Source organism: Magnolia sinica, chromosome 17 (assembly GCF_029962835.1).
Source record: "Magnolia sinica isolate HGM2019 chromosome 17, MsV1, whole genome shotgun sequence".
Taxonomy (NCBI): Eukaryota; Viridiplantae; Streptophyta; class Magnoliopsida; order Magnoliales; family Magnoliaceae; genus Magnolia; species Magnolia sinica.
In genome coordinates this window covers 63,137,448-63,425,805 of record NC_080589.1, presented here as the reverse complement: position 1 = coordinate 63,425,805, position 288,358 = coordinate 63,137,448, and the positions used below count along the sequence as shown (strand labels likewise).

General features: G+C 40.0%; 5 protein-coding genes and 1 non-coding gene across 13 annotated transcripts; 1 reads left to right on the top strand and 5 right to left on the bottom strand.

Moving 5' to 3' along the window:
• Positions 1-59,387: 59,387 nt before the first annotated feature.
• LOC131232158 (U11 spliceosomal RNA) lies at positions 59,388-59,515 on the bottom strand. The gene has a single exon (XR_009164770.1). It is a non-coding gene; the product is annotated as a U11 spliceosomal RNA (small nuclear RNA).
• Positions 59,516-62,264: 2,749 nt separating this feature from the next.
• On the bottom strand, positions 62,265-90,707 carry LOC131231890 (uncharacterized). Of its 3 annotated transcripts, XM_058228240.1 has the most exons (8): positions 90,505-90,692; positions 88,625-88,933; positions 79,841-80,037; positions 78,252-78,602; positions 77,254-77,454; positions 77,024-77,094; positions 74,914-75,053; positions 62,265-63,139 (listed from the first exon to the last, which is right to left on the bottom strand). In XM_058228240.1, exons 1-8 carry the CDS (start codon positions 90,542-90,544, stop codon positions 62,814-62,816), a joined length of 1,635 nt encoding a protein of 544 aa, XP_058084223.1. In that variant the 5' UTR covers positions 90,545-90,692; the 3' UTR covers positions 62,265-62,813. The 3 variants fall into 3 exon arrangements, with proteins under 3 accessions (XP_058084223.1, XP_058084224.1, XP_058084225.1); XM_058228241.1 differs by lacking the exon at positions 78,252-78,602 and having other exon boundaries at positions 90,505-90,696; XM_058228242.1 differs by lacking the exons at positions 62,265-63,139; positions 74,914-75,053 and adding an exon at positions 75,986-76,905 and having other exon boundaries at positions 90,505-90,707.
• A 13,039-nt stretch (positions 90,708-103,746) lies between these two features.
• Positions 103,747-202,798, bottom strand: LOC131231889 (actin-related protein 9). Of its 2 annotated transcripts, none has more exons than XM_058228239.1 (20): positions 202,742-202,798; positions 202,570-202,642; positions 183,288-183,415; positions 183,128-183,157; positions 182,950-183,012; positions 169,260-169,359; positions 165,764-165,972; positions 165,486-165,606; positions 164,807-164,871; positions 161,243-161,332; positions 157,599-157,649; positions 145,002-145,133; positions 136,844-136,933; positions 121,828-121,898; positions 121,147-121,346; positions 121,020-121,063; positions 120,878-120,927; positions 113,038-113,083; positions 112,233-112,283; positions 103,747-104,517 (listed from the first exon to the last, which is right to left on the bottom strand). In XM_058228239.1, exons 1-20 carry the CDS (start codon positions 202,742-202,744, stop codon positions 104,374-104,376), a joined length of 1,761 nt encoding a protein of 586 aa, XP_058084222.1. In that variant the 5' UTR covers positions 202,745-202,798; the 3' UTR covers positions 103,747-104,373. The 2 variants fall into 2 exon arrangements, with proteins under 2 accessions (XP_058084222.1, XP_058084221.1); XM_058228238.1 differs by having other exon boundaries at positions 183,128-183,187; positions 202,742-202,797.
• Positions 194,333-196,014, top strand: LOC131231891 (uncharacterized). Its single transcript, XM_058228243.1, has 3 exons — positions 194,333-195,568; positions 195,664-195,794; positions 195,874-196,014. Exons 1-3 carry the CDS (start codon positions 194,617-194,619, stop codon positions 195,997-195,999), a joined length of 1,209 nt encoding a protein of 402 aa, XP_058084226.1. The 5' UTR covers positions 194,333-194,616; the 3' UTR covers positions 196,000-196,014.
• A 17,278-nt stretch (positions 202,799-220,076) lies between the features above and the next one.
• Positions 220,077-221,982, bottom strand: LOC131230912 (rubisco accumulation factor 1.1, chloroplastic-like). Its single transcript, XM_058226935.1, has one exon. The coding sequence runs from the start codon at positions 221,930-221,932 to the stop codon at positions 220,595-220,597; it is 1,338 nt and encodes a 445-aa protein (XP_058082918.1). The 5' UTR covers positions 221,933-221,982; the 3' UTR covers positions 220,077-220,594.
• A 26,387-nt stretch (positions 221,983-248,369) lies between these two features.
• LOC131231577 (5'-3' exoribonuclease 2-like) lies at positions 248,370-253,620 on the bottom strand. Of its 5 annotated transcripts, none has more exons than XM_058227826.1 (8): positions 253,493-253,620; positions 253,272-253,391; positions 253,109-253,171; positions 252,791-252,859; positions 252,593-252,694; positions 250,633-250,716; positions 249,595-249,646; positions 248,370-248,638 (listed from the first exon to the last, which is right to left on the bottom strand). In XM_058227826.1, exons 1-7 carry the CDS (start codon positions 253,562-253,564, stop codon positions 249,623-249,625), a joined length of 534 nt encoding a protein of 177 aa, XP_058083809.1. In that variant the 5' UTR covers positions 253,565-253,620; the 3' UTR covers positions 248,370-248,638; positions 249,595-249,622. The 5 variants fall into 5 exon arrangements, with proteins under 5 accessions (XP_058083809.1, XP_058083808.1, XP_058083807.1 ...); XM_058227825.1 differs by having other exon boundaries at positions 248,370-248,630; XM_058227824.1 differs by lacking the exon at positions 249,595-249,646.
• Between the last annotated feature and the right edge of the window lie 34,738 nt (positions 253,621-288,358).

Sequence of the window (288,358 nt, the reverse complement as noted above, 5' to 3'; positions counted from 1 at the left end):
CTAACCTAGGCAAGGATAACCTCTTTTCTAGAAACTCATGATGTGTTGCTCTAACCCAAGTCCTCTTTTCTATCAAAAATCTGAATTTTTCTCTTTTCAAGAGAGAAAACTCATCATTCTCCTCCTCTTTCTAGAAATCTCATCATTTCTTTGCTATACCTCTCCCATTCCTCCTCTTTCTCTCTCTCATTCTCTCATTCTCCTCTCCTCCTAGCAAAAACTTCTAGCCCCTTCTACCCTCTTTTTTGGCCCTTTCTTCCCTCATTTCCTTTCTATCTAGCCATTAGCCACCCATTTACAAGCTTTAATCATCTTCCTCTTGAAGCCTAGTACCTAGATCTTAGAGTTTGAAGGCATATTTCTAGGTGGGTGCTCTCCTTAGCTTCTTCTCTCTTTCTTCTCTTTTGTTTCTTTTCTTTGCATGCATGGAAGCATGTAGGACCCACCAATCCATAATGGAAGTCTTACATGGTTCCTAGGATGAGGCCATGGGCCTAGATCCTCTATATTTCTATCCATGGTGGGCCATTCTCCATGGACCCACCATGATGCTTTCTCCTTCTCATTTCTTGCACCCCATGGGCCATCTAGGCCTTGCATGCATGTGAGAAAAAAGGATCCTTATCCTCCAGCAAGTTCCTTTGATGTATTATAGCATGCATATATCATAACATAGTGGACGGTGTGGATTTGGGTGTAGGAGGTTCATTAGTGGCGGGACCTTCCACCAATGGCCGATTGCTTATTCCTTCTCCTTTTCTCTCTATTTTTCTCCAGTGTATTCCGATAATGTGTGGCCCACCAAAGAGTGGTCAGCAACATCTTAGACCCTTAGCTAGATGGGAAGTCCAAGCCCACTTTGGCTAGTGTTCACTCCCCAAGTGCAGGGTTGTGATGTAGTAATAAACTCGGTGAGACCGAGGTCGAATCCCAAGGGACTGATACCTGTACATAATTTGAAACTAACTAAAGCTAAAACTAGAATGAGATGAAATCTAAATCGAGTGTAATTTGATGAATAATTGTGAAATAAATTAATTAAAAACTAATAAAAATAAAGGTGAGAGCTAGGGTGCCAAGGATCCACTTGTAGCAATTGGGAAGCTACCTTGCATAATTCAAGGACACAGCTGGAATCAGAGTCCTATCTTATCCAGTTGGTAAGAAGAGATTTGTCAGATCTCTAAACTTCTTTTGGATCTAATTATCAACAGATAAGATTGGTGAAGATTTGGAAGTGATCCCGTCACCTAACCATGCCCAGGAGACGATGGCAAACAATAGCGATTTACCAATCTCACGGCCAATTATAAGAGAATTGTGAAAGTTAGGAAAGGTTCCGTCACCCTACCATGCCCATGGGACGATGGTGAATAACGGGTCTTACTAATTTCACAATCTCAATAATAGAAAACATACTTAAAGCTATCGCAGATCCATTGTAATTTAAGTCACAACAAACCATTAAAAACTAAAAGTATACCTTCATAATCAAACTAAAATCCAAGAGAATCCATAAAACATGAATTAAAGCAAAACAACCATCCTAATCACGCTACAAGCTTCACCTCTTAGCCCTAGCTAAGAGGTTCAGCCAACCATAGATATGATCAACTAAAGTCTCTTAAAATATCAAAGGAAAGAAAGAAATTAAAGAGGAAAAGGAAAAGGAAAACTCCACGTTGATGGCCGTCCACCCTCTCTCTCTCTCTCTCTCTCTCTCTCTCTCTCTCTCTTCCCACATCCAAGCTCGTAAGGTGCCTCCACAGCTGCCCTAGATCATCTCCCCCCCTTTCTCATGTTTACAACCTCCTTTTATAGCTGCTGGAAGGCTGGAGTCGGTGGCAGAGTCGCAGCAGGAAACGGAGTGCAACTTTTCGCAGCCAAGTTTCAGTGTCTCAAAACTCACCACTTTCCTTGCTCAATTTTCAAAGAAACACCGTCCCTTAGGATGTTTTTGAGTGCTCTACATGATGGAAGGTTCAGATTTACCATATGATGAAAGATGGTGGGCCACAACCGCTTGGAAATCCAGATTTTTGCGGATGTGCGAAAGCTTTCGCACCTCTTCGCTGTCGTGATCGGTGGGCCCCACAGAGGTATTTTCGGGGAAATCCACCCCGTCCATTGGATTCAGGACGAAATTTCAGTCAAGAATGGGTGGTTTTGAACGTCCATTGACGCGGCCCAGAGAAGAAATCACGCCAAAAATCGTTTTGAACGTCGCAGGACCGCCTGTTTGTGGCCTCTGTATCGCGCACATGTGCACGCATGGGTGTAAAATTTCAGCAAGGTTTTGTAGTATTCGAGGCCATCTACACGATGAACGGATCAGATTGGTCGGACAGGCCATGGGTGGGGCCCACAAACTTCTGCAAAATGGACTCTCGCCGGATGCGAAATAGGAACGCGGAAGCTTCCGCTGTGACGTTGGTGGGGCCCACTTTAGTGTTATTTTGACAAATCCAAGCCGCTCATTGAACTCCCCTCGAAAAACCAGTCAGGAAAGAGTATTTTTTGCTATACTTTGATGCGGCCCACGTAATCTTTAAAGCCACCGTCCGTTTTGTGTTTGAATGGTTATAATCCCATCCTCTTTGTTTCATCAAATATTGTCACCTAGGCCTTGGAAATATAATGGACGGTTTGGATTGTCCATTGGGACAATGTATGGGCCCCACAACAGCAACCGAGCATCCATTTCTCGGACGCTGTTTTACGAAAAACAGAAATTTCAATTTTCACGTGAAGAGTCGGTCAACACCGACTTTAACCAAGTCAGTTGGTCTGGTGCACAACAAATACGTGTGCACTGTGTACACACACATGCACATACAGGGCCCCCTGTGATGTTTCTCAGAAATCCAATTCATCCATTCATTTTGTTGCCCCATTTAAGGCGTTGAATCCAAAGTTGAGGCAGTTCCAGATATCAGGTGGGCCCCAAAATGAGATTTTTATGGGCTGATCATTCCATTGGGCCACTTCCACAATGATCCAATGGTTGAAATATTACATGTACGATTAATTTATGGTCCTCAGGCCATGTATAAATTTTCGAGCCGAATGGATGGTGGGAACCCCGTGATCTTGCATTCTGAATGATTTTCGGGCCACTTGAGCTTTAGTTTCCCGATTGTCTCAGATCTCTGGCGTATAATTCCATCGATCTTGGTCCTCTGGAGTCCGTCCCTTGCCTTTGGTGTCATCAGAGCATTAAATTCATGGTTTAAGCACCCTTTTTCAGTCTATGCTCGTAAATACACTCTGCATCACAAACACTATTAAACCGGGCCATTGAATAGTATCATGCTTGTAAATCCAGGCAATAATTGGGTCTGATATGCAATATTTGACCCTCAACACAACTCCCAACTAGCATTTTGCTAGTCCCAAGCAAAGTATGCAGAAAATAAGTTGACAATTACGAGACAATTCTTGTGAAACCGAGTGATATTTTGAATAAGGGGCATAAACCCTTTGATTAATTCATATGGGTTGAAATATGGACAGCATATGTTGCTATCCAGATTTCAGGCCCAATTTGAGCATGACTTTTGAGCTAATGTCTGGATCTGTTTGCATGCCCTTTTCTCTCAAATTTCTTTAGAGGTTTTCTGAGTTGTGGACCCCACCTTGATGTAGGATGGGCCCCACATCATTTAACCCTTGATTGAGGCCTATGGGATGGGCCAAAGTAGGCTGGATGTCCAGAAATTTCTGGACAGTCTAGCAATGTTGCATGTTGAAGAGGAGCCTATTGTACCTTGAATTTGGAGGAAGTGAGCCACTCCAGTGGACCCCACTTGTTGTCCATACATGGGAGTACCAAACCCACCTATTTTTCCAGTGAATTGAGAGACCTATGCCCACCCCATGAGGTGCCAATCATGGGGACAGTAACATTGTGTAGTAGCAGATTTTTTTTGGAAAACATTGCTATCCAAAATTTGTATAAATTAAATAAAATACTTCTACCATTTCAAAAATTCTAAAATTTTACAGCGAGATGACCCATCTATATTAGGATACACCTACAAAATTTCAGAGCCAATGGATACCTGTACTCACCATGGCAATAGTTGAACCGGCCCACTATATTGTGGTGTCCAGATCAGGCAGAATCTCAGGACAGATTGTCTTCTTAAAATGAATTAAAATATTTCTAGTTGTCCAAAAAATCTTAAAATTTTTCAAAGAGGTGGCCAACTCATAGTAGGACCCACCTACAAGTTTTTGGGGCCAATAGACTCCTGTGCACATGGTGGCAAGGGCTGGACCGGTCCACCACGTTGGGACATCCAGGTCAGTCCAATTTTCTGAACAGACTGACTTCTATAAATTAAGTAAAATACTTATAGTTATCCAAAAATCACAAAATTTTGTGGAGGTGTGGCTCACCCATGGAAGTGTCATCCTGCAAAATTTCAGACCCAATGGACATTTGAATTGACCGTGGTGCGGCCGGGAGTGGCCCACCAGGCAAGGACGCTTAGGCTGGGGCGTCCAGCCTGCTTCGTGGGCCCACCTTGATGTGTTGTATATCCCACCATTTATCTATGTGGGGTCCTTAGGTGATTGATCATCTTTCCTTTTTTTGGGTATTCAACTGGGGCCCATTAGGTAGATTTTTAGGCCAGATACCACGGGCCCATAGAGCTGCCTACACATAGAACATACCTGCCTTAGGCTACTGCTGGGCCTGCATTCCAATGGCCTGGCCCACTTGATATATGTGTCGCATATCCTCTCTCATCTAGTGGGACCCACAGTGATGTATGTGGGCCATCATGGATTAAATACACTAAGAAATACTTTTATTGTTGGACTCTAACCAACCCAGAAATTTGAGTGGGCTGAAATTTGGCAATGAGCCCAATAATTGTTGCCTGTAAATGTTTGTTTTGGAGCAATATGGCCCACTAGATTTGATGAGGATTTAAGTCAATTATCTTACTATTTTTATTTATTTTGGGCTTAATTAGTGCATGATTAAAGGCCTATTCCAATTGGAGTCTTATTGGGCTAGTCTTCTAGTTAATTGATGGGCCTTATAACCTTGGTTGGGCTGGAACTTTTGATAGGCCCGTTGGGTTCTTGAGTCCTATATTTATCATGCCATTGTGACGGGTCTTATGGGCCAAATACTCAAGTAGTTGGGCCCTTGCTTGCCCCCTATAATTAATCTATACTTGGGCCGAGATGTGAGGCCCAACTTACTTGTGTTAAATATAAGGATTTCCCATATGTTGGGATAATGGGCTGCCCATTAAGCCCACCACAATGAGTGAACCCATGACTTTTATGGTTGGGCCCTGACCTTGCTTAAGGGCCCACTAGGTTGCCTATGTATTGGGCTTAATGTATGGCCCACTAGGCCATGAATTGATTATGCCATGGACCTTTCTTTACATACGTAGCAGACTACCTTTTGGGACCCAGTTAAGGTTAGATGTCCTCCTTGGTGGCCCTAAGGTAGGCCCATAAGGCCCTTATAGGTGGTTGAAGGCCCACCTTGGACCTTGTTAGGACCGTTTCCTCCTTGAGGCTTTATGACTCTCTTAGCTTGTGGGTCATCACATAGTATTGGGCCTAAGGACTTCACTTCTCCTTAGAGTACTGTCTATGGATCTAGACTTTGTTCCTCCTTGAAAAAGAGGAATATATTCTACAAGTAGCACACTTACGTCATTGTGACCTATATGCATCATCTGTGTGTATTGATTGCATTATGTCGTGGTCATAGAGGGATGGAGTTTCTCCCCTTGTGCACATGGAGTGCTTGTAATTAGTGCAAGATTTGTATTTGTGACTCATACATTGACATCGCATTTCGTGACGATATCGCCCTTACTTTATCAGGGCCTCGCCTCCACAGGGATATTAGTAGATGGATGGATGTATGGACACCGAAAATGTTACTTGAGTATACCAGGTGGATAGGATGTCCATGGGTGAAATTTTCAAAACTTCCATGGGACCAAGGATCTACTCCAACGTCGTGACCGAGTGAAAATTATGAGCGCACGAGGGCCTTATACCGAATAGGCCGCGACTCCCACTGTTGTGTAGTCGGTTGGATAGGGGTGTGGCCTTACCTGCCTAGTGTGAGGAGGCATTGCTAGGCTGAGTCTGACCAGCTCGTAAATGAGTCTGCTACCGTCAGGCCTTGTTGGTGATTAGCTGTCCACAGGCGGGTAGTGAGGTCTCTTACGCTCATTTGACTGTGCTGGGTCTGTAGAGCGGTAGTCATTCAGTAGTGTAATGGACCCCGATGATTTTCTTATGATTAGAAATGTACTTGATATATGGATTAGCTATGAGCACTGGCATTATTTTGCATCGCACTCGCATCAGCTAATAAGCCCCTTCATACATTGCCTTAGTATGGCACCCAGTACTCATTACATCATATTCATGATAAGCCTTAGTAAGGCTAGTGACATTGTCATTAAGCATATTTCTCTTCCTATACCTCTTTCTATTCGTCTGTGCACCATTGTTACACACTTTCACCACCCTCTAAGCTTCTATAAGCTTATGCACGATTGATGTGTGCAAGTGATCCTAGGCGGGTGTCGAAGAGACAAAGCTTGGAATAGAGTTGAGCTTGAGGACTCCAGTGTTGCTGACTTTTCCTCTCTTCTTCCATTATCTTATGTATGTCCTTTTGGACCTTTTGGATATTTGTAAAAGTTCAAATTTTTAGTAAATTTTATCATGTGTGCCTTATTTTTCTCAAATATACTTGCAGTGATCTTGGGTATGCTTATATTGAAAATGATTATATTGTTATAGAAATCCTCTTTGTAGGATCTCAGGATCGGAACCTGCCTTAGTAGCCGAGAATGGGGTACTACGGAGGCTGTTGTAGCCAGAACCAGCCATCGGGTTCCTTGTGAGTCTGGATACCGAGTCTGGGGCATGACAAATCCTGAGTTTGGTGTTAAGAAATATTTTGAAAAAAATAATTTTGTACTATGGAAAGTTAAGATGATCGGTCTCCTAGTTCAACAAGGATTGGTCGATGCACTCATTGAGAAGCGTCTGGAATCTATGATAGATTAAGAATGGAACAAGGTGGATAAGAAAGCAAGAACCTCTATCCAATTGTGCTTAACAGATGACGTGCTTTACAATGTCATGAGAAAGAAAACTGCAGCAAGTACATAGGCAAAATTAGAAGACATCTACGCTAAGAAATCTCTCGAGAATCTCCTGTACTTGAAACTTCAGTTATTCAATCTGAAGATAGCAGAGGGGGTTGATGTTGAGGCCTACATTAGTAACTTTAACAAGATTATTTACAAATTGTTGGATGTTAATGAAACGATGAAAGATGATGATCAGGCATGTATCTTATTTAATTCTATCCCGGCTTCATATGAGTCATTTAAGGACTGTTGTGCACCAGTATATCGACCATTAGTGTCGATACCGTTATTATAGGCCGGAATGAAGGCAAATTGGGTGTGACTAATAATGGAAGGCATAATAACTTTCATTTTATTAACCATGATAGAATATATGATTTTGTAGATCTCAGTGGTCAAAGAAATAAGCTTGAAATCATTAGGAGTTTCAATATTGTCAAATTTAGGAATCAACGCCACAAGAGTGTTGTTGACTTTCTTTAGTATTTTTCTCAAGTGAAAGAAACTAAAGATTGCAACACTGACATCTTTCCCAACAATAAGTCAACAGATCTTATAAAAATGGACATTAAAACCATTAGGACATGTGGCTTTATTGGGATTAGCATATTTAAGCATTGCTTCAATTTCTTGGATGGTTATAGGTCTAGTAAGTAGGTCATCTTTTTCATTAAAGAGCTTAGGGATATTGTCTAAGAGGTGTAAGTCAATAGGGGGATAATCTATTTTGGTAGAGTTAAGGACATTTTTAAAATGGTATATAATTATTTCCTTAATCTCATTCTTATTGTCCGTGATGGTGACATAATTACCTTTGATTTTCTAAATCTTGGTAGAGGCTTGCTTCGATGTTAAAAACGTACATCCCTGACCCTACACACTAGGGCTGAAAGTCGGGCGGGTTGGGTCGGGGTCATGCTCAACCCTCGCCCAACCTAAGGTTCCTATACCTCAACCCTAACCCAACCCAACCTCGGGTTAGAAATTCTCAACCCAAGCCCAACCCAAGCGGGCTTGGTCGGGTTGATTGGGTTGGTCAGGTGGATACATGCTAATATTTTCATTATTACATTAGTCTATTATATTTCAATACACAACTTCTTTTTTGTACCTATGATTTTATTAATTATATATGTAATTATTTATCATAAAGAACTTCATTTTTTCTAAATAAACAAGCTAAAATATAAGACAACTACTTTAAAAGTCGTGTTGTGTAGCATGCAATCTATTTGGGAGAGAGAAATCTGACATATCTTGGTAGCTTGAGTCATTGCAAATGGTGTGGACTAATGAGATCTGATGACACAGGAATTTCATGTGCCTTCAACACAAACAATCCACACTCAATTATAATTGATAAGTAATTTATATATATCCATTGGGTACGGGTTGGGTCGAGCAACCTAAGACCTCAACCCAGGCCCAACCCAAGTTTTATTGAGTTGGTATTTATATAGCCCAAGCTCGAGACCAAACCCTATACATCTTGCCCGAGCCCAACCCAATGTCGGGTCAGTCGCGGGTTGGTCGGGTTGAACCTGCCCAACTTTCAGCCCTACTACGTACATTATCAAGTGGGAGCAGGTGGAGCTTAGGGAAGACACTACCTATGTCCTGCGACCTACACATCTTGGATAAAAGGAAGTAAGTTCTATGCAACAAGGTCATTCTGCTAGTAAAGGTGTTATGGACACGCCACACCGAAGAAGATGCCACGCGGGAGATAGAGGTTGAAATTTGTATGCATTACTCGTATATACTCGAAGAGTACATACATATACAAATTCTGAGGATAAAATTTTATTTTAAGGGGGGTAGATTGTAATGACCGAGACAAATCGACACTGAATCCTAGGGCGCCCACTAGTGGAGCTGCCCTAGGACCGTACCAGACAAACTAGAAAGGGCAAACGTATGGAACCTAGGAACTAGGGGTAGTTAGGGCCGAATGACCACTTTTACAAATCATTAACGGACAATGTCGCAAACATTGCTAACCTAAGGACAACTAGGACAAAAAAGGAGATTCGGGGGTTTACTATCCCAAGATTCACCCCAATGAACCAAAATAGAGCTAGACCACACATTGTAGGTTTGTTAGGCCCAAAATTATAGAAAATTGTTTGTCTCATCGGGCTCGACGCCCATCGTGGATGGCGAACCAAGAAAGCACCCAAGACTGCTCAACTTGAGCTAAAGGCCAAGTGCTTAGGACATGTAAATCTACTAGGCAGAAGCCTAAAATTTAAGTGAAGTGGGCCTTCTACTCTTTCGCGAAGTTGCTGCTTTTTGACCGTTGGATTTCAACTAAACTCGAGGTACGAGTTAAAGATACTTCCCCACACATATCTGTATAGCCGCGGTCCCAATTGATCATTGATGACAGTCAATCGTAAGTGGAGCCCCCACGACTAATCGAAGTGTCCGATTGCTGCCTGGTTGTGACCAAACGTGGATCCCATAGCAAGGTACTAGCCCCATGGTGTGGACAAGTTAGTGGGCCCCTTAAAATCTATATAAGTTGAGAATAACCTCCCCTAGGGTAATTTTATTGGGAAAAGGGTCACTAGGACTATTTGTGCACATTCTTGCATTATAAATAACCCCCATTTTTCACACTCTCACTCATATACAAAATTTCCATTTACAACTAGAGAGAGAGAGAGAGAGAGAGAGAGAGAGAGAGAGAGAGGAGAAGAGAGGGAGGAAGTGTGTGAGAGGGGTTGATTGGAGGTGACGCACCCCATCCCTACTAGCTGGTAACATAGCTGCGACCGCACCTCATCCCTAGAATTACCCCGACGATAATTAAAGGTAATTAGTGAGTCCCATTTGGGAGATTTGAGTCTTGAAAGTTAGTTGCATGAATCCTTACAAGCTAACTCTACTAGTGTAGGGCATCAGTAAACCGTCCTGTGAAGCCCTAACCCTAGGAGCGAGTCCTGATTAGACGAACTAACCCAAGGTGCTGAACATTACTCCTAGGTTGTCGTTTATTGAATCCTGTGCCATAATTAATGATTTGTATTGTGAATGAATGAACGCATGCTACCCCGTGCATATTCATATGACTCGATTTACATTCCATAAATTACTATCATTGTATAATAAAGCCTGCATGTTTGAAAGGATTTTGGAATAAGTAGGATTATCTAATTTATTGCTCATGCTTCCTCCTGCTCACTAGTGTATGCGCTTCACCTGTTTTACCTTTCATAAATTGCTACCCTTGTCATGATATAGCCTGCATGTTCGATAAAACACTTAATCAAGTAAAATTTTCTGATTTATTATTTGTACTCCTTATAGTCGGGGTGGTTAATTTACTAGTATTATTGATTGACTGGGACTACTTGGGTAGTTGGGCTGGCTGACAAACTACGAAAACACGACGGCAGCTCTGATTGGGTTGGCCGCCCTAGACTAGTCCAACTGAACCAGGCTGAACATGGACAACCGATAGTAGTTAGATTACACGGGATGCTTGCACCCAATGTCGGTTATGCCAAGGTTTGCCTAAGTCAACTGAACTAGCCTAATAGCCGACCAACTATTTGTGTCCACTATGTATGATCACGCCTGCTTGAATCTGGAGCACCCCATACCCTTGAGAGGTCTACTAATAACTATTAATGATACAATCATCGAGTCTCAGGAGCTGGACATGGTAGTATGAAACACTATGTCCATGCTGTCAACCTACGCTAGGGTGACAAGCCTCCCCGTAGTAACAGTGATCGATCTTCTTCACAATCTTACTTATCGTATGCGTTCAGGTGGTAGTGATGAACCTAGGCAGATCAAGGATCGTGGGCAATATTTTGCTGGATGAACAGACTTAATTAATTACTCGGCTAACATGAACATTCATTGCATCGCATTAGTTTAGGTTGTAACGACTTGGGCATTGTGGTTGCATGATGAGAGAATGTTGGCATTTACGAATGTGGTGTCGAAGTCACTTATGAAGGAATGTTAGAGTGTGAGGGCATGCATCATCTCATGGCCGCATGCATGTGCATTAATAAGAGTTTTTAGGAACTGAGTGTTTAAGTTGCTTTATCATTACATGTGCTAGTGGAGTTGATAACATGCGTAACGTAAAGTTAATGGAACCACTGAGTTGATCACTCACTCCCACTCTAGGACAATGTTTTAAAGCACCAACCATATACTACTATAGATACATGTACCATGAAGTTTGATGCATTGGAGGCTGCATACATGGACCCGGAGGAGGAGTTCTCGGACTTTCAGTTGTTAGATGGGTTGATGTAGGACGCCTTCGGGACGCCGATGAGATTTTAACGTCAATGTTAAGTGTCAAATATTGCATATTTTCTCCTATTTATATCTTGGTTTTATGAACATGGTAATGCTTAACGGATATATTTTATACATGTTTGTATTGCAAGGTGAGTCTGAGAGCTTGGATTGAAAAGAATATTAAAAGTATAGATTTGATGCTCATGAATCACTAAGGCAATGGATGGATCTTAGGAGACCAAGATTAAAAATCTCAAGACTTAAGATTCAAGGAAATCAAGTGGAGAAGGAAAAAAGTCGGAAGTGTAAAGTGCAAAAAATCAAAGAATCTGAACTTCACTGTCAATGACATCGAACACAATTCGATGACATTGAAGTAAGTATTCGATAACATCGACGACAGATCGATGACATCGAGAATTATCTAAAAATCGAATTTGGTTACTAGACAAATTGAATGCATTTCTCGATGACATCAACGATCTGTTTGATTGCTTGAAGACCTGCTCGATGACATCGAAGGCAGTTCGATGACACTGACATTTTTGGAGATTTTTGGAACAACTCGCTATAACAATCTGGATACTTTTTCGATCACTCGAACACCCTTTAATGACATCGACTGACTGTTCGATGAGATTGAAAGTATGTTCGATGACATGAAGAGTTACACATTGTGAAAGGTGTTATGCAGTATGAAAAGGTGTGACTTCCAGATTCGATTCACATCGATGACATCAAAGGCGTTACACAGAGTGCATAAATTTGAGACGGTTTCCAAAGACGGTCGGGCAAATACTATAAATATGGGTTCTTTAAGGAGTTCTAAACATGAATTAGGTTTTCAGGAGCAAAGAAAAAGGGTGGAGCATCCTCCCAAGAGTTTTGCTTCTTTCCTTATTTATTTTTAATATTTTATTTAAGGGTTTTAGTTTTAATCATGTCTATAGTTAACTAAGCCTCTTAGTTAGGGCTAAGAGGTGAAGCTTGTAGCGTGTTGGGATGATTATCTTGCTTTGATTCTTGTTTATATTGAACTTCATTAATTTCTGGGTTGAATTTAAGAAATATTTTCATTTTTCTATGATTTATTATAACTCAAATTACAATAGATGTTGTGATAGCTTTGAATATCTTCTTTTCTATTTTGAGATTAGTAAAATTTATGAACTTCATTAATTCCCTTCCAATCTTCACAATACTCCTTCATGTGTGAACTAATTCAATGAAAAGTTCAAATTGTACTTTAATTGCTTCATCTTTTAACTGGATATGATAGGACTTCGATTCTAGCTGTGTTTATTGAATCAAGTGAGGCAGCATCCTGATAGCTACAAGTGGATCCTTGGTGCTCTAATTTCCTTTTGATTATTGATAATTCATTCACAATTACTCTCTTTTATTCCATATTTGAGTTTAGATCTTGTTATAGTTCTACTGACTTTCAGAATACGTACATAGTCCCTGTGGATTTGACCTCAGTCTCACCGAGTTATTACTAAATCGCGATCCTGCACTTGGGGTTGTGAATAGTCGACACATTTTTTTTAATTTTTAAAACTGTATATTTTGCCCAAATGTGGACCCGTACTCTGGATAGACATGCCATACATATTTAGTTGATTTACTTACTTTAAATTGCACTCATTTCAGGGTACAATGCACTGTCTATCTTAATTCTATGAATCCTTAAATGACAGGTAAAACATATAAAAGGATCCCGCTTCTGCAAGGCATAAGTGACACCCGAGATATCGGGAGTTAAGTATTTACTCGACCCTCGAAATTCGGGACATTACATGTGCAATAGTCGAATGTTGATTTCTTGTTAGAAGCTAAACTAACCCAATCAGCATTTGTGTATGATTCAACCTTGAGATGATCGTTTAATTGATAAATGAATCCTTACATAGGAACATTTTTCATATACCTATGAATGCAAATAAATACTTCCCTGTATGAGATTCTAGGCTTTTGTTTAAACTTGCCCACCACCCCAATTGTACAGATTGGCTACTCCCCCTTCCACTGGCCAATGGTTGGTGGTTGGTGCTCTGTGGGCCCCACCATGGTGTATGTGTTTCATCCATGCCATCCATCTTTTTTTATAGATCATTTTATGTTATGAGACTAAAAATGAGGAATATACCAATTTCAAGTGGACCACGTTATAGGAAATAGTGTTGAATGAACATCGACCATTAAAACCTTTTTAGGAGCTATAAAAGTTTTGGATCAAGCTGATCTTTGATTTTTTCCTTTCATCTGGGTCTATATTACCTAATCAACAAATTGGATGTCAAATAAACAGTACAGTGGGCCTTAGGAGGATTTTAATGGTGGATATCCAATCACTATTGTTTTCCTGTGGTGTGTGCACCTGAGATTTATATTCCTATCATTTTTTGTATCAATCCCTAAAATGATATGTAAAAATGTCTGAATGGAATGGATGAATCACATACATCATGGTGGGGGCCACATGGCACCGACCACTAGCCACGGGGCTGGTGGCTGGGGGAGTAGCCAATCCGTTCCGAAAAATCAGGCCGCGTGGCTATCATGTATATTAATTTTCTTACTAATCTTCTATACTTTTCTAGATCATTAAAGTATTCTCCTAGGTCATTTAATAGCTTGTTACAAGGTTCATTAGAGTGTCATATGATTTACATCCCAATAATCCAATTTCTTTAAGTCCAAAGTATATTTTCTTTGAGGTAAGTTAATTCATACTCTAGAGAAAATTATCTCGACTTTAAGAAAGTATTACAAAATTTTCAAATCTTTGATATGGAATTGTTTTTTGATATATTCCTTGACTTTAGAGATATCTTCATTGTCAGCACCCGTAACAGTTATGTCAACTACATATATAACCAACACAACCATTTCTTTTGATCTATGTCACACAAATACTGAATGATCAACCTGGCACTTGTGAAATCTAAAGGCTATCAAGACTCGACTAAACTTGTCAAACCGTGTCCTGAGAGATTGTTTTAGTCCATAAATCATCTTTTGAAGTTTGTATACATTCTCATTCTTTCCCTGAGCAACAAACCTAAGAAGTTTCTCAATGTAGACTTCTTCTGATAAGTCGTCATTAAGAAATGCATTCTTCACATCTTACTGATATAAGTGCCCAGACCGATTTACTGCCATGGAGATCAATACTTGCACAAAGTTTAGTTTCACTACAAGAGAGAAGGCTTCTTCATAGTTAAGCCCTACGGTATGAGAATATCCTTTGCAACCAGCTGTGCTTTTAATTGTTCTATTGAATTATCTGGCTTGTATTTAATAGTAGAAACCCATTGACACCCAACTATACACTTTCTTGGAGGTAAGGAGACTAAAGTCCATGTGCTGGTTCGGTGCATGGCCAAACTTTCTTCCCACATTGCTTTCCACCACCCCGGATGTGCTAGTGAATGATGGAGAGAGGTGGGAATTAACCACTTCATTTGATAGGTTGACTATATAAGCTTTAACAAAACGACTTAAACGATGATAAGATCTAAAGTGAGAAATTGGGTGCAGACTGCAAGAATGATTTCCTTTTTCATAATGCAATAGGCAAATCAATATCAGTTTGATAACTCAGAACTTCATTTGAAGGAGTAAGTGGAACACACGAGTTTTGTTGCCTTTTTCTATAATATCATCTATTGGAGGTGTGAAGGATGGTATGATGAGTGGCCGTTGAATGTTAGAGGATGGTAATGGATTTGGGCCATGATCAAATGTGACAATAACATTAATGTAAAAACAATTACTAGCAGGATCAATGCACCTCTACCCTTTTTGTGTCATTGAGTATCCAAAAAAAGATACTTTATATTCCGTTTATCCAACTTATTAATTTGTTGGCAAATTTGGTGAACAAAGGCAATGCATCCAAATGTTCAAGCAGGTAGAGGAAATGGTGATTTATTAGGAAATAATATTGAAAATGATGTACGACCATGGAGCATTGTCTATAGTTGTTTGTTTATAAGGTGACATGTTGTTAAAACGACATAACTCTATAATCATTTTATCTTTCATGTGTTAAGAGGAATCTAGGGACTTCAATGAAGTAACAATTCTTATTTTCGACTACTCCATTTTGTTGGGGGTTACAGGAACATGATGTTTGATATGTAATGCCGATCGTAGTTAAGTATTCAGTGAAGGTGTTGGAAAGATATTCTAATGCATTGTTTTTTCACAGTAATTTAATCTTGATCTCAAATTGGGTTTGAACCTTACTATGTAGAGTTGAGATCCTCTGTTATTAGGTAAACAGAGAATTCCTGTTACCCTAATGGTTTGGCGTCTGAAGCTGTTTTTTATTATTTTTATTTTTTTAGTGAGTGGTGACGTGGACCAATGAGAATTAGGGTATCAGGAATTCTCTATTGACCTGATAACAGAGGATCCGGACTCTACTATGTAATATTTTAAAAGCATTAAAAACTTCAAAAAAGTCAATAAAATTGACAAAATATTTGAAATCATTTAGAGTTAGGACATAAATGAGTCCCCACACATCAGAGTGGACTAAAGCAAAGGTTGCATGGCTCTTGTTAACTAGTCTAGGCATGTATGAAGATATATGATATTTGGATAATGGGCAGGTTTCACAATTTACGATTAATTGTAAAGATGATAAAGATGGAATAAGCTTCTTAAGGGATTCAAGAGAGGGGTGACCTAACCAAGTATGCCATTAAGTATATATATTAGTATCTTTGACATGGAAGGATGCTCCACAATCCTCAAAATTCATATAATAGAGAACACGCAACTCATTACCTGCTCCAATTGTTTGTTTTGTCCTAAAGTACTAAAACACAATGAGATGGGTAAAAAGTCATTCAATAATGGAGATGTTTTGTTAGCTAAATTATAAAAAATAGGCTTAAAAGGAAAATTTGGCATATAAAGTGTAGAGGGTAAAAACATATTATTTGTAAGAGAAACAAACCTGAGAATTTTCAACATAAAACCATCATACAGGGAAATAGGGTGAAGAGGGGTTAGAGTATTGACTATGATAAACTTTGATAGATAACCTATCATATGGTTTGTAACCCTTGAATCGATAACCCATGGTGATGAACAAGATTATGCTGCTAACATTCGCTCTGTTGACCAGAAGAGTGAAGGAAGACAAATTTTTTTCGAAAGGGGCATGATAAATTCTCGTATATTTAAGATTGGTATGATAAATCAATACTAACATGTAATGGCCCATAAAAATACCAACAATAATAATCAACAAAAACTAAAATATTCCTTGCAACAAATTTGAGAGACTCAAAAATCAAATGTGCTTGCAATCAAATGTGCATCAGGGATAATATCCAACCAGTCAGCTATTAGCAAATGACTCAAATCAAGGCCTGATAACTAAATGGCCTCCTTAGAGTCTTTTAACAACAATCACAACAACTAGCAATGAAGGGCGTGGTGTAACGCCCCGTACTTTCCAGTACTTGAGCGTTACCATTAAAACCTAATTAGTGAATGGAAGTAGCCTGAACCATCCCTCAAGTCGTTCAATGACACCTGGAAAGTTTAGAGACTATTCAGGACGTCCACTAACAACTTTAACTCTTGAACCACCAACTCAGGATTTACAACATTACACGGATTAACCCAACCATTGAATTACAGCCTCAACCCTACTATTGTAGAATTCAATTACTCAAGGCACACCAGGAGGTTTCCAGTCATCAGCAAAGCCATCCATCAAGGGCTCCAGGAGTTGGAGTAAACCCTACATCAGTCAGAAGGGTAAGATTAGCTAAACACTTCAAGTTAAAACCATTTATAGATCACTTAATCAAGTCATGTTGGGACAACGCACCTACTATCAACTCACTAGGATTAATTAGTGGCCAAACAAGCACTTGAAACCTCTCAAATCCCCATTCAACCGTCAAAACAAAATCTCGGACCCATCTGACCATCGGATCGCAATATATGGGCCGGATACAACCCCGAAAGGTGTGTAACAGCCCACCTGGACCTCACCATCTGACTAAAGTGGGCCAGGACGTCCAAATGGGTCCCCCAGAGAATTTGGACGGTAGGGATGTGGGACAACTATTGCGATGGGCCCCACACGTGGTGCGTGATCACCCTGTATCGCTGTGCACGACGTGCACTAGACCAAACAAAATGGTCAAATGGCCATTGACCGAGTTTTTCCTGCAAATGGCGGAACTCTCCTGCTGTTTTTTAAAAATGTGAAACTGTGAGATTTCAAGCCCCAAAGGGGGCCACTCGAGGTGTTTTCCAGACGATTTGAACCGTTCATTTCGCTCGTAGGGGCCCACTGACCAAAACCATATGGGGTTTTGGACCCATGCAAAGAAACGATTTCAGCCTCCCAAGAACCATCTAAGGGAAGTCTCTTCATGACCAGATATTGCTAGGCAAGCCTTAAGGAAGAAAAAATGGGATTTCTATTTTTTGCTATAGGAGGCTGACACCATTATGGTCGTCCAATGGGGCCATGTGGAGCCATCCTAGCCCTCCTAGCCGAGTGGTACGAGATGAGAAGCTCAAGTCTCTCATCTCATGAGAAAGAGATGAGAAAACAGAGTTTTCTCATGAGATAAAGCAAGACCCACATTTGTGATCCGAAAAGTGGACCCCACACTGATTATGGGCCCCATATGGTCTGCTCAAACGGATCGAATTGTCCCGAAACCCCCTAAGCAACAATCCACCATTAATGGATGGGTCATCTTCCTCGATGACTCATCCAAGCTTGATCACAAGATGGGCCCCACTAGGCCAGAAAAATGCACACTTAGATAGCCCAGAACACTAGCTGTGCATCCCCACGCACGAATGGGCCCCATGTAAGCTCTCTCTTCAATCCCAACCGTTGGGTGTGGAGGGCCTTTGCCAACCGTCGGCCTCCCCTACTTGCCTATTGTCACGCCCCAAACTCGGAAACCGGGCTCACAAAATTCCCGATCGCCGAATCTGGCGCCGACAGCCTCCGTAGAACCCCATTCTCGGCTCCCAGCGCCCATTCACCAGGTTCCGATCCTGGGATGCTACAAGGAGGATTTTCAACATCAGTTTGATTCGTAATAAGCATAACCAAAGACATAACCCACAAACAACAACCAGAAACTCCATCACATTTCCACTATAATCAAAAACTTTACAAGTACAATGAGCAGAAGGGAAATACAATGAAGATAGACCAAAACTCCAAAGGAAGATCAGCCACGCGTCCGAGCCTCAGCGCTGCTGCGATCCAACGTCACCAACGGCCGTGCATAAGCTTATAGAAAGCTTAGAGGGTGGTGAAAGTGTATGCTCAAGGTGATAATGTAGTCATGTATCAGAGTAATGCGGAACATGCTGATGAGTGCTAAGAATCCCATTAGCCATACCAAGGCCATGCGGTGCAAGGAATGATGTCGGCCATACCAAGGCCATGCAATGCAAAATGCAAGTCAAGCATACAAATCCTCATCTAAGTCCACATGTCAATACGGCTCAAATCTGGAATATCACCGGGGTCTAGTACACTCCAAGCCAGATTGCCGCCCCATCGCGCGCAATAAGGTGAGTGAAAAAGACCTCACTATCCGCCCGCTAATATTGGGCTCGGCTCGTCAATAGCGGACCCACTCCTCGAGCTGACTCACCCTAGCATTGCCCCCTACTCTCGGGGGTAAGGCCGCACCCCCTTCCAACCACCACGACACAGTGGAAGGTAATCGGCACTCACCGCTCATGCACCCACTCGGCTTAGACGTTGGGCAACCTCCTCGTACCATAAGGGTTTAGGGACTTTCACCAGGGATATCTATCGCACCCCATGTAGAAAGATTTCGGTATCAATCCCGCCAACCACGATCGTCCGGTGGAGGCTACGGCCCGATGTCGCTGGGCGTACAAACCCACACAATGCGAATGCATGAATCACACTATTCAAAACAAATCTGCGCATATCGTGCGCTCATGTAGGGCAACACCCCCCATCCGGGAGCCCATAAACAGAAGGCATATGTTATGATTGGTCATTTCTCATATCAAGCATACGTATGATGCATATGATCATGAATCATGGAATTAAATATGTTATATGGGGTGGATGATGTTCATAATGAAGATGGGCCTAGACGGCCTACACACACACATATGGGAAGATGGGCCGACGGCCTATACACTACACATATGGGAAGATGGGCCTAACGGCCTATACACTACACATATGGGCCTAACAGACCCTAAGGAAAGTCATAATGCGGACATTTAACCACACTACACTTACAATGTGGACGAAACCAACATTGCTCCCAAGGCACGGCCACCAAATCATTTCATAAGCTATTTTGGGATCACACATTGCAATGGACCTTAGGTACATCCATTGGGCCCTTAAATACATCAAATTAGCTAAGTCATATGGGCCTTATATTCATTAAGTGAGCCACACCAATGGGCCTTATGTACATTGCAATGGGCTATAACCCGGGGGCTTCAGAACCTATCAAATAGGCCTAAGCTTATGGGCCTTACACGTGTCAAATGGGCCTCGACAGTTGGGCTCCATATGTACAACAAATGGGTCTACTCACCGGGGCCTTATATGTATCAAATGGGCCTCAGCAATTGGGCCCCATGTGCACATCAAATGGGCCTCAACTCATTGGCCCCATTACATCAAATGGGCCTCGACCCATGGGCCCCTAATACATTAAATGGGCCTCGACCCATGGGCCTTTTATATACATCAAAGTGGGCCTCAACCATGGGTCACAAGTACTGAGGTGGGCCTCAATCACGGGCCTCAACATTAGTAAAAAAAAATATATACATATAATGTAGTATATAATATGTATATAGTATATAATATATATACATAATACATGTATATAATATTATATGAAATATAATATTATATATATATATATATATATATATATATATATATATATATATATATATATATATAAATATATATATAATATATTATATATATATATATATATATATATATATCGATGGGCCCACACACTCATCACAGTGGGCCCACACACATCACAGTGGCTGTGGCTCCACGTCCACCGTCCAGGCGGAAGGTGGGAGTGAAACACATACATCAATGTGGGCTCCATGTGGGGCCCACCATAGTGTTTATATCCCATCCGGACCGTTGATAAGGTCCAGCAGACCTAGATGAAGGGTGAAAATAATTTTCACCCTGATCCAAAACTTCTGTGGGCCCCAAAAGGATTTCAAAGGTAGGGGTTAAATCCCGCTGTTTCATACGGTGTGGGCCACCTGAGCCTTGGATCGAGCTGATTTTTGGGGTGGGCCCACGTCAGGTAGGGGCCCACCATATGAACGGTTTAGATAGCCTATAAACATCAAGGTGGGGCCCACCTGGCCTCTTTTGACGGCCCATCCGCCCGCGGGGCCCCTTTTGGGCGACAAAGGCGGTGTGTTTTTTTTTTTTTTTTTTTGATTTACGCTTTTTCCATGGATTTTGGCAGTGGGGTCCACCTCTTGCAGATCTGCTCTGTCCAAAGACTCCCAGACAAGAAAAACAAGCCCAATATTGGGCTGTTTCGTATAGAAGGGTTAGGAAAGGTTTCAATGGTGAAACCCCTTTTGCCACGGTATGGCCCGCCTGAAGGTCTGATGGATCCCATCTTCTAGGTCTAAAAGAGCTTGGGAAGGGAATGGATGGTGTGGATTTAATACATGCATCAAGGTGGGGCCTACATGAATAGGCCACCCCAAAACTTTGGAAAAAGTTGATATTTGTGTTTTTCCCATTTACACGTCCAGCGTCCAGGGACGACGCTGGACTGTCTGGACATTTGAGGTGGGCCTGATCAGGTGGGCCACCACTGATGAGTGGTGTGGGTAGTACACATATAAGGTGGGCCCTACTCAAATAAAATACTTACTACATGGTGGGGTCCATTCAAGCGGGCCATACAACCTTATCATCACACAACAAGATAAAAATAAAATAAAATAAAAATAAAACAAAAAGGGAGAGATATAGAGAGTGAGACCGTGTGATGGAGAGGGACCCCGGCACTATGGGCCCTCCCTTGCACTAAATCATACATTAAGTGAGTCCCATTACAAGTGGGTCCATGGAATTGAAATCCAACGGTGGAGATCCCTTCTCCACTAAATTAAATGGTCTAGATGACCCTAAACATGGAAGGAAATAAACATCATGATGGGGTCCATGGAGAATGGCCCCATCATGGAATGATCATGATGATCCAAGTGGGCCATCGGCCACATCTTAGGGTCCAAAGTGAGATCCAAACCATTAATCGGTTGGCCTCACTTGGTCCATCTTAAAAATATGAAAATCTACCCTATTAAGACACCCACCACTTGATCTTCTTGCTCCCTAGGCTTCCTTGGTTCCTTGAGCTCCTCTTTGATGGTGGAAGATGAGAAATGGATGGTTGAGATGAGAGATGAAGGGGTGGGAAAGGTGGACCTCACAAATGAAGTTTTCTCACCATGGGGACTCATGGTGCTCTCTCTTGGATTTGGATTTTTCTTTTGAAAAAAGAATAAGAGAGATAGTTGTAAAGGGAGGGAGAGAGAGAGAAAGAGATGGGTGATGGAGTGATGGGGGATGGTTTGGGTTGAAATTGTGAAAAGGTGTATGGTTGTTGTTGAAATTTGGAAAAGAGGAGTGGTGAGGTGGAAAGAATGGTGGACTTTTGTAAAAGGTGGAGATGGGTTGATGTACTTGAGGTATGGGATGCTTTAATGGTTGATTGATGGGACTAATAGTAGAGATTCCCTCGAGATCCGCAACGCGCGGTGTTTCTTCGGAATAAACGCTGATCGACATCTTCTTGCCTGGTTATCGGTTCGGTGCACGACGTCGGTGCGCGGGGCCTGGCTTAGGATCGTGCGCAAACACCGAATACGGTGCGAAGGTTGTCGGAATTTGACCGGAAGGATCGCGGAAGCTAACGGAACAGTACGGATTAGGACACGGGTCTTACACCTATAAGTAGGGATCAACCTCCTTCAGGGTTCACACCAGAAAGAGAGAGGAAGGAAAAGAGAGAGAAAGAAAGAGTGAAAGAAAGGGAGAGAGAGTGGAGGCGTGAGCAACCTCCCAGATTCGGCCAGGTAATGGCCCAGTCCTTACCTTTTTCTTCTAATTTTCTTTTTTAGATATCAGTCATGTTGGAGGCCGTACGTGGTGCGTGATCACCTTGTATCGCTGTGCACGACGTGCACTAGACCAAACAAAATGGTCAAATGGCCATTGACCGAGTTTTTCCTGCAAATGGCGGAACTCTCCCGCAGTTTTTTTAAAATGTGAAACTGTGAGATTTCAAGCCCCAAAGTGGGCCACTCGGGGTGTTTTCCAGATGATTCGAACCGTTCATTTCGCTCGTAGGGGCCCACTGACCAAAACCGTATAGGGTTTTGGACCCATGCAAAGAAACGATTTCAGCCTCCCAAGAACCACCTAAGGGAAGTCTCTTCATGACCAGATATTGCTAGGCAAGCCTTAAGGAAGAAAAAGTGGGATTTCTATTTTTGGCTATAGGAGGCTGGCACCATTATGGCCGTCCAATGGGGCCTGTGGAGCCATCCTAGCCCTCCCATCCGAGTGGTACGAGATGAGAAGCTCAACTCTCTCATCTCATGAGAAAGAAAGGAGAAAACAGAGTTTTCTCATGAGATAAAGCAAGACCCACATTTGTGATCCGAAAAGTGGACCCCAAACCAATTATGGGCCCCATATGGTCCTCTCAAACGGATCGGATTGCCCCGAAACCCCCTAAGCAACAATCCACCATTAATGGATGGGTCATCTTCCTCGACGACTCATGCAAGCTTGATCACAAGATGGGCCCCATTAGGCCAGAAAAATGCACACTTAGATAGCCCAGAACACTAGCTGTGCATCCCCACGCACGAATGGGCCCCATGTAAGCTCTCTCTTCAATCCCAACCGTTGGGTGTGGAGGGCCTTTGCCAACCGTCGGCCTCCCCTACTTGCCTATTGTCACGCCCCAAACTCGGAAACCGGGCTCACAAAATTCCCGATCGCCGAATCTGGCGCCGACAGCCTCCGTAGAACCCCATTCTCGGCTCCCAGCGCCCATTCACCAGGTTCCGATCCTGGGATGCTACAAGGAGGATTTTCAACATCAGTTTGATTCGTAATAAGCATAACCAAAGACATAACCCACAAACAACAACCAGAAACTCCATCACATTTCCACTATAATCAAAAACTTTACAAGTACAATGAGCAGAAGGGAAATACAATGAAGATAGACCAAAACTCCAAAAGAAGATCAGCCACGCGTCCGAGCCTCAGCGCTGCTGCGATCCAACGTCACCTGCACGCAACGGTCGTGCATAAGCTTATAGAAAGCTTAGAGGGTGGTGAAAGTGTATGCTCAAGGTGATAATGTAGTCATGTATCAGAGTAATGCGGAACATGCTGATGAGTGCTAAGAATCCCATTAGCCATACCAAGGCCATGCGGTGCAAGGAATGATGTCGGCCATACCAAGGCCATGCAATGCAAAATGCAAGTCAAGCATACAAATCCTCATCTAAGTCCACATGTCAATACGGCTCAAATCTGGAATATCACCGGGGTCTAGTACACTCCAAGCCAGATTGCCGCCCCATCGCGCGCAATAAGGTGAGTGAAAAAGACCTCACTATCCGCCTGCTAATATTGGGCTCGGCTCGTCAATAGCGGACCCACTCCTCGAGCTGGTCAGACTCAGCCTAGCATTGCCCCCTACTCTCGGGCGGGTAAGGCCGCACCCCCTTCCAACCGACCACGACACAGTGGAAAGCGCAACCGTCTGGTAATCGGCACCCAGCGCTCATGCACCCACTCGGTCTAGACGTTGGAGCAACCTCCTGGTACCATAAGGGTTTAGGGACTTTCACCCAGGGATATCTATCGCACCCCATGTAGAACATTTCCGGTATCCAATCCCGCCAACCACGATACGTGTGTGGACACAACCCCGATGTCGCTAGGGCGTAAAGAATATACCACACAATGCGAATGCATGAATCACACTATTCTGTCATCATGAATCCTGCGCATATCGTGCGCTCATGTAGGGCAACACCCCCTGGACGGGAGCCCCTAAACAATCTGAAGGCATATTGCTATGATCGGTCATTTCTCATATCAAGCATACGTATGATGCATATGATCATGAATCATGGAATTAAATATGTTATATGGGGTGGATGATGTTCATAATGAAGATGGGCCTAGACGGCCTACACACTACACATATGGGAAGATGGGCCTGACGGCCTATACACTACACATATGGGAAGATGGGCCTAGACGGCCTATACACTACACATATGGGCCTAACAGTGGACCCAAGGGAAAGTCATAATGCGGACATTTAACCACACTACACTTACAATGTGGACGTCAAACCAACATTGCTCCCAAGGCACGACTGCCACAAATATCAGTTCATAAGCTATTTTGGGATCACACATTGCAATGGACCTTAGGTACATCCATTGGGCCCTTAAATACATCAAATTAGCTAAGTCATATGGGCCTTATATTCATTAAGTGAGCCACACCAATGGGCCTTATGTACATTGCAATGGGCTATAATCCGGGGGCTTCAGAACCTATCAAATAGGCCTAAGCTTATGGGCCTTACACGTGTCAAATGGGCCTCGACAGTTGGGCTCCATATGTACAACAAATGGGTCTACTCACCGGGGCCTTATATGTATCAAATGGGCCTCAGCAATTGGGCCCCATGTGCACATCAAATGGGCCTCAACTCATTGGCCCCATTACATCAAATGGGCCTCGACCCATGGGCCCCTAATACATTGAATGGGCCTCGACCCATGGGCCTTTTATATACATCAAAGTGGGCCTCAACCATGGGTCACAAGTACTGAGGTGGGCCTCAATCACGGGCCTCAACATTAGTAAAAAAATATATATACATATAATGTAGTATATAATATGTATATAGTATATAATATATATACATAATACATGTATATAATATTATATGAAATATAATATTATATATATATATATATATATATCTATATATATATATATATATATATCTATATATATATATACATATATATTCTATATATATATACACACACACGCACACATCACAGTGGGCCCACACACTCATCACAGTGGGCCCACACACATCACAGTGGCTGTGGCTCCACGTCCACCGTCCAGGCGGAAGGTGGGAGTGAAACACATACATCAATGTGGGCTCCATGTGGGGCCCACCATAGTGTTTATATCCCATCCAACCGTTGATAGGTCAAGGAGACCTAGATGAAGGGTGAAAATAATTTTCACCCTGATATAAAACTTCGTGGGCCCCAAAAGGATTTCAAAGGTAGGGGTTAAATCCATTGTTTCATACGGTGTGGGCCACCGAGCCTTGGATCGAGCTGATTTTTGGGGTGGGCCCACGTCGGTAGGGGCCCACCATATGAACAGTTAGATAGCCTATAAACATCAAGGTGGGGCCCACTACTCTAAGGGACACCCCATATCAGGGAAGAAAGGGTTGGCCCACGGCAGCGTTTTTGTTTTATTTTTATTTTTTTTTTTTTTACGCTTTTTCCATGGATTTTGCAGGTGGGGTCCACCTCTTGCAGATCTGCTCAGTCCAATGGCTCGGCTCTAGACCAGCAAAACAAGCCCAATATTGGGCTGTTTCAGGCGTATAGAAGGGTTAGGAAAGGTTTCAATGGTGCAAACCCCCTTTTGCCACGGTATGGCCCGCCTGAAGGTCTGAATCCCATCTTTCCGGTCAACGGCTAAAAAGAGCTTGGGAAGGGAATGGATGGTGTGGATTTAATACATGCATCAAGGTGGGGCCTACATGAATAGGCCACCCCAAAACTTTGGAAAAAGTTGATATTTGTGTTTTTCCCATTTACACGTCCAGCGTCCAGGGACGACGCTGGACTGTCTGGACATTTGAGGTGGGCCTGATCAGGTGGGCCACCACTGATGAGTGGTGTGGGTAGTACACATATAAGGTGGGCCCTACTCAAATAAAATACTTACTACATGGTGGGGTCCATTCAAGCGGGCCATACAACCTTATCATCACACAACAAGATAAAAATAAAATAAAATAAAAATAAAACAAAAAGGGAGAGATATAGAGAGTGAGACCGTGTGATGGAGGGACCCCGGCACTATGGGCCCTCCCTTGCACTAAATCATACATTAAGTGAGTCCCATTACAAGTGGGTCCATGGAATTGAAATCCAACGGTGGAGATCCCTTCTCCACTAAATTAAATGGTCTAGATGACCCTAAACATGGAAGGAAATAAACATCATGATGGGGTCCATGGAGAATGGCCCCATCATGGAATGATCATGATGATCCAAGTGGGCCATCGGCCACATCTTAGGGTCCAAAGTGAGATCCAAACCATTAATCGGTTGGCCTCACTTGGTCCATCTTAAAAATATGAAAATCTACCCTATTAAGACACCCACCACTTGATCTTCTTGCTCCCTAGGCTTCCTTGGTTCCTTGAGCTCCTCTTTGATGGTGGAAGATGAGAAATGGATGGTTGAGATGAGAGATGAAGGGGTGGGAAAGGTGGACCTCACAAATGAAGTTTTCTCACCATGGGGGATTCATGGTGCTCTCTCTTGGATTTGGATTTTTCTTTTGAAAAAAAGAATAAGAGAGATAGTTGTAAAGGGAGGGAGAGAGAGAGAAAGAGATGGGTGATGGAGTGATGGGGGATGGTTTGGGTTGAAATTGTGAAAAGGTGTATGGTTGTTGTTGAAATTTGGAAAAGAGGAGTGGTGAGGTGGAAAGAATGGTGGACTTTTGTAAAAGGTGGAGATGGGTTGATGTACTTGAGGTATGGGATGCTTTAATGGTTGATTGATGGGACTAATAGTAGAGATTCCCTCGAGATCCGCAACGCGCGGTGTTTCTTCGGAATAAACGCTGATCGACATCTTCTTGCCTGGTTATCGGTTCGGTGCGCAAGTCACGGCGTTGGAACCGCGGCGACGACGCGGTCGCTATGATATAACTTTCGGACCAAGCCGACGTCGGTGCGCGGGACCTAGCTTAGGATCGTGCCAAATACCGAATACGGTGCGAAGGTTGCCGGAATTTGACCGGAAGGATCGCGGAAGCTAACGGAACAGTACGGATTAGGACACGGGTCTTACACCTATAAATAGGGATCAACCTCCTTCAGGGTTCACACCAGAAAGAGAGAGGAAAGAAAAGAGAGAGAAAGAAAGAGTGAAAGAAAGGGAGAGAGAGTGGAGGCGTGAGCAACCTCCTAGATTCGGCCAGGTAATGGCCCAGTCCTTACCTTTTTCTTCTATTTTTCTTTTTTAGATATCAGTCATGTTGGAGGCCGTATTTTGGGCCGAAAATTTGGCCGTAGGGGAGCTTGGGCAAAGCAAAAAAAGGGACTCTATTGGGCTTTGTTATGGACTGAGGACCGGCCTTCATCAGGCCTAGATTTGGGCTGCAGGCAGTCCCTTATTTAGGCCCTCCAACGGACTAAATCGGGCTTTGAATATGGTTTCCAGTTGCTGCCAACAACAACCTGAAAACAGCCTCTGTAAGGCCATGGAATCGGGCTGAAACTCGGCCAGCAATCAGGTTGTATGTCTGCCTGAAACCCAACACTCACTAGGCCAAGGAGAGGTTGTAAGTGGGCCTAAGAAGGGGCTGGAAACAGGTCGAAAAATCAGGCCAAATCCAGACCATTTTTGGGCCACGATTAGAGCCGGGACCTAGCCACATCCGACCATGCTAACAGGCTGAAAAATTGGGCTTGAGTTCATGCTGAAAATGGCCTAGAATCCAGGCCTGATAATGGTTGGAAATCTGATTAAAAATGGTTGGAAAATCAGCATGAAAATAGTTGAATGTTCTGCTTGAAGATAGGTGAGATTTGCAGCTGAAAACGGTTGAAACTTCTACCCAAAACCGGTTGATTTTCCAACTTTAGGAACAACAGAGAATCCGGCTTGGAAGTAGCTAAAATTGCAGCTGTAAAGCAGTTGAAAACAGATGAAACTTTCACTCAAAAACAGTTGAATCTTCAGCTTGGAAACAGCTGAAAGTTTCACTTAAAAACAACTGAATCTTCAGCTTGGAAGCAGCCAAGATTAACAACTTGAGAACAGCTGAATGTACAGCTAAAGGCAGCCAAAATCTGGGCCAAGGTCGGGCTGAATCCGAGCAACAATTAGGCCCTTGATAGACCGTGAAAATGACGTGAAAGCAGAGCTAGAGTTTGGGCCATGCAGCCTTGCAGATGGGCTCAGAAAGAACCTAACCTGGGCCTGGATGGCAACTGAAACTGGCTGGTAGACCGACCATGGGTCCGAGGTCCAGGCTCCTCGGGCCACACCACATTCAGTGGGCCGCACCATAGAAAATAGGGTGGGCCGCACCTAATTTCCCAAATCAATGGACCGCACCACAGACAGCAGGGTGGGCCTCACGCTGACAACGTGGGCCTCATCACACGGCTTAGTGGGCCTCACTAGTGTACAATCAGTGGGCTGTGCCCGTAATGCATCTCGGTGGGCCTGATCACCTTAAATCAAGCCCAACATATACTTAGTCTTGGGCCATTAGGGCCTAACAACATTGGGCCAAACTAGGCCCTAGTCAAGCCCAGTTCAGACCTTGACCATGAATGGATTCCGGCCCGATCCGAGCCACTTTTTTTGGGGCAAAACTTGATGGGCCTGGACCCTCTAATGCAGGCCCAAACGGCCTTATTCATAGGACCCCTCAAACCCACACAGCTTCAATGCACTAACCTTGGAAATATTTAACTATAACCTTATGAGACTGTTCGCGCGATTTGGGCTACCCGGTGTACGTAAGGACGTGAATCAAGAGCAATCATACGACCCTTAAAAGGTGATGATTTTCTTCCCCTTGAGCTTTCCATCTCTAAACTAAACTTAGGATAGTCTTTCATAACAGTTGCAAATGATATCCTAGGAGTGGATGATCATTCGAATTGCTTGCTCAAATACATGCCTTATAACTTTACTTATCCATTGGTTAATTATTGAATAGGTATCTTGGAAGTGATTAAATCTCTAACCTTCTTGATCATAGGTCATGGGTCCGATCCTTTGATAAATTTACACTATCACATGTTTTAGAATTTCATTAAATCACATGATTTGTCTTATCTAAAAATATGTCTTAAATTCATTGCAGCATTTTTGCTAGAACTATATGTTTAAGAGTGAATCATGTTTATATCCTTATATCTCATATGATTATATTGGTTGCAAGTCACATAATGACTGAAATCTCTCTATGAAAACTCATATTTAAAGAGAGTCCGAGCATAGGGTGTAATGGAATATATGTTATGAAAATAGACCCTCAACATGGAGGCTATGATTAGTGGCGATTGAATTATGGGGCTCATCATTTATGGAGTGATTTAACTTACCTGACTATGGAGTGAACCACACCATGTTTATACTCACCGCTATTTACTCGCATTAATACCGTCCTACTTTAGTCGCTGCATTTAATGATTTCTATATTTCATTCCTAGTCAGCATATGGTAGTAATTCCCTAACATTGAGAATTAATTGGCCACGTGTTGATGGGTTCTATACATACCCTAAGGCGATAGCCTTATGAGCCGGGGATGGTGGTATGGGACCTATGCCCAAGCTGTCGGCTTACGTTGGTATCAAGCCCCCGTAGTGACCTTGAGCTTACTTAAAATGGCTGATTGTAACTAGACTAATAATGGTTGGTTAATCATGCATACATAGGATTTGGCCATATTGGAGAGTTTGGCACTACGCATGTACTATGTACTTTCGCTAGTAACCGGCCATATTAGAGAGTTTGACACTACACACGTACTATATACTTTCGCTGATGACCGGTCTTTTGCATGGGTGACAAGCCCAATATTCGCACAGATGAGCATCCCCAGGGTGATAATTGCACGCATCCATGTATATTACAAGACTGTATTTACTATATTTTGCTTGCTTGTATCTTTTATGTTATTCCTTGTCTAGGGCGGCGATGTGTAATATTGATGGGAGATGACACTGAATTTGCCACTCATTCATCGATGTTCAACTGTACAGAGGAAGCAGGTGCAGGTGATGATGGACGTGCGGTGGACCCAGAGTCAGCCACAGTCGGAGAGGAATTTTATGACGAAGAGTCGCATCAGGAAGCGACTGTATATTATGATCTGAATTAGTAGGATAGTTTGTTCTTTTAAAACAATTGCATTTTGAAATTTTGTATATGGGCCCCAGCTGAGTGGCTCAGGATATTTACTTTGAGATGGGTTGAATCTATACTACGGTTGCTTGTACTAATCGCATTTTGATTTGATTACCTATTGATCACCAGTTAACACCGGGTTTTCATAAATGAGTTGAATATTTAGGTCTCGAAAACCGGGGCGTTAACGTGGCTCACAACAAATGAAAATTTGGCCTTATTTATGCTGATCAGGGCGTCAACAATGGCACATACTATATCTTGTCCACAACTTTTATTTATGTATAAGTTGATTAACAAATTATTAAATGTGTCCAACAAATAAATAAAGTAGTTTATCCATTTGGTAAAACAACTGATCATCAACACATCATAGCAACAACAAGAGTGAACAGCATGCAATATCTGGTCCCACGGAATTAACACATCATATCAATATATAAAAAGTTCTGGATGAAAGGCTGTGAAGATTAGGAAAACCAATAGATGCAAATGTATCAACATATATAGACAGGACATAGATTATGAAAACCCATAGATGCAAATGTATCAGCATATATAGGCAGGACATGGCCTGGTAAACACCTACCTTCTTTATCTTGTTTACCTCTTTGATCTCTTTCACTAGCCCCAAAATTCTTTGATTGCAAGAACTTTATCTCGTGTTGCGTATTCAGGGAGAAATCAAACCCAAATTATTTTTTTCAACACTTCTTTCACTCTCCCTACATTTATACCAAGTATAATAACATAAGCCTTCATTCCCAATTTCATTGATGATGCATAAAATCCCATAAGACTTAATTTTTCAAATATGTCTTATGTTTGACACAACGATCAACTTATTTAACACAATAAGATATTTCATATTTAAAAGATATATAACAGAATTTCTTAAATCATTTTTTGTATCCGCATTGATATTAATGGTGGAATTATGGATAGTTGTGCACAAAAATATAAGCAATCCTCTGCTAGTTTTCTCCAATATCTCAATAATTTCTAAATATTACACATCTTCCTCTTCTTTTTTCTTTTTTCTTTTCTTATAAATAAGGGAAAAATATAATTAATTTCTTATCCATAAAAATATTTACTCAATTTCAACCATATATTAATTAGTGAAAAGAGAAAACATGGTTATAGTGTTCTTCATGCAATTAATATGTCTTGGGTTTTCACTCAAAATGCATTTTTACCTAGATAAACAACATAATCAGATTCTCTGGTAGAAACGGTTTGATTTGTACCTCGGTCAATCAATACCTGTTTCTAGAGACGGTTTGGACCATGGGTCAATTGGCACCCGTTTCTAGAGACGGTTTGGGGCAAGCAAAGTGGGGCAGTAGGTCGGGGCAGTTTAAAAAATGTTACCCGTTTAAGTAAAAATAAGCTTGCTCGAGTTAAACCCTAGTGAACCTGACCGGTCTATATACCTAATCAAACCGGACGCGGATTTCATAAGAAAACCTTTGCAGGAAGTTCCTGCACTGAAACCTAGGTGGGGCCAGTGTGATGTTTGTGAGGAATCGACTCCTTTGGGATATGAGATCAAATGTGAGCAGATACAAGACTCAAGTGTGCTAAAGCAAAAGGTGGTTAGGAAAATTCCTACCATTGAAACCTCCTTAGCGTTGACAGTGATGTTTACATGCCATCCATACCATTCATGAAGTCATTTCTACTGGTATTAACTGAAAAGACAAATATTAAGTATGATTCAAAACTTCTTCTCACGTTTTCGGCCCATTTTAGCATTGGATTTGGTTCATTTTTTCCATTATGTCCTAAAATGAACACACAAAACGTATGGACAGGGCATATTTCTCACAAACATCACAGTGGACCCCACCTGGGTTCCCAGCTCAGGAACTTCATGCAAAAGGCTTTTGCAGGAAATCCACATCCGCCGGTGTAGATACGTCTCCTTGAGCTCCGAGTTGTACGAACGGTTCAAATGAGATCAAAGTTACATGGGCTCCACAATGATGTATTTACTATATCCACATTGTTCATCTATTTTTCAAGATCATTTCAAAGCATTAGACGAAAAATAATCATATCCAAAGCACAAATGGACCACACCAAAAATAGCAATGAAGATAATGATTTTTACCGTTAAAAAATTCGCAGGGGCCACCGTAACGTTTATTATCCATCCAATCTGTTAATAAGGTCACAAATACATGAATGAAGAGGAAAAGCAATTTTCATATTGATGCAAAACTTCTGTGACCCCAAAAGGGTTTCAATGGTAGAAGTTCAATCCCAACTGCTTTTTGCAGTGTGGTCTACTTAATCTTTATATCTATCTTATTTTCCGACTCAAGACTTAAGAAGAGCTCGCCAAATGGATGGACGGTTTGGATATAATACATACCTCATGATGGGACCTGCAGAACCTGCTGATGTCAATACACCAGCTATATAACTAGTGTTTAGTACACAGCCAATCCGCTTTCGTATCTTTTGTCGTGGACGCTATTTGGGGAAGCGGATTGGCCAGTGTACCACACAAGTTTGATATTGTTGGTGTGGGTGTGTCATGCGAAGACAGGCGCTCAAGGAGTTCTGATGGTACGAATGGTTCAAATAAGATTAAAGTTACATGGCCCGAAATGATGTATTTATTGTGTCCACATCTCTCTTCCATTTTTTGAGATCATTTTAAGAATGATATAAGAAATTATTCATATCCAAAGCTTAAGTAGACTGATTCATATCCAAAGCTTAAGTAGACCTGAAGTAGAGCGGGTCGCGGACAGTTATATGGCCAAGATGGATCAAAAAAGGCCCAGTCGACGACGACAGAAGTGATCCAGAGCATCGGATCTTAAATCGGGCGTATCTCGTAATCTGGAATGAGTTATTTGACGTAAAAATATATGATTTTGGGGTAGAACGAGCTACTTTAGCCAACCAACCCTGCTATGCCTGGTTATCCAAGCCGGATTTGCAAAATACCGCCAGATTGACAGTCGTTTTCCTATTTTAATTTCGTTTTTACTATAAATAGTAAGTTTTAGTTTGATTATAACTCTTCATCCGTTGGGCTTTAGGAGTTGTGTAGAGCTTTGAAAAATTAGGAGAACAGCTTGGTAAAACAAAATAGGAAATTAACTAATTTTGGCCGAAAACCTTGCACACTAGTAGACATCACGACCGTTTATAATAGTAAGTTTACTATTTATAGTAAGTCGCGAATTCTAGGAGTTTTAGTTGTAGTTTGATTCTGATTTCTTTCCCATTGCTTGGTACCCCTATTTAAAGGGTTGTGAACTCATTTTTATTCATTCATTAATCAATTTCGAATTTATTAGAATTTATTTCTATTTTCTGTTTTCTTTTCTCATGGATTCAAGAAGTCTCTATGATGAGTCTAGAGAAGTTCTATGGATTCAGGATAGTTATCCTCTTGAGGAAGACAGTGCTCGACCGCACATCCTTCCCTGCATCAAGACCAAACCATAAATAGCAGTGGGACAATTATTCTCACAGTTAAATCATTAGTAGGGCCCACCATAACGTTTATTTTCCATCCAATCTATTCATAGGGTCACAAAGACCCCTATGAAGAGGAAAAACAAGTATCATATTGATCCAAAACTTCTGTGACCCAAAAAGGGTTTCAATGGTAGAAGTTCAATCCCCCACCAGTTTTTACAGTGTGGTCCGCTTGATATTTGGATCTTTCTTATTTTTTGGTTTAAGCCTTAAAACTAGCTATCTAAATGGATGGATGGTTTGGATATAATATATACCTTATGATGGGACCCACAGATTTTGGTTATGTCAACACACCAGCCAGGACGGTGATGTGTGGCTAATCCACACCAGCCAATCCTCTTCCGCTGTTTGGCCACAGCCCACTGGCTGTGCCCCAAGGCATTGACTACTTGTCAGTCTCCTTAGGCTCCACCATGGTTTGTGTGTTTCATCTGTGCCATCCATCTATTTTTTTTCCATATAATTTTATATTAAAAATGAGGTAGATCCAAATCTCAAGTGGACTACATCACACGAAACAATGTTAATTGAACACCTACGGTTAAAAACTTGTTGGGAGCTGCAAAAGTTTTACTTCAAGCTTATATTTGTTTTTACCTTCATTTTGGTATATATGTATGACCTAATTAACAAGTTGAATTTCAAATAAAATTTACGGTAGACCTTAAGAACTTTTTAAGTGGACATTCAATCATTATTGTTTGCTTGTAGAGTGGTCCACTAAGATTTAGATCTGTCTCCTTTTTGGGTCAAGCCCTAAAATAATCTGAAAAAAATGGATGGATAGCGTGCGTCCCAAACCTGAGTACGTTCTTGTTCGATCGGTTCAACACGCATAACAGTGGGGCCACACAGCTCGACCTCATGGGAAGTTCCCATTAGCTCAACCGCATGGAACCATTTTTCCACACACACACACACATATATATTCTATTAAAGCGACAGCAAAAAACAAAAATGTTCAACGGTTCAATGGGCTAAGTAAAATAAAGTAATAGATATTGTTGTCTAACATGTGTGATTTTTGAGACGTAAGCCATCCATGATAGAGTTCAAATATGCACGGACCAGATTGATAAATTATCTTCTGCCGTTGATTTTAATGGACACTGATCAAACGGCTAAAATAAAGTAATAGATATTGTTGTCTAACATGTGTGATTTTTGAGACGTAAGCCATCCATGATAGAGTTCAAATATGCACGGACCAGATTGATAAATTATCTTCTGCCGTCGATTTTAATGGTCACTGATCAAACGGCTAAAGACTGTCCGTCCATGTACAGTCCAATACATTTTTCGTCCAAGGTATTACGATAGTTCTTGAAAAATTTCCAACTTGACGACCAGTATATGGCCTACAACCTTTTTAAGCCCACTCGCTTTTTACCTTCCAAGAATACTCCCCAGCTGTACGGCCCCATTTCCCAGGTCGAAAATGCCCCTGCTTTCCTTCCTGAGGCGGATCGCCTAGTGCTCGAAGACGAGCGCTTACGCTCCTCGAACTCCGAGTTGTACGAACGGTTCAAAAGATATCAACGTTGCATGGGCCCCACAGTTATGTATTTATTATATCCACAACGTTCATCCATATTTCGAAATCATTTCGGAGCATTATCAAAAAAAGAATCATACCCAAAGATCAACTGGACCACACCACAACGAGCAGCGGGAAAATTGATTTTCCCCGTTAAAAATTTTGTAGGCGTCCACATACATATATTTGGGCAACCACTATAAATCTAGCAACCGATGGAAATCGAAAAACAAATTATACTGGATCAAGTTCACGTACGTGACACCATGAAGTTATTCCATGTAAGTAGCATCCGTCCATAACCCAGTTGACACATCCACTTGCATATTTAAGTCTGACAACGGTAAAATGTTTATGTTTCAATGTTTAATAAGATCATGTTTCAAATATGGCATTTGAGATTATCCATGATACATACATAATGGACATAAATACGTCTACTCTAGAATTTAAGGTACTATAAATCAATATTACTATAGGCCCTTAATTCTAGTACTCGTTTGCTCCATCTTCCATTAGGCCCAAGTCATTCCAAACCCAGATTGATCCAAGTCATTTGACTGTGACTGGGTTGGGCTCGACTGACCTTTGTAGGGGACGTTCCAAATATTGCTAGACATTGTGTATGGATCATAGTTCAAAAAATATTTCATACGTCCAATTCAATTCACTGTCTACTATTTCCAAGCAAAATATCATTCCGTTAAATGTGGCCTAACTTTATCGTCCATTCCATGATTTTAGGGTCAAATTGCCGGATGAGAGAAACTAATTTCAGTAACATGATAATTCCAAAACGGTTCGATGGTTAAAGTTCACTTCACTGGCATATTCACTTGTACTTAATCGACCATTTCCACTGAACTTCCAATATGACATTTGACATGACAGGAACCTGTTTAACAAGGCCCTTTGTTCCAAATCAGCTGCTTGTGAAAAGGAATGAAGATAGGGGGTTTCCTTGTCCCAGGTCCCCAATCTCATGGAAAATCCATGAAGAAAACAAAACTATCAACGAGAATGAAGTTCACAAGAAGCATTGACTTGTCCAAATGCATATTAATGGTCATCAAGTATTCGATAGTTAGATATGAACCAATTCACCACTTCACGTCAATTATTCTACAAGACATCATTCAAGCAAACTAAAGCAATGGTATATTACTCTACATTATGCCATTTCTGATGACGAAGCATTTCATGAGTGATTCAAATCACGGCGATGTGATTAAATCTATCACGCATCGCTTCACTTTCAACGGCCATTTCACACACTGCGGTCAATTCACTTCACATGTACAGTCCATCATTTCATGTCAATTTACGGTCAGTTCTTGAAAATTCACTCGATTATGGCCTACAATCATTTAACCACTTTACTTCTGACCATTTCCAAGATCACTTCGTCCATTTCACTTCACTGCCGCATTTCGGCAAAATGCATTTCCACGTTCATTCCGGCGATCCTAGTGTCTCGACATTCACGGTCAATTCACTTCAACTTCACTGACCATTTCCACGACACGTTCAAAGATCATATTCATGGTCACTCCGACCGTTTGATTATCATTGCCACTTCACTGGCCAATTCTGGTCATTCCGGCATTTCAAAGATTCCAATCAATTGGACTCACCTTCACAGGCCGAATTCATTGATTTCCGGTTAATCCACCAACATTATGTTCGATCCAATTAACAGCCAAACTGATACAGAGGCATTTCCAAATTTCATATTCCAACTTCGACCATGGGATTTCATGTGATTCACCGGTCATTTACGGCGCCACTTGATCATCTGCTCAATTCACTTCACTTCAGCCATTTCCATGCATTCGCGGTCAATTATTACGTTTCGACTATCATTTCTCAATGACATTTCAGCTCAATTCCGGAAAATTCCTGTTGATTCACGGGTCAATCATCGCTGCACTATCACTCGGTCCAAACATTCACTTCACTTCATGCCATTTCCAATTTTCATTTGGTCATTTATTCATACTTTCACTTTACACCGTCATTTCTCATGCATTTCACGTCATTCTCGATGACTCCATGTTGATTCACAAATTGACCACTTCATGGTTAATTCACTTCACTTCATGGCCATTTCCAGGCATTTCACGGTCATTCACTTCACTTCACCGTCATTCATGATTTCAGGTCATTTCCTACAAATTGTAGTTTGATTCACGGTCAATTCGACGCACTTCACGGTCAATTCACTTCACTTCACAGCCATTTTCACGCACTTCGCGGTCAATTCACTTAACTTCACCGTCATTTCCATGCATTTCACGGTCATTCTCGGCGATTTCGTGTTGATTCACGGTCAATTTGACGCACTTTATGGTCAATTCACTTCACTTCACGGCCATTTCCACGCACTTCACGGTCAATTCACTTCACTTCACGCCCATTTCCATGCATTTTACGGTCATTCCCGGCAATTCTGTGTTGATTCATGGTCAATTTGACGCACTTCAGGGTCAATTCACTTCACGGCCATTTCCACGCACTTGCGGTCAATTCACTTCACTTCACCGTCATTTCCATGCATTTCACGGTCATTCCCCGCGATTCCGTATTGATTCACGGTCAATTTGATGCACTTCATGGTCAATTCACTTCACTTCACGGCCATTTCCATGCACTTTGCGGTCAATTCACTTCACCTCGCCATTTTCATGATTTCACGGTCATTCCCGTCTTTGTTGATTCACGGTCAATTGCACTTCACTTCACTTCGGCCATTTCCACGCACTTGCGGTCAATTCCCCTTCACTTACCGTCATTTCCATGCATTTCACGGTCATTCCGGCGATTCCGTGTTGATTCACGGTCAATTCGACTTCACTTCACACTTTCCGTGCGTCATTATTCACTTCACTTTCCATGCTTTCGTCCATTTCCATTGATCACGTAATTCGCTGGTCAATTCACTTCACTTCAGGCCATTTCCATGCATTTCACGCGCAATTCATTCCCGGTGATTCCGTGTTGATTCACGGTCAATTCGACGCACTTCACGGTCAATTCACTTCACTTCACGGCCATTTCCACGCACTTTGCGGTCAATTCACTTCACTTCACCGTCATTTCCATGCATTTCACGGTCATTCCCGGTGATTCCGTGTTGATTCACGGTCAATTCGACGCACTTCACGGTCAATTCACTTCACTTCACGGCCATTTCCATGCACTTCGCGGTCATTTCACTTCACTTCGCCGTCATTTCCATGCATTTCACGGTCATTCCCGGCGATTCCGTGTTGATTCACGGTCAATTCGACGCACTTCACGGTCAATTCACTTCACTTCACGGCCATTTCCACGCACTTTGCGGTCATTTCACTTCACTTCGCCGTCATTTCCATGCATTTCACGGTCATTCCCGGCGATTCCGTGTTGATTCACGGTCAATTCGACACACTTCACGGTCAATTCACTTCACTTCATGGCCATTTCCACGCACTTCGCAGTCATTTCACTTCACTTCGTCATCATTTCCATGCATTTCACGGTCATTCCCAGCGATTCCGAGTTGATTCACGGTCAATTCGACGCACTTTACGGTCAATTCACTTCACTTCATGGCCATTTCCACGCACTTCACAGTTAATTCACTTCACTTCGCCGTCATTTCCATGCATTTCACAGTCATTCCTGGTGATTCCGTGTTGATTCACGGTCAATTCGACGCACTTCACGGTCAATTCACTTCACTTCACGGCCATTTCCACGCACTTCGCGGTCAATTCACTTCACTTCACCGTCATTTCCATGCATTTCACGGTCATTCCCAGTGAGTCCGTGTTGATTCACGGTCAATTCGACACACTTCACGGTCAATTCACTTCACTTCACGGCCATTTCCACACACTTCGCGGTCAATTCACTTCACTTCATGCCCATTTCCATGAATTTCACGGTCATTCTCGGCAATTCCGTGTTGATTAATGGTCAATTCGACGCACTTCAGGGTCAATTCACTTCACTTCATGCCCATTTCCACGAACTTAGCGGTCAATTCACTTCACTTCATGCCCATTTCCATGCATTTCACGCTCATTCCCAGCGATTCCGTGTTGATTCACGATCAATTCGACGCACTTCACGGTCAATTCACTTCACTTCACGGCCATTTTCATGCATTTCGCGGTCATTTCACTTCACCTCGCCGTCATTTCCATGCATTTCACGCTCATTCCCAGCGATTCCGTGTTGATTGACGGTCAATTCGACGCACTTCACGGTCAATTGACTTCACTTCACGGCCATTTGCACGCACTTCGCGGTCAATTCACTTCACGCTCATTTCCATGAATTTCATGGTCATTCCCCGCAATTTTGTGTTGATTCACGGTCAATTCAACGCACTTCGCGGTCAATTCACTTCACTTCACGGCCATTTCCACGCACTTCGCGGTCAATTCACTTAACTTCACCGTCATTTCCATGCATTTCATGGTCATTCCCGGCGATTCCGTGGAATCTTAGCTAGCCTATTGGCTATTACTTTGGAAAAAATCTTATGGATGCAGTTGCATAAACTTATGGAACAAAAGTCTGCAAAGTGGGTGGCATTAGCTTTCGTGGGAGCAAGGAAAATCTTGGTTCATCTAAAAGCTCTAGGGATAAAGCCTCCCTCAAAGAATTTTGTCGCCGCCTCAAGCAGATTTGCATTGATAATGGACCAATAAGAAGAATAGAATCTACTTGAGAATCCATCCGGGCTAGGAGCGTTATCCAACAAGATTGCAAAAACCACTTCATTGATCTCATACATACTCGGAGGACTGTGCAAATCTTAGTTCATACTAGCTGTGACTAGGCTAGAAATGGTGTTCAAGATGCGGTCTTCCTGATGGAGCGGCTCTGATTCAAATAGCTTTCTGAAGAATTTAACTGCTTCCTCTCCCATCTCTTCAATCGATTGGGTAGATGCTCTTGAGGGAAGGGTGATTGATATGATAGAAGCTACCCTCCTCTTATCCACAACCGAGTTGTGGAAGAATTTAATGTTGCAATCTCCCTCTTTGAGCCAACGATATTTTGGATTTTTGCTATCAATAAACTTCTTCTTGGGTTATGGCTGCCTTGAGGTCAGCCAAGGCTAATTGCAATCTTGCGTTGCCTTGGGTTCTGCATCGCTTTTCTCTCGGCCACGTTCTGTCTTTCACTACTCAGTCATGCTTTGTCTCTGTGGATGACGTGTAATACCCTGATAAGTGCCAACTGATACTTCTACAACACACGCTCCACACATCTTAGCAGATTGCATGCATGTTATACACTTCCCATGTAACGATGCATGTCCTCTCCTGATTGACTCTTCCAGGAACGGCAAAAAATAAGTTACAACACCTGTTAGATTGCTAACAATGAAAATGTAGTAATGGTCCTGTTGAATCACAAAGACTACATCGTGGAAAAACTAAAATTATATTAATTTCTATGAGAATGACATGAATATATAAAGGAGATGGAAAATCTAAAGACATCTGGAGATGTCTTCACAAATACCTTATTTAAATAAATATAAAAACATACCTAATTTAATCTGATACTCTAATTTATTCTAATATACGTTAACAATTCCCAATGAACAGACTATTAATACGATCGAGACAATAAATCCAAAGCACTGCATTTCACAGTTAATTCGCTTCACTTCACTTCACGATCATTTCCATGCATTTCACGGTCAATTCTGGCAATTCCGTTTAGATTCACGGTCATTTCGATGCACTTCACGGTCAATTCCCTTCACTTCACGGTCATTTCCATGCATTTCACGGTCAATTCCAGCGATTCCGTTTAGATTCACGGTCATTTCGATGCACTTCACGGTCAATTCCCTTCACTTCACGGCCATTTCCATGCATTTCACGGTCATTTCGCTTCACTTCATAGTCATTTCAATGCATTTCACGGTCAATTCTGGCAATTCTGTTTAGATTCACGGTCATTTCGATGCACTTCACGGTCAATTCCCTTCACTTCACGGTCATTTCCATGCATTTCACGGTCAATTCGCTTCGCTTCACTTCACGGTCATTTCCATGCATTTCACGGTCAATTCCAGCAATTCCGTTTAGATTCACGGTCATTTCGATGCACTTCACGGTCAATTCCCTTCACTTCACGGCCATTTCCATGCATTTCACGGTCATTTCGCATCACTTCATAGTCATTTCAATGCATTTCATGATCAATTCTGGCAACTCCGTTTAGATTCACGGTCATTTCGATGCACTTCACGGTCAATTCCCTTCACTTTACGGTCATTTCCATGCATTTCATAGTCAATTCGCTTCACTTCACGGTTATTTCAATGCACTTCACGGTCAATTCCTTCCAATACAACACACTCAAACCAAATCACTCCCTCTAAAATTCTCGTGACCTTCACGCTCATTTTTATGCTGTTCATTCATTTCTTTAAATGATTTACGATCACGGACCAAAAAATTAAGTACATCCGAAGCTCAAGTGGGCCACATAATAGAAAACAGTGGAAATAAAACAGTCGGGGTTGACCGGGTCATACCCGGTCGACCCCATCTCGCTGTACATATACCCGGTCGACTGGGTTTTAACCCGGTCGACCCCATTTCCCTATAATTCACAAAAGTGCGGTCGAGTGGGTAACTATACAGGGAGTTGGGGTCGACCGGGTCTGACCCAGTCAACCCCGACTGTTTTCTATGGCAGGCATTCAATCTGCACTTTTTCTATCATGTGGCCCACTTGAGCTTCTTATTTTTATCATTTTTCATGTTAATTCACGGTCATTTCCATGCATTTCACGGTCAATTCCCTTCACTTAACGGTCATTTCCACGCATTTCACGGTCAATTCGCTTCACTTCACCGTCATTTCCATGCATTTCACGGTAATTCCGGGCGATTCCGTGTTGATTCATGGTCATTTCCACGCATTTCATGGTCAATTCTATTCATTTTACAGTCAATTCAATGCATTTCACGGTCAATTCCCTGCACTTCACCGTCATTTCCATGCATTTCACGGTCATTCCTGGCGATTCCGTGTTGATTCACGGTCATTTTCACGCATTTCACAGTCAATTCTATTCATTTCACGGCAATTCAATGCATTTCACGGTTAATTCCCTTCACTTCACGGTCAATTCCGCCGATTCCGCTTCTCTTCACGGTTTGTGGTTTCTCCTTACGACCCAAGTTCTTCGATCTGCAGATGATGGCCCACCTTGTAGCACTCTCTCGTCCATTAACATCTCCTGCACCCCCATCTGTATGTAAACCGGGATCCTTGCTAGGCAAATGGTGGCCCACCTCCTCCACTTGGAATCCTTCACCAGAGCATGATGGCGGCCCTTTATCTTTGATCGATGGTAGGCATTCAATATCCACTATTTTCTATTATGGTCACATTGAGCTTTGGATCTACTTCATTTTTGGGTACATGATCTTAAATCATTTAAACAAATGAATGAACAGTATGGATATATGAAATGCATTGAATTGATCGTGAGTTTGGGAGTTGCAGAGTTCTTCTCTGTCTTTTCCACACAAAATTGGTTTTCGGATCGTTTCAAGCCTGCCTTTAAACATTTTTTCAGATTGAATTTGCGCTGAAAAACATCCATACTTGAGAAGATTAGGACATTCAAACATACCCTACTGAACATTGAATTAAGTCAACTTTTTATGGTGTGAGAAATTCTACCAAGTTTACTAATGTCATAGTGACTCATCTGAATAAGAAAAACTGAGTTGCATTATGTCACAACTGAAAGGGGGGCAATGAAATGACCGTGAATCAATACGGAATTGCCGTGAATGACCATGAAATGCATGGAAATGACCGTGAAGTGAAGGGAATTGACCGTGAAATGCGTGGAAATGACCGTGAATCAACACGGAATCGCCGGGAATGACCGTGAAATGCATGGAAATGACCATGAAGTGAAGCGAATTGACCGTGAAATGCATGGAAATGACCGTGAAGTAAAGGGAATTGACCGTGAAATGCGTGAAATTTGTTGAGGGTCAAATATTGCATATCAGACCCCATTTATTGCTTGGATTTATGAACATGATATTGTTTAATAGCTCGATTTAATCGTGTTTATGTTGTAATGTGACTTTAGGAGCTTGGGCTAAAATAGGGTACTAAAAGCATGGATTTAACGCTCTGATGACACCAAAGGCAAAGGACAGACTCTAGGGGACCAAGATCGATGAATTTACATGCCAGATATCCGAGAAAATCGAGAAACTAAAGCTCAAGTGGCTAGAAAGTCAGCCAGAATGCAAGATCACAGGGTTTCCACCATCCTTTCAGCTTGAAACTTCATGCATGGCCTGAGGACCATAAATTAACCGTACACGTCGAATTTCAACCATTAAATCCTTGTGAAAGTGGCTCAACGGATAGATCAGCCCATAAAATCTAGATTTGGGGCCCGTAAGATATCAGGATATGCTTCAAATTCGGTTTCAACTGCTTAAATTGGGTGATAAAACGATTGAACGGGGCGGATTTCTTAAATACATCACCTTCGGACCCACACAGGCGATGTGTGTGCATAACATATACACTCCGGCCGCGCACCAGTTTTCCAAAGGTCGGTCAGCGGGCGCTGACCGACTATTTCTAGACAAAGTTCAAGATGCAACAGCGTCTTTGCATGGTTTCGCTGGTTGATCATTGTGGGCCCCACTCATCATCCGTTTAGATGATCTGAACCGTTAAATTGTCTCAGGAGACGGCCAAGACCAACACTTAGGTTTCCTTTTGCCACTATGCAAGCGTATGCACGTTCCCAGCCGTTAAACACAGGATGGACGACGGAGGAAAAGATCTTGTGGGCCACACCAATTTCACTCCAAAACCACCATTCCCGAATGAGTTTTCAAGGTGAACACAATAGTCGGACTAGATTTTCTTTTTGGCACCGATCCTGGGCCCCACCAACGTCACAGCAAGAAACATTCGCAGCTCTGTTTAGCAAACAGAGCCTGCAGACAAATCTTGTGGGCCTCTACCGTGCTTCATCGGTCTGATCTGGACCGTCCATCAGAAGCCCACGCTCCCTATCATCCTAGCCTAGATGACGAAATTTCAAGAAACAAAGAAGATCAGTTTTTAACCGTCTAAACGGAGGACGAATGGTGCAACAAAAATTTATGTGGGCCATACCAAAACAGAAGAAAAATGGTCATGTCCGACCATTTTTCCATGCTTATCTCAGTGAACGGAGTAGATTTTCTATCAGAACTCGTCTATGGGGGCCACCAAACATCAGCGTAAAAGTCATACGCACGCTGCTGCGTAAGAAGCTCACCGACTTCTCTCCCATTCGCACCGACCTTGCGCCGATCCCTCTGCCTATATAAAGGAGAGGAGAAGAGAAAGAAGGGGGATATTAGGGACGTGGAGCATCATCTGGGCCACCGTAAAGGCGAGGACGTGGGCTGGCATTCTTCTTCCTTCTTCTTCTTTGGTTTCCTCTACCTCTTGATGTTTTTTTCTCTGAGACTTAGTTAATCATGTTTATGTATGGCTAAACCTCTTAGCTAGGGCTAAGAGGTGAAACTTGTAGCGTGATGGGAGACTCTTTGCTTGTGCCTTTTGTTTAGATTGAACTAATGTTGATTTTGGTTTAATTAAGGGAATGTTTTTAATTCTTAATGGTCTGTTGTGACTAAAATTACAATGGGTCTGTGATAGCTTTGAGGATGTTCCTTTACTTTTTATGTTTATGATGTCAGGAAGCCCTGTTGTTCACCATCATCTCCTGGGCATGGTTGGATGACAATACCCTTCCTAACCTTCATAGCATGTTGATTGGTTGGTAATTAGTTTAATTTTGTTGTTTGCTTTGTCTCCTGGGCATGGTTTGGTGATGGAATTCATTCTAATTCATGTACTTTTTATCTCTTTAAAATTATATCAGAGGAAGTTCAGTTTAATTTCCATGATTCCTGAAGCGGACATAAGATCTCCCTGATCTTTACAAGTGGATCCTCTGAATCCTTAGTTTCTTATCTCTGATTTCTCTTAAGTTTTACATTAATCTCTCACCATTATTCATCAATTTATATTTGATTTAGATTTTATCTTAGGCTAGTTCTATTTCTACCTAGTTTCAAATTACGTACAGGTTTCAGTCCCTTGGGATTCGACCTCAGTCTTACCGAGTTTATTACTACATCACAACCCTGCACTTGGGGTGTGAACAGAAATGACCGTGAATCAACACGGAATTGCCTGGAATGACTGTGAAATGCATGAAAATGGGCGTGAAGTGAAGTGAATTGAACGTGAAGTGCGTGGAAATGGTCATGAAGTGAAGTGAATTGACCGCGAAGTGCGTCGAATTGACCGTGAATCAACACGGAATCACCGGGAATGACCGTAAAATGCATGGAAATGAAGGCGAAGTGAAGTGAAATGACTGCGAAGTGCGTGGAAATGGCCGTGAAGTGAAGTGAATTGACCGTGAAGTGTGTCGAATTGACCGTGAATAAACACGGAATCGCCGGGAATGACCGTGAAATGCATGGAAATGACGGCAAAGTGAAGTGAAATGACCGCGAAGTGCGTGGAAATGGCTGTGAAGTGAAGTGAATTGACCATGAAGTGCGTCGAATTGACCAACACGGAATCGCCGGGAATGACCGTGAAATTCATGGAAATGACGGCGAAGTGAAGTGAAATGATTGCGAAGTGCGTGGAAATGGCTGTGAAGTGAAGTGAATTGACCGTGAATCAACACAGAATCGTTGGGAATGACCGTGAAATGCATGGAAATGACGGCAAAGTGAAGTGAAATGACCGCGAAGTGCGTGGAAATGGCCATGAAGTGAAGTGAATTGACCGTGAAGTGCGTCAAATTGACCGTAATCAACACGGAATTGCCGGGAATGACTGTGAAATGCATGGAAATGATGGTGAAGTTAAGTGAATTGACCGCGAAGTGCGTGGAAATGGCTGTGAAGTGAAGTGAATTGACCGTGAAGTGCGTCGAATTGACCATGAATCAACACGGAATTGTCGGGAATGACCATGAAATGCATGGAAATGGGCGAGAAGTGAAGTGAATTGACCGCGAATTGCGTAGAAATGGCCATGAAGTGAAGTGAATTGACCGTGAAGTGCGTCGAATTGACCGTGAATCAACACGAAATCGCCGGGAATGACAGTGAAATGCATGGAATGACAGCAAAGTGAAGTGAAATTACTGCGAAGTGCGTGGAAATGGCCGTGATGTGAAGTGAATTGACCATGAAGTGCGTCTAATTGACCGTGAATCAACACAGAATCGCCGGGAATGACCGTGAAATGCATGGAAATGACGGCGAAGTGAAGTGAAATGACCGCGAAGTGCATGGAAATGGCTGTAAAGTGAAGTGAATTGACCGTGAAGTGCGTCAAATTGACCGTGAACCAACACGGAATCGTCGGGAATGACCGTGAAATGCATGGAAATGACGGTGAAGTGAAGTGAATTGACCGCGAAGTGTGTGGAAATGGCCGTGAAGTGAAGTGAATTGACCGTGAAGTGCGTCGAATTGACCGTGAATCAACATGGAATTGCCGGGAATGACCGTGAAATTCATGGAAATGGGCGTGAAGTGAAGTGAATTGACCGCGAAGTGCGTGGAAATGGCCGTGAAGTGAAGTGAATTGACCGTGAAGTGCGTCGAATTGACCGTGAATCAACACGGAATCGCTGGGAATGACCGTGAAATGCATGGAAATGACGGTGAAGTGAAGTGAATTGACCACGAAGTGCGTGGAAATGGCCATGAAGTGAAGTGAATTGACCGTGAAGTGCGTCAAATTGACCGTGAATCAACACGGAATCGCCGGGAATGACCGTGAAATGCATGGAAATGACGGTGAAGTTAAGTGAATTGACCGCGAAGTGCGTGGAAATGGCCGTGAAGTGAAGTGAATTGACCGTGAAGTGCGTTGAATTGACCGTGAATCAACACGGAATTGCCGGGAATGACCGTGAAATGCATGGAAATGGGTGTGAAGTGAAGTGAATTGACCGCGAAGTGCGTGGAAATGGCCGTGAAGTGAAGTGAATTGACCGTGAAGTGCATCGAATTGACCGTGAATGAACACAGAATCGCCGGGAATGACCGTGAAATGCATGGAAATGACGGTGAAGTGAAGTGAATTGACCGCGAAGTGCGTGGAAATGGCCGTGAAGTGAAGTGAATTGACCGTGAAGTGCGTCGAATTGACCGTGAATCAACACAGAATCGCCGAGAATGACCGTGAAATGCATGGAAATGACGACGAAGTGAAGTGAAATGACCGCGAAGTGCGTGAAAATGGCCATGAAGTGAAGTGAATTGACCGTGAAGTGCGTCGAATTGACAGTGAATCAACACGGAATCGCCGGGAATGACCTTGAAATGCATGGAAATGACGGCGAAGTTAAGTGAATTGACCGCGAAGTGCGTGGAAATGGCTGTGAAGTGAAGTGAATTGACCGTGAAGTGTGTCGAATTGACAGTGAATCAACACGGAATTGCCAGGAATGACCGTGAAATTCATAGAAATGGGCATGAAGTGAAGTGAATTGACCGCGAAGTGTGTGGAAATGGCTGTGAAGTGAAGTGAATTGACCATGAATCAACACGGAATCGCCGGGAATGACCATGAAATGCATGGAAATGACGATGAAGTGAAGTGAATTGACCGCGAAGTGTGTGGAAATGGCCGTGAAGTGAAGTGAATTGACCGTGAAGTGCGTTGAATTAACCGTGAATCAACATGGAATCGCCAGAAATGACCGTGAAATGCATGAAAATGACAGTGAAGTTAAGTCAATTGACTGCGAAGTGCATGGAAATGGCCGTGAAGTGAAGTGAATTGACTGTGAAGTGGATTTCTAACCATCGACCCGATGGAATCTTGGAAAATTACTATGTTGGTTGGCTAAATTAGCTACTCCTATCCCAAAATCATATATGGTAGGTTAAGTAAACCATTCTAGTTTTGGAGATATGCTTGTTAAATAAATAGACAAAGAAATGGATTAAGAGATAGAATAATATTTTTATATACTAATATATACATATTAACATAATTATGTATTTGAGAAAAATGTAAGAGAGAAAAAGTTCTCCTTATAAAAAATAAATAAATAAATAAATTTACACAGGTGGGACAGTGAGTTGGGGTCGACCGGGTTTGGACCGGTCGACCGGGTCAGGTTATGTTTTTCTTTTTCTATTTTTTTCCCTGTTGTAATCCCTATCGCTTTTTGTGGGTCTCATTATGATGTATGTGTTATATTCAAACCGCCCATCTATTTGACGAACTCGTGTTAAGGCTTGAGACGAAACATAAGATAGATACAGCTATCAAGTGATATATCTATCAAGTGGACTACACTGTAAAAGACTGTGGAGGATTAAACGTCTACCATTGAAACCCTTTTATGGGTCACGGAAGTTTTAGATCAATATGAAATTTGTTTTTCCTCTTCATCCAGGTCTTTGTCACCTTATGAATATATTGGTTGGAAAATATATGTTATGGTAGGCCCTACGAAATTTTTAACAGTGAAAATCAAGTTTCCCACTGCTAGTTGTGGTGTGGTCCAGTTGATCTTTATGCTCTGAAATGATCTCGAAATATGGATGAACGGTGTGGATATAATAAATACATCATTGTGGGCCACGCCGAGGAGCGTCAGCGCTAGTCTTCGCACGCCAGCCAATCGGCTTCGGGAATGAAGGAATGACGGGGGTATTTCGGTCCGTTGAAAAGTCGTCCGTACGCAGGGGTGTATTCTTGGAAGCTTAAAAAGAAGTGGGCTTCAAATGGCTGGTGGGCCATAAATGGGTCGTACAGTAGGAAATTTCTCATAGTTCTTTACTCGCATATTAAAACCGTTGGTTACTCGTCCACATCACGGATGACATTGCTGCAACGGATCTGTACCGTTCAAATTTCTGAATGAATCATGGATGGGCCATAGAGAGAAAAAGACACTGAGAGAGTAACGGAAACTATCTGATGTTGCTCAATGAATTCGCCGCACTCACTTTTTTTTATTTTAACCGTTCGTCTGATATCCACTAGTTGGATGGTTAAGATTGCCCAACCAGAGTAATTTTCAAGGTACGGACAATACCCAATGTGCCACACAATTTGGAGGGTTTGGATAGCCGCATATTTTTGCCACGTGTAATTAATCTAGCACAATAAGGTGGAACCGAAATATTGCTCTCTCCACCGTACACGTGGGAGTACTTCATCTATTTGCCCTGTTTGGCCAGTTGCATTGGATTAGGTGGGATGGAATTGCATCTGTGTGCCAATTCCAAGCTTGGAAGTAGATTAAGATGGAATCGCATCGGTCCTGTGCTAATTTCACTCAATGTTAGCAAGTTGTGTAGGTCCCACCATGATGTGTGGGCTATATCCACACCGTCCACCCATTTTTTGAGATCATTTTAGAGCATGGGCCAAAAAAATTCAGATAGATCTAATGCTCAAGTGGACCCACCATAGAAAGCAACGAGATTGAATACTTACCATTGAAAACTTCCTTGGGGCCACTTAACTTTTGGATCTGCCTCATTTTTAGGCTCATGATTAAAATGAGATTACAAAACAAATGAACGCTTTAGATATAACACATGTGTGTTATTCTCAATAATTTCAAATGATGGTGGATATATCCATTCAATGAACCACGGGTCCTTTTGCTCGGGTGGTAGACTCTCAGGAACTCCCCATGAGGGGTTCGAGTACCCATAGGTGGTGAAATTCCACCAGCGTGAGTGTGTGGGGGTGTGTGTGCCGTATGTGTAAACAAAATAATATATATATATATATATATATACCACTGTATTACAAAGAAAGCATGAAATTAAGCTTATTCTGTTAGGAACAATCCTGCCATGAGTAATAATTATGTTTTTTGAATTCCATCCCACCTAATCCTTTTCAATTCAACTGGCCAAACATGCCCATCTAAGTTTCCGCACTGTGGATATAAAAAAATGCTTCAAAGTACGTTGTAAAAAGAAGATCCTGACCGTCTAATGGCTGGCTTTTAGAGCGACGGCTTAAAACAAATGCTTTGAAGGTTGACGTTCGTTAGGAGAAAATGAAGAAAATTGATGTTCCAGGGCTATATTGATAGGTGTCAATTTTTCCATCATCTGCACCAGCTCGTGATCCCAAAAATCAGGCCAATCCACAGCTAAGTGGGCCATTACAAGGAACAAGATTTCATCCTCGCCCTGTCTGGACGTACTCGGTCTAAGCAGGGCCTCTCTGTGATGTATGGGTTTTACCTCCGCCGCCCGTACATTATGACCGACCATTTTAGGGAATGAGCCCAAATATGAAGCAGATAGAAGGCTCAGGTTAACCACGCCGCAGCAAGTAGGGGTGATAATGATTCCCACGGTTGAAACCTCCAGGGTCTACCGTGATTTCAATTATATCTCATTTACATTTTTTTAGTGTAACCCTTCACGTTTATCAGCCATTTGTAAACCGTAGGGTAATCCTTTATCTTTACCTGTCATTTGCATTCTTTATCCTAAATCACACGAGTAATGAAAGTAGTTGTTAACTTAATTTGTAATTTAAGTTTACGCTCACACGTAGGATTCAGTTTAAGTATCAAGTAAAGTTCTCAATTCAAACAAGTATTTTGTAGTTATTCTTCATGATCGACTGTAAGAATTTTATTTTCATTTTGTCTGTACTGAAGAGAAAAATTCTTTTCATATATAAGGTAGATGTGTGACTCATTTTTAGAGGATGAACCGCACCCTCTCACTATTGCCTTATCATCTTGAGCAACATTGTGCAAGTGGTTGAATATGTGACCGATCTTATTAGAACTCTGTCATATACGGTCAATTTCGATGTATCTGTCTATCTTGGCTCCTGTGGTCGTAGCTGTTCGGTTGAAATTGAGCCACATATTCAATTCTAGCACGCTCGCACTAATCGTGGGACTGAGATTGAAATAACAACAACATTTCTTGGCACGCCCAGTAGGACCAATAACATGAGCCAGTATAAAAGTAATGGGAAATTGAGATGGCTGACAGATCTTTTTGAAATAATGATGGATGGGTTATATGATATGCAAATGGTGAATTAACATATGGCAGAGCAATTACAAGCTCAAGCCGAGCAGTCATGAATTCAAGACAAGACCTTCAACTAAAGGATGGTTAGGAAGGCTGGAAATCTAAATATGATGTTTTCTAAAAGAACATCTACCGTGCCACAGCAAAATGTGACTTAGCCAATTGTTGATATTAGTTCTATCGAAAATCTGGCATCAATACTGCCAACACTGTAGTTACCTCTTCCACAACAAAATATTCATCCGGCTTCAATTCAAGAGATATGGAATGCTCCGCTGTCCACCGAGTTTAGATGATCAGAGTGGGAGGTTAGGAATTGTGTTCCTAAAGTTTAAAATCAGGGTATGCCGGGAGGACAACCCTTCTAACATTTTCCTATAAATCCATTGCTTCCTGAGAGATAAAATCGAGTAGTTCCTGATCCACCGTCAATAGTAGAACCGCAACAGATAGATTGTGACCAGATCATGCAAATGGTTCAAGAAATAGCAAGCCAAGCCATCGACCACAATCCTATCCTAGCTTATCATAAGACATATCTTGAATGGATTGATCGACATCACCCATTGGATCGGAACACCATTCCCTTTCCGATCCAAGAAGAATGCTCCGCAACCCCCCGAATTCAGGTGACCAGAGCAAGAGATAAGGAATGTTGTTCCTGAAGAAGGAAACCAAAATATACCTAGGGAGCGACCCTTTATTGAGAATCTATCGTATCATGGAAAACAAAACCAGGTAGGATCTAAATCACCTCCAATGGCCAAATCGCAGCATTTTAATTGTGACCAAATTATTCAAATGGTTCAGAAAGTAGTAGGCTAAGTTCTCAGCCGTATTACTACATTGGTCAGCCATAAGCCTGATTCGAAATGTATTGACGACAACCTTCATTGTCACGGCTGAGTTCGACCATAACAACCAAATTTGCCGTTCTTTGATCATGATGGCAGAGTTTGACCAAGACAGTTGACTTTTCCATTTCTTGATCAAGATGGTCGAGTTCAACCAAGATGATATTGAGTGTGAAATATTGCATATTCCCTCTTAATTATGCATTGGTTTTATGAACATGATAGTGCTTAATCGATTTATTTATACATGTTTTCTCTTGCAATGTGATTTTAAGAACTTAAGGTGAAAATGATGTTAAAAGTATGTATTTAATGCTCAAATATTACCAAAGTGAGGATTGGATCTTTGGAGATCAGGATTGAAAAATTCAAGAGTCCAAGATCTAAGAAAACCAAGTAAAGAAGAAATTCGAGATTGCAAAGTGCATAAATCTGGAACTGCTGAACTTGGCAGTTCAATGCCATCGAACACATCTTTGATGCCATTGAAGTAAGTGTTCAATGTTATCGAAATAAACTCGATCCCATCGAAAAAATCAAGTTTGGTTGCTGGACATATGGGTGAAATTTTCGATGTCATCGAGGACCCCTTCGATCTCATCAAAGAGCAACTAGATGCCATCAAAGCCAGTTCGATGACATTGGAAAAATCAGGATTTTTGGAATTAACTCGCTGGACGATTTTGGACATTTTTTAATGCCATCGAGAATATGTTCAATGACATCGAAGCCAATTCGATGCCATCAAAGGTTGGGCGATCTCAACGAAGGACGAGCACAGACAGTTGTAGATAGTTTCCAAATTCAAATCAAACTCGACGATAGAACTGCGATGCCATTGAAGTTCGATCAAAGCTCCCATCGAAGCTGCTTAAACTGCGTAAATTTGAGGCGGTTTCAAAGTCGGTCCGAACAAAGCTTATATAAAGGGATCCTCTAAGTTCTTCTAAGCACGAATTAGGGTAGGAAGAGTAGAGCAAGGAGTGGTGGTATTTCAATGAGTCCTTCCTTCTTCTCCAATCTTCTTCTTCTAATTAGTTTTTCATGTTTTTTTTTAAAGAATTTTAGTTCAATCATGCTTTTAATTGGCTTATCTCTTATCTAGAGCTACGAGGTGAAGCTTGTAGTTTGTTTTGATGAAATTCTTACTTTGATTCACGTTTTATGATCTTCATGTTGGATATTTTATAGTTTATGGTTTAATAAAGAGGTATTTTTTTGATTTACTTTGATCTATCATTAATTCCAGGCACGGTGGATGCTCAGAAACCCCCTGAATGCTTTCTTCTCGAATTTGTGATTGTTTGGTATATAAAATTCTTTGATCTACCATTGACTAAGAGCATGATAGATGCTTCGAACTCTATACAATTAATACAATAAGACTGTTATATGTGAAATTGTTACTGTCAGTGTTCAGATTTATGTTGGAATATTTATGATGGTTTAATTGCTAAATCTTCCGACTTGATATATTAGGACTTCGATTCCAGTTGAGTAATCCATGTTGAATCAAGTAAGGCCTCATTAAGATGACTATAAGTGGATCCTTAGCGCTCTAGTTTTCATTACATTCATAGTTTTACTTCGTTACAACATTCTTATTAAATTTTCATATTTAGTTTACAACTAGTTTTAATTCTTAAGTAGTTCAGAAAATCACAATACATTCAGTCCCTATGGGGTTCGACCTCAATTTCACCGAGTTATTACTACTTCGCAACCTTACACTTGGGGTCCAAGCTAACAGATGACTAATTTTTTAATTTTCCAATCAAGATGGCTGGATTCGACTAAAATGACAAACTTTACCATTTTTTTTACCAAGATTGTCAAATTCGACCAAGAAGGCCGAATTTAAGATGGCCGAGTTTGAACAAGTCAGCCGATTTTGCCATTTTTCGCTTAAGATGACCAAATTTGCTTCTTTTTTTTTTTCCGATCATGATGGCCGAGTTCAACCAAGACGGCCGAATTTGTCATTTCTCAATCACGATGGCTGAGTTCGACCAAAATGACAAAATTTGCCATTTCTCGATCAAGATGACTAAGTTCGACCAGGACAGCCGAATTTGCTGTTTTTCGATTATGATGGTCGAATTTAACCAAGACAGATAAATTTGCCATTTCTCAATCAAAATGGCTGAATTCGACCAAAATGGCCGAATTTACCATTTTTCGACTAAGATGGTCGAGTTTGACCAAGTCAGGCGACGTTGATGTTTCCAATCAAGATAGTCGAGTTCAATCAAAATGGCCAAAATTGATGTTTTTACACTGCCGAACAATCACATTTGTTGCAACAAATAATGAATTAATATCGCATTCACCTTTTACCAAAGGCAAAGCGATATGGAGGGAAATGTTGTACCTTATTTCTAACCATTCTTGAGAAACTCAATTGGAAACGACACGTATTATAGTAAAGGAAAAATATGGTATGTTAAAGATCTTTAAGGAAACTTGGAGTGTTTTTTTATGAAATCACAGCTGACAGGATGATAAGGCAGGGAGCAATTGAAAGAAATTTAAAAACAAACCAAGCGACTGAGAGTCATCCAGAAGGTTGACTGAGCGGCCAATTGGAATGCAGTCGAGTTAGTGAGGAAGCCTAGAGCAGTTACTAAGATAGATGACAGGTTTAAAAGGAAATCATGGGAAGGTCATGTAGTGCTCAAACGGTTATAGTAACCAACAGAACATGGGAAGCATCCACATGATCAGTTTAAGGTAATAAATAATAAGAGAATGTGGCAGAAGAAATCGTCTCATACCAACCAAACCAAACTAAATCTTCAATTATCTATCATTTACATTTCTTAGTGTAACCCTTTACTTTTATTTGTCATTTGTATATTGTAGTGTAATCCTTTACCTTTACCTACCATTTACAATTCCTTAGTGTAAACCATAGCAATAATCAAAGTAGTTGTTAACTTTAAGTGTAATGCAAGTCTACACTCATATACTGAATTCTGTTCGAGTATCAAGTGAAATTCTCCATCCATGGAGGCGTTCTACAATTGTTCTCTGCGACTGACCATAAGAATTTCATTTTCGTTTTGTCTATACTGAAGAGAAAAAGTCATTTCATATGTAAGACGAAGGTGTGACCCATTTTCGAATGACGTACCCCAACCTCTAACTATTGTCCAATCATCTTAAGCAATGTTGTGCAAGTGGCTAATTAGGTGGCCGATCTTATTAAAACTTGGTCATATACGGTCGATTTCCGACATAGTATGTACTTATCTTGACGTTTGGGGTCATAGCTATTCGATTTGAATTGAGCCACACATTCAATTCTGGCATGCCTGCACTAATCACATGATCGGGATTGAAATAACAACAACAAACATCATCTTGGTTTAAAACTTCAACAGGCCCAAAAAAGGTTTCATTATATGTTTGGCTCAAAATTTAATCATTGGTATATATATATATATGGTGCTATGCATGTCGAAGCGTACGGCATGAGTGATTTGAATCGAACGCCTATAACCCAAAGCATCGAAATAGTCAAAGAGGCCATGAGTGGTTGTATATGGCCAATAACTAAAACAATTCGTCTATTTGTTTAACCACTTATAAATAAAACTAGACTATTTGCAAAAGGGATAATTCGATCTTCTAATGAATTCTTTTTTCCTTTCAATGGAAAGAGTTTTTTTTACCATGATAACAAAGATGATCTGGTTCACGTAATATGAAAGTAGAATGAATTCAATTGCATTAATTGAAATGAAAAATAAAAGTAAAACTTACAACAATATTACTTGGTAATCTAGAGTCTATGCCGAAGATGGCAATGTCTTAGAACTAAATCTTCCTTAGTCTAATGATTCGAGGATAGAATAAGGGATTATGCTATTGAAAAGCAAAATTGATGCTTACAATTCAGCCTTGACATAAACGAAAGAGCATTATACTACTCCTAAACTAGGTGATCCAGTAATCGGCATAGACGGATGGGATTACACTACCATGCTAACGCCAATCCAGCGTAGTCGTGTAGACAAGTTGGATTACACTCCTAATCTATTATTAAAAAAATAATAATAAGAAGAAAGGCAGTGTTGCACTGTACATTTGATTTGTGTTAGGTTGGTGAAGGATTGGAGGTCTTTGATCTTTTTCCTATTTATAAAGTTTTGAGACAATAGGTGGGTAGAGATATTCTTAGTCAATCTTCATGTCTCTTTGATCTTTCTCATATCTATAGAGTTTTGAGACAGTAGTTGGAGAGAGATCTTCTTAGACAATCTTCACTTCTTCATAGGCACTCTTATCAAGTGACGCCACGTGTGCTGGTCGTTTGTCGTATACTAGCTATTGGTTGTGCATACGTTTTACTCCTATTATGTACATGAGTTTTTTTTTATTCTTTCGTGACAGTACATGTTAGTGATCATTATCCATTTTCCTGTAAGAATGTGTGCTGTGTGCGGTGAAACTCGGCCAATTTAGTAGTATTGTTATTCTACTCCTTAAGCCGTTTCAACCATATACAATTTTTATATGTAATATTATGGCCCATGTACAATTTTTATATGTAATATTATGGCACATCGATTAAATCCATCACTTGCTGCGAAAATGTTTCAGTTGATACTCATGCATTTTCAGCCACAAGACCATTATGGTGCCACATGGGTGAGATACGTGACATGACACGTGTCTTTTGGTTGTAGCTACCTAAACTTATTCATTTTATGCTACTCATATATATATATATATATATATATATATATATATATATATATATATATATTACATTTGACTATCAAAATGGCTGAAAAGATCTTTTATTTATCTTTTATTAAGATTTTGCTAACATGTGGCATCATTTGAAGGTTAGATTTGACATCGTAATATTAAGTAAACATTACAATCGTCCTCATTTGCACTTTTAATTGTGCGTGTGTCCATGTGTTCGGAAATCTTTTTGGCTTTACATCCTGAAAGCGGATTGCCTGTGCCACCCGCCACATGGATGTCCCTGTTGCACAGCGTGACCCAAACCCTATGAGGCCCAGCGTGATGTGTTTGTTTTATCAACCCCATCCTTTTCAGATCATTGGATGCCACGGTTAAAAACTTCTTATGAACGCTAAAATGTTTTTATTTGTCATCTAACTTGTTCATAAGGTCCCGATAACCTAAATAAAGGGAAAATACAAATATAAGCTTGATCCAAACCTTCTGTGACCCAGGAAGTTTTCAACGGTGGATGTTCAATCCTCACTGTATTCTATGATATGTTCCACTTGAACTTTAGATCTGCATATTTTTGGGCTCATGTCATAAAACTAGCTAGATAAAACACATACATCAAAGCGGATGGATGGCGCAGATAAAACACATACATCAGGGTGGACCCATAGAGCTTGGGCCATGACATGCGCCGGGCAGCCTATATTGATGTATGTCTTACATCCACGCCATCCCTCCATTTCAAGTTTAAAATGCAGCGGATCCAAAATCTCAGGTGGGCCTCATCAAAGTAACAGTAAAGATTAAATGCCCACAAATATCTCCTTGATCCCAACCTTTTGTCACTAACCTTTCGATAAGGTCACAAAGACCAGGATGAAGAGATTACACAAATATATCTAAACCTTTTATTAACCCCATGAAGTTTTTAATAGGAGTCCCCTGTTTCGTGTGGTGTGGTCCATCTGAGATCTGGATCTGCTGCATTTTTTGTCTCATGCCTTAAATTAAGCTGGCGAAACAGTGGACTGCGTGGATATAAGATACATATGTGAAGGTGGGCCCCACAGTCAGGGATCCTTTACAACACTTGCTTCCACCACCATGTAGAATATGTAAATCTACTCCATCCATCAGGACATGTTGAATATGTAAAATCGCCTCCATCCATCGGGTTATGTCCCTGTTTCTAGGCCCTGAGACAAGCAAATCGTCGAGAACCACAACTGGGCAATCCACTTCACCCAGCGAGCGGATTAGGTAAGACCAAGGATCCACCGAGGTGGGTGGGACCCTTGATTGTGGGACTCACAGTGATGTATTTCCCTAAATCCATACCATCCAACTATTTTGACAGCTCATTTTAGTGCATGACCACAAAAATGAAACTGAGTCAAATCTTAGGTGGACCATACCACAGGAAACAGTCAGTGATTGAATACCACAGGAAACAGTCAGTGATTGAATCCTCACCATTAAAAACTTCATAGATTTCACCGGAATGTTTATTTCCTATCTAACCTGATTACAAGATAAAAAACACGAGTGATCACACAAATATTCTCTCGATTGAATCCTCACTATTAAAAACTTCGTGGTGAATTCCACTGAAATGTCTATTTTCCATCCAACCGTTCATAATGTCAAAAATACCTAGATGAAGATACCCAAAAGCTTTTGTGGCCCACAAGAAGCCTAAACTATAGTTTGTCTGGGAATTCCACTGTTTGGTCTGTCTGGATTTGGATCTGCTTGGTTAAATACGTCACAAACTGGTGCTGTTAGAATCCATTTTCAGTCTGTTGGATGGTAGCAATCTGGTGTCGTAAGAATCCACTTTCAGTCTGTTGTATTGTGTTGTAGGCAATTTAAACTGGGTCGCTCGTAAGATCTTGTTGGTAAATTGGAGGGTCGGCCGAGCGAGCCAACCCTATACGGTTCCCACAAATTATGTCGGCCATATGTCTTGATAGCCATACAGCACTCACCATCCAAGGGCGAGCGTGGCATATTTAGCCAACCGACCCTTTTAATCTTTTTAAACGTTCCGACTCCCATCTTATACCATCCTTCTTTCTCTCACTTCACGGCTACTTTCCGATGTGGGATTTATTCTTGTACTACTGCTCAATTAGTGCAGGCTCATCCACAAATCATGAATAACGTGTATTTTTAAGGCAATCTTAACCGTCCAAAGCAGGTGCTTCACTTCCAATAGTGCAAAGCCCAAAAGTCCCGCTGATTGGACAATCTTCACCACATGAAATTTTCCCATTAAATTTTGGACCTTGGGACATTAGATTCATTTTTAACCGTCTATACCTCATCCACAATGGACTTTTAATCTAGCCTATCTAAAATTGAAGTACATTTAATCGCTAGTACAGAGGATTAGTCACCACCATCGAGATGGACACCTGTTTCACGTGGTGGGTAAAACACCCAAGCTTAGGCTGTATATATAGAATCCACTCCGTCCATCATGTAAGAAGCACTACGTTCCCCCTACACAAAAGATCAGCCTGATAGAAAACTGAGGTGGGCCATATTAATTGGAGAAATTATTTCAATGGGCTTGATGAAAGATACACACTCAAACCTATGCCTGGCACCCTAATATCATTGTTCACTCTGGTGTGGCCCACCTGCATACACTTATCATAAATGTACGAATCCAAACCATTGAAATCATGGATCCAACAATGGATGTGGGAAGTCTGAAAAGTCACAATGTATGGGAAGACACTAACCATTGCTTTTATAAATTTAATTTGGACAATTGAGTATTTTCATTTCAACCGAATCTATCTGAATTGCACCTAGGGTTGGGTTAGGGCTTGAAATCTAGTCCTTGTTCAGGACAGGCTACGCTAGAGCAAAATAACGAATAGCTCAGCCCACGCAGCCTGTTTCCCTAGTGTAGATTCAAGCACATAGGTACTACTAGGTATTAGTAACGTATACTAGTTTATATTCATACGAAGAACTTTGATACTCTGGTAGAGTGTGTCAGATGATATACGACACTTATAAAGTGTCCAAATTATACACCCTCACTTTAGATGATGAACAATATATTATATTTATTTAACTCCCATGTAATTGGTGGATAATACTCTGGTAGAGTGTGTCTGATGATACGCTACACTTATAAATTGTCCAAATTAGGGCATATGCTTGATTGGTTAATTCTTTTATTTGACACAAGTGTGCCAAAAAAAATTTACTTTCAAAGGGGACATTAATTCATAAGCACATACTTACCAATTTTATAAGTAACATACATTGATTCATGAGCACACATGGTTTGTTTTTCACATTTAACTAATCTAATAAATGCACCCCACCATGATTATCATACAAACCAAAAACTTGGAGGATCTAACCATAGTCCTTGTGACAATTAGCCAGCATTTTGGCTCGTGTGGTCACAATGCGGGGCTGCATATGTTAGATAGGTTGGATGTTATACAAATACCACATTCCTCACAATTCTCGACTTCACTACTTTTTAAAGAAAATAAAGTTATCTAGGTAATTTCAAGCATATCCAATAAAAAACTGTATTTAAATTGATAAATACTTTAAAACTATTAAATGAATAGCTATAAAATAATCTGTAGATTTTTAAATGATTTTCACTTTAAAATAGCCTAAAAAACATGGTAAAATCAGCAAATTTGCAAATCTTGCTATTTTATCATGCAATTATCAGTTTGTTAATTTTCAGCTAAAATATCACAAGATTTTTAAAACCTTGGTGATATTTGTTACAATGGGACAACCCACTGTTTCATTTCAATGGATTTCATCCAGAGGGGGAGAGAGAGAGAGAGAGATTTCATAACAATACTTGCTGGATATATTGTTGCTTACAGGGTAAATTTTTTCCATGTTGGGTGATCCAATTTGTTGATTCACAACAAGACAAAGGTTGCCTAAAAAACCATAAAAATCCTAAATTTACTCAACAGATACCACTTAAGGCTAAAAAATAAGGCCTAAGGAGGCGGTCCATATTCAAAAGAAAATAGTTTTGAGGATTGAAACATTACTATTTGCGATTTATTTTATTTTTTTAAAATTAAAGATCCCCCTTCCATCAAGAGGCCCATCATATAAACGGTTTTGATCAGTGAAACATAATTCCAAATCCAACAGCTTTAGTCCCAATGCATACTACACCGTTTGGGTAACTCAAGCTAGGTGCCCCTTTACAGGGTCACCCTGTCCATCAGGTACACTGCCTCCTGTTAACCATGCAACTCAAATATCATAGGCCACACCATAGGAAACAGTTGGGATGGAAGGCTCACCATTAATTTTGGGCAGGACCCACTTTGGATGGTTCATCCAATGTGCCTCATCTGGATGAAAAAATGGCCCAAAAATCAGTATTCCAGAATTCAGGCCAGCCATACCACATGAACTCAAGGTTTTAGGTATAATTTTATGAGGTGGCCCACCAGAGTGTTGAATCATCCTGATTTTTGGGATCAACGCCAAATAGGGGGTGGTGTACCTGATGGACCACGTGGATTTCATGCACAAAGTCATTTCCCCTACATTAGAGAAACTAACCCTGGTCGTCACCGGAGGAGGTATGCGAGCATTTTCCATAACAATTCACCAGGTGGTGTTATTGCAGCAAACATCTTAAAATTAATCTCCGCCGTTTTAACATGATTAAACTGAAATGTCTGAAATTCAGTTCACTTGTGTATCCAAATACGACCTCTAACAATGGTTTCAGTGAAACAATATACGCTGCAGATAGCATCTTTCTAGCTGCCAATACAACCATGTAAGAGATGGATTGATACGATCTGATAGAAACAGTTAACAGAATTCCAAATTACAGTAACACAGGGAAACCAAATTTGAATAGAATTCTAATTTACCATATAAGTTATTACCGCACAAATATTTTGAGGTTCGCTAATTCCACACACACGTGTGGGATTGCCCTGCCCATTCATCCATAGGCACACATGCCAATATGGAACATGCGTGTGAGATCTAAGCTTCCCATCAGGTGGGGTTCACTGTTCGGATCTTCTAGCCTAAAAATCAGGCCATTCACATCCAGATGGCTACTACATACAAATGGATTGCCAGAAAATTCATTTTAACTGTCAATTTACTAAGTACTTTGTGGCCCACCCAAGCAAAACAGCTTGATTTTTTAGGCAGGAGATCAAAGCGTTGTTTCCAACCATGTGTAAAACTCGGATCTTGCACAGTCCACATTGGGATGTGTTTGCATTGAGTATGGATGTAACCTCATATAACTCTTATACACTAAATTTACATTGAAGGACTAAGAAAGATCACCACCTACAAAAGCTGCTATCAGCGGATTTCGGGATACCTTTAAGCACGTCCCTGAGAGCATAGTAATGGTTATCGCATTTATGATCAGAAATCAAGTTGCTTGAGAGCACAATCCTTTGAAAATGTTCGCCTGGGTGCCTCTTCCACAGCGTGTAAGTGTAAGATTCTCTGCCTATGATGCTGACACCACCTGCATCTACCTTCCTCTGCAAATAGTACTGGGTTCCAGGAGTGAACAGCTCCTCTTTGGCAACGAGAGTAGTATCTGTAGGTGGCTTTGACAAAGCATCTCTCCCGGCAGCTAATTCCTTTCTAGAAAGACCTGTGTTCATGCACCATAACATTTAGAGTCTACATATAAGACTTGAAATGGCTAGGTGAAACAGGAATGAGACTGGAAAGGAAAGGGGAAAAAAAAAATGCAAGAGTCTGCATATAAGAGTTGAAATGGCATGGTGAAACAGGAATGAGACTGAAAAGGAAAAGGGGGGAAAAAATGCAAGTGTATCGAAATTTGATAGCTCCACATCATGGTTTTAATGCTCAGACGAGCCGAGTCAAGTCAGACTTGCTCAGACCCAAATCCAGCTTGACAACACGAGTCACCGGAAAAGTCACCTCCGCCTCTGGCGAGTTGGACCAATTCACCCTCACTTGGCTGAGTTGGTCCGAGTCTTAAATCCATGCTCCACATTCACCTTTACATACAGCATATGTTTAACCTGGCATATAATGGGACATCTAAGTTGAGAATAAGGCAAGCGGGCCATACTGTAAAATGGTGAACTGGGACACAAACGATGCACTCATGTAGGCCATACCTAGATCCTGGTTTGCTAAATTCAGCTGCACCGTGGAAAGTGATGGCATCATCAGATCATCATCAGACCAATCTATGTTCACCGACAATATCTTTCGAAAGCCTCGAATACAAGTTCTAGATATCACCAGGATATTATCACCCAAAGGCATGAAAAAATTGCCCAATACTCGCCCACATAAATCGCAGAAAAAAAAAATAATAGAAAAACTTCTTTTTAAAGATTCTTTCTTCCAGATCTGTAGGAGAGAGGAGATTCCAGCACCTCTCCACTAGGTTTTGTGGATTGAAGACTCGATTTCACGGAGAAATCATGCATCGAAGGCTCAGTGGACTAGAAATTGGAAGTATGAAAAACTTGAAAATCTTGGTTTTTTTTTTTTTTTTTTTTTTACTTTGATTTGCTCATGGATTCACAGAAAATCCATGTTTAAGCATGATTCTCATGCATTGACATGGATTTGGGCAAGAAATCAAGAGAGTAAGATAAATGAGAAATTTGGGAAAATTGGGGGAACATCCGATTTTCCCAAAATCCTTTCCAAAAACAAGTAATTGAGGCCCCATTTTTTTTAATATGATGATAAGGAGAGGCATATCTATCGACTGATAATCATATCTTGATTTTCAAAATAAATGTATAAATATTTTGAAATTTGAAAAAATGTTTAATGTAAAAAAGTTTTTTAAAAAAAAAAACCTTTTTTTCCTTATATTTCAAATTCCTTGCGATGTTTTATTAATTATGGTGATATGGTCCATGGCTATGATCAACGGGTTGCATTTGTGGGATGAAAAATCAATTTTTGTTTTCAAAATAATTAAAAATATATGTTTATTGGAAAAATCCATTTGATATATATTTTATGGATGCCAGATTGTATGTATAATGTATTATGTATGTGTTTATATGTATGGATAGATGGATCTTGAATGTATCATGTATGTATGCATTAGCGCATGCATGGATGATTGCATGGTTGGATGGATGGATGGATGGATGATTGGATGGATGGATGGTTGGGTGGACAAGATGGTTGGATGGCTGGATGGATGGGATGGACAGATGATTGGATGGATGAAGGATATCAAGGTTATGGCCACGACAACCCTAACATTTAGTCGTACTCGTCCAACTACAGATACACGCAACTAACAGATAGTTCTTCCAATTATGGGTACAAAGGAGGATATTTGAGATATATGTCATATGATTGGGCCCAATACTATTTGGGAGTCGGGGTTGAACTCAAAATGTATCCTCAGGACCCTACTCAAACACAGTCAATATTCATCCTGCAGTACCCATGTCTGGGCATACTCGTACAGACGTACAGTTTAGGGAGGATGACTATTAGAGGTGCGTGAGAGAGTACCCCCATTGGTATGTGACCTGGGCATAGTACTGTCAACACATTACGCAGTAGTATCAGTGTATCACAATAAACAACATACAGTTGGAGATGACGACTTTAAGCCACCTCGTGACTCCATATGGGTATGAGGAATGCCCAGATAGGTATGTTTTTGAGTTCTTTTACTTTTTAGATGTCTTAGTTATCGATTGGTACGTGCATTAGTATTATATAAACTTATTTTGGTTACTATTGTATTTATTCCTTATGACAACACATGCTTTTAGGCCTCCATTAAATGGAAACTTATGATGTATGCATCCTTTTTGTAATTTTTTAATTCCTAAATACGCAAATTGTTAGTTTAGAATCTCTTGAAGTTTCAATGGAAATTTGCACCATTTTCCCCATGTTTCCCTCAATCAGTGATACATTTCCAAGAATTGGCGATATTATTGATGATATCGCTACTTGTTTCCGTATCCTCGGCCAATGATACTTGTAATGATACCGATACTGCCAATGCTGCAGATAACAAACAATCAAGATGTGGATATTAGCGACCAGTGGGTGACTCTTCCGATGTGTTGTACAGCTTCAAGGTTGTAGCCTAGTATTTATCGGGCCTTAACAATCTGCATCGACTTTCTGCTCGAGATTGTTAAAATTTAGCAATTACTCATCATCTTGCAGTGGAAATTGAAGTGAGGCCTATCTGATACTACTCTATGAAAGTTTGTTATTTATCAGACTGTCGAACCCCTGACCAAGGTGTCCCAAAACGGTTACGTATCAGCCGTAACGGCTGATACGTAACGGTAACGGTGGGAACCATTACGCATTTCGGGGTCGTATCAGCCGGTACCAGATTTTGTATACGTATCAGCCGTTACGGGCCTGTTACAGGCGTAACGGCCATTACAGGCCCGTAACGGCTAGCCCGTAACGGTCATGTAACAGTAACTTTTTTATAAATTTTAAGCACTGTTTTTGCTGTTTTTTTGAAACATCTTGCTTCCAAACTGTTTCTCACTCCTTTTACTACTAATTCCGACCAACCTTGGCTACGTATTTGAGATAAAAACACATTATATCACGGATTTTGTTGAATCAAAGCTCGGTGGGCCATTTTTCAGAAATTCGTCAAAAATAGGTATTTATACTTTTTTTAATATGTTTTGTTGTTTTAGTAGAACATGTTAATGTGCATTTTATAGATCTGGGGTGCCATTTAATATTTTTTAAATATTTTTTTCTATTTACGCATGAATTTTGGCCCTTTATTTTTTAAATTCGAAAAATCAAATTTTAATGGTTGTTTTGTTGTTTTAATCATGTCATATGATGTGTTAATCATAGTAGAACATGTTAATGTGCATTTTAAAGATTTGGGGTGCCATTTAATATTTTTTAAATATTTTTTTCTATTTACGCATGAATTTTAGCCCTTTTTTTAAAATTCGAAAAATCAATTTTTAATAGTTGTTATGCTATTTTAATCATGCCATATGATATGTTAATCATAGTAGAACATGTTAATGTGCATTTCACAGATTTGGGGTGCCATTTAATATATATTTTATATTTTTTTCTATTTACGCATGAATTTTGGCATTTTTTTTTTAAATTCGAAAAATCAAATTTTAATGGTTGTTTTGCTGTTTTAATCATGACATATGATGTGTTAATCATATTAGAACATGTTAATGTGCATTTTACAGATTTGGGGTGCCATTTAATATTTTTTTCTATTTATGCATGAATTTTGGCCCTTTCTTTTTTAAATTCGAAATATCAATTTTTAATGGTTGTTTTGTTGTTTTAATCATGCCATATGATGTGTTAATCATACTAGAACATGTTAATGTGCATTTTACAAATTTGGGATGCCATTTAATATTTTTTACATATTTTTTTCTATTTACGCATGAATTTTGGCCCTTTTTTAAAAAAAATTCAAAAAATCAAATTTTAATGGTTGTTTTGTTGTTTTAATCATGCCATATGATGTGTTAATCATAGGAGAACATGTTGCATTTTACAGATTTGGGATGTCATTTAATATTTTTTTTATATTTTTTCTATTTACGCATGAATTTTGGCCCTTTTTTTTTAAATTCGAAAAATCAATTTTTAATGGTTGTTTTGCTGTTTTAATCATGCCATATGATGTGTTAATCATAGTAGAACATGTTAATGTGCATTTTACAGATTTGGGGTGCCATTTTATTTTATTTTTTTATATTTTTTTCTATTTACACATTAATTTTGGCCATTTTTTTAAATTTGAAAAATCATTTTTTAATGAATAGTTTGCTAATTTAATCATAGAATTTGATGTGTTAATTATACTAGAACATGTTAATGTGCATTTTACAGATTTGTGATGTTATTTTATAATTTTTTTTCTATTTTCGAATTAGTGACTTTATGTTTTTATTTGCTTATATTGGACAGGTTTTGCCTTGGAGCTTCTTAGGGTTTAGTTAGAACATAAAATCATCTTTATTAGCATAGGTCATACACTCATACTCATATCTAATTATCTAGTATCTACTTAAACCTAAAGAAATGTCTAGGTCTAGCCAACAACAGGTAAGTGAGGATATTGGATGGCAACATTGTGAGAGGGTTGGTGGTACTAGACACCAAATAAAGTGCAAGTATTGTGATAGACTAGTGACTGGTGGAATTACCCGTCTCAAACAACATTTGGCACATCGAAAGGGTCAAGTTGCGCCATGTAGTAGAGTACCGAAAGAGATAATGCTTTTAATGCAAGCTAGTCTGGATGAGTCGAAGGGTAAACGTGATGCTGTACAAAAGAAGAAAGATGATATTTTGGATGCAGCTCGACAGGATGTGTTTGGTCCTGAATATATGGGCGTTCATGATAAAGATATTATTGATTCTAACGAAGATTCAGATCAAGAAGTAACTATAATTAGAAGAGAGCTTACGTCTAGCTCGTGAAGAGGAAGAACGTCGCCGCATGTTTGGCACGCATAGGTCAGTGCGTGATACAAGGGGGGCAGTGGGAGTGGGAGTGCGACTGGAAGTGCAACTATTTCTGTAGGGGGGGTAGGTTTGGTGGGTTACGACGTGTTTGGAAGCCGACGACAGATATCTTCACGTGATGCCCCTATACATTTGGATGAAGAAGTAAATGAGCCTAAGAGACCCTCTATTTATCCAATCATGTTTAGGAAAGAATCAATTAAACAAAAGAAGATAAAACAAATGTGGAGTAGAACTTCTGTTGAGAAATTAGGTAAAGCAGTAGCAAAGTTATTTATACATGCCAACATACCCCCTAACGCAGTCAATTCTCCATATTGGCAGGTGGTAATTAATGCAGCAGCACAAGCAGGTGAAGGAATAAAAGCTCCCACGGCTAAGGAGATTAGGGGGAAATGGACAGATGCAAAGTATGTGGATGTGAAAGCATACGTGGCTACCTTTAAACCTGTATGGCAAGCCAGAGGATACATGATCATGTGTGATGGTTGGACTAGCCCAACCAGACGCAGCATGATCAACTTCATGGTGTACTGTCACTTAGGAACTATATATCATAAGTCAATTGATGCCTCAGAGGCAACAAAAAATTCTACTTATATTAATGGACTAATGGATAAAGTTGTGGACGAGATTGGAGAGGAGAATATAGTGCAGATTGTGACAGATAATGAAGCAACATATAAGCTTGCAGGACATGTTGATGGATAAGAGAAAATATATTTTTTGGTCGCCATGTGCTGCCCATTGTATTGATCTTATATTGGAAGATATTGGGAAAAAGAAGAATGTTAAGGAAATGGTCGAAAGGACAAGAGAAGTGACAACGTCTATTTACAACCATAATCAAGTAGTCGCAATAATGAGAAAGTTCACGAAAGGACGAGAGTTGTTGAGGCCTGCGGTGACTAGATTCGCAACAAACTTTATAGCATTAGAGAGTTTATTCCAGCATGGGAGAGAGTTAAGTGAGATGTTCGCTTCCAGAGAATGGCCCAACACAAAACATGGGAAGAAGACATCAGGGACACCGGTTGAAGTTGCGAACACCATAAGGGACAACAAATATTGGAAGAAGGTCAAGTCGATCCTAAAGGTGATAGAGCCACTAATGAGGGTACTCTGTCTTGTTGAAACCAACGATGGGCTTCCTATACGATGCCATGGATTAGGCAAAGTTGGCAATTCAACGTGATTGTAGAAGCTAGGAGTCTTATTGGAAGATAATCGACAGCAGATGGACAAAACAACTCCATCATGATCTTCATGTAGCAGGTTACTATCTAAATCCTAGGTATAGATATGCCCAATCATTTGTTGAGGATGATGAAGTTCATGTCGGGCTAAAAAATATGATAAAAATATTAGAGTCTGACTTAGATATGCAAATAAAGTCATTGAATGAATTAGACACATTTGGAAATCGTCTTGGTAGCTTTGGAGATGCTCTTGCACAGAATGTAGTATCTAGGTTGCAACCGGCCGAATGGTGGATTAATTTCGGAGAAAGTACGAAGGCTCTCCAAAAAATTACAGTAAAAATTTTTTGCCAGACAACATATTCATCTAGCTGCGAAAGGAATTGGAGTTGTTTTGCACTTATTCATTCAAAGAGTAGGAATAGATTGCAGACTAGAACATTAGATAACTTGTCTTCATGCACTACAATATAAAACTAAGAATGCAGCGACATCATAGGAGCATTACAGCTGTCGATGACGGAGACTACTGTCCAATAAACTTGAACAATATTTATGATGAGGATGACCCGCTTCTACCTTGGTTGGAAACAAGGGAAAAGCAAATTGAAGAGGATAGTGAAGAATTGGAAATTGATGACCCAAAAATACATAGAGCGCAACAAGAGAGTCGTGCAGATGTGTTGGACCCAGTAAGAGGGGCAGCGTTTATGCCAAGTACGGGTACGGCTCAAGATCAACAAAAGAGTACAGGCAGTGGTAGCGTGACCATGTCGAATGATGATGACGATGACCCCCCTGCCCCTGGTGCTGGCACTTCTGGTGTTGCTCAACACCCTATACAGCCGTCTAGAGATAGCGATGCCGATGAACATCGACGAGGTGGTACACGAGGTCGAACTTATCAGTGTACCGAGTCACGATACAGCCAGCAGGAGGAGGGTACATCTAGTAGTGCACCGGGTCCGGGAGGTGCAGAACATCAGCAGACTCATGGTCTTGGTTATTATGATAGATATTCTTATGGTCAATTGAATTATGATTATGATGGTTATACTGAGCCTGTTCCATCACATTCATGTTGGAGTAACCCTCCCGATTAATATCCATATGATTATAGATATCTAGATCCAAATCCAAGTTACTCATCACAACAGACGTACTCTCAATCTCAAGATTCTCAACAGCCTGAGTATGGGCACCAGTATGGCTATTCGACGGGCACTAATGGATATCCTTACTCGGGGTCAGAGTCGTTGCCTAGTCGAGATCAGTCATCCTCTGGTTTCGTTGATCTAGTATTTCCTTCTGGCACTGGATATTATGGATATGCAGCATCGATACCTATTGGACAGCCTCAGCCTGATGGTAACGATGATGATGATGTGGAGGTCGAGCAACCACAAAAAAGCAAATTTTCATTTTGGTGGTGACTTGTGATTGTGAGTATATATTTGTATTAAGGTAAGTATTTAGAGCAGACAGCTAACAGCAGTATTATTACAAGAAGCCATGCAGTCATGCACACACTTGACATTGCCGAACTTGTATTTAAAATAGCTCCCCTGACAACCAATCAAGTAATCCTTAATCAAGTTGCAGGGGAGTATATCAGACACTACTAATTATTATTTTTTTAATATTCTTGACTTGAGGATGACAGGTTATAGACAGGAATCACAGTCACGTGCACAGGTATGTTCGAGAAATTCCTCAAAAATAATTGCAAACACCTAATGTAAGATATTTTCATATTATATTCATTTTAATATATCTATCATTGATAGTAGATAGTTAGAAAATTAAATATATGAATTTTCTAGTCAAATTCAGGTTATCTGGTTCATAAATTCATCAGACAGTCCGACGCAACTTCTCACCAAAGAGTGGACCGTTACACCACCATAAACATGTTCTAATTTATAAATGAATGCATATTTGGAATGCTTAGAATATTTCGGATTTAATCCATATTTTTTCATATTTTTTTGGCAAAATTTTTTTTTGCGCCGTTACGGGCCGTTTTTACTTGTCAATTACACCTCAATAAAACTGAAGGAAAAAAAGAAACCCAAAATCTGTTTTCCAATAAATTCTCAGATCCAGGAAGAGGAAAGGAAAAACATCAAAAAATAACTTACCTTTTTTCCTTTCTTTTATCTTCTTCTTCTTCTCTTGCATATCTTCTTGTTCTTCTATCTTCTATCATTCTCGAGCAGATATTCCGTGATGAGAATTTCTTACTGGTTCGTTAAAGCTGAAGGTACTTCTTTTCCTTCTTTCTTCTTTACTATCTTTCCCTTGTACCCTACTTTATGGCAATCTTCTGCTTTTCCCTCTTTTTATTCGGTAGGGATTCCCTATTCCCATTTTTTTAAAGCTTCAGTACGTTCACCAATATAACAGCAGAGAACACTCCTATCAGTTGTAGAACGTTAAAGGAGATTAGAGTTATATGGGCCCGAAAATGATGTATTTATCATCCACACCGTTCATATTTTCAGAGATCATTTTAGAGACCACCCAAAAATGAATATATCTAGAGATCTGAACACGCCAAAGAATAGACAGGATATGTTTTCACGATAATATATTCGTAGGCGACTGATGTTATATTCTCTCCTCCAATCATCGAAGTGGACCCCACTTGAGTATATTTTTAATCCATATTTCCATCATTTAGACCACATCTTTTATGCAGCAGGATTCAAAAATGTAGTAATTCCAAATCTTGGTGGACAACATACGTTAAAGCTGGTTTGGAATGCCACCATTAAAATTTTCTAAATGCCACAAAAGTTTTATAATTAACATTTTTGGTCACATTGACGTGGATGAAGGGAAAACACCATGTCACGATCTAAAACTTTTATTTCACGTTGTTAGGACAACATGCAATAGATTGTACGTGAATTAATACATTAGATGTTTACCTCCTCATTTTTAATATCTCTAAAATTATTTGGCAAAATGAATGGACGTTGTGGATATAACACATTCATCACGGGTGGGGCCCAAAAAACTTTAACATGTGTGCTGCACTTTACATCTGAGTCCCTCCTAATTCAAGCCTTAAAAAATTGTACACGAGACATATATTAACTTACAATTTGACAATTAAATTATGAACTGCAATTCCTAACTCACAATGCCAAAATCAAATTACTTAAATAGTTTTAATTGTTAATTTGTGAGCTTTTATTTTTTAAAATAGGGCCTTTTGATTTTATTTTATTTTTATGATTCACTATCCAATAAATGTCCACCAATTTATAAGTGGGATAATGACAATAAATGACATGAATTTGAGGCTGATTTGGAGAATAGATTGGTCCTCCAAGTCAGCCCCAAATTGGTAACGCCATCTACCTGAATTTAATTTTATTTTTTTTAAAGAACTATTGGGAGAAATGATATCAAGTTGTTAAGTATATAAATTACATATTAAAAAAAATTAAATACATGAATTTTGTAGTCAAATTCAAGTTACCTGGTTAAAAAATTAATCAGACAGTCCGATACAACTTCTCACCAAAGAGTGGACCATTACACCACCATAAACATGTTCCAATTTATAAATGAATGCATATTTGGAATGCTTAGAATATTTCGGATTTAATCCATATTTTTTCATATTTTTTTGGCAAAAAAAAAAAAAAAAATTGCGCTGTTACGCCCCCGTATCGCCATTACGCCCCCGTATCCATATCGATTTTGGAGGTCACCGTTACGCCAACCGATACCGATACGGGACACCTTGCCCCTAACCAACTTATCACTTTTGGCATTAGAGGTGGTTCTTTCTTTGGGGTGAACTGATCTTAAACCTGCATCACGTCTATAGTGGCATTGAATCTAGTATCCAATCCAATGGTCAGATGATCTGGCATTGATCTACTATTTTATCGATGGTGAGGAGGGATAATTCCGTGATGAGTGAAATTCACTAACTGTTCCGGGTTCGGTTAGCAAGAATGGAAAGGCTGAAGGTAGTTCTTTCCTTCGTGATTCTATGGACCTTGGATAAGGTAATTTTGTGATGGGTGGACCCTACCTAGTGGGCCAACCAGTTGGACTTGATGCCTCTTTTGTGTAGGGACATTCTAGTTATATTAAGAGGCTTCAGTAGCAAATATAACAGCAGAGATACACTCTATCCTATTTGACTTTAGGTTAGAGTTATGGTTTGGTTTTAGAATCACAACTCACAAGGGCAAAGGTAACCTGTAAGCATTGGTGAGATTGGAAGAGGGAATAGGGTTGCTTTTAGATAGTATATATACGTAGCTGTATGATGTATACATTCCCTCCCTCCCTCCCTCCCTCTCCAAAAACGTGGATTCTTTCCCTACTTTTAGGGGTTATTTTTAACCCTATTTCAAATGTTGAAGAATCTCCTCCTTTTATTGCAAGCAGTGAATCTAGAATGTTTAATTTCATTTCTGGTTGCTGAAAAATATTAGGGCCTGTTTGGTAGACACATAAAAATGAGTCTCATTTTAGTTAAATTATAATAACATATCAGAGATCCCGATCTCTAAAACGTAATTCCATTTACTTAATCATAATTATGTATTGAGACCATGGCCTCTAATACATCATTATTATTAACTAAAATAAGATGAACCGATTTTAAAGCGTCTACCAAACAGACCCTTATTATTTTTATTCCAGAACAGTAAGTAGCCATTGGACTAATCTGCTGAAGATTAGGTATAAATTGTTGTTAAACAGAAATCTCACTGAAACTGTTAAAACACTCTGCGCTTGCTCGTATTATTGCCGTGGAAATTAAGTGTGCCCATCAATATTATTTTATCACCTTGGTAGATTGGGTTGTCCAACATTTAATGAACTGCATCAAGATACAGCTATCTAATCTGTTTGTCATTTTATGATTCTAACAAAAAATATTTTGAGTCATTCTATTTAGCATTATTAAACGAGGTATAGTTATAATCTTTCTTTTATGCTGAATCTAACTAAATTATTGATATTTACAATTTTTACAATGCAAACACATAGTATGACAAGAACAAAAGAAAATTGACAGAATGTTTCAAATAATTATAACTTGATAAAACAGGATTAAGTTTATCGAGTTAAAATATTGCCGACTAATATCCTAGAACATGCGATACCAGTATCAGTCAAGTGTCATTTCCAACATGATAGGTGAGCATAAACGAGTATATATGTATCATGGCTTCTGCCTAAAATGACAGAACACTAGGGAAACTCTGATTATGCTATATTTCTAATCCACCTTGTTTTTCTATTACTTTTTTTTATACGCATTTAACAAGGGAGAATGGATCCTTTACAACAGCTGTAGATTAAGCTTAACCTACAAAACTTATACGCATGTAAAATGTACTTATATATGACTAAAACTTATTCATTTGCATCTAAAATGTATTCATATAGAACTCATCCATCCGTATGTTTTGGGTGGTCATCCATTGTTTTCTAGTGTGTGGCCCACACGTTGATTGGATCAGCCTGATTTTTGGGGCATCCCATTTTCATGGTGGGGTAACCCTTCTGGATGGTTTGGATGCCACACGCACACATACCACTGTTGTCCCCACATACAGCAAGCTGCACAAAATTCTAATCTATGACAGTTGTAGTGGACAAGACGGCTTCTTAACAAGATTACCATATTATGAGCCTATGATGGAGATAGGAGAGTGGAGGTTACCAGAGGCATTTGTCTTGGTTCTGAAATTGGCATAATCAGCAAGTTTCCGTGCTACATCTTGTACCGAGGACACAACCTGTTTAGCATTTGTAACCAACTCCAGAAACCTCTTCCAATCTTCCCCTTCTAACACACTCATCCTGAGAAGACCAAGAGAGAGAGAGAGAGAGAGAGAGAGAGAGAGAGAGAGAGAGAGAGTATAGTTTAAGAAAAGTGTGGAACTAACTTCTTTCCAACTACTAAACCGAGGCAGGCACAAAACAATGTGCAGAGTTGCAGAAGTAAATTGCCAAATGCACAAAGAATCATCAATAGGCAGTTAATTGTATCCTATAGACACTGTGAAAAGAGAAAAATCAGTTCACCATATATGTGGACAAAAATCTTACCTGCTGTTACTAAGATGCATGGGGCTTCAACAAAAAACAGAAAAAAAAAAAAAGAAAAAAGCCTGCTTTAAGCTTGCAACCTGTTTTCACCAACACAGACTGCTACAAAATGCAGTTTTATTATTGTTGTTGTTGTTTGGGGAAGGGGAGGTCTCTAAGATGCAGATATCAAATGCTTCCAGGAGAACATCCACTCCACTATTTCTTTTTCATCGATTGAGTTCCAAAATCCACTTTTTCCCATAACAAACTAAAACAGCATCTTCTGAAATGTCTGTTCACCAGTACTTGAAAGTGGCGAATGAGTGGCATCAGAAATTTCAATTATTCAGACCATGTTTAGAAAAAATCAGTGTCTAGGTTGAGTTTTCACATGTTTGGCCAGCTAAACCTGGGCATACTCTCCTTTTGTGGAAAATGCATCACCCTACCAGCGTCCCTCCACCACAAAGATTCCCCCACACACATAGAAAAACATTTTTTTTTATTTGTCCACACATGGATTTGGAGAATCTAACAAGTCCTAGAGTTAGGATACCCACATATTTGTATATCCTTAGAGAATCTATATTATATGGAGAAACTAACAAGCTCTAGAGCTATGTACCCGAATAGGAGAATCAACAAAAATAAAGAAGAACGAAGAGAGGAAGAAGAGGGAAAGGGAAGAGTGGAACAACTATATTGGAATAGCCTCCACACATCCCATCTCTCTTGCTTTATTGGCGCTTTCACTCAATATGTGGAAATTACAAGAATGCCATCCTTAAGTAATGCAAGAAAAGACTGATCCTATGAGCCTAAACAGTACCCAAACATGTACAATAAAGCCCAATAGCCCAAAGAGACCAACTGTATGACCATGTAACACTCAGAATATGCCAAAACAGTTCACATCTGTTTGAAAAAACTAGCCGAAAGTGGGTATCTGCAATACCCATGAATTAACAATGTGGTTATTTGCAAACATATTTTTTGTATATGGGTATTTGCAAATACCATATTATTTAGGTAGTTGTTTGCAAAAACTCTAATTAAAATTGAATGCATGACCACTTGGGAGAACAAAGTCCTCTTCTAGATGCAGAAGATTGATTTTTTTTTTTTCCTTAAAAGACCGGATGAAGGTCTGTGGATATATCACCCGATAAAAGGAGCTGATGTATGTTGCAATCTGAGGAAGAAAATTATTTTTCTGAAGGGTAAGCTCGGTTGGACACAGATTGCAACACATATAACCTTCCAATTGGGTGAAGGGTTGTAAAGAAAAATGAATGAGAAGAAATTTGAATGAAAGCTGTTTGGCTGTTGGGCTTTCGGAGCTTCTTGAGGTTGATTGTCCTGATCAGACAAGAATTATGGGAGAATAAATTATTGACTTCAGACCAATATTTGATGTGAAACACTTCACATGAATTTACAATTAAGGCCTTCCAAGATCACAAGGTAGGATCCTTCATAGGCAGCTTTTTCCTGAAACTTCTTACCCTATCATCTGGTTGTAATTCTTATTAACCAAAGTTTTGAGTACGCCATATATTGTTTTTCATGAATCCATGTTGCTGACTTTGCACTTAATTTTCTGAAGAAGGGAAAATAACACCTGCATAAGAGTGACTTGAAACCACTTGTTTCTACAATACCTTCGGTTCTCATCGTAATTACCTAAAAGGAAATTATTGGTAAATGACAGACCATGAACAAGGTAGAGTTTTACTTACCAATCAGTTTGAAGGATCTCGTTCCTCAACCTAGCTAGTGAAGCAGCACTTAACCTTGGAATTATATCATCCTGCCAAACAATAAGAAAGGAAAAGAAAGATACACATGACGAATGGATCAAGAAGACTAATAAGTAATAGCACATGAAAAAACTATCCATAATTTACAAGCAAACTAATAAGAGTCTTAAAACTACTCATGAGAACTAGAGTACTCATAAACATCCAACCTGTAATACAACAGTGGAGACATAGCTGGCACAGTTTTCAGCAAGTTCTTTTGACACACAAGGTGGAGTTCCAAACCCAATGGCAGAAACAATATCGGGACTAAATCCGAGCTCCTTTTCTGACCTTTTCCGAAGCAAAATTGCGAGTAGTGCAGCTGCAGCACCACCAAGAGAATGCCCAACTAGCCTCAACCTAAATCCCTGTACACAAATTAGGCTCACTGAAACAACAAACAAGTAGTTCTTCAAATCGGAGGAAAATAAAGATCGAGATACAGCCATAAAAAAACCTTGGTAAGCCCACATATGCACCATTACAAGGGGACAGATGTGCCCACCTGCACATGAGTGGGACATTGAGAAGTGCATCAGGTGGGACCCACATGTGGATGGCAGGGTCAAAAATCAGGTTGGTCCACTCATCAAGGGGCACATGCTCTTGTGTATATTGGAATGTGAAATACCACACTATTTTTTAAACCATCCAGTGCTTTCATACATGGGTGGCACACCTGATGAGACCACCTTGATGTTTGGACCAGGTTGGTCCATTCATCAATGGGCCACACAATCATCAGACAAGACAGAAGCATATTAAAATGTTGAACATTGGCAATATTTTTTAAACCATCAATTGTTTTCATACATGGGTGACTCACCCTCGTATGAAAGTTGTGTCCATCGAAATGTCGAACATTGGCAATTGTTTCAAAACCATCCAAAATCAGATCGATCCACTCATCAGACAAGACACATGTACATTGAAATGTGAACCACAAGCGGTATCTAAAATCATCAACTGGTTTCATACATGGGTGGGTCACCTGATGAGTTGACCACCCTGATGTTCAGGCCAGGTCATCTACAATGTGTGGCAGCTGTGGCCCACCTGATACACAGCTAGGAGGTCCCCAAAAATGCCAGGTCAGCACATGCACCTGTGCTTAGAAGTGTGCCATAAAATCCAACATAAGCCCAAAGTGGGTTCTAAATCTCACCGGGTGTTTCTCCAAGCACTTCCTTATGGTTCCCATCTCATGACGAAGAAACCAGCGAGCAGCTTCACCTGTCCCGAAGTGGGTCGAGAAGCCTTCAAATGTTATCTCTTGATCACTTGATGAAACCATATCCGTAATAATGTCATAGACTGTATGAGTTCCACGGATTCCAAGAACCACTAATTTATTACGAATATCAGTCCCTATATAATATCCGGGCCTCAAAATGCTAGAATCCTTAACAAACTTCAAAACATTCCGCTCCCGCAGCATGCTGTTGCGTGCAAGACCCGCAGCATTTTCCTTATAACAACCTTTTGCCAATTCAGTGTGATATATGAGGTCTTGAACCTAATGAAGACTGTTGGATCAGAGGAGCTATCAAATCATATTATATATTATAGAGAAGATTGATATCTCCTAAGTAGCAAGCTAAATGTACCCTCATTAAGTTAGCATGTCAGATTACTGCAGTTCAAAACTCTTATGTTGATATTTCATAGACATGCACTGATGAGTTTCTGACATTAATCACCAGATGCTGTTCACGACTGTATAGTTTGATAACATACAACTGTTTATCAGAAATGAAGATTTGCATCTCAGAACTGAATGCTAAATAATTCATTCAGCTCAAACTGCATTAGTGTAGTTAGTAAGACCTCTATTTCCAATCAGTTATTAGAAAATGCAACTAATTCAATTTAGGTCTGACAAAAGGAGAAAGAAAGCAGGTCAATAAATTCAAGCCATAGTAAATCAGTGAATGTAGAAATCGGGTTTACTTCGGCATGTCTTTAAAGAGATGAGGTTAAAAATCATTTGTAATTACACGTGTATATGTATCTGCATGTGTGCAGCATGCACAAAAACATGTGTTTTCTTAAATTCAGTAGGGGTTGTTACAGCCTCATTTTCAACAATAATTCCAGAAGGAAATACCCCTAATACATTTTTAAAAAATGACAACAAATAGCAAGTTTTATATGATAGTCATTTCAAAACCGCATTAGCAAGTAAAAAATCATGATAAGAGAAGCTCCGGGGTTCCCTTTTTCTTCTTCTTCTTCTTCTTCTTTTTTGAGGAATTAAAAAGAGGTTTTTGCAAAGATAACATATAGAACTAGAGAGGAAATTGGAGGGTAAGGTCTTTAAACTCCCAACATCATAAGTCTTGTCCAATCTATTTGGGGTCAGCCTTCTCATGAATGTTTGGCAAAGGTATTACAACCAGCTGCCCACCCATAATGCCAGCACTCCTTTGGCCAGGCTTGGGACAGGTAGTGCATCTCTAACAGGAAGTGCTAGTAAGATTCCTGAAGTGTTTTTCGAAATTTAAAAAGGAAAAGATGCTAAAATGTCATTTGCATATATTAGGTCTTTTCTTAAGTTATTTTCAAAATATTGCATTGTTTGTTTCCTTAAAAGAACAAGAAAAAAATCACCTAACTTTGAAAAAGAGCACGATATTACTAACCATGTGGTATTCGCATAACTTTTGCACCAAGAGAAATTTATTTAGTCACTGACATCCAACAAATTATCTGAAAAGATGTTTCTTTCTAAATTGCCAAGGTTTAAGACATTACTATGTGATCAGAGGAGATCTGCACACCCTTGACATCCTCAATTTTATCTTCAGATGCTTGATGAAGATAGATGAGGTATAAAACCGCTGTAAGGTCACTTAAACTCCAGTCTTTAATATCAATTTTACTCCGCTGAAGGCTTGCAAGAATTTCTGCAAAAGATCGACTACTAGGAGGGATCTTTTGGTTATCATCCCCTGCAAAATGCAAGCAGTGAATCAGTCTGTGGCGAGACGAGCGGATGGCCACATATAAGGTTAAAACCACACCAATTGGATATAAAGCACCATCATGCGTTGTATGAGCATAGCATCACACTATCCTTGTATAGTTTCACGAAGTCACTTCCCAAAGTTCAGAGAATTTGTCTTAAAGAATATCAACTCTTCATTCAATTAAAAAGAATCTTTACAAGTATATATGCCATTTCCAAAGCAAAAGAAACCCTAATCTAATCCTACTAATCCTAACCATCTATTTAATAAAATACTAGAAAAACTAAAATAACCCTAAATTCTTGTCACAATCATATACGCCTTCCATAAATGTCTCATATCTCCCTCATTCATGCCAACGTCAGGTGATCTTGGGCTTCTTTGAAAGTCAGACCATTTTGTGTTAAGGCCAAAATCATTTGGTACCTGAAAACTGGCCCACAAAATAAGGGAGGAAACTACCAAAGGGAAACTTATTTGACAAGTCACTAACTCTTAACAGTAAGGACTTATGGACCAACAGTCCAACTAAATCACTTGTAGTGTCCACTAACTGATTGCCCACCCATGTACGGTCACAGATTGACAAAAGCATTATTAGGGGCCACAAAATTGTCAAGTAGATTGTTGGTCCCATATCTCTAATCAGACAAATCCCGATGTCCAGTCCTAGGCTTTCATGGGACTCACTCCTAGGTCGCATCATTCCCTCCTAATAGGGAAGAACTCACCCTTGAGTTCAAAGACACACGTCCAACGACACAACCCACCTTTACTAACATTTCATTCAGTGTTCCAAATGTCAGTGATACGATTGATAATATCGCCGATATAATCGAGATCGCCAGGTCAGCGATACCGAAACTACTGGAAGTTTAAAATTTTCCAAATATCGGCGATATTTGGTGATATTATCAATATTAATGATATTTTGAGAAGAATCCCTTATAAAAGTTCACTGGTATTGGCGATCCATCGATAATATCCGTGATGCCAGAGAAACATCCGTAAATAGGCGAAAAAATGACGGAAAATTGGGGGAAAAAAATGCAAAAACCAAAAAATCTTTTGGGACGTTATTTTATTTTTTTGGAATTTTGTTCATTTGATAATTTCAATCACTCTTGATTTTTATTAAATCAAATGTTAGATTAGGGAGAAATCTCAACTCAAAACAAAGATGGGACAAAACTCAAAGGTGACGAAAAATCCATTGAAATTTCATTTTTCCCTAGATCTCAACACAAATTGTGATGAAAATCCGTGTTTATGCATGATTCTCATACATTGAAATGGATTTGTGGAGAAAAAAATTAACATTTAAGTGAAAATTGGGGGAAATTGGTGAAATCCTAATTTTTCCATTTTTATATTAGAAAATATGTTTTTTTTTTTCAAGTTATATTGGAAAATATGAGTTTTTCACTATTAACTAATGTGGAAATTTTAGATTTTAATGAGCGTCGGCTGATCTATTGATTGACTAAAAATTTAATATATTTATATCATACTGAATTTTACTACAATACATAGTTAGGCCCCTACAAAATGAAAACTTATTATGTATAGTTGTTTTTGAAATACTTTGATTCCTAAATGTGTAAACATGTGTCTTTTAACATTTTGAAGTTTGACTGAAAAATTCCACCTTTTTTTCCCAACGTTTCCCCAATGTTTTCCTTAGATAGCGATATTTTTCCAAGAATTGATCATATTGGCTATACTAATACATGTTTTCATACCCCGATCATCGATACATGAAATGATACTGATACTATGAACGCTTATCCCATTAATAGCTTCAACATGAATTTTTTTTTAGATCCCTAATCTTTCTGCATTAATGCTCTTATAGCCTTCTCATGTATTGAGATCATCATGGTGCCTTGTGATTCTTCATTGATCTTTGCAGTATACGTCCCAATCTTAGAGGCGCTTTAGGTGTGTACGGGTGGTAATGGGCCAGGTAACCCACCCAACCCAAAGAGTCCAACCTAGCTTTGGCTTGGGCTTGGAGCCTTGGAACTACTAGCTTAGACGCCCATACATGTCCCGATCAAGGTGTTTTGTATCAGTAACGGTCGCCACCATTACCGATACGGGTCTCAGTCGTAACAGCCGATATGGGGTCGTAACTAGCTCAAAAAATAATGTTGCCCGAAAAATTCTAGAAAAATATCTAGGAAATCTAGAATAATGTAAGTATTCCAAATCTATATTCATTTTTTGTTTTGAACATGTTTATGGTAGCGTAACGGTTCACTCTTTGCTGAGACTATTGTCTTGGGTTGTCTAGTGAATTTATGAACATGGTTATGTGTCTCTAATATTTACACATCACAATCAAGTATTAGAAATAGAAATCAGGAAAAGAAAATGCATGTGTACCACTTTTTTCAATTGTTTGAAAAAATGGTCTTCAAAGCTTTTATTCACCCAAATTGCTTCTATCTACTTAATCCCAAAAACTATAGAATGAGTGGTTGAAATCTATTTTAGAATGTAGGGAAGTTTTTGGAATGAAAGAAGCGGGAAAATGAGGAAAAATGCATTTATATAGAAAAAAGAAGTGGTCGTTTTTCTACTGTTATGCGGGTAAAGGTAACGGTCGTTATGTCTCGTAACGGCTATTACAGCCCCTGTAACGACCAATACGGTCCCAAAAAACCAATTGCCTCGTTCCACCCACGTATCGTGCAACGGTCACAGCCGTATCATAACAGATGCGAAGCACCTTGGTCCTGATCAATTTTCAGGTCAAGCTATTTTAGCCCGACCTAGCCTAGCTCAACCAGACTTTGTATGTGCATGTGTTATATCGTACAAATATGTCATTCCCAATCCTCGGTTAGGCAACCTGTCCATCTTGAATGTAGATCGTTGGTTTCATTCCTCTAAAATGCCTACTTCTTTGTGCATGTGTTATATCGTACAAATATGTCATTCCCAATCCTCGGTTAGGCAACCCGTCCATCTTGAATGTAGATCGTTGGTTTCATTCCTCTAAAATGCCTACTTCTTTGTGCATGTGCGGCTCACTCAATCAACAAATAGATTAGGAACATTCTAGTGGGAAATGAGAATGTTATCAATTTTTTAGGCCAAGTCAGTCTGGACTGGGTCCCAACCAATATTTTTCAGGCTAAGGTTTGGGCCTGTTGTGCTAGGCCCACTCAATCAAAAAATAGATTAGGAACATTCAAGCAGGAAATAAGGATTTTATCGATTTTCAGACCTGGTCAATTTGCACCCGGGCCGAACCAATCATTTTGGGCACGGACACAAGCTTGGGTTTGGGCCTAACTTGGCCCAACCCATTGCCACCTCTATAGGTGTGTTGGTACCTGTTTTGATACACACCTTATTAAATCTTCCAATATGAAACTGACCACCAACTTTACTATCAATATGGCTACCGATCCTTCTACCCATTCTTTATCTGCGTATTAGAAGATTCCTTCATTGATCCTTGTTCTTTTGATCTGACTACCAATCCATTAATAAATCCATCCTATAGTTCTCTCCTCTACTAGCTATTGATCTATCAACAGTCCATCTATAGATCCATTCACAAATCAATCCACAAATTCATACATTGACACTTCTTTTGATTCATCTACCAATCTATCTTGTATTTCTTCCTTTGGAAGCTTTGTAGAACTTATGATCTCCTCAAGCATGGGGATGCACTACTGCAGTTTTAGAGGCACAAGGCACAGTTGAGGCAACCTAGCTCTATAAGGGTGAGTCATGAGCCTAGAGGTGTGCCAAAGAATAAGCCTTTAAAAAAAATATATTAAAAATTAAATTAAAAATAGGTAGTATGGCAGAACATTGAAAAAATTGAAAATAGTAAAAAAGAAAATATAAATTGTAAACAATGAAGTACACCATGTACATGGCGTGTGAGTTGCATTAGTTTATTTCATGCATTGCCAATCTATGATCAGGCACACTAGATTAACGTCACGCACACTAGATTAACGTTACACATTACGAAAATGGGCTACCACAAGTCCAGGTGATCAAGAAAACATTCTTCTCATTGAAGGTAGTACAATGATAATTAGGAACTCCCATCATCCATGGAAGAAAATCATAAGACGTCCCACCCATGACCCATCCCACTAAGGAATAGTTAGATATGGAGAAAGAACCACGGAGGGAGAATGGCAAATTGTTGGGCTTAGAAATAGGAGGTCATTTCTTTATGTTCCTGGCTGGTTCCAACCCAACATGGAGGATGGAGGATGTTGCCTCTCTATTTGAAGGTTTTGGAAGATATCTAAACAACAATACCGCGAAACAAAGAATTGGAGCTCTTAAGATATTCACATTTTGTGCAATTCTGGTATCTAGACGAGGCTCACAAGGCAATAGAAGGTATTGCAAGATAAAAAGGTTGAAGGATGGAAACTCATTGTAAACAGAGCAAATGTCGATCAGGCTCAACAAAGTGATAGCCAGAGAAATGCTCTTACTAGGTGGAATGGAGGAATGGATACCAAAATCTAAGAAATACCAAAAAGGAAGAAAATTTTGCGAAATCATATGTGGATACTTGTAAGAATGGGCTGAGGGAATTGGGAAGCATAGCAAGTCATGTTGAAACTTTGGCTTTCGGTCATCATGTTTCCTCACACACATGTTAAGAATCTTCAGATGGGTTCAAATAGTTGTCAATAACTCCCTTGCTTCCAAGAGAAAGGAATTTCTTAGAGCTTAATTGGTGGGCAGAATTGACTTCAGCAGGTTCTCTGAACAAGTTGAATTTTGGATAAGATTAAACTGGAAGATGACGACGATTCATGTTCAAACTAAAAGGCTTGGCTACTAAGGATCCTGAAAGACCCTAGGGTGAAGCCAAAAGAGCCCTTTACCAATATAATGTAGGGGCATTTTCACACTGAACTCAAGTGGGGTGGCTTGTGGGATTAATGCGGGGGCATTTTCAAACCGAGCTTGAGTGGGGTGGCCTGTGGGATGTAGGGGCACACTCAGGGCAGGCAGCCCACAAAACCCATGGATTTGGGGCCTGTGTGAAGCAGGTGGCTCGTGTGAGGCGGAACCCATAGATTTGGGGCCCACGAGAGGGCGGAACCCATGGATTTAGAGCTCGATGAGGGTTCGGCCAATGACCTAACACATGGATTTGGGGCCTAGGCTATGAGATAAAGGGATTAATTTGTCATGCTCTATCAGTTCAAGCTTTTAGAGCAAGTGATTAATTGTCCTGCATCAAATTGGTATCAAAGCGGAAAGTCTTGCGTTCGAAACTCCTCACCGGGGGTGATTAATGCGGGGGCATTTTCAAACCGAGCTAGAGTGGGTGGCCTGTGGGATGTAGAAGCACAATGGGGGTGGGCAGCCCGCAGAACCCATGGATTTAGGGGCCGTGTGAGGCTGGTGAATCATGTGAGGCGGAACCCAAGGATTTAGGGCCACAAGGGGGCAGAACCCATGGATTTGGGGCTCACGAGGAGGGTTCGATGGAGGACCTAACCAATGGATTTTGGGCCAAGGCTATGAGATAAAGGGATTAATTCGCCCTGCTCTATCAGTTCGAGCTTTTAGAGCAAGTGGTTAATTGTCCTGCATTAGGGATGCAGGGGCACACTCGGGGTGGGCGGCCCGCGGAACCCATGAATTTGGGGCCTGTATGAGGCAAGTGGCTCGTGTGAGGTGGAACCTATAGATTTGGAGCCCACGAGGGGGCGGAACCCATGAATTTTGGGGCTCACGAAAAGGGTTCGGCTGAGGACCTAACCCATGGATTTGGAGTCTGGGCTACGAGATAAATGGATTAATTCGCCATGCTCTATCAATTCGAGCTTTTAGAGCAAGTGGTTAATTGTCCAGCATCAAATTGGTATCAAAGTGAGAGGTCTCGTGTTCGAGACTCCTCACCAGGAGTGATTAATGCAAGGGCATTTTCACAATAGGCTCGCGTGGGGTGACCTGTGGGATGTAGGGGCACACTCGAGGTGGGCGGCCCGCGAAACCCATGGATTTTAAGCCTGTGTGAGGCAGGGGCATGTCATGGAATAGGATATGGGACATCCCTCTATACGCGTGGGACAATTAAACCTTATTAGCAATAAGATCGTGTTTTGGTGAAGTTCTAGAAATCGACCTGGAAATCTTATTCAACGAGAATCTGGAAATGAGAAGGGTTAGGGGCATCATTGATAAATCAACTGATCTGAGAAAATTGCTGTGTTTAATTGTTTAAGGTTATATACAGTGAAGGTGCAAGAAGAAGCTGAAGCTTGATCGGCTCCATATGGGTCAGGCATGCAGAAATGGAGCAGGAAGGATTATGATGACGTGGACAAGTAAAAACTAATGGACATAACTGTTGGCATAATCCAACTGGAGGAGAGGGAGGAGCTAGGACTAGAAGACAATAGGGTCGTGAGTGGAAGTATTTATGGCAATAAGGATACGTGTCATAGCTTAGATGGTAGGTCAAATGACACAAGTCAAGGTACGGTTGCATTCTCTGTTTCCAAGTTGACAGAAAAGCAAGCCCACAATAAATTTTTTCTCGTTAAGAAAATATATCAAGGAGATGATATTTTCTGAGTTTCTTGGTTGAGATATCGTGAAAATTTGAAAACACCTTTATCTTAAGAGATATTCCAATGATACCACTTTCAAGCCAAGATCTCGGATCTCTTGTCCTAAATCCAGTTGATGAATATGGATTCAAATTATCCAAGTGTGCAACATTATCCAACTTCAACTTAATTCGTAGTAGACCAATGTGCGACCATCTGGAGGTTGCAATCAGCGAATTTTTATCGTGTGTAGCTGATCATCCATTCAAGAATCATCTAAGAGTGGATCTATCTCCACAAGTTAGTAAACAGTCCTTCGAATGCGGGTTTGACCTCGACTTATCAAGAATAGGAGATCAGAAATGAGGAATCACCTTGATTAAGGAAGCAAAGCAGCTTTGGGATGTGTTCATTGAAAAGATAGAAAGGAAATTGTCTCCTTGGAAGGGGGGGTTTATGGCGGTGGGAGGAAGAATCTTGAACCTCCCCCTTTATTTTATGTCCTTGTTACACTGCCCAAAAATGGCGATCCTCCACATTGATAAATTTTGGAAGGATTTCCTATAGCAAGGTGGAGCGATTAAAGGTAATTCCATCTTCTTCTTTTTCTTTTGGGGGACGAAATTTATAGGCCTCTCGAAGAAGGTGGAGCAGGCATCATGAGGCTTGAGGGACGACTTTATTGGGAACGTGGGTTTGGAGGTTTGGGGTGGAAGAGGGAAGTTTATGGAAGTCGGTGGTTGCTGGTAAATATGCTTGGGGTGAAAGAGGGAAGCTTATAGAGATCAGTGGTGGCTAGTAAACACAGCACTTCTAACATGGGTTGGTGGATCCAGGAATCTTCCCTCTATAGTGCCTCTTTTTGTTGGAAAGCGACAGAAAGGATGGCAGGGAAAGTCCTTCCTCATGTTGAGTTTGCTCTTGGAAGCTGCAATAAGATCCATTTTTGGGAAGACATCTAGCTTGGAGACTCTAATATGTGGTCAGAGTTTCCAAATGTGCAGGGTTATATGTTGTGGGCTTGGCATGGGGGAGTTGGGAAAGCAGATAAAGCGCAGTGGAGGCTGATTATTATGGGCGTTTTTGGGGTATCTGGGGTGCTCAGAATGACCATTGCTTTCGAAATGAGTGTGTGGGCGTCAATGAGGTTATTTTAAAAATTAAGGGTCTCATTTCGAATTAGGCTGCTTTTGTTTAAGCCGCTTCGGCTGCCTTCTCTTTCACTTTCTCTCTCGTGTTTGTGTTTTTCATGTGTATTCTTTTCTAGCCTTGTGTGAGTGGCTTAATATAAAAATTGGTTACCTCTAAAAAATAAATAAAATAAAAGAGCAAGTTAGAATATCATAGTTTCAAAATACCTATTGATCTTAAATTCGTATCTCGTCATCATCATCATCATCATCATTTAAGCCTTATTCCAACAAATTGGGTCGGCAACATGAATTCTTTTCTACAATTTCACTCTATCAATGGCCACAACTTCAATTAGACCATAGGCCATCAAGTCTTTTCTTACTACCTCCATCCACATCCTTTTGGGCTTCCCCTTGCCCTTTTAGAGCATTCAACTTGTACAAACTCACTCGTTCTAACCAGCATAGTTCTTAGTCCCCATTGCACATAACCAAACCATCTAAGACTACTTCCCCTCATCTTATTACCTATTGGTGCTACTCCTAATTTCCCTCGAATGCATTCATTTCTAATTCAGTCCTTCCTCGTCTTGTCACTTGTCCATCTCAACATCCTCATTTCAGTCATATTCATCCTATGAACATGTTATTTCTTAATTGCTCAATATTCTGCCCCATAAAGCAAGTCTGGTCTTATAGCCATCCTAAAAATTTCCCTTTCAGTTCGAGTGGTACACAACGATCACATCTTTTTTTTTTTTCTTTTTCTTTTTTGAAGGATAAGAGCACATCTACTATAGGAGACTAGGAGTTTATGATCTTAAATTCATATCTATTATATAAATTAGAGAGCTAAGGAAATTGAAAAAGACCGACCTGTTGCCAAAGCCCGCTTGCACATCTGCAAGGCTGGCTCAAGCACTTTTGTGAGCCAGGCAAGTTCCAGCCTCCATTTCGTTTCACTCAAATCATCATCATCAGAACTGTATTTGGCAAGGCCCGAACTTTGATTTCTCTGCTCATTCTGTTTCGGTTTTGTGGAACCTTGGGACCCATCTTTCCCCTCTCTTGAATCATCGGCTCCTGCTTTCTCTGCTTTTGAACTTTGTGTACGGAATCTAGTAAGAATACCACTAATGAATTGCCGATATGATTCTTGCTTCCTTATGATGTTTTTACAACGACCTGCAGATTGAAAATGGCATGAAATATTGAGATACCAGCATTTGCTTCCAAATACAAATTGAATTCAATAAATTAAAAACTGCAAAGAAAATGCCCTCACCATTCCATTTCAGCTTATGCAATTTATAACATAGCACGCGAAAAAATCCACCCGGGAGCAAAAAGATATTATGAATTTGTATGGGACCACTGATTACTATTCTAGAAATGTACAAAGGAAATGATTCAATGAGACTAGTCATGGTTGGTGCACTTCAGCAATACATGACGTTCATCCCATGGAGCCCACCATGGATCAGCCATAGCCCTCTGATGAGTGCAACATTCGAGATTATTGGTACCAGAGCATGTATCCGCCAGCTCCAAAACCAATATGTCACGATAAATATCATGCAAGAAGCACTACATATCACCCATATTGATGTGAATTTTAACTGATTTAGTCCACATTGGCAATATATACAGAAAAAGCCACATATCGGTCTATATCTTGCCAATAGACTGGATGTGAATTTCCTGCAACCCCAGTTACAGAGGGTCCTTGTAACTCAAAGCTTTGTGGGGCCCACCATGATGTCTATGTTATATCCACTTTGTCCATCCATTGCAACAGCTCATGTTACAAGGTGAAACAAAAAATCAGGCACATTCAAAACTCATGTGGGCCACGCCAGAAGAAAATGTGGGGACTGAACGTCCACCATTGAAAATTTCTTGGGGCCCACAATAGTTTTAAGCCAGACTGACATTTTTGTTTTCCCTTCACCCCGATGGGAATTACCTTATGAACAGGTCGAATGGCATATAAACATCACAGCAGGCATTTCCATCCCCACTGTTTCCTGTGGTATGGCCCACTTAGGTATTAGAAGTGCCACATTTTCGGGCTCTTTTTTTTTTTTTTTAACACACAAACCCACACCACGCTCACACACACCCAAACCACATGGGGCACTCGATTCCATGATCTCAGTGTTGAAACAGAGTCTGTCTACCTCTGAGCCAGACCCTTTTCAGGCTCATTTCCTGACATGAACTGGCAAAACTGATGGACAGAGCGGATGTCAAATGGACATCTAGGTGGGCCCCGCAGAGCTTTGGGTTACACAGACTCCCATAACCAGGGAATTCATGTCCCAATGTACAAGTGGAACAATCGAATTAACGGACTTTCGCTTGTTGAAATATCGACTGCTGCTCTTTTCCTTCTCCTCCTAACCACCCATTTGCAGGAAAATGATTCGACAAAGAGGATCATCCAATCAGAGGTGGTTATTGGCCTGTTTCAAATCCATATCAGCATCCACCGGTTGAACGGTTTGGATTGTGGTCTTGCCAGCTGAACCGTCTCAATTAGATGAATCTCAAAAATGTTATAAAAAATAAAAATAAAAATAAAAAAATCAGAAATCAAAATTTAACTAGTTCTTGGAATTAAAAACAAAATAAAAAAAAGGGGGGCGGGGGTTAGCTAACAAGCATTAACGGGGGGTTAGCTAACAAGCATTAAAAAACTATGAGAAAATCTCAAACCCTAAAGAAAATCTTCTTCCATTAGAAGAGAGAAATACCGAAATGAAGGAAGAGACGCTTCATGGACTGATTTGCCATTCCAGTTTTTTTTCCGTTGGGGTTGGAAATGCTATCCGCTGCATTCTGCGGGTTGATGGAAGAGTTTAATATGATACTCGGGCTTCCGATGCCGCTTCATACGCAGGGACTCAGACTTGTACACGTGGCTTATATAAAGCCAAACTGACCTACTGTCGCCGAGTCACTATCTCAAGATCGGGCGCGGCTTCCGATGGATCCCTGGATCCACGGAGGTGGGTAGATCCATGACTGTGGGCCCACTTCGCTGTATGTTCCTTGTTACACCCGTTCTCATTTTAGGGTATAATCGGATCCAAATCTCAGCAGACCCATCAAAGGAAACATTGGTGAGTAACATTTAAAATTTTATTGTGGACCACAATTTTTTTGGATTAAGCTGATATTTGTGTGGTAATCTCATCTAGGCATTTGCCACCTTATCAATAGGTCGGATGGCAAATAAAATTTACGCAGATTGGGAATAGATTAATGATCCTGACAAGGGATATGTGGGGTCCACTGTGATGAATGTTTTTTTAATACCATTTCTTCATTATTATTGATCATTTGATGGCATGAACTAAAAAAGCAGGCCAATCCAAGGATGGGTGATTCACATTACAGGACACAATGCTAATAATGATGCCCGCCGTTGAAACCTTTGTAAGGCCTACAGTAATGTTTATTTGACATCCAATTGTTGGCTAGACAGACTTAAATGAAGAGAAAACATCTTGATCCAGAATTTTTATAATACTTGAGAGTTTTTTTAATGGCAAGCGTTCCATTCACACTTTTCTTGATATGTGGTCCACATGAGTCTTAGATTAATTCCTTTTTCTTTCCCCGCTCCCGTCCTAAAATGGTCAGTCAAAATGGAGAGGTGTCAACAGAACACCTGACATGACCGTTGGCATCTGGTTATTCCAAATAGGTTTTTAACGTGGGCATCCAATTACCTGTTTCTTGTGGTGTGGTGGAAGTGAGATTTGGATCCGCTTAATTTATAAGATCATGCCTTGAAATGAGCTATCAAAACGGATGGATGGCATGGATATAAGGCACATATAACACTAAAGGCCCCATGGTCAGGGATTCACCGACCTTAGTGTATTGGGGGATCCACTAAAGCCCCGCCCCTTGTTATTAGTTTGTTCGGATAATTCTATTTGATTCGTGGACTTGTTTTTTTGGAAAAGTATGGTTTAGAATTTTTCTTTTTTTTTTCCTTTTTCAACCGTTCAATAAATGTTTCCACTAATCTTATTGATATTCAAATAAGCTTAATTTTTATTCATGATATTCAAATAAGATATTGTGTTAAAATTCCTTAAGAATCAACCATCGACACAGGGTACCACCTTAGTGGGTGTTACCTTTATTGTGGGGCCCACATTGATGGTGTGTTTTATATCCATGCTGTCCATCCGTTTCTCCAACTCATTTTACGTCGTAGTCCAAAATATTAATCAAATTCAAATCTCAAGTGGACCACACCATTGGAAATAATGGTGATTGAGTACTTTACCATGAAAATTTTCAAAAGGCCCATCATAAGGTTTCCGTGATACTCATTTCATACCCAACCTATTGATGATGAAGGGAAAATACAAAGATCATCTTGATCCAAAAAACTTTTGTGGCTTATAAAAAGTTTTTAACTGTCGTTTATCAATGCATTTTTGTGACATGGTCCACCAGAGATTTGAATCTTCTTAAGGTTTGGAATCAAATTCTTAAATGAGATGTAAAACAGATGAACAAAGTTGATATACAACAAATACATCAACGTGAGGCCCATACGGTTAGGTTAAGGGTAACAGCTAATCTACTGCCAAAAGCTCTTATAAGTAGGGGGTGTCAATGGGCTGAGCTCAGGCCTTAAAAATTAGATTTTGGATAAGGCCACCTGAAACAATTCAAAATCCAGGCCAAGACCCACCTTAAATATAAGTTTATAAGAAATCCACCATGTCCATTCATTTTGAGAGCTTATTTTAGAATAAGTGACTAAAATTAAGTCAAATTAAAGACTTTAAGGCCATATGAGATGGAAAACTGGAAAAAGAAATACCTACATTCCACGTTTATGTTAATATGTCTAAACCGTTTACAAGGTCATTTCTACTAGGATGAACGGGAAACACATAAAACTTAACATTATGCATAAAATCTGTGGCCATACAAATGTTTCAACAGTGGTGGTTATTCAATTCCTACTGTTTAGCCTACTTAAAAGTTGGATCTCGCTCTGTTTTTGTCACATTTCTTAAAATAGGCTTGTAAAACGTATGTAACATAGGTTAGGCCCATCAAGCTTCCATGCATGGGAACTTCCTGTAAAAACCTTTCCTAAGAAAATAACTATCGCAGACTAACTGAGAGCCATCTGGGTGTAACTTTTATAAGATATAACCCGCGTATCAGGTACTCTAGCTCATCTTAATCATTGATCCCAAAATTACAATAATTCAGAGCTAGATTGGCCACACCAAATGAAACAGTTGGGATGGAACTTCATTGGTTATGTGCACGGCCCAACCTGGTGTTTATATGCCATCCGATCCATTCATCTTCCATGCGTCATTATGACAAAAGAACTAGCCAAAAATCATACAATTCCAAAACTTAGGTGGTCCATAACACTTGAATTTTGAGGTTCTAGGTATAATGCTTTTGGGGTGGCCCACCTCAGGCTAGTTTTTGGCATCAAGGCCAAAGAAAAGATTTTGTAGCCGATGGACGGCGTGGAGTTCATGCACGTTAATTAGTTTTCCCCATGTTAGAGGATTTAACCAGCGTTTTTGGCCACGCGTGAGAACTGAAATGTGGTGATACAGGCCTTTCGCTACATGGGATGCTCCATATAGATGCACACATCCCACCAACGAGTCACATGTGTAGTGCATAGTAAGGTGGGCCACACGAGGAATCTCTGTAACACCTGTTTTACCTATCCTGTAGGGCCCCACCATGCTGTACATGTAACATCCACTCCGTCCATCAGGTGGTATTCTCAATCCAAGGCCTTGGAGGGAAAAAAAAAAAAAAAAATCAGCAATCCACCGTTCAGGTGGGCCACACCACATGGACAATGGAGATGGGACGCCAACCATAAGTTTTGTACGTGGGGCCACCATTGTGTGTATATTTCATCTAAACTGCCAATCACTCGTGATTTTCCAGGATGAGCTGAAGCCCCAAAACTCAGCTTTATTTAAAACTCACTATCATGCGAACTCAGAGCTTTTAGCAGAAATTTTATAATTTTTTCCCTTGTGTGGCCCAGTACGAATTAGGGTTATCAGAAGGTGAACGGTAAATTTATGTATATAATTTAGCAGACCTTGTAAGCCTAATATTTTATGATTTTTATGAAATAATTATAAACTATTCAAATAATCACCCTAAAATTTAGCCCCATCTAGCTATAGAGGGGATAAGGCACCAAAATCAATATATAAGTGAGGTGTGGCTCACCAATGAATAGATTAGCCTCATCATTATGGTGAGCCCAATTTATGCACAGATAGAATGTTTTAAGTGGGCCAACCGTGATATTTGTGAGAAATTCATGCTGTCCATCCGTTTTATAGGATAATATTAGAAGTCGGGCCTAAAAATGCCACATTCAAAACTTGAGTGGGCCGCACGATAGAGGATTGAACGTCCACTGTTGAAAGCTTCGTAGGGCCACAAAAGTTTTGAATCAGTTTTTGTTGTCTTTTTTTTTTTTTTTTCCAGTTCATCTCAATAGGAATGGCCTTATTAACGGTATGGATGGCATATAAACACCACAGTGGTCCCAGGGAGGTTTCAATGGTAGGCATTTATGCAACTAAGTTTTCCTATCTTGCGGTTCACTTAAGTTTTGGATTTGCATCAGTTTTAAACTTATATCCTAAAATGATCTGAACGCGGAATGCGCTCCGTGATTTTTCATTAAATAAAATTTGTTTGCTTCCAAAAGTATCCCTTTTCAAGTTACTACGGAAATTTTTTCTTTTAAATTGTTTGCGCAATACAAAATCAACCTTTAACCTGTAAAACTTCTTTATGCCCCACCATGATTTATGTGTTTGATCCACACTGTCCATCAACTTTTTCAGATAATTTAAAGTGTGATCCAATAAAAGAAGCAGGTCTAATGATTAATTGGACCATAAGGTGGGGATTGAACGTCCAATGTTAAAAACTTCTTGAGAGCTGGAGAAGTTTCAGATCAAGCTGATATTTGTGTTTTCACTTCAAAGGTCATGTATACATGGATGGTAAAAAAACATCACAGTGGCCCTTAAAAAGGTTTCAACTATGGATATCATTATCACTGTAGCATCCTTTGGTGTGGCTCACTTAAGCTCTGGACCTGCTTCATCTTTCATATCATATATTAAAATAATATAAGAAAAACAATAAACGGCTTAGATAAAACACTTATATCATGGTGGGCCCTACAGATCTCTGCGCGGACCGTTCGAGCGGGGGTAGGACACGAAACGGATCTAGGAGCCCGCGATGGATTGGGATTTGGGAAGCGAATTGGCTGGTGTATTGAAGTCAGCAAGTTATGGGTCCCATCATGACTTATTTGTTATATCCAAACCGTCCATCCATTTTTCGAGCTCGTCGTAAGGCTTTAGCCAAAAAATAAGATAGATTTAAAGAAAAACTGGACCACACTGCAAAAAGCAGAGGGGGATTAAACGTCTACCATTGAAACCTCTTTGGGGTCACAGAAGTTTCAGATCAATATGAAATTTGTTTTTTCTCTTCATATAGATATTTTTGACCTTATGAATAGATTAGATGGAAAATAAATGTTACAGTGGGACCTGTGAATTTTTTAACGGTGAAATCATTATCCTGCTGCTATTTTTGGTGTGGTCCACTTAAGCGTTGGATCTGCCTCATTTTTGTGTTCATACCTTAAAATAATCTGAGAAAAGGGATTGATGGTTTGGATGTACAGATATATCACGGTGGGCCCGCCCACATAACTGCCCGTTCGGAGCTAGGGACGGGCGGGGGTAGTACGCAATCCGTGTCCTCGTACAACTCAGCGCTCGTCTTGGGATGGATTTCACGGACGCAGGGCGTGCGGGAATCGGCTTACGCTGATGCTTGGTGGGTCCCACTGCATCTGTCATGTGAGAAATCCACGCCATCCACCGGATTCTTCTCGAAAAACCAGTCGGGCATGGTCTATTTTGGTTCAGATTCGGTGTAGCCCATAGGTTCTTCAAACCGCCGTCCATCCTCCGTTTTTCGACGATCCTCTTATATATGTGCACAACGGGCCAAACGGCAACCTAGGCTAGGGTCACGCCCCACCTCTGGAGCATATGAACGTTCCAGATCGGGGATGGAACCTCATTGGTTATGTGCACGGCCCAACGTGGTGAAGAAGGATCGGGTCATCCTTATTGTTGACCAGATCTTGGTACGGTGCACGTCTGCATGTAAATTATGTACATGTGTATGTATATGTGGGTTCCACTGTGATGTATATGCGACATCTTCTCCATCCATCTACTTTATCAACTCATTTAATGAGTTGAAACCAAAATTGAAGCATATCCAGATATCAGGTGGGCCCCAAATTGATAATTCATGAGCTGATCTGACCTTTGGGCTACTTCTACAACGATCCAATGGCTGAAATTCTATGTGTACGGTTAATTTATAGTCTTCAGGCCGGATATAAAGTTTTGAGCCGAACGAATGGTGGGAACCTTGTGATCTTGCATTCTGGACAATTTTTAGGCCCGTTTAACACGAAATGTGTGATTTTCTCGGATCTCTGACATGTAAATTCTTCGATCTCGGTCCCTTAAGGTTTGTCCCTTGCCTTAGTGATGTCTGAGCGGATGACACCATATTCTTTCCCAACATAAAAAGACATAGTTATTGCATGCATGACACTATACAACTACATTAGAAAAGAATTCATCTCCGATCCACTCTTCCAACAATACAATGATGAAAATGTTCTTTCAAAGATGAATATCGAATCAGAGAATGATATGCCTGAAGTGAAAAGAGTATTTGGAAACTTTAAACAAACTATTATGTCCAATATACTAGAAGAAATTGCCGCCACACTTATACATGCAAATGATTAATTTTTTATCTGTTTTTATGAATAATGATATTTTAATTTTCTATTAAATACTTTGTAGTTTATTTGAATTGAATAGAATAATTTTATTTTCATTTAATAAAAAATAATTTCTTTATAATGTAAAGCATTTCCAAACAAAATATAGATATAGGCAAATGTGTCAAATTAATACATTTCAGACATTTTAGATGTTTGTTAACAAATAAATTGTTTTAAATTCAATACTTAATTTTCAGACTTCAGTCATAGTTACCAAACAATTTTTTTGACTTCAGATTTCAGATTCAAGCTTTAAACTTCAGATTTAACAAACGGGGCCTAAGTTTTTCTATTTTACAGTTCACTTAATTTTGGATTTGCATCAACTTTAAACTTTTTTTTTTTTGTTATACATATTTTTTTAAAAATACACACGCACACACACCCCACACACTTACGCTAGTGGAATTTCACCACACACGGATACTGGAACCCTTGACGGGGTGTTGAAACTCCTGAGAGTCTACCACCCGAGCAAGGGTAAGGATCCCATCAGTTTTCAACTTCTATACTAAAATGATCTGAAGAAACAGATGGACGGAGTGGGTTTCCCACAAACATCATGGTGGGCACACTAATCTTCCCAGAGCAGAAAGTTCCTGCTAAAGCCTTTGGCAGGGAATCCGCTGCAATCGGGGCGTAATTCGTAGATGACATTTAACCCTGTGCGATTAAATGGAAATCGGACGGGCGTACTGGGTAACTTAGTACGCTCGGGTAAACTCTGTGGGCCCACCTTGAGTTATGTGTCTCATCCATCCCGTCCATCTGTTTTATCAGCTTATTTTAGTAACTAATCCCAAAATCAAACCATATCAAAAGCTCAAATGTACCACACCACAGAGATAGTGTGAATTGAACACCTACCATTGAAATCTTTATGGAGGCCACAAAGGATCTGGATGAAGCTGATATTTCTATTTTCCCTTCATCCATTTATGTCTTTGTGACCTTATGAACAGCCTGCATGACAAATAAACATCACTGCGGTAGACATAATTATCCTCATTGTTTTCTATGGTGGGGTCCACTTGAGCTTTGGATATGCTTCAATTTCAGGCTCAACCCCTAAAATGACCTTGAAAAACGTATGAACGGCGTGGATATTCCACATACATTTAAAGTGGGCCAACAGAGTTTACTCGGTACAATAAAGGGGTACTACATTACCCGGTACGAAATCCTATTTCGTTTGATGGGCTGGGTGGCCACGTGATGTATGAGTTTTATCCACACCGTCCGTACAAATATTTTAAGTTATGAGCCCAAAAATAACTCAAACCTAATTCTCAAGTGAACCACAAAATGGGCGATTAAGCTCTTACATTTGAAAAAATTATGAAAGCCACATGAATTTTAGATCAAGTTGATATTTAATTGTTTTTTTTTCTTTTCATTCATCCATGTCTATATGTGACCTTATGAATAGAGACATGATCTTATGAATAAATTAGATGGTAATTAAACATTACGGTGGGCCCTAGAAAGGTTTCAACGGTGGACATTATTATCACCCCTTCTTCCTTTGGCAGTGGCCCACTTGAACCTTCGATCTGCCTTTTTTTTGGGCCAATGACGGCGCGGATTGGGTACTTCTTCTGCTTATACCAAATAGGCTGGACCTTTGAGGGGCCATCGTGATATACATATTTTATCCACACGGTCCATCTATTTTTCCTTGTCATTTTGGATCATTAGCTAAAAAATGAGGCAAATCCAAGGTTTAAGTGGGTCATACCAAAGGAAGAAGAGATGATAATGATGTCCACCATTGAAACCTTCTTAAGGCCCACTGTGATGTTTATTTACCATCTAACATATTCATAAGGTCATATAGGCATGGATGAATGGAAAAAACAAATATCAACTTGATCCAAAACTTATGTAGCCTTCGTAATCTTTTCAACCTTAAGAGTTTAATTCCCATTTTGTGGTCGACTAGAGCATTAATTCTGCCTCATTTTTGAACTCTTAACTCAATGACATGAAAAAATGTATAAACAGTGTAGATAAAACCCATACATCCCATGGCCCCTCATTGCCCAGCCTGTCCGGAGCCCGGGATAGGCCAGGAAGTACCCAATCCACACCCCTTTTTAAATGCCATTTTGATCCAATGGCTGTTAACCTTGTGCATTTGGCTGCAATTTTCAAACCTCCATTTCATCTTCCTCTCCGAGGAAATAGTTGTTAAAACACCAACTTATCAAAAACTAATCATATTGGCTTTTACCGGTCAGCAATAAAGCAAGCTTGAGCCCTTTTTGGGGAAAATGACCCTCGCACTTCGAAATGAGTTTAAAGGCCGGTCTGGACATACTATTAAAACCAAAGTGGTAGGAATAAAACTCTAATAATCTTTTTAGATTAGTATATTTCTTTTTTATAATGTATATCTATTAAGATCTTAATAGTTCTCTCACACATTCTATGCATTTTTATTGTTGTCAATGAAATAAATAAATTACAGTTTCCATAATGTAGTATCTTATAATTTAATATAAGATTCGGATATATATATATATGGTGGATGCCTCTTGTTCCTGTTTAGTCTCCTTCATTTCGGAAGTTGTTTCTATTTCTACATCTGTTTCTTCCGCACTTTCTCTCCTTTCTTCCGTTTCTGAGGTTTCTTTCAGTTTCTTAGTGACAATAGGCGACGGTATTCTGCCTAAATAGTAGACACAGGTGATAAATAAAAGAATACTAAAGATTCGAGTTATAGAATTTCTCAATTCTGACACAAGGTACTTATTAGATCGAATAAGTACATTAGATCTAATAGAATTATTTTGCCGTATCCAGAATAATACCAATCCAACTCATTTCATAAAGAAAATGTGACCAATTAACCAACCAACAAAACTACTTGTTACAAATAACATCTTGTTGTTGCATCGAAACATATAATGTGTGTGTGTGTGTGTGTGTGTGTGTGTGTGTGTATCAATTAAGATCTTTATAGTTTTCTCACACATTATATATAATTTTATTATTGTCATTAAAATAAATAAATTACAGTTACCACAATGTAATCTCTTATAATTTAATATAAGGTTCGGATACACACACACACACACACACACATAGAGAGTTTTCTCACACATTCTATATATTTATATTATCATCAATGAAATAAATAAATTACAGTTTCCATAATGCTGTCTCGCAACTGAGCATTCGGATATATATATATATATATATATATATATATATATATATATATATATATATATATATATATATATATATATATCAATTAAGATCTTTATAGTTTTCTCACACATTCTATATATTTTTATTATTGTCAATGAAATAAATAAATTACAATTTCCATAATGTAGTCTCTTATAATTTAATACAAGATTAGTATATGAAAACCTCCCATTGTAATTTTTTTAAAAATAAATTTGTGCCCTACAACAATTATATCTTAAAATGAACCCAATTTAACAATTGAGGGTAACCTCTCTCAGTCAACTATAGATTCGAAATGGGCCTTCAATACAATCGATAGATTTTTGTTCTAACGGATGCAATAGAAGTTGTCCTAGATCGGCAGTACGGCATGCTCTCTATCACTAAAGGCTTGTCCACACACATTGTGATATTGGCTATTTATCAAATACCTTGAATGAGGATCATCTTCATATAAAGTGCATTTTTACTTTTGCTCATTGGCACAAAAGGGTGCTTGTAGATCAATGGTGGCACCTATGATGTATGTGGGGTGCTTGTAAATTGATGGTGATGGTGGCAAATCTGGCACATTGGCGAATGTGGTATATGGTATTTATGTGTACATAACAAAACACACTAGCATATAATTTATTCAACATATATTTAAGAGATGTTATCCCATTTTTAAAAAGATGAGTAAATAGAAAAGAGAGATTACCAAATATTATTTTGAAGAGGATTTGACTCATCTCACTATGTACCCTCTTCTAATTCCCTTATAATCAAGTTGCTTTTTATTTTTTAGTTTAAAGAATCATCAAATGATAAATATGACTAAAATGAGGTATGTCAAATGGAAAGTTAAAATGTTGAAGCAATATAGCAGTTGAAAATGAAATTATGATATCAAAGGGAATAAATCATCATTGTCATCTAAGACTTATCCAAACTAATTGCAGTTAGCTATGTAAATCCTTTTATGCTATTCCACTCTATCAAGGGCCATCACTTCAGTTAGATTGTTATGCACAAGCGTAGGGTACCATGTACTCCTTTCTCTTATTGGAATGTAGATTTGTAAATGTTAGGATTGACTTGGGGTTACCACTACCCATGAATTTTGAAATTTACAATCGGCTAGGCATAGCAAAATCAGCTTTGAATGATTCCTATGACTGGCCTACATGGAAGATTTTGAGGTAGAGCCTCAGTGATGAAGAAGGAACGGATTAGGCACCATTCTCTACATGCTAGTCCGTATGGTCTCTACTTTGCAGAATTTATGAATTGCTTTAGGGGATTGGAGGTTTTGGAGGCAGATTGTTTAACCCAATTACAGATGGGATCTGAAGTTGAGAGAATTTATTGCTCAATTACATCTATGATCGTGGAAATGGAACACTCAACATCAATATCAGATGAAGAGATAATCAAAGTAAAAAAGAATGAAAGCAAAACCAATGCAACTTGACTGCGGTTATGACCTTAGAGACAGAGCACCCAACATCAATCATAGTTGAGGAAGTAATTATTTGTTTAAAAGTAAAAAAAGAAAGAAAGAAATTAAATGATCCCCAATTTTAATGTGTCAACATTTGATTATTATGTAAGGCAAACAACATAAGTTGAGATTGACCACCTTCCCCATCCACGGGGTTTGCTTGGAGGGAAGCTTTCAACTGGGTCATAGGAGTATATGTTTCATTTCTAAGAGTTGTCAATTGGTAATTGGTGGTTCTACTTTGGGTCTCGATGGCCGCAGGATGGTTTTTGATGCATTGATAGACTTAACAATTAGTTTCAAATTCATTGTGGGGTGTAGACCATAACCACGCGGTCACACCTAGTGTGAGTTGGCATAAACCAGAAATCTAATAGGAAACCTAAGAGTTAAAGACTCAAAATGCAATGTGATAAGAATAGGAAGACTTTTAACCCTAAACACAACAATATGAAAGCCTAACCTATATGCAACATGAAAGTTCTATGCTAGACTTAAGATCTGATACCAAAATTTGATACAGAACAAAATCCTCTAACCTAATATGATACCATGAAATTAAAAGACATTAACTAATGGAATGATAAAATAAAGCTAATCTACCATAAATTTAGAAATTTCATATTCATAACATGTCCAAATTGAAGTTTATGACAATTGTGCAATGTGTATCTCATAAATTACTGATTAACCAGGACTTATTGGAGATAGAACTCCCATCCTAGCATATGGTTAAATCTAAATTTAATGAAAATCATGTCTTGCAAAAGTTTTGACATGTTAGGGTTATTTAAAGGCTAGAGAATCTAGGAAATGGATTTGGGATATCCAAGGTCAGAGGCATTAAGGTTTAGAACATTGGGGAGGTTCTGAGAGGTTTCGAGTCTGTATTTCAAATTTTGGATTTTGGATTTATGATTTCTAGAATATGAAATATGGTTTCACATTGTGGTAATTAGATATTTATGATTTGGTCAATGAATTTTGAAATTTTGAAATTTTAAGGTTAGAATTTTGAAGAGATTAGGATGAAGGTTTTGGAGATTTGAAGTTAGGGTTTTAGGTATTTATGATTTTGAGATATAAGTTTAGATGGGTTAGGAGTGGTAGAAAAAAGAAGAATAAAGGTTTAAAAGAAGAAGAAAGAAGAAAGAAAAAAAAAAAAGATGAATGAAGATAATACTTTATTGACAAGAGAGTAAAAAAGATTACTTGAGAATCATTCCTTGTGGTTTCGCACCATGAATCTAATCATTGAATGATTTAATCTTATTCATTCATAACATGTAGGGCGAGGACGTCCAACCCTTTGTAATTTTAGAAAAGATCTTTTACAAAAAAGCGCTCTTAGATGAGATTCTAAACATAAAAACGTTTAAAGAATTAAAAATTGTTCCTAAACTCCCTAATCTCAACATAAATATCAAACATACCAAAAATAACGAAACATATAAATAAACTAAACAAGTAAACTATTTCATGACTCATGATTTTCATGATCAAGATATCCGATGATAATAATCTAATAATTAGAATGTTATACAATCTAAGTCCAATGGTCTAATCATCATGTCCACTCAGTCTAATGATCTGATGTGTCCATCAATCACTATACAATTCATGTACATCTTCCTAGTGTGAAGTCCTCAAAGATGCACAGATATGCAAATAGAGTTTTCAACATGACTAAAAATGTAAATCGGGTCAAGTGGACCTCGTATAATGGTTGTCTAGCCATAAGGAGACTGCTTCAACCTTTCTCTAGTATGGTGCTCGGATGTCATCATACACATGCATATGCATTCTCATGATAATATTTTTCAGGTCACACAATGCCACCCAGTTTGCACAGCCTGGTCCAATGGTTTCAAACCCTGAAATGGACGGTTTATCTGGGCTGGTCTCATGGGCGGAGTCCGCATCCTGCTCTGATTTGTCAGGCTTTTCATAGTTTTGTGATGCACCCAGTAAGTACAAGCGGGGCCCATGTTTTGGTGATCCAGACTGCTGATCTGATGTGGGCCATGATGAATGGGGATCCTGGGAAAATCTCCCAAACTGGAAGATTCTAGCCATCCAATTTGGTCCCTCTCAGACTGCTGCCTGCCTTGAGTGTTTTTTTTTTTTTTTTCTTTAATTAAAAACTTGGAAGTCACTGATGAAGGGGTGAGGATGTCCCGATCTGGGAGATTTCTAACCTATCTCCCACCAACAGTGGGGTCCATTGTATCAACAAAACGGATTTACCAAAACATGTCCCCCAATACACAGATTGGGCATATGACAGGGAAATGTATGCACTGATGCACGTAAACATGATAATACATGCACAAAAAGCCCAAATAATTTCTGGAAATAAGACTCACATAACGACATCCATGGAAATATTAGTATAAGAAAAAAGTTGAATTTTATACTAAGGCTGGGCAGCTAAATCAATTGCCCTTCTTTACAAATTATTTATGAGCCAATTTCCCTAACCTACACAACACATTACACAGAGGTTTGATAGCTCTTCTACTTTTAACTTCAATGGCCATTTTACTTGTGATTTTTACATGTTAGCATGGCAGTCTAGGGGGCTTTTGCTTTCATCATCGCCCTCATTGTCATCATCATCAAAGTTTTAGCCTTTACCTAAACAACTTAGGCTGGGCTTTTAAATGCCAAATTGGTGAAGTCTTACGGTCCACTGCTTGGCAGGACATCAACCTTCCTCCTCCACATAATAATGCAGTGTTGTCCTTGTCACATGTGCAAAAGATGACAGAGCATAAGAATGACGGCCAGGAAAGAAGAAACTGCCTTAACTAGAGATGGCTGCTTCAACTGGAGCTGGCGACTGTACAAGAGCCAAGCCTCCCAAGTGCTGCACTGAAAAAGGCAATATCAGCTTATTTCATATGCATGCTTGTTTGTAAAAGAAAATGATACATTTAAGCAAATGATTTTAGCTTGAGAAAGAAAATGATTTAACTTGAGGATTCAAGAATGGCAAGTTGGCTCTCAAGAACTTATGTAAGACATTGCTTGGCCCTGAAGATAATAGGAGTCCCTGTATTTTCTGCCACTCCCAACATGAATACCATTGTGGATCCAGTCCTCTCGATGAATCCAGCCATCCCGAGTAAAGTCAAGAACACCAAGAATCTGTCACAAAAAGGGGAAAAGAAAAGGAAAAAAAAAAAATGTCAAGTGTGTTTGGACGCCTCCCGGCCTTATGCGTGCTTGTGTTTTTGTCAAGATGTTACATTGACAGTAGTACTCAAGATGTACTGGTATCGATGACCGGGGATACAGAAACATGTACCAGTATCACTGATACTTGGGAATTGTTTGAGGGAAACACTACGGAAATGTTAGGAAAAAGGTAGAATTTTTCAATGAAACTTTAGGAGATGTTAAAATATACATGTTTATACATGTAGGAATCAAAAGATGGCAAAAAACAACTATACATAATAGGACTCCATTTTATAGGGGCCTAAACATGTGTTGTCAGAAAAATCAGTATAAAATAAAAATATAAAATTTGTAGCCAACCAATTGATCAGCTATTAACACCCATTAATATATAAAATTTTCACATTAATTAACAATAACAAACACATTTTCCAATATAAAAATGAAAAAATAAAAAAGGATTTCACTAAAAAATTTCATGTTTCACTTAAATGTTAATCTTTTTGCCACAAATCCATGTCAATGAATGAGAATGATGCATAGACATAGATTTCCCCTGAAATCTATGCTAACATTTGAAAAAAAAAAAAAAGTTTCTATAGATTTTTTGTCACCTTGAAGTTCCAGCCCGTCTTCATTTTAGTTGAGATTTCTCCCAAAATTCAAACTTTGATTCAATAAAAACCAAGAGTGATAAAAATCACCTAAGGAACAAAATTTTGACAAAAAAAAAAAAAAAGAAGAAGAAAAGAAGAAAAGAAGAAAAAACTAAAAAAAAATGGAGACATTTTGGTTGGTATCAGGGATATTATAGATGGCATTGCCAGGTCTATATGGAATTCTTCTCAAAATATCGCTGATATCAATAATATCAGTGATATTTGAAAATTTTTTAAACATCCAACAATTTTGGCATCGCCGACTGGGTGATACCCGATAATAATAACACTGATATTTGGAACACTGGTTGATAGTTACAATATGAATCCTAATAAGACAGCAAGGCTCTCTTCATAGAACAAAGAGCTCGTATGCCATATTCATGCGAAGTACAATTTCAACAAAATAAATGAATAATGTTGTTAATTTGAATGTTTCGCACACTGGAGAAAGGTTTCTCCTGTTTTAGTGAAAGGTCAACAACCAAAAGTTCTGCTGCAGTCCTTCCTCTTCATTCCTATGCTTGTTTTTTCTTTGTATGTGAATGTCCATCGGAAGCAGGACACAGTTTTTGCATGATCATGAAGATCAACCACATGAAAGTGATATTTAATTCTCAGTTTAAACATCAAGCCATCACACTGGCAGGTAAAAAACTACAAAAGAAATGGATGGCTAGAAAAAAAGACATTTTAGCCATCCATTTCTTTTGTATGCTATGACCACCCTAAGTGAAATGTCCTGATTTTTAGGCCAGAAGATCTCAAAACTCGATCACCAGATGGAAAACTTGAATCTGTCACACATGAATATAGGCACATGTGTGCCTGTATGTGGAGGCACAGGGATATGGTTAAGCCGTATCATACTACTGTTCATACTGCATCTCATTCCAGCATTGTTGTTAAATTGTGTTGATGCTGGTACCTCACTCATTTACAAGCATTATTATGTACTTTGGGGGATGGTTTCAGCAGTCAAGTAAACAATATCATGTTCGTTAGGATTGAAAAGATTGAGATAAACAATGTGTTGCAAATCATGCGTGGGTCACACTCATCGGTATGTGAGGGTTGTAGAAAATACCAAGTAGCCAAGACAGCCAGTCATGCAAAAGCACTAGGCATGTTGAATCTAGGGTAGGGAAGGGTCTAAACACACTCAACATGTTAATCTAACCATTGGTTGAACAACCTAAAGATGTAAATATGTCCTATGGAAGTTACGGAACACATCACATGCATGAGTTATGGCCTACTAACTCATTCAAGTATAATGACCAAAACTTTGGATCTAAGAACTGAGGTCCTTATGGATCATTCAGTTGGCACCAAATCATGGTGCTTTAGCTCGAAAAGCCAAAAACTTATATTGACTCAACGTCCAGTGTGAAGCAGTCAGCTTGAAGACTGGACTGAGTTTTTACTCGATTGTAATCATTATCTAAGAACTAAATAAATTATTAAAAAAAGCTGTAAGTTTAAAGTATTTAAAATACCCAGAATTAGACAAGAATCAGTTGATGATACAGTGGTTGAGGTGTTTGGGTCTACAGTGTGATCATGGCTTTGATTCTCACCCGCATCTATAATTTTTTACCAACAAAACAGTTTGCCCCCAAAATCAGTAGAGTTCACTGACTCACCAAGCCATATTGACAAGTCCCGTCGAGTTTCAACCGAGTCAGACATACAAAGTCTCCCAGTGTCTTCCATCAAAATCCCACTGAGTTGAGTTGAATAGACTGAATTTCAAGTCAAGTGAGCTTCAGAACTATGGTTTTCTTTCCAGATGATAGATTTGCATAGTGAGTTATTAATGCAATTCATAGTGTAGGAACTCAGGCTTGGTTCGTCGTAAAAGGGTTTGCAGCCCAAGGTGTTCCGTAATGGTAACGGTGGCCATAACAGCCACCACCATTCCTTTACGATATGGGTTGTAACAGCCTTTATGGTCTCTTTTTTTATTGGAAAAAAAACCCAAAAAACCTTTATCTACCCCGTAATGTTGAAAAAAAAGAAAAGAAAAGAAAAGAAAAAACGATATTTGCTCTGTAACAGACCATTACGGGGCTGTTATACCCTTTGCAGGGGCCGTAATGGGCCATTAACAGCAATTACAATTCATTTTTTCTATAATGGCTGCTACGACCCCGTAACGTGTAACAGTTGCCACTATTACCTTTACGTAACAGCCTTTACAGCCACGTAATGGCCTTTGCAGCACACCATGGTTTGCGCTTAAATGGGGGTTAGTAGATATGGTGTTCGCATGATCGGTTTCTAACTCAAGTCTAACGGAGTGATAAAAAAGATGTTGCAAGGACTGCAGAATCTCTGCTTTCTTGTGATCGTATGGTCAATATGGAGGCAGAGGAACAATATAACCTTTAACAGCCGAATGGAGATAGCTGCCTGGTGATTCATAGGATCTGAATTCAAGTGTCATTTTGGGTAAAATCATTGAAGAGTTTGTAGATATGCTTTTGATGATTTATGGGTTGTAACGAGAAGGGTCTTGCTGTAATGTAGTTTCAGGGGCTTTCCCTTGTGTGGATGTTTTCTTTGGCCTCTGGGATTCATTTAATAAAGTTCATTAACCATAAAAAAGATTTATTCTGAGGTACTCTTGTAATTTCTCTATACCAGGTACCTCCAATAACCGTAATTCTAGAAGCTCATAGGTAGTATATCTTTTAGAAAGGCTTAATGAATTCTACGAGGTAGAGAGGTAGGGAATAGACATAACGGACTACCTAGGGGTCGGAGGGTGAGGTCAGTTTCCGATGAATATTCTTAGCTGGAATGTCGGGGGATGAGGTGCAGGGCCGAAAGATCCCAAATCAAGGCCATGTGCAAGAAGTCCAAAGCTCAAATCATATCTCTCTAGGAGACCAAACTGCCTTCTTTCGACAAGATGACTTTGGATTCAGTTTGGGGAGAGTAGATGAAAGATTTTGTCTGTTCAGATGCGGAGGGTTCCTCTGGGGGGAATTGTGGTGGCTTGGAATTCAGGCATTTGGAGAAGGAATGACAGCTAGCAAGGTGAGTTCGTAGTTTCGGTGGTCCTATCAGATATTTTGTCTGGATTCAGGTGACTTTTTACCTCTGTCTATGGGCCTTGTAAAGCCTAGCAGAGATTCAGGTGACATTTGGGAAGTCTTTGGTGCTAAGAAAGTATACTTAGCTGGTATCTTGGATGACCTCTACTCTCTTGACCTTAAAGAGAATGAGGGTGAGCTGTCTGCTGAGGAAATGGAGAGGAGGGCCTCTTTAATGTTGAAATACTCGAAGCTTCTCAAGGAGGAAGAGATTAAGTCGTGACAATGACCTAGGGCCCTCTGGTTGAAAGAAGGCGACAGGAATACACAATTCTTCCATAGTTTTGCTTTGACAAGAGCCAGAAACAATAGAACCGGTTCTTTGGTTGTGGATGGTACTAGGATTCAGAGGAAAGAGAAGGTGTGCGAGGCAATTGTGGGCTACTATCAAAAGCTCCTCTCTAAAGGATGCTGGATCTGGCCAAGATTAGACCTGGTGTTTTAAATAGTAAATAGTGTGTAGCGTAGCCTTCACCCCTCCGAAGCGTGAGGCGTAAGCTACACGCTACTTCTAGATTTTTAATCAAGGCTGCGCTTGGTTGCATCAATTTCATAATATTTTGCACTAAATTAGACTGATCAATAATAAAATTTAACAAAATTTTATGATATTTGGTGCAACCAAACACAACCTAAAGTAATAGCAAGGGGTAATGATTAAGTATAAAAGTGAAGAAACAGCAACAAAACTGATTTAAAACCGTTTCTTAGATTATTTTACTAAAAGCATTGAAAAGATTAACGAATCTTCAATGAAATGTAACAAATCATTAAAAACATTAATTGATTTTAATGTTATAGTGACAAGTGACTTGTAATATGAGCTATGTAGCGTGTAGCATATGCAAATTAATCATGTAGCATAGGCTACACACAACTTAAGATATTTTCAAGAGGTAAGTAGCGTACGTAGCGTCTAGGCTAAGCGACACTACGCAGCATAAGCTACACGCTACATAGCATAGCTATTTAAAACACTGATTAGACCATCTACATTTCAATAGCCTATCAGACATGCCAGCCGCTTCTTGGAGACACCGGTGACAGAAACAGAGGTCAAAGAAGCAGTGAACAGTTTGGGAAGAGATAGCTTCCGGGCCCAACAGATTACCGCTTTTTTTCCAGATTTTTTGAAACATGGTAAAAATGGATGTGGTTGATTTTGTCAGGGAATTCTTCGCGAAAAGCCAGCCACCTCCTGAATTAGGGGCCTCTTTCATTGCCTTAATTCCTAAGGTCAAGGGAGCTGAAGGTTTGAAGGATTTCAGGCCTATCAGCTTAATTGGGAGCCCGTACAAGATCTAGGCTAAAGTGCTAGCTTTGAGGTTCAGAGAGGTGTTGGGGTCTATTATCTCCCCCAACTAGGGGGCTTTCATCTGCTGCAAACAGATATTGGATTTGGCTCTTATTGCGAATGAGTATATTGATTCCCGTTTTTGTGTTAAGAAGGTTGGGATCGTTCACAAGCTAGACATGGAAAAGGCATAAGTGATCCCATCTGACACATGGGGATTGTGCGCATATGCAATTGCATAATCACATATGCGATCGTATAACCCCAAAAACCTTTTTTTTTAAAAAATAATAATAATAATCAAAAAATCAAAAAAATAAAGAAAATGGAATTTTTATTAAGAATTATGAAAAAATATGTAATAATACTACAAGTGTAGGGAATTGTTATTTTTTAATTTAATTTTGTTATATTTATTATGTCTATTAGACTATTAAACTATAACAAGTCAACTAATAAGTAATAAAATGAATGCATATTTATAAGAGTAAGAGACTAAGAGAATAATAGAGTTAAAGAGTAAGTAAAATGGTGGTTAGGACTTAGGAGTGCCTATTTATAGGTAAAAAAGAAAAGAAAATGAAGAAAACAGGAAAAGAAAATGAAAAAAATAAGTCCCAACCGTTGGGACATTATGACATAACATACCGAGTATCTGATGGTATAACCGCATCATGATGGCTTATGTGGTCACACACTTCTTCATGCGACTGCATAAAGCCCAACAATGCAAAAACCACTATGACATATATGATCCATGCTTTCCAAAAGGGGTACCCATTGGTGAGGCTCCAAGGAGAAATCATCTAGGACCTGCCTACTAGTGGTTGTTAACAAGTGGGCCCCACAGGCTCATATCCAACACACTGAAGCCTTTAGCTCAATAGAATGGCCTTGACACCTCTCATACCGCAAGGGTTTGTCTTGAAACATTCTTCTCTCAGGCTTCGAAGGCCTGCACAATTGTCAACTTAGGCTCCAACTCCAAACATTAAAGCATGATTCCTCCATCTTTGAGTAATATGGATAACATGAGTCTATATTAGGTTCTTTGGCAAGCATTTAGCACCCAATTCCCACGAGGGCAAAATTCTCTTGCCCTCAATGGTCTTGGACTAGAATATGACTTTTTTGTTACATATGTCAATATCCACGCTTGTTTCTCAGCTTTGAAGAATTACAATCTCTCCTTAATCATTAGAGTGTTTATCCTCATAATTGACTATCTTCTCATGGATCTCATCATGGATGCCTAGTTGTGGGGGAGGCCGGTTCAATCATGATAATGGTGGAGGTCGTCCACCAGGATGAGCCTATTTTGACACTCTTTAGGATGTCCTTCTCACCCAATTCAACTATGTAGACTTCAACAAAGTAGTCGTGGACACATAATTTGCAAGATTTGTGGACAATGGAACCTAATGTCCCCTTGCCTGCTACAATCTCATTCTGAAAGAATATCAACCTGAATACCTTCTACAAGCCATGACTGTTATGACTTTTTAAGTGATTGAATAGATATCATGACACAGCTGTGACACATCATATTATATCGCAGGCCATTCTTTGGACTGATTTAGGAATGAAGAAATGAAGCAAACTGAGAAAATGTGATGCAATTAGACTCGAAAGAAAAGAAACTAATTATGATTTGGAAGCTTCACATAGGAGAGCAAAAAGAACAACAACTGTGTGAAATTGCTCCGCCAGGATGTAATGGCATCACTCCGCTACAGAAGAAATTCCCATTGCAGGAAATCATGCAAGAAAAAATCTGTTTTATTTCAAAATATTCTTCACAAACTCTCTTTTGTATGGCTGAGAAGCCATATTTATAAACATGCATACACATCATCCAGATTCAAATCCAATATTGATCCTAGAAGAGAATATGATCTTTCTAAAGACAGATACATGTAACGAATGGACTCCCAACAGTTCTAAAATTAGCATACATATGGAAAGAGGGATTCTATATAGTGTAGAAGAACTGTACAATTCTATCTGGAGGCCTTTTATTCACGAAGTCTATGCTAATATTATAATGCAACTGAATCTTGGTTATTTTCCACGTGTATGAGCAGATGGGTTGCACTTGTGTCATCTCACATGGGACCCAATTGCATCACATAATCGTAAATACGGTCTCTCTGAACCACACTTCAATAAAGGAATTGGCAAGAAATTGCCTAGTATGCTACAAACTCTCTTGGTAATTCCAGCAGTCTATGTCGTTCATTTCCCGATATGGAATTAAATAGTTTTCAGGAGACGTTATCCGTTTTAGGGTTCTTTCACTGATCATTATATTTCAGTTGGATGAATAGGCCACAAGTTGTGAATTGGAGGACGTCTATAATCCTCCTTATTACTAGAATTAATAGCTTAAAGGATCTCCAAAACCCTACCTTGACTATATTGTGTAAGAAATGGACTAACAAATAAAATATAATGAAGAGCAATGGAAGCATTAAATAAACTGAGCACATAATGACTACCTCCAGGACATTGCGTGCTTGCCAGTGAATCTCTATCCAAGCGAAATAATCAGATTCTATATAAATTTACAAGATGCTGAAAAGTAAAGCACTCGTACAACTACGGTAGAGAGAAAAGTGCATGAATTACCGCTCCGCCTTTCCATGTCACAAAGTTTGGATCTGTCCTTGATTGCAACACCTGTTCACATAATAGTTTAGATAGTTTGCTCATCAGCATCTACTGAACTACCTGTAAATAAAACTCAGGCATAAACTATCATACGTCCTACGGTTTGGTAGCTACTATTTTGCCTTTAGAACACACTCTAGCATGCAGAAGGTGTATGGGAAAGATCCTATTGTGATAGCAATGTTCAGTCCACAGCCAATTTTGGAGTAAGGCTGGGTTTGGATGAGGGGTGAGTGACTTTTTTAGATTCTCTTTTTTCTTTTTCTTTTTAATCATAAAGGATTTGAATCCAAAAAAGAAAAATATTTAGTAGAGGCAATCAGGCAAACCAACCACGAGTTAGCAAAAATACATCAAAAGGTGACCACTTTTAATTGATCCAAAGGGAAGAAAAAAAGGGGCATATTAAAAGGGCACTGAATTTTCGATTTGTTTCATTTCATCTCCCACTCAAATGAAATGCATTGAGCTAATCTGATCCAACCAATCGGTGCCATCTGGATGCAAAAAGGCCCTAGATTGGATTTATGATTCTGGTCAATAAAGATTAAGCATGTTTTGGGATGGTCTCCAGAGGTAATAGTTTGCCGTAACTCTTTTTCTCATTTTGTTGGGAACTGACATTTGAACAAAAAAAACCTTTAGATGCCACAATTCACCATTGAAGATAAAATGATCACCAGTATACTATGGTAACTATAAGATTGCAAGAATAAATGAGATACAAATGTTCAGAACCAAAAAAAAAAACAAATAAACTGACCTCAACAGTATCAATGGCTTCATTTGCAGGAATGGCATGCAATACTCTGCAACCAAAAACACATGATAAGAACTATAAGAACTACAATAATACAAAATATGACAATAAAATCACAGAAAATGTGAAAGTTTTTTAATGGCACAGCAAAATTTTATTAGAACAACTCAAAAGAGAGGAAAAGGAAAAAGGAAAAAAGAAGATAGGAATGATGCAGGATCAGTGTTCTCAGTATTGGTATCAACACATGTATCGCACCCTTGGGATATGGAAAAATATTGGGATATGGAAAAATATTGGGTGTCGCATCGGAAATATTGGATGTATTGCGCAGTGTATCACTGTTTTTGGGAAACATTGGGAAATCGATCGAATTTTTCAATTAAACTTCAGGGGATGTTATCCCTTCATTTTTGCATATTATTTTAGGATATAAGCCTAAAAATTCGGAAGTTCCAGTGCTCAAGTGGACCACGCCATGGGAAGCAAAGAAGTGGTGAAAAAACTCACCACTAAAACCTTTCCTTTGTATAGGGTCCTAAACTATGCGCTGTCCAACAGAAGTGATGCAACTATATTAAAAGTCAGTTCATATAATTTATATATCATGGAAGACATGTACGAAAACACAAACAATTAATTATTTTTTAAAAGTGCACACATGGTGTACAAGTACATGAAATTAAATGGTCCAAAATATATCTCATAACAGCGAAATAGGTTATTTCCTCATCTAACAATGAGAATGGTGAACATTTACTGGACAATTAAGAATAAAAAATATCCAATGGTCCTATTTCAACAATAAGTGTCAACGAATCATAGGTCAGGATCATTCAAAAAAGTTGGTTTTGGGCCCGTGACTAAGCAACAATGGGTTCCACAATTTAATTGGTTTAATTTGGGTAAACATATACCATGTGTATAATTTTGTAATGCATGTGTATCAAGTGTTATACATTGCTAGAGTATCAAATAACTCCCCGTTTTTAAATAGAAAATACTTTGATACTCTGGATTGCCAAGAATCAACCCAAGGAAACAATTGCCAAGAATCCTGGGGACATAATGAAAAGATGTTCCCCCATTTAGAACATCATCGATGGACAATGGAACATACAGCTCCATAGGCCACTGCATGTAGCCATAATACTTTCCAACAAAAAAAATTTTAGTATGATAATAACTTTCAAATGGATGTAGAAATTAAGACCGGGTCACATGATTGCATAAAAAGAATGGTGCCAAGTTCAAGACAGGGCGTCGTGATTAATGAACAGATGAACAAATTCAAGAAGGCTTTTGGAATGTGTAATGTAGGGGCATTTTCACACCAGGCTCGAGTGGGGTAGCCTGTGGGATGCGGGGACACACTTGGGGTGGGTAACCCATGTGATTTGGGCCCACGGGGGAGGTCTCGTATTCGAGACTCCTCACCGGGGGTGATTAATGCAGGGGCATTTCACACCGAGCTCGAGTGGGGTAGCCCGTGAGATGTGGGGACATACTCGGGGTGGGCGGCCCATGTGATTTGGGGCCCACGAGCCCACGAGGGGGGTTCAGCCCAGGTCCTAACCCATGAGATGTGGAGCCTGGGCTATGAGATAAAGGGATTAATTCGCCATACTCTAACAGTTCGAGCTTTTAGAGCAAGTGGTTAATTGTCCTGCATCAATGTGTGGAAGAGACGGCTAGAGCAAACAAACAACCAAATAACTTACTTTTCTTTTATGTTATTGCTTATTCATTAAAAATGCATATCTTATTAATTTGCATATTTCATTTGTTCACATTTACTCTAAGATCCATCAAAACCCAGCTGCGAACAAGAGGCATGGCCTTTCAAAAGAATCAAATTCAAAGTCCCTATACTAAAGGACGTCACAACCATAGAGAAAAATTGACACGATGGGAGTCAAACAAAGGTAGCAAGTTTGATCAAAAGAAGAGAAAGAAGGTAAGAGAAGCAAATCATATACAATAGCAGAGTGCATATTATCGCAGGTCTGCAGAGAGTCGAAGATTTGCAGAAGAGGTGCAAATCTGAGATAGATGGAAAAGACGTGATAGCAAGAGGAGGGTAGAAGAGGTGGGGCCGTAAGGGGTCCTGGAGGCATGGTGTGTCGTAACGGCCATAAACGTCGTTACATGAAGGTAGTGACAACCGTTACACGTTACGGGGTTGTAACGGTCATAATAGCCATTATGGAAAAAAATTACCCATAACAGCCGTTACATCCTCCCTTGACCCATTACGCCCCCTATAAAGGCTGTAATAGCTCTGTAACTGTCCATTACAACCCCTGTAAAGGTCGTAATGGTCCATTACAGGGCCGATACAAGTTTTTCAAGATTTTCCTTCTTTTAAAAAAAAAAAAAAATGTAAAAAAAAAAGACTGTAACGGCCATTATAGCCTGTATCGTAAAGGTAATGGTGGTAGCCATTACAACTACCGTTACCGTTACAGAATATCTTACCTGGCAGGAGAGATGGAACTGACGAAGGGCTAGGTAAGGTCCTGACAAATAGTAGGAATAACTATTGGAGATGAGAAAAGAGGGAAGACAACAGGTGGAAAATAATGATGTGGGAGTCATCACTATTTTAGGACCCTAATAATAGGTTTATGATGGGAAAGATATCGAATTCATTGCTTGAAATTGCAAAGATTGGCAATGCGTACATTAAGTCTAATTTGCAGTGCCACTGGTTTTGAGCATAACTGGAGCACATTAGAGCAAGTGAATATTTGTAATTCATAACTATATATCTGTTTATTTGTATCATGTAATTGTATAATGTATATTTATGTTAATTATTTTAATGTGTTAGTTGTATTGTAGGTTCTTTTATTGTACACTCATTCAAAGAAGAGAAATAGATTGGGGCAAAAATAGATTAAATGCTCGTCTTCGCAAGTGCGCCATTTAAGAAGTCAAAACAAGAGTTTGATTCCATTTGTTTATCAAATGTGGAGTCTTATGATGAATGAATCACTTTCTTGCCCTACCACAAGATAGTTCACGGATGGATATGAGCGAATGTTTTGTGGAGCCCGTAAAAGAAATGTATGAGGCCTGATACCCTTCAAACCTATCTGTACCCATTCGTACGCCGTCTATTACCCTCGAGCCCCAAACTGTGCATCCAAGTACGCATCCAAAAGACCTAAACCCTATGGACCTGAAACCCACGTCATAGCGACCGCCCCACCGCCACACACACAGAGGTACCTTTCGTGCATGAATGTGATAAGCCATCAGGGTGGAATGGTGCAAAGAACTTAGTGTTGTGTGTGTGCGTGAATATCTCCCATTTGGACGATTTGGATGGCATTTACACGTCATGGTGAGTCCATGATGGGGCCCACAGTTTCTAGACCAAACTGATATTTGTGTGTTCCACCACAATCTTTGTGACCTTGCCAACAAGTTGGATGGCTGGAATCGTCACAATGGGTCCCATGGTCGGTGGGTCCCACAGATTTTTAGAATCAAGCTAATATTTGTATTTTCTCTTCCATCCAACCATTGGATGATCCGACTAGATCTCGATCTCCACCATTGGGTCCACCATCTGTGGATCCCAAACCTACATCGAAGAACAGGAAGGGGTCCAGGAAATCCAAACAAGGGAAAGATGAAGGGGGGAGTGCACTCACCTTGATCGAAGGTTATGATCTTCAATGAAGGGTTGAGATATCCTTGATGAGTGGTCCACCTCTCTCTCTACTTAGATTTCTAGAACACTTGACTGCCAAAAGCCCTTAGCGTAGGGCTTGAAGGTTTACAACTTTAGATATAGAGATGGGGTGATTACAAAGATAAGGGACTAAAAATGTAATGTGTCACATTCTCCTTCATGCATTGGCCTATTAGGGGGCTTAATGAGGGTGATTAGACCCTTAATAAAATTATTTTTAATGGAGCAACTTTTCTAGAAAAGTGGCCTCCTTAGGTGGGCAATCTCTCCTTGTTTTGAGGAAAACGAGGCTAATTTTTTACTTTTGGAAAAAAGGTGTTGGAAGATATTTCCCAAATCTTGGCCTTAGGCTAATTAATGATGGTTTAGGGCTAATAAAATGTTTAGCCTCCCTTAATAGTTTCTAGAAAATGTGAGGTGTCCACTTTCACCTTGATTTAAAGAAAAGAGATGCTCTTTTTGACTTTTGGAAAAGATTGATTAAGGGGCTAAATCAAGAGTTTAAGGCTAATAGGGGTGCTTTAGTAAACTTAATGGTTTATAGAAAAAGTGACATCATTCATGATGTCATTTTAGTGACACAAACATGGGATATTCACACACATGCACAACACTAAGTTCTTCGAGTTGTACCACCCCCACAAGTTATTGCATTGACGCACAGAAGGTACCTCTACGCTCATGGCGGCGGGCAGTCGCTATGACGTGGGTTTTGGGTCCTAATGGTTTGGGTCTTCTAGGTGCATACTTGCGCGCACAGTCCGAGGCCCAACGGGGGTACCAAACGGCATACGAACAGGTACAAGGCGTTCGGAAGGTACTGAGCCTTACAAAATGACAGGGTCAAGTCTTCATGATCAGAAGATATGCAATATGGTATAATTTAAATTCAAACATTTAATTTAGATGCCTTTCTAGTAGTCAATACTCGATACATTACCACATGTAGATTGTGTAGCGAATCAAGTGATTTAGTTATGCACTTAGCTACATTGATAAGATTATAAGACAATTATATTGTAATGTAGGTCCTATAAAGTTTCCAATAAGTAGCAACGAAAAGTAGAAAAGCAGGAGAGGTTTTTGAAGAGGAAGAATTTATTTCATCCGATTTGAAAGAAGGAAGATAATATTTTTATTCACGATAACTGTGATTATTATGATGATAATTCCACCATTGATGATGAGAGGGAAGGGGGGATACATGAGAACTGAAGAGCACTAATGCTACACTAATAAGACAATTATATTGCAAGTCCCATAAAGCTTCCCATAAGAAGCAAAGGAAAGGAGAAAAGTAAGGAGGCAGAGAATGTTGAACAGGAAGAATTTTTACATCAAATTTTGAAGAGGAAGAAAATATTGTTCGTCATGATGACAGTGACGATGATGACGATGATGCAGCCGATGACAAGAGGGAACGGGAGGATATAAATTGAAGGGGGGAAGAGAACTTTTTAGGCCTCTGGTTTTGCTTTCAAAATTACACACACACACACACACACACACAGACCAGTGGATTGACTAAAACCTTTATTCTCCTTATATAGGTTCTCCATTGATATGTCATTATATGTTAATTTTCGTGGTGCGTATTGATGGAAAATTGATCATTAATGTCTTTTCTTATTTTTTTATTTATGTTATTTATTTATGTTTTTTTTTTTTTTTCATATTTTCAAATTTTCTAAGAAAATTGATTTAAAAAAAAAAAAACCTAACAAGTTACAATATGATTTATGATGAGATTTGATTCGCCCCCTCGTACAATTTGCAACACTAACAATTATGAACACATTGCTTGTGTGCTTCAATTGCTTGAGATTTTGCATGCCAAGTATTCAACGTTATCAAGATAGAATTGCTTCTTGATCTCCCCTTTAAAGTCATCCCAAGTGTTGATTGTGCACGTTTCCTATTCCACATCCACATGACACCTTCACCATAGAATCAGTGCCGTGAGGTACATCGATGCAATCTTTATGTTAGTCCTCTCATCCTCCAATGACCTTAAAGTATTGTTCCCAACTTCCACAAGAAATTATCTAGCTCCCTAGCGTCTCTCGATCCGTTGAAGGTCATAAGGTTTGGTGTTCATACCTTCACTACACAGCCCATGGCCATACTCCCACTGGACATAGCACTTTTCACATTGCCCAATCATCTCTCATCTCCTCATCACACTTCTTCAGCATGATAAGGATCTCCAACACCACAGCCTAAAAGGCCTCCCTCTCTCAACGTTGAGTGTCAGCCAACGTGTTTATGACAACCAACATTTCCCCCTTGAATTTCTTGAGCCTACTATTCCCGTTGCCCACAACAAGCTCCACCTACACAACCCATGCCTCCAATAACACCACATCACGAGAACTCTCCCTCCTTGGCCTATTGGTGCCAACTTCCTCGTTCCTATGTGCTTGCTCAATGTTGATCACCTCCAATGCCATTGCATCTTAACCCACGCGTGTTACAACTCCTAAATAACCTTACTACAATACCACCAACCACGGCATAGACCACGCCACACTTGTAAACCCTTTCAAATTTCTAAATAAGTTAGCTAACTACCCAAGTGCTAACTAAGCTAACTTGAAGAGGAGAGAGCACACAAGAGTGTTGAAGGAAAGAGAACTTGTAAGATGTACCACACGAAGTAAGAGAGCTTACAACTTTTGAGGTTTCTAATGATAGTTACAAATGAGGACCCCTCCTTACATAGACCAAGGAACATCTAGATTCCAATGGTTAAGATGGCGCCATGTAGCGATCGCCAACACTCTAGAAACCTTTTAGAATGCTCTACATTACTCTTTACAAGATTCCACTATGTAGAGATCTTTTGATGTAGAACATGTCACAGATACATTCCTAGCATGGTTGGGCCAAAAGAAGGTGTACCGTGAATTGATCATAACTTTTGATCCGAGTATCGTTATGGGATGAATAACCTATCAATATTTATTGAAACGGGCCATCTGAGGTGAACCGACCCACAAAGTGGGTCACATCTGTCCATTTCATCAGAAAGTGCGCACCTTCAGCTCAAAAACAAAAATTTAAGAAAAATTACTATTTTTAGTAATTCCAAACTTTTTAATTTTGTTCTTATTTTTAGAGTTTTAGATTTTCTTCTTTTTTAGAAACAACTCTTAATCATGTTAGGACTCTTTTAGCAAAAGTTTATTTGAAAATTTTATTTTTAGAAATTAGGTTTTAAAAGAGTTTTATTAGAATTTGGATTTTTATTAGAGTTAGAATTTTACTATTTTTGGTAATTACGAATTTTGATATATATATATATTTTTTTCTATATTAATGATGTAATAGGGACATACATAGCAGACAATTATCCATTAATGAAATTTCGAATTCTAGAATTACTTCTAGTTTCTATCTTTCCTCATGGAATCAAGGTATCTCTATGAAGAGTCCAGAAAAGCTCCGTGGATTCAGAGTAGTTATCCCCTTGAGGAAGACGGTGATCGACCTCATCACGTTCATCCATGCGTAATCTTTACACTAGCATTCTCTAGAATTCTCTACATCGCATGTACAAAGTGAGCAAAGATTGGTTGTCCCTGCCCTTGTGATTTGTGAATGATCGGTCCATGACATATTGCTCAGGACAACAAACTTTTTCTCTTATTTTGCATATGGTGAAAACCAAAGAGTTATTCCCCACCTCTTCTAACTGGTCAGCCAAAGGGTGGTGCACTCTATACCTAACAAATTATGCAACATTTTCTTCTTGTCGTTTATAGGGGTTAGATGATGTGAAATTTGAGGGGGGTCTTAAAGCAATGAACAAAGTTCAAGCCCACACATTGTAATTTCTATTTATCTGCAAGAATGGAACAAATGTTGTAATGATGTATTGAATGTTAATTTGCTTGACATTGATGGAAATAATTAATATAGAACAGAGTACATTTGCAGCATCTAAGGACAGTGTCAATGGATAAAACAACTTTTTGGTGGACAGCATTAGAGGAGTATGGCTATGGTGGATTTCCCATTCATCGAATATAGACTGAGTGCATGCTTCTCTTAGGTCTCATTGCTGCTACTATTCAACCAGTCATATCTTTGGATGCTGATGATGACCAAGATATTGCCATTTACAGGACTGCAACAAACCTTTCCTCCACGGCACCAACCAGACCGCCAGTCAAAGCGACCCCACCAATCTGATCCATAGAATTAAACATCACTTGCCTAAAAATTTTGAACTACCAAAATAATCAATAGAATAGCTTCTATCACGATTCCAATCACTCACCAATTGTATGCTACAAAATAACTTCCTCTGGAGGTCTATACGACCTGCCAAATCAGCAGAAATAGTGTCATGTAGAAACAGATTTTTTTCCATCATCTCAAGGAATATGGACTAACTGAAATTCTACCTGCTGAGAGAATACTACTAGTAATTGCATCTGCAAGCCCAAGGTTTTCCTCCTTCTTGGGTCTAATTGGGAAAACTGGATAGTTTTCCCACATGTTTACTCCACCATTAACACCAAGAAACATGCCATCTGGCATGTCCGGTCTTCTTGGAAAATCCATATGCCAACTATCTTCCAGCATATCCTCATAGTCATGAAACCTGGGGGTGTTGTAAAACTATTAAAGAAATGAATGACAGGAAGCTTGTGTCTTTTATATCCAGTATAGAGGCCAGAAAAACAATGAGCATAACTGCACTTTACGAGGGATACCCTGCTCATATGCAAAAGCAGCAAACATATGCAAGGTCTAAGCTGCTCACCATGCGGGCCTCAACGTTTTGTGTACCTGGCCCAAAAACAAGGATTGCACTCTCTGAGTGGGCCTTTAACAAGTTTGACGGTCCATATTTAATGTACATGTGCGATGTGACCCACCAAATGACAGAACAGGCATGTTCTTATTGCAGAATATCTACAGCGGTCTAGCCCGATGAGCAACATGGATCTTGTGCACATGCCACATTGGCACTTGTGAGCTGTAATCCCATGGAAAGCAAACTTGTAGTGCACATCACACTTTTCAAAAAATTATAGAAGAATAATTTCTTTCTTATCAGTCAATGAAGAATCATAACTCACCAAGAACGGGGGGGTGGGGGATACTCATCTGGAACTAAAAGCTGGGGGTAGAACAGACCCATAGGAGGTACCTGTTTTGTGAACTATCAGACGGCAGCTGCATTTTGAACATCTTAAATACCCATTTTATTCTCAAAATGGAGAAAAACTTTGCAATTGCCATGATCATTTGTTATGAAAATGATCCAAATAAAATACTCATCACGGTGCTTCACAAACGAAAATGGATTAGCATCAATGTTTTGCTTTAATCGGCATCTATAGGAATGGCAATACTTCTATTCAAGTTCCATAACATTCCACACACCAGATGAAATTTAATTTCCACTCAAAATAATGAAAATAACAGAACCACCATGCGAACCAACTCCTGACAATTGAGAAAAATAAGAAGCAAGGCAATTTAAGTCATCAAAAGGCCAATGCAGGACAACAAAATGCACAATACCAAGCAGAGCATGACCCACTTCTATTATGAACTTTCTATGTTCTTACTAATCTAATTTTAGTTTGACCTAACAAACATGCTGTTCACTTTCCAGCCTTCAGCAAATTCAATTTTTCATCAATTCAATGTAGATATCAACCATTGATGTTGTCAGCAGATGATGTCTCTTTATGTTGTTTGCAGAAAATGTAGGGTTGGTCGATAAGATTAGTGTAGGGGCAAATGCTAAATTAGGGATTTGGAGGAAGGTTCTAGAATCGAGAGGCTTCAACAATAGTTGAACCTAGATTGAATGCAACTTTAATAGGAATAATGAAGAGGTGATTCTTTATTTAAAATTAATGATCAAGAGATCCCACAAAGTGGTCTGTTTCATTACTTTTGCTCTATTATAAAAAAGGATGGGGAGATCGATGAGGATGCTTCCAATAAACTTAAGAGTGGGGTGGATGAAGTGAAAATGTGCCTATGTGTGATCACCACATGTCAATGAAAGTCAAAAGAAGATTTTACAAAAGCCTTTGCTAAATGCATGCAGCAACATGTCAGGCAGATAGAAGGCATGGTATTAAGACTCAGTGACTCGAATTGACTCATTTCGGTCCTGACTCAAGTCGTACCAGACATGTTGGGCCAAATTGCCCTTTTTTTTCATAAATTACAAGGAAAAAATAAAAATACATGGACAACTTTTAAAAGTAAAAAATGACACTTAAGCTAGTTTTAGGATACATTCTAGTTACTCTATGACCTAAAAATTGTATAGATATCACTTCATTGTGCTTCAACTGGTAGCATGGTGTGCCATAAAGGCCGTTACGTAAAGGTAATGGTGGCAACCGTTACACGTTACGGGGTCATAACGGCCGTAACAACCATTATGGAAAAAAAAGACCTGTAATTGCCGTTAATAGCACGTTACATCCCCTAGAAAGGCCATAATAACCCCATAATGGTCTATTACAAGACATATACAGGTTTTTCATACTTTTAATCAACATTACGGGGCAGATATAAGTTTTTTGGGAGTTTTTTCAATAAATAAAAAAAAAATAAAGCCGTAATAGCCATTATGCCCCGTATCGTAAAGGTATCGATGGTGGCCGTTATGGCCACCGTTACCATTACGGAACACCTTGACTGGTACCTAGGCAAGTTTTTATGTGTTTTTTTCAATGAAATAATTTTACCAAGTCAATACATGCATCCAAGGGAACTGAGGAATGACACCAGGGGATAATAAGATGAGGGAACGTAGAGTTAGATGGTTTGGTCATGTGCAACGAAGACCAAGAACTGCGCAAGTTAGGAGTGAGTTGGTACTAGTTGAAGGCCCTAAAAGGACAGAGGGAAGGCCCAAAAGTGTGTAGATGGAGGTAGTAAGGAAAGACCTAATGACCTATGGTCTAACTAAAGTTATAGCCATTAATAGAGTGGAAACGTGGAAAAGGATTCATGTAGCCGACCCCAGTTAGTTGGGATAAGGCTTAGATGATGATGACAATGACGATGATGATTAATGGATTAAACAACGAAGTTCCTTGATCGCTTTTTTGAAAAACCCCTCGTAGCTTTAATCATTTTAGAATATATATATATATATATATATATATATATATATATATATATATATATATATATATATATATAAACAATTTTAGCATATTTTTACTGCTTTTTCTTCAAATCTCTCTGAAAAATCAATAATGAATGCATGCTTTCAACTTGGAAAGCATGGATATATGGTTAGACAACAATTTCTAATAAACAAGGAAGAAAATTGAAGGTTTACTACGGTTTTGGGAGTTATTCAAAAAACCTCCAAATTTCTTGAAAATCCTACTTTGATCCACACATAGTGGGGTTTTCTTTTGAACTGACAACAGTAGAAGCACCTACGTGTGTCACGGGCCTTCAATAAACTAGATTTGAGATTTGGTGGTGAAAAGGGTGAAACTAGGCTGAAAATCTAAAATTTGGGTTAAGGATAGACCCCCCTTTTCTTTTATATAAAGGCAAGTTGCTCAAGTTGACTTGGCCTGATCCAATTGTGTCACCCATCTCTATAGCGACTCATCCAAGTTGGCCCTAGTCTAACCAACCCCACAAGACTCGAGTTGTCAATCCAAACCAGGTCCAGCCAAGTCCAAATCGACGAGTTCGAATTGACTCTATTGAGTCATCTTGGACTCAAATGAATCTTCAAACCATGTTAGAAGGCAGCATAAGCATGATGAGTGTTGCGAAGATGACGATGTTGAGATGGACATGTGGGGATAGTACAAAGGATAGAATTAATAACAAAATGATATGATGATTCATGATAGTGATGGTGGCGGTGGTAATAATGATCCTTGATTAGCAGTGATAAACTGAGAGGCTACGTTATGCAATCAACATTCAAAAACTTGCATGCCACCAATCCATAAAAGGTAGCGTTGACACAACACTAAAAGCCTTGTAAAACCAACTGCTAGGGTGATGATTCATGCCAAAGATTTTGATCTTCAAGCAATCAGACATTGGCTTAGAGGTGTCAGTCCATGACAATTTAAAGTACCACACTAAATATCCTCCTAACTAGCAGAAGGTAGAACAATCCAATGCCATACTAGAAGAGGAAAAAGGCATGCAGCTAATATGTGTCAGAAAACTGGAATACATTACACACCATTAAATCATGATTGGACTAAACCACAAATGAATTATTGTACAAGTTAGAAATCAAAACAACAGCTATCATGAAGAACCTTTATGCACTTAATCTACTTCTAAATGGTGAATGATTGGTTACCAAAATGAAAATGCTAGCAGGACTCACGTGGGCTCATGTGGAGGGAGCAACTTATGTGCATGACATCCACCATCTCAATCATGCTCACCACCCTGTGTTTGGCCTTGAGCCCAAACCAATGTAAACCAAAACATGAAAACCCTCCGCTTTTCATTTCAGATCAAGCATTCTGTATTATGGATCACTTGTGATCTAGATCACTATTCTTAGGGACCCAAAATTATGTCTCTCTATTCATACTAATGATCAAATTGATGCAAAATTACATTTACAGTCTAGGGATTTATACTTCTATAAAACTAGACATGTTGTGTCTATATTTAAAGTGCGATATGAGTTCATATATAAAACTACATTGCATACATAGTGTATGTAGTGACGTGATGCACATGATTCTATCCCTAGCATACCACGTACTGGAGGTAGTAGCGTACTAAGCAACCTACAATCAAGGTAACCTTGGCCCAAAATCAAACCAATCCCAAAGTTCAGGTGGCCCACACCATAGGGACTAGTTGGGATGTGGTTGCTTGCCGACCATTAAAACCATCCAAATTGTGCATGCAGTCAACCATGGTGTGTATACGCCACCATGTAATCCATTCATTTGACACTCCCCACCAAGATGGTTTCTCTCTCCCTCCACACGCTGCCCGCCCCCCCCCCCCCTTCCTTTTTTTAAGGGCAGTCTTCCCCAAAAATCAATCAATTCCAAAACTGATGAGGGCTACACCATATGAATTTAGAAGTTTTTGGCATGATTTTACATTGTTCCCTTTGGCATGCCCCCATGAGTTACTTATTGAACTTAGTTTGGGATCCAGGGTGAAAATGAGGCAAATCACCTGATGGATGTGGTGGATCTCAGGGATAATTCCCCCACTTGTGCTCAAATCACACCTCCACGCGCCCACGAAAATCACACCAGTGCGGCCCATAGCAAAATTAGCATTCTGTGAAATCCAGCTTACTTGGTACAAAGCCTCATCAGCATAATGCATTTGTTGCTAAGTATTGACCTTGCTATCCATACATTGCATTTCAACCTGAATGGGTCATTATGAAAGATTACGAGAAGAACCTTTCACTCTTCAGCCATCGATCCATTTACAGGGGCAGGGTTGTCCACAGGTTGGGCATGGGTTTGGCTCAGCCAAATTTTGAACTGGTCGAGCTAAGCCTGCCTAGCCGGTCATATTCAAAATTTTAATTTTGCTTGGCCCAGTCCCAGCCCATTGAGTGCTCTATAAAGAAAGGAATATAGTTGCATGCAGTGTGAAGCAAAGTGGCAAAAGATTGGGTGCGGAAGCGGGAAGTGGATTTTTCAAAATCTCAGTATCAACAGCTACGAAGTGGAGCGCGAACCCGAAGCATGATTCAAAGTGGGGTCTGGGCCTGGGTAGAAGGTTAGGTTCATGCAACTAAGTTAAGATATATTGTAAGCGATAAAGTCTACAAGAATAAATTCACAGAGGCCACCACTTTGTCAACTGTCAATACATGTAGGATCGATCTCGTTATCCCTTTTTTCCTAATCAACTACATTTCCATTAAGCGTTAGATTCTTAAGACACATTGAAAAAGGAAATGAAAGTTAAAAGGGTTTTTTGGAAAGTGTATGTATTTATTAATTTATTGGACTGTGAATACAGACTTCTACTATTAGAACCAGAAGAAAGAAACAAGCATCAAAAGGCAGACAGAAAAAAAAGAAAAAAAGAAGAAGAAAAGGAATAGATGATGAGGAATCATCTATCTAAGAATAAAGCAAAAGATTGCCAACAAAACAATTTCTACAATATCCCTTAAATTCCCAAATGCCACCCGCCCATGCAATGGCTCTCCCACGATCCAATTAGAAAACGTCTTCAATTTGCTATGCTTTATCGTAAAAGGTTCTGCTAGCACCCTCCAAATTGACCAAATGCCAGCAAGCAACACTAATTTCCACAAACTATTCCATTTCTTACCTAAATGACTGCCCTCCCATGCCTCATAGAAGTTATAAATAAGAAATTTAAAAAGAAGAAATCAAGTAGACCGCAAATGAGAGGGTTAATGGAAACTAAACCAATGGCAAACCTCTTACGTTTGGAAACTTTTTTTTTTTTTTTTTAAAGGATTTACTTGCTATATATTGATGAGAGGAAAATGTACAATTGGCAATTCAGGTAGGCCCCAGAGGAGGCGGGCCACACCTATCATATGGAAATAGGAATAAAAACAAAATCTACAGGGAAGTGAAGCAGAAAATGGAACGGACTGATGGAAATGGCACTAGCAAATGAGATCATGGGCCCAAAACTAGCAGAATCCACCCCTAGCGCTACTCGAAGGCAGAGACTGTAAAGAAACAGATCAGCCGATCCCAGTTTTGGGCCCGGAGAGCCTAATCTGGCCCAGACCAGATCTGTCCAGAATCATGGAGCCTCTAATGGATCTCAGAAGGTCAGACGGCTGAAGGAAGATGGAGTTCGGAACACCCAAGCTGGCCAGCTTGGCGAGCCCATCGGCCACCGAGTTTCCTTCTCTAAGCGTATGGATGAAGTTGATGTTAAGGGCCTGGCATAGCAGCTTGATTGATCCCAAGTGATACCAAATGTTCCAAGAAGAGGCATTGTTAGGGTTGCTCACGGCCTCGACAATCAATCGGGAGTCTGACTCAGCTATGATTTGATTCAGGCCTCTGTCTTTGCAAAGATTCAACCAGTCAACCATCGCACAGGCCTCAACAACTGTATTGGAAACAAAACCATATCTGTTATGGAAGGCAAAAATGAAGTTGCCAAGGTGGTCTCTGCATATACCGCCTCCACCCCCCTCACCCGGGTTACCCCTAACAGATCCATCCACATTCAGCTTGACCCAACCAGATGGGGGTTGGCGCCAAGTAATGATTTGAATCCTATCAGAGATAGAGGGGTTTCGCATTCGTACCCAAATGATGGCCGAGGTGCATCTCTTGAACGAAGGAAATATTGAAGAGAGGCAGATGAGATAGTAATTCTCTGATCCACAATGAGACTTTGGCGATCATAGTTGCATTTGAGAAGGGCCGACCGACCATCGAATCAGGATGCATTCCTGCCAAGCCATAGTTCCCATATGATAAGAGGGGGAATGAACCCGCGAATGAGCTTCCACGAGGATGATTTTCTTGCAGCCATCGTCCACTACTGAATTCGGAGTGAGATAGACTGCCCCTCAGTGAAGTTGACCTTGAACAGGTGGGCGAAGAAGTGCCAAACTTGGGAAGCTATCAGGCCATTGGAAAGAAGGTGGTCCAGGTTTTCAATGCTATGAGATGAGTGGGCATTGGCAGGTTGATGCTCAAGAATCTGGGGGTTAATGATGGATGGATGGGGGGCTGATAGGCTGCTTGGGGTAGATGTGGATCTGTTTTGGTGGTGGGTGTAACTGATGTGGGATGGTCTGATTTGCTGTGTTGGCTATAGGAATAGAATCCGGGGTGACGGAATTCTGCTGGTAAGAGGGAGATGGGACAGAAAATGGAGTAGCTGAGGCTTGGTTGAGAGGAGGGAGTTGGGTAGGCTGAGAGGAAGTGGTAGGACTGCTGATACGAGCTGCAGCTTGGTCATGATTTGGGCTAGAAATAGAGGCATTGGCCTGATCGCGAGGAGTAGGGGCTGGTTGTAGCTGATGGCTATCAACAGAAAATGCTTCATAAGAATAGTTTTGATTTATATAACATTCACATCTTGACACCAAGTTGATTCCGATGTTCTGAACCGCAGCATCTACTGGGACCGCTCTGTGCAGGAATTTCCAAAGAAATATGCCAATCTTTGGAAGAAGAAACTTGTTCCAGGCCCAGGGAGTCCGAGGTTGAATGGGGCGGGAGGCTCGGATGGCGTTCCAAGCAGATTTTTAAGAGAACTTACCTGAGGGAGAGAGGTTCCAAATCAGTTGATCACGTCTGTCCGAGAGGAAGACTCCACTTTCTATGATTGATCTGGTTGAGGCAGCAGGGAGATAGCTTCAACTGACAAAAGGTTCCATCCTCCAGAGGGACTCCAAAAGTCCTTAACCAAGCCATCTTTGGAAGGGCCTGAAATGGGAGAGAGAGCAGCCCCTTACCAGTCCAGTTTTGAGTCCAGAATTTGAAATTTCCTTCTCCAATCATCCATCTCGAGTTAAGAATGCAGAAAATGAGTGTGCTTCTAACTTGAATCCATATACTTGAGCTTCCGATATTGGTTATACTTCTACCATTGATGAATTTTGAGAGGTACTTTGAATTGAATAGACTGGCCTATAAAGATTTCCCCTCAAGAAGCCTCCATGCCATTTTGCAACAAAAAGCTTTCATGATATCCACCAATCTTCTGATGCCTAGCCCGCCTTCGCTGGGGGGATAACATAGATCCCTCCATCTAACCCAGTGCCGACGGTTACCAGTTTCTGATGTTCCCCAAAAGGAGGCAAGCATCTTTTCGATCTGTTGGCAGGCCTTTCTAGGGATGTTAAGGGCTGAGAGGATATGCACAGGGATACCACCTAGAACATGTTTGATAAGCACTAGCTTAGCAGCCTGATTGAGAAGCTTGGCCTTCCATCCCGCTATCTGTTGCTCGATCTTGTGAATGAGAGGTAGGATATGCTGATATCTGACTTTCCCTTTAACTAATGGAGCTCCCAGGTAAGTTAGAGGAAAACTGGATTGTTTGAAGCCAGTGAGTTGAGAAATCTTCCTCGCTCTCCCAAAAGGGGCCTTTTTGGGATGAAGGAAGCAGTTTTTCGACGCATTAACCCTCTGACCCGATCCTCTCTCGTAGGACTGAACGAAGGATAGAAGGGAACGAATCGAAGATATCCTGCCATTCAGAAATATAATTGTATCATCAGCAAATAACAGATGAGAAATGGTACTGCTTTGCTTGGGGAGCTTGTAGGGAAGGCATGATCCAGAGGGGAAGAGACAGCTAAGTCCTTTGCTTAAGACCTCCGCTGCGATGATGAATAAGGCCAAGGAGAGAGGATCTCCTTGGCGAAGGTCCCTTGAGGATTGGAAGAAGCCAAAAGGTCTTCCATTGATAAGTGTTGTAAACCAGCAACCTTCCTAGCGTTGTTGAGCTACTTTAATCCATTCAGGGCTGAATCCAAATACTCGAAGAACGTCAATAATGAAACTCCATTCCATTCTATCGTAGGCCTTTTCCATGTCCAATTTGAAGATGAGGTTGCCCCCGACAGATTTTCTGTCTATGTCGAAGGCCATTTCTGAGGCTATAGATATGCTTTCCGCGATCGATCCATCTTTCGTGAAGGCACTTTGTTCAATGGAAATTATAGTTAGAAGGATGCTTGACAACCTAGAAGCAATAATCTTAGAAAAAATCTTCTGGATGCAGTTACAGAGGCTTATGGGCCTGTAATTAGCAAAACTGGTAGCATTTGGTTTCTTTGGAATGAGGAAAATGGAAGTGCAGCGGAAAGATCTCGGAATGTTGCCTCCCTGGAAGAATTCGATCGCAGCTAGCAAAATATCATTTTTGATAATGTCCCAACATGAGGTGTAGAAACCTCCAGAAAATCCATCTGGGCCAGGAGCGCTAAAGCAGGGATGGCAAAAACAGTAGCTTTAACCTCCTCAAGGGATGGAGGACTCATTAACATGGAGTTTATATGGTTGGATATAAGATGGGGGATGTAAGAAAGTGGGGTTTTTTTTTTTTTTTTTTTGTGGGGGGGGATTTCGTGTGGCTCTCGAAAGAGAAGAGGTTGGAAAAATACCTGATAGCTTCAACTCCAATATCTGATTCTGAGTGAAGAACGGAACCTAATGGAAGCCAAATAGAAGAGATGGATGCTCTCCTCCCTCTGTCAATCATGGAAGCATGAAAAAATCTAGTGTTCCTGTCTCCAGCATTTAGCCATGAAACTCTGGATTTTTGTTTCCAATATATCTCTTCTTGGAGGAGGGCCTTCTTAAGTTTAGCCTGAGAAAGATTCAACTTGGCCCTGTCTTCGTCAGATTTAGATCGAATAAGATTAAATTCAGTCCTATTAACCTCGTCTTCAGCGCGTTTGACCGATTGAAAAACATTCCCAAATATCGTTTTGTTCTAGGTTTTGAGGGTAGCTTTGAGTCTCTTCAACTTGAGAAAAAGATTAAACATGGGGGTGGCCTGCTCCATATGTGCCCATGAATCAGCAACCACACTGAGGAAGTTCTCATGAAGGGTCCACATATTTTGAAATCTGAATGGGATGGGCCCTGCAACTGTTTGAGGATCTATTGAGAGGAGAAGAGGGGAATGATCAGAGAAGAACCGAGGTAAGTGTTCCACTTTGCTATTAGGATATGATTGTAACCAAGACGTGTTGAACAACATCCTGTCCAGTCTAGCCCAACGTCTGTTAAGCCCGGATCTATTGTTGCGCCAGGTGAATTTTGATCCCACATAACCTACGTCTAATAGACCAGCATTGCTGATGGCTAGCCTAAAGTCATCCATGCTCCTGGTAATTGTAGAACTACTCCCAATTCTTTCTTGAGGGTTGATGGTTGTGTTGAAATCCCCACATAGAAGCCATGGCTCAATCGAAGATCTGGATATTAAGAAAATATCTTCCCAAAGAGATTCTCTATCTCGTCTGTTACAGGCGGCATAGACAGTGGTGATGATAAACGATGTGTTACTCTCCTTGGAAGATGCTTGAACTGTGATGCTTTGCTTGGAAGCTAAAACTGATTGAATAGAATAAGGATGGTTGTACAGGATCCAGATCTTGCCTTCAACTGACTCTTACTCAATAGTATGCTGAAATCCCAAAGAGGCAACCACTGCACTACTCTTGTGGGGATTGATTTTTGGACTCCTGCAACAACAAAATATCAATCCTTTTGGACCGTATCATTCATTTCAGATACCTGAGAGTTAGCTTATTTCCTACCCCGTGCACGTTCCAAGATAGAATGCTAGGCATCAGATACCCATCCTTCTATCACAGCCCTTCTCCTAAGCCACGCCAAACTTAGGTTCTTCCTGGATGGAGTCTTTCTATTAATACGGGCGTGTTTTGAACAGAGGTGATAGGCTGGCATGGATGATGGGGATAGTTCAGGTGTTCCGTAACGATAACGGTGGTCGTAACGGCCACCACCGTTACCTTTACGATACGGGGCATAACGGCTGTTATGGCCCCGTAATGGCTATTACGGTCTCTCTTTTTTATTTTTTTATTTTTGAAAAAAAAAAACCCCGAAAAACCTATATTTGCCCCGTAATGTTGATTAAAAAGTATGAAAAACCTATATATGTCCTGTAATAGACCATTACGAGGCTATTATGGCCTTTGTAGGGGATGTAATGTGCCGTTAACAGCAATTACGGGTCATTTTTTTTCCATAACGGTTGTTACAGTCGTTACGACCCTATAACGTGTAATGGTTGCCACCATTACCTTTACGTAACGGCTTTTACGGCCTTTACGGCACACCCGATAGTGGTTGAGTGATGAAAGAGGCAAGGTCCTGTTGGGCCCTGATGTCTACCCACAAATCGAGATCTACTAATGTAGAAATAGGAGGATCTAACGGCTCTAGGGAGTCTGATAGAGAGTCTGAGCTATAGAGAGATAGGATTTCACCGTCATCGGTGAGATAAATCCCGCCTAAAGTTGTCGGGTCTTCCTCTGTCCAATTCCATCTCTCAATGCTAGCATTTCAATTTTCTCTGGTCAGGAGAATTTGGTATGAAACCTCATCAGAACGGGGAGTGTAAGTAGCTGTATTGTCTGGGATTGGGCTGGTGGAATGAATGGGCTGGGGTAGCTGGGATGTTGGAGAGTTGATGTTGGTTACAAGGTCTGGCTGCAGAGTAGGGTGTGCCGAATCGGTTACGTATCGGCCGTATCGGCCGATAGGTAACGGTAACGGTGCGAACAGTTACCCGTTTCGGGGCCGTATCGGCCGATACGATTTTTTGTACCCGTATCGGCCGATACGGGCCCGTTACGGGGTGTAAAGGCCGTAACGGGCCCGTAACGGTAACTTTTTTTTTTTCATTTTTAGCTCATTTTTTGCTGTTTTTTTGAAACTTCTTGCTTCCAAACTGTTTTTCACTCCTTCTACTACTAATTTCGACTAACCTTAGCCAGGTATTTGAGATAAAAACACATTATATCACAGATTTTTTTGAATCAAAGCTCGGTGGGCCATTTTTCAGAAATTCGTCAAAAATAGGTATTTATACTTTTTTTAATATGTTTTGCTGTTTTAATCATGTCATATGATGTGTTAATCATAGTAGAACATGTTAATGTACATTTTACAGATTTGGGGTGCCATTTAATAATTTTTTAATATTTTTTTCTATTTACGCATGAATTTTGGCCCCTTTTTTTAAAATTCGAAAAATCAAATTTTAATGGTTGTTTTGCTGTTTTAATCATGCCATTTGATGTGTTAATCATAGTAGAACATGTTAATGTGCATTTTACAGATTTGGGGTGCCATTTTATATTTTTTTAATATTTTTTTCTATTTACGCATTTATTTTGGCCCTTTTTTTGAAAATTCGAAAAATCATTTTTTAATGATTCTTTTGCTGTTTTAATGACATCATATGATGTGTTAATCATAGTAGAACATGTTAATGTGCATTTTACAGATTTGGGGTGCCATTTTATATATTTTTTATATTTTTTCTATTTACGCATTTATTTTGGCCCTTTTTTTGAAAATTCGGAAAATCATTTTTTAATGATTCTTTTGCTGTTTTAATGATGCCATATGATGTGTTAATCATAGTAGAACATGTTAATATGCATTTTACGGATTTGGGGTGCCATTTATATTTTTTTTATATTTTTTTCTATTTACGCATTTATTTCGGCCCCTTTTTTGAAAATTCGAAAAATCATTTTTTAATGATTCTTTTGCTGTTTTAATGATGTCATATGATGTGTTAATCATATTAGAACATGTTAATGTGCAATTTACATATTTGGGGTGCCATTTTATATATATATATATATATTTTTTTTTCTATTTACGCATTTATTTCGGCCCTTTTTTTGAAAATTCGAAAAATCATTTTTTAATGATTCTTTTGCTGTTTTAATGATGTCATATGATGTGTTAATCATAGTAGAACATGTTAATGTGCATTTTACATATTTGGGGTGCCATTTTATTTTTTTTTTTTATATTTTTTTCTATTTACGCATGAATTTTGGCCCTCAAAAATAATTGCAAACACCTAAATGTAAGATGTTTTCATATTACATTCATTCTAATATATCTATCATTGATAGTAGATAGTTAGAAAATTAAATATATGAATTTTGTAGTCAAATTCAGGTTATCTGGTTCATAAATTCATCAGATAGTCCGATACAACTTCTCACCAAAGAGTGGACCGTTACACCACCATAAACATGTTCCAATTTATAAATGAATGCATATTTGGAATGCTTAGAATATTCCGGATTTAATCCATATTTTTCATATTTTTTTGACAAAAAAAAAAATTTTGCACCGTTACGGGCCGTTACGCCCCCGTATCACCGTTACGCCCCCGTATCCGTATCGGTTTTGGAGGTCACCATTACGCCAACCGATACCGATACGGGACACCTTGCTGCAGAGTCTGTTGACCATAGAAGGAGGTTTGAAAGAGGCATGGATTTGAGGCATTTGTAGATAGAATGTGGGTGTGGGAAATGGGATGGGAAGCAAGGGTGGAGTGTTGGCCTATTTGGGCAATACTGGGAGTTGGCAGAATTAATGATGGCCTAAGGATGGGGTCGGTATTCAGAGCTGCTCGAGGAGAATTGAGAGATGGTCTGTGATGTGGGGTTTGATTTTAAGTATGGGATTGGGGTTGTGGTGGAGAGGTGGGACTATTGATTATTGGATTGGTAGAGATGGTAGGACGTAGATGGTGTAAATTGGGGCTGTGTAATTAGAAATTGGAGGGATGATCTGCGGAGATGGGTTGGTGGTCAACACTTGATGGAATGATGGGTGAGGCATTTTGACGAACACTTGCTGGGCGCTAAGAGTCCGAGGTTTCCTTGCTAGCGGGTTGGCCTGGAAGGGCTTCTACACTTGGCTGAGACTGCTGAATAACTGGAACTAGAGTGGTGGGGTCAGGAGGACGCTTCCTCATCTCTGGGTGAGCCTGATAATGATCGGATGCCAATGGTTGGGACATGCGGTGTACCACAGTCTGCTGAAGGGATGCTGGTTCAACCGTCGTGATGATCGGGAAGGATAGATGATCAACTTCCAGATCCATAGAAGAGGATAGAGCCACTCCAGGAAAGGGGATGATCTTCACCCTGGCAAACATAAAGGAGGCCCCTGAAAGAGTGATTGGATCTGTCCACGATTGTTCCAAAGTAGCCCACTATCTGCTCGATGGTAGGTCTGCTCCAAGAATGAAGAGGAATCCCTTGGATTCGGATCCAAATACCTCTGTTGGTGGAGACTGTTGATGGCACCCAGGGGGAGATGGAGCTGAGACCAAGGGACTTGTAGAGGAGAGAATCTCATTCAAAAGCTACCGCTTCCGCCCTGGTATGGAAGGAAATAAGGTGGGAATGTTCAGATATTCTGGCAACTTCCACTCCAAAGGGGCTGAAAGGAGAGGATCTCAATGAGTCTAGCAGGGAGGGAACTGAGAGGGTGGGATCGGCTGCTTCTCCAATCAAGGCATTTGCTAGATCTTTCCTCCTAAGGTTGGGGATCCAGGGTGGAACATGAATAGGGAGAGACCCCTGATCGGATTTAGGAAAAGGGAGGTTGGAATCATAGCATTTGGGTTGATGGTGTGTAGGTCCAAAGGGTTGATTGCTAGCAGTCTTGGGGATGGTTGGGTGGCTGGTTAAAACAGGGGACGGGTAATGTGGTTTGGGGATATGGTTGTGCTGATGACGAATGTTCTTCTGCTGGTGCGCGAGTTGGATGAGGATGGTTTGGCCCATGAGGTTGCAACCTTGGAGTCTTGCCATGGCCGCAAAGGCGACCTCTCTCTGTTTGAATCTGATGAAGCCGAAACCTTTATTCCTCTCCGAGTTTCGGAGTCTAGGAATGTGTACATCTGAAACTTCTCCAAACTTTTCAAACCGGGGTCTGATGCCTCCTCTAGAGCAGCTGAAAGGGATGTTGGCCACAAATAGAGAAAGCGGAGAGGCGGAATCACTCTGATGACGATGACGCTGAACTTCCGTCCAACCTCCCTCTACCTCTCCCATGATTCCTTCAAAACCTAACTTTATACTATCACCAACCTGTTGATTAGATCATACCAGCCTACATGAATGAAAAATATCAACATTTGGAAACATAAATCATGAGAAGGTAGTAGGAAGAAGTTTGGTGAAACTTAGGCACATAAGAACACACATTTTGACATGGAAATCTACACATACACATATGGACTGATTCACCAAGGCCACATAGGCAGTTTATGGAAATATCTATAAATAGGGTGAGAACAGCTTCTTATGATACATATACCACTGTTTTATACTTTTTGCATTGGTAAATGTACTATTCTGATACTACAATTAGAAAGGTATATAAATTAAGAACTCGGGGTGCAGATATAATTCCCTAATAGATTTCCAGGAAATAGATTAGAAATCATGTCTTGCTTCAGTTGTTTCATGTTATCTGACATAGGTACATGCCTATTTTCAAAATAAAGTAACATACACAAAAGAAGTCCATTTTGTTTGTCTTAGACATGAAGAAAAAAAAAAAAACAAAGGCAGAAGTGATTATTGCTTGAGAAACATACATTTAGAGCAGACATCCTTGTCTTGTGAGCTACAGCTGGCATGCCATCCTCATAAGAATGAACGACTGTGACAGCATCAAGCTCTCCTCCCTTACAAGACACAACTTAAAAATAAATTAGAAAGCAAGTTTCAGAAAGAATGTACCATCTTTAATGAACTTATATTCATTATTGAATTGATGCATGAAATAATTACTATAGCAAAAATAGATTAGTAAACTAGTTTTGCATAAAGGAAAAAATAAAATCATTCAATATTTGGAGGCACTTTAATAACACTGCAGCAAATGTTATCCAGATTGATGGCACCAGGCTGTGGTGAACTTCACCAGCATTCATCAGTTCCTGCCAGATTGACCACTTGGCCAGAACAAGCAGTATTGTGCAAAAAATACTCTCAGCAGCCTTTGATTACCTATCATGAGCTTGGAAGCTTTCATTTTTTGCTTGTTTCAGTGTCTGCAAATCACAACTGTTCAGACCTGGAGGCCCCAAACTCCTGCAGGTCCCGATCATCCACTCAGATCCCTTGGACACGCTGCATAGGCGGCACGTGACTGATTGTGCATTGGTGGATCCGATGGCAACTCTCTAGGAGACCATGTCCTTTTTACTCAATTTACAAAACTACCCTTCTCATTGAGTTCCCTCACCCCTTTAAAGGATTAATAGTGTAGTTCGACTGCCTCTAAAATTGTGATATCTGGTCATCCAAAGCACCCATTGATGAGCTGTCAAGTGATCCACTACAAAGCTTTGTAGGTTAGGCTTAATGTACAAAACAATTTGTGGGGCCCACTGTAATGTGTAAATGGCATCCAATCCATCCATCTTGTGTGCCCCTAATGTTCTCCCTGGTGCCCTTATCCTGCTGAACCAAAAGTCAGGTGAGCCACACCACAGGCAACAGTTGGGATGCGAAGGCCTACCATTTAAATCCCGATAACTTCACATAACTTTGAATGAAGAGAAAAAACAATTATCAGCTTCATCCAAAACTTTTGTGGCCCACTAATGGTCAATCATCATTGTTTCCTATGGTATGGTCGACCTGATTATTGGATCTGCTTCATTTTTTGGATAATGTCCGAAAATGATATGGAAAAATGGATGGACGGGGTGGATACTGAATATAGTTGTCTTAGTTCAATCGGACAGTGCATAGCTTAGGACCCTATACAAAGGAAACCTATTACGTGCACTTCTTTTTTGAGATTTTGTGATTTAAAAGTGTGTATTAAGGTCTTTTTTAATAATCCCTAAAGTTTTATTGAAAAATTCAACCATTTTCCCAATGTTTCCCAAAAAGTGCGATAAATTACGCGACACAAACAATATATCCCGTGCAATAACCAATATGTATCGGTATCCCAAGGGTGTGATACATTGCGCGATACCGATATTTCGAACATTGAGTAAAAGTGTTCCAGTAGATGGCCCTCATTTTGGGGCCAATCTATTGTAAAGATTGGATTTCACATGCAATTAACTAGTTGGAAGTTATTTGCTGGGTAGACTGTACCTTGTGATCCAATGGGTTTGACTTGAGGCCTCTTTTTTCCTTATACTCTGGTGGCATATGATGCTTGATAAACTTGCACTCAGAAATTTTACACGTAACATGTATTAAATCAATATAAAGCGATTAAATTGTGGGACCCGTGATTGTTAAGTCACAATCCCAAAATCAGATTGTTTGAATGATCTTAACCGTTGACCATTGGATATTTAAATTCTTCATCATCCAATAGATGTCCACCAATCTAATAGTCAGATAATGAAATAAGCATAATTTGGGATCGAATACATTGGGGGGGATCAATGTCATACATTACATGAATTTCAGACCGATATGGGGGATTCAAGTGGTTCCTCAAATCGACGACACTATTCATCCGAATTTAATTTTAAATTTTTTTCTTAAAATTTCTTAGGGGGAATGGTACCAAATCGTTAGGGGTCATTTGGATGGGAGTAAATGGAGGTAAGTGAGTGGAATTAGGAATAAATGGAGGTAAATAGTATTTGAGGTGTGTTTGGATGGGAGTAAATGCTTGTAAATGAAATGAAATGGGAATAAATGTGCATGTAAATGAAATCCTCTCCACGGGAGAGGATTTGGAAGTAAATGCGGGTGAAATGCCTTTTTGAACTCCCTTGGAGAGTCGCATGTGTAAACAATGGTGCCACTATGCACATGTCCGCTATACATGTGCCCTGATAATGATACTCCAAAACAATCCAATTATCAGCTACACCACTAAAATCACATCAAAGGAATGATCCAAATCATTCAAAGGATGGCTATCTAAATGGACGGTTAAAAAATGTTGGCAAGTTGCTTGTTTGTGATCCTTCCGTTTGTGCCCTACCCAAGGCTCAAAATTTACTCATTTTTTGCTAAAGTATATATTTCAATGGGCTTATTACAATCATTCTATTAAATATCATATATGTACACTAAGTTGGGATATTAAAGCTGATCTGGGATATCACATATATTCCTGTGAATGTATTGAAAATTTCAAATGCATTCCAATTCCTCCCATTTAGTCCCATCCAAATAGAATATTTGGATTTCAAATGCATTTCATTTACTCCCATCCAAACACTACCGTGTAAACCATTTGTTCTCAATTCATTTACCTCCATTTATGAACTCCCAAACGACCCCTAGGGTTATGCATTAAGGATGAGTATCATAGATTGCATGAATTTGGGGCCAATTTGGGGGCGCATTTGAGTGGTCCCCCAAATCAGCGACACTATTCATCCGAATTATATTTCAATTTTTCTTAAAATTTCTTAGGAGGGAATGATGTCAAATGTTTAGAAATATGCATTAATGGGATAAGCGCCATACATTACATGAATTTGGGGCCGATTTGGGGGGCATTTCAGTGGTCCCCAAATCAGCGACACTATTCATCCAAATTTTATTTTATTTTTTTCATTTTGGGGTCAAATGCTTAGAGACATGCAGTAGTGGGATGAGTGCAATAGATTGCAACAATTTTGGGCAATTTGTGGGCATTCATGTGGGGTCCAAATCGGTGATAATATTCATCCATATTTAATTTCAATTTTTCTTTAAATTACTTGGGGGGGGGGCGTGGAAGATATCAAATGCTTAGGGATGTGCATTGGTAGGATGAGTACCATAGCCTACATGAATTTTGAACCAATTTTGGGTTAATCCAAGCCTGTCAATTAATGAATTTGTCAGATACTCTAAGACAACATCCTTACTAAATAGTGGATCGTTATGACATCATAACATGTTCAAAACCACAAAAGAATACATTCGGAATCCTCTCAATATTTCTAATTTTTCCAACATTTTTTTTGGATTTTTTACTAAAACGAAAATTTCGACCATTATGAGGGCATAACGGCTTGTTATGCATAACGGTTTTCGGTGGGCTATTATGCCCACTGTTACCGTTACAACATACCTATGGAGCAACAACTTGGGTTTGTTCCTTAGGGGAGTCAGATATGGTTCATAAACTGAGAGAGACAATTTATTGATTGAAGCAGATATTGCATGCCCAGTTTGTTAAACTCCACATGGTTATATTTTCCTACATTTTTTTTGTAAGTCATGTTTATCATCCGGTCTTCATATGAAGAGGGACTTCTGGTTTAATTATATTAGATGTACTACATGAGGACGAAATTTTGATTACAAAGGAGTCAATATTTCCTTGAATTACAAGTTGCCAGATCAAAGTGAGGCATTAATCTATATCAAATGAAATATTTTTTTGGATTTGCTCACAAATACAAGCTTAGTAGTAAGCCAGTTGAAAAAAATGAATAAATTTGAGAGATGACAACAATTTATTAAAAGACCATACAAGCGGACAAAGAATAGAAGCCCCATCCCAAAATCAAGGGTGACTAACCAAAAATTGGCCAAGTAGACACTAAAAACTTAACTTTACTCACAACCTCTCCTATACAAACATTTTCATTTCAAAAGCAGCAACCATTCCGCACACCACAAAAACCACCACCAGAAGCAACCACCACAAAGCCTTCCCAAATTTACCCTCGATGTCATGCCCGCATTAGCTCACTAACAGACTTAGGCATGATCCAAGCAACATGCAACTCATAGAGGAAGCGACACCAAATAGAGCGAGCGAAGGAATAATGGATGAAAAGATGATCGATTAATTCCCCATCTAGCATGCACATGAGATAGATATTTGGAAGGATCAATGATCTCCTAATTAGGTTGTCCACCGTGAGCACTCTTCCCCTACCTTGGAGCCACACAAAAATAGCCACCCTAGGCGGAGCTCCATAAAACCAAAAGTGGAACAGATTGGGCGGAATTGAATGAGAAGGGGTTCTCGAGACGAAGAGTAATAAGGACTTCATTGAAAACTTCCCCGAAGGATGAAGCCTCCAATACATCGACTCTTCTTCAATAATATCCGGCCTAACACTAGAGGAGGCTCACAAGAGATACAAACTCATCCAATTCGCCATCCAACATATTTCTGCAACAAGGGGGCGACCAAACAACCGATCCTTCTACCATGGAAAAGCACTTTGCAACCATAACCGATCTATCAGGAGCTAGACAGGCAATCCTTGGGAAAAGGGATTGGAGCGAGTGCTCGCAACACCAAGGATCAAGCCAAAAACGAATATGATTGCCTCCATCAGGCTTGAAAGAAATCCCCCATCTAATCAACTGTAGTAAGCCAATTGATACGCCAATAGATTCAAATCATAAACTGGTTAATGGTCAAGAAGATGCAGTTGAGGCCCTAGGAAGGCATGGAATATTGGACAAAAAGCATATCTACGTAACTATCCCTAGGCAAGATATATCACATGCCGTTAGCGTGGTAAGCCAATTTACGAGTTCTAACAGGGTCCCTCACATAGATGATATTGTTCAGATTCGGCGATATCTTAAAGGAGCACCAAGCCAAGGAATTTTATATATAAGGAATAATCATCAACAAGCTATAGGGTATCCTAGTGTAGATTAGGCACATTCTCCAACCAATAGATGCTCTACTACCAAGTATTGTACATTTGTGAGAGGGAATTCGGTTACATGGAAGAGTAAGAAGCATACTATTGTAGCCTGATCAAGCGCTAAAGAATAATATAGGGCATTGGCTCATACCACCTTTGAGATCAGAAGCTGTTAAAGGAAACGATTTGCAATGAACCTACCAATGCATTCATTTCTCGATAATCAAGCAACCTCCCATACTACCAATAATCCATTTTATCATGAGAGAACCAAGGTTATTGAAGTTTGTCATCTCATATGTAAGGTGTCTAGTAGTGAAATTTCTACATTGCATGTTTGGTCTCAAGATCAACTTACTAACGTGTTAACCAAAGCTCTCGGCCACAATCAGTCCACACATATTTATTCCAAACTCAGCGTCAATGACATCTAGTGTTTTAAATAGCTTATGCTATGTAGCATGTAGCATATGCCACATAGCATTGCTTAGCCTAAACACAATGTAGCTGATGAAGATAGCTCAACTTAGCCTACACTACATGCTAGCTTGCATACTCTACATGCTACAACCTATGATAGAAGCTTCTGAGCTTACATTAAAAGTTATATTTCATTAAAACATTAAAATCAATTTATGTTTTCAATGATTTGTTACATTTTGCATTTTCAATAAAAATTAGATCTTTTCAATGAGTTTAGTGAAATAATAGAAGTAACAATATTAAATCAATTTAGCTGCTCCTTCATTTTATACTTACTCTTTGCCCTATATTTCCTACTATTTTATGTTGTGTTTGTTGCACCAAATACCATGAAATCTCATTTTTAACCAATCTAATTTCATGATATTTGGTGCAACCAAGCACAACCTTAATTAGAAATCTATAAGTAGCATGTAGCCTTCACTACATGCTATGTAGCTTATGCTTCACACTTTGAAGGGGCGAACATTATTCTACATGCTATTCGCAATTTAAAACACGGATGACATCTATGCTCCAGGTTGAGGGGGAGTGTTAATGACTGTAGATGTGGACCTGTATAATCACCTAGATGATTGTAATAAGGTGTTGCACGGTTATACAACCCACCTAGTCTTTAGTTTGGTCCATGTGTCCCTTTATTCAGCTTATTATGTGCAATTAATATGCACATGTTATATTGCTTGTAAGTGAGGATATTTTTCTCTTTTTTTCTTTTTATAACTTAATATTAAGAGCACGGTATTCCGTATCGGTAACGGTGGTCGTAACAGTCACCACCATTACCGATACGAGTATCGGCCATAACGGCCAATACGGGGGTGTAACGACCATTACGACCCCCGTAACGGTTGAAAATTTTCTTTTGTCCGAAAAATTCTGAAAAAATATCTAGAAAATAAAAAACTGTCCCTTTTCACCGCCGTATCGCGTAACGGTCATGGCCGTTACCTATACATATCGGCCTTTACGAGCGTATCGTAACGGATACGGAACACCTTGATTAAGAGGGAGAGAGTAGGGACATCTAACCCTAGTTTTCTCTCTCCATTTTCTTTTTCCTATCTCCTCTCCCTCTCTTCTATTTCATTTCACTTTTACATTACAAAAAAATAAAAAATTATACTATGATATTTAATTCTAAAAATGCAAACATTATTAACGAGCCCTATACTACGATATTTGGAGGTTAAGTAAGCTCAACAGCAAAGATCACTGCTCCATTCCCTTACACAAGTAGCATTTATATTGTTGCAGCAGGCATGTGATCACGTAAACAAAAGAGGTCAATAAATATGATTTTCTACCATGATTAGAACATCTAAGAGAAGAAGAGAGCTGCCTCATTGTATGAGAAACAAGATCAAATAGAGATATCTTAGTTGCAGACCTTGTGAAGAAAGCTCTCGATTTTGATTTTGAAAATGGTGATCTGTTTTATTTTATTTTTTCCCATTCCCGAAACCCTAATTTTTTAGAACGAGAGAGAGAGAGAGAGAGAGAGAGAGAGAGAGAGCTTATAGGATTCAAATAATTATTGAATTTTGGTAATTACTAAAACGCCCCTCATCTTATTAACCATTCACTCCACCACTTCAATTTGTTAAAGAGGAGTCTTCCATCAAGTGTGCCCAGGCCACCGAAGTAAACCATACATGTACGATTATCAAAGATCTATAATCATAGTCCCAATCAGCAAAGACCAAGAACATCTTTCACAAAAAGATCCCAAAACCCTAAATTTTTAGAACGATTTTTTTTTTTTAGGGGGGGGGGGGGGGGGGAGAGGACCTATGGAATTCATATAATAATTTAAGTTTTGGTACTTACTAAAACGCCCCGCATCTTATTAACCATTAGCTCCACCACTACAATTAGTTAAAGAGGAGTCTTCCATCAAGTGTGCCCGGGCCACCAAAGTTAAACATACATGTAAGATTATCAAAGATCTTTAATCATAGTCCAAATCGGCAAAGACCAAAAACATCTTTTACAAAAGATCCTAATCAACTTGATCATGGATGCTACATACATCCTTGTTCCATCTTTGCGATTGCAGTTTATAGTGATGCCGATTGGGCTAACAACCACCAATCATGTCCCTCCCTCCCTCCCTCCCTACCTCCCTCAACAGACCATTTCAGTGGCTTAAATGCTATTTGACTGTCACATCTCTAAATATCCTCAGTTCAATGGGGACTGTTAAGGATGTGTGCAGTATGAGGGATTCTAATAAAGTTTTACATACTATGAGGATTATCCTGTAATACATAATTTCTACACACTATTGTGAAGGTATCCATGTAATTTTTAATTATACAAACCTCCTAAATAGTAAATCTTTTAGACATGCTTGAGAAACTCTCAACAATCTCTTTAGATAAGCTTGATAAATGATAAGACTTCTAGAATCTTTCTAGATAAACGTTGTATTCATTCTATTAACTCAGTTACAGGACTTTATCCTTCAAGGACTTTTTTAAGTCCAAGAAAGACTTGACTCTAACAGTGATCGACAAATGGAACTGACAGGAATTAAACTTAAAGAAACAACTTATATTCGTTTGAGATTGAATAAAAAAATTATTTCTAAATCACATAAGCAATAAAGAGTACTCCAGTAAACCACACACAAAAATAATAATAATAAAATAATTTTTAAAAAAAAACTTACACAAATGAGACAATATGATTCTTTCAACTTGTTGAGCATCAATAAGTCAACGGGTTTAGCCAAAGGATCAGTGCGAATTGTTGGCCAGGTCTGATGGTGTCGTTGAACCCATAAAAGGCACCTAGATATATCCTGCAAGACATGAAGGAATAATTTGATTGGATATACTATTAAACAAAGAGGTGAACACCAAACAATAAACTAAAGAACAAGGAAAGATTTTAATCTCACAGTCAGCACAGTTTACTAGGTAATTGTAGAACACTTTTTTTTGAAGGATAAAATGAGATTTATTAAAGAAGACAGTCAAGACAATATGTCCAAACAGCAAAAAAGAACCACAAACAAAGGACTAAGACGACCCAGTCTTCCATCCCAAACAAAATAGAGATTTCAACGAAATTTACACTCTTTGCCCCAGCCAGCCACTCTATTACATCCCTTTTGGATTGTGATGACACATCAATCCACGAACCTTGCTTGTTGAGGAAGCATCTTTGATTACGCTCCCACCAAGTATTCCAAAGAATGACTAGAATAGCCATTCGCCAAGGGACTTGCCCATCTTTGGGAATGGGGCTGCCATGCCAAGACCAAAAAAAGTCCCCAATCGATTGGGGCATGACCCACTTGACTCCAAAGGTCTATAGAAAGGTGGACTTGCCTAGCCAAAGTGCAATGGATGAAGAGGTGGTTAACCGACTCCGCATCATTGTGACACATTAGGCACACTTTGGGGAGGTTCATGGATCTGCGTTGTAGGTTGTCTATAGTTAAGATTTGATTCCTCCCTACTAACCAAGCGAACGAAGCCACCTTAGGAGGGGCCCCATAAAACCAGAATGCATGAAAATGCTCCCTTCCTCCCCTTGGTTCCAACAAGCCCAAGAGCCTCTTATAAAATGACTTCACTGAGAACTTCCGAAAAGAAGCATCCATCCATACCATAGAATCTTGTTGATCCAGAAAGGGATATACATTGTGAAGCCTTTCCAATAAGCAAACAAGGTCATCCGCTGCCTCATCTGATAAGCCCCTCCTGCAAGAGGGGCACAACACTCCATGCGCTCCAGATAAAGACAAGCAAGAATCAACCATCATGTTCCTTCGAGAGGCTAGAGATGCCAACGATGGGAAATCTAACTCCAAGGATCTCTCCCCATACCAAGGATCCTCCCAAAACCGTATGTGTTGCCCATTATGAAGAGAGAACACTGCCCCAAGCTTGAACAATGAGTCTATCGATATGATGGACTCCAAATACCGAATGCTCGATAAGGAGAGGATGTTTTGGTCTCCCATCCGCCCTCTTGGATCACATATTTAGACACGACAATCTCTCTCCACAGCTTACCTTCTTGATTGGATCCAGTGCTACATCCAAACACATCCACTAAGATTGCCAATTCATCCACTAGGCATTTTGCTTCATCACATTCACCTTAAGACCTGAAACCTCTTCAAAATAGCCAACTATTTTTCTAAGATTATCCACCATGGTGATATCTACATCACAAAATAAAATTGTGTCATCTGCGAATTGAATGTGAGAATTGTTGGGCGCGTCTCTTGCCCCTTTAAAGCCTGAGATGAGACCCACTTGTTGGCCTCTTGTCAGCATTCTGCTAAGTGCTTCCGCAACTACCACAAACAAGAAGGGGGAGGGGATCACCTTGCCTTAAGCCTCTTGAGGCTTTGAAGATGTCTTTGGAGAACCGCTAATAAGAGTCAAGAAGGTAATTGAAGATATACATTCATGCGTCCATTGGATCCATTTGCCCTCGCATCCAATTTTGCCCAGCATATATTCTAGAAAATCCCAATCAACGTATTCTTAGGCATTCTCAATGTCTGGCTTGTAGACCACTCCTTTGATCTTCTCCTTATTTATACCTTGAATCAATGCACTAGTGGGCAAATAATGCATTGTCAAGAATTTGTCTATCAGCTATGAAGGCGCCTTGATTCTCATAGATGACGGAGGGGAGGACCCTCCTAAACCTGGAAGCGAAGACTTTGGCCAAAATCTTGTAAGGACTACCGATTAGGCTAATAGGCCAAAAGTCTTTGAGCAAGTTAGCCCCCTCCTTAGGAATAATTGCAATAAAGGTAGCTCTCGACCCTTTAGTCAGCCAGTCCTTGTCATAAAATTTAGATACAAAGTAGACGACATCCTTTTTAACTGTTTCCCAAAATACTTGATAGAAGGTCAACGGAAATCCATCTAGAGCCGAGGCTTTCTTTGCCGAATGAATCAACCGCACTTTTCATTTCTTCTTTTGAGACTAGCTTCTCAAGGGACTCCCTTTCCGCTTGTGAGATGCAATCACACGATAAGTTGTCCAGCAAAGGTCTTCTCCTTCTTTCACTAGATAGAAGCTTTGAATAGAAGTTCACTATAGCCAAGCAAACTTGGTCCTTTTTATCAATCGGGTTCCCATCTATGTCCAATGAGTTGATTCGGTTGTTTCTTGCGCTTGCACTTGCAATACTATGAAAGAAGCGTGTATTCTTGTCTCTCTTTTAACCAAATTGCTCTCGCTTGTTGCCTCCACTTAATCTCCTCATCCTTCAGGTATTTAGAGTAATCTGTCATCAACAAGTCACGCTCTTGGCAATCTTCCTCATTCAATTCACCCCCTTCTTCCTTGATGTCTAAGTTATGTATTTCAGACAACATGTTCTCCACAGCACTATTTCGATGCTTTAGAAATTCCTTTTTCCATTCATTTAACTTTCCTTTGAGCATCTTGAGCTTTTGGGACAGCCGATAACCTGCAGTCCCTGACGCAATGAAGGACGACCACCAATTTTTAAGGAGACCCATAAGCCTTTGGCTTCCAGCCACATAAGTTCAAACCTAAAAGGTTTGGGTCCCCAAATGTCTTCTACAATGTCTAATAATATGGGACGATGATCTGAAGTGGGTCTCGGGAGACCTCATAAAGAAACAAGTAGAAATTTGTCAACCCACGCTAATGATAACAAAAATCTGTCCAATCTGGACTGAATCGGCTTGACTCTCCCATTAGTCCATGTGAAATTAGTGTCGATCATCGGGATGTCTATCAGTTCATTATGGTGAACCCATCCCAAACAAAATAGAGATTTCAACGAAATTTACACTCTTTGCCCCAGCCAGCCACTCTATTACATCCCTTTTGGATTGTGATGACACATCAATCCACGAACCTTGCTTGTTGAGGAAGCATCTTTGATTATGCTCCCACCAAGTATTCCAAAGAATGACTAGAATAGCCATTCACCAGGGGACTTGCCCATCTTTGGGAATGGGGCTGCCATGCCAAGACCAAAAAAAGTCCCCAATCGATTGGGGCATGACCCACTTGACTACAAAGGTCTATAGAAAGGTGGACTTGCCTAGCCAAAGTGCAATGGATGAAGAGGTGGTTAACCGACTCCGCATCATTGTGACACATTAGGCACACGTTGGGGAGGTTCGTGGATCTACGTTGTAGGTTGTCTATAGTTAAGATTTGATTCCTCCCTACTAACCAAGCGAACGAAGCCACCTTAGGAGGGGCCCCATAAAACCAGAATGCATGAAAATGCTCCCTTCCTCCCCTTGGTTCCAACAAGCCCGAGAGCCTCTTATAAAATGACTTCACTGAGAACTTCCGAAAAGGAGCATCCATCCATACCATAGAATCTTGTTGATCCAGAAAGGGATATACATTGTGAAGCCTTTCCAATAAGCAAACAAGGTCATCCGCCACCTCATCTGATAAGCCCCTCCTGCAAGAGGGGCACAACACTCCATGCGCTCCAGATAAAGATAAGCAAGAATCAACCATCATGTTCCTTCGAGAGGCTAGAGATACCAACGATGGGAAATCTAACTCCAAGGATCTCTCCCCATACCAAGGATCCTCCCAAAACCGTATGTGTTGCCCATTACGAAGAGAGAACACTGCCCCAAGCTTGAACAATGAGTCTATCGATATGATGGACTCCAAATACCGGATGCTCGATAATGAGAGGATGTTTTGGTCTCCCATCCGCCCTCTTGGATCACATATTTAGACACGACAATCTCTCTCCACAGCTTACCTTCTTGATTGGATCCAGTGCTACATCCAAACACATCCACTAAGATTGCCAATTCATCCACTAGGCATTTTGCTTCATCACATTCACCTTAAGACCTGAAACCTCTTCAAAATAGCCAACTATTTTTCTAAGATTATCCACCATGGTGATATCTACATCACAAAATAAAATTGTGTCAACTGCGAATTGAATGTGAGAATTGTTGGTCGCGTTTCTTGCCCCTTTAAAGCCTGAGATGAGACCCACTTGTTGGCCTCTTGTCAGCATTCTGCTAAGTGCTTCCGCAACTACCACAAACAAGAAGGGGGAGGGGATCACCTTGCCTTAAGCCTCTTGAGGCTTTGAAGATGTCTTTGGGAGAACCGCTAATAAGAGTCAAGAAGGTAATTGAAGATATACATTCATGCGTCCATTGGATCCATTTGCCCTCGCATCCAATTTTGCCCAGCATATATTCTAGAAAATCCCAATCAACGTATTCTTAGGCCTTTTCAATGTCTAGCTTGTAGACCACTCCTTTGATCTTCTCCTTATTTATACCTTGAATCAATGCACTAGTGGGCAAATAATGCATTGTCAAGAATTTGTCTATCAGCTATGAAGGCGCCTTGATTCTCATAGATGACGGAGGGGAGGACCCTCCTAAACCTGGAAGCGAAGACTTTGGCCAAAATCTTGTAGGGACTACCGATTAGGCTAATAGGCCAAAAGTCTTTGAGCAAGTTAGCCCCCTGCTTAGGAATAATTGCAATAAAGGTAGCTCTCGACCCTTTAGTCAGCCAGTCCTTGTCATAAAATTTAGATACAAAGTAGACGACATCCTTTTTAACTGTTTCCCAAAATACTTGATAGAAGGTCAACGGAAATCCATCTAGAGCCGAGGCTTTGTCTTTGCCGAATGAATCAACCGCACTTTTCATTTCTTCTTTTGAGACTAGCTTCTCAAGGGACTCCCTTTCCGCTTGTGAGATGCAATCACACGATAAGTTGTCCAGCAAAGGTCTTCTCCTTCTTTCACTAGATAGAAGCTTTGAATAGAAGTTCACTATAGCCAAGCAAACTTGGTCCTTTTTATCAATCGGGTCCCATCTATGTCCAATGAGTTGATTCGGTTGTTTCTTGCGCTTGCACTTGCAATACTATGAAAGAAGCGTGTATTCTTGTCTCTCTTTTAACCAAATTGCTCTCGCTTGTTGCCTCCAGTTAATCTCCTCTTCCTTCAGGTATTTAGAGTAATCCGTCATCAACAAGTCACGCTCTTGGCAATCTTCCTTATTCAATTCACCCCCTTCTTCCTTGATGTCTAAGTTATGTATTTCAGACAACATGTTTTCCACAGCACTATTTCGATGCTTTAGAAATTCCTTTTTCCATTCATTTAACTTTCCTTTGAGCATCTTGAGCTTTTGGGACAGCCGATAACCTGCAGTCCCTGACGCAATGAAGGACGACCACCAATTTTTAAGGAGACCCATAAGCTTTTGGCTTCCAGCCACATAAGTTCAAACCTAAAAGGTTTGGGTCCCCAAATGTCTTCTACAATGTCTAATAATATGGCACGATGATCTGAAGTGGGTCTCGGGAGACCTCATAAAGAAACAAGTAGAAATTTGTCAACCCACGCTAATGATAACAAAAATATGTCCAATCTGGACTGAATCAGCTTGACTCTCCCATTAGTCCATGTGAAATTAGTGTCGATCATCGGGATGTCTATCAGTTCATTATGGTGAACCCATTCTTCAAAACCTTTCATGTTGATAGTGACTCTCGACCCCGTTTGACTTCTCATGAATAAATCTAACAATGTTGAAGTCACCACTCACGCACCATGGATAACTGAATTTAGCTCAGACTGCATTTAGCTTAGCCTAGAAAATTTGTCCATTGGCAAGAGTGCACGGGCCATCCATAGAGGAGAACAACAATTTGAAATTTGATGCTCTCTCCTTCAGCACCATAGAGACTAAGAAGGATCCTACCAAAGTTTCTTCTGAGTCCCAGATGTTTTTATCCCATGCGACTAACATGCCTCTCGCAGATCCTGGTGCATCAAGAGCCACCCATCCCTTGTTCTTGATGCCCCATATCGAATCGAGAATCTTTTAGTCGAAGACGTCTAATTTAGTCTCCTAAATAGTTAGAATACTCACCTTGTATTTTTTGCAGAATTCTTTAACATGAACCATTTTGTCCTGGCTACCCAGGCCCCTGATGTTCCAACTTAACATCTTCATTGGGAAACTAATCTGGAACCCCTTCCTCTTCTCACACCACTGTTTTTACAGGTGGATTCGTAGTTAACAGAGCATTCTAGATTTAATAGATCTCCCCATCCCTTAAGACTCCTCGTCTTAGAGATCCACAATTGCATCTCTTTAAGCTTTTGATTTCCCCTGTGCTCCATGAACTGAATAAAAGCCTGAACGTCTTCATTACTTACTATAAACGATAGCCCGATCAATTTTCTTACACGATCCAACATACCACAGTACCAAACCAACTCCCTTTCCGACATTATGTGGCTGCTAGTAGGATCCCAAGAGGAAGCGTCGGGAAAGGATAGTTAGGGACCTTTGATGACCTGTGCCGGAATTTCTCTGGCAGCCTAGAGGGGAGTAACATCCAAAGCATCGTTGAAGAAATCAACATTGGTTGCCTCTTCAACTGAAAAGAAAAGATTGTCGTCCACCTAAGTTTTAACGCAAGCCTCCACTACAAGTGCGTTAGTAGTTGCATATCTTCTATCACGGGACTCTTCGTCAACCTCTCCTGAAATAGCTTCAAATACTGCTCCCAGACTTGGGTCTTCGGTAAAGAGAATGGACGCCAAAGGCAAGTGGGGTGAGAAAAACAAAGGCAAAAGCATCCCCACCCCCAAAAATAAGATTAGAAGTCGAACCCCTCATACGAACTAATAAGTTCTAAGACACATGCAAACATAGCCCTAAGTTTGTCACATGTGGCGTGGTTGGCACGAGTGAACATTAGGCTCCTTTGATACACGTGTAGGGACAAGAGGCATTATATCCATCGTTGCTATGGGGCAATCAGAGGAGGCTCATTCATACAGATGGATCGAGAGCAAGGGGTCTACGAAAAGGTGATCCAATAGCCACTGTCGTCTTTGCCATGTGGCACAAGAAGATAGGGAGCTGCTATCATGCTTGAACGTGTCAAAACCACAGCCTCCGAACCCTGAAACATGTCGCTTAAACAAGGCAAAACGACTCTAAGGCTAGGTCTAAGCCTCTTATCTCTCTCTCAAACCTCGTTGATTATAGCATTTATGGTCTGAACCTGGTTTTAGGCCTGACAAAGAGCCCAAGCCTCTAACTGGGAGAGAACGTCATCACTGAATATAAAAGGCAAAGTTGGCGTTGGGAGCAGCTGAGGACACGTCGTCCTCTCACCAATCAAGGACTCTGACTCCAGTACAACCCACCCCCCACCCCCCAAAAAAAAAAACAATCCTTCTTGAAGCAATATGTCTCCCCTGTCATACGAATCTCTTCCATTTGTAGTCCACAAGAGTATCAGACTAGTGCTTCATCTTCCTTGCCCCCGCCATGGTCGAAATTCTCCACCCTCCTCCCTCCAGCCCTTTTCTCCCACTCCTCGCCCCATCTACAAGGGTCTACTTCTTCCAACTGATTTCCCTCATGACCCCCACCTCGATCCTTTCATCCCCAATACAGATCGTCAAAGAGTTTGGATCCGAAAATAGCAATCTCCTCTTGACGCAAATTCGAGCGATGTTAATATCTTCTCCACTCTTTGTCGCTGGATCGATGGCTATAAGCACCCCCAAGCAAGAACCCAAGGCTTCAAACACCCCCTTGACCTAGATCTCCAGCAAAAACTACACTTCGACCTCTCTGAAGAAGGATCTCTTCGCCGACTTGAGAACCGCCATTATTGGCCCATCAACTCCCACTACAATTATGAAATCCAAGTTCACATCGGATCTGACGAAAACCCACATATCCTTTTCTCCCATTGGCTTGAATAGGCAGTCTTTTTCCTTGAGGCCACAACAGGCCTGGAACCATATTTGAATTTCCGAGAGAGAGAGAGAGGTTCCCTCCTTGGTTTGAACGAATAGCGAGTGCTCCAACTGGGGTCGGGTAGTCAACAACACCTTTGGATTCACCCTGACTACGAACCCATTGTCACCCTTTGCTTTCCATGCCCAGACCTCACCTATACCTTCCTCGGCAAAAAACAAAAAAAACTCCTCCCTTAGGATCAAACAATAGAAATTTGTTGCACAAGAAATCTGGTAAATGAGAAAAGAGAAAGGAGAGAGGAAGAGACAGCTAGGGCAAGAAGTGTTGTGTTAGAGTTAGTCTAATGACACACACACACACACACACACACACACACACACACACACACACACACATAATTTTGAAGAAAATGTTACAATGCTTCACAAAAGTACACATGGAGTCACAAACTTGTCATCCACATGTCACATTCTCTCACAAGTCACAAATAAGTGCAACTTGCACAATAAATGAGTGTGCATCACGTGCAACACTCGAGAGAACACACACAATAACATGTGGAGACTTGTGTGCATCACATGCAATACAATGTGAGTGAACTAAACTCACAACAAACAACAAGGGCTGATAAACGAAGAGATGATGAACTGAGAAGAAAAGATCTACCACTTGTGAAAATCCTCCATGCAAAGTCGAGTGAAGCATTTTGAACACCTTGTGTGCGTAGTTTACTTCTAGGCACAGAACAAGATGCAATCCTAGCAACATGATTGTACACTGCAACCCCATAACATCGGGAAAAGTGATAATAAAGAAATCCCAACAAAAGATTTAAAGACAAGGTTCGACGGCACCCGCTTATCACGAAACATGCCATAGGCCCATAGCACACTCAAATCTTGACGAAGCTTTGTGATACTTTTATCTAGATATTGCTCTTGATCAATCACACCTAACCCATGTGGAACATTTACCCGAAAATCCTTCAGAAAACAACACAGCAAGAAACAACAAAATCAAGACTTTTCCAATTTTTCTCTGTTTTCATTGAAACGCCACGAAAAACACCTCCAAAAATCGCAGAAAATCGCTATTATACCTCTAAAATCCAGATCTACCAGATCCCATACATTCTTGCTCCAAAAAGACCATCAGTCGTACACTGCTGACACCACCCATACGTACAGATGACATCACCCGTGGGCCCCACTACAAAATGTTGTGATCAGGTCCCACTAATCATAGGCTCTGATACCAAGTAGATATCTATTGCACAAGAAATCTGGAGAAGCATAAAAGAGAAAAGAGAAAGGGGAGAGAGTGAGAGATGGCTAGAGCAAGAAATGTAGTGTTAGAGTTAGTCTAATGACACACACACACACACACACATTAATTTTGAAGGAAATGTTACAATGCTCCACAGGAGTACACATAGATCCACACACACACACAAAAATTACATATATTTCCACACCAACCGCCCTCAGATTCTTTTGTCCTTCCCCCTCTCCCCTGACTCCCTCCGCCCCTTGATAATTCCTGCTTGGGCCCTTGCCTCCTTCGCACTAGCTTTCCCTAATGCCCTGTTAGAGACGTGATCCCTACTGTGATCTATAACTCCCTTTTGGCATCCATTGTTGATCCTCAATTCCATTCTGAAATGATCCTTTTGAACTAAGATTGCCCTTCCCTTGAATATCCGACCATGGATCTGGATATTGGCTTACTCTAGCTCCTCCATTGAATGCATCCGCATAAATGCAAAACCCCAAGGGCCACCATCCTTTCTCTTTTAAGGAATCACCACCTCTATTACTCAGCCGTAGCGCTCGAACAGTTTGAGGAAACGGTTCTCGTTCCAATCCAGCAAGAAACTGTCAACGAAAAGGGTAGGATAGCCCAGAGCTGAAGACCCTCTTAATTCCCTATGCGCCCTTCTCTTCTTTCTGATGGTCTTCTAACCCTCCTCTTGGTGAGTTTCAGAGAGAACTCCTTCATGATCCTCGAATATTTTGGCTTTCCCTTTATCATCTCTATTCAAACATATCATCTAAGTCACCCTTCCATCGGCCTCATCACCTGCTGAAGATATCTTCTCCCTGGACAAAGGAAGGAAGACCTCTTTGCGAATAAAGAGGTTCCTCTGTGAAGATTTGGCGAGCAACATCCCTCATGCCACGCTAGAGAGAGTGGGAAAATGGAATGAGGCATCGCTCAGAAGATCTGAAAGAGATTCAAGAAAACTCCACTAGAAATCCCTTGCAAAATCACGATGAATAAACAAATAGGCTACTGATTTTGCATCCAAAAGGCATGGGATGCACATTTTGGATATGACAATGTGCCTTTCTCTTCAAGGCCTTTTTCCTCAAGTGATCTATACACAGAACTTTATTCTTCCCCACGACCCAATCAAAGATGACTCATGGAGACCCCATATAAGACCAAACGGACTCAATTGGCTCCCTTCCTAATCCAGGGGCATTTTCACACCGGGCTCGAGTGGGGTTGCCTGTGGGATGCAGGGGCATACTCGGGGTGGGCGGCCCGTGTGAGACGGGTGGCTTGTGTGAGGCAGGCCCCGCCCGTGTGACGTTGTGAGGCGGGTGGCTCGTGTGAGGCGGTACCCATGTGATTTAGGGCCCATGAAGGGGGTTCGGCCGAGGTCCTGACCCATGCAATGTGGGGCCTATGCTATGAGATAAAAGGGATTGATTCGCTATGCTCTAACAGTTCGAGCTTTTAGAGCAAGTGGTTAATTGTCCTACATCACTTTCCCTTTGCAATGGGAGACCAAGGAGAGTCAGGTGGAAGGATTTGATTTAGAATTTTGCCAACCTTTTAGCTTTCCGCACCCGACTATCATTTTCATCACCTACTTCCCACTTCACCGTATCTTCAAATTCATCTTCACGTAAGTTTCTGCGAGAAGAAGGCGACCAAACAACTTGTTCATTTGAAATTGAAAAGCAATGAGATATTAGCATCTCTCTTTTAAGAGATACTTGAGCCAGCTTGGGAAAGATACTACTAAGAGGCAGATCACCCACCAGATGTCCTCCCAAAACCAAATTCATGACCCATTCCAAACCCTAATAATGATCGTATTTTTAATTGATTTCTGAATTCGAACACCGGCTGCCACACTCCAAAGTTCTGTATTGAAACAGGGCCTTAGTGAAATAACCACCATGCTCCACACCATATTTACTCGATACAATTTATTTCCATTTGTTGTCCTCCCAAACCACCATACCGTGGAAGTGCTAAATTTCACAATTTGAACAAGCTTACACACCTCACCGCACTCCATAAGATGGGATTTTCATTTTTCTGCCACCCCTCTCCAAAGGAAATCCTTTCAGATCTTTTCCAGCCTGTTCGTCCAACGGTCCAGGTAATTCCTTCATTTTCTCCTTATCTGTTCATGTTTCCATCTCCAATCTATTTCTAAGGATGAAACTTCTCCATTTCTCCTTACAATATACATTTGCAAGCAATTTTCCATCGAGTCTGTGGAATATTTCTTTCCTTGATCCATGTTTCCTTGGTTTATTTGTGCATGGATTACTAACAGATTGAATGCTGTCCTCATGGATCTATGTTTTATGAAACCTATGCCTCCTTTTCCCAGAAACAAAAAGGAAAAATCAAGAAAAAGAAGGATACAAACCATTCATTAAGGTAAGGGAAGAGCTACGATGGTAATAGACAGAAGTGGGGCCCATGAGATCTATTAAGGACATCCATCCTGTCCGTCAAACGCGTGACTACAATTTACCCCTGGTACCAAAAATCAGACTGATCGTAGGCCACACTACAGGAAACAATGACAGCTACCATTTATAGGGGGGCCACCACATAGTTTATATGAAATCCTGGCCATCCAGACCCTTCCTTTGGCCTGCCATGATCTGGTAAAAAATCAGGCTGTTTTGCAACTCAGGTGAGTCCCAGTGCAAATCAAAGGTGCGTGTTCCCTTCCATTTTGTTCCCTGTTATGTGGCCCACCTGTGTTGGATTGGGCTTGTTTTTTATACATGGGGGTAACATAAGCTCATGCATCTAATGGACAGGTTGGATGTCCTGCATACATCAAGTGGGCCCCACATTTTTCCAGCACCACCATAAGGTTACGGTGGTATGAGTACCACTGGGGCGCACCTCTTAAGGTAATGATGTTGATTTCCATTACATTATGAGGACCTCCGCACACCTTCCTTACCAAGATCATAGTCTATGGTGCTACTCCTCCCTGGGAACATGATTAAAAAACGCGAAGAGACCCAAAATCTTTCTTCTTATCTCATTAACCAGAAACAAGCAATTCCAAGGGGCGTGACTTTTCCAACAGCTTGACCATATCCATTATATAAGCTATTGCAGTCAGCAAATATAGGTTAACAACTGATATAAACGTGCTTGCAGTTGGAATGTCTTTCATGAGCAGACATAAGAATAAACATGAAAAACAGTAGAAACGATACAAATCAAGGAAAAGATAAGTAACGCGTACTTCTCCACCAAATGGTAATGTTACACTAGTAGTAGGCAGAGCCACTCCATCCTGAAAATAAACAAAGATTATAGTTAAAAATACACTTGAAAGTGAGGGGGTGACAGGTTTGGAGTCTCCAGACCAATTAAGAAAATTGTCATCTGATAAAATTCTCTTTAAATAGCATATCTTACAAACATGAGTCATGACATTTGAAATAACTACAAACTTGGTGGCCAAGTCTTGAACACTGTTAATAAATGAAACCCGTGTAACAACAAACAACACCTTTTCGTGGCTACACAAGTACTACATTCCTAGATGCGGCGCATATAAACAAGGTTTTGAATATCGGTAGCATGAGGGTGCATTGGTTGGGCATAAAAATGATACAATACAAGGTGTATTAAACCCGTGTCAGACGACTTGTATTGGTGCAAAATTTTCTGGCCTAAAATTTGAAATTTTATAAATAAAGTAGGAAAAATGTAAAACACCAAAATCAATCTTTTCATATTTTTAGCATGCATTTAATGGTGTCAAAACATTCTTTGATAAGAATATTGTTTATTGGCTTGACCTACTAAAAGTTAACCCAATCGCCCTAATCGATGACAGATCAAGCATGATAGATTATGGCCCATTATGTTGAAATGCAACCAAAAGAAGGAAAAGAAAAATAAAATGTGATAGCCTTCCCCTTCCAATTTTTCCCAAAATGGTTCATTCTAGTTCAATTCAAATTTTAGTTCAATGTGTAGTTGTAATATCCAAAATAGCTTTCAATCTACAATAAAATGGGGGGATCAGTTGGAAAAAAAAAAAAAGGAATCAGGCCTTTTTAGCCGTATTGGTACTGCTATGGCATGTCATAACTGATTTTTCACCCTCACTTTGCACAATGGGGATTGGCAGATAAAGGATTATATCATTTTTCACCTTGTATGGTGATCGCCAAGGCAATAAGATGCATGGACCACAACTCTCACTAGGCTACCAAGCTTGTCGTGTCTAATCTTAGGTGCCCAAGCACATTAGAAGTATTCCTCTCTGATGGGGACATCTCGCCCACACGCACCCCCCCCCCCCCAACGCATGTACGGGAGGAGGGCCCCACCATCGATTTGGATCGATGACAACATCCATGGAGGGCCTCCTCGTTAGATGACTATGTTTTGGTTCCTTGGAGTGGACCCAATCATCATGTGGATCCCACCATTGGATCTCATGATCGTGACCCACTACCCTAGATAATCTAGGACTTCTAAGTTTTGTTTATTATTGTTATTAGGAACATCATGAACAGTTTAGATTACTTTGATTAGTTGTTATTTTTGTTACTTCGTCTCTAAGTAATAATGTGCGCACATGGCGCGGCTTTTGGGGTATAGGGTTTTCTTATAAATAGGCAACCTCTTGTAGGTTTTTTTCATTGAAGATTATTAATAAAATTCTGCGTTTTCCTGCTTCTCTAATTCTCTGAGTTGTAAAAATCTAATTGGGTGCGAAACCCTCCCTTCTTCGAAAGGCTAACTACCGTGGTACGAAGCCACATCTATCTTAAATCGCCCCCACCTCCTACCCTCAATATTCACCATCTCCCACAGCTATCCCATCTCCAAATTCATCCATTTTTGCAACTAATCCTTCATCTACAGCAGATTTGCAGAATCAGACCCTGCAGGAGGGCTGAAACTTCGGCGAAGCACCGTGCACAAACCGGACATCCGATCATCCCGAAATTTGTCATGAAGGTGGACCTTTCCTGGCCGACCAGACCCAAGTTGACCGATTTCAGATTCGTGGGCCCCACACATGTGCGGCCAGGATCCCATGCACGTGCGTCTGGGCCCAGCCGCTGTCCACACGTGTGGATCACCTCGGGTTGTTCTATTTCCTCTATTTCACTCCTTTCTCACCATATTTACTTAACTCTTAACCCTAGATTATCCTAAATCGCAAGTTCTATTCCCCTTTTTCAACCTCAGGGTTTCCCAAATTGAAACATGTGAATCCCTTGGATTGGGGAAATAATCTTTTGCATGTGTGGATGAATTTACTCTCCTTTGATCATTGTTTGGTCTATAATTTTAATTGATCCAGCCCTAGCATGTGTAGGCTTGGACCCTTGTAGATCCCCTTGTTGAATGCTTGACTTTATGTGGGATGTGGAATTTTTGTGAATGTTTTTAAATTAGTATAATCTAAAGTCTGAAATCTTGCATATCATATTTAATTTCCATGTCTTGCATCACTCTCAAACCCACAAACATGTTCCACAAGAATTAACTCAATAAATGCAACATGCCATACATAACTACACATTGGTTTTCCACTGCACAACTCCAACAGCTAAATAGGTGGCAATGGCGCCGTGGCAATGGCGCCGTGGCAATAGCGATGGTCTGATTAAGAGTCAACGGCCTCTTAGACCACTGACTGTGGTGAGAGTTTAATCATGCCACTCAAGACGAAGACCATAGTTCTCGCCTTGTCCCAGCACGGGCTTCTCATCCAAAGAATAAGTATGATTGTCACAATAAGAAGAAGCGACTTAGTTGCACTAAGTCAGTAACCAGTAGTGTGGAATCCATGGATGTCAGTAGTATGCAGGGCAACTCCAGTTCTATGCCGCAATATGGATGTAGATATGGATCATACAAATATGGTTACACTCATGGATATGGGCCGAGCAACTCCAACAGCCATGGCACACAATTGGTGTCATCCGACTAAGGATACAGGCAAGAGTATGCCTATGGATATAGACAGCAGGGATAGGGATTATCCTGGATATGCCTATGGCCAGAGGTACCCAAGAGGGCATACATACCCAGTCTGTTTCCAGTTCCAAATCCATATCAACCATAGACGGTGACTATTACACGTAACACATGAATAGGCATACTCATCCAGTTCAGAGAGTATGAACACCGGTGACATTTGGGAGAGTACCTAAGTTTGTACCATTCCACCATGTCTTAGGCACAATATTGTCAATTCATGGAGCAACAGTAACATGACCATCCTAGTGGAGACGGAGAGGATGACTTTGAGCCTCCTCGTAACTCTCGGTGTCTGAGGCAAAGATGTACAACTGTACAAGCAGTGGGAACAGCTGTATTTTTTTTTTCTTTTTTCTTTTCTCTTTTTTTTTTTCTAAAAAACTTTTGGATGTATTGAATGTGTTTTAGTATTGTATCATCTGATTTATGAATAATATAACTCATTTTGGGTACAACTGCATCACTTCTATCAAATAGTGCATAGTTAAAGGCCCTACACAAAGAAAACTTCATATGCATACTTGGTTTCGTGATCTTTTTAGTTCTAACTTCTAAGTGTGTAATCATGTCTCTTTTAAGTTTTAACATCTCCTAAAGTTTCATTGAAAAAATTCCACTATGTTCCCAATGTTTGTTTCCCTCGAACAATTATATATTCCTTGATACATGCGATATTTCCCTTGCGATGCCAATATGTTTCTATATCCCAAGCGTACATGCATCGACACCAATACTCCAAGCACTGAGATATGATTTTAAAAGGTATATTTGTATAGATGTTACCGAATCTGATCATCAAAATTCCATCATGTCCAATACCCAACACCAAGATGCATACTAGTTACATAGAGTGGGAAAAAAAAAAAGTGTCCTTACATCAATGCAGATAACTGATGTCACTTGAGCACCCATATTCACAACACATGCTGTTGACAATCCATTCCCAAAAATTGCAGCAATACCTTCCTGTGTGATAGTGACAGCATTAACAAAAGCAAGACTAGATGAGTCATAAACTAGCAGATTTATTACCAAAAAGAAAAAGAAAAAAGGAGTGGATATGGTACACAAAAATAATGAAAAGCCAAGTATATTGACCATCTCAAACTGCATATTTCATCGAGATGAGAAAAAATATCACAGATCCAATGGAAAGAATACACATGCATACACAGAGATAAGGGAAGGATCACAAGGAGTTGACTCATCGTGGAGTCATGTGTGGATCCCACCATGGCTGTGCGTGGCATCCAAACCGTGCATATGGTGTGCCCCACCATGAAATGGAATGCCCCATAATTCAGGCTGATTCCATTATCAGGAGGGCCACACCATAGAAAACAACATAAAAATCTCCCAAAACCTCCAAATTCAATTGGAGGGCACATGATGATTGGATCAGCGAGATTTTTGGGGCGCCCCATCATCACGGTGGGTCACAACTGTGGGACAGGTTGGATGGCATATATACACCATGGTGGGCCCCACAGAATTTGAAGCTTTCAAGTGGTCATATATTGTTCTCTGTGATGTAGTCCACCTAATGATTGGATCAGCCTGATTTTTGGGAAAGAATCTCTGATACTCTGGCAGAGTGTGCTGGATAATATGTAGGCACTTATGAATTGCATACATGGCTTACAAGTAATTCCAATTAAACCGTCCGAATTATGGGTCTCAGTTTCGATGTATCATGAACAAAAAAATTACACTTATTTCATTATCTGACACATTATCTGACAGACGGTTAAAATAAAAATTCCAATGGTCCTATTTTAACAAAAAGAAAGTGCTGTGAATCAGCGGTTAAGATTGCTCTACAAATCTGATTTTGGTACTGTGACTTAGCAAAGTGGGTTCCACAATTAGCGACAATGGTCTGAATGTGTGCATATATGTGTGTACGACTGCATCTGCATATGTGTGTGTATGTATGTCTTTAGGGGCCGTTTGGATGAGAGTAAATGGAGGTAAATGGGGTGAATTGAGAGGAAATGGAGGTAAATGGTATTTGAGGTGTGTTTGGATGGGAGTAAATGCATGTAAATGAAATGAAATGGGAGTAAATGGGCTTGGAATGAAATCCTCTCTCTAGAGAGTTGGAAGTAAATAGGGTGAAATGACTCTTTTAGCTCCCTCAAAGAGTTGCACGAGTAAACGAAGGCGTCGCTACACACATATCCACCATACATGTGGCACACTAATGATACTCTGAAATAATCCAATTATCGACTACATCACTAAAATCGCACCAATAGAATGATCCAAACCATCCAAAAATTGGCAATCTAAATAGATGGTTAAAAAACGTTGGCAAGTTGCTTGTTTGCGATCCTTATGTTTCCACTAAGGCTTGAAATTTCCTCATTTTTTTTGCTAAAGTGTATATTTCAATGGGCTTATTACAATCATCATGTTAAATATTACATATGTACACTAATTTGGGTTTTCATAGCTGATTTGGGATATCAAACATTGTTCCGGTGAATATATTGAAAATTTCCAGTACATTCAAAATCCTCCCATTTACTCCCATCCAGTGCTTGAAATATCAGTATCGCGTTACGTATCGCATTCTTGGGATATGGATATGTATCGGTTATCGCAGGGGATATATCGGTTGTATCGTGTAATGTATCGCTATTGTTGGAAACATGGGGAAACATTGGGAAATTGGTTGAATTTTTCAATGAAACTTCAGTGATTGTTAAAAAAGACATCAATACACACTTATAAATCAAAACATTACAAAAAAGAAGTACACATAATATGTTTTCTTTGTATGGGGTCCTTCCTAATCTATGCGTTGTCTAACTGAATTGATGCAAGTATATTCAATGTCTATTCATATAATTTATAAATGTAAGAAGACGTGTGGAAACACAAGCAATACATTCAAAAGCAAAAGAAGATTTCCTAGATTAGGTTACAGACATGTTTGATGTGATGTTTGAACATAGATTGCAAACGATTTGCGAGAAATTGGGAAATTTTGAATTATTTTTTTTCGATTTTTCGCAACTCAGCCCATCTCCTCCAAATCTCGAAATCGAAGCTCCCAATCCATGATTTTTCATGCGGAACATGAAAAATCATGAATTTGTAACAATTTGACACTAATTTAACATGATTTACAGAAAATAAGAGCATTGAAATTTGAAAATGCTCACTATATCGAACATGTGGGATATATCGCACTACTTGTGCGTTTCGTATCGCACTAGTGGGATACAAGATATATCGTGTGATACATCGGCCGATATCGTCGATATTTAAAACAGTGCTCCCATCCAAACAGAATATTTGGATTGCAAATGCATTTCATTGACTCTCAGCCAAACACGACTGAGTAAGCCATTTACCTCCAATTCCATTTCCCATTTACAAGCTCCCAAGCAAGCCCTTGAGGAAATGTTATTGTGAAAACAATTTCACCATAATTATGGTGAAAACAGTTGAAAATGGACCCCATGTCACTTCGTGTAAACAGCCAAAAAATCATCCCAATCCAATCATCAGGTGGGCCTTCGGCCACATCATGGAAAACATTGGGAGGGAACGCTCACCATAGAAAATCCCAAGACTTGGTACAGGGCCCACAAAGGTGTGTGCATGTCATCCGACTCGTGCATTAGTTGCGCCCCATATGAATTTACGAAAAACAAAAAATCAGCCCAAAATCCAACCATCAGGTGGGCCACACCACTTGAATTTGCATACACATGGGCACTTGTCCATTGTGTGTATATGGGGCCCATGGTGGTGTGTGCATAACATCCAACCTGTGCATCAGCTGCACCTCTCCATGATGGACACCCCAAAAACCAGCTCAAAAACTATCAAGTGGGCCGCACCCTTGATAGTTATTTAGACTTTTTTACATTGTTTTCCTTTTTCTCATTATTATGTCCATTCTGCATTATTCCTAAACTGTCTCATTCCAACCAAATCCAATTTTATTTTTTATTCTCTTATTACAAATTAATGTCATCACAATAATAACTCTAACAAACACTTCAACTTGATGAAATAAGCAAATAGCTTACACTTGTTAAGAAACAAGGAGATGTGCGATGTAAAACCATCACAATAGGCTTCTCTCAGATATTGTGGCTGGCTATATGAATCTTGCTTTGCCAGTCATATTTGAAAAAGGAATTCTTATGGTTATGATGCAGAAGACGAATAACCCACTGCACAACTACCATCCACCACTCTCCTTTACCCGGGGCTTGGGACCACATGACTCTAGATGGAGATCTCATCGAGCAAATATCCATAAGATAATCAATACAGTTGGAAAAAAGATCTCAGAAGTTATTTCCATCTCATTTCCCATGATTACAATAATTAAAGTTTCTTCAAATAGTTTGGTGCGAGTAGGTAAAGTCGATTTGAAGCTAAACATATACAGTTTGCAGGAAAGTTGTTTGCACTCACCTGATGTACCACTGCTGAGCCAAATCGTAAATCCCGCAATACAATTGACAAAACTTCCTTGATTTCTGCTCATAGAAAAACATTATTAAAAAAAAAAAAAAAAAATCATTCAAAAAATCCTAGTTTTGCTCCATACAGTTGAAATCTCAAGTCATAAATTGGGGCAATATGAGTATAAAACTATTAACTTCAAGCAAAAGTATAGAAAGGTGTATAGGAACTGTCTTTCTCTAACTGAAAGAGTTAGAAGGGGAACTCCAGAAACTGATAAGAGGAATGTAGAAAATCCTAATCTTAAGTTACACGTGACGTGAATAAGTAAATAATAAGACATGCAGTGAGAAGAACTATATAGAATCTCTCCATAACTGACAACTACTATCTTAACAATACTGCGTCATCATCTTATATACTGATCCGTGGAAACTAAAATGTCTAAAACTATAGCAGTTAAGAAAAGATGTTAAATTATTATATCATGAAGTAACTATATAGAATCTCTCCATAACTGACAACTACTATCTTAACAATACTGCTTCATCATCTTATATACTGATCCGTGGAAACTAAAATGTCTAAAACTATAGCAGTTAAGAAAAGATGTTAAATTATTATATCATGAAGTAACCCTAGTAGGATGTCAGCAGAATTGATACAAGAATCATGACTCGAAGAGTACCACGACTATCAAATGTCTCTGGCACAACAAGAATAGCAGAAAACATGTTTCTATCAGCCTGAGGAATATGCAACTTTTCATTCAATATCCAGTCCCAAATTGCATGCAGGTCCTCAATCACCTGTGATTTAGATATCATAGATCAAAAATCAAAGGAAGCTTGTGATTAGGTTGAAAAAAAAAAAAACTCAAACAAACAAGTAGAATGAATATTTGTTATTTGGAGGAATTTTAATCTATGTTGACTTCCACTCTTCAAGTGATGGAATGGAGAATACCTGCTGTGTAGGGTAATGCTGAGAAATGTTCAAGTGGCCACGGCGAATAGGATGGCGTAGGCAGTATGGCTCAGTAGAGGAAATTCTTAGTGCTTCCTCACCACAAATAAACTCCTTGTACTTACATTCAACAGCATCTCTCCCCCCGCTATCAACACCTTGAGGTCGGTCCAAGGTTTCAGCAATGACAACCTTACTCTCCGAAAGTTCTGCAGAAAATCACTTGCCAGGTATTCCAACATGCAAATGTAAAGCCACGAGAAGTGACTAACTGGAAAAGAGCACCACGTGAAGCCAAATTGCCTTACCCATGCTTGATATAAAACTACTATAAATCATGATATGATCAAATAGAACCACTAATTCAGTAGATCAAAAAGATGAATTCAAGAATAATGCCCTGATTTCTTATACATGCAACATGTTTCCGGTCTCTCCATTTTATTTGATATTGTGGTGTTAGAGACAGCGATGCACTAGTTAATCAAGCCTATTAAAGAATGATAAAGGGCTCGATTAAAAATCTATGTTAACAAGTAGACCGACATGTATGCAGATGTGATGAGAGAAGCTGACATTTAAAAATAAATAAACAAACCATGAAGTGTGTGATGTATGATGAGTCAAAAGACAATGTTTAGGGAGATGATTGAGTGGTTTCCCATTTTCACCCCTATAATGCATTCAACAGAAAATACCAATGGGAAGAAAGTGAGTAACAGGAATTCTAAGACATTTCTGGGGAACCTATCCATGAAGAAGATAGAGAAAGAGGGAATTGAGGTGAACAAGGACAAACCCCATTCTTAGGAAGGAGATGCCCACGCCTCTTGCACTTCTCAATGGGCATTAGTTGTGAACCATGTTCTAAACCCAAAGAAGGTGTTCCATATCCGTTACAATACGGCCGTAAAGGCCGATACATATAGGTAACAGTCGTGACCGTTACGCAATACGTGGGTGAAACAGGCAGTTGATTTATTGGGACCGTATCGGCCGTTATAGGGGCTATAATGGCCACTACGGGGCATAATGGCTATTACCCCCGTAATGGTTTGGTTTTTTTTATTATTTTAAAAATGACCACTTCTTTTTTCTATGTAAATTTATTTTTTCCCTCACTGTTTCACTTTTCTCATTCCAAAAACCTTCATACATCGTTCTACATCAGATTTTGACCACTCGTACTATAGTTTTTATGATTAAAATAATAGATTGAAGTGATTGAGCAAATAGAAGCTTTGAGGGCCATTTTTTCAAAAAAAGGGGAAAAGGTGGTATATATGGATTTTTTTTTCCAATTTCTAATCATGATGCTTGATTGTAATGTGTAAACATTAGAGACAGATAACCATGTTCATAAATTTATCAAACAACCCAATGCAACACTCTCATTAAAGAGTGGACTGTTACACTACCATAAACATGTTCAAAAGCACAAAAAAAAAAATGCAAATTTAGAATATTTATATTATTCTAGATTTTTTAGATATTTTTCTGAATTTTTCAGGCAAAATAAAAAATAAAAAAATTTGAACTGCTACGGGGGTTGTAAAGGTCATTACGCCCATTTATCGACCAAGGAGTTGAATCATGCAAGTCATTGAAGCTGATAACCTTTTCAACAAGGGGAAAATGGCAGGGGTGCATTTCTATCTGGACTAAGGAAGCACAACTTTGCACTTAGATTCCAACGTAGATAATCTATAGCTAATTCTGTAGATCTTATCGAATCTACAACAGCTACTTCCACATGTTTGCATAATTTCATCATTTAGGGCTTCAGCCTTCAAATAACAACCTAAAATTATTAACATATTTTTAGTTTTCTAGTAGTAGTTTAGAGGTATTTTAGATATATCTTGTATTCATAACAACTAGCCGTTGACTCATTGGTTTATAATCAATGCGTGGGATTAGTTGCAGGCTTAGGTTCTAGAGTAAAAGGTTTGTTGAATTATTGTATGAAGATAATTTGTTTGATTCAATGAAAGTTGGTTTTGCCTCAAGGAGGAAAAAAATTAGGCTTTCCGCTTTCCTCTTTTGCATCATTTGTTTGAAGGGTTCACCATTCTTATGTGGGATATATCAGCTCTCTACTGCATCATGCACATGAATCCATTCTTGCTTTCATGCAACCAATGTTTTAAATATCGACGATATCAGCCGATATATCTCACGTATCCCACCTGTGCGATACAAAATGCACAGGTAGTGCCAATATATCCCAATGTTCAATTCGGTACACATTTTCAATTTTCGATCATTTTTTGGTCGAAATTATGTTAAATCAATGTCAAATGGTTATAAATCCATTGGTTCTTCGTGTTTCACATGAAAAATCATGGGGTTTGAGCTTTGATTTCAATATCCATTGGTTCTTTGCGTTTTCCATAGTCGTTTCGAATTTTTTCTTCAACCAGGTATCAATTGAGACTAATTTCTAAGTGTTTAGGAGTATTTGATGAAATGATCATCACATACACTCTAATTTGAAATTTGGGTGTAGGTGGTTCGATTTGGGGAAAATTGGGGAAAATTCAAAATTTCCCCAATATCTCCCAAATTGCTCGCAATGTTGCACTCCAAACACGAAATCAAGCATGTATGAGGACTGATCTACTAATTTTTTTAAGTCTTTGTCAATTTTGGAAAATAAAAAATAAAAAATAAAAAACTTTTTTAATTAAAAATTATTTTTTAAAAAAATTGAAATTTCGCTTCAACCATCTGTCAATTGAGACTAATTTCTAAGTATTTAGGAGTGTGTTTGATGAAATGATTATCACATACACTCTAAATGTTATGCATTCAATTTGAATATAGTTGCATTAGTTTAGTTAGACAGCACATAGCTTAGGACCCTATACAAAGGAAACCTATTTTGAGCACTTCTTTTTTCAGATGTTATGATTTAAAAGTGCGTATTAAGGTGGTCTTTTTTTAACAATCCCTGAAGTTTCATTGAAAAATTCAACCATTTTTCCAATGTTTCCAAAAAAATGCGATAAATTACCCGATACAAACGATATATCCCATGCGATAACCGATACGTATCTATATTCCAAGGATGTGATACGTAACACGATACCGATATTTCGAACATTGCATGCAACTAGTTTTAAAAAGAGGTTGGATCAAGCTAAACTTCAATGGGTGTAGCCATGAGAACCTAAGCCAGGCAAAAGCTGGTGATATTTTCCAAAACAATTAGGTGTTATGATAATAGCAAATGCCTGTAGCCAGAGAGAGGTTCAATCTTGGTATAGTTGGGAGCTCAAGGAGCATAGAAATGATCATGTAGATAGAATTAAGTAAAAGAAGTATGCCCCATTTAGTTGGGATAAGGTTTAGATGATGATGAAGCATGAGACAAGACAGCACCCAATGTTTAGTAGTTTACAATACCAAGTAAAATAAAATACTCATCAGTCAGATAACAACACAAAAGTAATAGTTAAATGGACATGAACTGGCAAGAAGTGTATCACTGTACCTCTTGCTGAAGAAGAATTCAGGTTCTTCTGTCGGACATCTGTCCAAGCAAAAGTTGCATCACTCCTACTTTGTTGATTATATCCATCAACTCGTGCCATCTACATAAAAAGGTGCACCATTTTATCCTCATGCATTCAGGAGAATCTCATTGCAACTTTAGTTGAACTGCACTTTCACCGTGCATTTCAGGATGACTTTTCTTAGATGATGAATTCCAGCGATAACCATGCAGAAACCACCACTAAAAACAGGAGACCTTCATACATGGATAATTTTCTCTATTTTTTTTTTTCTGATCAGTTCACTTGGATAATTGTTGCCATGGAAAGCTAGAAAAAGTTGGTGCCATTGTTCAGATGACATAACAATAATAACAGTAATATCCAAGTGCTACAATAATAACAATAACAATAACAACAACAACAATAATAACAATAACAAGCACTCTTCAACATGCCAGTTTATTGCATGCCTTTGTTCAGAGGTCCAGCCACTGGTGAATAGATTGGAAAACATCACAAAGCATTTCTTACAGAATGGCCCAAGCAAAAAGCACGAATCTACCTTCTTAAATGGGGTGAAGCATTTAAACCAAAGGGGTTTGAGACAGAGGAGGAGAATCTGTGGAAATTGATCATCTGATGCGCATATGAGACTTCATCAGGGGTTGGTATATTCTTTCATCATCCCTTTATAAAGCCTTGGCAGTTTGGAAAGCAGCTTGTGGATTGCTTAGGATTTTCTTGATGGCTATCGAAGGAAGAATTGATGATGGTTCGCCTTCGCTTTTGGGAGGATGTTTGGCATGAAAACATAACCTTGTGCAATCCACAAGCTTTATGGAGGGCTAAGACCGAAGAAAATCAGGCTAATCAACCCATATGAGCCGAGATAGGGCAAAAACCGATGGCCGAACGCACACTATTGGTTCCAACAGCCATAACTTTGCAATCGGCTATTAGAATTACGCATGTAATATGTCATCAAAAAGCTACCAATGAGGCCTACATCCTAGCCAGTGCCAAAGGCCATTGACCCCAAAAAAGCTTCACAACATAAGATCATTTCAGAGGTCCAATTTAAGTTTTGAGTTAAAATTTATTATTTTTAACAAGTTAAAATTTATTTCACTATTTCTTGGGTGTTATAAGGATTGAAGAGTCCAATTATAACTTGAAGTTCTTGTTTGAGTCGCCTAGTAGAATTTGAATCAATTTAGACGTCTGCGATTTAAAGTAAACTGTTTTTTTAAAAGCTTACTATTTGGAGAAAGTTACAAGTCTAAGGCTTATATATCTCATATCAATTGCATTATAATAATAATAAAAAATCCATTATTATCAAGATTATTTGAGTTTTAGATTATTATTTTTTTACCTTACAGTTCAAAGGTTATCATAGAGGAAGAAAACAATGATCTTTTCCTCTCCTCTTTCATCATTCACCCGATACTTTAATTGGTATCAAAGCAAAGTCTTTCCTCAAGTCAATAACTTCCAATAGCATATCAAGCAGCAAGAATTCTACGAATGTTGCTCTGGAAAATCAAGCAACGATTATGCAGCTATCAAGGCATTTCAACGAGAAATACCAGCGTTATTTACTCGATTGACTAAGGTTGTAGAGCAAAATCAGATTTATAGCAATGAATAGCCTACGACCCTCAAGGGGGCTCACGCTCAACCTGTTCATGGCTGGCAAGTCCAACACCCATGCAAAATCATAGGCCACAACCATTTTGCGAAGAGTATTTAACTGCTCCATATGTGCATAAAAATGTAGCATCACAAAAAAAGGAATCCATCGTCAAATTGTTTGATGGATCCATGAAAGAATGAACTAGTTGAGTAAAGGTTGCACCAGAAAAACATTCCAATCTAATCAAAACATTGAGTAGCTTGATAGAAAGGAAAGACGAATCAATGGCTATGGACGACTCAATCGTCAAAGAGATGGACACTTTCATAATTATCCTAGCAAACTCTATAAAGATTAACACCCATTTACATTCTCAGCAACAACCAAAGTGCACAGATCGAAGCCAATAGTAACGATGACAACATCTTGGCAATGAATGAAGTCAGTATCAACACTGCGGCAAGTCATGGATGAAAATCCATTATTGCAAAAGAGGTGAAAGAAATTAAGATGGCGTTTTCCAAAATGTCATTCTGTAGAAAAAAATAAAATAAAATCCATCAGGCAATTAGACCTTCACCATCAAGTTGGACTACTATCACGAGTAGGCCTTCACCTGATTAGGAAGTTCACCACGATTGACTACTATCGTCCTAAAATTAAGAAAAATCAAGGACAAGTTCTTTTCCAGTGAAAGATGCTAATGAAGGATAGGACATGGATGACTTTGTGGAGGGCCAAGTTCAAAGGAAATCAGGCCACAGAGGCCGAAATATGGCAAAAACCTGTCTTCTGATGCCATAACATCATAACTTTGCTACCAGTTATTGAAATCGCACATGTAATATGTACTTGGAAAGCTAATCGTCGAGGTACATGTCCTAGCCAATATGAAAGGTCATTGCCTCCTAAAATGACCTTATTTTGTGAAACCATTTTAGGGCCTCATTGATAGCTTTTTAACTACATATTAAATGCTTTCTCATAACCACTCGTAAATGTCATGGCCATTGGAAGCTATAGTGCATGTTAGGTCATTTTATTACCCTTTACCGTCCACGACCTATCCTACATCAATCGCATCCTCTTGAAAAGAACTCCTTGAGTTTAAGACAATAGCAATCCATTCAAGGCCAATGGCCTTTCGCATTAATCAAGACATAAGCCTTGACAATAGCTTCCTAACTACATTTTACGTGCATGACTCTGATAATTAGTCACAAAGTTACTGTCGTTGGAAGCTATAATGCATATTAGGTCATTTTCTTGTCCTATCCCCTCCACAACCTGTCCTACATTAGTCCCCTCCACTTGAAAATGACTCGTCCTCAAATTTAGGACAATAGCAGTCCATTCCCTCCCCCCCCCCGTCAAGCCCCAGACTCGGTAACCGGACTCACAAGGAACCCGATTACCGGTTCTGGCCGCAACAGCCTCCGTAGTACCCCATTCTCGGCTCCTGAGGTAGATTCCGATCCTGGGATCCTACAAGGAGGATTTTCATAACAGTATAATCATTTCCAATACGAGCATACCCAAGATCACAGCAAGTACATCTGAGAATAACAAAGGCACACATTGCAAAATCCACTAAAAATTTGAACTTTTACATCATCCATAAGGTCCAAAAGGACATACATGAGAATAAAAGGAAAAGAGAGAGAAATCAGCAACACTGGAGTCCTCACTGCTCAACTCTACTCCACGCTCTGCTGCTACGGTGCCTACCTAGAGTCTCCTGCACGCATCAATCGTGCATAAGCTTATAGAAGCTTAGAGGGTGGTGTAAGTATGTGACAGTGGTGCACAGAAGAATAGTAGGAGGTATAAGGAGAGAAGCATGATCAATGGGCATATCACTAGCCTTACCAAGACTTACCATGAACGCGATGCAATGAGTAATGGGTGTCATACCAAGGTTATGCATGAAGGGGAGGGGGGCTTGTATAGCCAATGCTAATGCGATGCAAGTAATGTCAGTGCTCATATCCAAACCATAAGTCAAGTACATTTCTAATCATAAGGAAATCACCGGGGTCCATTACACTGCTGAATGACTGCCACTCTGCAGACCCCGCACAGTCAAATGAGCATAAGAGTCCTCACTACCCGCCTGTGGACAACCAATCACCAACAAGGCCTGAAGGTAGCGGACCCATTTACGAGCTGGTCAGACTCAGCCTAGCAATGCCTCCTCACACCAGGCAGGTAAGGCCACACCCATATCCAACCGACTACACGACAGTGGGAGTCGCGGCCTAACGGTATAAAGCCCTCGTGCGCTCATGTATTCCACCCGGTCACAGCGTTGGAGCATATCCTTGGTACCATGGAAGTTTTGGGAATTTCACCCATGGGCATCCTATGCACCCGGTATGCTCAACTAATATTTCCGGTGTCCAGACATATGGCCATCCACGAATACCCCTGTGGAGGTAAGGCCCTGATGAAGTAAGGGCAGATATCCACAAGCTATGCAATGCCAGATGCATGAATCACACAATCACCCATGCATCAATCCCAAGCATCCATCTCTCGGGGAGATACCAACATGTCCTACACAATGGCACAACCATGGCCAATCACACCTCAACCAAGCATGCATATGATGCGTATGGGAGTGGGCCATGAAGATGAATAGGGGTGCCAATGAGGTGAAGATGAACTCTCTACCTAACCATGAAGGGTGTAGGTACTTAACCAATTCCTCATAAGGAATACAACCTCTAGTGGGGGCCCATATACCTGGGGTAGCCCACGAGACTAAGGAGAACAATGGTATGGGCCTAAATAGATGAAACGGGCCTAGCAAGGGTCTATGGTGGACCTTTAACCACCCATAGAAGCCCATGGGCCTACCTTAGGGCCACCAATGTGGACATCCAACCACAATTAGTCCCCAAGAGGTAGCCCATCTCTAATTGATCATGGATCAAGGCTCAAGGACCACGCAACATCAGAAATAAGAAACGGGCAGCCATAATCATACCACAAACACTCATGTTGGGCTTTAGAAAGGGCGGCCCAAGGCCTATCCAGAACATGGGTCCAAGGAAAACACACATAGCCCAACTCATAATTACCATTATGGGCCCATAGGGGAAAGGTTAGGGCCCAACATAAAGGCCACTAATCCCATATATTGTGGTGGCCTAGTGGGCAGCCCATTGCTCAAACCACATGGGCAAATGTCATGCTCTTAGTCAAGTGAGTTGGGCCTACAACCCGGCCCAAGTATAAAGTTGATTTGGTGGGCAACCAAGGGCCCATCTACTTGTGTAATCCAGCCCAGTAACCCAACACAATAGTATGGTAAAATGGCCCAAGAGTTCAATGGGCCTATCTGGAAAGTTCCAGCTCAATTGGGCCTAAAGAGTTCAACAACTAGCTACGTTCGTGGACCCAATTAAATTCAACTGTGGTGGGCCTCAAAAGTACATTTATTAAGCCCAACATTTAAGGAACCAAAGGTATAAATTATTCCCTCTAAGATCTTCACAATGTGGTGGGCCTCACTCCTCAAAATTTCAGCCCAAAGGCCAAGCATAATTATGACATGTTGCTGTCCTAAATTTGGGCACTCCATTAGAGTGGGTCCAAGGCCTCTAAAACTCTGGGAAATTGAGGGTCAAGGCCCCTCATCATGCATACAATGAGAGGTAACCTAAAAAGGTGGCCCACCATCAGAGGAAATATTTTTGAATTATGGTTTTATCAAGGCATATTGCTGGACTGCACAGCAGAAAATCTGGCAGTCCAACTATCTTGGCCCATTCTTTTGGATGCCCAAATGAGGTCCGTTGGAGCTGAAATTTTACAGAGTGACACTACCATAGGTGGGCCACACCCTCACAAAATTTCAGAATTTTTGGACATCTATAAATATTTTAATTCACTTAAAGAAATCAATTTGTCCTGAAAATCGGACTGATCTGGGCACCATGTTGTAATGGGCCGGTCCAGCCATCACTATGGTGTACAGGTGTCCATTGGCCTCAAAATTTTGTAGGTGGGTCCCACCATGAGTGGTCCACCTTCCTGTAAATTTTTATAATTTTTACACACCCAAAACTATTTTAATAAATTTTAGAATTCTAACCTGTCCAGGGTGGATTGCTGCTGGAACAGTGCAGAAAATCCAGACTGTCCACCTCACTTGGACCACACCTTTGGGACCCCAATGAATGTCAGATCGGGCTGAAATTTGGGAGACATCAAGATGAGATCCCCACCTTTTAGAAAAGGATATTTGGTGGTTATGAATAGTCCCCCAAACAGTCCCAAAATCTGGTCCAAAATCAACCAGAAACTGTCCAGAAAATTCTGGACAGCAACATGTACTTGGATAAAATTAATTATATAAGTTAAATAAAAAGGAAAAATACTCCAAGAACTAGGTGTTATGGCCCTCCCTAGTGGGCCCCACAAATGTCCAAAATAAATCTCAAGGTTACCACACTTGCATGCATCAATAAAGGTCAGCAAATGGGACACCCAACCATAGTGTAAGTGGGTATGGATGTCCCACCCTAGCTGGACTTTTCTGGACTATCCAGGCCCACCAAGTGGACCACACACATCATCAGCAATCATAAGAAAGGTAGAAAAAGAGAAATAAAAACATTCCGGCCATTGGAAGAAGGCTCCGTCACTATTGAGCTTTCCCCAACACAATCACACCCATACATTACATTTCAATCTATATTTCACCATGGATCTTCACCATGCATGATCTACACTTGAGATGAATGGATGAGATACCATCCCAACCATGATGCAAGGGTTTAGTGACCCATCAAGTTATGGAATGTGGAGAACCCTCCATGATGGGGTCCATAAAGAGGAAACCCCATGTATGGGACATGCATGCATAAGATGGACCATTTGGCCACATCCAAGGAATTGTGTAAGATCTCCACCATTGATTGGTGGGTCCTACACTTTCCGAATGAAAGAAGAAGAAGATCTACACTATGGAAAGGATATTGTATGGAATAAAGAAGCACCCACCTAAATATCCTCACCAAAACTTGGATCACTAAGCTCCAAATGCCCCAAGGAACCAAGATAAATGGATGAGATGGGTTTTCAATGGATGGATTAAGAGGAAAAAGGAGGAGAAGGGGCTGGAGAATTTGAGGATTTTTGGAGGAAGGTTGCTAGGGAAGAAGAGAAGAGAGAAATGAGAGGGAAAGAGAGAAAAATCTCTTTTAAGCTAAGTAATCATGAGTTTCTTACCTTAGATAGAGAAGAGAAATCATGGCATTAGGGAGTTAGAAACAATGTTGTAGGGTTAGTAGGCTTTTTAGGTTAGTGGGTGGTGTTTTAGAGATAGATGGTGTAGGGATAGGGCCTAGGTAGTATGTGTGTAGTGTGTGTTGGAAATAGTGTAGTGTGTGTTGGAAATAGTTCCAAGAGATGAGACCTACCTAGAAATCCATGCACACCACCCCTAGGTGGGCCACATGATCATGATCAAGGGCTTAGAAAATGAAATGCACCCAACTTACGATCTACACATCAGATGGACGCACAAGACGCGTCGTTGAAACCGCGGCGACAATGCGGTCACAATGGCATAGGTCTCAACTCGATTCGAGTCGGCTCTTCACAATTGGGCTCACGGATGACCGCAAACACCATCCAAGCGTCACGGGTCGCCGGGATTCGACCGGTAGGATCGCGGGATTAAGATGGACGGAATGCATACTCACACACACACATGCACACATGCGAACTTGGGTCGGGTCTCACAACCCTCCCCACCAACAAAGAAATTTCGTCCTCGAAATTGAACAATTTAAGACAAAATAAAAGACAAAACACCACCATCATATAGCAATCATCATATAAGGAAGGCAATACAAACAATCATATATCAATCAATCATCAAACAAATGGGAATAACTTTCTCTAATCTCGGCCTCGCGTTCCCAAGACGCCTCGGCCTCTGAATGATGACCCCATTGCACCTTCACCAAGGGAATGACCTTGGTCCTGAGGACTTGCTCCTTCCGATCAAGGATACAAATTGGCTGCTCAATATAGGAAGCATCCCCACGGACCTCAAGTGACTGTCAATCAATCACAGGAATAGTGTCCGACCCACATCATAATTATAACCTAAAAAGTCTACTAACCCTACAACATTGTTTCTAACTCCCTATTGCCATGATTTCTCTTCTCTATCCAAGGTAAGAAACTCATGATTACTTAGCATAAAAGAGATTTTTCTCTCTTTCCCTCTCATTTCTCTCTCTCTTCTCTTCTTCCCTAGCAACCTTCCTCCAAAAATCCCCAAATTCTCCAGCCACTTCTCCTCCTTTTTCCTCTTAATCCATCCATTGAAAACCCATCTCATCCATCTATCTTGGTTCCTTGGAGCATTGGAGCTTGGTGATCCAAGTTTTGGTGAAGATATTTAGGTGGGTGCTTCTTTATTCCATGCAATATCCTTTCCATAGTGTAGATCTTCATCTTCTTTCATTCGGAAAGTGTGGGACCCACCAATCAATGGTGGAGATCCTACACAATTCCTTGGATGTGGCCAAATGGTCCATCTTATGCATGCATGTCCCATGCATGGGGTTTCCTCTTTATGGACCCCATCATGGAGGGTTCTCCACATTCCATAACTTGACGGGTCATTTAAACCCTTGCATCATGGTTGGGATGGTATCTCATCCATTCATCTCAAGTGTAGATCATGCATGATGAAGATCCATGGTGAAATGTAGATGGAAATGCAATGTATGGGTGTGATTGTGTTGGGGAAGGCTCAATAGTGACGGAGCCTTCTCCCAATGGCCGGAATGTTTTTATTTCTCTTCTTCTACCTTTCCTATGATTGCTGATGATGTGTGTGGTCCACTTAGTGGGCATGGATAGTCCAGAAAAGTCCAGCTAGGGTGGGACATCCATACCCACCTACACTATGGTTGGGTGTCCCATTTGCTGACCTTTATTGATGCATGCAAGTGTGGTAACCTTGGGATTTGTTTTGGACATTTGTGGGGCCCACTAGGGAGGGCCATAGCACCTAGTTCTTGGAATATTTTCCCTTTTTATTTAACTTATATAATTAATTTTATCCAAGTACATGTTGCTATCCAGAATTTTCTGGACAGTTTCTGGTTGATTTTGGACCAGATTTTGGGACTGTTTGGGGGACTATTCATAACCACCAAATATCCTTTTCTAAAAGGTGGGGATCTCATCTTGATGTCTCCCAAATTTCAGCCCCATCTGACATTCATTGGGGTCCCAAAGGTGTGGTCCAAGTGAGGTGGACAGTTTGGATTTTCTGCACTGTTCCAGCAGCAATCCACCCTGGACAGGTTAGAATTCCAAATTTTATTAAAATAGTTTTGGGTGTGTAAAAATTATAAAAATTTACAGAAAGGTGGCCCACCCATGGTGGGACCCACCTACAAAATTTTGAGGCCAATGGACACCTATACACACCATAGTGATGGCTGGACCGGCCCATTACAACATGGTGTCCAGATCAGTCCGATTCCCCCTCTTCAATAAACTCATCTACAACTTGTCTCACATCAATCCCCTCCACTCAAAAAGAACACATGCTCAAGTTTAAGACAGTAGAGGTCTATTGGAATGACCATTGACCAGCCTTTATAGCAAGTCTTCTTTGACTTCAACAACAAGTGATGATGAAGACCTACGTGCCTTATCGGAATTTCATACATAGGATAACATTTTCGAAAATGCCATCTCATCTTCTGCTTATTCATAATCATCTACAGTCAAAGCATCAAGTTTCACCTCTTTTACAACAATGGATTTGTAACCATGAATTGCCAGAACATTAATTATGACTTAATTCATCCCTCTCAATTAGTGTATATTGGCCACGGTGTTGTGGTTATCACTATTGGCCTTCGATTTGTATACTTTAGTAGTCGCTAAGCAGGTAAAAGGGTGTCAATCTTCATGGAGTTTTTTAGAATGATCGTAAAAGTATCCAACTCCATGGCGATTGAGTCATTTGTATTCGTCGATCCATCTACCCTTTCCATCGAGCCATTCATCAACTGATGTTTTGATTCAATTGGAACTTTTTTTATCCAACCGTTAATACATCAATTGATGCTTTCATGAATCCATCAAAAAATACAATAGTAGATTTCTCTTAGTATGATGTCATATTTTATGCATGTCTAGAGCAATTAAATACTCATCGCTATATGGTTATGGCCAATGATTTCGCATAATTATTGGACGCAATGAGCCACTAATAGGCTAATCACGAGCTCAATCAATGTCTGTTGCCAAAAATCTTATTGCACTTCACATCCTTAGTCAACCGAGCAAATGCTGCTTGCATCTTCCCTTGAAGACTTGATCCCCGCCATAGCCACTACTTGATTCCCCAGAGCATTGTCTGTAGGATTGTTGTCAACCAATCTACTATTGAAAGTCATCGACCCAAGAGAAGGCATTGCTCTAACCGACTAATGTAACGAGTGCATTATGCAAAGGGAAGGAAAATATCACCATCTTCTTCCTCTACGATAATCCTTAAATTCGCAAGGGAAAGAAAAACTCCAATACTCAAATAAACTTGATAATTCTCCATCTATAATACAATTGATAGTGACTTATATAAGCCTTAGACTAGTAGTTTTTCCGAAATAGTAAACTTTCTAAAAGTAGTAAAGACGTCTAAATTGACTCAAACTCTAGTAGATGACTAAAATAAGAACTTTAAGTTATAACTAAACTCTTCAAACCCTAAAACACCCTAAAATAGTAAAACCATAACTTACTAAAAATAGTACGTTTTAACTTCAAACACAAATTTAACCTCTTAAAACAACCATATTTTGCAAAATTGATCGACGGCCAATGGCAATTTGCCATTAGCTACTATGTGCGACTCATTGATAGCTTTCCAATGACATAATACATGTGCGATTCCGATAACCAATCACAAAGTTATAGTTGCAAAAAGCTACAATTAGGCCTTCTTTTTTTAACCTTAACTCAGCCCTTAAGGCCGGTTTTTTTTTTTCAATCTTGGCTCTCCATAAAGTCAGCCACAACGTATCCTACATCAAGTGAGTATCAATCATTTCGATGTTGGAATTTAGAAGAAAGTTAGCAAAAGAGGACAATGTTGACTACATGAGGGAGGACATTGTTAACTACATGAGTATGACGGAGAGGTCGTCTTCTTACATTTCTTTTTATGGCTTTAAGAATAGTTGGAGATAGAGCCCCAAGGGAAAAGGAGCTTTCTACGTGTAGTCATTGTACACCCTTCTATTTGGTGGGAGAGGTTCCTCAGCAACCTCCCTCGTAGCGCATAATATTCTCGGGTCCCCCCTTGGGTGGCCTTTGTGTGGTTAGTGGAGAGAGAAAAGATTCTCACTATCAATCATGCTAAGTAGAAGCATGATTTTTCCTAACATTTGCATCCTTTGCCTTCGGGATTAAGAGAAAGTGAATCACCTTTTCATTCAATGTAGCTTGAAGATTTGGTGAGGGATCAATGGATCATGTCATGTGTGATTCAAGCTTTTTTCCAAGCCTAGAAAGGAGGATGATGCAGGACAATTAACCACTTGCTCTAAAAGCTCGAACTGTTAGAGCATGACAAATTAATCTTTTTATCTCATGGCTCGGGCCCCACATCTCATGGGTTGGGACCTCGGCTGAACCCCCCTCGTGGGCCCCAAATCACATGGGCCGCCCACCCCGAGTGTGTCCCCGCATCCCACAGGCTACCCCACTCGAGCCCAGTGTGAAATGCGCATTAATCACCACCGATGAGGAGTCTCGAACACGAGACCTCCCCCGTGGGCTTCAAATCACATGGGTCACCCACCCCGAGTGTGTCCCCACATCCCACTGGCTACCCTAAATCCTATGGCATCGGTCTTTGTTATCCAATTTTTGGTCATTGTGGAAGGAGAGAAACAATAGAACTTTTATAATGTTGTTAATTCAAATGATGTTGTATTTCAAATCACTAGGAATGGAGTGGTGAGTTGGGCATCAGGTCAAAGGAATTTGGTGGATGTAATGGGGGATTGAGTTTGTTGGGGGTGAGGGCTGATGTTGTTTGTCCTTAGATGACCCCTCATGCTGCATTTGTTTTGTTTTCGCCTTTGGCATCTTCTTTTATCTTTAATAATATCATAAACCTTTCCAAAAATAACAATAACAATAACAACAACAAGCAACAGCTGCTATACTACAAAATTTTCTAGAAGCTATGATTGTACTATCCCTTAAGCTGAGAATGCTGAACCCATCTTTCCGTTTGATAATTGACAAAAACTTATTAAACTAAAAGAAACAAGCACAACTCAAATAAGCAAGAATGAATCAATGACACACATACTTGTGATACACTCTCTAGCTATTTTATTAGCAATTCATTAGCTTCCATGCCCACATGTCAAACTTTGATCCTTATTTATTTTTATTTTTTTTAAATGCCCTAAATGATGGAGGATCTCCATGGTTTGGTATCCATTGAAGGTCGGGGCAGAGTTGTGAGTTGGGCTTTGGGTCTCAAAAAATTTTGCAGGTTGCGGCAAAGAGCAAATTGTAAAAAGACGGGTTAGATGATCTCTCATCGTCCCATCCTTCCCTTTTCCTTAGCCCTTTGATTCCTTTTGTTTTCCTACTCCAACAAAAATAATATTTACCATTCAAATAATAATAACAAGCAGCTACACTGCAATAATTTCTATGGATTCATTCAACCTGAGAATGTCAAACCCATCTTTTCCTTTGATAATTGACAAAAAATTCTTCATCATCATCATCAAAGCTTTATCCCAATTAATTGGGGGTCGGCTACATGAATCTTGTTCTGCCATTTCACTCTATCAAGGGTCAAACCTTCAGTCAGACCATAGATCATCAAGTCTTTTCTTCCTACCTCCATCCACGTCCTTTTGGGCCTTTCCCTTGCCCTCTTAGAGCCTTCAATTTGTACCAACTCATACCTTCTAACCGGCGCAGTTCTTGGTCTCCATTGCACATGACCAAACCATCGAAGTCTACTTTCCTTCATCTTATTTGCTATTTGTACAACTTCTAGTTCCCTCAAATTTTGTCCTTCCTCATCTTGCCACTCATCCACCTCAACATCCTTGTTTCAACTACACTCATCCTATGAACACGTTGTTCTTTACTTGCCCAACATGTTGTCCCATAAAGCATTATCCTACAAATTTTCCCTTCCAGTTCGAATGGTACACAACGATCACATAAAACATAATTAACAAAAAGTTATTAAACTAAAGCAAACAAGCACAAATCACATAAGTAGGAACAGATTCACTATACAAATACTTGAGAGACACTAGCTAATCAATAGGGCAATTCAATTAGCTTTCCTAGCTATATGCCAAAATGCAACCCTTATTTTAGAAACGAGACACCCTCAATGATAAAGGAGGATCTCAACGGTTTGGTATCCATTGGCAACACCCATTCAAACATGGCACAGGGGTTCCCTTCTACCACTAGGTTCCTGGATAAATTATATTATAAGACCATATCTCTCCCCACCGTCTCTTCTGGCTTGTCCAAATCTTGAATGCTCCCCAGACTGAAGAAAGTCTAAGCGACGGTTCAGCTAATCAATCACCCATTCGAAGAGGTGGTTAACAGAAGCATATGTATGTGAGTGTTTATCAGTGTATGCATACAAGTTTATGCTTTCATTATTTCCATATGCTGAGCAATTCTATTCTTCTTATGTTTTTTCACATCATCATGGGGTCCATATGAGGGTAGACTGTGAAATGGGGCACATTATCACGGACACTAGCGCTGTGACATTGTTACACTAAAAGACCATAACATAATCTTATCACCAGGAACCAACATTCATAGTGAGCAAAATGTTGTAGTTTCAATCCCACGAATATGCAACATTAATTCAAACAATAGCCATCATAGTAATATAAGAGTCAGCTCTAGTTCCATGCAACATCATAACACTAATCCATACACTAAATGAAGGTTATGGTTCAGATTAAGATTGAAAGAGGAAAACCTTCATGTACCTTGCGAGGGTAAGAGTTCACAGTGTCTTCATCCAGAAAGGGAATCTTCAACAAGGATGCAATCTGAAATTGGTAGCTAAGGCAATCAATAAAGACTACTTCTAGAAGAGAGATGACAAAGATGCAGTAGAAGGTTGAAATTTTCAGATGCAAAACCAACGTAAGAGCATCCGCTTACAATATCATAAGCCTTCTCACGCTCCGAGTGCTGAGAGGGTGTAATTTGAGAATTAAGCAACTGAAAATATAATAATAATAATAAAGAGCATTAACAATCTGAAATCATCAATGTAAAAGGCCAGCTCCATTCATGAGATGAGGTGATTTCAACATATTACTTGATCTTGCAAAGTCCTCTTTGGCCCTTGATACCCCTCATTCCATGCTCTCATATACCAAGCAATACACTGAGGGACAACAAAAGGAGCATGTTGATGAGCGAGACCAATTCGAATGTTTGCAGAACCTGAGACATGCAAAAAACGTGTTGAATAAACAAATGAGAACCTCCATTAACAAATAATGTCCAGAATATTTAAATAAACAATGAAGAAAAACAGAAGAAATGTTGAATACAGGATTTCCATATTTTTCTAGAAATTGAGGAAAATAAATAGTTTCAATATATCTGTTTAATCATAAAATCATTAAAAATGGTTTTATAAATCTTCAAAAAAAAAAATTTGCTTGATCATTTTGACAATCTCCCTAGACAAATAAATTGTCCACAAGAATTTTGCAACAGCGTTTCGCTATTTTAGACAAAATTTAAGGGTGCATTTGGTTGGAACAAATATCATGATATTTCATGATGTTTTTGCACCAAATTAGACTGATTAATCATGAAATATCATGAAATTTCCTGATATTTGGTGCAACAAATGCCCCATAAGTAAGACAAACATTTTCCATTTAACATATATTTGTCTAATCATAGAACTGTTATGAAAAATGGCTTGACGATTTTGCTTCCTTCAATTAATTAATCGGAACCTACCGATATAAAAGAAAAAAGGTAAGGAGACCAGTTCAATACTCAGGGCAACTACCTAACACTGTAGTCAGTGGTATCTCCCCCATGAATAGGGTGACCCTCAGCTATTGGAACAATCAAACTGGTGGACCCTACTATTGACAGATGACAGTGCAAAAGTCCAGGCCCATCAGTATCACTGTCCTAATCATCCTATAAATGGACCTCTGTGCATGTAACATAAAGGCCTTTTTCATTTCAACCATCCAATTCTCAGACCATAACTGCTAAATGGAATATGGAAGGCACTGAAACCGTAATTAATTGAAGACATCGCACAGTGTTGATTGAATGCACACCAAAGTTAAACAGTTACAATTCTCCAAGGATGGGCCACAAATTTTGCTGCAAACTAGTTTGTATAACCTAAGTAACAAGTTGGATGGTAAATAAACATTACATTGAACCCTAGGAGGTTTTTAATGGTAGGTGTCAGACCCACCGTTTTCTCGTTGGTCCACGGATCTTTGGATTTAACTCGTTCTTTGGATATTGCCCTAAAATGATCTCTCCAAATGGATGGAAGGTGTGGATGCAAAACATACATCATGGTGGGGCCCACGGAACTTGCCGACGTCACTTCAGTAGCTAGTCTCGCGACTCAACCTGTGAGTATAGTCAATCCGTCAGTAGCTAATCCCCTCCCGGACGCGAGAGAAATTTCGTTTTTACGAAATTCTCTCTTCTCCGGAAAATCACAATCAATCTCATCTTCCGTAAAAAACTTTCCAGAAATTTATCTTTTTCTTTTTCAAATCCAAACCGAAATCTCCGTAAATCTCGGTGAAATCAAGTTCGCTTTCAAATCTCTTTCTTTGAAGAAAAGAAAAGGGTTTTTTAAAAGGGTTTTCTTATCTCGGATAATTCAGAGCTATCAACAGCGATTTGCCACTAAATCTAGCCGAAATCCACTTCCGTGGGTAGATCGGGAGAAAAAGAAGGTAAGAGATCTTTTTTGCATATATTTTTTGTATTTATTTCAATTTTTTTTCAATAATAAGGAGAACGATAGCTATTTTTTCGATAAAATCGAAAATATCGCCGATATTTCGTCGATATTTGGAAGAGAAACGAAAACTTGGGGTTTCGGTATCGCCGGTTCAGCGACACCGTCGCCGATATTATCGATTTCTCGTCGACAATTCAAACACTGGGTGCAACAAATGCCCCATAAGTAAGACAAACATTTTCCATTTAACACATATTTGTCTAATCATAGAACTGTTATGAAAAATGGCTTGACGATTTTGCTTCCTTCAATTAATTAATCGGAACCTACCGATATAAAAGAAAAAAGGTAAGGAGACCAGTTCAATACTCAGGGCAACTACCTAACACTGTAGTCAGTGGTATCTCCCCCATGAATAGGGTGACCCTCAGCTATTGGAACAATCAAACTGGTGGACCCTACTATTGACAGATGACAGTGCAAAAGTCCAGGCCCATCAGTATCACTGTCCTAATCATCCTATAAATGGACCTTTGCACATCTAACATAAAGGCCTTTTTCATTCTCAGACCATAGAAGGACAGCCAGATTGTCCGGTCAGTGGAAATCTTTGTGCCGTGGGCCATCTGCGGGGGAGCATACCAAAGTAAACAGTTACAATTTCCAAGGATGGGCCACACAGGCCTGCCAACTACAATTCCAAGTTTTCTGCCTTCTTCTAAATAGAAAATACCAGGAGAGGGGTCAAAGAGTCGGGTAATCATCGAGACTGCACAAAATTGCACTCGGCATGGTCATTTGCCGTAAGCGGAGCACCATCCATAATCAAAACCATTCATCCAGTCGAACCAACATGGCCCATCAAGGCAAGATTACTATGGGAGCATGCAGTGGGTGCCACCTTGGCTTCAAATGGATGTTAAAACCAAACAGTCCAACCTTGCATACTCCATAATCAGAAGTCCAACAAGAAGTGGACAATCATGGATGTCCAGCCAGTGCAATTTTCTGCAGAGTGAGCCATCCACGAAGAGGACCACCAAATGAACCCTTCCCATCCCCAGGTGGGCTCCATCATGTACCATGGAGGCACTGTTGATAGATGTCTTAAATCTGTAATTCATTTGTCTATCAATGACAAGTTCGATGCCATCAAGTAGGCTTCGATGTCATCGAAGTCGGCTCGATGCCATCGAGATTTTCTGGAATAAATCGATTTGGTTGTTGGACACTTTGGTGCCCTTTTTCGATGGCATCGAAGGCTTGATCGATGTCATCGGTAATATCCGGATTTTCATGTTTGGTCGCTAAAACGTTTTGGTATTAGTTTGATGCCATCGAAGTGGCTTCGATGTCATCGAAGGATAAGCTTCAATGTCATCGAAGTGTGTTTGATGTCATCGAACGATTTCGCGTAAATTTTTGCAAATTTGCGAATTTGCAGGATTTGTTTCCGATTTTGATTGGGATTCTACTAGAGGCTATATTTTGGGTGTAAACGGGATTGGGAGGTATCTAAGGCTTTCTAATTCGTTCCTAGGGTTTCAAAGGCTTGTAAGGGGAGATTCGAGGCTTGTTCAAATCGGGTATTCTCTCTATCTCTTGTACTTTCTGCTTTCATAGTGCTTTACGTCACTTTGTGCCGTGGTTTTTTTTTCCCGTTAGGGTTTTTCCACGTTAAATTCGGAACGTTTGCATTGTGCTTGCTTGGTGTGATTGGATTACTTCACTTTATTCATCTCTATGTGCTTCCACGGTCCCCCAACAAGTCATATCAGAGCAAATGTTGGGGCGTGGGCTTGAATCTAAAAGTAAGGATGACTGCCAATCCTAAGTTTGATGTTAAGAAATACTCTGGGAAAAATAATTTTGAATTATGGAAAGTCAAGATGATTGGCATATTGATTAGGGCTGAAAGTCGGGCGAGTTGGGTCAAGTTGGTGCTCAACCCTAACCCAACCCAAGGTTCCTATACCTCAACCCTAACCCAACCCAAGCCCATCCCAAGCGGGCTCGGTCGGGTTGATCGGGTTGGTCGGGTGTATATGTGCTAATATTTTCGTTATTACATTAGTTTATTATATTTCAATATAAGACTTATTTTTTGTATTTATGATTTTATTAATTATATATGTGATTATTCATCATAAAGAACTTCATTTTTTTCTTTAAAAAAACAAGCTAAAATATAGGACAACTACTCATTTAAAAGTCATGTAGCATAGCACGCAATCTATTTGGGAGAGAGAAATCCGGCATATTCTGTTAGCTTGAGTCCTTGGAAATGACGTTGACAAATGAGACCCGACATCACTAGTGTGCCTTCGACACAAACGATCCACACTCAATTATAATTTATAAGTAACTTATATATTGATCGGGTTCGGGTTGGGTCGGGCAACCCAAGACCTCAACCCAAGCCCAACCCAAGTTTTATCGGGTTGGTGTTTGTATAGCCCAAGCTTGAGATCGGACACGATATATCCTACCCAAGCCCAACCCAATGTCGGGTTGGTCACGGGTCAGTCGGGTTGAACCCGCCCAACTTTCAGCCCTAATATTAATTCAGCAAGGATTGGATGAGGTCCTTGAGATGTGATCGGAATCTATAGAAGAAGATGAATGGAAGAAACTGGATAAGAAAGCGAAATCCTCAATCCAATTGTGCTTAACGGATGAGGTTCTTTACAATGTCTTGAGAGAGAAAACCGCAGCGGATTTGTGGGCGAAGTTAGAAGACATCTACGCAAAGAAGTCCCTTGAAAATCGCCTATACTTGAAGCTGCAATTGTTCAACTTCAATATGACAGAGGGAGGAGATGTTGAGGCTCACGTTAGCAATTTTAACAAGATGATCTGCAAATTGCTGAATGTGGAGGTAGTGGTCAACAATGAAGATCAAGCGTTTATCTTGTTAAATTCACTCTGTGCTTTGTATGAATCTTTTAAAGACTCCTTGTGCACCGGTAACACAACCCTTAGTGCAGATACCGTCATCTCAGCCCTTCAAAGAAAGACGATGAGAAAAAAAAAAACGGTAACATGGGGGCCTCCACTGATGCATTGTTTACGAGAGGTCGGAATTCTGAGCAGAACACATGATCTTCCCGATCAAGATCCAAATCCAAAGGCAATGGCAAGGGCAAGTTAAAGTGCTAAAATTGTGGCATGACAGGGCACATGAAAAAGGATTGTACAAATCCTAAAGCAAAGAAAGATAACTCAAAGGCTTCTTCCAGGGAGGCCAACATTGCCACATCTGATGAAGAAATAAATGGAAGTGATGTGTTGTTATGATCGGACACTTATACGATGATCGTAAGGACGAGTGGATTTTGGACACAGGGGCTTCATATCACATGATTCCTCATCGGAGTTGGTTCGCCAGCTACAGGGAATGCGATGGTGGATAGGTATTTATAGACAATGATAATGCTTGTGATGTTGTGGTTGTTGGTACTGTCCGTATCAAGATGTTTGATGGAATAGAGCGTACCTTGACTGAGGTGAGGCACGTTCCTGCTATGAAGAAAAGTTTAATATCTCTTGGTGCACTTGAAGCAATTAGGTGCAAGTTCACCGGTTTTAATAGTGTCATTAAGGTATCTAAAGGGCCGCTCGTAATTATAAGAGCACAGAAGCACTGTAATCTTTACAGATTGATCAGAAGCACTTCAACAGGTGTAACTGCAACTGTGGTAGCGGATTCCACGCCTACACGTATATGGCATGCACATCTGGGCCACATGAGCGAGCGAGGCATGAAGGAACTTTCTGACCAATGCTTAATTTCAAGTTTTAAAAGCTTTTATTTAAATATATGCGAGCATTGTATATATATATATATATATATATATATATATATAGTAAACAATCTAAGTTATCTTTTAAATCTGAAAAACATGTATGTAAGGAAGTGCTTGATTATGTGCATTCTGATGTATGGGAGTCGTCGCCCATGGTTTCCGTTGGAGAGTCGTTATGGTTTGTCACATTCATTGACGACTATTTCCGGAAAGTTTGCATTTATTTTATGAAACATAAATCCGAGGTTTTCACCAATTTCAAACAATGGAAGGCTATGGTAGAAAAACAGACAAGGCAAAAGGTGAAAGTTTTAAGAACCGATAACGGTAGTGAAATTACTTCCACTAAATTTAATCAATATTGCAAGGATGAAGGGATCATTAGGCACAATACAGTACGTCACACACCTGGGCAAAATGGTGTGGCCGAGCGGATGAATCAGACTCTCTTGGAGAGGGCCCAATGCATGATTAGTAATGTTGGGTTAGGCAAAGACCTATAGACTGACTTGTTATTTGGTGAATCACTCTCCTTCTACGACGATTGATTGTAAGATTCTAAAGGAAATATGGAGTGGCCATAAGATTGATTATTCAAATTTGCGTATATTTGGCTGTGAAGCTTACTCTCATATACCGTTGATTGAGAGAGATAAGCTAGACCAAAGAGCCAAAAAATACATCTTTGTTAGCAATGGTGGTGGTGTGAAAGCCTATAGGTTGTATGACTAGGTCACACGGAAGATCATCATTAATAGGGACGTCATATTCAACGAAGGCTCCCTATTCCGCAAGAATGATCAGGGGAGCAAAAGGAATCGGAAAGGTTGGCCGTGGACGTTCAAATTGACACGTGATACTCAGGCTGAGACAAATATGCAGACCATGGTGTGTCATAAAGGCCGTTACAGGGCCATAAAGGCTGTTACGTAAAGGTAACAGTGGCAACCGCTACATGTTACGGGGTCATAACAGCCGTAACAGATGTTATGGAAAAAAAATGACCCATAATTGCCGTTAACGGCATGTTACATCCCCTATAAAGGCCATAATAGCCCCGTAATGATCTATTATGGGACATATGTTTTTCATACTTTTTAATCAACATTACGGGGCAGATACAGGTTTTTCAGGAGTTTTTTCAATAAATAAAAAAGAAAGACTGTAACGGCCTTTACGGGGCCGTAATAGTCGTTATGCCCCATATTGTAAAAGTAACGGTGGTGGCTATTACGGCCACCGTTACCGTTACAAAACACATTGGCGCAGACAGAGGTACAAGAAGAGGTGGAGCAGCCACCTGTGAGAAGGAATCCGCCACGAGAACATAGGTTACCAGCGAGATACAAGGAAGACTCTAATTTCACATGTGCCCTTATTACAGATGAGAGGAATCCGTCTACTCTTTAGGAGGCTCTTGATGAGCTTGATGCAGAAAAGTGGAAGACGGCAATGGACGATGAGATGGACTTTGATGAGGACATCATGCGCACGCGCGCCCGCACGCCGCCCACACGCCCATGCACACCACCCCCCTTCCGCACGTACATAGGAAAGACCCCACCATCAATCTGGCTCGACGACAACATCCAAGGAGGGCCTCCTAGTTAGAAGACGAAGTTTTGATTCAAAAGAGTGGGCCCGATAGTCAAGAAAAGCCCATCATGGGATCAGTGTTCGCAATATTGATATTATCGGTATCGTAGCCCAGTGATACGAAACCCACAATATTTCCATCGGAAGTCTAAAAAATTCCGCAATTTCAGTTATCGCACGATATATCGGCCGATATCATGCAATATGTCGCAGATTTCGTGCGATATCTGCGATATCCTCATGATGCACTCACGAGCTCGCCCAGGATTTGTTGACAGACTCACGGGTTCATTTGTAGAGGACTCACAAGTCCACTGTAGCCAACAACCCGCAATGACGATAAGAAGGGGTTACTTGTTTACTAGAAAATCAAAAAAGAAGAAGAAGAAGAAGAAAGAGGAAAAATCGGAGAGTACCTGTGGCCATAGCGATCGGAGATTCGAAGGTGGGTCATTCCATCGATTGACGGAGGTAAGTTCGATTTCCCTCCTTCTACCGATTTTCTTCTATATTTTCTTCAAAATAAGATATCTCGGAGATTCCAACGAGAAATCGGGCCGGATTGAATGTGATTAAGGAACCCTATTCCTTCCACTTCCAGAACCCTCGCCGAAATCTCGCTTCCGAAACCCTCGCGGCCTTGTTTCATTTCGAAAAAGTTGTGTTGCGTTTGCAACGGAGGGACGCGGATTAGGTTTTGAAGAGAAATCGGATTGGGTACAGTACGCTCTTTTCGTGCCGAGTAAACTCTGTTGGGCCCACTGTAAATGTTTGTGGTTTATCCACACCGTCCATCCATTTTTCCAGATCAGTTTAGGGGTTGATAAAAAATTTGAAGCTTATCCAGAGCTCAAGTGGACCATACCACAGGAAACAATGGAAATAATTATTTCCACCGTTGAAACCTTTCTAGGCCGATATATCAGGTTTATTTGTCATCCAAACGGTTCATAAGATCACGTAAACATGGATGAACGGAAAAAACAAATATAATGTTGATCCAAAACTTTTATGAGCCCCAAGAATTTTTCAACGGTAAACATTCAATTCACACTATTTCCTGTGGTGTGGTCCATTTTAGCCCTATATACGCTTAGGTTTCGATCTAAGGACCTAAAATTATCTGGTAAAAAGGTTGGACGAATTGGATAAAATACATAACACTGGACCCCACATAGTTTACTCACTACGCTTATCGTACTGAGTTACTCGGTACGCAATCCGCTTCTATTTGAAGAAATCTTATTGTACTAAGTAAACTCTGTTGGGCCCACCTTGATTGTATGTGGTCTATCCACACCGTCCATCCGTTTTTAAGGATCATTTTAGTCATTGATCCCAAAATTGAAGCATATCCAAACCTCAAGTGGACTATACCACAGGAAAGAGTGGAAGTATTGATGTCCACCGTTGATACCTTTCTAAGGCCCCTAGTGATGTTTATTTGTTATCCAAGATATTCATAAGATCACACAAACAGGGATCTTCCACTTGAGAATGGAAATCAAAAATATCAGCTTGATCTAAAGCTTCTGTGGCCCTCAAGAACTTTACAACGGTAGAATTTCAATTCACACTATTTCCGGTGGTGTGTTCCACTTGCGATTTGGATATGCATCATTTTTGGGGATAGAGCCCTGAAATTATCTGGTAAAATGGATGGACGGGGTGGATAAAATGTATATATATGATGGTGGGCCCCATAGAGTTTACTCCGTACACTAGGGGCACTGAGTTACTCGTTACGCAATCCGCTGCCGTTGTTGACTAACGGACATGCCACTGGACGGAGATTGCGTCCTCCCCGCCCGGGCTCTGTGGGGCTCAAAGTGATGTAAATATTTTATCCACGCCGTTCATCGCTTTTATCAAATAATTTTAATGTATAAGGCAAAAACTGAAGCAGATCCACAGCTCCAGTGGACCACATCAAAGGAACCTGTAGTGATAATGATTCTCACTGTTAAAACCTTTCTAAGGGCCACCATGATGTCTTTTTACCATCCAACCTATTAATAATGTCATACAGACGTGGATAAAGTACCTGACTGAAATATCAGCTTGATCCGAAACTTCTCCAGCTCCTAAGAAGTTTTTAATGGTGGAAGTTAAATCCTCACTTTGTGGTCCACTTAAGCCCTGTACCTGTCTCATTTTTTATGCAATATATTAAAATGATCTCAGAAAAATTATGAACGGTGTGAATAAAACACTTGCATCACTTTAGGCCCCATAGAGCCCTGCCCAGACGGTAATCCGTCCGGGCGGGGGTAGGACGCAATCTGCGTCCCACGCCACTGAAGTGACATCACCAAGTTATATGGGTCCCACAATAATATGTGTCGTATCCACACCATACATTCATTTGGAATGATTATTTTAAAGCATGACACAAACAATGAGTTAGATCTAAATCTGTAGTGGACCCCACCATAGAAAAAAAGTGGAGAGAGTGACGCACACCGTTGAAACCTTCTTAAGGTTCACTGTGATGTTTTTTTTGAGATCCAACCCGTTGAAAAGTTAAATAATATTTTAAATAAGGGAAAACACAAATATCATCTTAATCAAAAACTCTTGTGGCCCTTAGAAGTTTTAAATGATAGGCGTCACTCTTTCCACTGTTTTCTATGGTGGGGTCCACTCGAGATCTGTATCTAACTCATTCTTTAGGTCATGCCCTAAAATGATCTCTTCAAATGGATGGACGGTGTGGATTCAAAAAATACATCATGGTGGGATCTACCATGCAGATCATCTCGCCAGTGACTCAAGGTCTATCAGGTGGGCCATATGACGTGGACGAAAGATGATGGCCACTCACAAGCTTGCACATTGGTTAAGTAGTCCTGTAGCTCATCAAGTAGTTCTGATCTTCTGATGAATGGGCCATGTCCATTTCAACCATCTGAATGGATAGTAAATGCGTATGGATCAAAAGATCCAAAGACAGTGGTGCAGATTTATCATTCAGCCCAGAAACAGTGCATCCAAGGGTCCACATTTAATGGGAGCCAAATCAGATGGCCAGGATGATCAATGGGAGAGATTTTTCAGGCTATTTCCCATCCAAGCTAGAGCCCACCACATGAACGGTTTGGATCACCATGTACCATCATCTACTGGGCCAAATATATATTGCATGACAGATGATCGGCCTGGATATAAAAAGTAATATTAAGGTGGGCCGCACATGGATTCTTGAAGTAGTTTTCAGTTGAAAATTATAATATTATTCTTTTATATAAACATCTCATCCACCCTATGACGTGGCCTTTGTCATTTTCATTATTTTTTTTTTTCAATTTAAAGATATGAGCTTCTTGCCTCCAGAAAAATACGTGAAACATGTGATAACCAACATAGACCATGTGATTGTCAATAAGTAACATGAAATATGGCCCACCTGTATAATATGGAAACTTGGTGAACAAGCTTTCATGAAATGTCATGATGGGCATACACAACATAATATTCTTTTACAGATAAAATGTCGGGAGGTAGAGGAGGGAGATAACCAGATAAAGGGTGGCAATATGGCCGGCCCACTCCCGATAATTGATTTGGGAGTATATGTAATTTATGTGGCCATGTATCAAGGAGTGGGGGGGTAACCCGCTTGAAGGAGCATTTAGTGGGAGGGTATCACAATGTTGTGGATTGCCTTAAGTGCCCACAGGATGTGCGAGAAAAGATGAGGGCCATATTGAAGAAAAAAAAAATGTGAAGACAAAAAATGAATGACATGCACGGGGCAGGGAGATTAGGGAGGAGTTGGGGCAACCACCATATGTAGGTAAGGAGGATGTAGTGGATCTCAATGGCGATGATGATCCTGAATATAGACGCGCAGTTCAAGAGTCCATGCAGGATCAGTGGGAGAGGGATCAGGATAGGAGGTGGGACACGAGTAAGCCCAAATTTGAGGGGTCTATCCATGAGCGTGGTGGGGGGAGTGGAGCAGGGGGGGAGTGTGGCAGGGAGTAGTGGAGCAGGGGGGAGAATGGCAGGGGGTAGTGGAGCAGGTGAGAGTGTTAGGGGTGGACCAGGGGAGGGTAGTAAGCGGGGAGGATTATGGGGCATGGCCAGGAGTAGTAGCGTGCGGGTGCCGGATCTACCTTCAGATCCGAGGATGTACAAAGAGGCAGGAGGGACACAAAAGAAAATAAAGGAGACGTTTAGTGGAGGGGATGTGAGGAAGAAAGTTAGAAAATTTTATAGCAAAGTTTTTTATATAAGATAAAATCCCTGCGAATGCTGCCGCAAGCACGCACTTTAAAAATATGATAAGTGAAGTGCAGCGTGGGGGTGAGGGTGTGCAGCCGCCCACGGCCTTCAAGATCATGGGAAAGTATTTGGATGATGAACATGCAAAGATGAAGACATACGTCGATTCATATAAGCAGTCATGGGAGATGTACGGTTGCACCATCATGTGTGATAGTTGGACCGGTCCGACAAAAATGTCAGTTATAAATTTTATGGTCTATTGCAGGGAACAGGCGGTGTTCCTAAAGTCTATAGATGCGAGTAATAAAATTAAAGATGGTGACTACATCTACAAACTAATGCACAACGTCATGCGAGATGTTGGGAGGAGAAACATTGTGCAGTTTGTTACAGACAATGGGAGTGCATTTGTCAAGGCGGGGAAGGATATTCAGGCGAATTATCATATGTATTGGACCCCCTGCGCAGCCCATTGCATCGATCTCATGCTGGAGGCAATCGGGGATAGGCCGTCGGTGAAGACCGTTATTACTAATGCACGGCTCATCACAAACTTCATATACAACCACACCTGGTTATTAGCCGCGATGCGCGAGAGGTATGGTGGGGATATAGTGGGCCCCGGGGCGACACGATTCGCCACAAATTATATCGCCTTAAGTGGTCTCCTCAAACACAGACAGGGGTTACAGGAGCTTTTCGCCTCTCATGATTACGAAGAATGGAAAAAGAGGTTGACAAAAGTAACCTGGAGAATCGAGGAGCCGGTGCTGAGAAATGAATTCTGGGATCGCATGCGTAACATGCTAGGTATTCTAGAGCCCATTTCTATAGTATTGAGGATGGTGGACAATGAGACAAATCCAACGATGGGGTCGCTGTATCCGTCCATACAGCTGAGGAAAGAGGCCATGGTGGCTAAAGCTCCCAACGCTTATAAGTGGGTGCATGCAATAATACACGACCGCTGGGAAAAGACACTTTCTCACCCGCTACATCAGGCTGGTAAGTGATGGGGACATAGTACTTAATTTACTTTTTTTTATACTATATGCAATAATAAGCGAGGGTTGTACTGATGTGTAGATGTTGGTTTTCAGCGTATTTCCTGAATCACAAATACCATTACAGCCGGAAACTCTATGAAGATAATTCATTAAAGAGGGTTGTACATGAGGTGTACGATCACTTATACCTCGATTGTACGAGGAAAGGCACCTTTGTTATTGAGGTAAATATGTTCCGCACTTATCTTCATCTTAACCATTTCATACTTATCCTGGTTATTACTTATTATACGCCATCAACAGATTGTTAGATTCCGCGACGCGGTTGGAACGTTTGGGTGCCACCCTGCGGTGATGTCAAGGAACACCATGATGGCATGTGAGTTAAATGCGATAAACGTAAATTTCATATTATTTTGGAAAATCTAAAATAATGAACCAAATTTATGATATACAGGCGAATGGTGGTCCATGTATGGAACTGACTGCGAGGTTTTACAGCAACTAAGTTGTCTGTGTGCTTGCACAAATGATGTCCTCGTCACCTTGTGAAAGGAATTGGAGTACATTATCCCTCATCCACACAAGTAAACGTAATAGAATAGGATATAAGAAGCTTCAGAAGCTAGTGTATTGTCACTACAATATGAAGTTACGAGAGAGGCTGCTCCGCGCAGAAAGTAGAAGAAATGCGCAGGACGACCCACTGGACCCGATGAGGGTCGGACAACATGCATATGTTAGGGATGAGGATGATGATCCAGTTTACTAGTGGATTAGGTCAGATGACTTGGATACCTCGGATGGACGACCAGAGCCACATGTTGCGGTGGAAGCAGAGACACAAGGGATTGATATTAATGCACGTGTGGAGCAACAGAGGTCTCCTAATGAGGCATTTGACTCATTGACGAGGAGTCCGGTGGGTAGCCCACGGCAGTCACTACCACGCGGGACACGTGGCGGGGAAACATTGTCTGACACCGAGACTGAGTCAGACAGTGATGCGGGGAATGGGTCCGATGATGGTGATGGCGGCGATAAGGGTGAAGATGACTGTAATGACAGTAAGGATGATGATGATGACGATGATGATGGAGGCGACGGGGATGATGGCGGCGCGGGTGGGGTCAGGATAAGAGGTCTCTTAGCCCTTTCACTGGAGAGGAGAATTCCGATCATTCCACGCAGGACCCTGACCATGGTTCTCGTCCAGGAGAACCACGACCCCATCTTGTTTACAATAAGATATACACGCATCAAAAGCTACTGCAGAAAAAGCAGACTCAAAAACTTTCAGATTTTTAGGAGGAGCTGCTGGCAAAATGTATGAGGGACACAAGCGTTCGTGACAGGCGAGGTGGCTCTAGATTTGGATCACGAACGAGGGAGGGGAGCTCGAGTTACAATCCACAACATGAATCCGGATCACAAACACATGAGAGTAGCTCGAGTTCTGTGCCACAGTATGGGCATGGATATGGACCTAGTAGATATGCGGCGAGTGACTCCAGCACTTATGGCACATCATTTTTTAACCATGGTCAGGAGTTCACTTCTGCATATGGGCAGAGATATAAGCAGCAGTATGGATATGGCCAACAATATGGATACCAAGGAGCTTCATATGTGCCCTTCCCAGATCCATATCAATTACAGACTGTGACGATTACGCAGTACCCACGGATGGGCGTATTGATTCAGTTCGGTGAGGATGAGTACCAGCGTTATGTCAGGGAGTATCTTAACTGGTACCACTCTACTATGACCTGGGCACAACATTATTGATTTGCAGAGCAGCAGTACTATTCTCAGCCCCGTCGAGATGGAGACGATGATTACGAGCCACCGTGCAACTCTATGTGGGTCTAGGCCACAACCAATCCCACCATTGATATGTATATTTTTCAATTTTTACTTCTTATTTTGCTTTTCAATGAATTGATTGTATTTTCATACATGACTTTGATATATTTATAAATATCATGCATTCAATTTAAATATAGTTGCATTAGTTCAGTTAAACAACGCATAGCTTAAGACCCTATACAAAGGAAATTTATTATGTGCATTTTTTTTTGAGATCTTATGATTTAAAAGTGTGTATTAAGGGCTTTTTTAACAATCCCCAAAGTTTCATTAAAAAATTCAACCATTTTCCCAATGTTTCCCTATGTTTCCCAAAAAATGCAATAACTTATGCAATACAAACGATATATCCCATGTGATAACCAATACGTATTTGTATCCCAAGGGTGCGATACATGGTGCGATACCGACAATGTTGTCAAATCGCATATGCCATTGTATGCGATCAGCATATGCTATTCGCATATGCGATCGCACAATCACATATGCCATGGCATATTTTTTATAAAAAAAAAAATTAAAAATGAAAAAAAAAATTAAAATTGAAAAAAATCTTTAAAAAATAGGAAAAACTTGCCTAATTAGTACACATGATTGGATTGAGTTATTTTACTTATTTCATTATAGTTTGAGTGTTTCATTAAGTTATATATTTAATTACTTATATTATATTATATATATTTTAACAAAACAATCAAGCTACATTAAAAGAGAACTAATTATTATAAACTTCGAGCAAAGAAATTTTACTGATAAATGGATAACTTGAAACAACTTACAAGTTATAACTTACAACTTAATTTACAAAAAGTAAGCACAACTTATAAAATACAATAAATAAACATATTTGAAGTAATTGTAGAGAGATTAGAGTAAGAGAGAGTAATAGATTTAGAGCTTTGAAGTAGAGAATAGTGAAAATAGAGGGGATATGAGTGCCTATTTATAGGCAAAAGTTCTCCAAATAGAAAAAAAAAAAAAAAAATTGCTTCCACTCTAATTATTAGGAAATATGCGATCGCATATGCAGTATGCGATCGCATACTCGCATATGCGATTGCATATTTATCGCATATAAAAGTATGTCATGGCATACTTGCCAGGATCGCATTCGATCCACAGTATGCGCATATGCGATCGCATTTAACAACAATGGATACCGATATTTCGAACATTACATGGGATCTCATGATCGTGGCCCACTAGTCGGATTAATTTCATATTTTAGGTTTTGCTTATTTATATTATTTAGAACAACATGAACGCTTTAGATTTCTTTGATTGATTTTTATTTTAATTTACTTCATCGCCTAGTAATAGGTTGCGCACATGGCGCGAGTTTTGGGGTATAGGGTTTTCCCTATAAATAAGCACCCCTTGTAGTTCTCTTGATTCATTCAAGTTTAATAAGAATTCCTACAAGTTTTTTTCTACTCTCTAAGTTTCTGAGTTGTGGAAAAATTCAAGTGGGTGCGAAGCCTTCCCTTTTCGAATGGCTAAATTCAAGTGGGTGCGAAGCCCTCCCTTTTCAAAAGGCTAACTATCGTTGTGCGAAGCCACATTTATCTCAATCCGCCCCTCCATCTTATTTCATCCATCCTTCAATCATCTTTGCCTCAAATTCATTTGTTTTGCAGCTGTTTGCCTTTCTACAGCCAGTTTCCAGAATCTGGCCCTGCAGGAAGGCTGAAACTTCAACGGAGCACCACGCCTCAACCGTACGTCGGATCGCCATCAAATTTGGAGGGTTTGGAGGCCCCCCTGGCTGACCAAGGCCAAGAAGCCCCTTTTGGGATTCGGGCCTCCACACGTGCAGCTCCCTACCGCGCACGTGCGCCAGCACCTTGCCCCGCTGCCCGCAAGTGGGATTTGTTCCAAGTTCAGGATTTCCTTCTCTTTTCCTTTTTCTTACCTAGTTTCATAACCCCATTCCTAGTTTGCATTATCCATAATTTGTTTCCCCTTTTTTCTCATCCTAGGGTTCCTCGAATTGAAATTGGGGAATCTCTTGGATTAGGGACTAATTACTATGCATGTGTGGCTGGAATCTATTTCCCTTTGAGTATTGTTTGGCTTATAATTTTTATTGTTACAGCCCTAGCCTGTGTAAGCCTGGACCCGCATAGATTCCCCTTAATTGAATGTTTGGTAGGATATGGAATTTGTGTTGTTGTTTTTGAACTAATGTGATCTTAAGCCTGAATTCTTGCACATTATATTTGAATTTCATGTCCTGCATCAGACTCCTCATACACGAATGAGACATGGGAGCTGGTGGAGCTTCCAGTGGGCCGAAAAGGGATCGGGTGCAAGTGGATCTTAAAAAAGAAACAGGATATATTGGTAGTGAAGGGTTACGCTCAGAGAGAAAGAATCGACTTCACAGAAATATTCACACCAGTTGTAAAGCAAGTATCTATCATATTCGTGCTGACACTGATTACCCAATACGATCTCGAGCTGGAACAGATGGACGTAAAGACTGCATTCCTGCACGGGGAGTTGGAAGAGCATATCTACATAAAGCAACCAGAGGGCTACGAAATACAAGGGGTAGAAAACTAGGTTTGCAAGTTAATGAGGTCGCCTGAAACAGTCGTCTAGGCAGTGGTATAAAAAATTTGATTCTTTAATGTTGAGTTAGAAATTTACTAAGAGTGAATACGATCACTGTCTATTACAAGATACTAAGTGATAGCAAGTTCATCATCCTGGTATCGTATGTTGATGATATGTTGATTGTCAGTCATAACATGTCTGAAATCGATGTACTGAAGACTCAGTTATCAAGCACATTCGAGATGAAAGATTTGGGAGCTGCAAAGAGAATTCTCGGCATAGATATTAATAGAGATAGGACGAAGAGCAAACTTTGATTATCACTGGCAAAATACCTTGAAAAAGTGTTGATCAAGTATAGGATGGACAAGGCAAAGCCGGTTAACATACCCCACGTGGCTCACTTCAAGCTTTCCTCAGAACACTGTCCTAAATTAAATGAGGAAAAGCATGATATGTCTTGTGTGCCTTATTCGAATGTTGCTGACAGTTTAATGTATGCAATGATCTGTACGAGACCGGATATTTCACAGGCAATTGGTGTTGCGAGCAGATACATGTCAAACCCCGGGAAGCAACACTGGGAAGTGGTGAAATGGCTACTTCGATACATTCAAGGTACGAAAGACTACGTCTTAACTATTGAGAAAACAAGGGCCAAGTTAGTTGAGTATGTAGATTCAGATTACACGGGCAGTATTGATTCCAGAAAGTCGACTTCAGTGGAAGCGGGTGAAGCAATTAGTTGGATATCGAAGCTTCAGTCAGTGATGGCTCTTTCCATAACCGAAGTTGAGTATATGGCAGTGGCGGAAGTATTCAAAGAAGGTGTTTGGTTGAGAGGAATGATAAATCAGTTAGGGCTTCAACAGGAGGCCATGCCGGTTAATTGTGAAAGCGAGAGTGCTATCAATTTGGCTAAAAACTCTATTCATCATTCACATACTAAACACATTGATGTTCATCACCATTTTATCCAACAGGTGCTTGAAGAAGGAGGCATGACTCTATAGAAGATTCGCCTGAGCGTAAATTCGGCGGACATGCTCACCAAAGTAGTTCCTACAGAGAAGTTCAAGTTCTGTGCAACTTCTCTGGGCTTGGCGAATGCGTAAAATGAGGACAGAATGTGCACGAGAAGCGATGATGGAGTTATGATGCAAGGCAGGATTAGAGAATGACAAAAAAAGCTATGAAGGACAGCGATTGAAGACATGGTGAAGATTGTTGATAGATGTCTTAAATCTGTAATTTATCTGTTTGTCAATAACAGGTTCGATGTCATCGAAGTCGGCTCGATGCCATTGAGATTTTCTGGCATAAATCGATTTGGTTGCTGGACACTTTGGTGCCCTTTTTCAATACCATCGAATACCGTTCGATGTCATCGAAGGTTGTTCGATGCAATCGAAGGCCTAATCAATGTCATCAGTAATATCCGGATTTTCATGTTTGGTCGCTAGAACGTTTTGGTATTAGTTCAATGCCATCAAAGTGGCTTCGATGTCATCGAAGGATAAGTTTCGATATCATCGAACGATTTCGCACATATTTGCGAATTTGCAGGATTTGTTTCCAATTTTGATTGGGATTCTCCTAGAGGCTATATATTTGGGTGTAATTGGGATTGGGAGGTATCTAAGGCTTTCTAATTCGTTCTTAGGGTTTCAAGGGCTTGTAAAGGGAGATTCGAGGCTTGTTCGAATCGGGTATTCTCTCCATCTCTTGTAATTTCTGCTTTCATAGTGCTTTCTATCGCTTTGTGCCGTGGTTTTTTTCCCATAAGCATTTTTCTACATTAAATTCGGAGCGTTTGCGTTGTGCTTGCTTGGCATGATTGGATTACTTCACTTGATTCATCTCTCTGTGCTTTTGCGGTCCGCCAACAGGCACATGGAGTATGAATACTAATTCAGCCCTCAGAGAAGAAGAAATATTATTCTAATGCTCAACAATCAGGGAATATCCACAGTTCATTCAAGTTTTCCAACTTGCACAGGTGGGACTGATGGTTCAGCGATCCAGACCATTGATATGATGGCCATCAGCATGGATGCCTAATGCACCAAAAGTATCCTAATTTGGCTGATCGTAGTTATCAAATCGTTCACCTTTATTCAATTCCAAGTGGACCACTACAGTATTCTCTTTCCAAACCATCCAATTTCCAGTCACAGGTTGACAATTAGGTTTTCCAATCTAGGAGTTATTTGGTCCACGAAACATCCACATTGGGTCCCATCATATAAACAGTCAGGATCACTAAACCATGGCCCCCATTTGTACAAACTGAAAACTTGAGCAAACTGCACTAAGCCTCACATTGAGTAGTCTAGGGGCAACTCAAAGAAAGTCTCCGGAGCACTGCTTCAGCCTCCGATCATTATCTCAGTAAAAATAATTTCTTGCTTCTAATTTCTGGGCATCCAATCTCCTTTTTAAGTATCTTTTCACTAAAACTGCTGAATTAGAAGCTTGAAATGGCCGATTGTGGAAGAAATCGTAGAAAACCTAGGAAATTATTGAGAGATGACTGAGAAATAAAGAGGTTAGGGTTAGGGCTTTCCTTACCTGGATTTATGACGACGAGATTCGAGCCTCGCTCGGCAATGAGCTGCGAAGGAACAACGGTTTTGAGGTAATCCTGCAGAGAGAGAGAGAGAGAGAGAGAGAGAGAGAGAGAGAATTAGAATGAATGGAGAACAGAGATGAGGAAGGGGTGAAAAGGCGTGCTTCTGCTCACCATTGCGAACACAAACAGGCGAGAGAGAAGGAGAGAGAGTCCATGGTGGGGCTTTTATACGTACCGGGTGGACACAGACTACGGGAAGCGGATTCGGACAGGTTGGGGTAACACCGAGTTCGGCCAGGCCGCGACCGTTGGGCCCACCTTGATGTATGTGTTGTATATCCACGCCGTCCATACGTTTTTTCAGCTCATTTTAGTTCATGAGCCCAAAAATAGAGTAGGTCTGTCTCGAGTGGACCACACCATAAAAAAAATGATAATTGAACGTCTACCATTAAAAACTTCTTATGGCCCACCCTAATGTTTATTAGCCATCCTGTGGATTAGTTGACACAGTGTAACCTGGATGAGGGAAAACACAAATAACAGTTTGCTCCAAAACTTTCGTAGCCCACCAAAAAATTTTAATTCTCAATCACCATAGTTCCTGTGGTCCACCTGGCATCTGAATCTACTTCATTGTTAGGTCCATGATCTGGAAGGAGTTGGAAAAACCGATGGATGGCATTGATGTACAACACATGTCGAGGTGGGACTGTCTATCATGACTTTGACCAAACTCGGTGCCCTAGGGCAGGACTTAGGAGTGGGAAGCAAGGATACATGCCAACATGGCATATGCGTGCAACATCTTGACTGGGACTGTCAGGCAGGCATCAGATTACATGTGTCTCGGATGCGAATACGGATCCTCTGTTTGCGTCAAGATGAAAATTTGTGGTTGTTGTAATGTAATTGGACCGTGTGATTGTAGAATGTATTGTATTTGCGCCACTGACTGAGATGGACCATTCACTGTACAGCAAAGGAGGAAAAAGGTAGGAAAGTCGTTGTTTTGGCAAACAGAGGATCCGGGCTCAGGGACACGCTTGCATGTTGAACTTGCCCTGTCGGATTATTAGTTTTTCGTTGTTCATTTGTTCACATTCACGTGCAACACTTATTAAGAATAGAATCTGACTACTTCATGTTGCTGTATTGGAAATAACGTGAAAAAAGTGAAGGGGAAGATAACCGTCTTCTTTGAATGATTAAAACCTTGAAAATAAAAGATGAGTTATTAAATCCATGAAAAATATAAGATAGAATATTTAAATATTTTATTGAATGACGTTTAATATATTTTTCTCAGTTACACCCTTAATAAAGAAATAATAATAATATTGTAATTTGTAGTTATCAAAAATTACAAAATTTTAACTCTTATGAAAGTCTTAATTCAACTATAATGGATGTTACCTAAAAATAGTAAGTTTTTTTTCGAAAATAAAAAATCATAAATTAAACATCATTCAATAAAATATTAATGAGTCTCTAAAAAAGATGAAAATCTAAAACTTTAAAAGTAATGAGATGTGATAAAAATCAAAGTTACTAAAAATAGTAAAATTCCACTAAAATCCTGATTTTGACCCTCAAGATGAACATTTTCATAGAATAGACTTACGTGACCTACTAAGTGGGTTGGTTAACCCTAGATGGCTTGTTACAGTAAAGATTGATAAGTTGTATGTCCCGTAAAGATACCTACATCAAAAGTTATGGACGATTTATGATTTACACTTCAAAAGACAATTTCTCCCCATTCGGAATGAATTTCTTCAAACCGAACGCTCCTCAGCCCCAGTTACGCCATGCCCTATGCAAGATCGGACTTGGATATTACGGATTACTTCCGCTCTCGTTTGGCCTTCTTTTAATCCAGTCATGCTAAGAATGTATTTGTATCACGTCATACATCAGTCCTCTCCACTTGAAAAGAACTTATCCTCAAATTATTCAATAGACTTTGCTCATGATATTCATACAAGTCTGCTATAATGAAATTTAGTGACATCTCTAAGCCTATGGGATATGCTGATACCCTTGGATGCCGCGTAGAGTCTTTTCCAATATATTTTGTTGGGTTGCCCCTTTGCATCGGCCCCTCGCCGAAACACATGTGGGACAGGGCCATTAGCAAATTTCACAAGTACCTCGCTTCTTGGAAATGCCGGTATTTGTCCCTTGGTCGGAGGCTGACCCTGATTAAAACCGCTCTTTCTAGTCTCCCTCTATACTTTATGTCGCTGTTCTCTTGTACAGGGTCAGTTATTAAGTGCATTGACAAAATTAGAAAGGACTTTTTATGGTTTGGTAAGGAGAATCAAGGGAAGTTCCATTTGCTCGAATGGAAAGAAGTGTACAAAGTGTTCAGAGAAGGAGGCGCAAACGTCAAGAATCTGAAGCTCATGAATTTAGCGTTGTTGGGAAAATGGACCTCGAGATTTGCCTCCGAAAAGAAGCCTTGTGGAGTTCAATAGCTAAGGGTAAGTATGGGGTGTCCTAGGGAGGTTGGTGGCCTAAACAATCTTCCTATTATAAGGCTTCCTACATATGGAGGGGTATTCTAAAAGCGAAAGACCCTATCTGTTCCAACAACAATTATGTGTTGGGAAACGGTGCTACTATAAGGTTTTGGGAAGACATTTGGTACGGGGAAAAAGCTCTCAAGTCTCTATTCCCTCAAATATACAGGCTTGCTCTAGATAGAAATATTCTTATCAACAGGTGTTGCTATTCCATGCCCGATCACCCTGTTTGGGGCATCAAATGTACTAGAAATCTAAATCAAAGTGAAATTGACAAATATATGGAGCTTCAGAAGTGTATCTCTAAATTAAAGATTATCAGTTCTCAGCCTAATGGCATTGTTTGGCCTTTGGAGAAAACAGCCTCCTTCTCTGTCAAATCTCTCTACGCAGCAATCTATCCAGTGGCGCAAATCAAGAGTGATGTCACCTCTTTTATTTGGAAGTATCAGGCTCCTCCTAAGTACATTTGCTTCGGGTGGTTGGCGAGCCGAAATAGAATTCTCACCATAGATAATTTGTTAAAGAGAGGCATGCAGCTAGTTAACATTTGTTTATGTTGTATGCGCCACACTGAATCTATGAATCATTTACTGGTTCACTGCCCCTTCATCACCTCTATTCTTGACGACTTCTGTCAGCAATTTTCGATCAGTTGGTGTGCTCCAGCATCTGCGGCGAAGATGTTGCTTGATTGGCATGCGTTTAAGCTTAGTAGAATTAATTCTATAATCTGGCGTATGGCTATCCTCGCCATCTGGTGGGCTATCTGAGAAGAAAGGAATGAAAGGTGTTTTAACGATCGGTCGTCCTCAGTTAGGGTAGTAGGGGCTAAGGCTAAAAAATTGGTGATCGAATGGGCTGTAAATGTAAAAGTTTTAAAGAGGGTCGATTTGTCGTTTCTTGGTGGTCAGGAGCTCGCGGCTATCTCAGCAGTTCGCTTCTTCGTTGTTTTTTCTTTTTCCCTTTTATATGCTTCTCCTTTTTTCAATATATTGCAGTTATCTTTAAAAAAAAAAAAAACAACCTAGGCATCGATTTTCTTATTCATTTACCTTTTATATGTCATAGTCAGAAAAATCTCCTTGCACAGGTGAACCAATATATTAGCACCCACCTCAAATACCTTTTGACATCGATATTTTCATTGTACTCGACATTAGACTTCTATAATTTTACTTTATTTTTGAACCTTACGATATTTTCTGCCAACAACACTCATACTCAGTGACTTGGGCAAAAGGACTATGTTGAGTGTATGTTTGATAATACGATCATGTATACAACTTGAATTGGGACTTGTCTGTGGATCAATTTTGTATGTTGGCAAGAGCAAATTCCACCTGAGCAAGAGCAATATCCTACATGAGGACAACTTGTCGAGAAGTTCATTAAGCATAATCCCCTTAGACTCATGTAATACTAGTTTCAACTTTTCTGAAATGTTCATGGTTTATATTTCTTTTCCTCTTTCAACTAATGCATTGATTTCCTTCGTCTCTGTGGATGCTAGGATCTCAAGCTGAAATCGACTCAAGGGCAACTTTCTCCACGCATTGCCTCTTTAGAGGGCTTTGCGCTGTGATTAATTGATTATGTTTGACCAGAGTCGCCGCTAACCAATTTTTTTGTCTCTACGGTCAACTAGACCCTATAAAAACATTAGGGTAGGGATTCGAAAATTTTCTTGCCTAAGATAACTCTTTGATTCTGTGATTAAAGATTATGAGTAAGAGACCCCGGTTACAGAGAGGGAAGGTGTTAGGCACTCACTCTGCCCATATAGATATACGATCTCTACTTCACAGAATTTGATTGTTCTTGAGGGTGAGATTCAGTTCTCGTATGCGGATGAATGCAATGCTCGTGACAAAATATCAAGTAATTGAGAGGTTTTCTGTTGGGCAAGGTTCGATTAAATCGGCAAGCCTCATAGCATACTTTCGAGCCAATTTGGTGTGCATTAAGTGATGAGATGAATGTTGCACTATGCAAATACTTTGGCTAGATACAACTTGATTGAAAACAATGGGGTGAAAAGTAGTGTCACAAGGATCGTATCGAGTGGCGTGGATTGAACTTAAGTTAGCTCAAGAGGTTAATCTTAGGGTTGGACCTTGGCTAGTCTCTCTCTTTTACTATCACTCTCCCTAGCAGGGTAGATGGCTAGGGGGGTTTGGGGATACTTATGGATTGGTAAGGAACGAGGGATGCTTGAAATGTGAAGGGAATGTGGGTATTTATAGTCCTCTAGCTCGATTTTCTAGTAATTTCTACAAAGCTTGAGGTTAAGAAGGGTTTCGATGGATGAGATTTTATATTGTTATATTGTAAGATCTCATGTGTTGGTTTGGATGCATAAGGTGTAATTTTGGCTTAAAGGAGGGGCATCAGAGTAACTTTCAGATTTTGCACATGTATGAAATAGGCAGGGAGGATAGCATCACATAAGTGAGCAGCTAACTAAAGTACTGCCAATGCCATGTGGCGAGCGACACCTTGTGTGCCGCTCATCATTCGATTTGGTCCAACTTCGAAGGGACGTTCCCCCTATACACATGGATAGGTGTGCTCCTCCAAAGATGCCTTGTTGTCTCCCATTTTCTTCGAATTAGGCTTTATAATGGGCTTGAGCCAAAAATGGGTTTATGGATTGGTTTAACAAGGTGAGTTGACTAGGTAGGCTATGTGGGCTGATTAAGTGAGTTGACTTAGTGGGTTAACTTCATGGGTTAGGTTTTTCCTAAAGTTTAGATTTGGGACCAATTTTAGGGTTGGTTTATAGAGTTCTAACGCTTGGATTAGGTTTTAGATCAAGGTTAAGGGTATGGATAGGGGTTTGGATCAGGGTTAAGGGTATGGGTCGGGAATTGACTTATAGTTAAGGGTATGGATTAGGGTTTGGCTTAGGGTTAAGGGTATGGATTAGGTTTTAGATCAATGTTAAGGGTATTGATTAAGGTTTGATAAGGGTTGAGGGTATGGAATAGGGTTTGGTTAAGGGTTGAGGCCATGAATTAAGGTTTGTGTTCAATCAAGCTTATCGGCAAGATACCCCTCTTTGGTAGAGATTGTGTGCAACCGAATGCAAAAGCGAGTGGACACCCCACCCTCCGTGGTCAGATTAAAATGCAGTCTAGACTCGTTGCATGCCTTTGTATTTGAGTTAGTTGATTGTTCAAAAGTAGATGACTTGCACATATCATGAGAGTTTGGGAAAAACATTGTGATTATCCCTGCACCTTTATAGAAAACCAATCACAACATTTTTGCTCCTGATCGATAATAACATTGGAAGAACCTAGTACAATAGAGCCCATGCGCTTTATGCGTCTTTACAAAGATACTGTTTGGAACCAAAATGTCTGTTTGTTTCCCAAATCACCCTAGGAGTACTTGTTTCATTTTTCATTTTATCGTCAAAGTGGTTAGCTTACCCTACACTTTTTATGGCCTTACGGGATCTCACTACGCTGACTTGGCCTTGATCAATCTACGCAAATATCTAGAATTAGGTATGTGCAGGTGATCCTTTTTCATGTTGTCTACTAGTTTTGATACTTAGGCTACAATTTATCTTTTCCACATTTTCAAATGATTTCTTTTGATCAGGACTTGATCTATCATCCATTCATAGTATTAACATTTAATATGACCATTCTGTCACTCTAAGTCCAGACCAATTGTACTTTGTGTGCATGAGGATCTAATGGTTATGAGGATACCAAGAGTATTCATATCTTATTTGCTTTTGTGCTTGCCCTCACTTAGAGATATAGAAGATCTCTTAGTGCCTTAGAAATTAGGTGTTCTTCTCTCTCTCTCTCTCTCTCTCTCTCTCTCTCTCTCTCTCTCTCTCTCTCTCTCTATATATATATATATATATATATATATATATATATATATATAATTGGGTACTTCACTACACTGCATAGTGAATCAACCAACATGCTCAATGGTCGACTGACCATGATCACTAAAAAATAGGATGGAATCTAGTCGATAGTTTCTCGACAATGGGTATTGTTAGTTGATCCATTCATGATAAGGTTTATGATAGACTGGGATGGTGTTGCGGCCGAGGACCTAGCCTGCTATCTGTTGGACCATTTGCATGATCTGGTCATGGTCCACTCGTTGAGGTTCGATCATTGGCGGTCTATCGGGACCTAATCGGTTTTGTTCTTTGTAAAACAACAGATTTCTAGGAAATTGCTAAAAGGTTATCCTCCCAACATTCATTGATTTCGTACTTTAGGAACAAATGTAACGCCCTGAAAATCGGGGGTCGAGCAGAAGCTCAACTCCCGAGTTCCAACGTATCACTTATGCAACATAGGTAATGATGATTGAATGTTGTTCATATTAATGCATTAAACATGAGTGGAATTATACCAAAACAACATATCATACTCCAGAGATAGTTAACTTTCGCAAGTGGAAGACTGTGATAAATATATAAAATATATAAACTGTTGTAAGTTTCCAGAGTGTGAACATGATTCCAGGTTAAACATATACATGTATACTCCAAAAATGAATAAAATGAAGATATATGGTGTTCCAAAGGTACAAAATAACAAGTGTAATGGCATCTAATCAGCATCCTTGTAACCCCGTCGATCAGAACATGGTCTACATAGACCCGCCTGATAGCTGCATATAGGAGAAACCCTCCTCATCATCATAAAAGTCTGGCTCCACTTCGCAAACATCGCCATCATTTGAAACTAAAACGGGGTCTGGTTGGTGTTTAAAACACCGTCCCGTAACGTGGGAGTGAGTGATCGACTCAGTGGAACAATAAAGCAAAGGTTAACATGTTATCAATTCATTCAAGCAGAATGATAACGCAATACAACAATTAGGTCCTAAGTACTCTTATTAATGCAAGAATGATATGAACTAATGATGCATGCCCTCACCTGCGTTCCCTCAGCGACTTTATCTCATGATCGCGGCATGCAACCCTTCCTCAGTGCTTGACCTGTTACGCCAAAGGCACACGTAATGCGGTGCATACACGTGATTAGCCAGGTTCTTACTTAGGTTTATTCATACAGCAGGATTGTGTAGCTTAGGTACCTCCCTTATATCAATTCTCAAACAATGATCCATTCTAGGGTCGTCAGTCCTAGTAAATCTCATACGATGTTGCGGTTCTAGGTCACTACAAAGGGCTCGCCACCTGATCAATGTAGGCCTAGTTTATACTCTAGTTGCTATGGAAAGGCTTGTCGCCTCAACGCAGTCTCAGAGTGTGCTCGAGGTCACTACAAATGGCTCGTCACCTGATCAGTGTAGGCCTACAACTCGAATATAGTGTCCCATACCACCGTATTCGGCTCACAAGTTTGGGTTGCTCACTGGTTACTACGGGAAGGCTCGTCACCTCAGCGTAGGCCGACAACATGACTACGGTGTCCCATACCATCATGTTCGGCTCATGAGTCTTAGCGGATCGAGGTATTAAGGTTAACGGAGTTTCCACTAGTGAGTTTGGTACCTTAGGTTCAAGCAGTAGTGTCCATGCATGGTGAACATACATTGGGTCAATCGTGTTACTAGACAAGCTCGACTGGTACGAGCATACATCGAGCCGATCGACATGGAGTACGTAAGCACTCCGCGTGGCCTAACCACTGTCGACTAGCAGCGTACGACTCGGATTCATCAGGCGTGTCTATCGTGGCTAAGTAATACGATCACCTATCGTAAACCATTACCGATTGTCTGGACTACGTCGTAGCCCCAATCACATTTCATACAGTAGCATTCACATTAAGCCAAACAGCATATTCAAATACAAATCTCATATGAGCATTTCAACAAACACACATGGTACATGTTAGCATACATAGGCATTTCAACCATAAAGCACGCAATAGCGATGTAGGTTACATAAAGGAAACTATAGCCATAGTTAAGGGAATTGGGAATCTTATCTCAACACCCTCATTACATGCATTTAAACAAACATTTCCTCATTCAGGCATTTTATTAAACACTTAGCCTACACATATTAACTAGTTACAACGTACATCCCGGCAAGCCCCTTTTTCAAAAGAGTTGCCACATACACAACAAGCATATATCCATAGCTAATAATCATGGCAAGCACAAATTCAAATTCCATATTCATTTAGACATATCAACAAACACGTAAAATACACTATATTCAACATAATTCATATATATATGTAAAGTGCGGGAAATATCGTAACTAAGCATGTGATAGCATTCAAGTCAGTCATAAAATCATTAACTGACATTGAAAGCCTTGAAAACCGTAACCTAAACATTTATAGTCCGCACCTTTCACCGGTAAACTCGTAACGAACTCAGTTTAAACACTAAGTTTTTGTCTACGACACAATAACTGCCCAAAACAATGAAATGGGTTAACTATTTCACCAATACCTCTATTTGAATCCCTAAATCGAGATTAGGGTTAGGATTTCTTACCCAAATCGGAACTGAAACAAGTTAAGTAGCGTAGTAGAGAACCGAAATGGCGTGTGGAGTTGTGGGAAAAGATCCCAACAACAATCCCCAAGAATCTCTCCTCCTTCCTTCCTCTTTTCTCTCATTTTCTTTCTCTTTCACCTAGGGTTTCTAAGAAATTCATATGAATTGCGAGTGAGGGGGTTTAAGGGCTATTTATAAGCCCAGAATCGATGTCAATGGCCCCAGGGCTATGATATACTTAGGTTATAGTCAAAATGCGTCCGTTTCGGTCCAACGAAGTTGATCTGGAGGCCCCTTTTCTGCGTGCGATCGGACTTAAGCTCTCTGACATTGGATTTAGGTCGAGTTAAGTTTTCGGACCGATCGGATTTTGTGGATCGACTGTGGCGGACCCGTTTCAGTTCAACGATCACCGGTACTCGATCGGGGCCACAAGTACACTGACACGTGTTGAAATTTTTTTTTGATCCGAGGGTGTAATTGGGTCAGATTTCGACGGTCAGAATCCTTCGATTTGACCTGTAAGTAAACGACTCAATTCACTTAAGTTTCAGTTCATTTTTTAAAGATATTCGCATTTCTTACACACTTCGCTCTGGGCTCAAGTTGTGCCTTTTTGGTTATTATTAGGACTTTATTTCCGAGATGGTAATCAAGTTTAACGAGGCGGTCAATCGGTCATAACCGTATAGTTTCGTCATCATCGGACTTTCGACGTGCGGTCCAGGTCCAATACGGAGTTTCAAAGTGCTCCCGAGAGCAACTGGGTTTAGAGATTGATCATAGGTTTCTAGGTAACGTAGCATTAGCGGTTCTACTCATTTTGGGTCTTATAGTTCGTATTTAAAGTGGTTCAAGCAAATTCTACCGAGTATTCAGTTTAGTACTTAACTAAATTATGCCCTAATTACGATAGAATATGGTCCTAGGGCAGTTCTATGCCCCTTTCTAGCACTTTTAATTAGCATATTATTTTAATTATTTTTTTAGTAGTTTGTCGTCAAGTCTAGTTCATCTCTACCAAATTTCATTAGATTTTATATCGTAGAAAAATTCTAAAAATTCTACAAGTAGCAGCTATCCAAACTAATGATTTTTGGACAGTTGTCACAACGACCTATATTTAAATATATTAAAATTTTTATTATATTTTTCATTTATTTTTATATGATACTAGACTTATTAAGCTTCAATCTGGCTTTGAATCACCTAAATCGGAGTTATAACGAGGGAGATATGATTTTTCGAAGTCGGACGAAAAAACTGCAAAAAATGGCAGGAAACGGGCCACCCGAACCGCTGGGTGGTGAGGCCTCGCAGTCACTCTGTCCTATCTGGTGATGGTTTTGCCACCCGATATTTGAAATGGGTGTATCTTTCAAATCGGAATGAGTTATGCGACATGCAATATATGATTTTGGGGTAGGAGAAGCTGCTTCATCCAAAAAATCTATTTATTTTATGAGATTCCATAAGGTTAATAGTCAAAAGCCCATTTTATTTATTTATTTACTATTTATAGTAAGTTTTAGTTTAAGTATTGTTCTTCCTCACCTAAACTTTAAGATTCATGTCTAATATGAAAGTACAAGGAAAATTTTGAAGAATAAGGTGGTGAAAGGTGAGATTTTGAAGGAAATAGGTAAAAAAGGGATTTTGGACTTTGGGATTTAGTTTTGAGAAGTTAATAAGGTGTTAGGATCGACCCATTGCCTAAGGACGCCTAACTCCAAGTTGGCAAAAATCCGGGGTGTTACAACAAAGGTCTTGGCCTCCCGTTCGGATCGCCTGAACTCAGCAGGTAGTGGAGCATTTTGTACTTCTTGGGTTGGGATTGGAAGTGGGTTCCACTGTAAGGGAGGCATAGGTGGCGGCGGTTAAGCCGCTTTACTAATCGAATTACCTTCAAAGTTATACTGTGTTGCCGTAGGTGTTCTTTTGGTAATGATGGCCATTAACTGATGCATGACATCGGTCTGGTTAGTTATTTTATCTGTTAATATTCTCAGCTTGAATATGGAATTGCTCGACTTGAGTTTAAACCAACTTTGCCTGAGTCCTACCATATTCCTGAATATGTTGGATGCTTAGTTGCACATCTCGAAGTGCAACTGTTATCTCTTCAGGAGAAATGGTTTGAGAGGCCGATGCCTTTATTGGTTTTTGGGACTAAGTGTCGGACTACTATTTAAATTCAATGCTTTAGGGGTTGATTAAACTGACACGTTCTCAATCAGAGGCGGTGCGGTCAGTGTTGAGGGTTCATGAGTCATTAATATTTATATAATATTTAGACCTTATCACTGGGACTGATCACGAGTCATTTTAATATACTTCAACATTCATTAATATTTATTAATGAATAATAACGAATTGAAAATTGTGAAGAAAGATTTAAAAGTTACTAAAAAAATGAATTTACTTCTAATGACATGGGAATTGGAATAATGATTAAATGCTTTGTCAATTACAATCGATGACGACATAAATTCTAATGTGAACGTAAATAAAAAATGATTACAATCGATGATGACATAAATTCTAACGTGAACGTAAATAAAAATTGATACGTCTGAATGTTAATATTTAGAACAACAATGCACTTTAAAAAATAATAATAATTTTGAAATGTTTGAAATTTAGAATGACAAGACACTTTTAACAAAAATACAGTAATTGCCTGATAGTTGCTGTATTTTATTATTATTAGTTTTTAATTTATTTAACTTACAAGATAGCGCTAAATGTTATTTGTTTACTTATATTTAGTGACGGATTTATCTACCTCCGCCGTTGCCTGTTGTTGAAATGTTACTGTGCGGCGGAAGTAAAGAATCGCCGCTGTATGTTTTTAATGGTTTTTGACCAGCTGCCTTGACAAGAGTGCCATTGTATAACAGTTTTTAGCGGTAGGTATATCTACCGTTAAATGTCATCGACGCCTCGTAACTTACCATATTCAGCGTTAGATCAATCCGTAGGTAAGTATCATAATGCGGGGGATAGGTCTGCTACAATAACCTTAACATCCGCCATCTGTTGATCATATACAGAGGCAAAATGTTCCGCCGCAATAACCATGACATCAACACATGACTTACCCCTCACCAAATATACACCAATGGAGTATACAATGGCAGATGTGTGATCCACCGATGATTGGCCATAAAATATTTTAGTGGTGGATTTTGTTATATATAGTGGTAGGCAAAACTGCCGTTATAAGTGTATTTTAGGGCATGATCGAAAAAATGAAGCAAATCCAAATCTCTAGTATACCATGCCATAAGAAACAGTGGTAATTGAATGCTCTGCCATTAAAAATTTTGCAGGCCCACCATATTGTTGCCATGATGTTGATTTGCCATCCAACCTGCTAATAAGGTCACAAAAACCTAAATGAAGGAAAAAAAAAAAAAAGAATCAGCGTGATACAAAACTTTTTTGGCCATTAGATGTATTTAATGTTCAATCGCCCCTCTTTCCCGTTGTATGGTCCACCTGAGATTTGGATCTGTTTTATTTTTTGTGCTGATATTTTTAATGTTCAATCGCCCCTCTTTCCCGTTGTATGGTCCACCTGAGATTTGGATCTGTTTTATTTTTTGTGTTGATATTCTAAAAAACGATCTGAAAAAATAAATGAACGGGTGGATATAGCATCAAGGTGGGTCTTGGAATAAGGTTCACACCATCTTGGCTGATGCCAGGCCCACACCTAGTGTCAAACATACATGTCGTGCAAAGACGAGCATTGACGCTCCTCGAGCTCCAAGTTGTACCAACAGTTCAAGGGAGATCAAAGTTACATGGGCTCCACAGTGTTGTATTTATTATATCTACACGGTTCATCTATTTTTTTGAGATCATTTGAGAGTATTATCCAAAAAATGAATCATATTAAAAGATCATCTGGACCACATCATAAATAGCAGTGGAGATAATGCTTTTCATCATTAAACAATTTTTAGGGCTCACCATAACGTTTCTTTTATGTCCAATTTGTTCATAAGGTCAAAAATACTTGAATGAAGAGGGGGAAAAAAATTTCACATTGATCCAAAACTTTTGTGACCGCCAAAGGGGCTTCAATGGTAGATGTTCAATCCTCCAGTGGTTTTTGCAGTGTGGTCCACTTGATAGTTAGATCTGTCTTATATTTCGTCTCAAGCCTTAAGACGAGATCAAAAAATGGATAGACAATTTGGATATAACACATACCTCGTGTTCAAATCCACAGAACTCACTGACATTAATATAGTAGTTATATAGCTGGTGCATGTGGGGTACACTAGCCAATCCGTTTCCGTCAGAACCCACTTTTTTGGGCTAAGGGCTGTTTGTTAATGTTGATCTTTTTTACTTGGATTTCATAAAATGTTCCATGTATAGTGGTGTTTGTTAATGCGGAAGAAGAAAAGCGCTCAACCATTTAACGGGGAACGAAGAATAGGCTACGTGATTATTATCATATTTCATCCAAAATTGTCAGTGATTTTCTCCCTTGCATTTTACTCAACCCAACTTTTAAGGTGGGGCACTTATCTATCCGACTACAATGTATGTGTTTCATCCATTCCATTCATCGAGTTTTAAAGATCATTTTAGGGTTACAAAAATGAGAGGAATATAAATCTCAAGTGGACCACACCACAGGAAAACAATAGTGATTGGATATCCACTATTAAAATTCTCCTAAGGCTCAATGTACTGTTTATTTGACACCTAATCCATTGATTAGGTCATAGAAACCCAGATGAATGGAAAAAAACAAAGATCAGCTTGATCCAAAACTTTTACGGTCCCCAAAAAGATTTTACTGGTCGAAGTTCATTCAACACTATTTTCCTATAATGTGGCCCACTGGAGATTGGGATATACCTCATTTTCTGTTTTATATTATAAAATGATCTAGAAACATAGATGAACGGCATGGATGAAACACATACATCATGGCGGGGCCCACATAGCACCGACCACCAGCCATTGGCCGGTGACAACTGACAGGGGAGTATGCAATCCGTTTCCGCTGATGCCGAGAGGTTGTGTAGCGAGACTCGCTACTGAAGGGATGTTACCAAGTTCTGTGGGGCCATTATGATGTTGGGTGGGGTCCACGGAGATGTTTTCGAGAAATCCACCTCGTCCATCCATTTTGCGAGGTTATTTAAGGACGAGGAAACAACGGGCATTCAGTGAGCACCACTGAAGCATTTTTATGGCCATAGGATTGGGTGTGGAATAAACTTCTAGGATTGGGTGTGATTTTACATTTCTCCCTATGGTGTGGCCCACTGGATTTTTGTGTTGATTTTTTAAATGTACGGTGAACATAAGTAAACTCACCTAATGCACGGAATGGATTTCAATAGGATTATTCAAATACCGCGAAAAAAAATCATTGCATATGTTTTCCGTACGATCGCCTACATCTGCACCTATAAGAAGAATTTTTTTTTGGATGAGAGTTATTTCATACTCTGGTATGGTAGAGGCTTAATAAAAGGCCTAAGAAATTGCACGTGTGGCACACATTACTCAAATTCACCCAGTTAAATTGTGGAAACCACCATCTCTAAGTCATAGTAAACAAATCAGATTAATTGAATAATCCTAGCTTTACACTTGTTTGTTGAAATAGGGCCTTTAAATATTTCTCAATTATAACCGTCCAATAAATGTTCGTAAATCTAAAAATCAGATGATCAAATAAGCATAACTTGAGATGCCGCACGATCATATTGGGTCCACTAGAACAAGTGTGGGCCAATATACATGTGTGCCCCACTTGATTATAACCATTCAGCATACACATGTGAGCCACGAGTGGAGATGATCTGTTTGTAAAGTATCAGCTGTGGATTATCTAAAGTCATTGTTCTTCCATTTGGACATCACATGCGTGTAAATTTCACACATGTGGCTACATCAGATCTGGCTTTTAATTTTAATCCTACAATCTACCATGTAAATTTATATGTTGATATTGAGGGCTTGTTTGGATTGTTAATTACATGTGTGTGTGTACACACACACACACATGCCATTGAAGCATTTTTTTTGGATAAAAGTGCAAAAATAAACAGGAACCAAGACTCAAGTGGGCTGCAGTAAAGGAAAAGGTGGGTTGGGAAATTCCCACCACTGAAACCTCCCTATGGCTCGACAGTGATGCTTAAATGCCATCCATGTTGTTCATAATGGGATGAACTGAAAACAAATATACTAGCTTGATTCAAAACTTTTGCGGCCCTATGAATATTTCAACTGTGGACGTTCAATTCTCACATTTTCGACCTAGTTGGGTATTAGATCCGTCACAAATCGGATGGACACAGTAGATTTATCAAAAACATCATGATGGGCCCCACATAGGTTCCCAATGTAGGAGCTTCATGCGAAAGCCTTTCTCATGAAATATGTGTCCTACTCAATCTGCATGTGTTTAGATGCACCCGAGGTGGGCACCATTGTCTCAAGCCTACGTGATGCATAGTGGCAATTTTCACGCTAAAAGGAATTTAAGGCCTTATGAATAACTATATTTTAGTTTTCTATTAAATATTTTAGTTTATTTGAATTAAATATAATTATTTTATTTTCATTTAATATAAAATAATTTCTTCATTAGGTAAAACATTTCAAAACGGGAGAAAGGAACAAATGTGTCAAATTAACATATTTCAGAAAATACATATGTACATTAACAAACAAGTTATTTCAAATTCAGTACTTAATTTTTAGACTTTGGCCATAATTATCAAACAAGTTTTTAGACTACAGATTTCAGTTTCAGGCTTCAGATTTAACAAATGGGGCCTAGGCTTTGTCCTGCTATCTTTGGCCAATGCTGTGGCCCGTGCCACGGGAACGGATTGGCTACTCCCCTGCCACCATCCAATGGCTGGTGGTCGGTGCTCTATGGCCCACCATGATGTATGTGTTTCATCCATGCTGTCCATCTATTTTTCTAGATCATTTTGGATTATGAAATAAAAAATGAAGCATATCCTAATTTCAAGTGAACCACATTACAGGAAACTTAGTTGAATGAACTTCGACCATTAAAAACATTTTGGGGGCCATAAAAGTTTTGGATTAAGCTGATCTTTGTTTTTTCCCTTCATATAGGTCTGTATGACCTAATCAACAGATTCGATGTCAAATAAACAGTACAGTGGGCATTAGGATGATTTTAATGGTGGATATCCAATCACTATTGTTTTCCCGTGGTATGGTCTACTTGAGATTTATATCCATCTCATTTCTGAGATGAAGTCATAAAATGATCTGTAAAAATGGATGAACGTCATGGATGAAACACATACATCATGGTGGGGCCCAAAGAGCACCGAGCCACCAGGCTAGTGGCAGGGGGAGTAACCAATCCGTTTCCCATTCCCACCCTACTGGGTAACGCACACGCTGCATGAGATATGTACGGACGCGGTTTGGCTAGTGACGCTGCCACTAGCCAAGTGGCCAGTGGGTGCTATGCGGGGCCCGCCATGATCTATATGTTTTATCCACACTGTCTGTCCATTTTTTACACATCATTTTAATAATTTATCCTATAATTGATGTAGATCAAAATCTCAGGTGGACCACACTATGGGAAACAGTAGTGATTGAATGTCTACCATTAAAACCTCTTAGGGCCCACTGTAATGTTTATTTGACATCTAACCAAATATCAGCTTGATCCAAAACTTTTGTAGCGCTGACCCAACCCAACACAACCTCCGCGACTCATTCAGTTCTGAGTCAAGTTGCGACTCACCTAAGTTGGGAGGTGAGTTATCTGAGTCAGGGATATCTTGTTGAGGGGGCATCCCATGACATTGAACCAAAACTGACTCGACAGTTTAAGTCAACTTGGACAAGTTATTAATCCATGAATGGAATTTGGGGCTAAAGGAATAGCAAACCTAGCCCAGTCACCACAGGCCGGTCATTTACTCCTCTGTGGAGCGGGTCAGGTTGGTTACAGTTCAGCATGAGCCTGCTCTATTTAGAGTAGAGCTGTAGACGAGATTGGACCAGCTCAGCTCGGCTTGGTCAGCAGGCTCTCTCAGCTCAAACTCGGCTCAGCCCTCGAGCTTTAGGTTTTCGGATTTTATATATATACACACACACACACACAAAATATTTATATTAAGTGAATCCGATCTGAGTTGAATCGATTCAAACCGAGTCAAGTTCGAGTCAAGTTCCGAGCCGAGTCAATCTACCTCGGACACACACAGCTCAAAAAATCAGCTCGAACCCAGTTTTGAGCCGAGTTGAGTCGAGCGAGTTAACCGAGCTAACTCAGTTAATGTACAATTCTAATTTAGAGCTTGACACACTACCCATTTAGCTTCACTGGCACAAGCGGGTCAGAAGCAGGTCGGGCCAGTTGACCCGCTGCCCGGCCCAACCCACTGCCACCCCTAATTAGCTGCAATGTCAGGAAGACATCAAATAGCAAACAGGAATTCCAACCTTCAGGTGATCCAAAATGAAGGGCATTGGAAGAAATCATGTTTTCATTCAAATTGTCATCCAAAACTGCTATTATTCGTCAGCATGGTGTATGTATGATAAACCCAAAACCAGATGCATCTTCCATTTTCATTTTGATTCTAAACTCTCACATCCGGAAACCCTTTTCAGTTCCCAACTTCTTATCCTATATGCAATATATAAACTATAGCCCCAAAAACAACGAGGACTTATAGAGCCTTGATACACCAGAACATGTTAATGTGGAGCCATGAACAAGTAATCCAATCCGTTGATCTGATAGGCCTCACGATGGACTGAGGGCCACCCCAAAAATCACCTGCTCAAAAGATCCTATGCATCAGATCAAACAGTTATCTCCTCTGATCTTGAAGATTTTTCAGGACATATGCCATCCACATCATGGACCATTGGATCATCGATCCAGACCACCCAATCAAACCCACATTACCACATATGTACCAACCTATCAAAGCCCCAAAACCCCTCTAAAGGAGAAAAGAAGTGGGATCCTTCACACCTCTCACTCCCAATCATCATCAATCAACTGGAGATCATCATCCTCCTTGGGGGGCCTCACCACCAAAACCACATTTCCCAAACTCTCATTCACCCCTTTGTTCTTCAACCTATCCCCTCCATCCACCTTCAAACCACCATCCTCTGCGTTCACCACCAGATAATACCCTTCCTCCTCTGCCACATCCTTCTTCTCCCTGTTCACCACCACTAGAATCTCCTCCTCCATATACCCTTTCATATTCACCTTCCATGGCAAAAACCTCCCATCCTTAAACCCTATAACCACCCCTCCCTTCTCAATCGCCGCCACCGGGCCCCACCCTGGCAACACCACCCATCTGCTCCATCCCTTCTCAGCCACCACCACCCTAAATTCTCCCACCGTTCGACACTCCGGCGCACCAACCACCCCCAATTCACCTTCCTCCGCCTCACAGACCGGCATCACCACCACCGACGTCGCCTCTGCAACCTCCCCAGTTTGCATACGCACGACCGGGACCCGTGCCCTCGCCGCCCGTGCAGCGTCCTCGTCAACTGCCCCATCGCCCTCTCCCTTCCACAACTCCTCCGAAACCCTCAATTTCGCCCTCTCTGTCTCCGCAACCTCCATGGCCTGCTGCAGAGAAGCCGTCCGCTCCGCCTTGGTCTGGTGCTCCTTGCTCTGCCGGAAGTACATGAACGCCAGGCAGTCGCCAGGGACCGGCGAGAAGCACTCCCACCCGGGGTCGCCGCGCCGGCGCGGGAAATCCTTCATCGCCCGGGCGAGCTCCTCCGTCGCCTCGGGGTCGAGCCGGTGGGCCGCCACGTGGCGGGCCGCGGCCGCGCGCTGCGAGGCAGAGAGCAGCCTCAGCTCGTAGAGGATCTCGGCGCCGCCGATGTCGAAGAAGGAGAGGGTTTCTTCATCTAGTTGGGAGGAGATGAGGGAGTCGCGTACCTGGGCCCCGACGATCAAGCGGTTCTGCTCGACGCCACTGATGCCGGTGACCTCCTCGATGGTGGGTGGAGAGAAGGCGAATTGGCGTTGGAGGGTGGAGATGTGAGGGGCGTACTGGTGCCAGAGGCCGAGGCGGTTGCTGAGGATGTCGAGGATGGTGTCTGGGGTGAGAGATGGGGATTTGGGGGAGGGAGGGGGTCGGAAGGGCTGGTAGAGTTGATCGGACGGTGATGGGGTGGGTGGGGTTGGGAATTGGGCGGCTGAGATTGGTTTGAGGAGGGTGTGGGGTTTAGGACGGAGGTGGTGTAGGTTAAGGACGAGGGAGTGGAGGTTAAGGAAAGGGGAAGGATGGTGGTGGTTGGAGAAGAGAGAGAGAGGTTTGGGTGGGGTGAGAGAAAGCATGGCGAGAGAGAGAGAGAGAGTGGGAGACAGACCTTATCTTTTGAGCAGGGATGGAATGGAGTAGGATGATTGGAGAAGAGGCGAAACGAATAGCTACAGATCGTGGCATACGTGCCAACCAGGTACGTGTGCGAGATCCGGGACACTTGTTATTTTGGATGGGCCCGCAAGTCAGTTACGGATTTGGAGCTTAGCTAAGCCCACACGTGCCAATGTACATACCACACGTGTGCCGGCATAGCGCGATAGGTCCTAGATCCAATGCATCCATTATAACGGCACCATCATATTAATTCCGTAGCCCAAAAATCAGGTTAATTCACTTGTCAGGTGGACCACAGTTTGCAAAAATAAATGTACGGCACTGAAATGAAAATAGTTGGCTGGAGTTCTAATCTATCCACCTGTTTCTAATATCGGGGCCCACATGCTGATTGGATCAGAATTATTTTTGCGAAAACATGTCAACCTGGTGGATGGATCAGAACTTGCACGTGTGTCCCATGCTGGCATAGGAATGGGGCATTCGCAAGCTTTATTGCCCACGCGTGCGAGCTTAGCAAAGCTTGATTATTTAAAGAGCCAATAGGTTTTTTAAGTGACACTTTGATACTCCAGCGGGGTATGATGGACGATACGCAGGCACTGAAAAGTGAGAAGTGGTGCGCTCCAATGGTACCGTACCGCCCACCGTATGCCTACGGTGGTACCAGGCAGTTGTGGTGCCCAAGCGATGCATGCAAGACATCCAACCCGTCAAATCACATGCAGAAGCTCATCTTACATCTGTTCGAAAAAATGAGGCCAAGATGGGAGGATTTCCCACCCTTGATTTTCATTACAGCCCAACTGAGTAACAAAAGCAGCCTGTTTTGGGTCGGATGAAGGGTCTGAATGGCTTGCATTTCATATGCGCTGCATGGTGGGCCTCTTATTCAATTTCATCCGCTCTCGAATTGTTCCATGATGGGACTGATATTTGGTTACTCCTTGGCTCCGCTTCTATCCAGTACTACCACAAAGCGATTGTAGGGACCAAATTACCAAGGACATCCATGCCAATCGGAGGTCGCCGGATTTGATTTGGTCCCTGGGGCCAACATTGTATAACTCAATTAAGACATTGCATAATAGGCTAAACTTCTTCATGGAGCGCGGATTGGATACTGACAATGTCAGTAGCCATATTAGTGACGTCACCAAGCTCTGTGAACCCTACCATGATGCATGTGTTGTATCCATGCGTTCCAGTCATTTTTAGAGATCATTTTATGGCATTACTTCAGTCATTTTTAGAGATCATTTTATGGCATTACAAAGAGAACGAGATTGATCTAAAGTTCAAGTGGACCCCACCATAGAAAATAGTGGGGATCTGATATCCACCATTCAAAACTTCTTAAGGGCCATGTAATTTCCGATGAAGTTGATATTTTTGTTTTCACTTCATTTATCTCTATGTTAACTTATGAACAAAATGGATCTCAAAAATACATCACTGTAGACCTTATAAATGTTTCAACGGTGGGTGTTATGGCTCCCACGGTTTTCTGTGGTGGGTCTACTTGAAATTTAGATCTATCTTATTCTCTTTGTAATGCCATAAAATGAACTCCACAAATGGTTAGGTAGTATGGATACAACACATGCATCATAGTGGGGTCCACATAGCTTGGTGACATCACTTCAGTAGCGACTTGGGTACTGACCTTGTTCGAATCCAATCCGTGCCCAACTTCATGTTCTATTTCGCTTTCCCATGTGGGTTCTTTTCACCTTTTCCTCGGCGTGCTACTTCACCATTGACCCTGATCCATAGCTCAAGTGGTAGACTGAGTGAAAGATACCTCGTTTCAACGCTGAGGTCTTGGTATCGATTCCCTAGTGGGGGTGGCTAACAATGAAGTGTGAACTTACATTGGGGTGTACTAACAAGCTATCAATAATAATAATAAAAAAACCCGCATTTAGCCTTGCAAGGTGCTCCTTTCTAATTCACACCAGGTTCCTAATGTCATAGAAATTGAATAGGTTGTTGTTAATAAGAATAAAAAGGTTTCAATTTGTATTTCAATCTTTGTGGTGTGGTACACCTGAGATTTGGAACTGCTTCATTTTTAGGTTCAAGCTCTAAAATGAGTTGGCAAAGTGAATGAATGGGGTAGATAAAACACATAGAACATGGTATGTCCCACAAAGCATCATCCAATAGTAGTGCTAGGCATTGAGTTGAGTCGGACCGAGTTAGGATTGACCTGACTCAATTTGATTTTGAAAGAGGCCTAACTTGAACTCGACTCGACTCGAGACCGAGTCTAGCATGCTTGAATCGATTTGAATCCGGGTTTGGCTTGGACTAATCCAGACCAAGTCCGACCTAGTAAAAAGAACTGAGTCAGTTCGAGTTGGCACCGATTTCGATCGAGAGATGAGGGAGGGAGGGAGTGGAGAGGAGAGGAGAGAGCGGAGGATGGTGGTGAATCTGGTGATGGTGGGTGATTGCCGGGCTTGGAAGAGGAGGGTGGGAGGCAATGGAGAGGAGAGAGGGAGGAGGAGGAGGAGGAGGGTGGTGATAGTGATGGGTGGTTGCCGGCTTGGAAGAGGAGGAGGATGAGAGAGGAAGAGAGAGTTTGAGATCGGGTCGGATGCGGCGTATAGTATTAGATATACCCAAATACGAGTCGAGTCGGTTTAGGATTGAGTCAAGTCTAACTGGATTGAGTCGGGTTGAGTTATTGGTAACTCGAACTCGACTTGGTTTGGGTTTGGATTGGGCGAAGCCTACTCGATTCGGACTGACTCACCCATTCGGTTCGGGTCGAGTTGGGTCTGAACGAGTCGAGTTAGGCGAGTCGAGTCGATTCATGCTGAACTCTATCCACTGTAATGTCATAATGCAATCCGCGTTGAATGGGAATAGGACACCAATCATAGATTTATAGATCAAGATATCTAATGGCCTACAATATTAAAGGTCATAGCTGATCTTGAATTAATTTTTAAATAGAAATAATCACATCCAACAATAACACGCGGAGCTTAAATGCTACACCATTTCGCATGCAAATGCAAGCACGTGTAGGATTGGGCCTTCTAGTGGGCCGAGCTTGCTTGTTGAGCTTACAGGCATGACCCACTGTCTGTGAGCTTGGACTGAAATATTAGGCACCTGAACCAGGCCCATATCTAGAATTTATGCCTGTTTTCTAATTGAGCCAGGCTTGGGCTATGTCATGAACTTGTCGACCTGGTCAGAGCCCAGCAAGATGACTTGGGGTTTCAAGGGAATTTTTGTATAGTATGCATGGTGGGGCACACTTAATGAACAACCGAGATCTTGCCTAAAAGTGGGCTTGGGGTTAGGCTTTTTAGATTTGGGCTCTGGCCTTTTTTAAGCTCATCATGGGACCCATTACAATGCAAGTGGGGTTTGGATGTGCCATCTGAGTAGTGCAAAAGGTGGAAACTGTCATGAACATAATCTATTGCAAAATCAATCTAATCTGCTCATCAGGTGGGCCACATCTATGCATTGAGTCAGATTGTCAGTTCTCTATTGAAAATTATGGTGTGTCACCCACCTAATGAGTGGACCAACCTTGTGAGCACTCCCCATTCCATGGGCGTGTGTGGTTTAAAGGCTCTCTTCCATCTTAGATCATGTATCAATGATCAAAACCACTTATATGGCACGACAGGACTTGTAAGGATACCCTAGAAAAAAAAATAAAAATAAATCTTATATTGAATTATTTCAAACTGTTAATCATTTCACTCTTGTACTTATAGGGTCGGCATGGTAGGATGATGGCCAAGGCCAAGGTCTTTTTGGCCTGATTAAGGTCGAACTAGGGCTCGGCCGAGCTAGGGCCAACCTCGGCCGGCCCAACCCAAGCCAGCCCATTGCCACCCCTATTTTGGGGCACACCACTTGTGAATAGAGGCACCATATATAGGTGTGTACACAAATCGAGCTAGCATGGTTAGCTCACTCGGCTCGACTCGAAAAAGCTCGATTCGACTCGGTTCGAAGCTGAGTTCGAGCCGAGTCGAGCTGATTTTTTGAGCTCGAAAATGAGTTTGAGCTGAGTTCGAGCAGGCCCCGACTCGTGTAATAACACGTCTATTTTTAACGGTGGAACTATATCCTTTTTTTCCCCCTTTGGTGTGGCTCACTTAAGCCTTGAATCTACCTCATTTCTTGGCCTATGTCTTAACATCATCCAGCAAGACGGATGGACGGATTGGATTTTCCACATCACCTTTGTGGATCCCACCATGTTAAAAAAAAAAAAGAAGTAAAGAAAGTGACGTGCATCAGCACGTCACTCCTCTCACCTAACCAACCCCAACTCCCTTCTCAATTTTCTCTCTCCTCTCCATCCTTCTTCTTCACAGTGCCAAATGTCCTCATGACTGGACCCAGTCTTGCACATAGGACCCACCTCACTGATCTGAACCATCCAACAAATTCAGACTCCAAAGAGGATCTGAACGTCTATAACCCTTCCAGGGAGGTAAGAGAGATAATAAAATGCTTGAAAGAGAGATCGGAGGACCAAGAGATTGAGATCGAGTCATCATCTTTTCATGTATTCTATCCCTGTGTTGCTGAATCCAAACTAACCTTATCCTCCCATAATAGTAGAGGTAAGTAGCTTCTTCTTCTTTTGTTTATTTGAATATAAATTCTCTCTGTTGTTATTGTACCAATGATCCTTCGAAATTCTTCATTTTCCAAGGACTCACCGAGTTGACTTAATCAAAGCAATAAAAAAGTGGACAGTCTAAAAGATAACCACACACGAAATTCATAACTATATTTTATTCCATTACAGGTAGGTGATCTTCTCGGCTGAAAATCTTGCGTACACTGTACCGTTACGTTATCCTACGAATTTCGTTTATTTGATTAACAGTTACATGCTTTAAATCTATTTAATTACTTGTAACATGTTTTAGATTTATTTGATTAATTATTGTGTGATTATGTATTTTAGGTTTTTTTGAATTATTGTTATGGGTTATATATCGAATTTATTATTGTTACGTGATTTAAATGATTATGGTTAAGTATTGAAGAATGAATTTATTTTGTTATAAATTGAAGAATGTATTTAAATTATGGGTGCTTTGCCTTGAAATGATTATTGTATTGTTGGTTTAACGGGTGTTCTGCCCAGGGTCATTCCCGAAAGGATTGACACGGTATGGGTGCTCTGCTCAGGGTCATTCTCGAAAGGATCGGTATGGGTGCTCTACTATGGGTGATTCCCTAAAAGGATCAACACACACGGGTGCTCTGTCCTGGGTATTTACCTTAAAAGTCTGTTCACCACGTGCTCTGCCGAGGGTCATTCCCTAAAAGGATCAACATCGGTGCTCTGCCGAGGGTTATTCCCTAAAAGGATCAACACACATGGGTGCTCTGTCCTGTATTGAACAAAAAAAGATCTTGGATAACTGCTTTATCTTATTTTGTTACTATGAATATCAAATCATTTCTATTGCTACGTAAAATGCCAATTCAATAATTGTAATTGATCATATTTATGTTATAATATTATATTGGTATTATCGTTGAATTTTCAATTTTGGGAAGGATGTGACCCTATGAGCCGTCGCGCTCACACCCATATAGACTGTTTTGCAGGGTTTGTATATGAAGAACTGGTTGGGCAAGATTGAGGACTTTTCCTATTGTTTTATTTAAATATATCATAAAATTCAATGCATTTTGTTATTATTATTATTATTATTTTTATCAATGCAATTAAAGATTCAAGAATTGATTAGTGAACGTTATTCAATGATAATGATTATTATCCTTTTAGTTGCTTTGATTATCTTGAAAATGCATGAAAATAATGTGGGTTGCGATGTATATTTTGTTTAAGTACAACTCATAGTCCTGGAATTCGAATTCAGGCTTGGCCAACTCGGATATCGAATTTCAGGGCGTGACAGATTGATATCAGAGCCTAGGTTTTAGATTCTCACGAGGACCTTTGATATATGTTACACTAATGGTTAAATTAAGCCAAGGCTAGAATCATTTTGAGGGCCTATGATATAGATTGAATTAGAGATACAAATATAAGATTCTTTGTTTTTGTGATGAAAAGAAAAAAAAATATGAACTTAGGAAAACCTTTGTATATGTATGACATCAAATATGATACTATTTAGGCTTAACATTGAACTAATAGCTCAAAACTGAACCTTAAAGAATTTTAAAGAATTTTTAGCCTACTACGGTAAGTTGGATAACAATAGTAAGCATAAAACACCTTAATTATAAAAATCATAACTAATTAATTATAACTCCGTTTAAGGTGATTTAAAATCTCAGTCATAGATTAACAAGTATAATTTTATAGAAAAATAATACAAAAATATAATTCTAGATTTCTCCTATACCAATTTTAATTTATGTGTATACTAGTCAAAAATCGTCTGCTTCTGGGCAGACCTAATTTTTCGAATTTTAGGATTTTTTTAAACTTTGGATTAGGTTGAAATTTTATAGAGTTATAATAGACTAATAGATGCATCATTATAAAATATTTTAGACCAATCAGATATATGTAAATACAAGAAACATTAGCAGGAACAATATCCTTAGAATCTGATTTTTTTTTTTTTTACACAACAACCTTGGTACATATCATAGCTCTTATTCTCTTGATCTTTATGTGTAAGTCTTTTAGATCATTAATCTTCCTTGCAATCGTACAAAATCTTCAACACACTAATTTTTAAAAAATAAAAATAAAAAATAAATAAATTAGACCAATCTAATGTTTGAAACTATCTAATGCATCAAATGGAACAGAACCTTCAACATAAAAAATTTCTACACTTCAACTTCGATATATATATATATATATATATCAGCACCATCCCTATTGAACCATCACGTATACCAACTCCAGTCACCAAATCCTTCCTTGAAAATCTAATAAATATTTTGTGAAACATATTTTCAACTGATCATAGACTATAGTTGTTAATAATTCGAGTCATGTCACTCTATCATGAACACCTGAATCTAATGCCTTTAGAGTTGATCACTTGTAAATAGAGTAGCTAGGACCTAAAGTATTTTTAGGTTGCTTTGGTTATACTGACCATGATTACACTTCTACATCCCTACAGTTAAAATCCTGGTACAACTGTGGATATGAAGACCATGTTGTATGTCTATGCACAACCCCTTCCTCTTTGTCAACCATAAAATCAAGGACCACCTAAGCAAGTTTATAGGCCACCCTCATAAAATGAGCTTCTATCCATGCACCAACGATCTCCACTGCACTCTTCAGCGCAACCATCATCTCGAGATCACCTCCACCATATTTTTAAAAGTGTCATGGTCATAATCGAGGTCATAACAGTAAGACACCCCACAAGACATCTCAAGATCACACCAACCATCCCACAACAGATTAAGTGAATAGGAAGTAGATATCACCAATCTTCGCACTGGTAACTACAACATTCGTAATCGCAACTGCAACCCTTAAAGACTCAACTGTAACACCATGTTTCTCGATGGCCATACCAAGTATCTTAACAATAACATTCATCGTACTCGTCACATTGTAGCCATGTCAAGGACCGCTTCGACAATCTTAACAACTACCTCCAACACATCAATGATGACAACAAAATCAAAGACCTTCATGACACTGACATCAGCCCTTAGTTGTGTCGCTGTACTATTAGAAGAGAATAGGTTTCTACCAATAATTTCATAATACCATCACCTCAAGAGACACTACAATTAAAGTAAACGTCAGCGCAAACTACGTCATTCGCAGACCCCCCCACGTAATTTTAGTTTAAGCATTAGTATAATAAATTTCGGGGATGAAATTTTTGTTAAGGAGGGTAGAATGTAATAACCTGTCTATTTTTAACGGTGGGAACTATATCCTTTTTTTTTTCCTTTGGTGTGGCCCACTTAAGCCTTGAATCTACCTCATTTCTTGGCATATGTCCTAACATCATCCAGCAAGACGGATGGACGGAGTGGATTTTCCACATCACCTTTGTGGATCCCATCGTGTTAAAAAAAAGAAGCCCCAACTCCCTTCTCAATTTTCTCTCTCCTCTCCATCCTTCTTCATAGCGCCAAACGTCCTCACGACTGGACCCAGTCTTGCACATGGGACCCACCTCACCGATCTGAACCATCCATCAGATTTAGACTCCAAAGAGGATCTGAACGTCTATAACCCTTCCAGGGAGGTAAGAGAGATAATAAAATGCTTGGAAGAGAGATCGGAGGACCAAGAGATTGAGATCGAGTCATCATCTTTTCATGTATTCCATCCCTGTGTTGTTGAATCCAAACTGACCTTATCCTCCCATAATAGTAGAGGTAAGTAACTTCTTCTTTTGTTTATTTGAATATAAATTCTCTCTGTTGTTATCGTACCAATGATCCTTTGAAATTCCTCATTTTCTAAGGACTCACCGAGTTGACTTGATCAAAGCAATAAAAAAGTGGACAGTCTAAAAGATAACCATACACAAAATTCATAGCTATATTTTATTCCAGTACAGGTAGGTGATCTTTCCGGTTGAAAATCCTGCGTATACTGTACCATTACTTTACCCTACGAATTTTGTTTATTTGATTAACAGTTACATGCTTTAAATCTATTTAATTACTTGTAACATGTTTTAGATTTATTTAATTAATTATTGTGTGATTATATATTTTAGATTTTATTGAATTATTGTTATGAGTTATATATCGAATTTATTATTGTCACGTGATTTAAATGATTATGGTTAAGTATTGAAGAAGGAATTTATTTTGTTATAGATTAAAGAATGTATTTAAATTATGGGTGCTTTGCCTTGAAATAATTATTGTACTGTTGGTTTAACAGGTGCTTTGCTCAGGGTCATTCCAAAAAAGATCGGCACGGTATGGGTGCTCTGGCCATGGTCCTTCCCGAAAGTATCGGTACGGGTGCTCTGCCTTGGGTGATTCCCCAAAAGGATCAACGCACACGGGTGCTCTGCCTTAGGTGATTCCCCAGAAGGATCAACGCACACGGGTGCTCTACCCTGGGTATTTACCTTAAAAGTTTGTTCATCATGTGCTTTGCCGAGGGTCATTCCCTAAAAGGATCAACACTGGTGATCTGTCGAGGGTCATTCCCTAAAAGGATCAATACACACGGGTGCTCTGCCTTGGATTGAACAAAAAATGATCTTGGATGACTTCCTTATCTTATTTTGTTAATATGAATATCAAATCATTTCTATTGCCGCGTAAAATGCCAATTCAATAATTGCAATTAATCATGTTTATGTTTTTATATTATATTAGTATTCTCGTTGAATTTTCAATTTTGGGAAGGATGTGACCCTATGAGTCGTCGCGCTCACACCTGTATAAACTGTTTTGCAGGGTTTGTATATGAATAATTGGTTGGGTAAGATTGAAGACTTTTCCTATTATTTTATTTGAATATTTCTTAAAATTCAATGCAATTTGTTATTATTATTTTTATCAATGTAATTAAAAATTCAAGAATTGATTAGTGAACGTTATTCAATGACAATAATTATTATCCTTTTAGTTGCTTTGATTGCCTTGAAAATGCATGAAAATAATGTGGATTGCGATGTATATTTTGTTTAAGTACAACTCACAGTCTTGGAATTCGAATTCGGGCCTGACCAACTTGGATACCGAATTTCGGGGCGTGACAGCTTGACTCGACTTGAATCGAATCCAGCTTGAATCGAACTCAAATCGAACTAGTTCGGTGACTCGATTACTTTGCCATTGATGTTGCTCACCAACTGTTTGATAAAATGACTCAACGAAATGTGGCTGGTGGCAAGGAAGGTATGTATATGAAATAAATACCCTTTTTCTCTTTATTTTTCTTAGTTTTTATGTTGCTTAGAAGGTGTTTGATAAAATACCTATAAAACCATTGCCTCTATTTGTAAAACAGTGAGATTTTGAAGTTGCAGTTCAGGTGTTTGTGGAAATGCCTCAATGGCAAACTCGGCTCGATCTTGGCTCGAACTCGGCCCGAGCTGGCCCAAGCTGCTGACCGAACCGAGCTGAGCTGGCCAGTCAGGCTCGAGGGCCAAGACGAGCCAAGTCGATCTGAGGTCAGCCAGTGGCCGAGCCAAGTCGATCTGAGGTCAGGTCGACTCAGTTAGACTCGATGTACACCCCTAACCACATGTACAATGATTGACCTAAAGTTTGGAAAGTACATTGTAATTTATAAAAATGCTGGTCATGGTTAAGTCATCCAGACAATTGATATTGTAGCTGATCATCATGGATGGCCATCACCAAAGAAATCCTAATCTTTTGATAGATGGCAAGTAGGAGGTTCATAAGAAATATGGCAAACAATCTTCATTCATCAAAGAGAAGGCCGGCTATTATCCAGGACTTTCAAATAGGATCTTGGGCAAGTACATGTGTATGATGAGCTTGTTGGAATCTGAACAATGAAACATGGAAAACTCAAATTTGTAGGAATAAATTGGGGGAAAAAAATCCTAATCCTTTAATAGGGGGTCCACAATTAGGAACTAAGAAATAAAATACAGTAGCAATTTCGTAGCTGCGATATTCAAATACCATCTTCGAGGCCAAGTATAACACAAAATGATGTTTTTGATAAAAGAATTAGGAAATGTGAGAAAGTAAAAAATTGAATGACTAAATCTTTTTGGATTTAAGTCAATATTGTGTTCTCCAAGCCATTCATAGCCCGTTCGGTCAAAAAACATACTATTTTTTTTTTGGTTAGCTTGTTAGTACAATCACTGTCAGTTCAGACTTCACTGTTGGCTACTCCCACTAGGGAATTGATACTAAGACCTCAGTGTTAAAACGATGTATCTTTCACTCAGTCTACCACTTGAGCTATGGATCTGGGTGTATCAAAAAAAAAATAAATAAAGAAAAAAAAAGGAAAAAGAAAATAATGTATATAATATATCCATGTTGTCCATCTGTTTTATTAGAATATTTTGAGGCTTTATTTGAAAAAATTAGGAAGATCTAATGTTCAATTGGCCCACATGAAAGGAAACAATGGGCTTAATTTGTCCACCATTGAAAGTTGATTCTTTTACTGGGCCCACGTTGAGGTTTATTCACCATCTAACCCATTCATAGGGTAACATGGACATAGATAAGTGAAAAATATAAACATAAGCCTGATCTAAAATTTCTAAGGGCCTCAACAAGTTTTTGATGGTAGGCATTTAATTCTCAGAATTTCATGTGGTGTGGTCCACTTGACCTTTGGATTTGCTTAATTTTTGGACTCATGCCTTAAATTCATTTGGCATAATGAATGGGCGGTGTGGATAAGCCACACACATTATGGTGGGGCCCATATTTATTTTACAAATTCCTCGATTTGAGTGCTTAAAAAGTAAACGGTCAAGTTAGCATGGCATAGCCCGTTGGGTCAAAAACCATACTTTTATTTTTTCTGTCAGCTTGTTAGTACACCCAGCCAATTCACACTTCACTGTTAGCCACCCCACCAGGGAATCGATGCTAAGACCTCAATGTTGAAATGAGGTATTTTTCACTCAGTCTACCACTTGAGCTATGGATAGGGGTGTTACAACAAAAAAAATAAAAAAATAAAAAAATAAAAAATAAAAAATAAAAATAAACTTATGAATGTTTGAATCGAAGTGAAAAAAAAAATGATAGATTCCATCATCAGATGGGACATATGTCAAATATCCAGGCTATTCATCAGGTAGGTTACATTGTGGATATGTTGTGGATGAAAAATAGTATTAATCTATGATGAAGTATGTTGAATTTGAATGGGAAAAATGAGTGGTTAGAAAGGAAGTCCAACATTTCATAAAATGACAGATATTGTTATTTCCTACCGGCTTGCGTTTTTTACTTGAACGTCTATATGCCATGAACTATTCATGGTAGTACAATGATAAGAAGGAAAAAAAATCATCATCCAAAATTTTTGTGGGCCCAAGGAAGGCTTTCATTGGCTGCTTATCTCCGCCGTTTCTTTGTGCTGTGGTTCACTCGTGTTTTGGATCGTCTTTATGTTTGGGCCCTAGCATTAGGAAAATACAACAATGATTGATGGTTAGGATGTGTTCTCTCAGCAGAATAGGGCACTTGGTATTAATATTAACGGTTTGGATGATTGAAACATGGAACTCAGCAGATCATCTCTGAAATTCCAAAGTGGTTAATTTGTAACCCTTGCCACACGTGGCTGTCTATACACAGCTTTCCATGTAACACACGTGTCAACTTGGGGAGCATGTGGGAGTGGCTCTTGTTTTGATAATCGATCATACACAATTAGAAGGTTGTCTTGCATAAGGTGGCCAACTCCTGTAACAATATTACGGACGGTTTAAAAATCGAAGCAACGGTCGACGATTAACGTAACCGTGTGTACTGGTCGATGATAGTACTGATCTGATTTTAGCATATGTCAGGGCTGTCAACGGGCCAGGCCTGGGTAGGTCTGGGTCCGGAATTTTGATGTAGAGCGAGTCGCAGACACTTTCATGTATAATATGGACCAGGGAAGGCTTGATCGTAAGTGGAGGTGATCCAAACGGTCAGAACCTTACAACATACAAACCACAGTGAGTTACTTCACGTACCATCTATAATTTTGGGTAGGACAAGCTACTTTAGCCTACGCTGAATTTGCGAGATTCCATCAATTTGACATCAAAAATTCATTTTATTTCTATTTTTAAGTTTTGGTTTTATCATAACTCTTCAGCCTTTGAGCTTTGGGAGTTGTCCAACATAAAAAGTGCTTAAAAAAAATAGGAGAATAATATGGTTAAGCTGGATAGGAAACTTACTATCGTAAGTTACAAATTTTAGGAAGTTTGAGTTCAAGTTTAATTATGAAACTTCTTTCGAGATTTAGTATCACTATTTAAAAGATTGTAAATTCATTTTTATTATCTACTAATGAAATTTTAAATTTTTTATAATTTATTTATATTTTCTTAATTTTTCTTAACCTTTTTTTAGATTTTATTTCTATTTATTTATTTTTTCTTTGTGGATTCGAGGTATCTCTGTAAGGAGTCCAGAGAAGCTCCATGGATTTGAAGTAGTTATCCCCTTAAGGAAGATGGTGATGGACCTTATCATGCCATCTGTGCGTCAATTTTGAATTGTTTCTGGCTAACCATCAAGTTGGGCCTATTCAAAATCTTAATTTTTTTAAGCCCAGTGTAAACCGGCCTGGCCAAGTTTGTCCAAGCTCAGTCCGCATTGTTCAACATAGGCCCAAGTCCAGCCCAGACTAATGACGAGCTAAAATGAGTCAGCCCAAGCCCAAGCCCGGCCTAAGCAAGTTGCTGATGCAATGGCCACAAAGCTATGTGGTGGTACGATTGGCGAGAATGGCATAAGATTCCAGGTGGATGCCGGTGAAAATCTGATGGTTTGGCGATGATCGAAGGAGTTTGTAAGATAAAAGAGAAATGGAGCATGGGTTGGAGCTGGAAGATGTGATATCATGGATCGAAGATTTGAAGATGAGGGGAGGTAGAGTTGGAAGATGAGTGAAAAACAGAGATTTGAGAGAATGTGTTGGAAGATAGAGGTGAGAACTGAGGTTGCATTGAAAAAGAGCCCTTATGTTTTAAATATTACAAAATTACCCTTGAAAGTCCTAATGGACCCGGCAGGGCTGATGGGTTGTGATCCGTGGTCATAGCCCAGCGGGCTTGAGTTTTTGGCTCGAACCTGACCCTTAGTCCTAGCATGATACTCACGCCAGCCCACCCTATTGGCAGGATTAGGTGGTGTTGTGCAGGTGGTGGTGTGGTGATGTGTTGGGCATTGGAGGGCATGGGAAGCGGATTGGCTGGTGCACCACACACCAGCTATATAGCTTCTGTATTGACATTAGTAAGTTTTGTGGGTCCCATCATGGGGTATGTGTTATATCCAAACCGTCCATCCATTTGGCAATCTCGTCTTAAGGATTGAGCCTAAAAATAAGACAGATCTAAAGATCAAGTGGACCACACTGCAAAAAGCAATGGGAGGTTGAACATCTACCATTGAAACCCTTTTGGGGGTCACAGAAGTTTCGGATCAATATGAAATTTGTTTATACTCTTCATATGCATGTATTTGTGACCTTATTAACAGATTGGATAGAAAATAAATATTACGCTGGGCCCTATGAATTTTTGAATGGTGAAAATCACTATTCTCGCGGCTATTTTTGGTGTGGTTCATTAGAGTTTTGGATATGATTCATTTTTTTCCAATGCTCTAAAATGATCTCGAAAAATGTACGAGCAGTTTAGATATAATAAATACATCATTGTCGGGCCATGTAACTCTGATTTCCTTTCAACGGTTCGTGCAACACGAGCTAGAGGAGTGTCGGCGCTTGTCTTCACACGACGCATCTCTACACCAACTATATAGCTAGTGTGTGGTACACACCAATCCTCTTCCATTGTGATGTATGTGTTTTATATCTAAGCAGTCTTTTCATTTCTCTAGCTCATTTTATCTTAATTAAGAACCCCAAAATGAAGAAGATCCTGAGCTCAAGGAGATCACATCACAGGAAATTATGGGGATAATGACAAGCATGGCTGAAATCTTCTTAAGGCCTACTATAATATTTTTTTTGTCCTCCATTTATTAATAAGGTTAGGTTTAAACCTGATGAAGGCAAAATATAAATATTAGCTTCATCCAAAACTTTTGTTGTTCCCGGAAGTTTTTAACGGTGGGTGTTCAATCACCATTGTCGCCTGTGGGTGTAGTTTGGGTCGATCTCCAACTGTTGGGCTCAATTTGATGCATGTGAGTTATATCCATACCGTCCATTCATTTTGAAAGTTCATTTTAGAACATGATTAAAAAAAAAAGAAAAAAAGAGCTTATCCAAATCTTAGGTGAAATATATCACAAGAAATAATTGTGATTGAATCCACACTATTAAACACTTCATGGGGGCTGCCAAAACATATATTCGCCATCTTGTTGATAAGGTCACAAAACATTTGGATGAATAGACCAAAAAATATTAGTTTGATCCAAAACTTTTGTATCATAAAAACTTTGATGAATAGACCACACAAATCAGCTTAATCCAAAACTTTTGTATGATGAGTTTTTAATGGTTAATAGCTATTAATTTTGTATTATAGTCCACTTGATATTTGGACCTGTTTCATTTTTGGGATCATGCCCTGAAATAAGTTTGCAAAATGAATGGACTACGACACATACATCAAGGTGGGCCCATGATGAGGGATCCCACCCACCTCGGTGGATCCTGCATCCGTTTGTTGTATGGTCCACTTGACCATTATTGGGTTTATGCCCTAAAATGAGCTGAAAAAGTCTTCAATGTAAAACACATATATCAAGGTGGGCCCACAGCGCCCAACACATGCGCGCCAATTACGTGTTATCCGGGTAACATCTTAGTGGGTGTTACTCCTGCCGTACGGCCCACCTTGATGATGTGTCATATATCAACACCCTCCATCTGTTTTTTCAACCCATTTTAGGATGGTTAACAAAAATTATGCAGATCCAAATATCAGGTAGACCACACCACAAGAAACGGTGGTGATTGAGTGCCTTACCATTAAAAAAATCCAAAGAGCTCATCATAAGGTTTTTGTAATGTTTATTTGCAATCTAATCCGTTGATAATGTCAATAAGATCTGGATTAATGGAAAATAATATTGATCCAAAACTTTTATGGCTCATAAAAAGCTTTTAATAGTTACTCATCACTGTTTTAATTGGTATGGTTCACTTGAGATGTGGATCTTCTTATGATTTAGTATTGCATCATAAAATGAGATGAAAAAACAGATGGACGGTGTGGATATACAAAAAATTCATCAAGTTGGCCCCACACGGTTAGAATAACACTCACTGAGCTGTTACCGGGTAACCGCTAATCCGCTTTCCCAACAGATATGGTGTCGGCAACACACACCGCTGGGCGTGGTGTCGGCAACGATACCTGATCCGCGTCCACTAGGAATCTACTGGACGGATTGTAAGATACTCCGCATGAGGATATCAATAACGTACTCGACTTTCCATTTTGTTATAGTAGAGAGTATGGTTCAACGATCCAGACCATTGGACCCACATTGATAGATCATGAACTAAAACCATCCAGATTGGAAGATCCTAGTGGTCAATTTTGGGCCAGTTTTTCATTTGAATGAGGGCTTATTGAAGTTCCCTTCTAAACCATCTTTTTGCAAGCCACATATTGAAAGGTTAGAATTGTCCAATCGCAGAGAATTTAGAGGCATGGTTTATCAAAATGGTTCCAAAATATTAATGGTCCAGATCATTTAAACCATGAGCACTGCATATACAAAGTGAAAACCCGAATGTACCGTACATTATCCACAGGTGGAGGATCTTCTAACGCAAGCTGGATTCACCGCGGAGCTTTGTAAGTTTTCCTTAGTCCATAACGCGATAGGTGGGGCCCATCATGATGTTCGAATGACATCCAATCCGTCCATCATGTGAGATCCATGGTGTTCTTGTTGGATTGCCAAAATAATATCATTTTTATTATAAAATTAAATAACAACATGTAAATAATGCCTAAAACCTCTAAAATCAAGTGGTTGGAGCTTAACTGAATTTTAGAATAGTCTGATTTGTGGTTTATTCATTCATATTTGTGTGATGCATCTTTTGAATGGATTGGATTTCATATATCAAATCAGTGTCAGCCACAAAATCTGGAAGGTTTCTAATACTTTCCAACTCTTCCCTGTGGTCCGGCCCATCTAGGTTTTGGATCTACCTGATTATTGGTTTCTAAGGAGAGCATGAGGGGGCTCACATGATAAACGGATTGGATGTCATTCACACATCACAGTGGGCCCCATAAGACTCGTTGTAGATTAATCTTGGCCAACCAAGCTTTGTTTCGATTTGGCCTGTCTCGTACCTCTTTGACATCGATGACGGCAACTCAGCAAGAGTTTGGACGCGGATTAGCTACTGACGGGTTGAGTACCGAGACTTGCTACTGAAGTGACGTCACCAAGTCCTCTGGGCCCACTATGATGTATGTGTTGTATCCACACCGTCCATTCATTTGGAGATATGATTTTATGGGATGATTCAAAGAATGATATAGATCCAAAGCTTTAGTAGATCCCACCACAGAAAACAGTGGGGAGAGTGATTCCCACCGTTGAAACCTTCCTAGGCCTGCCATGTTGTTTATTTGAAATTCAAACTGTTCACAAGTTAACAAAGACATGAAAGAAGGGAAAAGAAAAGTATCAGCTTGATCGAAAACTTTTACGGGCATTAGAAGTTTTTAATGGTGGGTGTCACTCTCCCCACTTTTCTTTGGTGTGGTCCACTGGAGATTTGGATTAGACCCATTCTTTGGCTATTTCCCTAAAATGATCTCTCCAAAATGGATGGACGGCATGGATACAAAACATACATCACCATGAGGCTCAAAAAACTTAGTGACATCATTACTGGCGCTACTCAACCTGTCAGTAGCTAATCCGGGTCCTAAGGGCGTGTTTGGGCGGTGGGATTAGAAGGGATTAGGTGGGATGGGATTCAAAAAAACATAATTATTACCCATGGCATGGATCCCCCGTTGCCATGGGATAAGATTAGAGAAATTTACCACTGTAGACAATACCTTTTATCCAGCGGTTTTTACGAAAGAGTACAAACTTAAGTTACCAACTTAGACTAGCACGTGTGGACATCTAGTTTGAGGACGAAAATACCTTTGCTTTTTAAGTAGGTCTATGGGTATGGATTTGGCAGTCCTCTATAGTTATGGATTATAACCGTAGCCATAGATATCGTATTCGATCTAGCAGCCGACCTCGACAGTGGGACATGTCATTGAATCGGGGTCGACCGGGTCAGCGGGATGTGGCTTTTTTTTTTTGGGTTAGCTTGTTAGTACATACCTATGTTTATACACGCACTCCAGAATGAGTTACTCGATGTGCCATATATGAATTTGGGGCAGGAGAATTTACTCTATCCAAATATCCTAGTTATTTCGCAAGATTCTATCAGGTTAATGGTCTAAAATCCATTTTATTTATACTTTTATTTTTTTATTATAAGTTTTAGTTTAATTATAGTTCTTCATCCCCTGAGCTTTAGGAGTTGTGTTCAACATGAAAAGTACTCGAAAATTTGAAGAATAAAGTGGGGAAAAGTAAGATTGAGACTTAGGGATTGAATTTTAAGAGCTTGGAAAGATAATGGGGTGATGATTTGAGAGTGAAAAGGGAAAAAATGAGTAGAAATAGGGTAAGAAAGAAGTAGAAATAGTTCTAGGTAAGAATGGAGTGCTATGCATAGTATATTTATGGGGCTTTGAATTTAATTATTAAATCAATTTTAATATATTTAATTAGGTATGTATGTAATGTTTGGCATAATGTTTATAATAATCCCTTTAAAATATGTATTTTACCTCAAAATGATGAAATTCCAAGTCTTGGATATGCCACAAGCACATAATTACATTCGAGGCAACCTACAAATTGAGTGAGGCAATGTAGAAATTGAGCAAGGCAACTTAAAAATTGAGCGAGGCAACCTACAAATTAAACGAGGGAAGCTAGGAATTGAGCGAAGGAAGCTAGAAATTGAGCGAAGGAACTTAGAAATTCAGCGAGGCAACCTATAAATTGAGCGAGGGAACCTAAAAATTCAGCGAGACAACCTAAATATTGAGTGAGACAACCTAAAAATGGAGCAAGGAGACCTAGAAATTGATTGAGGGATCCTAAAAATTGAGTGAGGCAACCTAGGAATTAAGCGACGCAATGTAGGAATTGAGCGAGGCAACCAAGGAATTGAGCGAGGCAATCTACAAATTGAGCGAGGGAACCTAGGAATTAAGCGAGGGAACATAAAAATTCAGCGAGGCAACCTACGAATTGAGCAAGGCAACCTAAAAAATGAGCAAGGGAACCTAGAAATTGAGTGAAGCAACCTAGGAATTGAGCGAGGCAACCTAGAAATTGAGCGAGGAAAGCTCCTAACTGAGAGTGGAAACTTAGAAATTAAGTGAGGGAACTTAGAAATTGAGCGAAACAACGTAGAAATTGAGCGAGGCAAATTACAAATTGAATAAGGCAACCTAGGAATTGAACGAGGCAACCTAGAAATTGAGCGAGGCAATGTAGAAATTGAGCGAGGGAAGAAATTGAGCGAGGGAACTTAGTAATTAAGCGAGACAACCTAGGAATTGAGCAAGGCAAAGTAGAAATTGAGCGAGGCAACTAAGGAATTGAGCGAGACAACGTAGATATTGAATGAGGCAACCTAGGAATTGAGCGAGGCAACCAAGGAATTGAGCGAGAGAACCTACAAACTGAGCGAGGGAACACAGGAACTGAGCGAGGGAACGTATGAATTGAGCAAGACAACCTACAAATTGAGCAAGGCAACATAGAAATTCAGCAAGGTAACCTAGGAATTGAGCGAGGGAAGCTAGAAATTGAGCGAGGGAACCTAGGAATTGAGCGAGGCAACCTAAGAATTGAGCGAGGGAATATAGGATTTGAACGAGGCAACATACAAATTGAGAGAGGCAACGTAAGCATTGAGTGAGGGAAGCTAGAAAGTGAGCGAGGCAACCTACAAATTGAGCGGGCACAACCTAGGAATTGAGCGAGGGAAGTCAGAAATTGAGCGAGGGAAGCTAGAAATTGAGTGAGACAAATTACAAATTGAGCGAGGCAGCGTAGAAATTGAGCGAGGCAACCTAGGAATTGAACGAGGGAAGCTAGAAATTGAGCGAGGCAACGTAGGAATTGAATGAGGGAAGCTAGAAATTGAGCGATGCAACCTAAAAATTCAGCGAGGCAACTTAGGAGTTGAGCAAGGGAGCTTAAAAATTGAGCGAGGAAACCTAGAAATTCAGTGAGGTAACCTATAAATTGAGCGAGGAAACCTAAAAATTGAGCGAGGCTGTAAGACCCGTATCCTAGCCCGTACCGTTCCGTAGGCTTCCCCAGTCCTCTCGGTCGAATTCTGGCAACCGACGACCTATAATCGGCATTTGCACGCGACCCTGAGTTACATCCTGTCAATCTGAGTCGGCTCGGCCTAAGACTTGTATTATTGCGATCGCGCCGTTGTCGCGGTTCTGATGCTGCGTCTCATGTGTCAAGACGATACCCAAGCTAGGAGATGTAGACCCGTGTTTAGTTTGAGGAAAACGCCGCGTGTTACAATTTCATAGAGAATCCATCACGTCAATCACTTCACTTGTCAAAGTACACCCATCAAGTCAAGTACCCTATCCCATCCCCCAAGTACACTACACCATCCCCAAAGTCAACCTTTCCATCTCATCTCTTACACACCCCATCACTCCTCTCCCATCATCTCTCTCTCTTTCATTCTCTCTCTCATTTTTCCTTCCAAACAACGCACGTCCAAGCTCCCCATAAGAGAGCTAGTGTGGCCCACCTTCCTACCTCCCATCTCCACCATTCAAAGTCCATCTCAACAGTCAGAATCATTTCCTTAGAGCTCTAGAGACTATAGGTGGATGAAGGAAGAGAAGATCAAAGGTGGGTGCTTCTATAGGCTAGTTTTCATATTTTTATGATGGGCCAAGTGAGGCCTACCAATCGATGGTATGGATCTCACTTTGGACCCTAAGATGTGGCCGATGGCTCACCTTGATTATCATGATCATTCCATGATGGGGCCATTCTCCATGGACCCCATCATGATGTTTACTTTCTAAGTTTGAAAGAGGTCATCTAGACCTTCCATTTTGGTGGAGACGGAATCTCCACCGTTGATCTTTGATTTGATGGGCCCACATGTATTGGGACCTACTTGATGTATGTTTCAAATCATGCAAGGGAGGGCCCATAGTGGCGGGGTCCCTCCATCACTCGATCTTCCTCTTTCTCTCTCCCTCTCTCTCCCTCTCTTTGATCATTGTGTGGCCCACATGATGAGTGTATGTGGTGTCCTAATCGTCCATCAAGAGGACCCCATGGCCATCCAAGCCATGTGGGCCCTACCCTTTGATAATGGGAAAAACACAAACATCATAATTATATAGGTGGGCCACGTCCACGTGGGGCCCACCTTACATGTATATGTGTTATGGCCAAGCCATCAGCGTCTAGGGACGCTGGACGTGAATTGTTTTTTTTTTAAAGGAGAGATTTCCTTAGTTTTGGGGTGGACTGCCCATGCAGGCCCACCTTGATGTGTGTTTTAAATCCAAGCCGTCCATTCCATTCCTTAAAGCATTTTAGGCGTTGAGCCAAAAAAGGGGGCCAATCTGACTTTCGGGCGGGCCATAGCATAGCAAACGACATGTTTACCGTTGAAATACCCCTTATTGTTGCTATACACCAAAATATATCGAATATTGGGCTTGTTTGGCTTGTCTTGAGCCATGGGAGCCAGTGGACAAGGTGGATTCACCTGATGCGGCCCCCACGTATGAAAAATCAGAAAAGAAAGAGATTTAAAAAAAATACATGCAGCAGCTGACATTGCTGTTGTCAGAGGCGCAGGCCGCGCCTGCTCGCTGGCGGGCGGACGAGCAGGGACCCACGGTCCCAACCATGGGCCCCACCATGATCGTGTTATTTATCCACACCGTTCATTGGGCGGGCCCCTTCCTGAAGTGGGCCCCCTCCAAAAATCAGCCTGATCTGGGACTCAGGTGGCCCACATCATAGGAAACAGCGGTGATTTAACGTCTGTCATTGAAATCCTTTTTGGGTTATCACAGAAGCTTTGAGTTAATATGAAATTGTTTTTCCTATTCATCTAGGTCCATGTGACCCTTTCAACAGGTTGGATGGAAAAAAATGTTATGGTGGGCCCCACGTGGGACCCACAATGATATATGTGTTTTATTCCCACCGTCCAGGGGAACGGTGGAGCCCACAATGATATTTGTGTTTTATTTCCACCCTCCAGGTGGACGGTGGAAACCCATAATGATGTATGTGTTTTATTCATACTGTCCAATGACAGTGGGACCCACCATGATGCTTGTGTTGCATCCAATCTGTCCACCCATTTTGAAAGCTCATTTTATGACAAGAGCTAAAGAATGAGTCAGATCCATAGTTCATGTGGACCCCCACCATGATGCTTGTGTTGCATCCAATCTGTCCACCCATTTTGAAAGCTCATTTTATGACATGAGCTAAAGAATGAGTCAGATCCATAGTTCATGTGGACCCCCACCATGATGCATGTGTTGCATCCAAACCATCCACCATTTGGCAAGCTTGTCTTACAAGCTTGAGACTAAAAATGAGACAGATCCAGTTGTTAGGTGGACCACACTATAGAAAAAAGTGGAGTGAATGCCTACCATTGAAACTCCCTTTGGGTTACAAAAGCTTTAGGTCAATATGATATTTGTTTCTCCCTAGGCTCTTATGACCATGAGAATAGTTTGGATGGAAATTAAATGTTGTGGTGGGCCCACTGGGATTTGAAAGTGGGAAATTAATATCACCACCGTTAGTTGTAGTATGGTCCAGATGATCTTTTGATAAGATTCATTTTATTTATTTATTCATTCATTTAATGCTCTGTAATGATCTCTATTGATGGATGATTGACGTGGCCTATTTGATCAGCCAATTGATTCGGCCCATTCGAGTCGACCCACTTGATTCGACCCATTCGACTAGGCCCATTCAACTCAGCCCATTCGACTTGGCCTAGTTGATTTAACCCATTGTTGTAGCCCATTTGATGTACATATGGCCCATGTGAATAGGCCCACTTTGGTGTATTTCGTGGCCCATTTGTCGGGCCCACTTGATGTATTTTGTGGCTCATTCATCAGGCCCACTTTGATGTACTTTGTGGCCCATCCGTCAAGCCCACTTTGATGTATTTTGTGGTCCATTTGAGATGCCCACCTTGATATACTTGTGACCCATCTGTGAGGCCTACCTTGATATATTTATGGGGCTCATTAGTACGACCCAATGATGCGGCCCACTTGTTGTACATGAGGCCCATTGGTGTGGCCTATTAACACGACCCAACTTGATATGATGAGGCCCATGTGTAGAGCCCACCTGCTTGAATATGAGGCCTATGGGCAAGGCCCATTGTGATATGTATTAGGCCCGTTAGTGCGGCCCATGGACGCCGTCCACTTGATGTATATGAGGCCCACTGGTGCGGTGTGATATGTATTAGGCCCATTAGTGCGGCCCATGGATGCAGCCCAATCGATGTATATGAAGCCCATTGGTGCGGCCCATGGACGTGGTCCACTTGATGTATATGAGGCCCACTGGTGCGGCCCTCGGCTCGTGGATAGCGGACCCATTTCTCGAGCTGGTCAAACTTAGCTTAACTTTGCCCCTTCCTCTCTTGCGGGTAAGGCCGCACCCCCTTCCAACCGACCACGACATAGTGGAAAGAGCGGCCTTTTGGTAATCGGCACTAGACGCTCATGCACCCACTCGGTCTATATATTGGAGAAACCTCCTGGTACCATAAGAGTTTAAGGACTTTCACCCAGAGATATCTATAGCACCCCATATAGAACAAGATTTCTGGTATCCAATCCTGCCAACCATGATACGCTTGTGGAGGCTACGACCCTGATGTCATTAGGGCATACAGTAACCATGTCACACAATGCAAGATGCATGAATCACGCAATCCAGTCATACAGCAAACATGTGCGTACCGCGCACTCATGCGGGCAACTTCCCTTACCAGGAAGTCCATAACAATCTGCCCAATGACATGTGCTATGATCAATCACTCATCTCATTGCAAGCATGCAGATGATGCGTATGAACATGTATCATGATGTTATGTTGTCATATACTCATAATCAGAATCGAATATCGGAATCGATAATCGCATACGACGAATGAGGCCCACTTATTTGGGTTAACCCACGAAGAGAATGAGCCTAACAAGGCCTAGGGAAGGTCACAATGAGCACATCTAACCATCATTGCCCACCAATGTGGACGTCTAACCAACATTGCTCCCAAGGAGTGGCCTACATAAAGAATTCATACACAATGTAACGGCCACATATACATCACATTAGGCCTCGCTCATGGGCCTCACATACATCTCACCGGGCCGATTAAATGGGCCGATTTGAACGAGCCGATTCAAATGGGCCGACCAAGTGGGCCGATTCAAATGAGTCGATCAATTGGGCCGAATCAAAATGGGCCGATTCAAATGGGCCGAATCGATGGACCGAATCAAATGGGCCGATTCAAATGGGTCGATTCAAATAGGCCGATAAAATGGGTTGAATCAATTGGGCCGAATCGAATGGGCCGAATCAATTGGGCCGCACCAATGGGCCAAATGTATGTCAAATTGGGCCCACCCTTATGTATTTTGAGATCCGACCTATTCATAAGTTAGCATAGAGATAGATGAAGTGAAAACCAAATATCAACTTGGGTGGGAACAACTGTGGCTCCTAAGAAGTTTTAAACGGTGGATGTCACTGTACCCCATTATTATTGCAAATGGTAGGGTCCACTTGAACTTTGGATCGCACTCATTTATCCCATGCCATAAAATGATCTCACAAATGGTTGGACAGTTTGGATACAACATATGATACAACATATGTGTTATGGTGGGCCCCACCACCCAAACAGTAGGCCGTGAAGATAAAACACATACATCCTGATGGGGCCTACACGTCGAATAGTAGTGGGACCCACAGAGCTGGACGGTGTGGATTGTATCCACACGTGCAACAGGTCCCACGGACCTATCTGACGCCAAGGGAGCAGCTACACAGATGTTGTACGTACAGCCTCAACTCCTTTAAAAAGAGCAGAGGTGGGTCCCACGTAGGGCCCACCACAACATGTAATATAAAAGACATATATTTAATATATTGAAATGTTAGCTGCTGTACATGCAGCTTTTCTGCATTAAAAGGGAGAGGTGAGTGCCACGTAGGGCCCATCATCATGAATGTATAATATATATAATATATATAATATAATATATATATTATATATCAAAGCAACGTCCAGGCCCTTGGACGGCCTGGACAACCACATACATCAAAGAGGGCCTCACATGGATGTGGGTCCCACCATCCAAGGACAGTGGATACGTGGCATGCATCATGGTGGGGCCCATCTAAATGGATGGACGGCATAGATGGGTCCCATGGACCCCACTGACGTTCACACATCACTATTAGCCACCCGTACAAGGGAATACATGCCAAGATCTCATCGTTGAAAAGAGGCATCTTTCATTGTCTACCACGTGAACTATGGATCTGGGTCCCACTATTTGGATAGTTTGGATCTCACGTGAGACCCACAAAGACTACAAGAAATTTCACTTTTACCTACGAAAAATTTCGTAGGTAAATGATATTATTTCGTAGGCAAAGAATTTTACCTACGAAAAATTTCATCGGCAAATTCGTTAGTAAAAAGCCATGGCTAAAGACTTTTACCGACAAAAAATGTCATCGTCGGCAATAGTAAGATTTTTACCAACGAAATTGAAAACTTTGTTAAGACTTTTACCTACGAAGTTTTTCGTAGGTAAAAACTGTGTTAAGACTTTTACCTACGAACGGTTTCGTAGCTACAAACTTTGTTAAAACTTTTACCTATGACATGTTTCGTAGGTAAAAACTTTGTGAAAACGTTTACCTACGAAAAGAAGACTTTACTTTTACCTACGAACGTCTTCGTAGATGCAAACTTTGTTAAAACTTTTACCTACGACATGTTTCGTAGGTACAAACTGTGTTAAGTCTTTTACTTACGAATGTTTTCGTAGCTAATAACTGTGTTAATACTTATACCTACGAAAGTTTGTGTATGTGAAAATGGTGTTAAGACCTTTACCTACGAAATGTTTGGTAGGTACAAACTATGTTAAGACTTTTCCGTACGAAATTGTTCGTAGGTACATATGGTGATGGCACTGGCAAGACTTTTTACCTACAAAATTGGACGTAGGTAAAAACCGTCGACCTGTGGACGAAACGTTTACCTATGAAATGATTCGTAGGTAAAAAACGTGAATAAACCTTCAGCTACGGTCAATATCCGTAGCTATTACTTACATTAAAAAAAAATTTATAATCATTCATTCAATTACCACCTGCATAATCATTCATTCATTTCAATTACCATCATTCATTCATTGAACAATGAATCAATTACAATTACAATCCTTCATTCAATTAAAGAAAATCATGAAATAGTTTTAAAACAGCTTATTAGAACAATTAAGACACACCATTACTAGCACAACTGCTAGTCATGGATCATGGTTCTCAAATTCTACTTCGAGTCTTAAAGAATATCCAATGAAAATAATGTATCGAATCCACTATGACTTACTTTCTTGTACTAAGCCTTGTGCCTTCATTAGATTCCCAAGGTTGCTATGAGCATCAACCCGCCAATAAGGAGAAGATATGCAAATAGTAATTTCAATGCATCTACAATAAAAGAAGGAAACTAAATGATAAAACAAAACAAGGATTTCACCAAGCGAGGGTTCAATGCAAGAGCCTGGCAACAACACTAGGCTACCTCATTAAGTCTTCCTTTCCTCATATATGCACTAGCTAAATTTGACCACGCATCACAGAAATTGGGGCGAAGCTGCAAATCTTAAAGAATAAGCAATATATATATATATATATATATATATATATATATATATATATATATATATATATAACAAAAAGCAGATAAGAAAGGCAGTCTTGTCCTCTAATCAGTGGTAAAGATCAACAAAAAAGGGAAACAACAGAATTTTTTTTTTAAAAAAATGTTTCCATGTGTACTTTCATCACAACCATTTCTTTCCCACCAATGTGTCAAATGTGCAGAAGATCTGATCCATGAAAGAATGTGGGCCAGACAATAACGATCACCTGGTATGATAATATAGTTGATTTACTCATTACTGCTGGAAACAACTTGGGGTTGACCACCTGTATGATTGCATACAATTGGTTGCATGTGAGCTTCAGAGGCTACAAAGCTCATTTGCCAATGTGTCAAGTGTAATACATCTAGTTGTAAATGGTGGGATCCACCATGAAGATGACCTGATGCAAAAATCAGACTGGTCCTCTCAACAAATAGGCACTCATTTGTATGTTGAATCAGACTGTCCATTCTTCTTGTACAAGGTGACCGGCCCTCATGAGCAGACTGGCCTGATTTTTGTGACTGGTGACTCAGGGTGGAGTCCATCGTATGCAAGGCTTATATGCTTAGACACATGACCCATGCTTAGACACATGACCCATGTGATCTGGGTTGCATGTGAATTTCCCATGCAACCCATTTTAGTTGAAATTCTCTTTCTAAGTGATGGTTTAGACTGTAAAAAATACCAGCCCGTAACTGAAAACTGAAGTTGAGTCATACCAATTCCATCTAACTCAACCATCAAATTCAAAAAGCACTGTATGTGTCAATGACTCTTAGGGATTTTTTATTCTTAATTTCCTAACTAAAATAACTACTTTTAATACTGATGTGGTGGGGATGAATTGTGTTGTGTATCCTGGAATGAATCATCAGTGCAACATAGTCAGGAAGTTACATAGCTTACATATTGGGTGCGAAATAGGATCCTCCGCTCACTGGTACACGGATCCACTTCCCTGGTCATGAATAAGAATGTATCACACATTGGACTTCAAGCAACATAAAACTTTCAGTAAAAGGAATAAATTTAGCAACAGGCATGCAAGTTCACAGTCTTGGCTTCATCAATGCAACCCATCCATCCACCCATCCCATAAACCCATAAAATCAACCTAAAGATAACTTGGTTAGTTTGCAAATAAATAGAATTTTGCGTTTGAAGAAGATCATATACAACAAGTTGTTGTAGGTCTACAATGAACAATGAAGGAATCAAACTCTTTGCAGGCTGCAGTGCAGAATCCTAACCAACCAGACGATTCCGATAATCTAATAATAGACCATTTTTCTTATAATTTCTATTTTTGGAGCAATCAACCGAATGGGAGCATAACCTTAACAATGCAATTCTTTAGAACAATACAAATCCAAGAGAGGTCCCAAAACTAGAATGATTGGACCTATTTTTCTTTAAATGGATCCAAAATTCACCAAAAATATTTGCACATCCAAGTGTTGAACAAATCTCAGAGTGTGGACATCCATATGCCTCACAAAAACATTCTCAAGAGGACAAGTTCAAGAGTGCAAAGATGTGAGTACAAGGGTATGGATAGCTTGTTCTAGGAAGGTTCTTGTGTCTCTAGATTATAATATCCAGGATATATAGAACTCCTAGAGAGACACTCTTGTGCCTCTTTAAGATCCCTTTCGGCCATCCATTGGGCCCGCCATGGAATGCCATAGCCAAAAAAAAATTACAGATCAGATATTGCAACTGTCTAGGTTAAGGCCTTGTTCTAACCAGGGACAATCATGGAAAAAAGAAAACAAAAAGAAATACATTTAAGAAGAGAGCTAGATATCAAACTCTTCACTGTGACAGTCAAGCTCCATCCATATTGCAAATAATCTGGTTTCTCAAGGACCAAGCATATCTAAGTGGATTGTTATTTTGCATATACTTGTACTCTTAGAGAAAAGATCTTGAAGCCTTACATACCTTTTCAACAATCTGGTTCACATTTTCTTTTTGTTTTATTCCAACTGCAATGGCCACTAAGTTATTCGAAGCTTTCGCGTTCCCCTGATTCAAAAATATCAGAAGACATCAATATGAAAACCTGTTTTGCCAACACTAGAGTACCTAAGGAGGCTATGTGGTGAGGTGATGAGGAGGAAAGGGGTCCAAAGAAGATAAATCAACATCATTAAAGACATATATGAGGCCAGGGCTATTACAAGAGCGAGAATGCTCACGAGTATGACGAGTTCCTAGTAGGAGTGGCTCTTCATCAAGGGTGCATCAAACCATTACCTTTTTGCAATTGTTATAGATAAATAAACCACTAGTTTCCAAGATGGGGTCCCTGCGTGTATGTTTTTTGTAGATGACATGGTGTTGGTGGACAAGACCAAGGAGGCAAATGCTAAATTGGAGTTTTAGAGGAAGGCTCTAGAACCGGGGTCTTAAACATTAGCCAAACCAAGCTTGAGTATTAGAATTGCAACTTCAGAAGAAACAATTACAGAGACAAGGCTTCATTTGAAAGTGATAGTTGAAATAAGATACTTGTCTAGGTATTTGTGTAACAATTTTGGTTCTGGGGTTCACGTATAAACACCAAAACGCAGGAGCATACTCATTGCACATCTGCGAACCTTGAATTAATAATCTGGCAATAAGCAAGACCCTTCAAGGATGATTCTGGCATGTCTGGAACGACATTCCTCATTTTTGTATTTTTGGTTGATGAAAATGAAAAGTTCTGTTCTAGGTCCTATTAGAACCAGTTACTAATTATGCGGTACGCACATGTCCTCGTATTCAGCAAGGGGAATTGATGAATGTTATCAGATAGGGACTTGTGGCTTCTGAGGACTGGAGATTAGTGTCTTGAATGACCTAACTCAGTGGCTGGCTATCTCCTGGCATCTTGTTCACAAGGAAGTAAGCAAGATTTGATTTTAGATACATTCGCTACAGATGTAGTTGCAGGGTATTAGTCGAGTATTGGACTCCCTCTATAACTCTAGTGTTATATTTGACTGTGTATCCATTTACAAGGGATGGTGAAGAATCAACGATGAATAGCATTTTTATTTATTTAAATAAAAATGAAATTATTCAAGAAAAAAAGCATTGATAAACAACGACACTTCTTTTATAGCACACTTTTCCACAGCAACCTTTGAATCTATTATAGCTACACATGCAATCGGGACTACTCGAAAACTTTCAAGACAGAAAGCAGGCCAGTGGAGAAGATAGCAAATAATCCACCAAATACTCAAGTAACAGAATCATCAGAAAGACAAAAAAGCAACAATTTATAACCATCCTCAAGCCCATATCAACTTCACAGCCATAATTAGGCCAAGAATATTAAAGTTATATTATTCGAAAAGCACTATAAGTAATATGTGCGACACTAAATAGTCAATGAAAAGCTTGACAGGGTGATCAGAATAGCCCAAATTTCCAAGTACAGCAGATAAAAAAAAATTGGGTAAAAAGAATGTTCCATATGATTTAGATACAAAAGGTAACAACTTACAGCTGGATGCATTGCCACAATAGCAAAAATGAAAACTAGAATCAAAGTCATAACGATAAAGAAGGTGTTAAGACCACAATCATGTCCTGAGGGAGTAAACCAGTGGAAGAGCAGCCCCGAGAAGGAAAATGTTGCCACATAACAAACAAGTGAGACAATAAACAATGCCATGTACCTAGATTCAGCATAAAAAAATTAGAAATTTTTAAGAAAGTCTTACTCATCAGGAAATTTACAAAAAAGAAAGAAGTATACACATGCTGATCCACAAATTGAAACAAGAGAACCATATCAAGGATGTGAAAAAAAAAGTCCAAAGGCCATGCAGCTAGAGCATCAAGAGAGGAAAATAGAAATTCAGTTTTGGTTCCATCACCAATTGAAATTTGCATTTGTTTCACACACCTTTTTCTTTGGGAAACCCCATAATGGTCGCATCTCTAAGTTGGAGGTCTCACGGATTATACCTTTTGGTAATGAATCAGTCCCATGAGGTCGACATCGGCCCTGAAACAACAGAAGAATACATAGTATAGTAAACAATACTAACATTTCATTCATGAGAAAATGCAACGAAATTGAGCCCCTACGAAAGTGTTGTACCTTGTATCTATTATCAAATTGAGTAATTGGCAACGGATCAACCTCGATCAGCTCCCATTTTGATATTCTCTGCACAATGGATCCCAAAACGCTTTGAATGTGAGATGTGTTTCCAAGATATTGAAATACTAGGGATATTAATGACTTAAATAAAGGGCAAAATCATGTGGCCCAAGACAAACAACCTAATCCACCATCTATACATTTCATAGTGAGATGACAGAATTTTAGACACCAGAATCTCACCAAAGAATGATCCAGCATCAAATCGGAATCGACCGACCAAAATTTAAAGAGCAAAGCTTCTAACATACCAACCTCTCTAAGAATTGCAAAATGCACTTCATGTGTAGCCAGTGCTAGCATGATCAAGTCAGCATCCTGAAATGACAAATGCAGAAAGTCATGTCAAGAAGCCATGAAAATCAACATAAAGCTTGCAAACAGCTAGATATCTGAGATAAAAGTTGGAGACATTTACCAACCCATACAAGCAATGTTGTGTATTCGGGTCAAACCCTGGTAGATTTCGTTGCAAGCGAATGTACGACATTATCTTGTGCTCCCCCTCACCCAGCACATTGGCATCAGAAAGAATAACCTTTGAAATTCTCATGTAGTCAGAGTTGCATAAAGATTTCAGAGCCAAAGAAGAAATAGGAGAGAATAAATCAATGGTAACAGATAGATTTTTATGTGTACCTTGATGCCACGCCACCCTGGATCCATGTTCAATCTCAGGTGTATGTAATAATGAAGAGCTGATGATGGCATGCATACAAGTGGCAATAGAATCAGTTCGGTTCAGCAGCTCAAAGACGTCTAATTACGGCTGGGCCAGTAGAGCAGAGTTGCAAGCTATAGATATGGAGCTCTGTTGTAGTTTGCGGTTGCCTGGCAGGTTGATCGAATTCGGTTGCGTGGGACATCTTGTTGCATACAATCTCAACCATTAATTGTAATCACATTTTTCTGAAGAACGTATTCTAGATGAATGGACTAGTTGGTTCATGTGGTTTGCAAAATCATAAGCTGCAATGAGTTGTGGGAAGACTAGTCTTGCGGCTCATTATCAGAACCATGGATACACCAACAATGACAAATCATGGCACCTCAGCAATCTGTGTGCATTTTCACATTCTTTTTTCGCCTAAGGTTTTTTCTTTTTCAGTGAATGTGTCTGGGAAGTCGAGGACGTCGGTGACTGTTGGTTTGGAATGAAAAGAATTGATGTGCTTGTATTGTGGTGTTTGGATACTGTTGGATCATATTGTGGTGATGTGCTTGTATTGCTTAGGCAGTGAGGGTGTGTTAGGATAGACTGTTGGATCATATTGTGCTAATTAGTTCCATATAGAAGACATGACAAAAAAAAGTGGCAATAGAATCAAGCTAAGAAAACTAAATGTACAAATAGATGAACAGATCCAGAAACATACATGCTTCAACAACAAAATATAGATATAAATAAAAATAAAAACTTGAATCAACATGACCAAAAGCCTGAATCAAGACAAATCTGGGGAAAGTAGGATTCGAATTACTACAATCACAAGCAGCCATAGCACTACCCATTTGAAAAGTCAAACAGAAGTAATCAGACACTGCTGGTAAAGTTAAATATCTCATTGCTATATGAGGGGATATATCTGGAGACCAAGTCAAGTAAAAGACACCGAGCCCTTTCAATGAAGTCCCTAATCCTGTGAAAGCACCAGGTAATTTAGATGGTGTTAGTATATTTTGGTGAACTATTTTGTACATGAAGAATACTTTATTATATAACTCAATCTGAATGGCAGAAGATTGAAATCCAAAATGACCTATACTTTTGCAGCACAAATTTAGTAGGAATGGCAGCTTGACAAAACCAAGGTCGTAAATTACGATCGCCATCCAAAAATAAAACTGGGGCCTACGATCGCCAACATTCTTGCATAAAACACATGCATGGGGCATCTTTGAGTGAATCAAACATCCCAACAATATGGGGATGTTTTGTGTGATTTCAATTTTTGGTTATTCTACTAAGGGTAGAAATCCCAAAATCAGAAATTATTCTTCTAATGGGCTGAGCCAAACACAGTTCAATTGAATTGTGCATTCAAATGATCTCCATATTGAAACCACCTTACACTCAGTTGGAGTCAAAAGAAACATAACTGCATTTTGAGGGCTCCGTCCTCATTATAATAGTAGGACACATTTTCATCATTTAAAACTGAGTGAAAAGCTGCACTTGTGGCTATACTAATTTGTGATTTTGGAATTTCTACTCTTATTAGATTTCCAAAAATCACAAAATGGGGATGTTTTGTGTTGTATTAGGAAAAAACAAAAGAGTTCTTTCAAATCCACATGAATATCATTTAACTGTTTTTGGATTTTCTACTAATAGTGTAAGAGTAGAAATCCAAAATCACATATTAATGCGCAAGTAAAAAAGAATGTGTAGTGTTGTTGTCGACTTTGAGTTCTGCTGCATTATGTTTTAAAGGATGTTGTATATCTAAAGGCACTCAAAGATGGATTTGCTGTATTAACAAGGTGTAGTTAAGTTTGCTTATTTTTGACTTTTTGTTTATAAACTGAGGTATATATAATGCTTGGCCTGAGGCGTTCTATGGCCTGTTTGGGTTTTCAACTTGTACAAGTGGGGCCCATGTTCAGCGAGATCCCAGTCGATGGTAGGATGGGCCTTGGTTTAGACAAACAATTCCTCAGATTGAATGATTCTAGCTACCAAACATCTGGCTTTCTTTGGTTGAATATGATGTTGCTTCTTTTTCTTTCTTAAATGTCTATTTGCTAGAAGACAAACCAGACAGGATCAACTCATATGGGATATTTGTGTTGCATCATCCAAAGCAGGTCCAATCATATCAGTGGTTTGGATCATGGAACCATTGGGCCCACTTGTACAAATTGAAAACTTGAGCATACTATACTCACTGTCGCATCGAGCATTGTATACTATCTCTTACAGAACACATCTAGCTGCTAAAAATACAGGAATGCTAATAAGCAGATTGCTGAATAAAAGTTCAATGCAGCTCTCCTTGTAGCACCCGTGGCAAACGTTTATGCTGATTGGGGGTATTGATCTTGGTGGCCCACCAAGTGGATAAGCTATGGTTGAAACAATGATAGGACTACTCTTTCTTTTCTTTTCTTTTTTCCTTGGTGAATCTGGACTGTTACTCTAATTGTTCTTTTTGCATGCAACTGATACAATGAACCAGAGGTCAATCCCCTTGCTTTGTGAGATATGGTCTGTCCATGTGGTGGCCCACAATATCAATAGATCCGATCGCTATGAGGAGGGAGCCAAATATAAAATTAATAGGCAGTGACCTGCATATTAATATTCCTCCAAAAACATACACATGAACATAAACATTCCAAGTTTTCAACAAACAACCAACTTTCCATGTAGAGAATTATGCATTTTGATCAGACATGCCTACGACGATTAATATATAAGAGGTTGTATGGATTTCTCGAATCTTAGGAGTCATGAATATGTGTCTGGAATTTCCTAACGAAAGGGATTCTGTCTACATGTTGGTACTAAAAAAGTTCTTAGAAATCCAGTTCTTTTGTTTGGATACTGGGAAAGAGTTATTAGGAGAGCAAAGGCTTTTTATCCTTTTCAACAATATAACAGTTGGAAGAGAATGTAGTTCCGAAAATCTTCCAACCCATCTTAAATATGAGAATCATAAAATGGGCAAATTTTCGGAATGGGAATCCCCAAACCCCTAAATCCCTAAATCCCCAAATCCCCAAATCCCTAAATCCCTAATCGGTATTAAGATTGAGAAAGATTGAGAGAGAGAGAGAGAGAGAGAGAGAGAGAGAGAGAGAGAGAGAGAGAGAGAGAGAGAGAGAGAGATACCTCACGGTCCCCAAATCCCTTCCCCAACCGCCGTGGGTAGGGCGTTCGGCAACGGTCCGCCCGAGAGAGTTCAGAGAGAGAGGAAGAGAGATACACAGAGACAGAGGAGGGAGAGGATGCGAGAGAGAGCTCGAGGTGGGTGGAGAGATCAGAGAGAGGAAGAGAGAGACAACGAGAGAGAAGGTGCGAGAGAGAGAAGCTGCGAGTGGGTTTCTCTCGCCGGCTGGGATATCTCTCAGAATATGTTCATTTTTATGTACGGACGGACGAGAATGCCCCTCGGTCCATCTATTTTCTGTGGGACCCACTATGATGTATTTGTTATATCCACACCGTCCATCCATTTTGAGATATCATTTTAAGTCATGAGCAGGAGAATGAGGCAGATATAAATATGTAGTGGACCCCACCAAAGAAAACAGAGGGGAGAGTGATTCCCATCGTTGAACTTATCTTAAGGCCCATCGTAATGTTTATTTCAAATCCAACCTGTTCAAAAGTTAAAAAATACATGAAACAAGGGAAAACACAAATATCATCTTCATATAAAACTTTTGTGGCCTTTAAAAGTTTTTAATGGTGGGCGTCACTGTCCCACTGTTTTCTGTGCTGGGGTCCACTGGAGCTTTGGATTTAAATCGTTCTTTGGATATTGCCCTAAAATAATCTCTCCAAGTGGATGGAAAGTGTGGATATAAAACATACATCATGGTAGAATTAGAGGTATATAAATCTCAGGTGGACCACACCACATGAAAACAATAGTGATTGGTTATCCATCATTAAAATCGTCGTAAGGCCAACTGTACTGTTTATTTGACATCCAGTCTGTTTATTAGGTCATACAGGCCTAGATGAAGGGGAAAAACAAAAATCATCTCGATCCAAAACTTTTATGGCCCTCAAAATGTTTTAAATGGTTGACGCTCATTCAACACTGTTTCCTGTAATGTGGTCCATTTCATATTGGGATATGCCTCATTTTTTGTCTCATTCCATAAGATGATCTTTAAAAATAGATGGATGGCATGGATTAAACACATATATCATGGTGGGGCCCGTAAAGCACCAACCACCAGTCATTGGATGGTGTCAGGGGGAGTAGCTAGTATGTTCCCCTTATTTGTGGTGTGGTCCATTTAATCTTTGGATATAATTCATTTTTTGGAAAATTCTCTAAAATGATATTGAAAAATGGATGAACGGCGTGGGTTGATTCCGAATTTTCGGTAAATTCGAAAGTCAAGTGGACCATGCCACTTGAAACAGTGTGGAATAATGATTTCAACTGTTGATACCTTCCATGGGTCCGCAGTAATTTTATTTGACATCCAACGTATTCACAATATTAAAAAGATATGAATGAAGAGAAAATACAAACACATCAGCTTGATCTAAAACTTTTATGGCCTTTAAGAATTTTTCAATGGCAAATGTTCAATCACACTATTTCCTATGGTGTGGTCCACTTGAGCTTTTGATATGCTTTCTATTTCTTCTTTATATCTCAAATTATCTGTTAACATAGATTAATGGAGTGGATAAAATAAATAAAAAAACGGTGGACTGTATAGAGTTTACTCTAGTAAGGGTAATGAGTAACTCACCTAAGGGCCTGTTTGATTTCTCATTGCAAGTGTAAATACCGGGTGAATGGGTAATTATGACCCTTCCATCCATTTGGAATTTTTTGGAAATTCCTGCATTGGAAACCGTTCAAAAGCACTAGTTGAAATTTTTGGACCTCATTGTGACATATATGACATCTGTTTCGTCCATCTGTTTTACCACAACATTTTGAGACATGAGCTGAAAAATTATGTACATCCAACACTCAAGTGGCCCACACCAAAAGAAACAATGGCCCTAAGAAGTTTTTAACGATAAGTATTTGATTCACTTTTTTTTCTGCGGTGTTGTCCACTAGAGCTTTGGATATGCCTCATTTTTTGGCTCATGTCATAAATTCATTTGGCGTAATGGATGAACGGTGTGGATAAGCGACATGCATCACGGTGGGGCCCACAACCATTTTGTAGCCTTTTTCGATTTTTGTGTACAAAAAGTAAGCGGTCAAATCAAATACAGGGAAGAGTGTTGTAAATACACAAGGAAATGATCATTATGTAGTTACACTGCATTTACCTCTGAATTGGAAAATCAAACAAGCCCCTAAATGTAGTGGAGAGAGAGGTTTCCTTAAAACATTCATAATCATATGTTGGGCCTGCCTAAATGTGATTCAGATATCCAACCCACTCATTATGTGTGTCCCACTTGGATGAGGGGCCAGACCAATTTCAGCCGCATCCAAAACTCATATGGGCCCCACTAACTTCTTTTATATTTTTTAGGATGTCTTCACATGGTTTTAGATGGCATCGCCCACTTGAGTTTCGTATACGGATGATTTTTTACATATCTCATAATCCAAAGGGGACACATTAAATTCACGGTGTTGATGTTTGACACACATTATGATGGGGCCCACAAAACTTACTAACATCAACACTCAGGTTCTTACGAGGTCAATAAAGTTGGGTCACAATTTTGACCAAAATATTTGCCCCATTTTACGTCTGGTCCATTCACTCTATTTTTCTGATCAATACTCAATTTCACTAGTTACTCGTCCCGATCAGGTTACATATGAAAAGGATATTAGGCATACAAGATTGATCAAATATTTTAGTGAAATTTGATTTAAACATCTGAAGTTATTTACTCTTCAATCCGTACTGATTAGATTGTCAAAAAATGGTTAAAGGTACAATTAGCGAATATGCCTAATAATTTAGTAATTTTTTTTTCAAACATAAATTTCAATTTCCATTTAAAAATAATATTCTTTTTAAAAATGTATATTTTTTAAAACATTTTGACAAAATAACATTTTTATTATAAATTATTTTTTTTTTAAAAATACAAATTCTAAATTTTTATTTTCAAAATTTCAAAAAACTTCTCACATTTAAAATTTTTTCTCAATAATTTCAAAATGCTGATTTTTTCCTTCAAAAGCATCATTTTGTTTCCTCAAAATTTCTCAAACATTGTTAAAATTTTTAAACTTTTCAATATTCTTTTTCAAGTAATATTACAAATCATTTAAATATTACTTTTTAATTATAAAAAATAAAAAAATTTCTACTCATATGATATAGACTAAATGTGCATAGAAAAACAGAGGATTATTATCGACAGCTTTTGTACGTCGGTAAAAACCATAAGCGACGGTTATCAGCGGTCGGAAAAAATTTTAATATTTATTTTTAGCAACGAACATTATCGTCGGTTAAAATACTTTTCATGGCGGCAATTTTAGTCTGTGGCGGGAACCTTTTCCCGATGGTTTTAATTCGTCGGCAAAACTGACATGCATTGGCAGGAACTTTTTCTCGACGGTTTTAGTTCGTCGGCAAAACTGTCATGCTTTTGCCCATGGCGGGAATTTTTGGTTATTGGCGGGAACCTATTCCCGACGGTTTTCATTCGTTGGTAAAAGCAATATTACCAACACTTAACGACGAAACTAGTTTTTGCCGGTAATAATATTGTTCGGGATTTATGCCGACGGTTGATGTCCGTCAGGAAAACACTTACCTACGAAAATGAAATTTCGTTGGTAAAAGTAAATTAAAATTTTTTTTTTTCAAAAAATAAAAATAACCATTACCAACGAAAATTTACGTTGACAAAAGTTTACTTTTGCCTACGAAATTACAATTTTCGTTGGTAAAAGTAGACTTTTACCTACGAAATTAAAATTTCGTCGGTAAAAGTATACTTTTACCTACAAAAATAATTTTTGTTGGTAAAAGTCCTTTTTACCTACGAAAAAAAAATCATCAGTAAAATTTTCGTCGGTAAAAATCCTATTTCTTGTAGTGACTGCTGTTGTTGAAAAGGCAGTGGGTCCCACCATCTGATAGATGGATGGCGTGGACTTAAACATCAAGGTGGGCCGTACATGGCACCGTCTGATGAACCATGTAGACCAAGGTGGGTCCACGAGCGTGGCCCACCAGAGGTTGCTGCGTACAGCGGCAACCCTGCTGGCTGCTGACCAGCCTCACACCAGCCAATCCGTTTCTTTCAAAACTGTGAGTCCCATATGGCCCACACGTACAGATGCATATCTGCATCATGCATGGATAGATGCAATGTGTGTATGTGTGTGTGTGTATATATATATATAATATACTATTATATAATATATACATATCTCATAAGTATATATATGTATTTATATCATTCATATGCCCAGTGTCCAGCCACCATCCTAGACGGTGTTGGATGATGCACCTTCATCACGGTGGTCCCACGCAGTGGGCCACTAGATTTGGATCAAGCCCATATTTATTTTTCCCTTCATCCGAGCATGTGTGACCGTCCAGTCATGCATGCCCCAATTTGGGATCAAGGTGTCCCATTCGTTGGGTGGCATGGATAAAATACACACATCATAGGTGGGCCATTCATCATAGAGAAAGAGGGAAAGAGAGAGAGAGGAGAGAGATCGGCAATGATGGAGGGGCCCCGCCACTATGGGCCCCTCTTGTATACAAACATACATCAAGGTGGGTCCCACCATATGTGGCCCTTAAATCACAAAACAAATAAATAACAAAAGGGAAAGATGTGGGTCCAAGATCACCCACCGTCCACTTCTTCTTGCTCCCTAGGCTTCCTTTACTCCTTAGCTTCGATCCTAACGGAAGAGATGGAGTTTGGATGGTTGAGATGGGAGATGAGGGGGTAGGAAGTGGGCCACACACAAAGTTCTCTTGGAGGGTGAAGAGCTTGGACGTGTGATCTCTTTTCTTGCTTGGGAGAGTGAGTCTAAGAAATGACAGAGAGAGGGTTGTAAAGAGAGAGAGAGAGAGAGAGAGAGAGAGAGAGAGAGAGAGAGAGAGAGAGAGAGATGGGTGATGGAGTGATGGATGTGGTGAGTGATGGGTGTAAGAACTTTTTGACTTTAGGGTAGATTGTGTAAGAAGGGGTATAGGCTTGTGTAAGAACTTTTGACTTTAGGGGTTGCTTGGGGATGGGTGTGAAGTGATGTGTACTTGACCCTTGATGGGATTGATTTATTGATGGATGTGACATTCGGTAGAGATTCTCTTGGGTTTTGCAACGTGCGGTGTTTTCCTCGAACTAAATACGGGCCCACATCTCCTGGCCTGGGTATCACCTCGGCGCGCGAGTTGCGACATCGGAACTGCGGCGACGACGCGGTCGCTAGGGCACAAGTCTCGGGTCCAGCTGACTCAGGTTGACAGGACTCGGCTTAGGATCACGCGCAAACACCGGATAAAGGTCGAAGGTTGCCGGAATTCGATCGGGAAGACCGTGGAAGCCTATGGAATAGTACGGTCTAGGATACGGGTCTTACAGCTCTCTCTTCCTAATAAAAATTTTATCCTCGAAATTTTCGTGATCATCGCAACTAGACATAACTCATGAGGAATAAGAAACATAACATCATCATATAAAATCAGAGACCGTATACAAAATACAACACATAATCAATCATAAAAAAGATGGGGATAGTGCTCTCGAATCTCGGCCTCGCGCTCCCAAGAAGACTCCTCAACAGAATGGTGACCCCATTGAAACCTTTACCAACGAAATGACCTTGGTCCGGAAGACTTGCTCCTTCTGATCAAGGATGCGAATCAGCTGCTCAATATAGGAAGCGTCCTCCCGAACCTTTAACGGCTGCCAATCAATAACAGGAATGATGTCTGATCCATACTTCCTCATCATAGAGACATAGAAAACATTATGGACGCCAGACCACTGAGATGACAAGGCAAGCTAATAGGCCACGACGCCAACGCACCCAATGATCTCAAAGAGTCTTATGAATCTCGGTGCAAGCTTGCCCTTCGCTTCAAAATGAACTACACCCTTCATAGGTGAGACCTTGAGATACACATGGTCCCCTACATCAAACTCCAAGGGACGACGCCAGCGATCAGCAAAATTCTTCTACCGGCTCTGAGCTATGTGCATCTACTGCCAGATGATATTGATAGCCTCTGATGTCTCCTGCACAAGCTCGGAACCTAGGAAACGACACTCTTCAACCTTAGTCCAACAACTCGGTGATTTGCATGGTCTGCCATATAGTGCCTCAAAAGGAGTCATGCCGATGGTCGCCTGATAGCTGTTGTTGTATGTGAACTTAGCCAATTGCAGATGCTCATCCCAACTACCCCCGAAATCAATTGCGTAGGCTCGAAGCATATCCTCAAGGATCTGGTTGACCCTCTCGGTCTGGCCATCGGTTTGCGAATGGTATGCGGTGCTGAGTTGCAAATCAGTCCCCATCGCTCTCTGAAAGCTCCCCCAAAACTGAGACATGAACCTTTAATTTCGGTAAAAAATGATCGAGATTGGAATGCCATGCACTCTCACAATCTCCTCGATAAATAACCTCGCAAGCCGGTCCATCAACCAAATCGCATGCATCGCAATAAAATGTGCTGACTTCGTCAGATGATCCACAACCCAGATGGCGTCATGACCGCGCTGAGTCCTCGGCAAGCTCATAACGAAATCTGTCGACACGTGCTCCCACTTTCACATCGGGATACTTAACGACTGCAATAGACCAGGGGGTCTCTGATGATCGGCCTTAACACGCTAGCACGTGTCACACTCGGCCACAAAACTGGCGATCTGACGCTTCATCCCTGCTCAAAAATACTGTCGCCTCATATCACGGTACATCTTCGTCGAGCCAGGGTGGATAGAAAACAATGATCGATGTACCTCAGTCATAAGATCTCTGCGTAACTCAAGAATATCTGGGACACATAACCGGCCTTTGAAGCGAAGTCCACCGTCTGAACCAATCTTTCAAACTGCCTGACTCTCAGATGCCGCCTTAGCCATATAACTCTGTAAGGACTCATCAGCCTGCTGAGCCTCGACCACCCTTGCGACAAGAGAGGGTTGAATCAATAAGCTCGATAACTGCACGATAGAAGACTGCAGGCCGAACTCAAAATCATACTCTGCGATATCCTCGAGCATCCTCCACTCCCGGACCATCATATGGGCCACCAGGCCACGTGGCTAACGGCTGAGGGCATCTGCCACCATGTTTGCCTTGCCGGGTGATACTGAAGATCGAAGTCATAGTCCTTCAGGAGCTCCATCCAGCGCCTCTGCCTCATGTTCAACTCAGACTGTGAGAAATAAATACTTCAAGCTCTTGTGATCGGAGAAAAGCTCGAACCTAACCCCATAGAGATAGTGCCTCCACACCTTTAATGTGAAGACAACTATTGCCAGCTCCGAATCATGTGTGGGGTAGTTCAGCTCATGGACCTTGAGCTAACGAGACGCAAAGGCCACTGGTTTCTCGTGCTGCATCAGGACAACACCCAAACCAATATGCGAGGCATCGGTGAATACAATAAATCCATCACTCCCAGAGGGAAAAGTGAGGAGAGGAGCGGACGTCAGACGGTCCTTGAACTCCATAAATGCTCGCTCGCAGGCATCACTCCAAATAAACTTTACACCCTTTCGAGTCAACCTGGTCAGCGTGGCTGCAATACGAGAGAAACCCTCAATGAAACGCCGGTAGTAACTCGCCAAACCATGGAAATTACGGATCTTGGAGGTGTTCATGGGCTGCCCCCACTGACACACTGCCTCAACCTTCGAGGGGTCCACCGCGACACCCTCTCTCGTCACCATGTGACCGAGGAACTTCACCTCCTCCTGCCAGAACTCACACTTCTCTAGCTTCGCATACAGCTGGTGTGCGCGGAGGGTCCGCAACGCAACTTCCAAATGCTCTCGTGCTCCTTACAGGTCCTCAAATAAATCAGGATGTCGTCGATGAACACCACAACAACCTGATCGAGATACGGACGGAAGACCTCGTTTATCAACTGCATGAAGACCACTGGTGCATTGGTCGGTTCGAAGGACATGACCTGGAACTCAAAATGACCGTAGCGAGTCCTGAAAGCCGTCTTCAGAATGTCCTCCTCTCAGACCCGAATCTGATGATAACCGGAATGCAGGTCGATCTTTGAAAAGAACCGTGCACCCTATAGCTGATCAAACAAATCATTAATCCTCGGGAGCGGGTACTTGTTCTTGATCGTCACATTGTTGAGCTCGCAATAATCCATGCAGAGCCTTAACGAGCTATCATTCTTCTTCACAAAGAGTACAGGCACTCCCCACGGCAAACTGCTCGGACGAATAAAGCCCAACTTGCACAACTCATCCAATTGCTTCTGTAGTTCCCGTAACTCTAACGGTGCCATATGATACGAGGCCTTCGAAATAGGCTCGGTACCGAACACAAGATCAATCTGAAACTCAGTGAGTCAGCGAGGCGATAATCCCCGAATCTCCTGGAACACATCGAGAAAATCACAAACCAGAGGCAATTGGTTAATACGAGCGGTAACAGGCTCCTCAACAACGCAATACATCAAGCAAGACAATGCCTCTCCTCAGGGCTCTGCAACGAACTGAAATTGCGGCAAGCTTGATATAGAGAACGTGACTATCCTCACGGAGTAGTCTAATATGGCATAATACTCGGCAAGCCAATCCATGACCAAGATAACGTCGAACTCGGACATCGACAATGCAAACAGAAAGGCAAGCAAAAAAGGTATCCCCAACTAGAACGGGGCAAGACGAGTAAAATCGGCCCAACACTGTAGTCTTCCCCAAGGGAGTCGATACTGATAGGCCCTCACGAGTAGACTCCAATGGTAAACCAGTCGATCGGCATAAACTCTCAGCCACAAAAGAATGTGATGCAATAGAATCAAACAATGCACGTGTAATGCATGTAGAGACCAAAAGCATACCCTCGACGACTCCTCCAGATGACTGCGGGTCCTATTGAGCCGTATAAAACCTAGCCTGAGCCGGCTGGGGAGGTGCCTGTCCCCTCTGAGCGTGCTCCTGCTGTTGCTGTCGCTGAGGCAGTTGAAACCGTTGCCTCTGCTGCTGTGGTCTCGGAGGCTGGTGCTGATGCTGCTGTTGAGGTGGCTTCGGTGGTGGGGGCTACTGTCGCTGCTGTTATGGGGGTCTCTGCTGCTGCTGTGGTGGAGGGTGCTGTGGACCTCTCGGCTACTGTTATTGTTGGGGGCGGGGACACTCCCACATATGGTGCCCGTCGCACCGCACCCAAAATAAGTGCCGGTGAATTTCCTCGGAGGTAGTGTTGGAGGTGCTACTAGCGCTCGGAAGGCTGGGCGGCCTATGCGGCTCTGCTGTTGTGGACACTACTGAGAATCACTAGAAGGAGTCTGCCTTTTTCGGTCTCTCCTCTAACCACGATCAGACTGAGAACCGGCCCACTCAGCCTCATAAATCTGGGCCTTCCGAACCACCCCCTCAAAAGTTGGGAGCTCATGCCCACTAACATGACCTCGAAGACTGTAACGCAAGTCGTCCTTGAAGCGGCGGGCTCTCCGCTCCTTATCATCTACCAGATATGGTGCAAATGTAGACAATGCTATAAAACGAGCCGCATATTGAGCCACTGTCATTTCTCCCTGCACTAGGGCCTCGAACTCCAATGCTCGCTGTTGTCGGATGTGATCAAGAAAGTACTATTTGTCAAACCGATCCACAAAATCCTCCCATGTCCACACAAAATCGGTGCCTCCTGCTCAGGAGACTGATGTCCACCGGTGCTCAACCTCATCATGGAGAAGAAATACTACTAATCGGACTCGCCGTTGGGTCGTACATCCCATCTATCAAATATCTTCTCCACATTGGAGCGCCATCTCTCAGCTACTGTCAGGTTTGGCTCGCCCTGAAAACGTGGGGGATCGAGTAGTCGAAACTCTCGAAGGAGGGCACTCGCGTGCTCCTACTCTGCCTGGGCCGACGAAATGATGGGGTGCCTGCCCTGCCTCTGAAGGGCGACCGTCACAGCCTGCAACATCTACTGTAACTGGGCGACACTCACGGGTACGGTTGGATCCACACCGGTCTCTGGTAGATGAGCTGCATCCTCAGGATGGGTAGTAGGAATCTCTGGTGGTGGAATGGGGATCATAGGTGGTAAGGTGGGAGTCGCAGGTGGTGGAGTGGGAGTCTCAGGTGGTGGAGTGAGGGTCGATCGGGTCACTCTGCACCGCATGTCCTACAGGAAAGAATGAAGGCGCCTATCAACTTTAAAAATTCTCGAAGGCACGCACGTTAAAGGCTGATAACGGAAGATCACTAAGCTATCTGAACTTCGGGACTTAGTCATTCATAGCAGATATGTAATGTTGTTCTCGGTTATTCTCAAGTTATGCTCTGATACCAACTTCTGTCACGCTCCAAACTTGGAGACCGGGCTCACAAAATTCTCAATCACTGAATCTGGCGCCGACAGCATCTGTAGTACCCCATTCTCGGCTCTCGGCGCTCATTGGCCAGGTTCCGATCCTGGGATGCTACAAAGAGGATTTTCAACATCAGTTTGATTCGTAATAAGCATAACCAAATGCATAACCGACAAACAACAACCAAAAACTCCATCACATTTATACTATGTTTAAAATTTACAAATACAAAGCGCATAAAGGAAAATACAATGATGATAGACAAAAGCTCCAAAATGATCTGCCACGTGCTCAAGCCTCAGCGCTGCTGCGATCCAACGTCACCTACATGCAACGGTCGTGCATAAGCTTATGGAAAGCTTAGAGGGTGGTGAAAGTGTGTGCGCAAGGTATTAATACAATTATACAGTATCAGAGTAATGCAGAAAATGCTGATGAATCCATGAATATCATTGGCTGTACCAAGTTTATGCGATACAAGGCATGAATGATGTCGGCCATACCAAGGTCATGTGATGCAAGATGCAACTCAAGGATACAAATCCTCATATGAGTCCACACATCAATACAATTCAACTCTAGAATATAACCGAGGTCTGGTACACTCCAACCAGATTGCCACCCCATTGCGTGCAATAAGGTGAGTGGAAGAGACCTCACTATCTGCCTGCCAATACCGGGCTCGGCTCGTCGATAGCGAACCCATTCCTCGAGCTGGTCAGACTCAGCCTATCTTTGCCCCCTCCTCTCGGGCGGGTAAGGCCACATCCCCTTCCAACCGACCACGACACAGTGAAAAACGTGACCTTTTGGTAATCAACACTCGGCGCTCATGCACCCACTCGGTCTAGATGTTGGAGCAACCTCCTAATACCATAAGGGTTTAGGGACTTTCACCCAGGGATATCTATAGCACCCCATGTAGAACAAGATTTTCGGTATCCAATCCTGCCAACTACAATACGCTTGTGGAGGCTACGACCCTGATATCACTAGGGCGTACAGTAACTATGTCACACAATGCAAGATGCATGAATCACGCAATCCAGTCATACAACAAACATATGTGTACTACGCACTCATGCGAGCAACTTCCCTTATCAGGAAGTCCATAACAATCTACCCAATGGCATGTGCTATGATCAATCACTCATCTCATCGCAAGCATGCAAATGATGCGTATGGACATGTATCATGATGTTATGTTGTCATATACTCATAATTGAAATCGATAATCAGAATCGATAATCGCATACGGCGAATGGGGCCCACTTATTTGGGTTAACCCACGAAGAGAATGGGCCTAACAAGGCCTAAGGAAGGTCACAATGAGGACATTTAACCATCATTGCCCATCAATGTGGACGTCTAACCAACATTGCTCCCAAGGAGTGGCCTACATAAAGAATGCATACACAATGTAACGGCCACATATATATCACATTGGGCCTCGCTCATGGGCCTAACATACATCTCACCGGGCCGATTGAATGGGCCGATCAAATGGGCCGATTTGAATGAGCCGATTCAAATGGGCCGACTAAGTGGGCCGAATCAAATGGGCTGATTCATATGGGCCGATCAAATGAGCCGAATCAAAATGGGCCGATTCAAATGGGCCGATTCAAATGGGCCAATTCAAATAGGTCGATAAAATGGGTCGAATAAATTGGGCCGAATCGAATGGGCCGAATCAATTGGGCCGCACCAATGGGCCACATGTATGTCAAATTGGGCCCACCCTTATGTATTTTGAGATCCGACCTATTCATAAGTTAGCATAGAGATAGATGAAGTGAAAACCAAATATCAACTTGGGTGGGAACAACTGTGGCTCCTAAGAAGTTTTAAACGGTGGATGTCACTGTACCCCATTATTATTGCAAATGATGGGGTCCACTTGAACTTTGGATCCCACTCATTTATTCCATGCCATAAAATGATCTCACAAATGGTTAGACGGTTTGGATACAACACATGCATCATGGTGGGCCTCACCACCCAAACAGTGGGTCGTGAAGATAAAACACATACATCCTAATGGGGCCTGCACGTCGAATAGCAGTAGGACCCACAGAGCTCGACGGTGTGGATTGTATCCACACATGCAACAGGTCCCACGGACCTATTTGATGCCAAGGGAGCAACTACATAGATGTTGTACATACAACCTCAATTGCTTTAAAAAGAGTAAAGGTGGGTCCCACCATATGTGGCCCTTAAATCACATAACAAATATATAACAAAAGGGAAAGATGTGGGTCCAAGATCACCCACTGTCCACTTCTTCTTGCTCCCTAGGCTTCCTTTGCTCCTTAGCTTCGATCCTAACGGAAGAGATGAAGTTTAGATGGTTGATATGGAAGATGAGGGGGTAGGAAGTGGGCCACACACAAAGTTCTCTTGGAGGGTGAAGAGCTTGGACGTGTGATCTCTTTTCTTGCTTGGGAGAGTGAGTTTGAGAAATGAGAGAGAGAGGGTTGTAAAGAGAGAGAGAGAGAGAGAGAGAGAGAGAGAGAGAGAGAGAGAGAGAGAGAGAGAGATGGGTGATGGAGTGATGGATGTGGGGAGTGATGGGTGTAAAAACTTTTTAACTTTGGGGTAGATTGTGTAAGAAGGGGTATGGGCTTGTGTAAGAACTTTTGACTTTAAGGGTTGCTTGGGGATGGGTGTGAGGTGATGTGTACTTGACATGTACTTGACCTTTGATGGGATTGATTGATTGATGGATGTGACATTCGGTGGAGATTCTCTTGGGTTTTGCAATGCACGGTGTTTTCCTCAAACTGAACGCGGGCCCACATCTCCTGGCCTGGGTATCGCCTCGACGCGTGAGTTACGACATCAGAACTATGGCGACGACGTGGTCGCTAGGGCATAAGGCTCGGGTCAAGCCGACTCAGGTTGACAGGACTCGGCTTAGGATCACGTGCAAACACCAGATAAAGGTCGAAGGTTGCCGAAATTCGACCGGGAAGATCGCGGAAGCCTAGGAACAGTACGGTCTAGGATACGGGTCTTACAAAACCTAAACCCGATCCTGAAACCGAACCCATTTTCCTAAACCTAAACCTTAACCTATTCTCAATTCCCTAAAGCTATAACCTATAACCTATAACCTAAACCTAAACCTAACCTAAACCTATAACCTTAACCTAAACCTAAAACCTAATCCTAAACCTAAAACCTAAATGTATTCTCAAATCCTTAAACCTAAACCTACACTTAATCCTAATCTCAACTCCTTAACCTAAACCTAAACTTGAAAACCCAAACCTAAACCCGATCCCGATCCCGAACCCGATTTCCTAAACCTAAACCTTAACCTATTCTCAATTCCCTAAAGCTATAACCTATAACCTAAACCTAAACCTAAACCTATAACCTAAACCTATAACCTTAACCTAAACCTAAAACCTAAACCTAAACCTAAACCTATACCTAAACCTAAACCTATAACCTAAACCCATAACCTACAATATTAACATAAACTTATAACTTAAACCTATAACCTACAACATTAACCTAAACATATACTTATAACCTAAACCTATTCTTAAATCTCAAAACATATAACCTAAATCTAAACCTTAACCTAAGCCTAAACCTAAACCTATAACCTAAACCTTAACCTATATCCTAAACCTTAACCTATAATCTATAACCTATAACTTATAACCTAAACCTATAACCTAAACTTAATTTCCTAACCTATAACCTAACCTAAACCTAAACTTAAACCTAAACCTAAACTTGTAACCTTAACCTAAACGTAAAACCTAAACCTAAACCTAAAACGTAAATGTATTCTCAAATCCCTAAACCTAAACCTAAACCTAAACCTATAACCTAAACCTATACCCTACAACATTAACATAAACTTATAACCTACAACATTAACCTAAACCTATACTTATAACCTAAACCTATTCTCAAATCCCAAAACCTATAACCTAAACCTAAACCTTAACCTATAACCTAAACCTTAACCTATAACTTATAACCTATAACCTATAACCTAAACTCAATTCCCTAAACCTATAACCTAACCTAAACCTAAACCTATAACCTACACTTATAACCTATAACCTAAACCTATAACCTAAACCTAAACCTAAAACCTAAATGTATTCTCAAATCCCTAAACCTAAACCTACACCTAATCCTAATCTCAACTCCCTAACCTAAACCTAAACCTAAACTTGAAAATCCAAACCTAAACCCGATCCCCAACTCGAACCCGATTTCCTAAACCTAAACCTTAATCTATTCTCAATTCCCTAAAGCTATAGCCTATAACCTATAGCCTAAACCTAAACCTTAACCTAAACCTATAACCTAAACCTAAACCTTAACCTAAACTTAAACCTATAACCTTAACCTAAACCAAAACCTATAACCTAAACCTTTAACTATAACCTATAACCTATAACCTAAACTTATAACCTATAACCTAACCTTAACCTAAACCTAAAACCTAAACCTAAAACTTAAACCTAAACCTAAAACCTAAATGTATTCTCAAATCCCTAAACCTAAACCTACACCTAATCCTAATCTCAACTCCCTAACCTAAACCTAAACTTGAAAACCCAAACCTAAACCCAAACACGAACCCGATTGATGCAATAATGTAGCCCAATCACATGGCAACAAACAAGAAAATCTTGTTTTGTTGGCAAGCATACTCAAACTCAAGCATCACAATGCATCTATTTCCATCTCCACTATCTCTTATAGCAAAATTATTTGAGATTTGAATTTATCTCATTTTTAGGGTCATGTCCTAACACAATATGATAATATTAATAGACAAGGTGGATTTGTCACCAACATTATTCCAAGACCCATATAATTCTCCTTATAGAAAGTTGGGTAGCGCATATGTAGCTTGAATCCATCAAAGGAGATAAGGATCACCTCTCATATGTTTTCTCTCTTTTCATTTATTTTTTTTCCATAGGATTATTTATTTTGTGGTGTCTGCTCAAATATACGTACAACATTTTATCATGTTAATATAATTATAAGTGGCCTAATCTCACCCTTCTAAAAACAACTATAAATAATTTCTACCTGATGAGAAATCATCAAGTACCATTAGGCTCAACCCAAAAGATAATTCAGCATTTTCTTTCTTTCTTTTTCTTTTAATACACACTCACACACCAGAGTCGCTTATGGCCACAATGGGTACTTGAACTCGTGACCTTGTATTGAAACTATTTTGAATCTACCATGAAGGCATGAGTAAGGACCTAGGTGTGTGTACACAGTCGGCGATGTGTTCACCACACTGAATTTTGTGAGCCCCATCAGGAAATAAGCTATGAATAATTTTTTGCATTTTATTTATGATGTTAAACTTATATGTATTTATGCGTGGATGAATGTGATGTGGATAAGATTGTTTGTGTTTGGATGGATGTAGTGTGTGTTTGGATGAATGTAGTTTCTGTTTGGATGGATTTACGTAGTTTGGGTTTAGATGGATGTAAATGTGAATATGATGAAATATATTATATAATAGGTGTTTATCAGGTAACAGGTGTATACCAAGAATGAGCTAGAATATTGAAAAAAGAAAAAGAGATTTTTTCCTACGAAACGTTATGTAGGTAAAAGTCTTATCCACTTCGTAGGTGAAAGTTTTGTAAATATTTTTACCTACAATTGTTTTCGTAGGTAAAAGTATCGTGAAATATTTTTACCTACGAAAAGTATCGTCGGTAAAAGTTTTTTACTTATTTTTTACTGATGAAAAAATTCGTCGGTAAAAGTTTTGGAAATATTTTTACCTACGAACAAAATCGTCGGTAAAGGTTTTTTACTTATTTTTTATAGTTTTGTAAATATTTTTACCTACGAATAAAATCATCGGTAAAAGTTTTTTACTTATTTTTTACCCACGAAAATTTTGGTAAAAGTCTTGCCTCAGTTTTTACCTACGAAAATTTTCGTAGGTAAAAGTATCATCAAATGCGTACCTATGAATAAAATCGTCAGTAAAAGTTTTTTTTACTTATTTTTTACCCACGAAAATTTCATCGGTAAAAGTCTTACCTTTGCCGACGAAATCTATTTTGTCGGTAAAAGCCTTTACCTTCGGTCTTTTACCGATGAATTTACCGACGAAAAAATTTGTCAGTAAAACCTTTTACCTATGAAAAATGTGGATTTAGCGATGAAAATTTTCGTCGGTAAAAGTGGATTTTCTTGTAGTGTCTTACATTTTTGTTCTTGTAATGTTCATTGATTTTTCCATTTTAGTCACTAAGTTGACTGTAGGGATCTTTATATATATATATATATATATATATATATATATATATATAGAGAGAGAGAGAGAGAGAGAGAGAGAGAGAGAGAGAGAGAGAGAGAGAGAGAGAGAGAGAGATTTTTTCCCCTTCTTTTGGCAGTTATGTTCTGTATTTTCTTGTTGCCTTTGAGTGATTTAAAGCTCTGGGTCAAGCGAATGTGTTTTTTAGTATGACAAGAATCTTGATGCTTCTGGATTTGAATTATTTGCTGGTTCTGTATTGCAAATCAAGTTTCACTTCTATTTTCATCAAAGCCACCATTAGAATAATATAATAATATCTAAAACCACACTTTTTTGTTTCTTACAATGGGCTCTATTTTCATGGTCCCTAGACCATGCACATAAAGCATTAATCTTCCTTTGATATTTGCCATAAATGTCATTGATCTTGGAGATCCATCTGATGATGGAGCCTGTCCAATATTCATCTGATCCATATGTTTTACTTCTGAATCCTCTGCATTGAACAAATGACATCAAATTATGAAAGACTGCTGCAACCATGCACCCTATTTGCATCATTGTAGTCATTATTACAAATATCACCATGATTTGGAGAATCTTGTGGTATTATTGAAAATCTGATTAAATGATGTTATTATGATAATATAGCTAGATTTTTATATATCAGTGGTATTTTTATTTTTTATTTTGTGATTTTGTTGTGAAATTATTGTTATTTTAACAGAAATTATTTAGAAGTAATATTATAATGAGATTCTCAGCAAGATTTCCCTGATAATATTGGTTGGTGGTGGAAATCCTATGAACCGCCAACATCTCGATCACAAAGGTCCATGCATATCGTTGCCACACACGCGCGCGTGTGCACGCGCGCGCACACACAAATATATATATGGTGGTGGATCTACATGCAAATACTATCTACTCTTTGTTATAATTACTCAATTCAAATATAGAATTAGAAAACACACCCAACCCCCCCCCCCCCCCCCCCAAAAAAAAAAAAAGATCTATTATGAAAATCAGTGGCGGAAAATTAAAGATTTGGTTTGGCCACACAAACACTAACTGAAATGAGAAAAATGGTTGTTTTCATCCACAAATTAAGTTATTAAGAAAACTCATCATTTTTTTTTCTTTGATTGGGGTTGAATCTTCTCTTTTGATCTACTTTGACTAGTTGGAAATTCAACCGCCCATCCCGCCATTCTCACCGTCTAGGAAAGCGGCAATCCTGTGACCGGAGAACCGCACCCGCGTCTCATTTTATCAAGCATCTCATTTCTTTGTAGTTGCATTTCTTTTCAATTTTTGGAATGCCAATTGCTAGCATAAATCGAGATCCGTAGCTGTTCATCAGGTGGGCCACACGAAGGATGCGGTCCAACTAAAAAATCAGGCTAGTTTACATTTCAAGTTGGTTACACTGGCACGAAAAATGGACAGTTAAAAATGAATAAGAATCTGACATGTTTTATTATACACATTGTATATAGGTTTTTCTACAGGCATTTGTTTTTAAAGTAATATATTTATCATATATCAGTTTGGTATTCACTTAAATCGACAAAATTTTGTCTTCAACAATTTTGTTGTTATATGCTTTCTTATTACAATACAGGTTGCTGCAACTCCTATGGCAATTTCACTAGTGAAATTTGTGAAGAAGGTTTTGTACTTTTTGTGCCTGTTTTATTTATTTTTATGTTGATTTTTATTTTTGAGAATTAGTTAAAGCATTAAGTTTGACGATTTTCAGGAAAGTGGCATCCAGAGGAGTCTTATTGAGAAACAATTTGCTGCCAAAAAGCTAGAGAGAGAAGTAGAGGAAACAGTTGAGAAGCAGAAGAGTGGCAAGAAGTCAAAAGTTTCTTTTGAGGTGGCACTAAAGAAGAAGCCTGAAACCAGCAGTTCTGAGGATATATCTTCGTCTGAGTCAGAAAAAGAGGTTTGCTTGATTGAAGCAGATTGTGTTTTCCTTTATGCCAAAGTGGATGTTCTATGCTTAGGGGCTTTTTGATGAGGGAAAGAAAATGTTCAGTAGTATTTTTCTCTCACTGTTGGGTTTGCCCTGCAAATACATGACTTAGCAACAACTTGTGATTTTGTGGTTTGTGGCACGAAACAGACATTGTATTTGATTGAATGAATGAATGACTAACTATACACAAATTTATGAATGAGTTAAAATAAATGATTTAGCTTCAGTTGTTGAGAACTGAGGTTAAACAGTGAATTTAGCCTCAGTTGATGCCAACAAAGGCTAAATCTATCTTTAGTCTTAGTTTTGCCTCAGTTACCTAAACTGAGACTACAAATCCCGTGGCTAAAAGCTTTAGCCTCGGTTGTTGAAAACTGGGTTAAAAATAGATTTAGCTTCAATTGGAGGCAATCGAGGCTAAATTTGGATTTAGTCTCGGTTGGAAACAATGGAGGCTAAAAATAGATTTAGCTTCACTTAAAGAACCGAGGCTATAAGGCGGTTTAGCCTTAGTTGCTAAAACTGAGTTAAAGTGTTTAGCCACGGGGGTTTCAACCTCGATTTGGATAACAGAGGAAAAACTGAGGCTAGAGGCTTTAGCCTTAGTTTTTAACCTTTTTAGCCATAGTTTTAAACCGAGACTAAAGCCCCTTTTTTTGTAGTGAGGGTTTGTTGTAGTTTTATAAGGCTCTGTAAGGAATACTTTTTATCAATTATCACTACGTGAAAAATGAAAAAAAATGACGGATTTAGAGACGGTTTTGGACCGTCTCTAAAATTGCTTAGTTTAAAGACGCTTTAGAGATGGCCGTAAATCGTCTCTAAAATTTTAGACGGCCCTTGACCGTCCTTAATATTGTCTTAAAATGTTTTATGTCCAAAAATCATTTAAGACAGTCAAAATCTGTCATTAACTGCGGAGAAAAGATGGCTATCGACCGTCTGGAATAAAGGACGGTCTTTGACCAGACCATCTTATATGTAGTAATATGTGACGGTCAAAGACCGTTCACATTAGAGACGGTCATTGGCCATCGTTTACTAGTAATCTGAGACCGTTAAGGACCGTCTGCATTAGAGATGGTCACTGGCCATCTGTCACTGGTAATCTGAGATGGTCAATGATCGTCTCCATTAGAGACGGTCCTTAGCCGTCTTAAAGTGGTCGTATGAGATGGTTAAAGACTGTCTCCATTAGAGACGGTCCTTAGCCATCTTAAAGCTGTTGTATGAGATGGTCAAAGACCGTCTGTATTAGAGACGGTCCTTAGCCGTCTTAAAGCGGTCATATGAGACGGTCAAAGACCGTCTGCATTAGAGACGGTCCTTAGCCATCTTAAAGTGCTGATATGAGAATTTTTTTTTGAATAAATTAACAATAATTAACAATATTTAAGATTAAAGAAAAAAATTAACAATGTTTAAGAAAAAAATAATTAACAATGTTTAACAATAAAAATTAACAATGTTTAAAAAAATAATTTAACAATGTTTAAGAAAAAAATAATTAACAATGTTTAACAATAAAAATTAACGATGTTTAAGAATAAAAAAATAATTAACAATAATTAATGATAATTAATAATAAAAATTAAAAATAAATAACTATAATTAACAATAAAAATTTCAATAGATTAACAATAATTAACAATGTTTAACTAAAAAAATAATTAACAATATTTAAGGAAAAAAATTTAACAATGTTTAAGAAAAAAATAATTAACAATGTTTAACAATAAAAATTAACAACGTTTGAGAATAAAAAAAAATAAAAATAATTAACAATAAAAATTTGAATAGATTAACAATAATTAACAATGTTTAGTTTAACTTAAAAAAATAATTAACAATGTTTAAGAAAAAAATTAACAATGTTTAAGAAAAAAATAATTAACAATGTTTAACAATAAAAATTTAAAATGTTTAAGAAAAAAATAAAAATAATGTTTAAGAAAAAAATAATTAACAATGTTTAAGGAAAAAAAATAGTTGAGAAGCTTAGAAAAATAATTAACAATGTTTAAGAAAAATTTAGATTTTGAAAAAAAAAAAAAAACTGTGATTTTATAAAAATCTAGATTTTGAAAAAAAAAAATTAAGAACTTTGAATAATGTTGATAATTTTGAGAAAAAAATTCGATAAAAAAATGATATTTTGAAAAAGAAAATTTTTAAAATTAAACAAAATGGTGAAAAAAGATAAATCCAATTCTCCAGTGGACCCCAGCACAGAAAACAGTGGGGACAGTGACACCCACCATTAAAAACTTCTAAAGTCCATGAAAGTTTTAGATTAAGTTGATATTTGTGTTTTACCTTATTTCATGTCTTTTTTAACTTTTGAATAGGTTGGATTTCAAATAAAAATTATGGTGGGCCTTAGGATAGTTTCAATGGTGGGAATCACTCTCTCCACTGTTTTCTGTGGTGAGGTCCACTACATGTTTTTATCTGCCTCATTCTTTGGGTCATGCCCTAAAATAATATCTCAAAATGGATGGACGGTGTCGATACAACACATACATCATAGTGGGGCCCAATATATGATTATGAATGTTTTAAGGAAACCCTTCTCCACTACATTTAAGTGAGTTACTCATTACCCTTACCAGAGTAAACTTTATGGGGTCCACCGTTATTTATTTATTTTATCCACTCCATTCATCCATGTTAACAGATAATTTGAGGTCTAAAGAACAAAAAGGAAGCATATCCAAAGCTCAAGTGGACCACACCACAAGAAATAGTGTGATTGAACCTCTACCATTTAAAATTTCTTGGAGGCCATAGAAGTTTTGGATCAAGCTGATGTTTGTGTTTTCTATTCATTCATATATTTTTGATATTATGAACAACCTTTAACCGTTTTTGGACAATCTAATTAGTTCAAATTGAAGAGTAAATAACTTCAGATGTTTAAATCAAAATTCACTCAAATTGTTGATCAATCTTGTTTGCCCAATATCTTTCTCATATATAGTATGATCGAGGTGAGTAACTGTTTTTGGATGTTGGTCGGTGCTCTATGGGTCCCACCATGATGTATGTGTTTCATCCATGCCGTCCATCCATTTTTACAAATCATATTAGGGCCTGATACCAAAAATGAGAGGGATATAAATCTCAGGTGGACCACACCACATGAAAACAATAGTGATTGGATATCCACCATTAAAACCCTCCTAAGGCCCACTGTACTTTTTATTTGACACCCTATCTGTTGATTAGGTCATACAAGTCCAGATGAAGGGAAAAAAATATCAGATTGATCCATAACTTTATATGGCCCCCAAAAGGTTTTTAATGGTCGACGCTCATTCAACATTGTTTCCTATAATGTGGTCCAGTTGAGATTGGGATATACCTCATTTTTTGTCTCATACCATAAAATGAAATGAAAAATAGATGGATGGCAAGGATGAAACACATACATCATGGTGGGGCCCACAGAGCACCGACCACGTGACCCATGACCTCGTGAGAGACTTGAAGTCTCTCTCGCTCTCTGTCCTCTCTCACTCTCACTCTCGCGCCCTCTCTCACTCTCTTGCTCTCTATCCTCTCTCTCTCGCTCTCACATGGACGACGTGGATGAAGTGGACCATACCACATGAAACAGTGGGAATAATGATTTCCACTGTTGAAATCTTCCAATGGCCTACAGTGATTTTTATTTGTCATCCAACCTCTTCAATAGATCACAAATACATGGATGAAGGGAAAACTAAAATAACAACTTGATCCAAAACTTTAGTGGCCTCCCAAATTTTTTTAATGATAGACTGAATGCAATCCCTAAGCGTACGGACCAGATCCAAACTCCAGCTGATCCAACACTATGATGTATGTGTTTAATCCATGCCGTCCATCTATTTTTAAAGATCATCTTATGGCATGAGACCAAAAATGAGGCATCTTCCAATCTGAAATGGACCACATTACAAGTAATAGTGTTGAATGAACACAACCATTTAAAACATTTTGGGGGCCATAAAAGTTTTGGATAGAGATGATTTTTGTCTTTCCCCTTCATCTAGGCCTATATGACCTAATAAAGAGATTGGATGCCAAATAAATGGTACAATGGGCCTTACGAGGATTTAAATGATGGATATCCAATCACTATTGTTTTCATGTGGTGTGGTCCACCTGATATTTATATACCTCTCATTTTTTGGGCCCACCATGATGTATGTTTTATATCCACACCTTCCATCCATTTGGAGAGATCATTTTAGGGCAATATCCAAAGAACGAGTTAAATCCAAAGCTCCTGTGGACCCTAGCACAAAAAACAGTGGGACAGTGACGCCCACCATTAAAAACTTCTAAAGGCAACAAAAGTTTTATATCATTGAATGGTGGACGTCGAACCGTCTAGCATATTCTCCTTTTGTGGTCCACCTGAGACTTAATTAGGCTTAATTTCAGGGATCTATCTTAAAATGATGTGGAGAAATGGATGGACGACATGGATGAAAGATATCCATCATGGTGGGGCCCATAGAGCCCTCCCAATTCCAAAGCTATTTGTACCATTTTTCTCCTTTAAAAAAACTGCAAGTTTTGTACAGAATGTAAAATGGTGGTGACTCATTTATGAAATTAGTGGAAATCATATAGAGTTATCCAGACCATTCAAATAATTCGTCTAGTTATAAATGTTTGATATTTTTAATTTTATTATTAATGCATCTTAACTATCTAGAAAATGGTCCCTCTTGCATGTACGGTTGTTATCAAGTTGTTTGTTATAAACAATGGTAAACTAACACTTGTTCAGATTTGAAACGTTTATGTGATTTAGAAGAGGAATGCCAAAATGTTGAGCGCCATTTCCTATTTTCCCATTTTCATCAAGTGGGAGTTCAGCCTTCCATCGAGCGCGTCTTCAACCTTCAATTGGCAGCGGCCTCTTCCATCGAGCAGCGTCTTCAACCTTCCACTGAGCGGGTCATCTTCCGTTGGCAGCGTCTTCAGCCTTTCATCGAGCAACGTAAGCTTCTCTTTTCCCATTCCCTCTCAGTCCTGCTTTCGTATGTTGAAGATGAAGAAGAACTACTTTTCTAGTTGGGTTTGTTCTGTTTGCTTTCTTGCTATTTCTGTTGTTGGGTTTACTTCTTCTTCTTAGTTCTCTCTTAATTTTTGGGATTTTTGAGATTATACAAGCTGATGCTGTTGGGTTTCGATGGGTGTTTGACTAATGCGGGATAATCTTTCCGAGCATCTTCTGCTATGGCCTTTTGCTATGGCAGTGATTCTAATGGGTAGAAATGCAGAACGTCGTTTTCCATGTATGTTGGATTGTGATTTGTAGTTGTCTGTTTGTTGTGCTATTTTGCGAAATACGATTATCGGTTTCAGATTGGAAATTGGTAATTTTGTACTGGATGGATTAGGACTTTTAACTGGCACGTCCTACTCGTAGCTACACTCACGGGGCACCTACCAATGTGTCACGTGTGTACGGAATCTGAACTGTTCATCGGTGGGCCACGATGTGCAGATGCTCTGGTCTAAAAATAGCATGGGTCATTCTTCCATCATTGGGTGTCCATGCGCGTGTGATGGCAATGGATGGTTAGAAATGATTGTTGATGACCCACTTCCAACTTATGGGTGTGAATGGTTCTTGGGGTGGGTCCTGCCTGATGAATGGATTGGATCTTGCACAGGTGACCCATGTTGTCATATGAGCCAGCCAGAGCACCTGCAAGTCCAGATATATTCCTTTCTGGAGTACAGAAGAAATATGAGCAACCTGTATAGATGGTGTTTGAGGTCCCTTATGGATGACTCCGTTGATATCGGAATCAAGTTAATCAAGCTCATTTGAGTTCTTCTCAATATGCCTCTACTTCACTAATCTACAATCATCAATTTTGATTTTCTTGTTCTTGATTATGCCTTGTAATCTTTTTTTTTTTTTCAATCAGCTATGATGATTGTGTGTGGGCGTGCATTCTTTAATCAATTATGCTCTTGGTGTCGTCTAATCCTCAACACCTTATCCTTGACATGCACGTTCTTTAATGAGCAATGTCCTTGGTGTCGTGTATGTATGTATGCATGCATTCCTTGGTGTCATCTGATCCTCGGCATCTTTTCCTCAACATTGATGATTTTGTGTGTGTGCTTGCATGTGTGTGAGAGATGTGGCTTGCAAGCATTCTTGATGACTTGGACCAAAGAAATGTTTATGAGTACTTAAAAGGAATGGTGAATAGTCATAGGATGCATCTTTTTGATGTTGTTTAAAGGAATGGTGAATTGTCAAGATGGAGGATTTCACCTTGTCTTTCATTCCCCATCCTTAAAAAAGGGCGCCTCTCTGCTTTTTCTTACTTTCTCCTTGATTTTTCCGTAAGACTTAGCTTTTCACATTTTTTTTCCCGGAGGAATTCAAAATAGCATGTAAAAGTACTTATTGGGGTGAAATAGATTGTGTCTTGTCCACTTAAGTGCCGATTTCTTGAGTTTGCTGGAATCCTTCAATATCTGGGTCACTTGGTTTTGAGGATTTTTATGCACTTGAGCTCACATGGTCTTTCCTTCTCACTATGTCCATTACTTGTACCTAGTCTTTTAGACAGTGCAACCGCATTTAGTGAAAAAGCAATAAAAAAATGGAGTATAGGAAAAGAAAGACATTGCAGGGCAAAGTTAGTGGGATTTGGGTGTGGGAGTGCAGAAGTGGCTGTAACAAATGGCTAGCAGGTTTAAACACCGAAGAAGCAGAAACATACTTTCCACTTTGAACCAATATGCTTTTCAAGCGGCATTGAGAGATAATAGCATTAATGTTCCAAAGAACAATCAGGAATCTTATAGCTGGTAATTAATAACAGCTCAAACAATGGTCATTCTCTCCCATCATCTCTGCATTTTTTAAAATGATCTATACTTTGTATTCAAACAACTGTCATATCTGTTATGAAGAAAAGAATAAGAAAATCACCATTATGACGGTTGTCCTAATGGTTATTTTCCATAAATTTCTTCTTTTTTAAAATTGATCTTTACATCCTAGTTGTTATAATACACTACGACTAACAATCCGAAAAAGAAAGACTATAATGGTTACTGCTATTAGCTATTGCATCACATTCATAACATAACCAAACCTGTTCTTAAAAAAAAGATAAGTTTTTGCATTCGCTAACTTTTTTGCAGATTGATGTTTGCACTCTGGTGGTCAGTGAATCTAATCCTTTCAAGCCCCCCCCTTTTTTTTGTTTGGTTTTGAATTGATTTTGGAGGGTTTGGTAAATTGTCTTTAAGAGAAGGTAGTTAAATGTTAGCTATATGCTGAGGGGACTCTAAAATTTTTAGAGAGAATTATCATATACATGATTTGCAGATAGAATTATGGTCCCTTGACCATCAAGGTGGGCTACAACAGATGGATGATAATGGATCGCTGAAATGTGGACCCTGCCTGTTTGGGATGTTGGCTAAAGGAAAACCCATTTACTTCAGCATATAGCTGACATTTAATGGGCATTCTTTGTTACAACCATCTTTGATTGGAGGAATTATATGATCCTTAACCTGAGGATATGCATGCTATCTCCAATTTTCATTTGTATAAGTGGGGTCCATGGTTAGTGCTCTAGACAACTGATCTGACGGACACCAAAGTGGGTGGACTGTGCCCACAATATCTCCTTGGTGGGACAGTCGTGACCCACTGATTGGTAGATGGTTGGTTAAGGAAAGAAATACATGGCTTTCAACATTCAAGAGTAAAAGAAGGGCAAGATATGTGATGGTTAGGACCATCAAAGCTTAGGTGATTTTTGAGACATGTTGAGTGAAGAGGGGCTGATCATATCCAACTGTTGGATCACTAACCATGGACCTCACTCATACAAACTGCCTTGGATCAATGATCATATATATATATATATATATATATATATATATATATATATATATATAATATGTGTGTGTGTGTGTGTTCTGACCAGAAAAAAAAATTGCAACTCCACCCAAGCCAATCTGTGTAAAAAATTGCTAAAATTAGGACAAAACTTTGTGTTAATGATTGAATTTTCCTTTCTTGCTAAAATCAATACCGATTCACAGCTCGATCACAACAGTTGAGCTCTAAGCCCACTATTTTGTGTGCCCAACATCTAGTCCCTGAATTAGGTATGCCTGAAACTTTAGGGCATAAGACAAAAATTCATCTCCATCCACAACTGAGTTGGGCCTAAACATAAGAAATAATGCAAGAGGGGACACCAACCATAGGTTATGTGTGTGGCCTGAATGGTGTGTATATTCTATCCAATCTGATCATCAAACTAGTCTAATTAGGATGAATAGATAATAATCCAAGACCACACATTGTTCACATTGAAGCAAGGCATGGAACTTTGAAGGACTTTGTCAGCCCTCTTGAGAGGTTATGCATGCTGGCCTTCTTAGATGGCAACCCTCTTGAGAAGTTATGCATGCCAATCGTCGATCATACCCAATCATTAAGTGATCAAGTTTGAAATTCACAAATACAAAAATTTGAGCTGAACTATGATGGAACTATGAAGCATTTTGGACTCAATATCAAGAGTCTAATCGAAGGAGTTGCCTATGTAATTGTTATCCCAGGTATGATTTTTTGCTTCTTCTCTTTTCAAAATCATCAAGTCATGTTGATGATATACAAGTTATGTTTCCTGTATGATGATGCCCTCCTTTGTAGCAATTTTTTTTTTTTTTGGAATGGTTTTTGCTTCTTCTATTTTCAAAATCATCAAGTCATGTTGATGATATACAAGTTATGTTTCCTGTATGATGATGCCCTCCTTTTATCATCCTTGCTGTTTCTGCCATGTATAATTTTGAATGAATTGGGTCATTTCTTCTTTTGCAAGTTGCACATTTTCTCTCATTGGTATGGAATTTCATGTAGTTCTTGTTGCAATATATGAGGAGAATGACAAACCTTCCTCTTCAACTGAGTAAGTTCTCCAATATGAATATTGAAATTTCAAGTCATGTAACTGCTTATTTATTCTAAACCATGTGTAGCACTATCATGCATCTGATTATTGTTCAGATATTTTCTTATTTTCTCATTTAATGATGAAAGGAAAATATCTTTGTAAAGCAATCCCCAAAACATGTATTTTAAACTATGATCAAGACTAGAAGTAAATCATGATTGCAATAATGATTGCAATTGTGTTGGCTAGTAGCTGCTGATATTATCTCTCAATGGTGATATTATCTTTGTAAGGAAATCCCCAAAACATGTATTTTAAACTGTGATCAAGACTAAAAGTAAATCATGATTGCAATTTTGATGGCAATCGTCAGTGTGATATTATCTCTAAGTAATTTTCCAATGCTATCCTGGGATTTGTACTGACTTGTATAAAAAACATGCTTTTTATGATTCTAAGGTGATTGTGGAGATCTACTGGATATTATAATCTCATTGAATAAGTTGGGTGTTTCTTAGAATTTTAGTACATGTAGGAAAATCTTGATTTGGGTTTTCCTACATGTATATCATGGTGGGCCCCATCGAACCCCTTTCGGGGCTGAGTTACACAACGCAATCCGCACCATTGTGACATTCATGTATGGATGCAGATTAACTTGTCCTGGGACTGTTATTGTGATGGTTGTACCTTTTATGGATCTAAATCTCTACCTTTCTTTGTTTTTCTCATGCTTATCTCTTTTGTATGTGATATATCATATGAAAAATCCCTCAAGGCACGGATCTCCCAAAATAGAAGACTACTAATGACTTGCACATGACTAATTGCAGCATATCTTGTCAAAAAGCTTTTGTCACCAAGCATTTAATGGTATGTAGTATAGATTATTTAAATATTAGTCTTGAGTCGTGTCCATTGTTGTCAAGCATGTGGAGTTTGGACATAGACTCCATGTTGGCATAACTCAATGTCTCCGTCCATAAATAACGCCTGTTTATGATTTGACCAACTTTCAAATATGTATGTCCTTTTGAACCTTCCCTGATTGCATAAGTGGCTAAACCATCTCTGTATGTTACACATAATTTGTCATCCACTAGTTTCTGTAAATGATCCATGTTGCATGTAGTGACCTTCTCTTCAAATGTGATCTTTTTAGCAATTTCTAATGGTAATACTGTGTAATAGTTGACTGTAAGTCATTAGATTTTCCTAGATTTGGGGGGTTCCCGCACAGTGACAGTTTGGTAATTTTGGAGTCCTTGGTTAGGGTTTGGGTTGAAAGTACGAGTGCTGGAGCCGACGCTTTCGGAGTCTGAACTCATTCTTTTGAAAAATAGAAAAATAGGAATATTAGTAAATATGGATTTTCTTGTTAAGAAGAAAATGGAAGATGGATTGACAAAACATAAAAGTGATTTTTTTTCCTTCTTCTTTTTTGCTTCAAGAGAGAGAGAGACGAAGAGGTGAGAGTGGGGAAATCGAGGGAGAGAGTGGGGGAATGAAGTGGCCGTGTGAGATTTGAAAATGGTGAGTGTAGTTTGGTTTGAAAATGACGTTTCACATGCGTGGCGTGCGTGTCTATGAGAGGTGTCTATGGACGCGAATTAGCTAATGAACGCAACAGTAGCGAGTTTGTAGTGGATTTTTGTTTGACGATATCATCATTTGGGGTCCCACCAAGAGGCCCACATACATGTTGTTAGGTGTTCAAGCAAAGTTATTAGTGATTGTTTCGGACCTGACTATGGTATTTGTTCTGTTCCATCTAAATTTAGAATCCAGGAATTTACTTTTTCCAAAAGAGAACCGTTGAAGTGATTTGCATGAGGAGAGATTGAGGTCAACAACACAAAGTTTCATTTATATATTGCTTCACAAAAGTGCATGTATTAGTAAAAGGAAAAATTAAATCACTTGAAGAAAGTATTCTCTAACCTTTGTAACCAAGCTTTAGATGCTTGTTTTAGATTATGGAGTGCCTTTTTTGGTTTGCATGCATGCCTCAGCTTCATATGATCATAAAATTCCATAGGTTTATCAATATATATGATGAAACCCTACTCTCTCACAACAATGTAAGAATAACAGCACTCCAGATATGCATATCCTTTATCTTTCTTGTATGTAGTTACATGTCAAATTTCTTCGTACTTTGATTCATTACACCTCCTTATAGGAAAACATTTAATGATGTGTACAGGTAAATTCATTTTTTCTTATTCCTTATATTGTTTCCCAGTTATATTTGTATTGGTTTCAGAGTACAGGTAGCAATAGAAAGTGCTGGTCAATTGTGGCTTATAGACAAAGGGATGAGTAACCAACAATACAAATATGGGAGGCCTTTCCCAGGTATCCAGATGTTTTTCCATATAATTATGTTGTTTTTAAATGTATTAGCTTGAAATTGATGGAGCAGACCCGGATGTGCGTCGGAGCTATCCGGATGTTGAGCGAGGGTCCCTGGAAGGTGGGAACCGCTGTTATGACCATGATTAAGCAGTCCAATTCATATGGACAGCATTGGAGTGACCTGGCCATTGGACAGGTCATGTTTATGTATTTACTCGAAATTGATGGAGCAGGCCCGGATGTGCGTCGGAGCTATCCGGATGTTGAGCGAGGGTCCTTGGAAGATGGGAACCGCTGTTATGACCATGATGAAGCTGTCCATTTCCTATGGACAACATTGGAAGGGCCTGACCAATTGGAGCAGGCCGTGTTTATATCTGTATTTGCACGGACCACACCCTTAACCTATAACCTAAACCTATTCTCAATTCCCAAAACCTATAACTACAACCTAAACCTATAACCTAAACCTATAAACTATAACCTAAACCTATAACCTAAACTTAATTCCCTAAACATTAACCTACAACCTAACCTAAACCTATACTTATAACTTAAACCTATTCTCAAATCCCAAAAGCTATAACCTAAACCGTAACCTAAACCTATAACCTATAACCTATAACCTGAACCTATAACCTATTCTCAAATCCCAAAACCTATAACTATAACCTAAATCTTAACCAAAAACCTATAACCTAACCTAAAACTAAACCTAAAACCTTAACCTAAACCTAAACCTATAACCTTCACCTTAACATATAACCTTAACCTAAACCTAAACCTATAACCTAAACCTAAACCTAAAACCTAATGTATTCTCAAATCCCTAAACCTAAACCTACACCTAATCTTAATCTCAACTCCCTGACCTAAACCTAAACCTAAACGTGAAAACCCAAACCTAAACCCAATCCCGAACCCGAACTCGGTTTCCTAAACCAACCCCTAACCTATTCTCAATTCCCTAAACCTATAGCTTATAACCTAAACCGAAACCTAAACCTAAACCTAAACCTAAACCTATAACCTATAACCTAAACTTAAACCTAAAACCTAATGTATTCTCAGATCCCTAAACCTAAACCTACACCTAATCCTAATCTCAACTCCCTAACCTAAACCTAAACCTAAACTTGAAAACCCAAACCTAAACCCGATCCTGAATCCGAACCCAATTTCCTAAACCTAAACCTTAACCTATTCTCATTTCCCTAAACCTATAGCTTATAACCTAAACCGAAACCTAAACCTATACCATAACCGAAACCTAAACCTAAACCTATAACCAATAACCTAAACCTAAACCTAAAACCTAAATGTATTCTCAAATCCTTAAACCTAAACCTACACCTAATCCTAATCTCAACTCCCTAACCTAAACCTAAACTTAAACTTGAAAACCCAAACCTAAACCCGATCCCGAACCCGAACCCGAAACCGATTTCCTAAACCTAAACATTAACCTATTCTTAATTCCCTAAACCTATAGCTTATAATCTAAACCTAAACCTAAACCTAAACCTAAACCTATAACCTATAACCTAAACCTAAACATAAAACCTAAATGTATTCTCAAATTCCTAAACCTAAACCTACACCTAATCCTAATCCCAACTCCCTAACCTAAAACTAAACCTAAACTTGAAAACCCAAACCTAAACTTGATCCCGAACCTGAACCCGATTTCCTAAACCTAAACCTTAACCTATTCTCAATTCCCTAAACCTTAACCTATAACCTAACCTAAACCTAAACCT

What these genes read in the sequence shown, in the direction of transcription:
- LOC131231577 (XM_058227823.1), bottom strand. Translation starts at nt 253,564, where the DNA reads ATGCCATCATCAGCTCTTCATTATTACATACACCTGAGATTGAACATG. An exon ending in CAGGGTGGCGTGGCATCAAG is followed by an intron (nt 253,392 to 253,492) that starts GTACACATAAAA and finishes AGAATTTCAAAG; the next exon opens with GTTATTCTTTCTGATGCCAA. An exon ending in TGAACCAGATTGTTGAAAAG is followed by an intron (nt 248,631 to 250,632) that starts GTATGTAAGGCT and finishes TAAGATTTGCAG; the next exon opens with CTTCGCCCCAATTTCTGTGA.
- LOC131231890 (XM_058228240.1), bottom strand. Translation starts at nt 90,544, where the DNA reads ATGGCAAATCAGTCCATGAAGCGTCTCTTCCTTCATTTCG. An exon ending in AGATCTCCTCTGATCACATA is followed by an intron (nt 78,603 to 79,840) that starts GTAATGTCTTAA and finishes AGTCTTCATTAG; the next exon opens with GTTCAAGACCTCATATATCA. An exon ending in AACCAAGACAAATGCCTCTG is followed by an intron (nt 63,140 to 74,913) that starts GTAACCTCCACT and finishes GCATGAACACAG; the next exon opens with GTCTTTCTAGAAAGGAATTA.
- LOC131231891 (XM_058228243.1), top strand. Translation starts at nt 194,617, where the DNA reads ATGATAAGTGAAGTGCAGCGTGGGGGTGAGGGTGTGCAGCCGCCCACG. An exon ending in TCACCCGCTACATCAGGCTG is followed by an intron (nt 195,569 to 195,663) that starts GTAAGTGATGGG and finishes GTTGGTTTTCAG; the next exon opens with CGTATTTCCTGAATCACAAA. An exon ending in AAGGCACCTTTGTTATTGAG is followed by an intron (nt 195,795 to 195,873) that starts GTAAATATGTTC and finishes CGCCATCAACAG; the next exon opens with ATTGTTAGATTCCGCGACGC.
- LOC131231889 (XM_058228238.1), bottom strand. An exon ending in TGAACTCTTACCCTCGCAAG is followed by an intron (nt 169,360 to 182,949) that starts GTACATGAAGGT and finishes CTTTTTATGTAG; the next exon opens with ATGGCACGAGTTGATGGATA. An exon ending in TAGTAGTATTCTCTCAGCAG is followed by an intron (nt 121,064 to 121,146) that starts GTAGAATTTCAG and finishes CTGATTTGGCAG; the next exon opens with GTCGTATAGACCTCCAGAGG.
- LOC131230912 (XM_058226935.1), bottom strand. Translation starts at nt 221,932, where the DNA reads ATGCTTTCTCTCACCCCACCCAAACCTCTCTCTCTCTTCTCCAACCAC.